Source organism: Pseudophryne corroboree, chromosome 9, assembly GCF_028390025.1.
Source record: "Pseudophryne corroboree isolate aPseCor3 chromosome 9, aPseCor3.hap2, whole genome shotgun sequence".
NCBI lineage: Eukaryota > Metazoa > Chordata > Amphibia > Anura > Myobatrachidae > Pseudophryne > Pseudophryne corroboree.
This window is the reverse complement of record NC_086452.1, coordinates 94981725-95262433: the sequence shown is the minus strand read 5'-3', so window position 1 is coordinate 95262433 and position 280709 is coordinate 94981725. Positions and strand designations below refer to the sequence as shown.

The 280709-nt window shown below is 46.5% G+C and overlaps 4 protein-coding genes and 1 long non-coding RNA gene across 11 annotated transcripts; 4 read left to right on the top strand and 1 right to left on the bottom strand.

Annotated features, from left to right (window-relative positions):
* Window positions 1-29460: 29460 nt before the first annotated feature.
* LOC134956734 (uncharacterized) lies at window positions 29461-34426 on the top strand. Of its 2 annotated transcripts, none has more exons than XR_010186135.1 (2): window positions 29461-29523; window positions 34187-34426. It is a non-coding gene; the product is annotated as an uncharacterized LOC134956734 (long non-coding RNA). The 2 variants fall into 2 exon arrangements; XR_010186133.1 differs by lacking the exon at window positions 29461-29523 and adding an exon at window positions 33625-33692.
* A 7981-nt stretch (window positions 34427-42407) lies between these two features.
* Window positions 42408-85095, top strand: TTC22 (tetratricopeptide repeat domain 22). The gene is made up of 7 exons (XM_063939652.1): window positions 42408-43037; window positions 51176-51231; window positions 56086-56201; window positions 60096-60214; window positions 63722-63883; window positions 66175-66327; window positions 83269-85095. Exons 1-7 carry the CDS (start codon window positions 42474-42476, stop codon window positions 83803-83805), a joined length of 1707 nt encoding a protein of 568 aa, XP_063795722.1. The 5' UTR covers window positions 42408-42473; the 3' UTR covers window positions 83806-85095.
* A 613-nt stretch (window positions 85096-85708) lies between these two features.
* On the bottom strand, window positions 85709-99174 carry PARS2 (prolyl-tRNA synthetase 2, mitochondrial). 5 transcript variants are annotated; one of them, XM_063939653.1, is made up of 3 exons: window positions 98620-98735; window positions 96841-96983; window positions 85709-87232 (listed from the first exon to the last, which is right to left on the bottom strand). In XM_063939653.1, the coding sequence occupies exon 3, from the start codon at window positions 87218-87220 to the stop codon at window positions 85832-85834; it is 1389 nt and encodes a 462-aa protein (XP_063795723.1). In that variant the 5' UTR covers window positions 87221-87232; window positions 96841-96983; window positions 98620-98735; the 3' UTR covers window positions 85709-85831. The 5 variants fall into 5 exon arrangements, with proteins under 5 accessions (XP_063795723.1, XP_063795724.1, XP_063795727.1 ...); XM_063939654.1 differs by lacking the exon at window positions 98620-98735 and adding an exon at window positions 98578-98597; XM_063939657.1 differs by lacking the exons at window positions 96841-96983; window positions 98620-98735 and adding an exon at window positions 99066-99174.
* On the top strand, window positions 98662-166449 carry TTC4 (tetratricopeptide repeat domain 4). Of its 2 annotated transcripts, none has more exons than XM_063939658.1 (11): window positions 98662-98895; window positions 106905-107032; window positions 113437-113542; window positions 116010-116171; window positions 133292-133369; window positions 153561-153685; window positions 155794-155880; window positions 157645-157850; window positions 158524-158608; window positions 160415-160497; window positions 166003-166449. In XM_063939658.1, exons 2-11 carry the CDS (start codon window positions 106928-106930, stop codon window positions 166103-166105), a joined length of 1140 nt encoding a protein of 379 aa, XP_063795728.1. In that variant the 5' UTR covers window positions 98662-98895; window positions 106905-106927; the 3' UTR covers window positions 166106-166449. The 2 variants fall into 2 exon arrangements, with proteins under 2 accessions (XP_063795728.1, XP_063795729.1); XM_063939659.1 differs by having other exon boundaries at window positions 98738-98844.
* A 56247-nt stretch (window positions 166450-222696) lies between these two features.
* On the top strand, window positions 222697-279990 carry FAM151A (family with sequence similarity 151 member A). Its single transcript, XM_063939651.1, has 8 exons — window positions 222697-223024; window positions 244013-244153; window positions 261672-261821; window positions 262536-262695; window positions 262866-263093; window positions 275439-275578; window positions 275819-275956; window positions 277483-279990. Exons 1-8 carry the CDS (start codon window positions 222910-222912, stop codon window positions 278151-278153), a joined length of 1743 nt encoding a protein of 580 aa, XP_063795721.1. The 5' UTR covers window positions 222697-222909; the 3' UTR covers window positions 278154-279990.
* Window positions 279991-280709: the final 719 nt, after the last annotated feature.

Genomic DNA, 280709 nt, shown 5'->3' with positions numbered 1-280709 from the left:
CCATTGAATACTGCTTTGTCGGTTCCTTTCCGTTGTAAAGGATCCGACAAGCATTGAATACACCCCATTGTCAGAATATCTTGGGGCATATCTTCCCTTGTACACAATCTCAAAAACAAAGGGAAAATTGGGGAAGGGGAAATTGTCTTCTGCACCAGTAAGTACTCGGTACCTATTTAGGGAACCCCGATTATTGGTTCTAAAGACATCATATAGTCTTATTATACAGATGGGGCACTGCCTTAGAAATCATATATAAGCTGGAGTAAAAAGAAAAAGTTGTTTTCTTTGATGGCGCACTATAGCGATATTATTTTTAAATGTAACTGTTATTCCATATTATTTAAGAACATCAGATTTGTGATATAAAGACATACATACAGTACATAAAGTGAAGTGAAATAAATTGATAATTAAAACTTCACGTCTCACTGTGTCCTTATTTTTATATTTATTACTGGTCTGAATATATAATAATGTAATTGTGTATATTCCTATGTATACTATTATGTAATCTTATATAATTTTACACTTTGTTATTTTCACTACATTCAACTCACGTTGCGAATAATGGATTATTGTAAATATATCTTTACGGTTAATACCAACTCTTATAAATATATATGATGTGGACACAAATATTGATTCTACGTACAAAATTACATGGATAATGATATACAGTATATCACGTGAGATGACAAATGGCTGTTGAGTAGTAGTAGCTTACTACTCTCCCATTTACTCTGAGATTGAAATTCAGTACAAATGTTAATGTATATAGAGATGGCAGCTCCAACAAGGTCAGTGGTTCCCAAACTGGGTGCTGTGGCACCCTGGACCTCCTTGGGGTACTTGCATGGGTGGCTCTGGTTAGTGGTCCAAAACATGCTCAACTTATTTATGGTCAATATAATAGGCAAAATCAGTGCTTGTGGCTTCCAATCATAAAATATGTGGACAAACAGAAGTGAATCCTGTCCCTCACCACATAACTGACCCTAAGGATGACATATAAACACAATTTACTTAATTTAATATTTTTTCTGACTTTTTCAAAAAGAAACTTTTGACCTAGGGGTGTTGTGAATAAAATTCTGATATTCTATGGCGCCGTTACTCAAAAAAGTTTGGGAACCACTGGTATAGGTATTACATCTAGTCAGATGTATTAGGAGTAGACCTTTATGGCTCTATGTAATGACGCCCAAGATCGCCGAAGGTGCGAGATCCCGGCCGATCTTGGAGTTTTTTTTAAAGGGTTAATCACTTACAAGGCATGGTTTTGCCTTGTAAGTGATTGCCCCTTTAAAAAAAAAAAACATCCAAGATCGGTCAGCATCTCGCACCTCCAGCAATCTCGGGTATTATTACATCCGGCCCTTAGACTTTAAACACATTCTCCTAGTGTGACTCTCCCTTCACTTTTTGTATGAAAATGATTGATGTGTTATACTCATTATACTGGACCATAACAAAACTGTATTCAGATAGATGACACGGACGTCTGTGGCCACTAGCATTGGTGTGCGCAGGGGGGGTGCCTGGTGCGCACAGGCACCCCCTAATGTCTAGCACCCTGATCTCACATGCCTGATGCAGTGATCGCCGAGCAGACTGATTACTGTCCCCTCTGCGCTGCACCCTGTCAAGACTGCATTACTGACCAGAAGCCTGGGTTAATCAAGGGTGCCACTTCCACTGGCTTTCAAACTCCCGGCTCCACCTCCATGTACAAAAACAGCGTGATGTGATGTGATTACGTCATCCTGCTCGCATGCCCACCCGCCACATGCCCACCTCTCTCCTTCTATGCTATGCCAGCGCCAGCCACTGATGAGGAGCAGCATGCAGCCAGCGTTCCTCTTAGGAAGACAAATTCAATACTGGCAGGCAGTCGGCAGCAGCATTGACACGTCACTCGTTTTTCCAGCAGCAGCAGTACTAGTCTGCGACTGTCAGTGTCAGTGAGTGACTGACTTGTAAGTAAGCTGCTGCAGCTTGCAGGGTAAAGAGAGGGGGAGCCAGACCAAGCTGAGGAGGAGCACTGTAATTGCAGTGAGTGCCATCAGGGGTGTTTGTTTGGTGCACACCACAACATCTGACAATGTATCTGCTTTATTAGGATTGGTACAAGGGTGGATATTTTATATTGCGTTGACCGTCAATAGATGGTGCTAGACACGCCCAAAAGGCGGTGCTAGACACACCCCTCCGGCGGTGCACCCCCTAATAAAATGTGCTGCGCACGCCTGTGGCCACTAGGTGGTACCTAGGCACAATGGCCCTCATTCCGAGTTGATCGCTCGCTAGCTGCTATTAGCAGCATTGTAAACGCTAGGCCGCCGCCCTCTGGGAGTGTATCTTAGCTTAGCAGAATAGCGAACGAAAGATTAGCAGAACTGCTCGAAAATATTTTCCTGCAGTTTCTGAGTAGCTCCAGACCTACTCCCAGATTGCGATCACCTCAGTCCGTTTAGTTCCTGCTTTGATGTCACAAACACGCCCTGCGTTCGGCCAGCCACTCCTGCGTTTTTACCTGGCACGCCTGCGTTTTTTAGCACACTCCCGGAAAACACTCAGTTACCTCCCAGAAACGCCCCTTTCCTATCAATCACTCACCGATCAGCAGTGCGACTGAAAAGCGCCGCACGAACACCAGCAAATCTACTAAGTTTTGTGTTAAATAACTTAGTGCATGCGCGCTGCGTACCATGCGCATGCGCATTTTCCACCTAATCGCTGCGTTGCGAAAAACGGCAACGAGCGAACAACTTAGAATGACCACCAATATCCCAATTTCCAACAATTAGATGTGTACTGGTATTGGTACTATTTCATGCTTACATAGTTAGTGAAGATGAGAAAAGAAATAAAAAAAAAATGTCCATCAGGTTAAAACGTTTGTTAATTTTAATTGTGTTTGTTCAGCGGATGGCAAAATAAATCCCCCACGTCACCCTGGTGTAACAGTTGTCTATTTAGCCCCACTGGGGGTACAACAGGATTCAGATGCAAATGCAGTTTTTGCCAATAATAGAGGCAGGATTAGGAACATCATACTGGACCAAGGGTTCTATTCATAAAGAAAGTGAAAACTGAATTGTTACTTCTCACTATATATCGCATCACATCAATGCAATTTACAGTATAGCTTAGTTAAGTAACAATTCATGTACACTTACCTTTCCGGCAGCGCAATCCGGTATCTGGGGCTCCGGCGATCCTGTCTTCAGTGCAGTCCTCTGCAAATCGTGGAGTCAGCAACAAGGTCCCTTCTGCGCATGTCCCATCGGCTGAGGCCAGGGGAGGCAACAGGGGATGCTGGGATATCAAGGGGGCAGAGCAAGTGCCAATGCCAGATAGATAGCAGGGAAGCATTAAACTTCCCTGCCGTTCCTGAGATGGCGAATCTGAACACACAGGAGAAGCGTAAAGCTGAGCTTTCCATCCTTTATTGACTCACACTCACTTCGAGATTCAAGCACAGAGCGGGGGTGCCGCTGGAGAAGGTGGAAACTTCTCCACGGAAACACGCTCCGTTAATAGCTCTAAGCAGAGAAAAGCCCTGCTCTATGTAGGCCACCAAATATGGGAACTGGTATGTCTAGAGAATTATACAAAACTGATGGTGTAATGGTTAGCATTACTGCCTCACAGCACTGAGGTCATGGGTTCAATTTCCACCATGGCCCTAACTGTGTGGAGTTTGTATATTTTCCCTGTGCTTGCGTGGGTTTCCTCTGTGTACTCCAGTTTTCTCCTCCGATTCAAAAATATACTGTTAGGTTAATTAGCTCCCAACAAAATGAACCCTAGTGTGAATGTGTGTGTACATGTGGTAGAAAATATAGATTGTAAGCTCCACTGGAGCAGGAACTGATGTGAATGGCCAAATATTATTTGTAATGGGGGTCATTCCGAGTTGTTCGCTCTGTATTTTTTTTTCGCAACGGAGCGATTAGTCGCTAATGCGCATGCGCAATGTCCGCAGTGCGACTGCGCCAAGTAAATTTGCTATGCAGTTAGGAATTTTACTCACGGCATTACGAGGTTTTTTCTTCGTTCTGGTGATCGGAGTGTGATTGACAGGAAGTGGGTGTTTCTGGGCGGAAACAGGCCGTTTTATGGGAGTGTGCGAAAAAACGCTACCGTTTCCGGGAAAAACGCGGGAGTGGCTGGAGAAACGGGGGAGTGTCTGGGCGAACGCTGGGTGTGTTTGTGACGTCAAACCAGGAACGACAAGCACTGAACTGATCGCAGATGCCGAGTAAGTTTGAAGCTACTCAGAAACTGCTAAGAAGTGTCTATTCGCAATTCTGCTAATCTTTCGTTCGCAATTTTAATATGCTAAGATTCACTCCCAGTAGGCGGCGGCTTAGCGTGTGTAAAGCTGCTAAAAGCAGCTTGCGTGCGAACAACTCGGAATGACCCCCAATATGTGTGCGCTACTGGTAATAACAATAATAATAATAATAATAATAATAATAATAATAATAATAATAACCATCACTCTCTTAATAACAATTGTTAACTTTGGTCCTTGGCATGACAAATTAAATATTATTACCCTCCAAAGCACCTACATATTTTATAGAGTAAATACATCTAGCTTTTCTTTACCCTCTATAATTCAACCTTTACATTCATTTTACCACTGAGGGTCTTCTCATTCCTGCGCTGAGCTTAATTTGATGCTTTTCAAGCTGGTCACACGGCAACATCAGTACCAGTAAATAGTTTATGCAGTACCTTATTCTCTTTCTGAAGGCTTGGAATTTTCAGAAAATACCATCAGTCTGCTTGTTTCTTCTGACACAGCAAATAGCTATCTAAAATAAGTTTTTACTGAAATCAAGTATAATGAATCCGAACTTATAAAGCTAAGATAAATAATATTATTAAACAACACGCATTATTCGGAATAAGAGGAAATGTATTGTGCAATTTGAAAAATAAACAAATATGGTGATATGGTCGGATTCAGCCAGTCGAAATATTGATGCCAGAATTCCGACACTACCTGGAATGCCAGTGACAGGATCTCAACATTGATCACTATCTCTGCGCCGGGATACCGACCACCGATGCTTACATGGGCCGCCGGGCAGGTTTAAGCAGTGAGGAGAGGGTCAGGGATGGGCTTGCGGGAGGGGGGCGATGGACGGAAGGTTAGGGTTAGGCTGCGGGAAGGAAGGGTTAGGGCTAGGCACCCTCGGGGAGGGTTAGTCTGCGTGCGGGGAAGGGAGCTTAGTTAGTTAATTAGTGTATGTTGGTATTTTAAACATCGGCATGCCGCTGTCGTTATTTTGACAGCCGGCATCACACACGTAGGTATCCCAATACCATCCCCAAATATGTATGTGATGAATAAAACATACTTAATTTTTAAAACCAAGTTTTTCAATGTACAAAGGCTGGTAACGAAGGCCATAAGACCACAGAGGGCCACAGGCCCATAGAAGTGACACTCACTGACACTCATTCTGTGTTTTTAATGCCCCTGCAATGCCCCAACACAGAGCTTCTAACATAGATGAGAAGTAGCTGGCAGCTTCTTACATGTTGGTTGCTGCTCCGCAGTATCAGTATTATGCAGGCAGAATGGGAGTGTGGCGCTTTGATACATATGATGTCACAGCCCAAGGCCACACCCAATAAAATTCCGCTTTTACCTTCCTATCACAATAACTTTTACTTATTCACATTTGTATGTATGTAAAAGGTTTACGGAACAAAGAATGATGTGAACAGTTATATCAATAATTATTCTGCCCCAAAATAAAATTAAACTAACCAAAGATTGTAATGTATACATTTTTGCACAGTCCAGGGGCCTGATTCAGTGATGTATGCAAATCTGATTATTTTTGTACATCTCCAATAGTGGGTGGACTGCGCAAGTGCAGGACCTTGTGTATGCAGCGGGTGCTGCGTGATTGCACGGAGTGCCCCATAAGCTGCAGCCCGACATTTGGGGCATACTTGCCTACTCTCCCGGAATGGGCGGGAGGCTCCCGAAAATCGGGTGACCCTCCCGGGCCCCCGGGAGAGCAGGCAAGTTTCCCGATTTGAGGGGTCCCCCCTGCCCGTCCGCCCAATTAGTGTGTAAAGTGTGCGGTCCGGGCAGTCGATGACGTGATTCTTGCTGAATCGCATCATCATAGCCACGCCCCCTACAGTGTAATGCCGGTGATCGCGGCATTACAGAGTGAGGGGCGTGACTTAAAGGAGGTGGCACTGTAACCATGCCCCCATCCCACCCTTGCCCCGCCCCCATCCCAACTCCAGCCCACCCCCTCGTCACGTCACAGCACTCCCCTGCCCTCCTGCTGAGCCGACCTGGCTGCTCTCTCCCGCAGAGAACAGACAGAATGTCGGTAAGTATGATTTGGGGGCAGGGATGGATGGATGGAACCAGGGCCGGATTAAGCCTTGGGGGTGCCCGGGGCACTTAAGACAGGGGGGCCCCCCAATTGAAGGTGGGGGATGTATATTGAATTGTGCATACCTCCCAACATGTCCCTCTCTACCTGGACTTCCCACTTAATATATGATTGGCGTCACCTGTATTGAACTACTTAATTGATAAAAAAGGTATTTCAACACAGGTGATTGCAATCATAAATTAAGATGGAAGTCCAGGTAGAGAGCAATTTGTCCCTCCTGGAATGGGTCATGTTGGGAGGTTTGGATTGTGTATATTAAATTTAAACCAATGGTGTATATTAGTTTGAACTAATAGTTTAATAATGCTATTTATAGCTCCACCTAATTGAAAGACAACTATTTTATAAACTTTTCTTGCAGTGGAACAAAGACAACTTAACCTTTAAATACACATAGAAAAATAAAATATTTTATCTTGTCACATGCAAGAATAGCATCAGCCTCCGTACTACTTACATACTGGGACAGGACTCAGGAGGACTCTCTGTGTGTGTCTCTATCTCTAGAACCAAATGGTTTAGTTGCATAACCATTTACACAGGACTCAGACACCCAAGTGGAGAGGAGGAGAAGCTGGGATCCATGTGTCACTTACAGCTCTCTCCACCCTCCTCTCTCTCCTCTGGTTGGTAAGCTCTGTTGGTAGCTCATGAAACTTGATACTCCTGTGTCTCTGCCTGCACTACATACTGTCTTGCTCGCATTCTGGCTGCTAGTTCTGCTGCTGCTGCTTAAGAGGGAAAGCTAGTGATGTCAGTGTGCTCTGGCTGGGGGGCCCCCTGACAAAGGGGGGCCCGGGGTACAGTATGCCCTGCATCCCCCCTTAATCTGGCTATGGATGGAGCCCCTGTTGTCTGGGAGTACTGGGGCCAGGGCCTTGTCTTTCAACACAGATTTCCTGGCTCCGGCTATGCAGTAACGGCAGTCATTTATTCTGAGGAAGCTTCGGTTTACTCAGATGACCGATGCATCGAACATCATGACCGATGGCTGCGATGTGTATCTGATGCTGTGTCTCCGGAATCAGTACTCAGATTGCAGATGCTGGCATGAGGTATTTTTTTCCTACAGCTGCCTCCTGCGGCATTAGCACTAGCATCCAAAGATTCAGCAGCGATGTGTTCCTGCCCCAGATGCAGACAGAGATTAAAAAGAGCATTAACTATAGTGGATGTTATAATGCTAAGGCGCCACTGTAATGTGGCACAATATGAAATGCAGGGTACTGCAATGTGTCATAAGCTGACCTGCTCATTATAATGCAGAGGGCACTATAATACTGGGGCACTTAAATGTGGCACAGTTGAAATGAAGACACTATATAGTAGTGTGGCATAATATGAAATGAAGCACAGAAATGGTCATAATTTGAACTGAAGGGCACTCTAATGTGGCACAGTATGAACAGGGAGCACTGTAATGTGCATTATATGAACTGGGGACACTGTGAGGGAGATTCAATTGTGGCACACGCCCCCTGCTGGGCATCTATATGAATGGACGTCTGTCAGAGCTATTCAATTGTTTCTCCAATCAGACACCATTAGCCGACACAGTCATATTTTTTTTCGCAGCCTCCGGATATGTGAGGAAAATGTGTGAAATGTGTTAGATGCCCAATAACGTTCATTAGACTGGTTTAGCCACTTTGCAAGGCTAAACTCGAAGCTGTCATGAGCATTCACTACTAATAGGCATCTGATTGAAGAAACAATTGAATAGCTCCGATCAGACGCCCATTCATACAGACGGCCAGCAGGAGGTGCGCACCACAACTGTATGTCATAATGTAAATTGGGGACACTGGAACAATGGTTCATAAAATAAACCAAGGCACTAGCTACTATGGGGCGCAATATTAATAACTGCTGCAGAGAGGTGTCTCTTAAGAATCATTGGGACAGGGACCCCTTTAATCTGTTGATATGGGCCCACAAAGTTACACCCCTGTCTCTCTCCAAGGTTTGATACGTGTCCCCCTATATATCTCTAGCATCAAGGTGGAGTACCGTTAAAATTATTAACACATACAGCAAAGTTCTGTATACTATGGGCATGCATAGCTGCTGTATTGTATGCTGAACATATCCAGTGCAGTGTTTGATGGGAACTGCACTGTATACTGCATAATATGTTAGGCTTAGACTGCGGGGGGAGGCTTATACCCCTTTTCCACTAGCTGTTTTTACCCGTGTTTTTGCACGGGGGCGCGCATCAACACGGATTTTTAGTAGGTGGAAACGGGTCAACACGGGTTGAGTGACCCGGGAATCCAACCCGGCTATTTACCTGGGTAGAACACGGTAATGACACGGATAGCGGTGCAGTGGAAACGGTCATTACACGTGTTTTCAGACCCGAGTAACGCTCTGAGACGCTGATTGGTGCTTCTGGGGCACTGGAAGATGATGTCATCCCTGGGAGACACGCTGGGCACATGCAGGCATTGAGGCAGCAAACAAAACACTCTGAAGTCGCGCTGGGTACATACAGATCTTTTTATTGCAGCAGCTTCCAGACAATATACAGCAGCAGAAGCTCCAGCACAGCAACATGGCTAGCCATATCTGGTCAGACACAGAGATCAAGGAGCTGCTTAATATTCGGGGAGAGGAAGAAATAAGAAGGCAGGTGACTGGAACAGTTAAGGATGCTATCGTCTACAAGAACATATCCCTTATGCTGGCAGAAAGGGGCATCCAAAAAACCCAGCAACAAGTCGTTAACAAATTGAAGGCACTACGCAGACAATTCACCAAAGTACACGACCATAACCGCAAGAAAAGTGGTGCTGGGCGTATGGAATGGCCATATTATGACCTATGCTATAGTGTCTTCGGCAAAACTGCGATAACAAATCCCATAGCACTATCGTCATCCAGCTCTGCCAGTCGCCAGATGTCAGTCGACGAGGACTGTGACGAAACACAGCACAGCCTTCCCAGCTCACAATGCAGCCCATCATCCCCGCTGCTTATATCGGACAGCAGTTTTGAAGACTCGACCGTCAATGATGATTCCATCAGTGCCACTATTGAGGACGTACCACAGTCTCAGGCGGAGACGTCGCAACCCCCCAAGACCACGACTTTGCGCTCAAATAGTAAGTATTACCATTACAAATACAGTTGCAGCAGTCCCTATATGTAAAGGCATGGTAATGTTGCAGAGTATAGCTAGTGTGCAGGTGGGAGAAGGCCACAGACACGTATATGATACCACTGCTATTTTTTAATAGAATCATGGTAATGTTGCAGAGTATAGCTAGTGTGCAGGTGGGAGAAGGCCACAAACACGTATATGCTACCACTGCTATTTTTAAATTGTTGCTTACATTCTGTTTCATCTCCTTCACAGTCTACAACGTTCCACAGCGGAAAAAGAAACTGAACAAAACAGAACAAACGGTCAAAGCAATGAAGTCCATTATCTTGGATCACCTGCGTGAGGCAGATAGTGAGCTCAATGCCCAGGAAGATGCACGGCTTGAGAGATTCCTTGCGTCAGAAAAAGAAATGCATCAAACTTTTATGAGTCAGTTAATGACCATGCATGATAGGCAGATGACATTTTTTGAACGCACGTTTGCACGTACCATAGGGAATACCACACAAACACAACAGCAAGACACAGCCTACCCACAGCACCCATATGGTCCATACAACTATGAGCCTCCCTCAAATCCCCCAACACAAATCCCGCAGTCCTCAGAATTTCGGGTATATAGACAACTGCCCTAGAGCAGCGGGTTATAAAACAATGTTTGTGTTTTAAGGTTATGTTTGCACTGTATCCTCAACCCTGATACCTACAAATGCAAACATTATTTTGATTTTACAGAGTGCCCTGTTGGCACTTTAAAGTTTTATAGTGTTACCTCAGAAAATGGGCAGTGGGATCCAGATATTTGGGCTACCTTTTTATATTGTTACCTCAGAAAATGTGCGGCAGTGCGATCCAAATATTGGGGGTGACCCGATATCTGCCAAACCAAACATTAGGTTTTTTTTTATACAGAGTGCCCTGTTTGCACTTTACTCTTTTACCTCAGGGCAGGTGTCTTCACCATGTGGCCCTCTAGCTGTTGTGGAAACACATAGCAACACATGCTGGTACATGTTGTTCCACAACAGCTGGAGGGACACATGTTGAAGACCCCTTGCGTTATGTGGAATTTTACATGTTTGCACTTAAATATTTTATAATGTTACCTCAGAAAATGTGCGGCAGTGCGATCCAAATATTGGGGGTGACCCGATATCTGCCAAACCAAACATTAGGGTTTTTTTTATACAGAGTGCCCTGTTTGCACTTTACTCTTTTACCTCAGGGCAGGTGTCTTCACCATGTGGCCCTCTAGCTGTTGTGGAAACACATAGCAACACATGCTGGTACATGTTGTTCCACAACAGCTGGAGGGACACATGTTGAAGACCCCTTGCGTTATGTGGAATTTTACAGTGACATGTTTGCACTTAAATATTTTATATTGTTACCTCAGAAAATGTGTGCCAACTGTTTAAAAGGAAAAATATAATAACAACTTTTGAACCAAATTTTTATAACTGAAAAAACGAAATAAACAAAAATTGTTTGCACACAAAAACTTGTCTGTTTTCTCTACTGCAACATTGTTTGAAGATTAGCTGCAATGGTGGCCCTTATGCACTCGCTGGCAGCGTCATGCCCCCCCACCAAGCCTGGTGCATCATGTACAGTGACCCCCGCCCCATGATCATGTACATTCCACTCGGGGAGAAAGTTTTCCTTTTGTATCTCACATATGTTATGGAGAATGCAGCAGGCCGCTACTATATCTGGCATTATTTTCAAGTCCACATCATTCCTCTTCATGAGGCAGCGCCAGCGTCCTTTTAAACGCCCAAACGCATTCTCCACTGCCATACGGGCCGAACTTAGGGCATGGGTATATGATGTCTGTTCGGGGGATAAGTGAACATGCTGGGTGTAGCCCTTCATTAGCCAGCGCTGTAATGGGTATGCTGCATCACCAATGAGATGGACCGGGATGTCCACACCATGTACGATCACCGATTTCTGTTAATAAAACATTAATATTATTACAGGGGTAAAACTTGACTATTGGTTTATGGGCGAACATTAGTTTAAGTAGTAAATAATCTTACCTCTTGAGGGAAAAGCCATCCACCAAGCTTGTCCTCAGCAATACTGTAAAGATCGGAGTTGGCGAGAACCCTTGCATCATGTGACCGTCCGGGCCACCCTATGAAGACATCTGTGAAACTAAAAATAAAGGTTTATGCATTATCATAAAACAGGCCAAGCCTATTTCAAACACATTAGTGAAACAGTGCTTACCAGTATTTGTGGTCCACTACAGCTTGCAGAACAATGGAATGCCAACCCTTACGATTGTAATAGTCTGCTGGGTTGTCATGGGGGGCGATGATGGGGATGTGGGTCCCATCTATGGCACCAGCACACTGTGGGTAGCCACGCTTCTTAAACCCTTTTATAGTCTCATCTAGCCGCTGTCCTTGTGGCAAGGAAATAAAGCGATGGTACATGGTATCCAGCAATGCCCGCGTGACCTGGTAGACAATCTTGCAGACCGTGCCAATCCCTACTCCAAATAAACTGGAAACTGTGCGATACTCTCCAGGGGTAGCATACCACCAGAGAGCAATCGCTAACCTCCTGGCTGGCTCAATGGGCTTACGGAACCTGGTGGTCTGCATGGTTATTGCGGGGGACAGTAGTTCCAAAACATACTCGAATGTAGCGCGAGACATCCTGAAGTTTGACATCCACTGCTCCTCCTGATATGCTAGAATAGTCTGCATGAATGCTTCCCCATGTCTGCGATCTCTCATCCACATTCTTCGGCTTGGTGTACAGTTCATTGTTATTAAAGAAATAACAACAGTGGATGATATACGCGCTCTCCTCCTTTTCAAATATTTGCGTCGATAGGTAGCCCTCTCTGCAAAGAATTGAGCTCTCCTTCTCCAGCTCTGCAGTAGGTAGCACAAGGTGAAAAGCTGCATCAAGCTGTCTGTAGCAGAAAGCAGCAGTAAACTGCAAACAGTCTGCGACTCCATGCTAGACACAGCTACTGCACCGGCGTCCATTGCTGCAATGCTGTGAGCAGGCCCCACCCCTCCCTTTTGGTCCTTTTGATGACATCATCTTGATGAGACAGTAAAAAGTCCATTTGTAATGACAGCAATAGGCTTTTACAGAGCTTACCCGGGTTAAGTGGAAACAGATCAGACACGGGAATAACCCGTGTCGAAGTGTAGTGGAAACGGGGGAGCCGACACGGGTTGTAGCCGTGTTAAACATCCCGGATCGGACACGGTACGTAGGTGGAAAAGGGGTATTAGTGTTCAGATCAGTGACGTGCGGTGAGGTCAGGGGCTGGGGAGGAACTGTAGCTAAACACTTCCCCCCCCCCTCCCGAGCAACAACCAGCACTGGGCTGATAGCCCAGTGCTATGCCCCACACCCCTGGTGGCAGTGGGTGCAGGGTTCATTGTATGCTTATACTGTTCTTTACAGGTGGCCTACAGATCCCAGCAAGCCTGCCCCAGCACGCTGGCACTTGGAGAACCACAAGTGCCAGCATGCCCGGACATAAAGGGCCCGCTGGCACCTGTAATCCACCTGCAAAGAATAGTAATATTGTTGTTTACAGGTGACCTACAGGTCCCAGCAAGCCTGCCCCAGCATGCTGGCACTTGGAGAACCACAAGTGCCAGCATGCCCGGACATAAAGGGCCCGCTGGCACCTGTAGTCCACCTGTAAAGAAAATATATAAAAAAAAAAAAAACACTACACACTCTTTAAAAAAACCTTTATTAAACTGGGTCTTCACCTGGGGGCGGCGGCCTTTAAGCTCTTCTGCGTGGCCGCCGCCTTCCCAGGGCTTCCGGCATCTTCACCTGCGGGGGCGCCACCTCCCCAGGGCTTCTGGCGTCTTCCTCCGGCGTCTTCACCTGGTGGGCGGCGGCTGCTAAGCTCTTTTGCATAGCCGCCGCCCATCCAGGACTTCCAGCGTCTTCACCTGGTGGGCGGCGGCTGCTAAGCTCTTTTGCATAGCCGCCGCCCATCCAGGACTTCCACGACGTCTTCGATCTTCAGGAGCTCTTCTCTGCTCCTCCTCTGCCGCCGGACTGACTGCCTCGCGCTGACTTATATAAGTCAGCGGGAGGGGGCGGGGTGATGATGCGGCGAGCCATGATTGGCTCGCGGCAGCCATCTTGAATTTAAAAAATGACGCTGAGGCGCCATTTTTGAAATGGGTACCGCTTCCGCTGCCAAACTCTGCACAGTGCACAATAAGCCTGAATGCCGCGTCCCTCCGCCGCCCGGCCTGCCGCATCCCGCACCTCCGCCGCCCACACAGTGATTGACAGCGGATCCAGTGACGGATCCGCTGGCCAATCACTGTGGCCTCACTCACAGGGACGTGCTTTCATAGGTTGAAAGCACGTCCCTGTAGTAAAGCAGCACCTCTAATGGTGCCGCTTTCCCATGTTATTTCAATGGGCTTTTCCTGCCCATTGCTAGGCCCCGCCCGCGCCCGCCCCCATATCTTTTCCCAATCACTACGGGAGGCACCACGATCGGTGCCTCCCAAACTGATTAGGAACACTTTAATGATGAGCAAAATAATAAAGAAGATACTTATGTGTCATAAGTATCTTCTTTGCATTATTTTACTCATTAATGACAGGGGAGGCACTGCCTCCCCTGCCTGCACGTCCCTGGTTAAGATGTGCCCCGGGAAGGTTAGGGTGCAGGCAGGGGAGGTTAGGGTTAGGCACCCCCCTCCGAGGGTTAGGGTTCGGCTCCAGGGTGGGATGGATAGGTTTAGGCAGTGGGGACGGGAGATTAGGTTTGGGCACTTACGGGGGGGAAGGTTAGGCACTGAGGGCGAGGTTAGGGTTGGGCAGCATGTAGGGAGGGTTAGGGGGTAGGGGCGAGGGAATATCACCCCTTACGCACCCCTGTCGGCTTCTTCGCAATCAGGATCCCGATGTTGGTATTTCGCACGTCGGGATCCCACCAGCCAGCTTTCCCTACTGAACCCATGCAGTGCATATACAGTATGCATGCAAACCTGTAACTAGAGCCTGAGTACAAAGCCAAATGGTGCCAGCGTGAGATTGCCATGTCACTTATCCTACCAAGGAATGCGAATGCCTTGGCTGCTATGCTGCCTCAGTGTTGCTCCTGCAATCAGAGTCTCCGGGGCTCACATCACTCACTGCAGATTAGTATATCCTCTCTGCTATGCTCTCTGCCTGGCAGGGCCGGACTGGCCATCTGGCACTTCTGGCATATGCCAGAAGGGCTGATGGGCAGGTGGGCCAGTCCGGTCCCTCAGAGAGCCAGGAAGGCCGCATGTAGCGCAGCCTCCAGCTAATTGGTTGAGCCGCCCCCACCGGTCTCCATGGAAATGGGGGCGTACCACATGTCCACGCCCCCAGACTCGCGGCGCACCCCACCCCCAGCAAACGTTGATATGGTAATGGGGGCGTGTCATGAGTCCACGCCCCCATGACTCACGGCACTCACCCGTATTACGTGATGGTGCGCCTGCCCCGCGCGTGCGTTCACGAGTGCCCAGGCCGAAATAGAGGCCCAGTCCGTCACTGCTGCCTGGTGACATCTTTTCCCTGCAGTCTTGTGTTTGGCACAAACTTTCCAGCCCTACCTTGGCATAGCCATAATGTAGTGTCTCTCTGGCTATAAATCAGTGATTTATACCCCTTTCAGACAGAAAATGAAATTACCGGGTGAAGCAGTTCCACCCGGTAATTCCATGAAACACACGGGTCCTTTTTCTGTGTGAAAGGGTCAAACCGTGTTGTAATTCCCGGGACTTCGACCTTGGAATTTACCAGGGTCGGAGACACGGGAATTATGACACATGTTGACCCTTTCACACAGACAAAATACCCGTGTTGTGCTGCTAATTACTGGGTTGAAATTCTCGACCCGGTAATTTGCATGTCTGTGTGAAAGGGGGGTCAGGCAGGTCCCGGCAAAACTACACGACACTGAAATGCCGAGTAATTGCCGGGACTTTCAGACATTTCTGTCTGAAAGGGGTAACTGTATTTTAATCCTTTCATTGCCACCTGATTGGGATCTGAGACTGTAGTGATATACTGTGCATCATTACTGTATACATAACAGTAGAACAGAAACTTTAAATCACATTTTAGGCACAAGTACAGATGTGTCACCCAGTCTATTACACATCTTTCCGGTCATACCTGTCATTAATGCTGCTGTAAACTTCAGTCATTTGCTTTTAATAACTGTAGTGTCTAGCTTGGTCTATAATATGTATTTACACCATAGTCTAAAGGCCCGTACACACTGGTCGATATATCGGGCGTTCTCTTGAACGGTATATCGCGGGACCGTCGGCCAGTGTGTACGGCCGATATATCTATGAACTCCGTTGTTCACAGACGTATCACGTCGGCTGCGCAGCACAGCCGACGGCCAATATATCTACTGATATATTGGCACATCGCTGTGTGTGGCCGCCCGCCCGTACACATGCTGCGGTGGCCGGCAGTGATTGACAGCTGAACTGGGCGGGCGTGTGTATGCTGAACACACTGCCCAATCCGTCCATAGATATATCTGCAGATCAATTGATCTGCAGATATATCTATTAGTGTGTACCCACCTTAACACAGAGGTGCCGAAGGCAGCATGTGTCCCTCCAGGTGCCAGTGAAGCCAGGTGCATGGTCTCACTGTCACAGCTGGAGAGACGTTGCCTACCTCTGACCTAACACTGCTGCTGACAAACCTGGCTCATGTCTGTATAGAGTGACTCCCTTACATAACTTTCTCCATGGAATCACAATGGAAACATTCAAGGGATGTGACGAGAGACCAGGCATTATGATCTGCCTGAGGCTGTATAACATGAGGAAGAGACAGTGAGTACTGAGATGGCAGAGACATACGTGTTATTATATTGCTGTATGTGCATATTATGTAGCACTGTTACATGTAGTACAGTTATGCTCACATAATAATGCAGTGACTGCAGTGTAAGGACATAATATACTACTGAGGTGTTAGGACAGCATCTACTATTACACGTGTGTGTGTGTGTGTGTGTGTGTGTGTGTGTGTGTGTGTGTGTGTGTGTGTGTGTGTGTGTGTGTATTTCTACTATATGGGCGGAAGTCCAGATCTACAAAGCTGGTAGAGCATTACTGAATTAGTCTTCCCATAGTAAATCGCAGGTAAAGGTGCTTCTAACAAGACTTAACAAGGAGTGTGAATACTTATATGATCATTTTGTGCCTGGTTTTATTTGTAATGAAGAAAATGAGAGAGATTAATATAACCAGGCTTATGTCACCAGAGCATCCACCACAAACCTCACGCCAACTGCCCCCTCCCCTCATGTACTCAACATAAGGAGAGATCAGTCAACAGAATTTTGCTTAATCACAACACACAAACTGCAACCAGGCGCTTAATTAAATTTAATTAATATATCAATTAATTATTCTCAAGCTGCAATACAGAGCTACTGACTTGGGGTCTTCAAGTCAGAATAATTAGCACAGGTGGTCCCTGTGCGGATTCCCAAAGCTACTTTACCAATAAGCTCTCTGCGCTGTTTATTATGGTATGGCTGATGTTCAAATGATCAAACTACAAATGTTACTATATTTCATATGTTTTAATACACATAAAAAATTAGACCGGTCTAAAATATCATGAACAATGTAAAACAATAACAATCAGTATTATAAAAATACTATAGACTTAACACAAGGAGGTGGAGCCAAGCTACTTTATGCCCAGTTCTCAAAATGGACAAATTGTTTTAACTGTATTTCAGTCCGCATAATAAACTTATTAAAATGCACATTCATTTGTTTCTGTAACCCATGTAGGGATATGAGTTCCTTAGATGCTTTTTAAAAATGAACAATGTTCCATATTCAACTGCTCGTCAGCAAAGACAGAAATAAAGCATGACAATGTGCTCCTGGATGGAGCCTTACGTGTAATAACCGTCCGTGCTGTGTATCGCAAATTGAAGCCCCCAAAGGTCTGTGTCGCGGTCCCGGTTTCAGGGGATCAAGCATCTGCAATGACGCCCGCTGATGACAAGGATGTCCAGCCACAGGGATCAACGAGACCGCACTGTTTTGGTGCTGCTTGCAAGCACCCAGATCCCGGTCTCTCTCCTCTCAATTGCTAACGGGCTAATGTTGGTGGCGATGAACAGCAATATTGGTAGTTTCAAAGAGAATATATGGGTCCAAAATCCACAGAATTTTGCTTAATGCCCAGGAAACCATATTTTATAATAGATGTACTCAGGAATTCTCACCACTGACCAACACATAGTACTCTAACGCCAAAGAGAAACACATTATAATGCTATATTTGAAAAGGTCTGTATGATTTTATATATTCCAGGCCCAAGCTTTACATAGGGGGTGGTTAGGGGTAGGCTGTTGGAGGGGGTGGTTAGGGTTAGTCTGCGGGAGGGGTGGGTTAGGAATAGGGGTAGGGTTTACATTCTTACTGGGATCCATTGGGATTCTCTGTCTGTCTTCTGACTGTCGCCAGATCCCGACTGCTAGTATTTCGTACCCAACCCTACTACTCGTCATCACTATTAGGACACATTTCCACCAGCTTATACTTGATGCAAAAGATATGCTGTCTATACACTTATGTCCAACTCTGCACAGCCCGCAGTAGCGTCTGCCCTCCTTCGCTGAACTCTACCTACACTATAATGCCACGTTGCAGCCCATTTATGCATCCTCAGTCACAAGTGGATGTGCAATTGAAACGTGTATGACTCGACTCTTCATGCACAGTTCTAGAGAGTGCGCAGTGTGAGAACATGCAATATATGCTCCGCAAACAGCCGTATGCTCAGCATCAGCCCCAAATGTGACCTTTCCTTAATGCAAAAGTGGAGCTAAAGTGCATCAGTCACCTAAACACACCTGAGGCTGTACCTGTGGCACCAATGGGGTACTTCCAGCATTATTGAGGGGGAATTGCTACATTGCTTAAACATATTATTGTTTCAGCTCACAAAATGAATTTATGCACTGTGTGTAGGTGACTGGTGTACATTGACGTTTCTATAATGGGTGCAGAGTGTGCGGAGCACATGGGCCATTGTGTCCGCAGGGTCCTTACACCAGACACCCTGCACCTAGAATTATAGTTACCTCTCTGGAGTCCCGTTTCGGCTGCTGCTGCAGAGCAACATAAGTCACAGGGAAAATGGCGCTGCTCACATTATCCTGCTGATTGCATAATAGAGAAGTCACTGGGGATGTGGCGCAGACACATGTTTCTGGAGACCTGCACATGCACAGTAGGCTTTGGCATAAAGCCTGAGAGGTCTATTCATGAAGCAGTGAAAAGAGTGGACTAAAGGACCAGTGGAGAAGTTGCCCATAGCAACCAATCAGCTTTGAAGAAATCAGTCAGCTTGATAAAGTAAATTCTATAAAATGTAAGGGAGATGCTGATTGGTTGCCATGGGCAACTTCTCCACTGGTTTGTTTCTCCGCTGTTTTCACTGCTTCATGAATAGACCCCAGTGTCTTGCGCTGCCAGAGAGGAGGAACCCACACGGAGCCTACACACGTGTTCTGCCTCTGCAGGTGCACTCATTTTGCTTTTGGTAACGCCCCTCTGGAAGATCCCGGTGGGGAGGTCCAAATGACAAGTGCAGGGGGTAGGCCAACATCAGATGATTCTCAGCAAATCACATCATTAGGCTCCTGCCCACTTCCAGGAGAGCCGGTGAGTCCTCCCCAAAATGCAGGAATCTACTCAGACAAGTATGGATTTGAATAAACAAAAGATGCACATTTGCTCTCCAGCCTATGTGTGTAAAGCATGAGTTATTACAACATTAACATAAGTCCGTTCATGACCTGCTGCATTCTATGCATTCAAAACCTTAATCTTATAATCGTATACTACATTAGTCGCAAATAGAAAAAGTTTGTCAATTAAAAATGAATGTGACTCAACAGACATCTTGTTTGTAGATTCCATTACGTATCATAATTGATCACAGTTATAGATCAGCGGTTGCTAACGCCAGTCAAATATATCCATCATCCCTGAAGATGGTGTATAACGTGTTGTATGAGGAGGCAAGGTAAGGTACAGTACAAGTGGGTTTCAGTTGCATTTTCCCCTGAGAGGGATCCAATCAGATTCCTTCTAGCACCCTCTGTGGCCACCGCGTTATTTTATAGGCAAATGTTAAAGTAGAGCTACACACCTCTTTCTACCACACGCTAACCCATCTGCTGATAGCAGTCTCTGTGATTATTCACTGATAGTAACTAAATGTATTTATATAGGAAAGAGAATGAAGTGCCGGCGGACGAGATCCCGGCTGTCATGATCCCAACAGCGGGATCCCGCACGCTGTAATGCCAGCTGCGGGGCGAGCGCTAGACAGCTCCTTGCGGGCACGTGGCTCGCTGCACTCGCCACAGGTTCCATTTCCCCTCTATGGGTGTCGTTGACACCCACAGAGGGAGAATAGCCTGTGTCGCCGGTATTCCGGTGGCGGCATTTAACCACCGCTAGTTGGTATCCCGGCATCGGAATTGTAACCGCCGGGATCCCGAGTAGCGGTATTGTCACCGCTTCCCGATATAGATATATATACTCACGAGACTGTAACTAGCATTAAATTAACAGATCTGTGTCAGAATTCGTTTTGATCTCCCAGTGTGAAAACATATTAGCAGGGACTGAGGTTCACAGAAAATAACTAGTTTATTAAAGCAACGTACAACTGTAAACAATAAATATAAAGCAGGAATAACTAGAGAACACAAAGGGAAAACTGAGGGGACATGGGATGCCAGGAAACTGAGTACATGAGAATGATGTAGACTGTGGTAGAGTATGCACGTACCGGGGTTGCAGGATTGCACTGTAGCCGGACTGCACTGTAACTGGAACACAGGATGGCACTGATGATTTGTAAACTTGTGAACGGTGACTAAAGGTGCTGATGAGTTAAGGAACTTGTGAATGATGATTTAAGACACTGGTGATTTGCAGACTTGTAAATGGTGACTGAAGATGCTGATGAGTTAAGGAACTTGTGAATGATGATTGAAGACACTGGTGATTTGCAGACTTGTAAACGGTGACTGAAGATGCTGATGAGTTAAGGAACTTGTGAATGATGATTGAAGACACTGGTGATTTGCAGACTTGTAAATGGTGACTGAAGATGCTGATGATTCCAGGAACTCGAGAATAACAATTAAAGACACTGGTGGTTTGCAGAGTAGTACACGGTGACTGGAGACACTGATGATTCTAGGAACTTGAAAATAATACTTAAAGACTCTGAAGCAGACACTGACTCCCAGCACACTGATGACCAAGACACATTAAAGTCCAGAAGCTGCTTGAGAACGCTGGAAGCTGTGCAGCAGTTAATGCTGGAAGCACCGGAGACACTGGGGTAGACTGCGGAGAAACTCGCCGGGAACAAGAGCACTGGCAGTTCTTTGGTCTATTTAGCAGCAGAGATCAGCATGACCAGGACCAGGAGCTGTAACAATCTTGACTCGATGAACTGGCACCAGGGAGCCTGTGTGGCTGGCCTAAGTAGTGAGTACAGGTGCTGCTCACAGCTGTGGTAGCAGCTACTAATCAAGATGCAGATACAGAGCAGAACTCTGAACACCAGAGCAGAGAGCGCCACCCCAGGCATGGAGTAGAAACTACATGGGATTGTGACAGTACCCCCTCCCTAAGGAGCGGATTCCAGACGCTCAACACATGTCAGAGTCTGAATCAAAAGGTAGAGGGCATATCAGGGTATCCTCATGCTGCAAAGGAAGTCCAACAGAGGCTTTCAACTTAGATTTTCCCTTTTTCTTCTTTCTCCTTTTTGTGGATTTCCCAGTAGGAACAATAGACTGGAGCTGAAGAAAACCAACAGGTAAGCTGATTGCTGGAGTCTCAAAGCTGGCAACAGGATTCTCGGATGAATCAAGATAGATAGGAACCTTGGATGACCCCGGCTGGGCAGGAACCTCAATTGGGACTGAAGACTGGTAAGACCATGAATTGAATTTCTTAATTACCATTTCACTGAAGGCCACAAGATTGAGAAGAACTGGGTCATTGGTCTCAATTAGTGGACTAGCCCAAGCCGCGGCTTCTCCTCTGAAGGTCAGGAATAAAAGTTTAACTATGTTGGATGGAGTAATTCCGAGGGAAAGATCTGTCTCCATCATAGAAACATATCGATTAACTAGTGCGTAGTATTGCGTTAAATCTCCATCAAAGTAATCCAAAGATGGAGCGTTGGATGAATTCTGTGAAGTGGAAACTTGATTTTCTGGAAACACTGGAGATGGATCATCAGGACACTGAGGAGGGGACAGACTTTCAGGAGACTGGTCAGAAATATATGATGATCCTAACTGAACTTTGATTAGAGGCTTGGATGGTACTTTTTGGATTTGGTCCTTCCTGGAAGTCCTGGGGGACTGGGCTGTACCCAAATCGTGAGCCAACAAGTTAGTAGTAGAATTGGAACCCAGGACTACAACAGTGCCTATGTGTCTAGATATATGGCCTGTGTTGTGAGAAACGAGAGTGCTAGATTCTTCTTCTGAGATTGACATAATGCTCAAAGCCCCCTCGTCACGGGGCTGAACTAAGGCAAAAGCCCCCTCGTCACGGGGCTGAACTAAGGCAAAAGCCCCTTCGTCACGGGGCTGAACTAAGGCAAAAGCCCCCTCGTCACGGGGCTGAACTAAGGCAAAAGCCCCTTCGTCACGGGGCTGAACTGAGGCAAAAGCCCCTTCGTCACGGGGCTGAACTGAGGCAAAAGCCCCTTCGTCACGGGGCTGAACTGAGGCAAAAGCCCCTTCGTCACGGGGCTGAACTGAGGCAAAAGCCCCTTCGTCACGGGGCTGAACTGAGGCAAAAGCCCCTTCGTCACGGGGCTGAACTGAGGCAGAAGCCCCCTCGTCACGGGGCTGAACTGAGGCAGAAGCCCCCTCGTCACGGGGCTGAACTGAGGCAGAAGCCCCCTCGTCACGGGGCTGACTCTGAGGCAGAAGCCCCCTCGTCACGGGGCTGAACTGAGGCAAGAGCCCCCTCTTCACGGGGCTGGGCTGAGGCAAGAGCCCCCTCTTCACGGGGCTGGGCTGAGGCAAGAGCCCCCCCTTCACGGGGCTGGGCTGAGGCAAGAGCCCCCCCTTCACGGGGCTGGGCTGAGGCAAGAGCCCCCCCTTCACGGGGCTGGCCTGAGGCAGGAGCCCCCCCTTCACGGGGCTGGCCTGAGGCAGGAGCCCCCCCCTTCACGGGGCTGGCCTGAGGCAGGAGCCCCCCCTTCACGGGACTGGCCTGAGGCAGGAGCCCCCCCTTCACGGGGCTGGCCTGAGGCAGGAGCCCCCCCTTCACGGGGCTGGCCTGAGGCAGGAGCCCCCCCTCCACGGGGCTGGCCTGAGGCAGGAGCCCCCCCTTCACGGGGCTGGCCTGAGGCAGGAGCCCCCCCTTCACTGGGCTGAGGCAGGAGCCCCCCCTTCACTGGGCTGAGGCAGGAGCCCCCCACTTCACTGGGCTGAGGCAGGAGCCCCCCCTTCACTGGGCTGAGGCAGGAGCCCCCCCCTTCACTGGGCTGAGGCAGGAGCCCCCCCTTCACTGGGCTGAGGCAGGAGCCCCCCCCCTTCACTGGGCTGAGGCAGGAGCCCCCCCTTCACTGGGCTGAGGCAGGAGCCCCCCCTTCACTGGGCTGAGGCAGGAGCCCCCCCTTCACTGGGCTGAGGCAGGAGCCCCCCCTTCACTGGGCTGAGGCAGGAGCCCCCCCTTCACTGGGCTGAGGCAGGAGCCCCCCCTTCACTGGGCTGAGGCAGGAGCCCCCCCTTCACTGGGCTGAGGCAGGAGCCCCCCCTTCACTGGGCTGAGGCAGGAGCCCCCCCTTCACTGGGCTGGCCAGCACTCTGTAGACTCTCGGGCTGGCCAGCACTCTGTAGACTCTCGGGCTGGCCAGCACTCTGTAGACTCTCGGGCTGGCCAGCACTCTGTAGACTCTCGGGCTGGCCAGCACTCTGTAGACTCTCGGGCTGGCCAGCACTCTGTAGACTCTCGGGCTGGCCAGCACTCTGTAGACTCTCGGGCTGGCCAGCACTCTGTAGACTCTCGGGCTGGCCAGCACTCTGTAGACTCTCGGGCTGGCCAGCACTCTGTAGACTCTCGGGCTGGCCAGCACTCTGTAGACTCTCGGGCTGGCCAGCACTCTGTAGACTCTCGGGCTGGCCAGCACTCTGTAGACTCTCGGGCTGGCCAGCACTCTGTAGACTCTCGGGCTGGCCAGCACTCTGTAGACTCTCGGGCTGGCCAGCACTCTGTAGACTCTCGGGCTGGCCAGCGCTCTGTAGACTCTCGGGCTGGGCAGCGCTCTGTAGTCTCTCGGGCTGGGCAGCGCTCTGTAGTCTCTCTGGCTGGGCAGCGCTCTGTAGTCTCTCTGGCTGGACCCTCTGAACCCCTCACTGGGGCTGGACGCTCTGAACCCCTCACTGGGGCTGGACACTCTGAAGAACCCCTCACCGGGGCTGGACACTCTGAAGAACCCCTCACCGGGGCTGGACACTCTGAAGAACCCCTCACCGGGGCTGGACACTCTGAAGAACCCCTCACCGGGGCTGGACACTCTGAAGAACCCCTCACCGGGGCTGGACACTCTGAAGAACCCCTCACCGGGGCTGGACGCTCTGAAGAACCCCCTCTTGGGGCTGGACACTCAGAAGAACCCCCTCTTGGGGCTGGACACTCAGAAGAACCCCCTCTTGGGGCTGGACACTCAGAAGAACCCCTCACTGGGGGTTGACGCTCTGAACCTCTCACTGGGGTTGGACGCTCTGAAGAACCCCCTATTGGGGCTGGACACTCTGAAGAACCCCTCACTGGGGCTGGACACTCTGAAGAACCCCTTCTTGGGGCAAGATACTCTGAAGAACCCCTTCTTGGGGCTGGACACTCTGAAGAACCCCCTCCTGGGCGACAGGCTTGGAAACTCTAGGTGGAAGACCAGTTTTGTGACAGATGGTATTTAAAGATTGGAGATACACTCTGCCCTCATTTCTTGGTTTTCGAATGGGACAGGTTAAAATAAAATGTCCTTGACCCCCACAATACAGGCAAAGTTTATAGTCTCTACGATACTGGCGTTCTGTTTCAGAGAGGCTAGGTCGAGGGAAACTTTGGAACTTGCCTCTTGTCCAAGGAGGAGAGGTGCCCCTAGCATGCCCAGTCCATGGGTCAGAAGAAAACTCCTTTTCTGGAGCTATTTTACTGGGGTCCACCAGTCTCCCCAGGAATTCAGGAAGAACGCATAGAATACCGGACACTAAAGTCTGTAGCTGGTCTAACTTCTCCTTTAAAACCCCCAGTTGTAACAAATCTAAAGAAGGTGATGTCCCGGGAGCTGAGGGGTTAACGAGCTGTGAGAAAACTCCCTCAGGCAGACTGCAATTATCTCCCCTGCTGTTTTTTGGCCAGTTCATACTGTCAGAATTCGTTTTGATCTCCCAGTGTGAAAACATATTAGCAGGGACTGAGGTTCACAGAAAATAACTAGTTTATTAAAGCAACGTACAACTGTAAACAATAAATATAAAGCAGGAATAACTAGAGAACACAAAGGGAAAACTGAGGGGACATGGGATGCCAGGAAACTGTGAGTACATGAGAATGATGTAGACTGTGGTAGAGTATGCACGTACCAGGGTTGCAGGATTGCACTGTAGCCGGACTGCAGGACTGCACTGTAACTGGAACACAGGATGGCACTGATGATTTGTAAACTTGTGAACGGTGACTAAAGGTGCTGGTGAGTTAAGGAACTTGTGAATGATGATTTAAGACACTGGTGATTTGCAGACTTGTAAATGGTGACTGAAGATGCTGATGAGTTAAGGAACTTGTGAATGATGATTGAAGACACTGGTGATTTGCAGACTTGTAAACGGTGACTGAAGATGCTGCTGAGTTAAGGAACTTGTGAATGATGATTGAAGACACAGGTGATTTGCAGACTTGAAAACGGTGACTGAAGATGCTGATGAGTTAAGGAACTTGTGAATGATGATTGAAGACACTGGTGATTTGCAGACTTGTAAATGGTGACTGAAGATGCTGATGAGTTAAGGAACTTGTGAATGATGATTGAAGACACTGGTGATTTGCAGACTTGTAAACGGTGACTGAAGATGCTGATGAGTTAAGGAACTTGTGAATGATGATTGAAAACACTGGTGATTTGCAGACTTGTAAATGGTGACTGAAGATGCTGATGATTCCAGGAACTCGAGAATAACAATTAAAGACACTGGTGGTTTGCAGAGTAGTACACGGTGACTGGAGACACTGATGATTCTAGGAACTTGAAAATAATACTTAAAGACTCTGAAGCAGACACTGACTCCCAGCACACTGATGACCGAGACACATTAAAGTCCAGAAGCTGCTTGAGTACGCTGGAAGCTGTGCAGCAGTTAATGCTGGAAGCACCGGAGACACTGGGGTAGACTGCGGAGAAACTCGCCGGAAACAAGAGCACTGGCAGTTCTTTGGTCTATTTAGCAGCAGAGATCAGCATGACCAGGACCAGGAGCTGTAACAATCTTGACTCGATGAACTGGCACCAGGGAGCCTGTGTGGCTGGCCTAAGTAGTGAGTACAGGTGCTGCTCACAGCTGTGGTAGCAGCTACTAATCAAGATGCAGATACAGAGCAGAACTCTGAACACCAGAGCAGAGAGCGCCACCCCAGGCATGGAGTAGAAACTACATGGGATTGTGACAATCTGATCAGATGGGAGGCCTCTGTGTCCGTTGATTTACTGCTTGTTACAGTCTCGTGAGTGCCGCCGCTGCCATGTTCTGTGTGAGGTTCCGTTAACCTGGGGCAGGCACATGAGCCCATATGGAATGAAGGAGAGAGTGCCGTGTTTTTTATATATATATATATATATATATATATATATAGAAGAGAATATCCGCACTATGCTGCCCATCAGAATCCACATGAGATGGTGCTCCACTCCACGGAACAGTTAATTCCAATAAACAGTCATTTGTAAAGGAGGGCACTCACCAATTTTTTGTAAAATAGTAGCTGTAGTTTTAATATCAAATCATCAAGTCGACGTTTCGATCACATCCCAGTGATCTTTGTCAAGACACCAAACAATGTTCAGGGCAACAGGACACCACAAGTAACATGCTACTTGTGGTGTCCTGTTGCCCTGAACATTGTTTGGTGTCTTGACAAAGATCACTGGGATGTGATCGAAACATCGACTTAATGATTTGATATTAAAACTACAGCTACTATTTTACAAAAAATTGGTGAGTGCCCTCCTTTACAAATGACTATATATATATATATATATATATATATATATACTAGGTGATTCATCGCGCCCTACGGGCGCTCTTCACACCGTTGGAAGGGGCTACACCCCTGTAACCTCTGTACGTCGTTTCCCTGTGTCCCCAGCTCCCTCCATATAGCTGGTCCAGGGGATGAGGCCGGCTACCTGGGGGGGCTCAGTGGCAGGAGACGAAGCATACGGGCTGTCCTGCACGTCCCTCGCTTTCCCGTTGGCGTCAGCGTCTCCCTGTGTCCCCAGCTCCCTCCATATAGCGGGTCCGGGGGATGAGGCCGGCTACCTGGGGGGGCTCAGTGTCAGGGGAGGGAGGGCACGGGCAACTTACCAGACTGGTCCTCGCTTGTTATTGTAGTGTCTGGCAGCGTCTCCCTGTGTGTATGAGCGGGCACCCAGCAGGAGGCAATAAATAAAGTGGCAGCTGAACGGGCTGCCAGTGACAGTGCTGCCTGCCGCTATGTGTCCAATGGCTTGCGGCGGGGGTCGTGCCCTCGATGAAGCCGTAAGCAATGGCTTGTGGAGGGGGACGGGGCCGAGATGGCGCGTTAACCTGCTGGCGCTGGGATGAGGCTGGTTACCTGGTGTGGCTGAGTGGCAGGGTTGACGGAGCGTACGGGCTGTCCCTCATGTTCTTTCGCTGTCCCGTTGGCGGCAGCGTCTCCCTGTGTGAATGGTGGGCCAGCAGCTGCACGGGCTGCCAATCACAGCGCGTCCTCGCGGCGTCTGGCCAACGGCGGGCGGAGTGTGCCGGGGGCTCGACGAAGAGAGACTCAAACAATTGCTGGCGGAGGCGGGGGGCCGCATCAGAGTTTGAACCAATGGCTGGTGAGGGTGGGGGCGGAGCCACAACGGAGCCTTAAGCTGGTGCTGCTGTCTCTGCACAATCGCGGCCACTCTGATATAACCTGCGGGCAGTTATGTATCCAATGCTTACATATATATTAGGGAAGATCTCCTATGGCTATCTCCTAATCTATATATATTAGGGCAGATCTATGGCTTGACTCCGCCCAGCTATGTGACTCCGCCCAGGGTTAGCAGATGAGGCACAAAGTCACAGATCTGGGCTAATATATAGTATATATATATATATATATATATATATACAGGGCTTAAGGTGGTCTTGGAGAGGTGGTGGAACTCATTTACCCAGCCACCCCTCCCCCCTCACATTAAGTGGTGCCAGGGCCAGTGCTAGTGTTTTCGGCACCCCACTGAGCACGATAGATTAGTGCCCTGTTTCCAATACTTCGCAAAGGGACATTGATCTCACAAGAAGCAGCGTGGTCACACAATAGTACCTTCAATTCAAATTGCACAACATAGTAGAACAATCGTATTCACATTACACTGCATAGTAATGCCTCGTAATTAGGTTACATCACTCAGTAGTGCCCTTTCTGCACATTGCACTACACAATGGTACCCTCTATACATGTTATGCCACACAGTAGTGCCCCTTATACACAATTCCCACAGTAGTAGTGCCGCTTACACATAGAGACAGAAAAGGAAGCCACTGGGACCTGAGGAGGGGATGAATGCTGTCCAACAGACACAGCGTGTGTGAGTACCAGTAGGGGGGGGGGGGGCTGTAAATGGAGGAGGACCATGGAGCTACCAGGACCTGAGAAAGGGGTAGGTGGCTGCAGCTCATCAGTAACACTAGCGTCACCTGCATCATCTACTGATGTAGGTGATGAGGCAGGTATTTCTGTTGGAATTACCATGCAAGGAAATGGAGGTGGTGGAACTAGTTCCCCCTACCAACACAGGTGGTGGAACTCAGTTCCCCCTCATTCACCGCCATGCCTCCCATTGTGCCGACCTGGTTGCCCCTCCCTGATGGAGCAGCCAGAATATCGGTAAGTATGGATTGTCTGTTAATACTGTGGATTCCTAGTGACATGCAGTATGTATATGTTCCAGGAGAAGGGCATCAGTAATGAACATACCTTTACTGATTTTTATTTATTTATGGGCAATGGGTGAGGAATGTCTGACAGTGAATTAGATTAGAAAATAAATGTTTAGTTTGTATTACTGTGGATATTTTGGTTATTGCCAAAATATGGAATTGAAGATTTGAATAAAAGGAACATGTACATATTTATTATTAATTTATAGCATCATTCGTCAGGTAACTAGGAATTAGTTACAATATTGATCATATATTTTTATAGTGTTTTTTATTGCACTTTATTCAGTTTTTTCATTTTCTTGCAAATGGCACATTGGGAACAAGGGTAACACATAAAAGCAAAGTGGAAGTGGATTTACAGGGGATTAGTGCCAATAACTAATAAGATTAATTCATTAATAAAATTGATGGTATAGTAATATGCTCCTATATTTGAACCTGCTCCTGGTAAATACACGGTATAGTAAGGCACATGCGTCCTTACAGCCAGTGGGAAATGCAGGCAGGGTGAGGCTGATTATGAGACAAACAGCCTTTGTGATGTCACAGTGACAAACAGCCTTTGTGATGTCACAGCGGTAGAGTATGAGACACAAGTCCCTGCTTGGTATAGGCCATTGAGTTATTAGCTGAACTTGCGTTACGTTGTTCGTTGCTTTAACTCTACTTTTTTTTGCTGATACGGAATTATAAGGTAAGATTTTAACCTAAATATTATATGACAATAATACATTATCTGTGAATGGCAATATTGGTATTGCTTATAGACAAACTGGGTTGTTATTAATATTTTATATGTTTTTTTGTCCCTTGTGGTTTTTAATCTGCAAATAGAAATCACTTTTAGTCCTATTGAGCAAAGAATGATAGTTAAATCAAATGATTATTTAATCTATTCTTAATCACCAGACAACTGTCTATTACTAGTATCAACAGTGTATCTTTCATTTAACTTTTTTCAGTTATATGTGATATACTGTATGTTGTGTGTCGTTGCACTGATTTTTTCAAAAATACCATTAAGAGTTATATTTTAATAACGTACAAAACTACATGAGTCACCAAGAAAGAGTATTCTTCCTTCTCTGATCTTGTATATATGACCTTGTAGTATAGAGTATATGAATCCCATCATTTGTGACTCTCATTAGTAATGGAGTCTATCTCCATTTATCTGCAGCTAGCGCCAGTATCCTGACTGGTGAGCGCTCATCTTATTATACCCTTCTATCTAATCTGTCCAGCTAGAGGTGCTATACATGGCATTGATTAGAACGACAAATGAAAACATCATTGTCTATCCATTTCTATGACTAAAGATGGATGAAATTACCCCATTAGAGAAGACAGACAATGCAGACCCAAGAAGGGAAGGGGGTTATACCATTCAGTATATATAGTCCAATAATAATAATAATAATTCATACACACACACACACACACACACACACACACACACACACACACACACACACACACACATATATATACCACTATTGGGTGTGCAGGTGCATATATCAGAGCGCAACTGCACACCCAAGATTGCTATAACTATGATAGATATATATATATATATATATATATATATGGCAAAATGAGGCGGCATTCGGAGACTTTCAAGTGAACAGATAAAGTGTATTCACTGCAACAACTTCAACGTTTCGGGGACGTGCTCCCCTTCATCAGGACGTCCCCGAAACGTTGAAGTTGTTGCAGTGAATACACTTTATCTGTTCACTTGAAAGTCTCCGTGTGCCGCCTCATTTTTGCCAGTTGTATGTAGGGATGCCATACCCCAGTGGAAGGCACCTGAGCCAGCTGGCCTCGGGAGGCCACCAGAGTGCCGGTATAGTGGAGTGCATATATATATATATATATATATATATATATATACATAGTTTATAAAATGGTCCCTGTTGTGACAAAATACAGTAGTTCTATGTTGAGATAATGTAGGGTGAAACAGATGTTTGCTGATTCTGAAGTGGCTGCTCAGGGAGGTCCTATTCACATTTTTTTACTAGATCATCATTGTACAAATCATTGCCCTTATTTATCAATGAGTGATAAATTTCAATGTGAGTGATAAATTGCACCAGCCAATTAGCTCCTAACTTCCATGTCACAGGCTGGGTTTGAAAAATGACAGTTAGGAACGGATTGGCTGACGCAATTTATCACTCACAGTGAAATGTATCACTCATTGATAAATAAGGGCACATGTTTGATGAGATTTGATGTGAAATTATTTGACTTATGTGATAAATTTAACATTTTTGGGAAAATTTTCTATCAGAAATATCTGTCATATACTGAGGCAGTGCTGTTCTGCTTCCCTGTGAGCAGTGTCTGTGTAAGCTGTTAGTGTGTAAACATGTGGGGTATTACAGCTGTGGCTTTGTGATCAGGCTTAAATTACAGTTGGAAGCAAGGGTGTAGCTACCATAGGTGCAGACAGTGCAGCTGCTATGGGGCCCAGAGCTGAGATGGGCCCACCTTCCAAGTCAAAGTTACATGTGTTATATACATTTTTTTCCCATTGGGTGGTACGTTGGGGTCATTTCAAACATTTTCCTTGGGGCCTGCAATATATCTAGGTATGCCCCTGGCCCTGCTTATTGTAGTGTGGTATAAAATGAACTGGTGAGCATTTTAATGTTAAATAACATGAACTGGGGCACTGTAATGAGGCACAATATGAATGGGGAGCACTACATAGGGTGAACTTAAGCACTACTGCAATTCATAAAAGAAACTAGGGCACTACTATGGGGCATAACATTAAATAAGGCTCTACTATGGTTCAGAAAATGAAGTAGGGCACTATTATAGGGCATAAAATTAACAACTGCTGTAGAGAAGTGTCTCTCTAGAAGCATTGGAACGGGGGCCCTTCAAAATGTTGCGATGGGGCCCACAAAGTTCTGGCTATGCCCCTGGTTGGAAGTAGATCAGGCCTGAGGTGTGTGTTCATTGGGAAGTAATGCATGAACATATTATCTAATGTAGCCAATAGCGTTGGTCTGGATTTGGAGTCACACTCAAAATTAAAGTGGAAAAACACACTACAGGCTGATCCAGCTTTGATGTAATGTCCTTAAAACAAGTCAAAATGAGGCTCAGTAGTGTGTGTGGCCTCCACGTGCCTGTATGACCTCCCTACAACGCCTGGGCATGCTCCTGATGAGGTGGCAGATGGTCTCCTGAGGGATCTCCTCCCAGACCTGGACTAAAGCTTCCGCCAACTCCTGGACAGTCTGTGGATGGAGCGAGACATGATGTCCCAGATGTGCTCAATTAGATTCAGGTCTGGGGAACGGGCGGGCCAGTCCATAGCATCAATGCCTTCGTCTTGCAGGAACTGCTGACACACTCCAGCCACATGAGGTCTAGCATTGTCTTGCATTAGGAGGAACCCAGGGCCAACCGCACCAGCATATGGTCTCACAAGGGATCTGAGGATCTCATCTCGGTACCTAATGGCAGTCAAGCTACCTCTGGCGAGCACATGGAGGGCTGTGCGGCCCCTCAAAGAAATGCCACCCCACACCATTACTGACCCACTGCCAAACCAGTCATGCTGGAGGATGTTGCAAGCAGCAGAATGTTCTCCTTGGCGTCTCCAGACTCTGTCACGTCTGTCACATGTGCTCAGTGAGAACCTGCTTTCATCTGTGAAGAGCACAGGGCGCCAGTGGCAAATTTGCCAATCTTGGTGTTCTCTGGCAAATGCCAAACGTCCTGCATGGTGTTGGGCTGTAAGCACAACCCCCACCTGTGGACATCGGGCCCTCATACCACCCTCATGGAGTCTGTTTCTGATCGTTTGAGTAGACACATGCACATTTGTGGCTTGCTGGAGGTCATTTTGCAGGGCTCTGGCAGTGCTCCTCCTGTTCCTCCTTGCACATAGGTGGAGGTAGCGGTCCTGCTGCTGGGTTGTTGCCCTCCTACGGCCTCCTCCACATCTCCTGATGTACTGGCCTGTCTCCTGGTAGCGCCTCCATGCTCTGGGCACTACGCTGACAGACAGAGCAAACCTTCTTGCCACAGCTCGCATTGATGTGCCATCCTGGATGAGCTGCACTACCTGAGCCACTTGTGTGGGTTGTAGTCTCCGTCTCATGCTACCACTAGAGTGAAAGCACCGCCAGCTTTCAAAAGTGACCAAAATATCAGCCAGAAAGCATAGGAGCTGAGAAGTGGTCTGTGGTCACCACCTGCAGAACAACTCCTTTATTGGGGGTGTCTTGCTAATTGCCTATAATTTCCACCTGTTGTCTATTCCATTTGCACAACAGCATGTGAAATTGATTGTCAATCAGTGTTGCTTCCTAAGTGGACAGTTTGATTTCACAGAAGTGTGATTGACTTGGAGTTACATTGTGTTGTTTAAGTGTTCCCTTTATTTTTTTGAGCAGTGTATATAAAATCATAGGCTGTAATAAATGGCACCATATTTGATAAGAGGAGGACACAATCCTCCTACTTGGTTTGTGTGCTTACTATTGTAGATATTAAATATACTTATTCCGACCCTTTAAAATATTACTAATAATATAGGGCAGAATAATATAATTATATAGTAATATGCTCCTACATTTGAACCTGCTCCTGGTAAATACACGGTATAGTAAGGAACATGCATCCTTACAGCCAGTGGGAAATGCAGGCAGGGTGAGGCTGATTATGAGACAAACAGCCTTTGTGATGTCACAGCAGCAAACAGCCTTTGTGATGTCACAGAGGTAGAGTATGACACAGAAGTCCCTGCTTGGTATAGGCCATTGAGTTATTAGCTGAGCTTGCGTTACGTTATTCGTTGCTTTAACTCTACTTTTTTTTCTGATACGGAATTATAAGGTAAGCTTTTAACCTAAATATTATATGACAATAATACATTATCCGCATATGGCAGTATTGGTATTGCCTATAGACTATCTGGGTTGTTATTATTATTTTATGTTTTTTTGTACCTTTTGGTTTTTAATCTGCAAATGTAAAGCACTGTCAGGCCTATTGGGAGAAGAATGATAGTTAAATAAAATAATTATTTAATCTATTAATCACCAGACGGACGTCTGTTACTAGTATCAACAATACGAAGTCTTCTCTGATCTTTATATATGGCCTTGTAGTAGAGAGCATATGAATCCCATCATTTGTGACTCTTGCTAGTGAGAGTCTATCTCCATTTATCTGCAGCCACAGTATAGCTGTCATTTTAAAAGGAGATTATTCAGGATAACGTCTCCCATCTAATGCAATAACTGGTTACATTATACTTATTATATGAAGATTGGTTACAAAAAAGTAATATCCTCTGTATTATATTAATATGTTATCCTCTGTTTCAGATAAAGACAATGTTCTTGAGGATATTGTTCATCCTTTTGCTGGCGTATGAGGTCGTAGCTGAGCCAATAACATCAGGCAGCTTCTCCCAAGAGTCCACATCAGACAGCGGCATCCAGGAGAAAAACAACCTGGAGGACAGAAGAGAACGCACCCACGGACATCACCACCGCTCTCTCTTAAAGGACGCCGTTGACTGGCTGTCAAAGTGGCTGACCATCTTTGGAGTCTTCTTGCTGCTGTGCATAATCATCATCATATACTGTGCATGCAAGGACTACGAGAAACACGGAGACGAGTACAATGAGCGGCTGAGGGCTGTAATTGTAAGACGCTGCTAGAGCTAGACGACCTCTGCGTGTGACCCTAACTATGCTACAGAATGCCGCCTGTACCCCAACAAGTACATGGCAGGCAAAAGTCCATACTGCAACAGAGTGGGTGCTGTTATCCTGTAGCATTAGGGCCCACCAGTATCAGAGAAGCCTTGACGTGGCCTGGTGGCTTAACCATATATTTGCAAATATATGTAACTAATATCTCTGAATTTTCTATTATCATGCAGTGCTCAAGTCTTACTGCTGTTCCTTTTTGTGTCCTGGGGAGAATTGTGTACATTTTTTTTTCTTGTCTAGAGTAACCCTTCCTTTTCACGAACCAGAAGAGTATTACTAAATTGACTGAGCAGCTACCATTTTATATTGTTGCTCTCATGTACTGTTTATCTATATATACAGCCTATCTATATACATATATATACCTCTATCTATCTATCTATCTATCTATCTATCTATCTATATATACACACATATATATATATATATATATATATATATATAGCAAAAGTAGAGGCGCCGGCACTCAGCAGACCTCTTAGTAGTGTTTTAAAAATGTCGACATGCTGTCCCTGATGATGGGAGAAATCCCGAAACATATGTAGGATTAAGGGACGTTTTTAAAACACTACTAAGATGTCTGCTAAGTGCCGCCTCTTCTTTTGCTTTGTATTGGAGTCACAATGCTCTAGAAGGGCACCGCAGCCAGTAAAACATAAACCCATATGAATAGAGTGGCGGGTCTACAAGGAGCTATACATATATTTTGACGCGGCCTGGTGGCTTAACTATATATTTGCAAATATATGCAACTAATATCTCTGAAGTTTCTAGAATCATGTAGTGCTCAAGTCTTATTGCTGATATACTTATTGAGTGTACTGGGGGAAAATATTTTTCCTCTTTTTATTGTTTATAAGAACCCTTTTCATGCACCTGAAGAGTATTACTAAATTGATCGAGCAGCTACCATTTTATATTGTTACATGGCTGCCTGTTCAGCAGGCCACAGTACTTACCTTCTCAGTATAGGCCCTTGAACATTTTCAGCCACAGGCACATGCAGCTGTAATAGTGCTATTATACTGTTATACACAAAAACAATCAGTGCCGTTTCTAGGGGTAGGTGACCCGCGCAATTGCACAGGGCACTCCGAACTCCGGAGAAGATGAACTGGGTGCAGGACGTAACTTCAGACCCAGGCACCACTTTCAGTCAGCTTAGACGCGGCCTGGGCTGTCACATTTGATGATGCGTTACATCATAGGTCACACAGCCACACACCATATGGCCTGCACAGTGCAGCCTGTACTTCTCTGAGCTGTGTTTGTTTTTTCCTGTGAGGGACAATTTGTGGGGGTGCAGGGTGCAAAACTGTGCAGTAATTTCTGCAAGGACACACCCCTTTACTGCACAAATTCAAAGGTTCCACCCTCTGCTTCCCATAAGATGGAGCTCTGGGCATTCTGTATGTGGTGATGGTAATGCTGTCCTCTTCTTACATAAGTGGGTTAAGCAGGGCTTAAAGTGGTCTTGGAGCGGTGGTGGAACTCATTTACCCAGCCCCCCCCCCCCCCAATCCCTCACATTAAGCGATGCCAGGGCCAGTGCTAGTGATACGGCACCCCCCTGTGCACAATAGATTAGTGCCCCACTTCCAATACTTCGTAAAGGGACATTGATCTCACAAAGAAGCCGCGTGGTCACAAAATAGTACCCTCAATTCAAATTGCACAACACAGTAGAACAATCGTATTCACATTACACCGCATAGTGGGGGTCATTCCGAGTTGTTCGCTCGCTAGCAGATTTTAGCAGCATTGCACACGCTAAGCCGCCACCCTCTGGGAGTGTATCTTAGCTTAGCAGAATTGCGAACGAAAGATTAGCAGAATTGCAAATAGAAATTAGCTCCAGACCTACTCACAGATTGCGATCAACTCAGGCCGTTTCATTCCTGGTTTGACGTCACACACACGCCCAGCATTCGGCCACCCACTCCCCCGTTTCTCCAGACACTCCCGTGTTTTTCCCTGACACGCCTGCGTTTTTCCGCACACTTCCAGAAAACGGTCAGTTTCCGCCCAGAAACACCCACTTCCTGTCAATCACACTCCGATCACTTCAACGATGAAAATTCTTTGTTCGGACGTGAGTAAATCTACTAAGTTTTGTGCTAAAATACTTAGCGCATGTGCACTGCGTACCATGCGCATGCGCATTTTTGCCTTAATCGCTCCGTTGCGAAAATCGTCAACGAGCGACCAACTCGGAATGACCCCAGTAATGCCACGTATTTAGGTTACATCACTCAGTAGTGCCCTTTCTGCACATTGCACTACACAATGGTACCCTCTATACATGTTATGCCACACAGTAGTGCCCCTTATACACAATTCCCACAGTAGTAGTGCCGCTTACACATAGTGACAGAAAAGGAAGCCACTGGGACCTGAGGAGGGGATGAATGCTGTTCAACAGACACAGCGTGTGTGAGTACCAGGAAGGGTGGGCTGTAAATGGAGGAGGACCATGGAGCCACCAGGACATGAGAAAGGGGTAGGTGGCTGCAGCTCATCAGTAACACTAGCGCCGCCTGCATCATCTACTGATGTAGGTGATGGGGCAGGTTTTTCTGTTGGAATTACCATGCAAGGAAATGGAGGTGGTGGAACTAGTTCCCCCTACCAATACAGGTGGTGGAACTCAGTTCCACCTCGTTCCCCCCCCCCACTTTAACCCCTGTGTATATATATATATATATATATATATATATATATACATACATACAGAGCACATGGCAAACAATTTGACCAGCATTCCTCATAAGTATTGTATTACCTGGGTGCCTTCCCACGGACCTAGGGAACCATTTAACATAACAGCAGAGACGGGCGGCACTCCACAGCTTTATAAATAATAAAGACAGCTACAGCAGCTTGTGGTCAACAGTTCAAGTGCATTTATTGGTACCTTTTGTCAGGATACAGTACACACACACACACACACACACACACACACACACACACACACACACACACACACACACACACATACTTTTTCATCTTGTCCATCTACTGTAATCTAATTACCATACTCCTTTTGATAATATTTGACTGCAGTTTTCCTATCAGATTTTTCAATATTAATAAACTGTCATTACGGAGATAATTGATGACAAATATTATTATTATTATTATTATTATTATTATTATTATTAATAATAATAATAATAATAATAATAATAATTAAAGTCAGTTTGGGTGAAAAGAATTGGATCACAAGTAGGAAAACAGGAGTAGAATATGATTACACTGTGAATTGGCTCATTTAGGCAGGTATGACTCTCCCAGGAAACACCCTCCACCTTTGTCATATCTATCTTACCCTGACATCCCCACCCTCTTCTCTGAATCACCTGCCACCCATCTCCTGCTGTCATCTCTCCTCCTCTGTCATGTCTTTTCTCACCTGTAATCTCCTTTCCCTGCAGGGGAAAAATAATCTAAATGGTGGTAATGTGATAACAGGTATTTTAGAAATGGCCAGGTGAAGTCTGTGAGCATGTAAAACATCTAGTTTTTAATCTAGAACGACCCGGGGTCATTTCCAACTTTTAGAAGTACAAGAATAATCCTTAATTGTCCTTCCTGGGCCCACCCACTACTCAACATTGGTCATGGCCAGATCCGTGTATAACTTCTGAGAACTACTATTTGCTATATGATCTTGTGTGCTTATACCTCAGCTGATTACTTGAGACCTAAATTTGACAGTACATGTAAAGTTTGCGTAAATTCATTACATACAGGACGTGAAATGGCGGGATGTACTAAGCATCTTGGTACATCCTGCATCTTATCGCATACATACCTTTAGGGTATGTATAGAGAAATGCTCTCCTGATAAGAGCTATCCTTTGCGATCACTGGACTTCCGGATTTCGGACCCGTGGCTGACGCGGGGGGTCCCAGGAGGGATCTGATTGTATAACTCTCAGGGCAAAATGCCAATAGATTTCTATAGATTAATGCCAGCAAAAGCTGAAGTTACCCACCGCATCCAGTTTCATTTCCAATGAATCGAATTATGGAACTTGGAAGATATGGGAAATGCGACCAATTATGAAAATTGATGTTTAGGGGTCTTTGGTCACATATTCCCATTAGCATATCCCGCCCAAAATGCGGCCAAAATTTCAAACTGCCTTTTTTTCCGCAATTTGGCCGCATTTCCCATATGTACAAGGCTCCAGAATGTGATGCATTCCAGAGGTTAGATGAGGTGGTTAATACAGGCTTTTGCTGGAATTACCCTATAGCAGCCTATGGGCTTCTTATTGCATTTTCCCCACAGGAGGATCCAATCAGATCCCTTCCAGCACCCCCCCCCCCAACCCCCCCCCCTTCCCCGGGGCCGCCACGCAGATTTGGGCATGAGTAGGGGGACTCCCGGGTCCGAAACCCAGAAGTCTAGTGAACACAAAGGACCACTCTTATCAGGAGACCTGTCCTTTGCGGCCATAACCGCATTTTTCCGTACATACCCGAAAGTTAGATTATGTTTGCGATAAGAGGCGGGCTGTACCGCATCGCAGATGTCATGCTAAGAACATCCTGCCCACAGAATGTTACATTGGTTGTTTTCAAAGGATCAATAGTAAAATAAGTGAAATTAAAGTAAGGATTACAGCGCAACAATTTAATAGTTATTAATATAGTGCACACATATTCCGCAGTGCTTTTACAGAAAATATTTAGTTATTCACATCACTTCCTGTACCAGGGAAGCTTGCAATCAATATTTCTTACTACATTTGCTCACGTACATACACACTAGGGTTTATTTTTTGACGGAAGCCAAGTAACCGACCTGTATTTTTTTGGATTATGGTAGGAAACCGGAGTACCCATAGGAAACCCATGTAAACATGTGTAGAACATACAAACTCCACACATACGGAGCTGTGGTTGGAATTGAATCTAAGACCTCAGTGCTGCGAGGCAGCAAGTTAATCATTGCACCATTGTGCTGCCCATTAACATCTTATTTAACTAATTCCACTTCACCATAAACTCTGTATAAATCGGACAGCTTCTCTGACTTAATTCATTATTTAACATATTCACATGTCATATCTGAAACAATTGACTTCATAGGGATTAGCATATTCTGTTCTGTACACCAGCTCCTCTAATAAAACCATCCACTGACATTCCTGGGGTTCAAGTTGATGATGATGATGATGTCAACTTTATGTCTGCACTTACCATGTTAATATAATCTAATAGTCAAGGTCTGTGATTCAAAGGAAGAACACAATAGCAATGGCAATAGAATAAATGTATCACATTGCAACACCCGTAGGAAACCCATGTAAACACGTGTAGAACATACAAACTCCACACATACGGAGCCGTGGTTGGAATTGAATCTAAGACCTCAGTGCTGCGAGGCAGCAAGTTAATCATTGCACCATTGTGCTGCCCATTAACATCTTATTTAACTAATTCCACTTCACCATAAACTCTGTATAAATCGGACAGCTTCTCTGACTTAATTCATTATTTAACACAGGGGTGTCCAACCTTTCACCTTCCCTGGGCCACATTAGAAGATGAAAATTTGGTTTGGGCCGCACATAAAATAAAATAACAGTAACGATACCTGATCGTCCAAAAAAACCATAGAAAACACAGTTAACATATTAAACTTACTTGTAGCTGTGCCCCTGTAGCTGCGTCCCTTGTAGTTGTGCCCTTGTAGCTGCGCCCCTTGTAGCTGTGCCACTATAGCTGCGCCCCTTGTAGTTGTGCCCCTGTAGCTGCCCCCTTGTAGCTGTGCCACTATAGCTGCGCCCCTTGTAGTTGTGCCCCTGTAGCTGCGCCCCTTGTACTGTGCCCCTTGTAGTTGTGCCCCTGTAGCTGCGCCCTTGTACTGTGCCCCTTGTAGCTGCCACCTTGTACTGTGCCCCTGTAGCTGTGCCCCTGTAGCTGCGCCCCTTGTAGTTGTGCCCCTGTAGCTGCGCCCCTTGTAGTTGTGCCCCTGTAGCTGCCCCCTTGTACTGTGCCCCTTGTAGCTGTGCCCCTGTAGCTGCGTCCCTTGTAGTTGTGCCCCTGTAGCTGCCCCCTTGTACTGTGCCCCTTGTAGCTGCCCCCTTGTAGTTGTGCCCCTGTAGCTGCCCCCTTGTAGCTGTGCCACTATAGCTGCGCCCCTTGTAGTTGTGCCCCTGTAGCTGCGCCCCTTGTACTGTGCCCCTTGTAGTTGTGCCCCTGTAGCTGCCCCCTTGTACTGTGCCCCTTGTAGCTGCCACCTTGTACTGTGCCCCTGTAGCTGTGCCCCTGTAGCTGCGCCCCTTGTAGTTGTGCCCCTGTAGCTGCGCCCCTTGTAGTTGTGCCCCTGTAGCTGCCCCCTTGTACTGTGCCCCTTGTAGCTGCCCCCTTGTACTGTGCCCCTTGTAGTTGTGCCCCTGTATCTGCGCCCCTTGTACTGTGCCCCTTGTAGCTGTGCCCCTGTAGCTGCGTCCCTTGTAGTTGTGCCCCTGTAGCTGCGCCCCTTGTAATTGTGCCCCTTGTACTGTGCCCCTTGTACTGTGCCCCTTGTAGTTGTGGCCCTGTAGCTGCCCCCTTGTACTGTGCCCCTTGTAGCTGCCCCCTTGTAGTTGTGGCCCTGTAGCTGCCCCCTTGTACTGTGCCCCTTGTAGCTGCGCCCTTGTACTGTGCCCCTTGTAGCTGTAAAAAAAAAACACACACACGCACAGACACATACTTACCGCTCCTGCAGCGCTGCCTCCGTCTCCGTCCGCCGCTCCACGTGTTCTTGTACAACCAACTTCTCCGCTGGGCTCCTCTACTCTCGCGCTGCTCAGTCACGTGTGCCGCTATGCAGCGGAGGAGGGCTACATTGTGACTGACAGCGGAGAGGGCGTGAGCTGGTGCTGGTCCCAGCAGCAGCAATCCAATCAGGATGTGCTGACAGCCTGCTGGGGCCGGCTCAGCCTCACATGTGGTGTCCGTACTTGGAAAAAAAAAAAAACCTCTGCTGCAGCGCTGCTCCTGGGCCGCATTACTAGCCGACTTGGGCCGCATGCGGCCCGCGGGCCGCGGGTTGGACAAGCCTGATTTAACATATTCACATGTCATATCTGAAACAATTGACTTCATAGGGATTAGCATATTCTGTTCTGTACACCAGCTCCTCTAATAAAACCATCCACTGACATTCCTGGGGTACAAGTTGATGATGATGATGATGTCAACTTTATGTCTGCACTTACCATGTTAATATAATCTAATAGTCAAGGTCTGTGATTCAAAGGAAGAACACAATAGCAATGGCAATAGAATAAATGTATCACATTGCAACACCCGTAAGAAACCCATGTAAACACGTGTAGAACATACAAACTCCACACATACGGAGCCGTGGTTGGAATTGAATCTAAGACCTTAGTGCTGCGAGGCACCAAGTTAATCATTGCACCATTGTGCTGCCCATTAACATCTTATTTAACTAATTCCACTTCACCATAAACTCTGTATAAATCGGACAGCTTCTCTGACTTCATTCATTATTTAACATATTCACATGTCATATCTGAAACAATTGACTTCATAGGTATTAGCATATTCTGTTCTGTACACCAGCTCCTCTAATAAAACCATCCACTGACATTCCTGGGGTACAAGTTGATAATGATGATGTCAACTTTATGTCTGCACTTACCATGTTAATATAATCTAATAGTCAAGGTCTGTGATTCAAAGGAAGAACACAATAGCAATGGCAATAGAATAAATGTATCACATTGCAACACTTGGGTGAGTAGGTAATTCCTTACAGCCAGTCGTCCCTCCCAGCCCGAGCTCCTCCCAAGCGACAGGTTACTCAAACCAGATATACAGGTACAAACACAGAGCAGGAAAGACAAGAGAATCTCTTACTCTTCCAGCCATGGATCAGGAACCTGGAGTGGACATTGAAACCCTTATAGATGAGTTTGAATATATCCCTGGCCATTTCCACTTGGAAATGAATCTGAACTTTGAGTCCTGCACCCCTGCACAGTTTAGGAGGAGAGACATTAAACTCAAGCAAGATGCACTGCAGTCCCAGCTGGAGTTTGAGTCTGATCTCCAGCACTCTGAAATCTGGAATTTACTGGGCGTCTTCTCTTTCTACCTGGACGAGGTGAACAATGCCAGGCAGATTTTTGAAAACATCACCAAGCAGGACCCCAATAATTTAAATGCCTGGGCTAACTTGGCCCATGTGTATGATAGCCTGAACATGGAGGAAGAGGCTTCGCAGTGCACAGATAAGATATCTCATCTCATGGGCCTGGAGGCAGAGGGCACCGACAGTAAGGAGCCAAGGCTGAGGGCCGCACGCTGCCTGGCAGAGCAGGGGCATGCTTACGCCTTTGATGTGGGGCTGCTGAATGAAGAAGACAACATGGAGAAACTGATTACTGGCATAAGCCTGTACGATAAGGCCCTGGGATATGGAAAACAAAAGGTCAGTATAAATACAGGGTACATAGAATATATACACATGTACATGCTGTACACCTGTTATTACAGTATGTCTGTACACACATCTGTGTGAGCAGAAGTGACGTGTCAGGCAGTGACTAGTAGTTATCAGTGTGTGCAGGAGAACTGCAAATAATTGAGGAATTCTTTTTTTTGTTGTTGATGATCATATTATTTAAATTGTAGTAGTTATATGGGTTGAACCAATAGGCAAGAGAACGCAATTCACTAGGTAACAGTGATATCAGTGATAGTGGATCATGCGTAAGTGACTAGTTCTTAGTACAGTCAGTGCCTGAAATTAGATGGTGGAGAGAGCTCATTTTTAAGGGTGAACCATTATGTGTTTTGCGGAGGAGTCACATGACTATTTCCAGTGTATATAAGTAAAGGCACCGAGCTGTCGCTCTCAGGGGCTCAACCATTGCCTTAAATGGGGTCAGTTTTGCATCTTGTTTTTGCGCCTTATAGATGTATTCTAATCAATGTTAAAAAAAACTGAGTGTAGGCTGACGCAAAGTAGCAATTGTCTGGACAGGTTGAGTACCCCTTATCCAAAATGGGACCAGAAGTATTTTGGATATCGGATTTTTCCGTATCTTGGAATAATTGCATACCATAATGAGATATCATGGCGATGAGACCCAAGTCTAAGCACAGAATGCATTTATGTTTCATATACTGTACACCTTATACACACAGCCTGAAGGTAATTCTAGCTAATATTTTTAACAACTTTGTGCATTAAACAAAGTGTGTGTACGTACCTGAAGGTCATTTAATACAATACTTTTAATAACTTTGTGTACATTGAGTCATCAGAAAACAAAGGTTTCACTATCTCACTCTCACTCAAAAAAATCCGTATTTTGGAATATTTGGATATGGGATACTCAGCCTGTATTATTATTTTTTTAGTATTTGCTGACACTTAATTGGAATTCTAGCATTTTACTCCTGCAACAAGCTCTAGGTTAAGTCTTATACAAACGTCATGAATTGAGAAGCATATTTAGGGCGTTGCTTACTAAAGATGAATCGATTTCTATGCTTATGAGTTCTGTGCACACTTTGGGGCGGGATGTACTAAAGGGAAAATGCGGTAAAATCCCTGCATTTTCATATGTACTAACGCGGCTGCCGGGTTTTCGCTGTCGAGGGTAGCGATACCCTATAGAAGCCTATGGGCTTCTTGCCGCTGCCACCCCCCTCGCCGCTCACGATGACCTTCCCCCCAGCATACCTGTGTACAGTAAGCCTCCGTGATGCTGTTCCGGCCCCCCTCCTCCTTCTACCCCGCAGCACGGCCATTTGTCATCCTGTCCAGATCTTAGGGAGAAAACCCCTCTCTGACTATAAGTGGAGGGCAAACTAAGGTCCGCCAAGGCGCATGGAGCATAATAGAGTGTTTCAGTCAGCGATTAGACTTAAAGTGCATACACACGGTGCAATGTTTGCTTCCAATTTTGACTATATAGTCAAAATCATAAGAAAAGTTAGCACATATCACACCATGTGTACAGAGCTTGCAATACTGATGCGCACTGCCGTGAGCTCGGTATCGCAAGAAAAAATAGACTGTGCAGGCAAGGCAATTTTGACTATATTGTGTACAATCTAGTTTCTAGTATAGTCAAAATCGCAAGTCATGTATTAATCAGCACCCACAGAAGCAAGGGCTCCAAAAGGAACCCGGGCCCTGCGATATGCTGTGTCAGAGGTGCTACTCATGCTCGGTCGCCGTGACCACACAAGCACAGCGGCCACTTCCAGAGAGGATTCCGGGGGAAACCTCTGAGGGCTACAAATGCAGTGAGTAGTCTATAGGCTACAATGGTCTACAGCCATTTTCAGTGGATAATAGCCATTATCGAGAATGCTTCCCATTTCGGATATTGGTAAATCAGGCAGCATCGCATCTCCCAGAGAAAACTGTGGGGGATGCTTCTGCCAGAGGGAATGGGGGTATCTCTGATACCTACTGCGGACCTTCCTACTTACATTCAGGCGATACCTAATATATGTAACTAACGCCGAAAACTGGTGTTTTCTGGGAACTAGACGCAAATATGCAATGGTAAATGGGCACCTGAGACCCATGGTAATTTTAGATCACCACTGTCTCTTACGATGATTATTGCAATACATTGCATGTTGATTCACCGTAATAAAAAATCTGTTATCTTACTTACATTCATGGCTGTAGAGAGCTGGGCCAGCATGGGTACTTTGCGCCATTTCCTCTTATTAAAAATAAATAAATATATATATATATATATATATATATATATATATATATTTTTTTTTTGTGAGATGGTGATGGTGGTGGGGTAAGATCAGTGTGATTGCTACCCCAACACCCTCACACAGGCAGAGGACACTTCCTTGCCCCACTACAGCTTAGCACACAGCAGCGTTTGTGGGGGAGAGAGGCTGCTTCTGCTGACAAGTAAGAGAGAAGGAGGAGGAGGACCCAGGCCCAGCCGGGAATTAGTACTCGCTCACCCCATCCTCAGAGGCCCAACTTACATTTGTATTTTCTGGGCACCACATTTATTAATACTTTTACCATTTACCAAACGCAAAAAGGTCACTGCACAGTGCAATGGGTAAATGGGTTATGGAGTGAGGTGATGGTGTCTTGAGAAGCAGAGGGGAGGAGTTGGGTGAAGTGTAAGTGAAAAGTTAAAATGTTGTTAATAAAGCACATCTTTGGCTAAAATCAAGTGCAGAATCTGTACTTATGAGAAGAGCCTAGAGTGGGCTGGTTGCTTGGAGCCTGAGAGACCAGTGCCCAGGGGTGCTTTGGAGTGCATGGTGGAGGGACTAGAACCCACTGAAGTAGCACAGAGTAGGCACAAGAGCACTACACACTTGCAAGCCCTGCAACACTTTCTATCTTTGTCCTAGCCTTGAGGCTTATCAAAAGAACTTTTCATACCAACCATACATAAGGTTATGATCTATGGACTCAATTTATTTATCCCTGTAAGGGGCCTATAGTTCTGGAGGGTGGGCAGAAATGGCACGCTTCTCTTTTTGGAGATGGTCCACAGACCCTAGATCCTGCCACAGTCTGAGCACTGCAGTGGGTGACTAATGAATGCATCTGAATCTTCAACAAAATAAAGCATTCCTACCAAAGTATAGCGATTGCCTAGATTGGCGGAGCAGTCCAGACATTTTGTTTGGGGAGAGACAAGCTAACTTAAATGAGATAAGGGGGTGGAGAGGGTGCCATTTCTTTAGGTGCGATCCCTACTGAACGGAGGGCAGCACAATCATTTTCATGCCCTGCGAATAACTTTATTTTTTTTGTACAAGCTTAAATACTTTGGGGCTCATCCTATACTTTTAATGGGATCCAGTTTCCACCTTTCATATTGCACTTAGGCAGGGGAACACATTTCCAGGTGCACTCCACTGAACAGTTACGACCTTAGCACGCATAAAATTGTCACATTTAGTCCTCATACACCCACACTCTCATCACTAATTTGAGATAGAGATCAGTCAAAACCAAGCAGTGTTTTAAAAGAAAACCTTAAAAGTTGATTTTATTGGAAGGGATATATAAAATATAGGTAGGTTGTTGTACTGATGTCATCATAAGCGGTGATAACAAAAAAATCGAAAATCAGACTTTTGCTGCTATCTAGAGATGAGCGGGTTCGGATTTAACGCCAGAATTAACGCCAGTTCGGTTTTATCCGGATTTTTCCTATTGGCTATCCAAAACACGTGACATCCGTGAGCCAATAAGATGCCGTTTTGAGAACCGAGTAAATCCGAGTAAAACCGAGTAAAACCGAACCCGCTCATCTCTACGTGCTATCGTAATTCTAATAATAAAGAGACCCCCTGTAATCTGATCCTCTTACTCTTGTAGTTGCTACTGCTTCTTTAACTTTTATATAAATGTTGGTAGAACCTAATAATTCACACGTCCGTAAAAACGTGCACCAGACCAGTCTTATAATGTTGTTAATAGAATATATTTTTATAAGGGTTAACAACACTGGTTGTAAGGATTGGTTAATTTAGTCTTACCTAGCACAGGGTTCTTATCAGGAGCCCCCCCACCCCCCACCCCCCCTTCCCCATCTACTTCCATCTTCTTTCCCTCCTTGTGTAGGCCACCAGCAGGTGACTGGAACTAGGGGCAAGAGATGGACAATACTTTTTCTCTCCTCCTGCCCTTCCTCTCTGCAGGTTACTGCATTACGTACGCTGCACAGGACTTTTGCGACACCCTGCACTTTTTCATCTGCTATCAGTTATTAATGGAGGTCCAGATGTGAGGAGCCATACTCCCACAAAACAACCGGGAGACTCCCAATTTTCAGGGTAAGAAGGCCACCCTCCCAGATCTCATCCACTTTCTCAGTGAAATGGGTGCGGTGGGCTGTGATAACGCTGCTTGATTCACCGTGAATCCTGTCATCGTGGTCATGCCACCTACTGTGCACTCCTCCCTGATGAGAGACATAATGGGGTTAATAAAATTAGATTTGAGTTGCCATTCTAATGGATTGGAAACGCAGCCAATGGCACCCCTACTCGCCCCCCTCGCTGCCCGATCTCGCCCCAGAATTGTGGATTTTTGTCCGCAGCCCTGTGGAGTTGTGAACTAAAATCCACGAGTCTAGAGGTACTGTAAGTACGCTATATAGCCACATATACTAGTTGCCGAGCGTAATTCGTGTTTTATGGAATTGACCCCATAAAGTAGGTAAGGGGGAGGAATATTGGGAATCAGGAGGTGAGGTGAGAACCCTGACTTTACAAGACCTAGCATGGAGATAGTTGAGGTGAGATTGGCACCTCGCCCTAGGAGAGGAAAGTAAGTGACATTGCACAATATCTCTTTTGTTCTGTCAAATTCAGTTCTCAGTGTCGTCTTATTCTGTCATGTGCAATGTAGTATAGTAGCCGTGAGTCACCTTTAGTCATCCTTCAGCTGGATAGGAAGGGGCTGTGGTAATACCAGCATATCCTAGTCTAAGATGGGACTTCTGTACATTAGTGTAATACCCTCACACTGTATCACACAGTCACCTCCAATCATGTGTGCATTATATAGTGCACAGAGTTTTGATGCACCGTTCAAAGGACACATGTGACATATAGGGGTCTATGTACTAAGCCTTAAATGGTGATAAAGTCAACGGAGATAAAGTACCAGCCAATCCGCTCCTAACTGCCATGTCACAGGATGGGTTTGAAAAATAACAGTTAGGAGCTGATTGGCTGGTACTTTATTTCCGCTGCCTTTATCACCATCCAAGGCTTAGTATATAGACCTATCAATATGGCTCCCCAGAGAAGTTGAGAAAATTTTACAAGAAAAGAAGACTCTTGTGTGGCCGCACTCTTATGTGAATTATAACAGATAGTTTAGTATGTGTGGTCTAAAATATAACTTTTATTCAATGGGCGTGAGTCAGTTCTTTTCACCCCTTTCCACACCCGTTCTGTCTCTGCCCTCATTATTTCAGCTTGCTACCCCCGAAGTAGGGAGTCACACTTTACACTGCTAAACCTGATCACTATGGGCGCAATATGCGCGATAACCAGGGCCGGTTCAGGGGCTTTTTGTGCCCCGGGCGACAATAGGGGCGTGGCTTCATACAGGGGGCGTGGTCAGTTACGCCCCCTGTACAGTAGTAGCGCAGCTGAAATGATGTGCGGTGCGCGATTACGTCATCGCGCACCGCACAGCAAAGGTCCTCTCCACAAAGGGAAACTAGACGCGTAGCGTCTAGTTCCCTTCGAGGAGAGGATCTTTGCTGTGCGGTGCGCGATGACGTCATTGTGCACCGCACAGTAAAGGTCCTCTCCACGAAGGGAAGCTAGACGCGTAGCGTCTAGTTTACCTTCACTGCGGGCAGTGGCAGCGGGACACAGCGGGCAGCAGGGGGGCACAGCAGCAGCGGATCTTGCCCTGGTGCGGCGCCCTCCGGATTGCGCCGGCGCCCTCCGGATTGCGCCGGCGCCCTCCGGATGACGCCGGCGCCCTCCGGAAGACTGTTCTGGTCCCACTATTCGGTTAATAGTTTGGACATGGAATGTACACACAATCAGTGTTACTTTTGTTCCTCTGGGGCCAGTACAGATAGTTGTATTAATGAAACCTAAAATTACTGTAGGTCAAATAGAGATCAAGGACACTGATATCCCAGACTGAGAGTGCAAATGATGATCTATGACTCAATAGTACCCTTATATGATATGGAACAGTAAATATTCTCAATCACATAGGATGAAGGAAGATAAAAGTGGTGATCCTGCTTTTAGTGTATTGCTCAGAGTTTGATATTGATACCCACCTACTGCGCTCGGTATTCCCTAAACACATGTTCCTCAGAGAAGTTCTCAGAATGTGTTTAACCTTTTATCGGGAGGGGCAGTGTAGGAAAAAGCAGTTATTGGATATTTACTTAGCTGATTATTACTGTGGTAGCATTAGGGTGCGTAGTTCACTCAGCGCATTGTACAAGAGTATAAAAAAAAAATCAAACAACATGGAGGAACATTGGTAGTCGGCCCTTAGTTTCTGTTTACCTTCTGATATTTATTTTAATTTTAAGAAAATATCTCTTACATAAGTGTATGTCAACAGTCTGTCATTGCTGGTGTGTGCAGAAGGTTAAATAAAGGAGTGTCCTAAGGCAAATAACACATGTAAGCCAGCTTGTGCGTTACACTCTGTTTTATATCTCAGCGTCGAACAACACCAGCAATGGGTTTTATTTGTTTATTTTTTTAACCGAGTTTTGTTGACATTTTGTATAAAAAGTGTTATACGGTACAGGAAGGTTTATCGTTCCATTGTTCGCAGAGATAACATCACAGTCAGGGGAATGATAGAGCTACATAGGCAAATTTGAGCTACATAGGCAAATCTGTACAATGGGGCTGATTCTGGATCAGACGCTGCGGAAAGTTGGATGCAGCGGAGGGATTGATTTTCATCTGCAGATGTGTATAAGTCGCACTGCGCATGTGTCCACAGAGTCAAAGTTGCGGTTGAGGCACACGGGACAGATGTATGGTCTCAGGAATGTGGTAGAAATGTATCGGGTGTTCCTGTGCGGTGACAGGGAGGTGGCTTAGCAGACACACGCAGATGATCCTCTTATGTGCGTGTTCTGGAAGTGTTGCAGGCATGTCACGGATAGTGGTTGCGTACAGAGATGCAGAATCGGTCACATAGGAGGCCATAGTTGGATGATGAAACTGCACTTGCTGTCGGGCACGTTCACGTTTCGATGGTGGGTCTGGTGATGCACCAAGTAGTATTTCAGGGTGCACAGACGCTGAAAGTAGGCGTTTTGGTCCTTGCATATTTGCACACACGACTTTACGCCAAGGAAGGGCTTTGTAGCTGCATTTGCATATAGTCGCAGATGTGCGACTGGCAAAAGTCTCAGACACAGGTGTGCCAAAAGTCTCAGAATCAAGCACAAAATATTTAATCACAATTGTGGATGTCAAGAAATGGCTTATTTGTAATCCCACAGATAGCTCCAGTGAGGTCTATATAACCTGACCCAGGTCAAACAGGATTACTCTTATCTGCACAGACTAATTCGGGTTACGGTATATATTCAGTTTATTCAAGCGTAATCTAAAGCTCAATGGAATTATGTATTTTATGACATGGTGCAAGAAGTACAATGGGCATACCTCCCAACATGACCCTCTCCAGGAGGGACAGAATGCTCTGCTACTGGACTTCCCTCTTAATTTAGGATTGCCATCACCAGTGGTGAAACACCTTTCTTATCCACTAACCTGTTCGAAACAGGTGCCGGCAACATGAATTAAGAGGGAAGTCCAAGAGAAGAGCATTTTGTCCCTCCTGGAGAGGGTCATGTCGGGAGGTATGCAATGGGTTGTATCCCATAGCAACCCAACAGGTATTCGTTTTTGCAATTTATTGTAGTCATTTAGCTAATATGATTGCTGTGGGTTACATTACATCACCTCTCGCTGCACTACATTAGTTAATAAGACCTCATGTGCACAAGATAACAGATTAAATTAATGTAGATGTTGTGTTTTTAGTACATACAGTAAACTGAACATTTGTGTCTTAATTTACAATGTTTTATACAGATCTCAGTGGAAGAGAAAAGAAGCTGGTTTTTCACCATGGCGTCGCTCTGTATGAGGTATGTCATTCCCAACTTTACAGTCTCCTATGCTACTATTATACTCAGGCCTGGCAACAGGGGGTACAAATGGGATGCGGTTAATTATGTGACCGCTGGTCACTATACCCACGCCGGAATCCTGCCCGGTGTAAAGCCTGACAGTCTGCATGCCTGTGGCGAGCGCAGTGAGCCCACAAGGGACTTCGTTATGCTTTCCCCCCCCCCCCCCCCCCCCGGCAATCTAAACACTGGGATCCCAGCATCGGTATGGTGACCGGCGATATCCGACCCGCCGGTCACCCATACCCAATCCATAAAAAATATGTATGTATGTATGTGTGTGTATATGTGTACATTTTATCTATCTATCTATCTATCTATCTATCTATCTATCTATCTATCTATCTATCTATCTATCTATCTATCTCTACTGTTTATTTTTAAAGCCACCCTCTGCTTTAAAAGGGGGAAGTCAAGGGGGGTTGTGGGGGCCCCCCCAGATATTAGGACTCAAGCTTTCTGTTGCCGGCCGTGACCCTAACACAGACACCTAAACTAACCCTAATGCCTTAACCCTAAAGGGCAGACTGGATGGGCCATGTAATTGTTATCTGCCGTAAAATGCTATGTTTTTATGTATATGGTGAATCCACCGGTACGGTAAGTGCGGTGTATGCTAGCACTTGCGGGGCGAGAGCATCTCTCCGAATTGATTTCAGCCCTATGGACAGAGGTTGTGTGATCCCTGTGCAGCAGTCACAGACAGGGTTAATCTCTGCAGCTTGTACTCAAATGACATTGTTGCTTTGATTTTTGCAGAGCTGGGAGTTGTAACCCACAGACCAGCTGCAATAATTACTCTTATACATAACACAGCCAACACTTCTATATTCCTGCATAGTGGATGTAATTCTCAGTATATGTCACTGACAGCTGCACAGTAGCACTTGTGTAATCCTTTGTAAAGCATGTAAGTCTCAGTAAATGTCACTGACAGCTGCACAGCACCACTTGTGTAATCCTTTGTACAGCATGTAAGTCTCAGTATGTCACTGACAGCTGCACAGTACCACTTGTGTAATCCTTTGTAAAGCATGTAATTCTCAGTATATGTCACTGACAGCTGCACAGTACCACTTGTGTAATCCTTTGTACAGCATGTAATTCTCAGTATATGTCACTGACAGCTGCACAGTACCACTTGTGTAATCCTTTGTAAAGCATGTAAATCTCAGTATATGTCACTGACAGCTGCACAGTACCACTTGTGTATGACAGCTGCACAGTACCACTTGTGTAATCCTTTGTACAGCATGTAATTCTCAGTATATGTCACTTATGACTGCATAGTACCACTTGTGTAATCCTTTGTACAGCAAGTAATTCTCAGTATATGTCACTGACAGCTGCACCACGGCACTTCTATAAAACTGTATACTGGTGGGGGAGACACATGTGGAGAAAGGGAGACATGGAGAGGGAGGGAGGGAGAGAGGGACAAACCAAACTGTGGGTGCATATATGGGGGAGGGCGGGGGGCGAGCAAATGGTCGATAGGGGGGGTAAAACATATTAAAGAAAAACAGAAGGCCTGCTGCGGCCTCTAGAATCCATCCACCCAAAATCAATATGCATTCCGCCGCATGCCCAGTGGCGCGCTCTCTGTTCCGCGAAGTGTAGGTGTGGGTCATAATCTAATATCTAATACGTAAATAAAATGGCAGACACCCCACACTGAATTCAGTACTGTACATAACATAAATTCATCTGCACTCTCCTATATGCACTTCTTACGTTGGTAATATTAATGTGTTTATGTTCATGTGAAGTGCAGCTTTCTCCACCCTATGACACTCGCCCACGCTACCGCCAGACTATGGCTGACACATTATCTACATGATACTCTATAGCAGTGCCACGTTCTTACCCCCAATATCATCATGTCTCCTAGGCAATGCCCCCCAGGACGTGCCCCCAACTGTGTAACATCGCTGGGCATTGCCCCCACTGTGTAACATCGTTGGGCAGTGCCCCCACTGTGTAACATCGCTGGGCATTGCCCCCACTGTGTAACATCGCTGGACATTGACCCCACTGTGTAACATCCCTGGGCAGTGCCCCCACTGTGTAACATCGCTGGGCATTGCCCCCACTGTGTAACATCGCTGGGCATTGACCCCACTGTGTAACATCGCTGGGCATTGACCCCACTGTGTAACATCGCTGGGCATTGCCCCCACTGTGTAATATCGCCGGACCGGGCCATCTCAGTACAGTAAATAACACAGATTCAATGTGCTCATGCCTCCCCAGTGCAATGCCCTCATGTGTAATGGTACCTACGCCATGCACCATGTGCCCATGCCCAGTCTAATATTCCTGTGTAATCTTGCTGGCTACATTTCCCCATCCATCAATGTGTAAAAACCTCATGTGCAATGCCACCATGTACACCCCAGTATGCCCATGCCCTGTGTAATGCCACAAGCTATTTTCCCTGTGCCCATGCTTCCCTGTGTATTGCCACTTATACCCCTTGCACAATGTGCCCATGCGCCATGAAATGTCACCATGTATACCCACTGCACCATGTTATGAATATACCCCCTCTGTAGCGCCCTCCTGTGCCCGGTATAACGCCTGCGGGGCACTCACCCCACTCCAGGAACTCACTGACATACTTATCCCTGCGCAGGGTGGAGCTTCTGCACTCTGTATAAAGACACTTGAGCACGTCCAGCAGGGTCTCTATGCTGAGGGTACCCTCATTCTTTAGAGGCCCGTCCAGCAGCAGCAGCTGCTCCAGCCGATTCAGCGCACTTTGGCTGGCATGTTACCAGCAGCAGCTGAAACAGCATGTAATCCAGGCTACACTGGGGCCCTCACTACCCTTACTTCCCCTCCCTCAGCCTAACCCTCCCCTCCCGCAGCCTAACCCTAACCTCCCTTCCCGCAGCCTAACCCTAACCTCCCTTCCCACAGCCTAACCCTAACCTCCCCTCTTGCAGCCTAACCCTCCCTTCCCACAGCCTAACCCTAACCTCCCTTCCCACAGCCTAACCCTAACCTTCTCTCCCTCAGCCTAACCCTCCCCTCCCGCAGCCTAACCCTAACCTTCCTTCGCACAGCCTAACCCTAACCATCCCTCCCACAGCCTAACTTTAACCTCCTCTCCAAAATCTTGGCAATAATCAGTTTAATATCAGATACTTCCTTACACTTCCAGTATGCCACTAGCTGACAAGCAGGCGCTGATACCGGTGGTGGGTGGGGGGTGGGGGTTGTGAGGGGAGGGGGGGGGGATATATTTACAAGAAGTGGATATGTTCCCCATACCAACCAATCAGATTCTATATATATCATTTATCTAACACCTTCTAGAAGTTAATAGCTAGAATCTGATTGGCTGCCATGGACAACATGTCCACTTCTAGAGACCTGCACTTTAGTAAACTAAATATACCCCTGTGTGTCTGAACAACTTATGTTTAGAACGTGTGGTGTCTGGGAAACTAAAGGTGCATACACACTAGGCGATTGTGAGCACAAAGTAGTTAACTTTTAGCGTTTTGAGCTACTTTGAATTCAAAATCTCCTAGTGTGTATGGATGGGCGATGAGCAGTGAGCGCTGATGCGCGCTCCCACATCATCGTTGGCCACAGCCGTCCGTTGGCCTGTTTTACCGGCCGAGTGAACCACGTTCCACAGTCTCCTACTGTGGAAAGTGGTTCACGCCCTTGAAAATCGTTGGGCCAGGTGAAAATCGCTCAGTGTGTATGCACTGTGCGATTTTCCGGCCAGCGATTTTCCCATCATCACTCATCATACACACTGGGCAAAAACACCCAGCGTACCTTAAGAGACAAGAGAAAGTATTTGGGATTAAGGGGTCTATTTACTAAGCTTTGGATGGAGATAATGTGGACGGAGATAAAGTATCAGCCAATCAGCTCCTAACTGCCATGTCACAGGCTGGGTTTGAAAGATTACAGTTAGTAGCTGATTGGCTGGTACTTTAAATAGACCCCTAAGAGTAACAGTCAAGCCGGTTATGGAAGTGACAAGAGTATTAATCTCAGTCCAGAAGGTGGTGAGTCGTGGGCAAGCAGAAATGATACTGTGCTGACCCACATCTCCAACAGAGATCGGATATTTCGGGGTTCGTTTTGTTTAGCCAAGAGGTAACATCTATAAAAAAAGCTACTGGGTATTCTCTCCAATACCAACACAGGTAGAATATTGATGCTACATTCGCCCAAATTTCCTCCCAGTCCTCATTGTCCAAGTTTTCCCCAAGGTTGGACTCCCAAACCATGTATGCTGGGGCTCTGCATACAGGGTGGAGACAAGAGAGCCCTAGTCCCAGTATTTCATAGGGTTTAGGAGCCGTAACTGGTTTAAGGCCTATTCGTCGACCAAGTCTTAATTGTAGCATGAAAGTGCCTTAAGTTGCAAATACTGATAAAAGTTCCAATGTGGGCTATAAAACTTTCCCTGGGCCTTCAGGAATGAAGGAAATGTAATGGTTCAGTGACATCCTGCCTGACCCTCACCCCTCTAGTTAGCTAGGGCCCAAAGTGTTACAACCTGGTAGGAAGTCAGGACTGTTAAATAGTGGGACCATGGGACTCAGGTGGGGAACCAAACCATAGAGATGATTTGGCACCTGCATTTCATATCTCCAGGTTTAGAAAACAAATGTAAGACAGAGCATGGCAGGGCTATAGCTACATATTGCCAACGATTCCACAAATACAACAATGGTTAGTCTTGGTTTGCCCTGGCATGCTATAATTATGTACCATGGGTTATATATAACACGTATGATTAGAATCATAGAACAAGAGAAAATGTACTTTATTTGATTTCAGGTTAGATGAAATACTAACGAAGAAAGAAGGCGTTGAAAAGAACAGACTGCTCTTCTTTAACAAAACATTGATGCTGCTCCGTGAAACTGTGAAATCCTCCACCAGCCATTACAGAGGTAGTGTACTGTTTGTCTGTATTACAATACCCGGCGTGTCTGTTATTACAGTGACTCCTGTCAGTTTACATATCCTTTGTTGTGTTACATTATGTTCTTCTGTTTTTCTTTGATACTTAATGGCAACGTGCTTGTTATCATCTTGTTTTTATTTCTTTTGGTAAATATCTTATAAAAGAGCTAAGGTCTGTACACACAGAGTGATTTTGACTATGAGCGATCTACCTTGAACTGGCAGTAGGAGATTTTGACTAACTTTACCAGCGATTTTAACTAAGTGTGCAAGCGATGTAAATAGGGGGATGTGTTCACTTTTCCAGCGACATAGTCGAAATTGACTTGCCTGTACAGTCTATTTTTCATAGCGATAGTGACCTGGCGGGGACGCGCATTGTTATCGTTCGCTGTGTACACACAGAGCGATGTGCACTAACTTTCTTAGCGATTTTTACTATATAGTCAACATCACTGAGCCATATCGCTCCGTGTGTACACACCATTAGGCAACCTGTGGAGGTCCACAATGCTTGTGTTATCTGCATGTATGACGGTTATCAGAACATAGGGCCCCATGTAACAAAGGGGCAGATGTACTAACTTGGAGAAGGGATAAAGAAATGATAAAGCAGCGATAAGCGCAAAGGGGATAACGCACCAGCCAATCACTACAGATTTGAAAAATTACAGGTGCAGATGTATTAACCTGGAATAGGGATAAAGAAGTAATAAAGCAGTGATAAGCGCAAGGTGATAACGCACCAGGCAGTCAGCTCCGAACTATGGGGCAGATGTATTAAGCCTGGAGAAGTGATAAAGCAGTGATAAGTGGAAAGTGATAACGCACCAGCCAATCATTACGGATTTGAAAAATAACAGTTCGGAGCTGACTGGCTGGTGCGTTATCACCTTCCACTTATCACTGCTTTATATTTATCCCTTCTCCAGGCTTAATACATCTGCCCCATAGTTCGGAGCTGACTGCCTAGTGCGTTATCACGTTGCGCTTATCACTACTATATCACTTCTTTATCCCTTCTCCAGGCTTAATACATCTGCCCCAAGGAGACATAACCCCTTTAGCATGCTCTGAAGGGGTCATGTCCTTCTTTCAGTATTCAACAAACAGCAGTATACTAAGATTACCGCTGTTTGTCACTATATCGAGAGCAATACGTCCCCACTGCCAACAACAGGAACCCAATGCTCCCTTTCCGGCTTAGAGAAGCTTTCTGAGCATTGCCGTGTCCCTGCCGGGTGAGAGAGTCCTGTGCAGGGGCTGGCTGGCTGTAGTGCAGGCCATGACTCAGCAGGCCATCAGCCATCGCGGGCATCAGTGGGCTGACAGCAGCAGAGCAAAGTATGCCGCAGAGGAGGGAGAACTCGCTGGACCTCGCTGGAAGGGTAAGTCCTATTAATCACCAAATGTATATTCGTTAGTATCACGAAATATGCCGCTGGCAATAAGATACATTACTAAATGGGGCCCATATTCATTACTTATTCTGTAGAATTATAAAGATAACATAGTAAAACTTTTGATAAAGGGCAAGTGGAGGTGTTGCCCATAGCAACTAATCAGATTCTACCTATCATTTTATAGAATGTACTAAATGAAATGGTACTGGAATCTGATTTAGAAGGTTTGGGAAACCTCCATTAGTCCGACCACTGACACCGCAAGGGATTTGATTTCTCTAAGGTGGGCCCATTGGACTTACCACCACACTAATACACAGAGAGGCAGTTTCAATCTCCCCCATACTTACCTACTTTTATGGTCTCCTCTCAGGGAGAAGCCCAGAGTGGAGACGCTGCAGGCCCCTTAAGGAGGCAGGGCCCAGCTGTCACGTCACTAGGCCATTTCCCTGTCACGGCAAAATGTCCTGATTTGCAGGTCTGCTGACGGGCGGGGTAAAATGATCCAATGTTGTGTCATTTAGCCCCATACCTTCAATACATAGCCGCAAATTCCCAGTATAATCTCCTCATCCTGCCCGCTTCACTAGGAAATGGGCGGGATACGGGAGATCTGGTCACTCTTCCGTGGGTGCGGAGGACTACCTGAAAAATCACGAGTCTTCCGTAACATGTGGTAGAGTGGGCACAAATGATTTCCCCTCACTCTCATAATTGATTTTCTAGGTGTATTTCACTCAACCAGGATGTGAGCCAGGTGTGAAATGCGTTAGGAGGCTAAGTAGGCAGAAGTGCAGGTTTGCATGTTTTGTGGTTTGCAAATGATCCACAGAGATGAGAAAATAAGTGCCTGCTCTTCAGGAAAGAGAACTGGTGTTTACGCAGTAAGGAATGACGTCTCACAGATGACAGGTGCAGGTTTAGTAAAGGGATTAACACACTGACAGCACATATCTCTGTCTTTATTATGTTAACCTGCTTTACAACTTTCTCACCCTTACAGGGAAAGTTTTGCCTGTTAATGCTGTAATATTTCCTTTACTCCCTCAACTAGTTTTTAAGATGGAAATGCTCACATTTTCCTGACATCACTGTAAGGAAAATTGTACAGTTGCTGAAAACAATCTGGAAAGAGAAGTGATTTCATCTGTGCGGTGTACATCATTAATAACTGCATACTATTAATTGCATAGGGCGTATTGTAATGGTGACACACACAGTTCTGCTTGTCAGTGTAATCTTTCCCGTCAACCCTTTGGGGCTATTCATGAAGCAGTGAAAAAGTGTGGAGAAGTGAGCCAGTGGAGAAGCTGCCCATGGCAACCAATCAGTGTTGAGGTAACATTGATAAAGTGCATTCTATAAAATTATACAGAGCAGCTGATTGGTTGTCATGGGCAACTTCTCCACCGGCTCACTTCTCTACACTTTTCACTGCTTCATGAATAGACCCCTTATTGGCGGTGCTACCTTTGCTTAATGTAGTAATTTTTTCCTGTGCTCTTGATTCTGTAATATTAACGCAACTATTGTTCCATGATTACTGTATGTTTGTACTGTATGTATGTATGTATGTATGTATGTATGTATGTATGTATGTATGAGCATTTCCATTAATAAAATTAGTTTAAAACAAAATAGTTATTTTCCAAAAGAATGTTGCTATTTAAAATGAAGTACACCAATTTAGGCTGGTATTCAACTACCTACGAAGAAACATCAGGAGTGAACAACTGACATTTGTTGCGGTGTTTCTCCGATATTTTTTTCGGGCTATCCAATTAGGTTGCCCCCCAAAAAATAAAAAACCTGTGTGTTTTCACTTGTAACAGCCCCGTGTACAATGTCAACATTGCGGTGATAGCGCCATTTCTGAATCAGGCCCGTAGTTTCCACTTCTGTATAGCTTTCAAATGAAAAGACTATTTGGATCCTTTATGTAACTATCTCACATGCCTCCATAAGATGTCTCTATCAAGCCATGGCTAGCGCAGTTAAGGTTCCCTCTCTGTAGAAATTTTCAATACTTTAGCCCATGGGCTACAAGTGCTAAATATGGAGTTAGCCATCAGGGCCAAGCTTCAAAAAGCTCAATGACTAGGCCCCTAAAACCCTTACATAATACACACCCCTAAAACCTTTCTAATGCCACTCTTCCTAAGGACATTGTGCTGACAAAAGTAGAATAAAATATTTAAATTATGAACTGAAAAATAAAATTGAAAAACATCATCTGTCAGATGGGGCAAAAACACACAGACGTGTATGAGGAGGTTGAGGTAGATCAAACCTTGAGAGATAAAGTACCAACCAATTAGCTTCTGTCACCTTACAGGCTGTGTTTAAAAAAAAAAGTGTCAGCTAGAGCTGATTGGTTGGTACTTTATCCAAGATTTGATACATCTCCCCCTATGAGGGAAAATAGTGCTCTATTAATGCATCGGTTGTTAATCACACACAATTTTATGTATCTTTTAGCTTTGTCCTGGTGCTACCTCGGGATGATGCTGGAAAAACAAAATACATTTTCTACCACACCGATGGGAATACACGACTATGGGTTTTCAGGAACAGACCCACTGGACTGCTTTGGCAAGGTTTGGGCAATGTGGTTAGATTTTGTTTTGGAAATGTTATTTATTATGCTTATGTGTGGTATGGATTGTAAATGCAAATGTATAACCCCAGCAGTTGCATTCTAGGTAGAGCAAAGATGTTGTAAGTGTCAGATAGGACATTTTTCTGATACTGATACCATAGCTTTAAGAAGAATGAAGAGGTAAAGCCAGAACTGAATGTCTGTTCTAAAACACAGCGATACAATCTTCATTCCACATGTTAAAGAGTGCAGTGAGCCAGGAAGTGTGCACTTTAATAGGCATACAATAAATTACACAAGAAACGAGTTATACAAGTTTAGATGTAAGTGGTGACTGTAAAAGAAGAATCAAACAACAACAAAATACATCATTTTAAGCATACTTGTTATCGACATACTACTGGGGGCCATTTTGAGGTCACTGGTGGCCAGTGAACAAATAAGCTTTATGAATACTGAATTAACAAAATGGCTGCCACCACTGTGAGGGTTGCACTTTAGTGATTACCTCTTTCTAATTTTATCAAGATACCTCTGCCCATGTAGCAAAAAGGTGTTTTATATGACAAAACTGACTTGAATGCATAGGTACTGCCTCCAAGCCAATAGTAACATGCTGTAATGGAAGACAGAATGCATTTTATATTCATGTTGGAAACAAAACCCCTAATCTGGATCAGACTGCCATCGTGGGGCAACAATTAAATCATACCCCTGTCACACCTAGCCCCTGACTGCAAATATTGCTGGGGCAACCCAGGTCCTGGCTTAGTGTGAAAGGGACTACCTGGGTTCGGTGCACCAGGAATTCGACTCGGGACTGACCCAGGTACTCTGCAGTGACAGAGCGTGCCCCACTTCATTAGACCTGAGTCATGCTAAAAGTAGGAGAGAGCCAGATCATACAATAAGTTGGACGAGGACAGTCAACATATAGTGTGTACCCTCAAATACACCCAATTTATAGTTTGAATAATTGGGTGGTCGCAACGTCCTATTGGATGTTATGCACGTCCAACGGGATGATGCCACCGATGACGCAGGTCTGTTACTTGTAACAATACATCACATCGCCATATGGCGGATTATATAGTGTGTACGGTACATCGCATCGCTGGGTATCACCGTCATTCAGGTATGTACAAAGCTTAAGTAGAGTTAGCGAGCAGATGGCGATATTGCTTAGTTGGGGCCGTTCTTCACCATCATAGTTTATCTGTCCTCTTTTCTCTCTTCCCATATACTTAATTATAATACTTACCCCTTTTTCCCCACACAAATATGCTTTAGTGTCATTAAGGTTATTTTCATGTTGTGTACTTGCAAACAGGAGTGGTCTGACATCAGACGATAGGGAATTCATGTAAATTAGTATATTGGAGCATAGGTAGAGGGCAAATGGATAACAATATATTTACTTTCTAGATTTTGTATGTTTATTTTTGTACTGCTTTCCCTGTTGTTAAAATAAAGAGTGTGTATATAAGACTGGGTAACACACTAGACAATGTGTACCCAGATCTAGATCAGTGCCGACAGGACCAGGGATGCGGCAAGTGCATACACATGCTGGGTCCGACGGGGTGATGACACGTGTCATGCTGCATTCTGCGTTGGCCAGCGACCCACGGGAGTGTGCACATCATGTGTACACACTAGATTATGTACCCGATATGTCGTTCCGATCTGCATCAGAACAATATATCAGATGATATATCATATAAGTGGTCATTCCGAGTTGATCGCTCGCTAGCTGTTTTTAGCAGCCGTGCAAACGCTATGCCGCCTCCCACTGGGAGTGTATTTTAGCTTCGCAGAAGTGCGAACGAAGGGATCGCAGAGCGGCTACAAAAAAAAATTGTGCCGATTCAGAGTAGCTCCAGACCTACTCCTAGCTTGCGATCACTTCAGACCATTCAGTTCTGGATTTGACGTCACAAACACGCCCTGCGTTCGCCCAGCCACGCCTGCGTTTATCCTGGCATGCCTGCATTTTTTTTAAACACTCCCTGAAAACGGTCAGTTGACACCCAGAAACGTCCTCTTCATGTCAATCACTCTGCGGTCAGCAGTGCGACTTAAATGCATCGCTAGACCCTGTGCAAAACTACATCAGCAGCTGTGAAAGTACGTTGCGCGTGCGCATTGTGCCGCATACGCATGCGCAGAGGTGACGTTTTTTCGCTTCATCGCTGCGCAGCGAACATTTTCTGCTAACGATCAACTCGGAATGACCCCCATAGTGCGTACCAAGCTTAGCTTGTTAAATAAAATATTTCTTGGGGTCTCCGATACTTGCTGGAGATGCCCACAAAAGCTGGGTACACAGCTCCATATTAGGTGGGAGAGAAGTAAGAATGCCAAATTGCTTTCTCAGAAATATTTAAAATACCCGCTCTAATATATATTGTAAACGCCTGCACCTCTTATTACCATATCCCATGAATGTGCGCTATACATCGCAAAACACTGCATCCCATAAGAGAAAACAATACACCCACACATTATCTGAGTTCCAAAGCTCATTGATGTATATATTTGTTATTAAAAAGGATATGGATTCAATATATATTACAAAGTACAGTATACCTATAGTTACATGGTTACAGTCACACAGTAAGCAGTTAGAACATACAATTACATACAGTTATATGCCATTACATACAGTTTCGGTTACATGCCAGCGATACAATTACCATTCCTTCCAATGCAGCTTATATCTCCCTCTCTCTGTAAGTAAACACAGGAACTGAACTGCCAACAACTCCTCCATCATCCTCTGAGACCAAAAAGCAAGTAACTGACCTCCTGTGTGGTCATCTTATGTCTCATCTAGTTTCTGGGGGAGGGGACTCATGATGAGTCACCAGTTCCTTTGTGTATGGTAATCAGATTCAGCCTTGAAGACATCCAAAGGGCTTGCATGAGTTTCCTGTTTGGAATATCTATTGTTCTAATAAAAGTGATTTTAGCTTTTATACATTCAATCATAATTATCCGCTGCAATGTCCTACAACTTAATAACAAGTATCAAATGAATCTACACATTAAGCTGGTTGTTTTAATAGTAAACATGACTGGTCTATCTTGTTTAGTTCAAATAATACACATTCATGACATTACTTCATTAGATAATTTTAAATCATCATGATGTCTGGCGCTTGATATTATTATAATTATGTACTGCATGAAATAAGGGTCGAATCCATCTCTGTGGCATGTCTGTGTAAATGCGTGGGTTACCATATATTGCTGTGCTCGCTGCGCTTATTTGCAAGTATAGCGCCTTATATGTGTGTAGTTTGTATGTTCTCTTTATGTAATATTTTTGACTTCGACAGAAGGTATTAACCTTTGGCAAGAATTCATGGGAGTCGAGTTCCCACTACCCCTTGTTTTTGCATATTAAAGATCACAACACCCCAATTTCAAAGTATACATAAAGGTAGTGCCTCGTCCAGATGGCTGTGTAAATGATGTGCGTCTCTTCCTTTGTCACAAACAGGCTTTAGAAACTGGAAAAGGTGACCCCTTGATACTGAACCGTCTGGCAAAAATATTTCATTTCCTGGGGAAGCAAGAAATGGCCATCGGAATCTGTAACATGGCACTCGATGTTCTGCTAGACCCAAAACTGAACTGGCAGGCTTACTGCACACGCTCCCAGGTAAACCAGATCTGTATTTTTGCCTTCACCTGATACTCCATTGCACTCATATAACCCTGTAACCGTTTCCACCGGGAACGGTAACTGAGGTCCGCATTACAATTTACAGCTACAGGTTGAGTATCCCATATCCAAATATTCCGAAATACGGAATATTCCGAAATACGGACTTTTTTCAGTGAGAGTGAGATAGTGAAACCTTTGTTTTTTGATGGCTCAATGTACACAAACTTTGTTTAATACCCAAAGTTATTAAAAATATTGTATTAAATGACCTTCAGGCTGTGTGCATAAGGTGTATATGAAACATAAATTAATTGTGTGAATGTACACACACTTTGTTTAATGCACAAAGTTATAAAAAATATTGGCTAAAATTACCTTCAGGATGGGTGTATAAGGTGTATATGTAACATAAATGCATTCTGTGCTTAGATTTAGGTCCCATCACCATAATATCTCATTATGGTATGCATTTATTCCAAAATACGGAAAAATCCGATATCCAAAACTCCTCTTGTCCCAAGCATTTTGGATAAGGGATACTCAACCTGTACTAGAATCCAGGCTAACGTCTTTGGCACCCAGGTGGTTTAGAACATTGCATTTTCCAACCATAAAACCATTTCATCACCATTTGTAAGGCACCAAACTCTGCAGAGCTGAACAGTTAGACAATTATATTAAATAAAACTGCACATAAAAAAAAAAAGGACAGATAAGGACGACGAAAGAGGCGCAGACCAGTTCCAAATGGTAGAGAGTCCTGGGGAAGAGGATACTGCTGAGACAATAGAAGGTAAAGGAATACAGGACTAAAGGTGATCGAAGAAGGAGAGAGAGTACTGTACGTAGTATCATGAACGCTTCACAAATTTGCCTGTCATCCATTTGTGCAAACAGTGTCCTTTGATCCTGTGGCCAGACATAAGAGGGAATGGAAAATCCGGTGTCAATTCCACAAAGGAACAATTCATCTATAATAGTGCTTCTATGTGATAGAGAAATTGAGTCCTCATTAACTATATCATCACAGGATGATTTATACAGTACATACGTTTTCTGGTTGGCAAATGGCCTGTTCTAAAACGCATGTGTGCCACAATCCTTAAATTAAGCAAAAAGAGGACAAGAGTAGTAGTGAAGTATTTTTTTTTATTGGTATTATCTGATTTGACTTCCTGTCAACATGAACCACTCACTGCCTGACTAGGCTTTCATTAACATGTTTCTCGTTTAGAAAGAGAAATCATTCAGCTGTGAGTCAGCCCAGTAAGTAATCAGGGTTGACTCACGGCTGAAGTAAAGGTGCTCGCCTCACACACGGAGCTATGTGTCCTCCAATGACACATTGCTAGTGTCGGGACCTGACTGGGTGCCGGCATCGGCAAGTGCCGATGGGGACTCCGGTGGGTGCCGACGGGGACTCCAGTGGGTGCCGACGGGGACTCCAGTGGGTGCTGACGGGACACTGGCAGGTGCGCGCATGGCATCGTTGACATGCCCACACACGGAGCATTTTTAAATGTGTTGTTCCGGTTGGAAACGCCTACATCGTTTGAAAAATCTTACCATGTGTAGGCACCTTAATCAATAATGTGCCAAAACAATTCGGCGTTGACACACAGCTGAGGTAATCAATAATATGCCAAAACAAAATGTAATGCAACCATTTGTCAACATTCATTGGGAACAATAAACTGAAAATAAGTAATGGCATCAGTATTACCCCCTTGCTATATCCATACTCTATGTAACCTGAACTAATCAACTTTCTTCACAAGTCACATAAATAGTTTATCGGAGGTCACCTGTGTGCGGATTATTTGTCGCATGATTACAGAACGGTCTCTGTGAGCTCTCCCAGATAGTGCATTTCCAAGCACAGGAAATGTAAGATGTAAAGAAAGTGTGAATACTGGAAGCAGGCAGCGTCATGGTGTAACATGTAATCATCATCAAACATATGTAATTATCATCATTATCAAAGCTGATAATCAGCTTTACCAACCAACAACTCCCACATTATTATTATTTTTTGCATATTATCCATCAGTGGAAGGCAAACCCAATCATGTGTAGGTAAATCACTGCTATTAGAGCGCAGGAACAGTGTGATGTGGTGCCACATCTGCCACATAGGCCATTGGCTGTAATACGGTCAGTGGCAGTCACATGGTACCATTTGAAAACAACAAAGTTTCATGTGTTGGGCATTTTACTGTTTAAAAAAATAATCCGAGAATATATTTTCCAATGTATTTCAATATGTTCACATTATTTTTGTTTAGATTTTCATCGGGATGTACATACGAGACCTGGAACGGGCAAAGATGGGTTTAGGAGGCCTGCCGGACAGAGATCACCTTGCCAAAGCCAAAGCCAACCTGGACAACGTCATAGATGTGCACCCCTGCCTGAGGACGTACCTGGATATGGGACAAGTAAGTTATACCTACTATCTCTGATACTTACTGTACATACATGCATACACATGCACTGCATTCTGTTCTAAACCCTATACTGTTTATAAAACAGAAAGACCTTTGCTATCGGCAATAACAATAATAATATACCAGTGGTTCTCAAACTGTGTGCCATGGCACCTGGGGTGCCTCAGAGCACTTGCATGGGTGCCTTGGATTGGTGGTCCAGGACCAATTGAAATCATTTATGGTCAATGTAATAGGCAAAACCAGTGCTGGTGGCAATCAGTCATAAAACGTATGTGGACAAACAGAAGCGAATCTTGTCCCTCCCCACACAATTGAACCTAAGGTTAACATATAAACACAATTTACGTAATTTAATATTTCTTTCTAAAGTTCTCAATAAGAAACTTTTGGCCTAGGGGTGCTGTGAAAAACATTCCAATGCTCTAGGGCGCAGTGATTTAAAAAAGTTTGGGAACCACTGTAATAATAGGATTTTAATATCTACCGGTAAATCATTTTCTCTTAGTCCGTAGAGGATGCTGGGGTCACATTAGAACCATGGGGTTATAGACGGGATCCGCAGGAGACATGGGCACTTTAAGACTTTGAAAGGGTGTGAACTGCCTCCTCCCTCTATTCCCCTCCTCCAGACTCCAGTTATAGGAACTGTGCCCAGGGAGACGGACATTTCGAGGAAAGGATTTATTGTTAAGGTGAGATTCATACCAGCTCACACCTCAAGTATGCCGCACAACGTGGCATTCAACAGAACACAAGCCAACGGCATGAACAATTGCAGCAACATGCTGACAATAAACGTAACACAATATGTGTGTAACCACAACTAATAACTGCAGATATAGTAAGCACTGGGACGGGCGCCCAGCATCCTCTACGGACTAAGAGAAAAGGTTTACCGGTAGGTATTAAAATCCTATTTTCTCATACGTCCTAGAGGATGCTGGGGTCACATTAGAACCATGGGGTTATACCAAAGCTCTAGAACGGGCGGGAGAGTGCGGATGACTCTACAGTACTGATTGACCAAATTTGAGGTCATCATCGGCCAAGGTGTCAAACTTGCAAAACTAAGCAAAAGTGTTTGATCCCGACCAAGTAGCTGCTCGGCAAAGCTGTAACGCCGAGACCCCCCGGGCAGCTGCCCAGGACGAGCCCACCTTTCTAGTAGAATGGGCCTTCACCGATTTCGGTAGCGGCAAACCTGCCGTGGAATGAGTATGCTGAATCGTACCGCAGAGCCAGCTCGCAATGGTTTGCTTGGAAGCAGGACACCCAATCTTGTTGGGAACATACAGGACAAACAGAGCCTCTGTTCTCCTAATCTGAGCCGTTCTGTCGACATAAATCTTCAAAGCTCTGACCACATACAGAGACTTTGACTCAGTGAAGGCGTCAGTAGCCACAGGCACAACAATAGGTTGGTTCATGTGGAAAGAGGAAACCACCTTCGGTAGAAATTGCTGACGTGTTCTCAATTCAGCTCTATCTTCATAGAAGATCAAATAAGGGCTCTTGTGAGACAAGGCCGCTAACTCAGACACCCGCCTTGCAGATGCCAAGGCCAACAGGATGATCACTTTGCAAGTGAGGAACTTCAACTCCACCTTCTGTAAAGGTTTAAACCAATGTGATTGAAGGAACTGCAACACCACATTAAGATCCCATTGTGCCACTGGAGACACAAATGGAGGTGGATGTACAACACGCCTTTCACGAAAGTCTGAACTTCTGGAAGGGAGGCCAATTGTTTCTGAAAGAAAACCGATAATGCTGAAATCTGTACCTTAATTGAGCCCAATTTTAGGCCCGCATCCACACCTGCTTGTAGAAAATGGAGAAAACGTCCAAGCTGAAACTTTTTTGTAGAAGCCTTCTTGGATTCACACCAAGAAACATATTTTCTCCAAATACGGTGGTAATGTTTAGGCGTTACCCCTTTTCTGGCTTGAATAAGTGTGGGAATTACTTCACTGGGATTTGGCGCTCAACCGCCAGGCCGTCAAACGTAGCCGTGGTAAGTCCTGATACACGCACGGCCCCTGTTGTAACAGTTCCTCGCGCAGAGGAAGAGGCCAGGGATCTCCTATGAGTAATTCCTGAAGATCTGGATACCAAGCCCTCCTTGGCCAGTCTGGAACAATGAGGATCGCCCGAATCTCTGTTCTTCTTATGATCTTTAGAACTTTTGGAATGAGAGGAAGTGGAGGGAATACCTACACCGACCGAAACACCCACGGTGTCACCAGTGCATCCACTGCTATTGCTTGAGGGTCCCTTGACCTGGAACAATATCTCTGAAGCTTCTCGTTGAGACGAGATGCCATCATGTCTACTTGAGGAACTCCCCAACGACTTGTCACCTCTGCGAAGACTTCTTGGTGGAGGCCCCACTCTCCTGGATGGAGATCTTGTCTGCTGAGGAAGTCTGCTTCCCAGTTGTCCACCCCTGGAATGAAAATTGCAGACAGAGCTCTTGCATGTCTTTCTGCCCAGAGGAGAAACCTTGTCACCTCTGTCATTGCCACTGTGCTTTTCGTTCCGCCTTGCCTGTTTATGTACGCGACTGCTGTTATATTGTCCGACTGGATCTGCACGGGATGATCTTGAAGAAGATGTACCGCTTGTAGAAAGCCGTTGTAAATGGCTCTCAATTCTAGCACATTTATGTGAAGGCAGGCTTCCTGACTTGACCATTTTCCATGGAAGCTTTCCCCCTGAGTGACAGCTCCTCAGCCTCGGAGACTTGCCTCTGTGGTTACCAGGACCCAGTCCTGAATCCCGAACCTGCGTCCCTCTAGTAGGTGAGAACTGTGTAGCCACCACAGGAGCGAAATCCTGGCTTTTGACGACAGGATTATCTTCCGGTGCTTGTGTAGGTGTGATCCGGACCACTTGTCCAACAGGTCCCACTTTAACACTCTGGCATGGAACCTGCCAAACTGAATGGCCTCATAGGCCGCAACCATCTTCCCCAGCAACCAAATGCATTGATGGATTGACACTCTTGCTGGTTTCAGAACTTGTTTGACCAGACTCTGGATCTCCAGAGCCTTTTCCACTGGAAGAAAAAACTCTCTGAAGTTCTGTGTCCAGTATCATTCCCAAAAACGGCAATCTCGTTGTTGGAAGTAACTTTGACTTTGGCAAGTTTAGGAGCCAACCATGTTGTTGAAGAACTGTCAGGGAGAGTGCAATGTTTCGCACCGACTGGTCCCTGGATCTCGCCTTTATCAGGAGATCGTCCAAGTACGGGATAATAGTGACTCCTTGTTTGCGAAGAAGTACCATCATTTCCGCCATCACCTTAGTGAAAATCCTCGGAGCCGTGGATAAACCAAACGGCAACGTCTGAAACTGGTAATAACAATCCTGAATCGCAAATCTCAGGAAAGCCTGATGCGTAGGATAAAAGGGAACATGTAAGTAGGTATACTTTATGTCCACCGAAACCATGAAATCACCTTCCTACAGACTGGAGATCACTGCCCTGGGAGATTCCCTTTTGAATTTAAACTTCTTCAGGTAGAAATTTAGGGATTTCAGGTGTAGGATTGGCCTGACCGAGCCGTCCGGCTTTGGAACCACGAAAAAGCTTGAATAAAAGCCTTCTCCCTGTTGTGACGGGGGAACCAGGATAATGACTTGATTCTGACACAACTTTTTTTTTTTTTTTTTTGCTTCGCATACTACCTAGCTATTCGGAGGAGAAACTGGTAAGACCGATTTGAAAAATCGGCGAGGGGGAACGTCTTGAAACTCCAGTTTGTACCCTTGGGACACTCTATGTAAAACCCACGGGTCCAGGCCCGAACGAACCCAGAACTGACTGAACAGTTTTAGATGCGCCCCCACCGGTGCGGACTCTCGCAAGAGAGGCCCAGCGTCATGCCGTGGATTTGGCAGAAGACGGGGAAGACTTCTGCTCCTGCGAACCCGTCAAGGCTGGTGATCTTTTACCTTGTCCCCTTCTTCTACTAGCAAGGAAGGGAGAGCCTCGCCGTCTTTTGTATTTAATGGGCCGAAAGGACTGCATCTGATAGTGGTGTGTTTTTCTTTTGTTGTTGAGGAACATAAGGTAAAAAGGATGACTTACCCGCGGTAGCCGTAGGTACCAAATCATCGAGGTCGTCCCCAAACAAGACACCACCCTTGTATGGGAGAGACTCCATATTTCACTTGGAGTCCGCATCAGCATTCCATTGGTGAGCCCACAATGCTCGCCTAGCCGAGACCGCTATGGCATTTGGCCTTTGATCCCAAAAGGCCAAAATCTCTTGCAGTTTCCCTGAGGTACGCCGCAGCGTCCTTGATATAACCCAGCGTCAAGAGGATGCTACCTTATCCAGAGCATCTATATCAGATGACAAGTTATCTGCACACTTTTCAATAACACTACTCACCCACGCCGATGCAATGGCAGGTCTGAGTAGCGTACCTGTGGTCGCATAAATGGATTTAAAGTAGTTTCTTGTTTACGATCTGCTGGGTTCTTAGGAGCCGCCGTGCCCGGTGCTGGCAGAACCACCTTTTTAGACAACCGTGACAGGGCCTTGTTTGCAACTTTCCGTCAGGACTTTTCCAAACTTTTTCAAACAGAGCATTCAGGTCATGAGAGGGAGGAAACGTTACCTACGGTTTCTTCTTTTTATACATACAGACCCGTTTATCAGGAACCTGCAGGGTTCTCAGTGATAGGCAACACATCTTTAATAACCACAATCATGTACTGCAGGGGTGGGGAACCTTTTTTCTACCGAGGGCCATTTGGATATTTATAAAATCCTTCGGGGGTTCATACAAAAATTCTCAACTTAAAAAATGACTCTGCCCCCCAGTAGGTCTGCCCCTTAGAGGTACTGTGTGTGCATGCCAGAGGCGCACGCGCCAAAAAAATGGGTGTGGCCAGTTAAAATGGGACGTGATACACATATGCCCCCAATAGTGCAGTGCCAGATCCACAATTGCCCCCATAGTGCCAGGTATACAAATGCCCCCACAGTGCCAGGTATACAGATGCCCCCACAGTGCCAGGTATACAGATGCCTCGACAGTGCCAGGTATACAAATGCCCCTCACAGTGCCAGGTATACAGATGTCCCCACAGTGCCAGGTATACAAATGCCCCTCACAGTACCAGGTAAACAGATGCCCCCACAGTGCCAGGTAAACAGATGCCCCCACAGTGCCAGGTATACAAATGCCCCCACAGTGCCAGGTATACAAATGCCCCTCACAGTGCCAGGTATACAGATGTCCCCACAGTGCCAGGTATACAGATGCCCCCGCAGTGCCAGGTATACAGATGCCCCCACATTGCCAGGTATACAAATGCCCCTCACAGTGCCAGGTATACAGATGCCCCTCACAGTGCCAGGTATACAGATGCCCCTCACAGTGCCAGGTATACAAATGCCCCCACAGTGCCAGGTATACAAATGCCCCTCACAGTGCCAGGTATACAGATGCCCCTCACAGTGCCAGGTATACAGATGCCCCTCACAGTGCCAGGTATACAGATGCCCCCCACGGTGCCAGGTATACAGATGCCCCCCACAGTGCCAGGTATACAGATGTCCCCACAGTGCCAGGTATACAGATGCCCATCACAGTGCCAGGTATACAGATGCCCCTCACAGTGCCAGGCATACAGATGTCCCCACAGTGCCAGGTATACAGATGCCCCCACAGTGCCAGGTATACAGAAGCCCCTCACAGTGCCAGGTATACAGATGCCCCCACAGTGCCAGGTATACAGATGCCCCTCACAGTGCCAGGTATACAGATGTCCCCACAGTGCCAGGTATACAGATGTCCCCACAGTGCCAGGTATACAGATGTCCCCACAGTGCCAGGTATACAGATGCCCCCCCGTCCCTTGTCCCCCCTGTGCTGCTTACCGCTCCTTTCGGCGGGGACACGGAGGAGAGCGCGGCTATGTTGGGCGGCGGCGTGTAGGACTTGAAACCAGCCGCCGGTTCGAGAGCCAATCAGAGCTCGCGGACCGGCAGCCGCGGCTCCTGATTGGCTGCCGGTCCGCGAGCTCTGATTGGCTCACGAACCGGCGGCTGGTTTCAAGTCCTACATGCAGCCGCTCCCACCCGACAGCCGCGCTCTCCTCCCTGTTCTGACAGCTGAGACACGCTGCCGCCGGACTGAGCGGCGGCGTGTCTCACTGAGAAGCGGGTGGGCCGGAGCAAACCAGGGGTCCTAGATCAATACATCCTCCACAGATTTTTACTAATCTCTTACTGATATGCTCCATATGTGCATTCAAGACATTCACCCAGTCAAGAGACGGCGGTGCCGACACGGTCACCCCCTCATACGTCTGTGTCCCTAATATAGCTTCCTCCTGGGAAGAGCACTCAGCCTCAGACATGTCGACAGACGTGTACCAAACACCAACAGACACACCGGGCTTATAGGAGGCAGACCCACAGTAATACTGTCAGATGGACACAGAGAGGATTTTTGCCAGCTCACAACCCAGCGCAATCATACAAAGCCTGTGAATAGAATCATGATAACAGACTTGCAGCGCTTTTACTCTGAAATACACTGCCCAATTTACACTGTGCCCCCCCTTTTTTTAGCACCCTGATACTTGTGTCAGCAGTGAGGGAGGACCAGCGGCTCCGCAGCATGGAGGAGAAAATGGCGCTGAGCTGTGCTGGCCGAGTGAGGAAGAAGTCCCGCCCCCGTAACGGCGCGCTTCTTCCCGCTCTTAAATAAATAATTCATGTCTCTGGCGGGGGTAGGACAGTGCCTAGGCACTAATTTCCCATTCTGCCAGCCAAAACAGAGGAATTATACATGCTGCCCAGAGCGCCCCCCCCCCCCACGCCCTGCACCCTGCAGTGCCTGTGAAACTGGAGCATGGCGCGCAGAGTTCTTGCCCGCCGTGCGGTACCTCATAAAGCCGTCACTGAAGAGAAGTCTTCTTTCTTCTGCTACTCACCTGTCTTCTGACTTCTGGCTCTGTAAGGGGGTGACGGCAGGCTGCGGGAGTGAGCATCTAGGTGTACCCAGCGATCAAACCCCCAGGAGCTAATAGTGTCCTGTAGCCAGAAGCAGAGCCTTTGAACTCACTAGTAGTAGGTCATACCTCTCTCCCCTCAGTCCCACAAAGCAGGGAGACTGTTGCCAGCAGTCCTCCCTGAAAATAAAAAACCTAACATAAGTCTTTTCAGAGAAACTCAGTAGAGCTCCCCTGGAGTGCATCCAGTCTCACTGGGCACAATTCTAAAACTGGAGTCTGGAGGAGCGGCATAGAGGGAGGAGCCAGTTCACACCCTTTCAAAGTCTTAAAGTGCCCATGTCTCCTGTGGATCCCGTCTATACCCCATGGTTCTAATGTGACCCCAGCATCCTCTAGGACAGGGGTAGGCAAGGAATTTTTAATGGAGTCCGGATGTTAACTAATTATTTTGATCGAGGTCCAAAAAAACCACAAAATCAAATATCTGGAATGTAAATAATAACAAGCTTTTATTTTGTTGCTGAAACAAGCAATATACTACATTCCTCAAAAGGAATTTTAAGCCTTAAATAAAACTTTACTAGACATTACGAGTCTTTATGTTACTCTTAGGCAGTGATTCAGGTTGGTTTGCAAAAGCAAACTCCTTCTTTAATGGACAAAACCATGGGGGTAATTCAGAGTTGATCGTAGCAGCAAAATTGTTAGCAGTTGTGCAAAACCATGGGGGTAATTCCAAGTTGATCGCAGCAGGAATATTTTTAGCAGTTGGGCAAAACCATGTGCACTGCAGGGGAGGCAGATATAACATTTGCAGAGAGAGTGAGATTTGGGTGTGGTGAGTTCAATCTGTTATCTAAATTGCAGTGTAAAAATAAAGCAGCCAGTATTTACCCTGCACAGAAACAAAATAACCCACCCAAATCTAACTCTCTCTGCAAATGTTATATCTGCCCCCCCTGCAGTGCACATGGTTTTTCCCAACTGCTAAAAAATTTCCTGCTGCGATCAACTTGGAATTACCCCCCATGTGCACTGCAGGTGTGGCAGATATAACATTTTGTAATCTTATGTATACGATGACTTCTTTACTCCCAAGGTGTAAGAATTAATTGCGTCCCAAACCCCTACAGTGGAGCGCAGTATCTTTTCTTGTGCAATACAGACACGAAATATGTTTCAAAATATGACTGCTCACCCTTATGTACAAAGCCCGCGTACGTGGGGACGGGCAGGCCGCAATCCGTAGACGCACTAGAAAGTGCCTCCCGGCTCCGCCGCCTGGTAGCTTGGTTTCCTCTTGAGAGGGTGAGTCCCCTGGGTGCGGGGGCTGGGTCCAGTCGGGGCTCCTCCACGCTGTGGTGTGGTGCGCGGGATCCACTCAGCGCCTCAGCCTCCATCAGTCCCGTGACGCCGCGTCAGCCCGCTCACGTGGGACGCCGCGTCAGCACGCTCTGCAGGGGAAGGAAGATGGACGCTCTTGCCTCTCTGCATCATTACAGTGTGACTGCCATCTTCCTTCCCCTGCCAGTATTTATAATTAGAGTCTATCTTAGATTAGTAAACCGATCCGCTGTTCTGTCCTTTGCGGTCCGGAGATGGACCGCGGTCCGCCAGTTGCCGGTTCCTGCTCTAAGACGTATGAGAAATACTGAAAATCTCAAATCTCTGTGTATGCAGCAAATAATACAAGGGGATTTGGTCATATTTTGATCAAAACATTCAAGCTTGCAGCCAATCGCCAAGTTTGTATAATATATATATATGTGGCATTAATACTGCCATGCAGCTGGTACCATGTACAATATTGGTAAACCCGCGAGCGTGGGCAGATTTCATTCTGATTTGCTTCAAAATATTTGCCTAGTGCTATCATGCCGGCTTTCAGATCAGGTTATAAAAGACCAAGGCCCTCATTCCGAGTTGATCGCTAGCTGCTTTCGGTCGCAGCGCGGCGATTAGGTGAAAAAGCGGCATTTCTGCGCATGCGTACGGGCCGCGGTACGCACGCGTGAAGTACTTTCACACAAAACTATGCAGTTTTACATAAGGTCGAGCGACGCTTTTCAGTCGCTGTGTTGATCGGTGAGTGATTGACAGGAAGTGGGTGTTTCTGGGTGGTAACTGGCCGTTTTCAGGGAGTGTGCTAAAAAACGCAGGCATGAAAGGTAAAAATGCAGGCGTATCTGGGGAAACGGGGGAGTGGCTGGCCGAACGCAGGGCGTGTTTGTGACGTCAAAGCAGGAACTAAACTGACTGAGGTGATGGCAAGGTAGGAGTAGGTCTGGAGCTGCTCAAAAACTGCATGAAAATTTTTACGAGCAGTTCTGCTAACCTTTCGTTTGCACTTCTGCTAAGCTAAGATACACTCCCAGAGGGCGGCGGCCTAGCGTTTGCACTGCTGCTAAAAGCAGCTAGCGAGCAATCAACTCGGAATGAGGGCCCTAGTTAGGTGTAGCTATCAAGCCAGCCCTGTATACACGTTTCCCTCCGTACCGGAGAGGTGACTACATGTAACTGCAACATAACGCTGTGCTGGGCATATACGTATGCTAGTGTAGGGACTTGCAGAATACTGGGGTCCCTTGACGATGGGCTACAAGCTTAAATGTTTTAATCAAAATATGAGAAAATTCTTAATGTTTTTTCTCTAACGTCCTAAGTGGATGCTGGGGACTCCGTCAGGACCATGGGGAATAGCGGCTCCGCAGGAGACAGGGCACAAAAATAAAGCTTTAGGATTAGGTGGTGTGTACTGGCTCCTCCCCCTATGACCCTCCTCCAAGCCTCAGTTAGGTTTTTGTGCCCGTCCGAGCAGGGTGCAATCTAGGTGGCTCTCCTAAAGAGCTGCTTAGAAAAAGTTTTTAGGTTTTTTATTTTCAGTGAGTCCTGCTGGCAACAGGCTCACTGCATCGAGGGACTTAGGGGAGAGAATTTCAACTCACTTGCGTGCAGGATGGATTGGATTCTTAGGCTACTGGACACCATTAGCTCCAGAGGGAGTCGGAACACAGGTCTCACCCTGGGGTTCGTCCCGGAGCCGCGCCGCCGACCCCCCTTACAGATGCTGAAGATTGAAGGTCCGGAAACAGGCGGCAGAAGGCTCTTCAGTCTTCATGAAGGTAGCGCACAGCACTGCAGCTGTGCGCCATTGTTGTCACACACTTCACACCAAGCGGTCACGGAGGGTGCAGGGCGCTGCTGGGGGCGCCCTGGGCAGCAATATTTAATACCTTTATGGCAAAAGAATACATCACATATAGCCATTGAGGCTATATGTATGTATTTAACCCATGCCAGATATCTAAAACTCCGGGAGAAAAGCCCGCCGAAATAGGGGGCGGGGCTTATTCTCCTCAGCACACAGCGCCATTTTCCTGCTCAGCTCCGCTGTGAGGAAGGCTCCCAGGACTCTCCCCTGCACTGCACTACAGAAACAGGGTAAAACAGAGAGGGGGGGCATTTTTTGGCGATATTTTGATATATTTAAGCTGCTATAAGGAACAACACTTATATAAGGTTGTTCCCATATATATTATAGCGCTTGGGTGTGTGCTGGCAAACTCTCCCTCTGTCTCTCCAAAGGGCTAGTGGGGTCCTGTCTTCGATAAGAGCATTCCCTGTGTGTCTGCTGTGTGTCGGTACGTGTGTGTCGACATGTATGAGGACGATGTTGGTGTGGAGGCAGAGCAATTGCCGATAATGGTGATGTCACCCCCCAGGGAGTCGACACCGGAATGGATGGCTTTGTTTATGGAATTACGTGATAATGTCAGCACATTACAAAAATCAGTTGACGACATGAGACGGCCGGCAAACCAGTTAGTACCTGCCCAGGCGTCTCAGACACCGTCAGGGGCTGAAAAGCGCCCTTTACCTCAGTCGGTCGACACAGACCCAGACACAGACACTGAATCTAGTGTCGACGGTGATGAAACAAACGTATTTTCAAGTAGGGCCACACGTTATATGATCACGGCAATGAAGGAGGCTTTGCATATCTCTGATACTGCAAGTACCACAAAAAGGGGTATTATGTGGGGGGTGAAAAAACTACCTGTAGTTTTTCCTGAATCAGAGGAATTAAATGATGTATGTGATGAAGCGTGGGTTAACCCAGATAGAAAAGTGCTAATTTCAAAAAATTATTAGCATTATACCCTTTCCCGCCAGAGGTTAGGGCGCGCTGGGAAACACCCCCTAGGGTGGATAAGGCGCTCACACGCTTATCAAAACAAGTGGCGTTACCGTCTCCTGATACGGCCGCCCTCAGGGATCCAGCTGATAGGAGACTGGAAACTACCCTAAAAAGTATATACACACATACTGGTGTTATACTGCGACCAGCCATCGCCTCAGCCTGGATGTGCAGTGCTGGGGTCGTCTGGTTGGATTCCCTGACTGAAAATATTGATACCCTGGATAGGGACAGTATTTTATTGACTATAGAGCAATTAAAGGATGCTTTCCTTTATATGCGAGATGCTCAGAGAGATATTTGCACTCTGGCATCGAGAGTAAATGCGATGTCCATATCTGCCAGAAGGAGTTTATGGACGCGACAGTGGTCAGGTGATGCGGATTCCAAACGACATATGGAAGTATTGCCGTATAAAGGGGAGGAATTATTTGGCGTCGGTCTATCGGATCTGGTGGCCACGGCAACTGCCGGAAAATCCACCTTTTTACCTCAGACCCCCTCCCAACAGAAAAAGACACCGTCTTTTCAGCCGCAGTCCTTTCGGTCCTATAAGAACAAGCGGACAAAAGGACAGTCATATCTGCCTCGGGGCAGAGGAAGGGGTAAGAGAGGGCAGCAAGCAGCCCCTGCCCAGGAACAGAAGCCCTCTCAGGGTTCTGCAAAGCCCTCAGCATGACGCTGGGGCCTTACAAGCGGACTCAGGAGCGGTGGGGGGTCGACTCAAGAATTTCAGCGCACAGTGGGCTTGCTCACAGGTGGACCCCTGGATCCTGCAGGTAGTATCTCAGGGTTACAGGTTGGAATTCGAGAAGTCTCCCCCTCGCAGGTTCCTAAAGTCTGCTTTGCCAACGTCTCCCTCAGACAGGGCGACGGTATTGGAAGCCATTCACAAGCTGTTTTCTCAGCAGGTGATAGTCAAGGTACCCCTCCTACAACAGGGAAAGGGGTATTACTCCACGCTATTTGTGGTACCGAAGCCGGACGGCTCGGTAAGACCTATTCTAAATCTGAAATCTTTGAACCTGTACATACAAAAATTCAAGTTCAAGATGGAGTCACTCAGAGCAGTGATAGCGAATCTGGAAGAATGGGACTTTATGGTGTCCCTGGACATAAAGGATGCTTACCTGCATGTCCCAATTTGCCCTTCACATCAAGGGTACCTCAGGTTCGTGGTGCAAAACTGTCATTATCAGTTTCAGACGCTGCCGTTTGGATTGTCCACGGCACCTCGGGTCTTTACCAAGGTAATGGCCGAAATGATGATTCTTCTGCGAAGAAGAGGCGTATTAATTATCCCTTACTTGGACGATCTCCTGATAAGGGCAAGGTCCAGAGAACAGCTGGAGGACGGAGTAGCACTAACCCGACTAGTGCTGCAACAACACGGGTGGATTCTGAATTTTCCAAAATCTCAGTTGACCCCGACGACACGTCTGCTGTTCCTGGGAATGATTCTGGACACTGTTCAGAAAAAGGTGTTTCTTCCGGAGGAGAAAGCCAGGGAGTTATCCGAACTTGTCAGGAACCTCCTAAAACCAGGGAAAGTGTCTGTGCATCAATGCACAAGAGTCCTGGGAAAGATGGTGGCTTCTTACGAAGCGATTCCATTCGGCAGATTCCACGCACGAACTTTTCAGTGGGATCTGCTGGACAAATGGTCCGGATCACATCTGCAGATGCATCAGCGGATAACCTTATCGCCACGGACAAGGGTGTCTCTTCTGTGGTGGTTGCAGAGTGCTCATCTGTTAGAGGGCCGCAGATTCGGCATACAGGACTGGGTCCTGGTGACCACGGATGCCAGTCTGAGAGGCTGGGGAGCGGTCACACAGGGAAGAAACTTCCAGGGAGTATGGTCAAGCCTGGAGATGTCTCTTCACATAAATATACTGGAGCTAAGAGCGATTTACAATGCTCTAAGTCTGGCAAAACCCCTGCTTCAGGGTCAGCCGGTGTTGATCCAGTCGGACAACATCACGGCAGTCGCCCACGTAAACAGACAGGGCGGCACAAGAAGCAGGACAGCAATGGCAGAAGCTGCAAGGATTCTTCGCTGGGCGGAAGATCATGTGATAGCACTGTCAGCAGTATTCATTCCGGGAGTGGACAACTGGGAAGCAGACTTCTTCAGCAGACACGATCTACACCCGGGAGAGTGGGGACTTCATCCAGAAGTCTTCCACATGATTGTGAACCGTTGGGAAAAACCAATGGTGGATATGATGGCGTCCCGCCTCAACAAAAAACTGGACAGGTATTGCGCCAGGTCAAGAGACCCTCAGGCAATAGCTGTGGACGCTCTGGTAACACCGTGGGTGTACCAGTCAGTGTATGTGTTCCCTCCTCTGCCTCTCATACCAAAAGTACTGAGAATTATACGGCAAAAGGGAGTAAGAACGATACTAGTGGCTCCGGATTGGCCAAGAAGAACTTGGTACCCGGAACTTTAAGAGATGCTCACGGAGGATCCGTGGCCTCTACCTCTAAGACGGGACCTGCTTCAGCAGGGACCGTGTCTATTCCAAGACTTACCACGGCTGCGTTTGACGGCATGGCGGTTGAACGCCGAATTCTAAGGGAAAAAGGCATTCCGGAAGAGGTCATTCCTACACTGGTAAAAGCCAGGAAGGAGGTGACTGCACAACATTATCACCGCATTTGGAGAAAATATGTTGCGTGGTGTGAGGCCAGGAAGGCCCCCACGGAGGAATTTCAACTGGGTCGATTCCTACATTTCCTGCAAACAGGATTGTCTATGGGCCTCAAATTGGGGTCCATTAAGGTTCAAATTTCGGCCCTGTCGATTTTCTTCCAGAAAGAATTGGCTTCAGTTCCTGAAGTCCAGACTTTTGTAAAAGGAGTACTACATATACAGCCCCCGGTTGTGCCCCCAGTGGCACCGTGGGATCTTAATGTAGTCTTGGATTTTCTCAAATCCCATTGGTTTGAGCCGCTCAAATCGGTGGAGTTGAAGTATCTTACATGGAAAGTAACCATGCTACTGGCCCTGGCTTCAGCCAGGAGAGTATCAGAATTGGCGGCTTTATCATATAAGAGCCCATATCTGATTTTCCATACGGACAGGGCAGAACTGCGGACGCGTCCTCATTTTCTGCCTAAGGTGGTGTCAGCGTTTCACCTGAACCAGCCTATTGTGGTGCCTGCGGCTACTAACGATTTGGAGGATTCCAAGTTGTTGGACGTGGTCCGGGCATTGAAAATATATATTTCAAGAACGGCGGGAGTCAGAAAGTCTGACTCACTGTTTATATTGTATGCACCCAACAAGATGGGTGCTCCTGCTTCTAAGCAGACGATTGCTCGTTGGATTTGTAGCACAATTCAACTTGCACATTCTGTGGCAGGCTTGCCACAACCTAAATCTGTCAAGGCCCATTCCACAAGGAAAGTGGGCTCATCCTGGGCGGCTGCCCGGGGGGTCTCGGCATTACAACTCTGCCGAGCTGCTACTTGGTCAGGGGCAAACACGTTTGCAAAATTCTACAAATTTGATACCCTGGCTGAGGAGGACCTTGAGTTCTCTTATTCGGTGCTGCAGAGTCATCCGCACTCTCCCGCCCGTTTGGGAGCTTTGGTATAATCCCCATGGTCCTGACGGAGTCCCCAGCATCCACTTAGGACGTTAGAGAAAATAAGAATTTACTTACCGATAATTCTATTTCTCGTAGTCCGTAGTGGATGCTGGGCGCCCATCCCAAGTGCGGATTGTCTGCAATACTTGTACATAGTTATTGTTACAAACAAATTCGGGTTGTTATTGTTGTGAGCCGTCTGTTCAGAGGCTCCTACGTTTGTCATACTGTTAACTGGGTTCAGATCACAAGTTATACGGTGTGATTGGTGTGGCTGGTATGAGTCTTACCCGGGATTCAATATCCTTCCTTATTGTGTACGCTCGTCCGGGCACAGTATCCTAACTGAGGCTTGGAGGAGGGTCATAGGGGGAGGAGCCAGTACACACCACCTAATCCTAAAGCTTTATTTTTGTGCCCTGTCTCCTGCGGAGCCGCTATTCCCCATGGTCCTGACGGAGTCCCCAGCATCCACTACGGACTACGAGAAATAGAATTATCGGTAAGTAAATTCTTATTATTTGCTACATACACACTGATCTGCAGTATATTATATTATAGTTAGCACTGATTGCAATTGACTTTGTGTTTTGGAAACATATATGGCATTAATACTGCCACGCAGCTGATACCATGTACAATATGGGTAAACCTGAGAGCAGGCATATTTCTTTCCTATACTGTTCATATCTGTCAGAATAAACTATGGATAAGATGCATGTACAGGTGTCTGATTAATCCAATAGTGTTGTATCCTGAAGATCTATTTCATGCAATCACTTTGCCAACAATTACTAGCATTAAGCCTTTTTCAGAGGTGGATGCTAGATCAATTTTTTGCAGTTGTTGTTGTTGTTGTTTTTTCTTTTTAATCAGCAGATTTGCAGGCTGGTTCTAGTAAACTGAGGGGCCTTTCAAGGTTGGCAGAACTGTATTTGCTGAACATGATCTGCAAATCACTGAAATATATCTATAATGTACAGTATGGGTGGATTGGGGAATCTTTAAATCTGGTAAAAAGTCTCAGAATCTGCAGGTTTTTTTTTGTTGGTATGGTTATGTTTGGGGACCTTAAATCACCAGGCCTAGGCAAGGCTTCTCTGATACTGGTGGTCCCCAATGCTACATGATAATAGCACCCACTCTGGGTCATATAATTGCTTGTTATGCTTTCAACAGATGATGCAATCTTGTAACATGCACACATCCAGATTTCCTGATAAAACAGAAGACTAAATGGATTCCTCTCAACTACTTACAGTGCCTTGTAACATACTTACCGACTTTGTATTTCTCCTCTCTGGGAGAAGCCCGGAGTGTTCTCCCAGCCACGCCTGCGTTTTTTCGAACACTCCCTGAAAACAGTCAGTTGACACCCAGAAACACCCTCTTCCTGTCAATCACTCTGCGGCCAGCAGTGCGACTGAAAAGCTTCGCTAGACCTTGTGTGAAACTACATAGTTTGTTGTAATAGTACGACGCACATGCGCATTGCACCGCATGCGCAGAAGTGACTTTTTTTTGACTGATCGCAGCGCAGCGAATGAAATCTGCTAGTGAACAACTCGGAATGACCCCCTCTACCCCAACCTTTCTGATATAAAAACAATTTTTTCACAAATTAATTATTAAACTTGACTAATCTTATAGAACCTGGCTTATTTAGAATGATCCCTACAGTATTTTAATGCCCACATTTATCAAGCCTTGGAGAGTGATAAATAGCACAATGATAAAGTACCAACCAATCAGCTCCTGTCGTTTTTCAAACACAGCCTGTGACACGTCAGTTAGGAGCTGATTGGCTGGTACTTTATCGCCGTGCTATTTATCACTCTCCAAGGCTCGATAAATGGGGGCCTAAGTTTGATTCAAGTTTCTGCAACAAGAAATGTGTATATTATAGCCCTCTTCCACTCGTCATCACTTTCTGTTGTACTTATGTTTGCTTATTGTATTCCTTTAGTGACTTGCTAATTGATACCTCTTATTGCGCAGTAACTTTGGCAAAACTCACCTCATTACACTGTGAATATAAGCAGTGCTCTTTCATGAATACTGTATGTTTCTATAGCACCAGACCATTTTTGACATGAATATTAAATGACGTGCTAATATTCTGCCTATAACAATATGATGTCTCTTTATTTGAGGTCTGCTACTACATGGGCGTGGATTCTGTCCAGGAGTTACTTCTAACTGATGAAGATGCCCTGAATAATGCCCTAGTGTGCATTGCTAAAGCCATGGAGTTTGACCCTGGTGATGCCCTCCCTGAGCTGCAGCTACTTAAGGGAAAATGTTTGAGGGCTAAGGGCGAGGAACTGAATGCTATCGAGTGTTTGAAACGGGCTGTTCAGCTGGACAACAAAGGCTCACTGGGCACAGAGACCTTCAGGTGCATCATGGAAGTACTACTTAGCCTACACCACCAGAACAAAATGGATAATGAGACTCTTATTCGGGAAGTGGAATTCTGGGTAAAGGATTCTCTGGAAAAATGTGGTTCTGAAAGTGTCAGCCTGGGGCTGCAGATTGTGTGCAGAAACAACACCGCTGATATTGTCAACCTTTCTAAAGCAATGATTGCAGCCGGGAAAATGGACTTGGTGAAGCTTTTATTTCAGTCTATGAACGTAAATGGCAGGAGAGCTGGACTGAAACCAAGCAGCCGGTCATCTTCCTTCTAATTGACAATAGCACAGGAGAGTCCAGAAATATTGCTGGTGTTGAGATCAGAGATGATAAGCTGAAGAGCAATTGCCCACTAGGGAGAACAGCCTTTAATTCCCCATATTATTGTATGAACTTACTAATAATGTAAACCAACAGGAAGACATACTGTGGCTCTCCGTGCCGGGAGGTGTAGTTGTGTAACAGATGGAAGTCCGTGGCTTGCCGAAACCTACTGTAAATTTTGTTTCTAGACAGCGCTACCATCCAATATTTTTTACATTTTTTTTATTTTACACAGAACAAGTCCCCATATAAAAAGGGGTACAGCATAGGGAGATTCATTACATAATGTGATATCTCAATCAGTGATCAGTAATTTAATGTAATTCTATATGTTAGGACTATATGCCAGTGGGCAGATCCCATTACAAAAAATGCTATATAAAATAAGTAGGATCTCACTGGTAGTGGCGGCAGAAAGAATATAATCTAAAGAGCGAAATCTGCCCATTGGTTCACCAGTTGGATATGTGTGGTCTAGAGCATAGGTTCTCAAACTCGGTCCTCAGGACCCCAAACAGTTCATGTTTTCCAGGTCTCCCCATGGAATTGCAAGTTAAACAATCAGCTCCACTTGTGGATCTTTTAAAATGTATCAGTGAGTAGTGAATAGACCTGTGCACCTGCTGGGTGATCTGGAAAACGTGAACTGTGTGGTGTCCTGAGGACTAAGTTTGAGAACCTCTGCTCTAGAGAACACTCCAGTACGTACCTCTACTTTGTGTCTTCGTCTCATACAATGAGTTTTGCAGATGCTATACAATTTTTTTTTCTTTGTGTGTTGTGCCAAAAGCAAAGGTCAAAATAGCAATTTTGTTCCAGTATGCACGCTATTAAAGTACCATCACCTACCACATATGAGCTTTGTGCTTCTTGCGAGTAGATAAACTGGATTTTGTCTCAGCCTTCGAGAAAATGGCTGATTCCAATGTATGTAAATGACAGCTACATCTTAAGTATCAGTTTGAAAAATTCATCAGATTAACGTCCTGCTGCTCCAAAATGTTTAGGTTATAGGACTGTCACCAAAATTCTCACATTGAGAAAACCTTTAAAGGTCAGCGGTGTTGGGCAGAGGAGCCTGACGGATTAGAACTGGTGCTCTGACATGGATTGCTCTTGCCTTGCTACTCCACTTGTGATGGAGCAGAGTTTTGCGTTAGTTTGTTAATTTCTCCCTGCATTTTATTTTAAACATTTTATGTAAGGGAATAAAGGTTCATGTACTTAATTCAAGTGTTAAATGCATGTATATCTATTACTTACATGTGTTATTTTTTTGTGTCTCACTGTGCAATGGTTGTAACAGTTACTCAAGCTACAGCAGCAATGGAATATCTACAAATTGATCTGGTCACTGTCAATCAGATAATTCAATGAGATGGGAACATCTGCCAGTGCAATGCACAGAGCAAGCGCTACATTAGTCAATTTTCGTGAAACTCCCATTTTACAGTTCATTTCCATCTGTGAATGGGACCATCTTCAGTGCAATGTACACTACATGCCTCATTTGGATTTGGGTGGAAATCAAGAGTGCATATACAGTATGCACTTGGACCAGTTATTTTAAAATGCAAGCACGGGGGTGCGTGGATGGGTGTGTGTGTGGGGGGAGCATTTTTTGCCAAAGCTAAACTTGAACCTTTTAGCTGGATCTAGTCCTAACAGTAAATGAGTCTCTAAATTGAGCCCCCCTGAATGTAAGGCGCACATCTGCAAGTTTGGAAATTTCCTTTTTTGCCATCAAGTGACTAGTTTCTTACATAACACTTCTGGTCATTTGCACCCCCCATCCCCATCCCCCCCCCCAAGGAATATGAAACATAGTTTGCTGCAGAAATGATGTAGATTAGGTAAGGGCATAAAAAAGATGTTTATTCACATTAACAATTGGGCCACGGTGTATATTTGGTACAACTATTTTATACATTTTATTCCCCATTTATTTAAAAGTGAATATTATGTAAACACCATGTTTTAGATCACCTGAATTTTTTGTGTAAAGTCTAGCACTCCTTCCTTGGAGAGGAACTGGATGTTGCCAGTTCTGTGACAGTGCACTTCAAACTGTGGGGGGCTCTCCAAGGCCTTTTTGCCTGCCACAATAATATATGGGTAGCCCATCATGTGGGCTTCCTTGATCCTTTTTCCGATAGTTAAATGGTCCCGGTCGTCTAAAATGGCCTCATCTCTCATATGAGGAACCGCACATATATCATCATACAGTTCTTCTGCGGATGATATTACTGCCTTCTCCTTGCTTCCCTTTTTGGGAGGAATTAGACAAATCTGGTATGGGGCTATAAGACCTGGCCAATGAATATCATCTTCAGTAGAGAGAACTTCTATAGATGCTGCCAGGAGTCTTGTGATGCCAATGCCATAGCATCCCATTTCCGCTACAGACGGTTTGTTCTGAGAATCGTAACAGATGGCATTAAACACATGGGAATACTTTGTACCGAGGTAAAACGTGTGGGCTATCTCAATGCCCTTGCTCTCCACGAGCTCGCCTTTACACATGGGACAGGCCTTCTCACTTGCCTCCAAGACCTCTACGTTTCCTGCAAAGTCACAGCTCCCACACACCAACAACTTGTCCTCACCAATATTTGCCAGGAGGTGAAATTCATGTGACAATTTGCCCCCAATATTTCCCGTATCTGCCTGAACTTTAACATACTTCAGACCCAGGGCGCCAAAAAGTTTACAGTAGGCCTCACACACATTATTGTACGTTTGATAGGCTGCCTCCTCTGTTATGTCAAACGTATACATGTCTTTCATGTAAAACTCCCTGCCTCGCAGGAGGCCAAAGCAGGGTCTCTTCTCATCCCTGAACTTCCGTGTGGTCTGGTAGAGCAGCAGAGGGAGCCGTTTGTAACTGATCCCTCCTTCTGTGGCAACCAGGTGAGAAACAGACTCTTCATGGGTGGGCCCCAAGCAGTATTCCTGATCGTGCCTGTCCTTCAGACACAGCAGTTCTTTTCCAACTAGATCCCAACGCCCACTCTGCCTCCACAGTTCTGCTGAACAAAGAGTGGTCATGTTAATCTTCTGTCCTCCGATCTCCTGCATTGCTTTATCTACTAGTCGAATGAGTTTCTCCATTGACCTCACAGTGTAGGGAAGGTAGTGAAAGCAACCTGGACTAGAGGGCCGGATCAAGCCTGCTTTAAACATGAGTCTTTGGCTTTTGCTGGAGGGTTCATTTGTTTTGTGTGGAAGTTCGGAGGACTGTTCCTGCCACAGGCTCCCTGGTTGGTAAACCCTGGAGAGCAGCTGGCGTCTTCCTTTGGCTGAGCCATTATGATGTGCTCTGCTGGCCACTAGATGGCTTAGTGATATTCTCAGCAACCTCACCATCACAAGCCCTCCCTGTTAAGACAAGCACAAGATATGGATTCGTTAACTTTCAGCTCTAAAGAGTATTTAAACTATTAAAATGTTTTCGTATCTTAAAGTAGACAATGCTATGATTACAGACAAACAACAAAACAATGAAGCATACAAAACATGATGACACGTACAATTAAAATAACCAGACTAACATTTATCATTTGAATGACAGGAGTTACTCACCCCCCAGCAGCACCTATAAGGGCATATTTAGCATTAAATATTTCCAGGATATTCACAGAAAACAGACTTTTTTTGGGGTGGAGGGGGGGGGGGGGTGGAGGGGTTTGGTACCGGCAAATATTAAACATCCTCCAGATGAGCTAATAGAGCGAGATTGCAGCAGATATCGCCAATACCTACTGCGGGATACGGTTATTAGGTCAACCACTATTGGTTGACATGCATTAGGTCGATATGGTCTCTAGGTCGACATGCTCTTTTCACATTTTTTTTCTTCTTTTTTACTTTTTCATACTTTACGATGCACGTGGACTACGATTGGGAATAGTAACCTTGCCCAAAGCATGGCGAACGAAGCGAGCCATGTGAGGGGACACGGTGCACTAACTGGGGTTCCCCGTCACTTTACGAAGAAAACGACACCCAAAAAAAGTAAAACAAAACCCTCATGTCGACCTATTTCAGGTGTCGACCTAGTCACTGTTGACCAATAGTGGTCGACCTAAGTGTGGTCGACCTAATGACCCATACCCTGCTGCAGTCCCTCCACTTTCGGCCACACTAAATTAAACATTTCCTATAAACGTTTTGGAAAAGTTGTGGGATCAGAGGCAGGTTTGCATTACATGAATGGATATATTTGGATAGTTTTCTTTAACAACTTTTATGAGGTCAAATTACAAAATGATCCTAATCTTTCCAATATATAGAATACACAAGAAAGACAGCTCATGTAGAAAAAGCAGAATAGGTCTAAACAAAAACACAACAGTACCACTAAAAAGAACACATTGGACCACAGTCGTTTTCAACTTTCTTCATCTTGACAACTGAAAAGTAAAATGAATCCTATTTACATTTTCATGATTAAAACAATATTTGTGGCTGTGACAGCTCTCACCAGTTAGCGAATTGAGTATCAAATGGGAAAAACATATCTGCTATTAGTGCCATGGACAACATAAGACCCCATAACTAAGAACTGGGGTGTGGGAGGGGCTGCCTGTCTCCTTATACCCCTTTCAGACTAGCAAAAATTTCCCAGGTTATTGCACGTGAACGCGCATCAAACCGGGATTTTGCTTAGTCTGAATGGGTCCTAAAGCAATATCCCAGATCGAGCGTCCCAGCATTTCATCCCAGGTTGCGACCTGGGTTGAAGCCAGATGCGTGCAGTGTGTCAACGGGTAAGCCGGGTCACGGTGACCTGGCACCCCTTCTCTGCATAGGAGGCGGCGGCGGCGCTTGGAGATTATCATCTCCAAGTGCTGCCTTCGGTAGCGCCAGCGGTGACGTCACCAGCCCGGCAATATGCCGGGCCGCAAGTTTGTAAGGGGTCTCAAGCCTGTGTACACATTCCTGGGTGCGACACGGTTAGGTAAGTCTGAAAGGAGTATTAGTTGTCCACAGGTATTGGCAGTGTGAGATGTATATGTCATCGGCCATGGGTCTTCAACCTGTGGAACTACACATCCCAGCATGCCCTGCCAGTTTGCTATTAAGGCAAGCTAAAACTGAGGCAGGGCATGGTGGGATATGTAGTTCCACAGCAGCTGGAGGGCCGCAGGTTAAAGACCCATGTCATAGGCAGCACTCTGCTGCGTAGCTCTGCTGTACTTCCCATACCTGCTGAAGCTGTAGCCCTTATTTGGTGATTTGTCTACTGTTGCTGCATGCTAGAATACATAAAACCTGATATATGATGTAGCAATTTACTATATAATTGAACATGTACTATTCTTTCTAGTGTCTCATGTCAGGAAAGGTTCATTCTCTTTCTGTACACCTTTGATGTTGTTGCAATACGGAAGGGAGTCAAGTATAATAAAACAACATAAATATTAGGCTGACCCCGAAATTCGCCTCTGCATGCAATTCTGAATCAGCTCTTATATTCTTCTCCCAGCATTACAAGAATACAGATGTAGTCATGCTCATCTTTGTTGCGATGCAGCATGCTGCAACAGGCTTGCTGCATGGCATGCCGTGCTGCGACTATTCTTAGCCAGTGATTGCTCCATTAATTCCTAATGGAGTAAATAGAGCGATCGACAAATGCGAATAGTCGCAGCCTCATCCTACTGCCGCATCGCAGTAAGATGAGCATGGCTACATCTGTATATGGGCATAAAATACAGCACACATGACACTTTGGCTAGGAGGCCAATGCAAAAGATGTAACATAGTAACATAGTATCGAAGGTTTAAAAAAGACAATTGTCCATCGAGTTCAACCTATTTGTGGTCTCCTATGCAGGATTTGGTCTAAAATTTTGACTGATGTTGATGTCTGCCTTTGCGTTTTATCCCTCTTTTTATAGTGCGTGACTGCACCATAACCCTAGATATCCTTATCCATTAGGAATTTATCTAACCCATTCTTAAAGATGTTGACTGAGTCCGCCATTACAACTCCTTCAGGCAGGGAATTCCAAACACGTATCGCCCTTACCGTAAAAATAAGATTTTACTTACCGATAAATCTATTTCTCGTAGTCCGTAGTGGATGCTGGGACTCCGTAAGGACCATGGGGATATAGCGGCTCCGCAGGAGACAGGGCACAAAATAAAAGCTTAAGGATCAGGTGGTGTGCACTGGCTCCTCCCCCTATGACCCTCCTCCAAGCCTCAGTTAGGATACTGTGCCCGGACGAGCGTACATAATAAGGAAGGATATTGAATCCCGGGTAAGACTCATACCAGCCACACCAATCACACCGTACAACTTGTGATCTGAACCCAGTTAACAGTATGATAAACGCAAAGGAGCCTCTGAAAAGATGGCTCACAACAATAATAACCCGAATTTTTGTAACAATAACTATATACAAGTATTGCAGACAATCCGCACTTGGGATGGGCGCCCAGCATCCACTACGGACTACGAGAAATAGATTTATCGGTAAGTAAAATCTTATTTTCTCTGACGTCCTAGTGGATGCTGGGACTCCGTAAGGACCATGGGGATTATACCAAAGCTCCCAAACGGGCGGGAGAGTGCGGATGACTCTGCAGCACCGAATGAGAGAACTCCAGGTCCTCCTCAGCCAGGGTATCAAATTTGTAGAATTTAGCAAACGTGTTTGCCCCTGACCAAGTAGCTGCTCGGCAAAGTTGTAAAGCCGAGACCCCTCGGGCAGCCGCCCAAGATGAGCCCACCTTCCTTGTGGAATGGGCTTTTACCGATTTTGGCTGTGGCAATCCTGCCACAGAATGTGCAAGCTGAATTGTACTACAAATCCAACGAGCAATCGTCTGCTTAGAAGCAGGAGCACCCAGCTTGTTGGGTGCATACAGGATAAACAGCGAGTCAGATTTTCTGACTCCAGCCGTCCTGGAAACATATATTTTCAAGGCCCTGACAACGTCAAGCAACTTAGAGTCCTCTAAGTCCCTGGTAGCCACAGGTACCACAAAAGGTTGGTTCATGTGAAATGCAGAAACCACCTTAGGTAGAAATTGAGGACGAGTCCTCAATTCCGCCCTGTCAGAATGAAATATCAAGTAAGGGCTTTTATATGATAAAGCCGCCAATTCTGACACACGCCTGGCTGAAGCCAAGGCTAACAGCATCGACACCTTCCATGTGAGATATTTTAAGTCCACAGTGGAAAGTGGTTCAAACCAATGTGACTTTAGAAAACTCAACACCACATTGAGATCCCAAGGTGCCACTGGAGGCACAAAAGGAGGCTGTATGTGCAGCACCCCTTTTACAAATGTCTGAACTTCAGGTACTGAAGCCAGTTCTTTCTGGAAGAAAATCGACAGGGCCGAAATTTGAACCTTAATGGACCCTAATTTTAGGCCCATAGACAGTCCTGTTTGCAGGAAATGAAGGAAACGACCCAGTTGAAATTCCTCTGTAGGGGCCTTCTTGGCCTCACACCACGCAACATATTTACGCCAAATGCGGTGATAATGTTTTGCGGTTACGTCCTTCCTGGCTTTGACCAGAGTAGGGATGACTTCTTCTGGAATGCCTTTTTCCCTCAGGATCCGGCGTTCAACCGCCATGCCGTCAAACGCAGCCGCGGTAAGTCTTGGAACAGACAAGGCCCCTGCAGTAGCAGGTCCTTTCTTAGAGGTAGAGGCCACGGTTCGTCCGTGAGCATCTCTTGAAGTTCCGGGTACCAAGTCCGTCTTGGCCAATCCGGAACCACGAGTATAGTTCTTACTCCTCTCCTTCTTATGATTCTCAGTACTTTTGGTATGAGAGGCAGAGGAGGGAACACATACACTGACTGGTACACCCACGGCGTTACCAGAGCGTCCACCGCTATTGCCTGAGGGTCCCTTGACCTGGCGCAATATCTGTCCAGTTTTTTGTTTAGACGTGACGCCATCATGTCCACCTTTGGTTTTTCCCAACGGTTTACAATCAGGTGGAAGACTTCTGGGTGAAGTCCCCACTCTCCCGGGTGAAGGTCGTGTCTGCTGAGGAAGTCTGCTTCCCAGTTGTCCACTCCCGGAATGAATACTGCTGACAGTGCTATCACATGATTTTCCGCCCAGCGAAGAATCCTTGCAGCTTCTGCCATTGCCCTCCTGCTTCTCGTGCCGCCCTGTCTGTTTACGTGGGCGACTGACGTGATGTTGTCCGATTGGATCAACACCGCCTGACCCTGAAGCAGAGGTTTTGCTTGACTTAGGGCATTGTAAATGGCCCTTAGTTCCAGAATGTTTATATGAAGAGACGTTTCCAAGCTTGACCACAGGCCCTGGAAATTCCTTCCCTGTGTGACTGCTCCCCAGCCTCTCAGGCTGGCATCCGTGGTTACCAGGATCCAATCCTGAATGCCAAATCTGCGGCCCTCTAGTAGATGAGCACTCTGCAGCCACCACAGGAGAGACACCCTTGTCCTTGGCGACAGGGTTATCCGCTGATGCATCTGCAGATGCGATCCGGACCATTTGTCCAGTAGATCCCACTGAAATGTTCTTGCATGGAATCTTCCGAATGGAATCGCTTCGTAAGAAGCCACCATTTTCCCCAGGACCCTCGTGCACTGATGCACTGAGACCTGTCCTGGTTTTAGGAGGTTCCTGACTAGCTCGGATAACTCCCTGGCCTTCTCCTCCGGGAGAAACACCTTCTTCTGGACTGTGTCCAGAATCATTCCTAGGAACAGTAGACGTGTCGTTGGAATCAGCTGCGATTTTGGAATATTTAGAATCCACCCGTGCTGACGTAACACTACCTGAGATAGTGCTACTCCGACTTCTAACTGTTCCCTGGATCTTGCCCTTATCAGGAGATCGTCCAAGTAAGGGATAATTGAAATGCCTTTTCTTCGTAGAAGAATCATCATTTCGGCCATTACCTTGGTAAAGACCCGAGGTGCCGTGGACAATCCAAACGGCAGCGTCTGAAACTGATAATGACAGTTTTGTACTACAAACCTGAGGTACCCTTGGTGAGAAGGGTATATCGGGACGTGGAGATAAGCATCTTTGATGTCCAGAGACACCATATAGTCCCCTTCTTCCAGGTTCGCTATCACTGCTCTGAGTGACTCCATCTTGAATTTGAACCTTTTTATGTAAGTGTTCAAGGATTTCAGATTTAAAATTGGTCTCACCGAGCCGTTCGGCTTCGGTACCACAAACAGCGTGGAATAATACCCCTTTCCTTGTTGCAGGAGGGGTACCTTGATTATCACCTGCTGGGAATACAGCTTGTGAATGGCTTCTAGAACTGCCTCCCTGTCGGAGGGAGACTTTGGTAAAGCAGACTTCAGGAAACGATGAGGGGGAAACGCCTCGAATTCCAGTTTGTACCCCTGCGATACTACCTGTAGAATCCAGGGATCCACTTGCGAGTGAGCCCACTGCGCGTTGAAATTTTTGAGACGGGCCCCCACCATATCTGAGTCTGCTTGTAAAGCCCCAGCGTCATGCTGAAGACTTGGCAGAAGCAGGGGAGGGCTTCTGCTCTTGGGAAGCGGCTGCATGGTGCAGTCTTTTTCCTCTTCCTCTGCCCCGGGGCAGAAAGGAGTGGCCTTTTGCTCGCTTGTACTTATGGGAACGAAAGGACTGAGATTGAAAAGACGGTGTCTTTTTCTGCTGATGTGGAGTGACCTGGGGTAAAAAGGTGGATTTTCCAGCCGTTGCCGTGGCCACCAGGTCCGATAGACCAGCCCCAAATAACTCCTCCCCTTTATACGGCAATACTTCCATGTGCCGTTTGGAATCCGCATCCCCTGACCACTGTCGCGTCCACAACGCTCTTCTGGCAGAGATGGACATAGCACTTACTCTTGATGCCAGGGTGCAAATATCCCTCTGTGCATCACGCATATATAATAATGCATCCTTTAAATGTTCTATAGTTAATAAAATATTGTCCCTATCCAGGGTATCAATATTCTCAGTCAGGGAATCCGACCATGCGACTCCAGCACTGCACATCCAGGCTGAGGCGATTGCTGGTCGCAGTATAACACCAGTATGTGTGTATATACTTTTTAGGATATTTTCCAGCCTTCTATCAGCTGGTTCTTTGAGGGTAGCCGTATCAGGAGACGGTAACGCTACTTGTTTAGATAAACGTGTGAGCGCCTTATCTACCCTAGTGGGTGTTTCCCAACGCGCCCTAACCTCTGGCGGGAAAGGATATAATGCTAATAATTTTTTAGAAATTAGCTGTTTTTTATCGGGAGAAACCCACGCTTTTTCACACACCTCATTTATTTCCTCTGACTCAGGAAAAAATATTGGTAGTTTTTTCTCACCCCACATAATACCCTTCTTTGTGGTACTTGTAGTGTCAGAAAGGTTCAATGCCTCTTTCATTGCCGTGATCATGTAACGTGTGGCCCTACTGGACATTACGTTTGTCTCGTCACCGTCGACACTAGACTCAGTATCTGTGTCAGGGTCTGTGTCGACCCACTGAGGTAACGGGCGTTTTAGCGCCCCTGACGGTGTCTGAGACGCCTGGACAGGCACTAACTGATTTGCCGGCTGTCTCATGTCGTCAACAGTTTTTTGCAAATTGCTGACATTATCACTTAATTGTTTAAATACAATCATCCAGTCAGGTGTCGACTCCCTAGGGGGTGACATCACCAACGCAGGCAACTGCTCCGCCTCCACATAATTTTCCTCCTCATACATGTCGACACACGCGTACCGACACACAGCACACACACACCGGGAATGCTCTGATAGAGGACAGGACCCCACTTAGCCCTTTGGAGAGACAGAGGGAGAGTCTGCCAGCACACACCCAGCGCTATATATATATACAGGGATAACCTTATATAAGTGTTATTCCCTTATAGCTGCTGTCAATTATTGTTATTTGCTGCCAACAATGCCCCCCCTTCTCTTTTTTACCCTGATTCTGAAGCAGGACTGCAGGGGAGAGTCAGGGAGCCGTCCTTCCAGCGGAGCTGTGAGGGAAAATGGCGCTTGTGTGCTGAGGAGATAGGCTCCGCCCCTTCACGACGTCCTTATCTCCCGCTTTTTTGTGTAAAATGGCAGGGGATTAAAATACATCCATATAGCCCAGGAGCTATATGTGATGTATTCTGTTTTGCCACCTAAGGTATTCTGTTATATTGCGTCTCAGGGCGCTCCCCCCCCAGCGCCCTGCACCCTCAGTGACCGGAGTGTGAAGTGTGCTGAGAGCAATGGCGCACAGCTGCGGTGCTGTGCGCTACCTTAGTCTGAAGACAGGATGTCTTCTGCCGCCGATTTCACCGGACCTCTTCGTCTCTTCTGGCTCTGTAAGGGGGACGGCGGCGCGGCTCCGGTGACCCATCCAGGCTGAACCTGTGATCGTCCCTCTGGAGCTAGTGTCCAGTAGCCTAAGAAACCCGATCCACCCTGCACTCAGGTGAGTCCGTTTCTTCTCCCCTTAGTCCCACGATGCAGTGAGCCTGTTGCCAGCAGGACTCACTGAAAATAAAAAAACCTAACTAAACTTTTATTCTAAGCAGCTCAGGAGAGCCACCTAGATTGCACCCTTCTCGGCCGGGCACAAAAATCTAACTGAGGCTTGGAGGAGGGTCATAGGGGGAGGAGCCAGTGCACACCACCTGATCCTTAAGCTTTTATTTTGTGCCCTGTCTCCTGCGGAGCCGCTATATCCCCATGGTCCTTACGGAGTCCCAGCATCCACTAGGACGTCAGAGAAAAAGTCTTTACGCCGTATTGTGCGGAATCTCCTCTAACCTGAGCGAGTGTCCACGAGTCCTCTGTGTTGATCTAACAAAAAACAGGTCCCGCGCAAGCTCTGTGTATTGTCCCCTTATATATTTGTAGATGTTGATCATGTTCCCTCTTAGGGGTACATTTACTAAGATGGGAGTTCTATTTAAGATGGGATGTTGCCCATAGCAACCAATCAGATTATACTTCTCATTTATCCAGCACCTTCCAGAAGATAATACCTGGAATCTGATTGGTTGCTATGGGCAACATCCCATCTTAAATAGAACTCCCATCTTCTAAATTTACCCCTTAGTCTCCTCTTTTCCAGTGTAAACATGCCTAGTCTTGCAAGCCTTTCCTCGTATTCCAGCTTCTCCATGCCCTTAATTAGTTTGGTCGCCTGCCTCTGAACCTTTTCTAGCTCCAGGATATCCTTTTTGTAGTATGGTGCCCATAATTGTACACAGTGTTCAAGGTGTGTCCTCACTAGTGATTTATATAACGGGAGTATAACACTTTCGTCCCTTGCATCAATTCCCCATTTTATGTATGCTAATATCTTATTAGCCTTCTTTGCTGCAATTCTACTTTGGGTACTGTTGCTAAGTTTGCTATCTATTAGGACATCTAAGACCTCCAGAATCCCCTAATTTTACCCCATTTAGTATATAGGTGTTATTTTTGTTCTTGTTACCACAGTGCATTACCTTACACTTGTCTGTATTGAAGCGCATTCTCCATTTGGCTGCCCATAGTTCTAATTTAACGAAGTCGTTCTGAAGCGACTCAGCATCCTCCTCCGTATTTATAGCCTTACACAATTTGGTATCATCTGCAAAAATTGACACCATGCTCTCTAGACCTTCTGTTAGGTCGTTAATGAAAATATTGAATAGCGGTCCTAATACTGAGCCTTGTAACAAATGCTAGACGTATTTATTTATTATCAGTTTCTTATATAGTTTCTTATATAGCGCAGCATGTTCCGCTGCGCTTCACAATTAGAACAACAGTAATAGAACAAAAATGGGTAAAAACAACAGACAGAGGTAGGAAGGCCCTGCTCGCAAGCTTGCTATCTATAGGGAAATAGGCATTGATACACAAGGATAGATGCTACCTATTGCATAATGGTCCACCAGATTGCTAGGTTCTTAATGGATTGTATGATATCTAAGTAACTATGTATTTTGATATCTAAGCAACTATCATCTGCACACAAAGAACAAGCCAAATCCACTAACCACTCTGGTCCAGATCCATGGTTTCCTCAGTAGCCAGCCAGCAACATACTTCTAATTGCCCATATGACAGCTCTTATATGGGGAAAGTACTTTGTATTTTTCTTCAAATATAGGTGCAAATAAAGATTCAATGACAGTTCTATCTGTAGCAAGAAAAAAATAATTTTCTCTAACCAGACTGAGAAAGATAAAATGTATTACCTTTGAAGCATCACGTAAAGATGAGCATTTGTCTATTAAAGCCCTACACTTAAATTGGTTTTGGTTACTACCCTGCTGAATGCATCATACCCGTCTCCTACTGTTACCTGCAGAATACATCATTGGCTTCTATTGTTTCCCTGCAGAATATATATCTATAAATCAAGGGTGGTCTGCCCAGTCCCTGAGAGATCCCTAATAGCTCCTACTGCAGCAACAGGACAGACAACCAAGAGAGGAGGACCACTGTGTCGTCACCAGGGAATAAGTACAGTATATCGGAGAGGGATGGGGTGGGCAAACTTGTGCCTGGTCCTTATTACTAGTATACCATAACTAATATTGATCCCTGCAGAATACACTATAATTGGATCCAATTGATCACTATACAATACACCATACCTGGCTTCTATAAAATTACCTGCAGAATTCACAATAAGATACATGTAATGGGTTGTGAAATGGTAAAAGTGCCAATTTTTTGTCATATTTTAAATCAATACGCAATTTTTTAATGTAAAAACAAACCTGGTTTGTGCCTTAGAAACATATACATCACCAATTTTACCAATTTGCAACATATTACATGGGGTATTGTAACTGGGTTCTATATATCCCTGTAGAATATGCCATAATGGGCTCCTACTGACCCCTGCAGAATACACCATAATTAGCTCCTCCTACAGACCTAAACCTCTGCTTTATATCGAAGCTGTGGCAAATCTCATAATATGACTATAGGATGAATGTTGTTAGATTCTCACAGAAGGAAAAAAAAGTGTAGAAGGAAAAAGAGGCTTGGGAGAATAGAGTGACATGGGATTCTAGGATAGAGAGCCAGGTTTCCAAATAACCTATTTGCCCCTGTAAATGGTTTCCTCACTTCATTTCCAGCTGCGGGGTCTGGATGATATGTCGACAGTCAATAGGTCAACATGCATTAAGTTGACAGGTACAAAAGGTTGACATGTAAAATGCCGACAGGTTCAAAAGATTGACATGATAATGGTCAACAAGTTTTCGGGGATTTTTTTCTCTCCATTTTTTCCATCATTTACCATCCACGTGGACTACGATTGGGAAGTAACCTGTGCTAAGCCCAGGCAGCACAGGTTATGATCGAAGTGTGGCAAGCAAAGCGGTAAACTAATTGTATTCACATGTGGTTTAACATAGAAAATGACACGCAAAAAAAAACCTTGTGTTGACCATTTTAATGTCAACCATTTCCATGTCAACATTTTGCGCCTGTTGCCCATTTGATCTGTCTACCTTTTACATGTCAACCTTTTGCATGTAGACCCAGTGATCCACACCCTGCAGTTGCAATGAATGAATGCATTTACGGCGAAGGCATTTATAATGACCTATAGAACTGCCACAGAAAACAAGAGCAGACTATTATAATATTATCATCCCACTAGTGGATGGCCCATGTTAGCTTGTCATCCATGTACTCAGCAGCAGCGAGTGATGACAATGACAATGTGAGTACTAGTACACATCATTACACTAACATATTATACTATTGGGCACCTGTGAGCCGCCTCCCCTCTCTCCCAGCCCGCTTACACTTACCACGGACTCCGTAATATATTTCAATCACAAAAGCCTCAAGGGTAAGAGAACCCGGAAGTGTCGCCGGAAGTACGCTGAGGGAAGAAAGAGCGAGGTGCACACTAGGACACGTGCGACAAAAGGCCCTACCCACAGCAGAAAACGTGCCGGGTGCTGTCTCTGGGGGAAGAAATTGACAGGCAGTGGAGTGCTTCTGCGGTGCTGGGGGCCCGTTGGAGCAATAAAGTGAGAAGACCTGAGTTGCTATCATAACAAGGGAGGCACCGGAGACAGGAGGTTATAACATTTATATTCTGCACATCACTGTACACAACAGGTTTGCTGTGAGTCCCCAGCTGTCCAAATCTGGCAGGGCATGGCATACTGATATTTGTAGTTCCACAACAGTTGGAGCACTACAGCTACTTAGCTACCTCTGGTTTAGGTCAGACTAATAGTCCACTTACTTTGACTCTTCATGTTTGTACACATATAACATCTACCAAAGCAGTTTCACATGTACAGTAACCCTCCTGTAAGATACAGGCAGTCCTTATTAGTCTTCCTCTTGTAGAGACATACGACCGCTTTCTCACGTCCCATGAGATTAACAATTCTGCACTATTTTATGTAACAACAAAATAAGCCTCATTAGTGTAAAGTAATCTCTGCTTTGTTTATTTACACCTGGTGACCTTTGCCTGCTATTCTCATTTTTGGTCAGTGCAGAGCTCTTAATTGTCGTGCTTTATATTACACCATTCACGTTTTACTAATATTTGTGCACATCAGGGCATATTACGTTGCCTATAGCCAGCAAGAAAGTACTAGCATATTTTGTGTTTTGTTATCTTTATAGATCTAGAAATGTTTTCATGTCGATTTTGGAACCTTATCCAAAGGAAAGCTTAACAAAGGTGGATAATACCTCTTTCACACCGCACAAATAACCCTGTTTTGACCCAGTATATTGCCTGGTTGACACGGGTCGCTGTACAGTGTGAAAGGGGCCATGGACGAATTCCCGGGTCACCTGACCCGGTAATTCAACCCGGGGTTATAAAAAGGGTTATTACCGGGTCAGGCGCAGTGTGAACGGGTTACCCGCACCCATTCACTGCATAGGGAGAAGCGGCGCAGAGATGATATCTCTCAGCGCCACCTCTGCACCCGCCCCCGATGATGACTCCGTCCCCACCCCCGGATGGCAACGGTCGGGATTTTAGTGTGTAGGGTCCAATGCCGGGTCCCACTCGGGAAGGACCCGTTTCTAATTCCCGGGTGGGACCAAGCACTGCGATCTGAAAGCAGTATGACATTGTCCTTAGTTGGCTCCAGTGTTCTAAAGGGGGGTACTGACGGGGGAGATGTGTGCTGAGCGATCTTAACACAGACTGCTCTGCACACATCTCTTCCCCCCGCTCAGCACAGCGCGATGTGCTGAGCGAGGGGACGGATGGACGGGGGGCTGCTCACTTCACACAGCGGTGAAGTGAGCGACCCGCTAGATTGAGCCTGCATGCAGGATCAATCTAGCACCGGCGATAGCGATGCACGGGGCCGCGCATCGCTATCACTGGGGGCATACACACGGCAGATCCATGCTTAAAATCTAAGCAATCTAGTTAGATTTTAAACACGGATCTCTCAGTGTGTACCCCCCTTAACACTCCTCGGATACAATCACACTTTTCTGATACAGGAGGGTATCCAAGTAGCTGCAATTAGCAGTGATTATTTACCAACAATAATTCTCCATAGTCTTTATTGCAAATTTAATTTCACCTGCTCTGAGCAAGTGACGAGTAGTGCAAAATCCCTATTTCTCTAACGTCCTAGTGGATGCTGGGGACTCCGTAAGGACCATGGGGAATAGACGGGCTCCGCAGGAGACATGGGCACTTTAAGAAATAATTTAGATTCTGGTGTGCTCTGGCTCCTCCCTCTATGTCCCTCCTCCAGACCCCAGTTTGAATCTGTGCCCGGACGAGCTGGGTGCTGTTTAGTGAGCTTTCCTGAGCTTGCTGTAAGAAAGTATTTTGTTAGGTTTTTTATTTTCAGGGAGATCTGCTGGCAACAGACTCCCTGCATCGTGTGACTGAGGGGAGAGAAGCAGCCCTACTCTCTGCAGATAGGTCCTGCTTCTTAGGCTACTGGACACCATTAGCTCCAGAGGGATCGTACACAGGATCTCACCCTCGTCGTCCGATCCCGGAGCCGCGCCGCCGTCCCCCTCGCGGAGCCGGAAGACAGAAGCCGAGTGAGCATAAGAAGCAAGAAGACTTCGAAATCGGCGGCAGAAGACTCCAGTCTTCACTGAGGTAGCGCACAGCACTGTAGCTGTGCGCCATTGCTCCCACATACACCCACATACTCCGGTCACTGTAAGGGCGCAGGGGGGGGGGGGGGGGGGGGGCGGCGCCCTGGGCAGCAATTAGGACCTCTTGGCAAAAGTTGGACATATATACAGTTGGGCACTGTATATATTTATGAGCCCCCGCCATAATATTGTACATAAACGCGGGACAGAAGCCCGCCGCTGAGGGGGCGGGGCTTCTTCCTCAGCACTCACCAGCGCCATTTTTTCTCCACAGCTCCGCTGAGAGGAAGCTCCCCAGGCTCTCCCCTGCAGAAACACGGTAGAAGAGGGTAAAAAAGAGAGGGGGGGCACATAATTAGGCGCAAAAAAATCATTATTACAGCGGCTACTGGGTTAACACTAAGTTACTGTGTGATTCCTGGGTTATATAGCACTGGGGTGTGTGCTGGCATACTCTCTCTCTGTCTCTCCAAAGGGCCTTGTGGGGGAACTGTCTTCAAAAAGAGCATCCCCTGTGTGTGTGTGGTGTGTCGGTACGCTTGTGTCGACATGTTTGACGAGGAAGGCTATGTGGAAACAGAGCGGGAGCAAATGAATGTGGTGTTTTCGCCGACGGCGCCGACTCCTGATTGGATGGATATGTGGAAGGTTTTAAATGATAATGTTAATTCCTTGCATAAAAGGTTAGATAAAGCTGAAGTCTTAGGACAGTCAGGGTCTCAACCCGTGCCTGATCCTATGTCACAGAGGCCGTCAGGGTCTCAGAAGCGCCCACTATCCCAAATTGTTGACACTGATACCGACATGGATTCTGACTCCAGTGTCGATTACGATGATGCAAAGTTACAGCCTAAATTGGCTAAATCCATCCGTTATATGATTATAGCAATTAAGGATGTGTTGCACATCACAGAGGAAACCCCAGTCCCTGACAAGAGGGTTCATATGTATGGGGAAAAAAGGCAGGTGGTGACCTTTCCCCCTTCACACGAGCTAAATGAGTTATGTGAAAAGGCTTGGGAATCTCCAGATAAAAAACTGCAGATTTCCAAACGGATGCTTATGGCGTATCCTTTCCCGCCAACGGACAGGCTACGCTGGGAATCCTCCCCTAGGGTGGACAAAGCTTTGACACGCTTATCCAAGAGGGTAGCCCTGCCGTCACAGGATACGGCCACCCTCAAAGACGCTGCGGATAGAAAGCAAGAGGGTACCCTGAAGTCCATTTATACCCATTCAGGTACCTTACTAAGGCCGGCAATTGCGTCGGCCTGGGTGTGTAGTGCTGTAGCAGCATGGACGGATACCTTATCTGAGGAACTTGATACCTTAGACAAGGATACTAGATTAATGACCCTGGGGCATATAAAAGACTCTGTCCTATATATGAGAGATGCTCAGAGAGACATTAGTCTACTGGGCTCTAGGATAAATGCTATGTCGATTTCTGCCAGAAGGGTCCTGTGGACTCGGCAATGGACAGGTGATGCCGACTCAAAAAGGCACATGGAGGTTTTACCTTACAAGGGTGAGGAATTGTTTGGGGAGGCTCTCTCGGACCTGGTCTCCACAGCTACTGCTGGAAAGTCAAATTTTTTGTCATATGTTTCCTCACAACCTAAGAAAGCACCGTATTACCAAATGCAGTCCTTTCGATCCCAAAAAGGCAAGAAAGTCCGAGGTGCGTCCTTTCTTGCCAGAGGCAGGGGCAGAGGAAGGAAGCTGCACAACACAGCTAGTTCCCAGGAACAGAAGTCCTCCCCGGCTTCCACTAAATCCACCGCATGACGCTGGGGCTTCACAGGCGGAGCTGGGCCCGGTGGGGGCGCGTCTCCGAAATTTCAGCCACAAGTGGGTACACTCCCAGTTGGATCCCTGGACAATAGAAATTGTGTCTCAGGGATACCAGCTGGAATTCGAAGAGATGCCCCCTCACCGTTACCTCAAATCGGCCCTGCCAGCTTCCCCTTTAGAGAGGGAAATAGTGTTAGCTGCAATTCACAAATTGTATCTTCAACAGGTGGTGGTCAAGGTTCCCCTCCTTCAACAAGGGAAGGGTTATTATTCGACCATGTTTGTGGTACCGAAACCGGACGGTTCGGTCAGACCCATATAGAATTTAAAATCCCTGAACATATACCTGAGAAGGTTCAAGTTCAAGATGGAATCGCTCAGAGCGGTCATCGCAAGCCTGGAAGGGGGGGGATTTTATGGTGTCTCTGGACATAAAAGATGCATATCTTCATGTCCCCATTTATCCACCTCATCAGGCGTACCTCAGATTTGTGGTACAGGATTGTCATTACCAATTCCAGACGTTGCCGTTTGGTCTTTCCACGGCACCGAGAATATTTACCAAGGTAATGGCGGAAATGATGGTACTCCTGCGGAAGCAAGGGGTCACAATTATCCCATACTTGGACGATCTCCTCATAAAAGCGAGGTCAAGGGAGCAGTTGCTGATCAGCGTAGCACGCTCTCTGGAAGTGTTACAACAGCACGGCTGGATTCTAAATATTCCAAAGTCGCAGTTGATTCCTACGACTCGTCTGACTTTCCTGGGCATGATTCTGGACACAGACCAGAAGAGGGTTTATCTCCCGATAGAGAAGGCTCAGGAGCTCATGACACTGGTCAGAGACCTATTAAAACCAAAACAGGTGTCAGTGCATCACTGCACGCGAGTCCTGGGAAAGATGGTGGCATCATACGAGGCCATTCCCTTCGGCAGGTTCCGTGCGAGGACCTTCCAATGGGACTTACTGGACAAGTGGTCCGGATCACATCTTCAGATGCATCGGTTAATCACCCTGTCCCCCAGGGCCGGGGTGTCTCTCCTGTGGTGGCTGCAGAGTGCTCACCTTCTCGAAGGTCGCAGATTCGGCATTCAGGACTGGGTCCTGGTGACCACGGATGCAAGCCTCCGAGGGTGGGGGGCAGTCACACAGGGCAGAAATTTCCAAGGGCTGTGGTCAAGTCAGGAGACTTGCCTTCACATCAACATCCTGGAACTAAGGGCCATATACAACGCCCTACGTCAAGCAGAGACCCTGCTTCGCGACCAACCGGTTCTGATTCAGTCAGACAACATCACCGCAGGGGCTCATGTAAACCGCCAAGGCGGCACAAGGAGCAGGGTGGCGATGGTAGAAGCCACCAGAATTCTTCGCTGGGCGGAGAATCACGTAAGCGCACTGTCGGCAGTATTCATTCCGGGAGTGGACAACTGGGAAGCAGACTTCCTCAGCAGGCACGGCCTCCACCCGGGAGAGTGGGGACTTCATCAAGAAGTCTTCACGCAGATTGCAAGTCGGTGGGAACTGCCACAGGTGGACATGATGGCATCCCGCCTCAACAAAAAGCTACAGAGATATTGCGCCAGGTCAAGAGACCCTCAGGCGATAGCTGTGGACGCACTGGTGACACCGTGGTGTTCCAGTCGGTCTATGTATTTCCTCCTCTTCCTCTCATACCCAGGGTGCTGAGAATCATAAGAAAAAGAGGAGTGAGAACAGTACTCATTGTTCCGGATTGGCCAAGAAGGACTTGGTATCCAGATCTGCAAGAAATGCTCACAGAGGACCCGTGGCCTCTGCCTCTAAGACAGGACTTGTTGCAACAGGGGCCCTGTCTGTTCCAAGACTTACCGCGGCTGCGTTTGACGGCATGGCGGTTGAATGCCGGATCCTAGCAGAAAAAGGCATTCCGGATGAAGTTATTCCTACGCTGATAAAGGCTAGGAAGGAGGTGACGGCTCAACATTATCACCGTATATGGTGAAAATATGTTGCTTGGTGTGAGGCCAGGAATGCTCCTACGGAGGAATTCCAGCTGGGCCGTTTCCTTCACTTCCTACAGTCGGGAGTGACTTTGGGCCTTAAATTGGGTTCCATTAAGGTTCAGATTTCGGCCTTATCCATTTTCTTTCAAAAAGAACTGGCTTCTCTGCCTGAAGTTCAGACGTTTGTAAAGGGAGTGCTGCATATTCAGCCCCCTTTTGTGCCTCCAGTGGCACCTTGGGATCTTAACGTGGTGTTGAGTTTCCTGAAATCAGCCTGGTTTGAACCACTCAAAACGGTGGAATTGAAATATCTCACGTGGAAGGTGGTCATGCTATTTGCCTTGGCTTCGGCTAGGCGTGTGTCAGAATTGGCGGCTTTGTCACATAAAAGCCCTTATCTGGTTTTCCATGTGGATAGAGCAGAATTGCGGACCCGCCCACAATTTCTGCCAAAAGTGGTTTCATCTTTTCATATAAACCAACCTATTGTGGTGCCTGTGGCTACTACTGACTTGGAGGATTCCGAGTCACTGGATGTGGTCAGGGCTTTGAAGGTTTATGTAGCCAGAACGGCTAAGGTCAGGAAAACAGAATCTTTGTTTATCCTGTTTGCTTCCAACAAGCTTGGGGCGCCTGCTTCAAAGCAAACTATTGCTCGCTGGATCTGTAACACGATTCAGCAGGCTCATTCTGCGGCTGGGTTGCCGCTGCCTAAATCAGTTAAGGCCCATTCCACAAGGAAGGTGGGCTCTTCTTGGGCGGCTGCCCGAGGGGTCTCGGCATTACAGCTTTGCCGAGCGGCTACTTGGTCAGGTTCAAACACCTTTGCAAAGTTCTACAAGTTTGATACCCTGGCTGAGGAGGACCTTGTGTTTGCTCATTCGGTGCTGCAGAGTCACCCGCACTCTCCCGCCCGTTTGGGAGCTTTGGTATAATCTCCATGGTCCTTACGGAGTCCCCAGCATCCACTAGGACGTTAGAGAAAATAAGATTTTACTTACCGGTAAATCTATTTCTCGTAGTCCGTAGTGGATGCTGGGCGCCCGTCCCAAGTGCGGACTTCTTCTGCAATGCTTGTATATAGTTACTGCTTAAATAAGGGTTATGTTATGGTTGCATCAGGGTTGATCTGATGCTCTGTTGTTGTTCATACTGTTAACTGGGTAAAGTTATCACAAGTTATACGGTGTGATTGGTGTGGCTGGTATGAGTCTTACCCTAGATTCCCAAAATCCTTTCCTTGTACTGTCAGCTCTTCCGGGCACAGTTTCTCTAACTGAGGTCTGGAGGAGGGACATAGAGGGAGGAGCCAGAGCACACCAGAATCTAAATTCTTTCTTAAAGTGCCCATGTCTCCTGCGGAGCCCGTCTATTCCCCATGGTCCTTACGGAGTCCCCAGCATCCACTACGGACTACGAGAAATAGATTTACCGGTAAGTAAAATCTTATTTTTAAAGTTAAAAAAGTGGGAATTTGGGCCCGACCCCTGGGACACCCCCTTTAATGACTAATTAGGCACTTTAAAGTTTTTAATTGCCCATTATTTTTTTTATAGAAAAAATGCAAAGTGATGGAAATTGGGGTTCAAGGTTTATTGAGATCTTTATGAGAGAGACAAGTGTTTTTAGGCCTGGAGGTGGGAGTAATCTGTTGTTGTTTTACTTTTTTTTTTTTTAAAGTCACAAAAAAAATTTTTTTTTTAAAATGACCCAAATGGATACTTTATACCCATTTTCATGGACCCATAATTTAACGAGAGCACTTATTTTGCACAAAAAAGTTTACTTTTTATCATTTGTTTTCACTTTTTTTTTTTTTAAATGCATGTAACAGCTATTTGACCCCATTTAAGTCCCCAAATCTCTCTATTATGACCTCTTATACACTACTGTACTGTTATCCTATATTAGTTTAGCATTTTTTGGATACAGGCTGATTTCCCCATGTTCACCTACACTTTTCACTGATTTTGAACGCAATAATTATCGCGCGAATCCCGTTTTATCGAATTTAGAACAGGATAGGTTGAAAAATGGGAGCCAAAGAAACTGTTTCCGATGCCATTTGAGGGCGATAGCCACAAACGCCTTTTGTGGGAAAAATTGCAGCGTTTTAATTTTATAGATGGATAGAAGGTTGTTTCCTGTAGTAGCTCAGTGATTGTCAGTGCGTTGTAGACCACCTCTTACTGTAATTTTGTACAGGAAAGAGAACATTGATTGCAGTCATGGATCCCAAGCCCCAAGAGGAGGATGAGGTCATGGACCAGTTTATGGATAAATTCCAAACCCAGAAGTACGAAGGAGCATTTAGTGAGGACAGATGGGAGGAGGTAAGACTGAGTCATGAATATAACTGCCCATGTATCTCACAGTTTACATAATTTGTCACCATGCTACTTTTATATAATAAAGTATAGGGCGATACTGAAAAAATGCTGCTCAGAAGATAAAGTAGAAAACAGCATCTGTTAAAAAGTAAAATCTGATGTAAAAATATCCTCCAACTTCCATTACACACGGCAGTTCCTGCAGATTTTTTATAATGAACAAAAACAATAATGCTGTTACAGTAAATCTAGCTTAGAATGTCAGTGATGCTTACTGAGACATCACCGGGCATGACCCTTGGTGTTCCAAACATCTGCCAACTGCACACATTTCTATTACAACTACTTGGAACTCCCTGCATGTTCCAGATCAATGAGCAATATCTGGCAGGCCAGCTTCTTGGAACTCCCTGCTTGTTCCAGATCAATGAGCAATATCTGGCAGGCAATTAGGGTGTGTCTGTGCAAGTTATAGCTGGCAATGGGGTTAAGTCTCTGCAGTATGTGGATTGGGTAGTTGCTTGCATTCAGGTGGCATTCCTCAGTAACAGCAGTGTATAAGCCAGCCAGCCAGCTGTCTATATGCAGAGTAACTTTCTAGCAGTAATGTTGGGATACACGGAGGAGAACTGCTCTAGTACACACTGCACATGAAAAGCATGCATGTGACCTTGTTCGTGTTTTCCTGTGAGGTTCTAAAATACATTTCTCTGACGTCCTAGTGGATGCTGGGACTCCGTAAGGACCATGGGGAATAGCGGCTCCGCAGGAGACAGGGCACAAGAATAAAAGCTTTAGGATCAGGTGGTGTGCACTGGCTCCTCCCCCTATGACCCTCCTCCAAGCCTCAGTTAGATTTTTGTGCCCGAACGAGAAGGGTGCAGGCTAGGTGGCTCTCCTGAGCTGCTTAGAATAAAAGTGTATTTTAGGTTTTTTATTTTCAGTGAGTCCTGCTGGCAACAGGCTCACTGCATCGTGGGACTGAGGGGAGAAGAAGCGAACTCACCTGCGTGCAGAGTGGATTGGGTTTCTTAGGCTACTGGACATTAGCTCCAGAGGGACGATCACAGGTTCAGCCTGGATGGGTCCCGGAGCCGCGCCGCCGGCCCCCTTACAGAGCCAGAAGAGCGAAGAGGTCCGGTGAAATCGGCGGCAGAAGACGATCCTGTCTTCAGACTAAGGTAGCGCACAACACCGCAGCTGTGCGCCATTGCTCTCAGCACACTTCACACTCCGGTCACTGAGGGTGCAGGGCGCTGGGGGGGAGCGCCCTGAGACGCAATATAACAGATAATACCTTAGGTTGGCAAAAGAATACATCACATATAGCTCTTGGGCTATATGGATGTATTTTAACCCCTGCCATTTTTACAGAAAAGAGCGGGAGATAAGGACGTCGTGAAGGGGCGGAGCCTATCTCCTCAGCACACAAGCGCCATTTTCCCTCACAGCTCCGCTGGAAGGACGGCTCCCTGACTCTCCCCTGCAGACTTGCTACAGAATCAGGGTAAAAAAGAGAAGGGGGGGCACTATTGGCAGCTAAAAATTATATAAACAGCAGCTATAAGGGAATAACACTTATATAAGGTTATCCCTGTATATATATATATAGCGCTTGGTGTGTGCTGGCAGACTCTCCTTCTGTCTCTCCAAAGGGCTTGTGGGGTCCTGTCCTCTATCAGAGCATTCCCGGTGTGTGTGCTGTGTGTCGGTACGTGTGTGTCGACATGTATGAGGAGGAAAATGATGTGAAGGCGGAGCAATTGCCTGGGTTAGTGATGTCACCCCCTAGGGTGTCGACACCTGACTGGATGATCGTATTTAAAGAATTAAGTGATAATGTCAGCACTTTGCAAAGAACGGTTGATGACATGAGACAGCCGGCAAATCAATTAGTGCCTGTCCAGGCGTCTCAGACACCGTCAGGGGCCCTAAAACGCCCGTTACCTCAGTGGGTCGACACAGACCCAGACACAGATACTGAGTCTAGTGTCGACGGTGAGGAGACAAACGTAATGTCCAGTAGGGCCACACGTTACAAGATCACGGCAATGAAGGAGGCATTGAACATTTCTGACACTACAAGTACCACAAAGAAGGGTATTATGTGGGGTGTGAAAAAACTACCAATAGTTTTCCCTGAGTCAGATGAGTTAAATGAGGTGTGTGATAAAGCGTGGGTTTCCCCCGACAAAAAACTGCTAATTTCTAAAAAATTATTGGCACTATATCCTTTTCCGTCAGAGGTTAGGACGCGTTGGGAAACACCCCCTAGGGTAGATAAGGCGCTCACACGTTTATCTAAACAAGTAGCGTTACCGTCTCCTGATACGGCCACCCTCAAGGAACCAGCAGATAGAAGGCTGGAAAATATTCTTAAAAGTATATACACACATACTGGTGTTATACTGCGACCAGCAATCGCTTCAGCCTGGATGTGCAGTGCTGGAGTCGCGTGGTCGGATTCCCTGACTGAAAATATTGATACCCTGGATAGGGACAATATACTGTTAACTATAGAGCATTTGAAGGATGCATTACTATATATGCGTGATGCACAGAGGGATATTTGCACCCTGGCATCAAGAGTAAGTGCTATGTCCATTTCTGCCAGAAGAGCGTTATGGACGCGACAGTGGTCAGGCGATGCGGATTCCAAACGACATATGGAAGTATTGCCGTATAAAGGGGAGGAGTTATTTGGGGCTGGTCTATCGGACCTGGTGGCCACGGCAACGGCTGGAAAATCCACCTTTTTACCCCAGGTCACTTCACATCAGCAGAAAAAGACACCGTCTTTTCAAACTCAGTCCTTTCGTTCCCATAAGTACAAGCGAGCTAAAGGCCATTCCTTCCTGCCCCGGGGCAGAGGAAGGGGAAAAAGACTGCACCATGCAGCCGCTTCCCAGGAGCAGAAGCCCTCCCCTGCTTCTGCCAAGTCTTCAGCATGACGCTGGGGCTTTACAAGCAGACTCAGACATGGTGGGGGCCCGTCTCAAGAATTTCAACGCGCAGTGGGCTCACTCGCAAGTGGACCCCTGGATTCTACAGGTAGTATCGCAGGGGTACAAACTGGAATTCGAGGCGTTTCCCCCTCGCCGGTTCCTGAAGTCTGCTCTACCAAAGTCTCCCTCCGACAGGGAGGCAGTTTTGGAAGCCATTCACAAGCTGTATTCCCAGCAGGTGATAATCAAGGTACCCCTCCTACAACAGGGAAAGGGGTATTATTCCACGCTGTTTGTGGTACCGAAGCCGGACGGCTCGGTGAGACCCATTTTAAATCTGAAATCCTTGAACACTTACATAAAGAGGTTCAAGTTCAAGATGGAATCACTCAGAGCGGTGATAGCAAACCTGGAAGAAGGGGACTATATGGTGTCTCTGGACATCAAGGATGCTTATCTCCACGTCCCAATCTACCCGTCTCACCAAGGGTACCTCAGGTTTGTAGTACAAAACTGTCATTATCAGTTTCAGACGCTGCCGTTTGGGTTGTCCACGGCACCTCGGGTCTTTACCAAGGTAATGGCCGAAATGATGATTCTTCTTCGAAGAAAAGGCATCTTAATTATCCCTTACTTGGACGATCTCCTGATAAGGGCAAGGTCCAGGGAACAGTTAGAAGTCGGAGTAGCACTATCTCAGGTAGTGTTACGTCAGCACGGGTGGATCCTAAATATTCCAAAATCGCAGCTGATTCCTACGACACATCTACTGTTCCTAGGAATGATTCTGGACACAGTCCAGAAAAAGGTGTTTCTCCCGGAGGAGAAGGCCAGGGAGTTATCCGAGCTAGTCAGGAACCTCCTAAAACCAGGCCAGGTGTCAGTGCATCAGTGCACGAGGGTCCTGGGAAAAATGGTGGCTTCTTACGAAGCGATTCCATTCGGAAGATTCCATGCAAGAACTTTTCAGTGGGATCTACTGGACAAATGGTCCGGATCGCATCTTCAGATGCATCAGCGGATAACCCTGTCGCCAAGGACAAGGGTGTCTCTTCTGTGGTGGCTGCAGAGTGCTCATCTACTAGAGGGCCGCAGATTTGGCATTCAGGATTGGATCCTGGTGACCACGGATGCAAGCCTGAGAGGCTGGGGAGCAGTCACACAGGGAAGAAATTTCCAGGGCTTGTGGTCAAGCATGGAATCATCTCTTCATATAAACATTCTGGAACTAAGGGCCATTTACAATGCCCTAAGTCAAGCGAAACCCCTGCTTCAGGGTCAGGCGGTATTGATCCAATCGGACAACATCACGTCAGTCGCCCACGTAAACAGACAGGGCGGCACGAGAAGCAGGAGGGCAATGGCAGAAGCTGCAAGGATTCTTCGCTGGGCGGAAAATCATGTGATAGCACTGTCAGCAGTCTTCATTCCGGGAGTGGACAACTGGGAAGCAGACTTCCTCAGCAGACACGACCTCCACCCGGGAGAGTGGGGACTTCACCCAGAAGTCTTCCACCTGATAGTAAACCGTTGGGAAGAACCAAAGGTGGACATGATGGCGTCCCGTCTAAACAAAAAACTAGACAGATATTGCGCCGGGTCAAGGGACCCTCAGGCAATAGCGGTGGACGCCCTGGTAACGCCGTGGGTGTACCAGTCGGTGTATGTGTTCCCTCCTCTGCCTCTCATACCAAAGGTACTGAGAATCATAAGAAGGAGAGGAGTAAGAACTATACTCGTGGCTCCGGATTGGCCAAGAAGGACTTGGTACCCGGAACTTCAAGAGATGCTCACGGACGAACCGTGGCCTCTCCCTCTGAGAAAGGACCTGCTCCAGCAGGGGCCTTGTCTGTTCCAAGACTTACCGCGGCTGCGTTTGACGGCATGGCGGTTGAACGCCGGATCCTGAGGGAAAAAGGCATTCCAGATGAAGTCATCCCTACCCTGGTCAAGGCCAGGAAGGACGTAACCGCAAAACATTACCACCGCATTTGGCGAAAATATGTTGCGTGGTGTGAGGCCAAGAAGGCCCCTACAGAGGAATTTCAACTGGGTCGTTTCCTCCATTTCCTGCAAACAGGACTATCTATGGGCCTAAAATTAGGGTCCATTAAGGTTCAAATTTCGGCCCTGTCGATTTTCTTCCAGAAAGAACTGGCTTCAATGCCTGAAGTTCAGACATTTGTAAAAGGGGTACTGCATATACAGCCTCCTTTTGTGCCTCCAGTGGCACCTTGGGATCTCAATGTTGTGTTGAGTTTTCTAAAGTCACATTGGTTTGAACCACTCACCACTGTGGACTTCAAATATCTCACATGGAAGGTGACGATGCTGTTAGCCCTGGCTTCAGCCAGGCGTGTGTCAGAATTGGCGGCTTTATCATATAAAAGTCCTTACTTAATTTTTCATTCTGACAGGGCAGAATTGAGGACTCGTCCTCAATTTCTACCTAAGGTGGTTTCTGCATTTCACATGAACCAACCTATTGTGGTACCTGCGGCTACTAGGGACTTGGAGGACTCCAAGTTGCTTGACGTTGTCAGGGCCCTGAAAATATATGTTTCCAGGACGGCTGGAGTCAGAAAATCTGACTCGCTGTTTATCCTGTGTGCACCCAACAAGCTGGGTGCTCCTGCTTCTAAGCAGACGATTGCTCGTTGGATTTGTAGTACAATTCAGCTTGCACATTCTGTGGCAGGCCTGCCACAGCCAAAATCGGTAAAAGCCCATTCCACAAGAAAAGTGGGCTCATCTTGGGCGGCTGCCCGAGGGGTCTCGGCTTTACAACTTTGCAGAGCAGCTACTTGGTCAGGGGCAAACACGTTTGCAAAATTCTACAAATTTGATACCCTGGCTGAGGAGGACCTGGAGTTCTCTCATTCGGTGCTGCAGAGTCATCCGCACTCTCCCGCCCGTTTGGGAGCTTTGGTATAATCCCCATGGTCCTTACGGAGTCCCAGCATCCACTAGGACGTCAGAGAAAATAAGATTTTACTTACCGATAAATCTATTTCTCGTAGTCCGTAGTGGATGCTGGGCGCCCATCCCAAGTGCGGATTGTCTGCAATACTTGTATATAGTTATTGTTACAAAAATTCGGGTTATTATTGTTGTGAGCCATCTTTTCAGAGGCTCCTTTTCGTTTTATCATACTGTTAACTGGGTTCAGATCACAAGTTGTACGGTGTGATTGGTGTGGCTGGTATGAGTCTTACCCGGGATTCAATATCCTTCCTTATTATGTACGCTCGTCCGGGCACAGTATCCTAACTGAGGCTTGGAGGAGGGTCATAGGGGGAGGAGCCAGTGCACACCACCTGATCCTAAAGCTTTTATTCTTGTGCCCTGTCTCCTGCGGAGCCGCTATTCCCCATGGTCCTTACGGAGTCCCAGCATCCACTACGGACTACGAGAAATAGATTTATCGGTAAGTAAAATCTTATTTTCCCCCATTTATTACAGGAGTTTGACAAGGTTCCAATGTTTATGAAGAAAGCACCTGATGAAATTGACCCAGAGAGAGCACCAGAGTTGGCCTGCATTCAGTCTATGCTGTTTGATAGTGAAGGTATAACCGGTTATATGCAGTATGACGGTGGTAGAGTTTGGGTGCACACACAGGGAAATGAGCTAGAATCGTTACCATGATGAGTGTGTGCTGCTTCTCTTTCCTCTGTGCACCAATGACTTACTCCATGCGTAAGGAGGAGGTCAGCTCTGCTCCAGATTTAAAGCATAGCTGACTTTTACGTAATAACCAAATATTACATATGGTACCCCTGTACTCCCAGCACAGAGCACTACAGCTCTATATGTGGTAGTATTTATATGTGTAAGTTGTAGCTATGTAAAAGAAAAAATAGGATTTTAATTACCTACCAGTAAATCCTTTTCTCGTAGTCCGTAGAGGATACTGGGGTTTCATTTAGGGGTTTCATGGGGTATAGACGGGTCCACTAGGAGCCATGGGCACTTTAAGAATTTGATAGTGTGGGCTGGCTCCTCCCTCTATGCCCCTCCTACCAGACTCAGTCTAGGAAACTGTGCCCGAGGAGACGGACATACTTTGAGAGGATAGATAAGGATAGTGGTGAGATTCCGAACCAGCACACACAGCCAGAGGAAAGCTAAGCTAACCCAACTTTAGCAGGAACAGCAACTGCTGAACCAACATTAACAAAGTAACAGTGCAGGAAGAACAAAGCACCGGGCGAGCGCCCAGTATCCTCTACGGACTACGAGAAAAGGATTTACCGGTCGGTAATTAAAATCCTATTTTCTCTTGCGTCCTAGAGGATACTGGGGTAAAGAGCCCTTTAGGGAAACACAGAGAAATTTGAAGCCATCCCCCACCGCGCTCTTATCGCTAATGCCAAGTTTAGCCGGGTCGCTAACTAAGTACCCTGATAGGGGACTTTGCTCCCCCCTGCTATGACCCCCTGCTACCGCTGAGGTAATCTGGAGTCACACAGGTGGAGCTGCGCGTCCCTGTCAGTCAGCGTCTGTGTCCACTGCAGAAGGAAAATGGCGCTGGTGAGCTGCTGGTTCCTCTCATAGTGAAGCAATAGCAATAGCGCGCAGTCTGGGTATTGGCTGAGGTAATCTGTTCCTTAAAATGGAGAGAAAACAGTTTTAAGGCTGTTTTTGCCAGTGTGGGTACTGTGTACAGTGTACTGAGACACAGCTGTGTACTATGGAGACGCGTTCCATCCCGGTTAGAAGCCGTGCGTCTCCGTACCCTCATGCCGCCATAATGGCCGGCGACCCGCTAGTTGGGACGCTGGCTTAGTACTCGCCACTCTTCTTTCTTCTGGCTCTGTTAGGGGTGGTGGCGTGCTGCAGGAATGTATGCTCGCCATGGTGGGGCTTGCAAATAGTTCCCTCAGGAGGTCAGTGTCCTGTCAGCAGGGAACGGGACCATTAACCCTTCAGGAGGTTTGGCCATTCCCTCCCCCCCAAGTCCCACGAAGCAGGCAGGCTGGTGCCAACCAGTCCTGCCTGAAAATAACAAACAAAATAAATGCAGAAAAGTCTTCAGGCGCTTCCCAAGCGTGACCGGCTCCTCCGGGCACATTTTCTAAACTGAGTCTGGTAGGAGGGGCATAGAGGGAGGAGCCAGCCCACACTATCAAATTCTTAAAGTGCCCATGGCTCCTAGTGGACCTGTCTATACCCCATGGTACTAAATGGAACCCAGTATTCTCCAGGACGTAGGAGAAAACAAGTGTAAAGTGTATCTAAATTGTAGGCCTACCCTATTTAAGTGGATTTTATGTATTAGTTGTGCTTTCCATTATAAGTATACTGTACAGTGACATGTTGACATATTGCCATGCCGAGTCCTACAAATCTAATTCTGGTTTGGATTTTTTTTAAAACCTGTCTTTCATGTGTGTTTTCAGGTGCAAGTTTTCTTTTTGTAAAAAATATTGTTTCACTAAACATATATTCTCATAGGCTTACCCACAAAATCCACAGTATTGTACAAAATAATAAAGAAAAGACATGCGGTATACAGGGTCATAAGCATGTATGGGCTGCAGGGAGTCATTTAGGGTGTATTGACCTGAAGTGCTTATGTCACTTGTAGATACAGCCCTCTTCCAGCTTGGCAATGTAAAGTGCCCGCAAAGCTGGATATCAGGATTATATTACTGGGCATGACTGTAGCATGTGGAGGCACAAGGCCTGTACTGGGGAGAACGTGAAGCATCTGTCAGGTGGATTTGCCATTTTTCAAGATCAATTGCAGAATGCATTATACAACATTCTAAAAACTAATGCACAGATAATTGTACTGTAACATACAACAACCAACCAGAGGTTTCCTTTCATTTACTAAACTGTATTAATTAAAATCTGGCTACTGTGGGTTACTTCCGCTTATTGTGCACATTTGCCTGTTTTACAGTTCTTGTAACGGTCCCTAACTCGTAATTATATAATTCATTACTAGGTGACTAATCATTAAAGATCCATTGTTTGGTAGAGCACTGTTCTTCTCTGTCTGCCCATTCCCTGTGGTCCTCCAACAGAACACGCCACATCCTATAAAGAAGAGGGGAATGAGTACTTTAAAGAAAAGAATTACAAGAAAGCCATCATTGCTTATACAGAGGGCATCAAGAAGAACTGCAAGGACCCGGAGCTGAACGCGGTTCTGTACACCAACAGAGCTGCCGCACAGTTTTATATAGGTAGGTGCACATTGGTGTATCCTATAAAAAAAAAAAAAAATGATAGAGATATTTTTTTCTTTTTTTAAAAAACATTTTGGTAATGTTGTAATTTTATTAAATGAGCTAAAAGAAAACCAACCAATCAGACCCCAAGAGCAGTGTCCAGTTAGCTGCTGTAAATTGCTGTGGCTAATTATCTCATCCAGGTCTATCCTGTTAGCCTTGATAACAGCACTTATCGGGGATTTGATTTCGCCAGCCTCAGGCAGGCAAAACCAAATCCCCAGTAAGTAAGTTTCTCTGACGTCCTAGTGGATGCTGGGGACTCCGTCAGGACCATGGGGATTAGCGGCTCCGCAGGAGACAGGGCACAAAATTTAAAAGTTTGACCACTAGGTGGTGTGTACTGGCTCCTCCCCCTATGACCCTCCTCCAAGCCTCAGTTAGGTTTTTGTGCCCGTCCGAGCAGGGTGCAATCTAGGTGGCTCTCATAAAGAGCTGCTTAGAGTAAAAGTTTTGATAGTTTTATATTTTCAGTGAGTCCTGCTGGCAACAGGCTCACTGCAACGAGGGACCTAGGGGAGAAGAAGTAAACTCACCTGCGTGCAGGATGGATTTGCTTCTTAGGCTACTGGACACTAGCTCCAGAGGGACGATCACAGGTACAGCCTGGATGGGTCACCGGAGCCGCGCCGCCGACCCCCTTGCAGATGCCGAAGTAAGAAGAGGTCCAGAAACCGGCGGCTGAAGGCTTTTCAGTCTTCATGAGGTAGCGCACAGCACTGCAGCTGTGCGCCATTGCGCTCAGGCACACTTCACACCGGCGGTCACTGAGGGTGCAGGGCGCTGGGGGGGGCGCCCTGGGCAGCAATGTTAATACCTTTCTGGCTAAAAAGAATACATCACCTATAGTCCATGAGGCTATATGGATGTATTTCACCCCTGCCAGGTCTCAGAAAAACCGGGAGAAGAGCCCGCCGGAATAGGGGGCGGGGCCTATCTCCTCAGCACACAGCGCCATTTTCCTACACAGCTCCGCTGCTAGGAAGGCTCCCAGGCTCTCCCCTGCACTGCACTACAGAAACAGGGTAAAAAACAGAGAGGGGGGGCATTTTTTGGCGATATTATATATATTTCTCTGACGTCCTAGTGGATGCTGGGGACTCCGTCAGGACCATGGGGATTAGCGGCTCCGCAGGAGACAGGGCACAAAAATAAAGCTTTAGGATCAGGTGGTGTGCACTGGCTCCTCCCCCTATGACCCTCCTCCAAGCCTCAGTTAGGTTTTTGTGCCCGTCCGAGCAGGGTGCAATCTAGGTGGCTCTCCTAAAGAGCTGCTTAGAAAAAGTTTTTAGGTTTTTTATTTTACAGAGTCCTGCTGGCAACAGGCTCACTGCAACGAGGGACTTAGGGGAGAAGAAGTGAACTCACCTGCGTGCAGGATGGATTGGCTTCTTAGGCTACTGGACACCATTAGCTCCAGAGGGATCGAACACAGGCCCAGCCATGGAGTCCGGTCCCGGAGCCGCGCCGCCGACCCCCTTGCAGATGCCGAAAAGTGAAGAGGTCCAGAAACCGGCGGCAGAAGACTTTTCAGTCTTCATGAGGTAGCGCACAGCACTGCAGCTGTGCGCCATTGTTGTCACACACTTCACACCAGCGGTCACGGAGGGTGCAGGGCGCTGCGGGGGGCGCCCTGGGCAGCAATGAGAATACCTTGTTCTGGCTAAAAAATACATCACATATAGCCCCTGGGGCTATATGGATGTATTTAACCCCTGCCAGGTCTCACAAACACCGGAGAAGAGCCCGCCGAAATAGGGGGCGGGGCCTATCTCCTCAGCACACAGCGCCATTTTCCTGCTCAGCTCCGCTGCGAGGAAGGCTCCCAGGACTCTCCCCTGCACTGCACTACAGAAACAGGGTAAAACAGAGAGGGGGGGGGCACTTTTTTGGCGTTTTTTTATATATTAAGCTGCTATAAGGGAGACAACACTTCTATAGGGTTGTTCCTATATATTTATAGCGCTTGGGTGTGTGCTGGCAAACTCTCCCTCTGTCTCCCCAAAGGGCTAGTGGGGTCCTGTCTTCGATAAGAGCATTCCCTGTGTGTCTGCTGTGTGTCGGTACGTGTGTGTCGACATGTATGAGGACGATGTTGGTGTGGAGGCGGAGCAATTGCCGGTAATGGTGATGTCACCCCCTAGGGAGTCGACACCGGAATGGATGGCTTTGTTTATGGAATTACGTGATAATGTCAGCACATTACAAAAATCAGTTGACGACATGAGACGGCCGGCAAACCAGTTAGTACCTGTACAGGCGTCTCAGACACCGTCAGGGGCTGTAAAACGCCCTTTACCTCAGTCGGTCGACACAGACCCAGACACGGACACCGAATCTAGTGTCGACGGTGAAGAAACAAACGTATTTTCCAGTAGGGCCACACGTTATATGATCACGGCAATGAAGGAGGCTTTGCAAAAAATTATTAGCATTATACCCTTTCCCGCCAGAGGTTAGGGCGCGCTGGGAAACACCCCCTAGGGTGGATAAGGCGCTCACACGCTTATCAAAACAAGTGGCGTTACCGTCTCCTGAAACGGCCGCCCTCAAGGATCCAGCGGATAGGAGGCTGGAAACTACCCTGAAAAGTATATACACTCATACTGGTGTTATACTGCGACCAGCCATCGCCTCTGCATGGATGTGCAGTGCTGGGGTGGTTTGGTCGGATTCCCTGACTGAAAATATTGATACCCTAGATAGGGACAGTATTTTATTGACTTTAGAGCAATTAAAGGATGCTTTTCTTTATATGCGAGATGCTCAGAGGGATATTTGCACTCTGGCATCGAGAGTAAGTGCGATGTCCATATCTGCCAGAAGAAGTTTATGGACGCGACAATGGTCAGGTGATGCGGATTCCAAACGGCATATGGAAGTATTGCCGTATAAGGGGGAGGAATTATTTGGGGTCGGTCTATCGGATTTGGTGGCCACGGCAACAGCCGGGAAATCCACCTTTTTACCTCAGGTCCCCTCCCAACAGAAAAAGACACCGTCTTTTCAGCCGCAGTCCTTTCGTTCCTATAGGAACAAGCGGGCGAAAGGACAGTCATATTTGCCCCGAGGCAAAGGAAAGGGTAAGAGAGTGCACCAAGCAGCTTCTTCCCAGGAGCAGAAGCCCCCCCCGGCTTCTGCAAAGCCCTCAGCATGACGTTGGGGCTTTACAAGCGGACTCAGGGGCGGTGGGGGGTCGACTCAAGAATTTCAGCGCACAGTGGGCTCACTCACAGGTGGACCCCTGGATCCTGCAGATAGTATCTCAGGGTTACAGGTTAGAATTCGAGAAGTTTCCCCCTCGCCGGTTCCTAAAGTCTGCTCTGCCAACGTCTCCCTCAGACAGGGCGACGGTATTGGAAGCCATTCACAAGCTGTATTCTCAGCAGGTGATAGTCAAGGTACCCCTCCTACAACAGGGAAAGGGGTATTATTCCACACTATTGTGGTATTGTGGTACCGAAGCCGGACGGCTCGGTAAGACCTATTCTAAATCTGAAATCTTTGAACCTGTACATAAAAAAATTCAAGTTCAAGATGGAGTCACTCAGAGCAGTGATAGCGAATCTGGAAGAAGGGGACTTTATGGTGTCCCTGGACATCAAGGATGCTTACCTGCATGTCCCAATTTGCCCTTCACATCAAGGGTACCTCAGGTTCGTGGTGCAAAACTGTCATTATCAGTTTCAGACGCTGCCGTTTGGATTGTCCACGGCACCTCGGGTCTTTACCAAGGTAATGGCCGAAATGATGTTTCTTCTGCGAAGAAAAGGCGTATTAATTATCCCTTACTTGGACGATCTCCTGATAAGGGCAAGGTCCAGGGAACAGCTGGGGGACGTAGTAGCACTAACCCAAGTAGTGCTGCAACAGCACGGGTGGATTCTGAATTTTCCAAAATCTCAATTGACCCCGACGACACGTCTGCTGTTCCTGGGAATGATTCTGGACACGGTTCAGAAAAAGGTGTTTCTTCCGGAGGAGAAAGCCAGGGAGTTATCCGAACTTGTCAGGAACCTCCTAAAACCAGGGAAAGTGTCTGTGCATCAATGCACAAGAGTCCTGGGAAAGATGGTGGCTTCTTACGAAGCGATTCCATTCGGCAGATTCCACGCACGAACTTTTCAGTGGGATCTGCTGGACAAATGGTCCGGATCGCATCTGCAGATGCATCAGCGGATAACCTTATCGCCACGGACAAGGGTGTCTCTTCTGTGGTGGTTGCAGAGTGCTCATCTGTTAGAGGGCCGCAGATTCGGCATACAGGACTGGGTCCTGGTGACCACGGATGCCAGTCTGAGAGGCTGGGGAGCGGTCACACAGGGAAGAAACTTCCAGGGAGTATGGTCAAGCCTGGAGATGTCTCTTCACATAAATATACTGGAGCTAAGAGCGATTTACAATGCTCTAAGCCTGGCAAAACCCCTGCTTCAGGGTCAGCCGGTGTTGATCCAGTCGGACAACATCACGGCGGTCGCCCACGTAAACAGACAGGGCGGCACAAGAAGCAGGAGAGCAATGGCAGAAGCTGCAAGGATTCTTCGCTGGGCGGAAGATCATGTGATAGCACTGTCAGCAGTGTTCATTCCGGGAGTGGACAACTGGGAAGCAGACTTCCTCAGCAGACACGATCTACACCCGGGAGAGTGGGGACTTCATCCAGAAGTCTTCCACATGGTTGTGAACCGTTGGGAAAAACCAAAGGTGGATATGATGGCGTCTCGCCTCAACAAAAAACTGGACAGGTATTGCGCCAGGTCAAGAGACCCTCAGGCAATAGCTGTGGTCGCTCTGGTAACACCGTGGGTGTTCCAGTCAGTGTATGTGTTTCCTCCTCTGCCTTTAATACCAAAAGTACTGAGAATTATACGGCAAAGGGGAGTAAGAACGATACTCGTGTCTCCGGATTGGCCAAGAAGAACTTGGTACCCGGAACTTCAGGAGATGCTCACGGAAGATCCGTGGCCTCTACCTCTAAGACGGGACCTGCTTCAGCAGGGACCGTGTCTATTCCAAGACTTACCGCGGCTGCGTTTGACGGCATGGCGGTTGAACGCCGAATTCTAAGGGAAAAAGGCATTCCGGAAGAGGTCATTCCTACACTGGTAAAAGCCAGGAAGGAGGTGACTGCACAACATTATCACCGCATTTGGAGAAAATATGTTGCGTGGTGTGAGGCCAGGAAGGCCCCCACGGAGGAATTTCAATTGGGTCGATTCCTACATTTCCTGCAAACAGGATTGTCTATGGGCCTCAAATTGGGGTCCATTAAGGTTCAAATTTCGGCCCTGTCGATTTTCTTCCAGAAAGAATTGGCTTCAGTTCCTGAAGTCCAGACTTTTGTAAAAGGAGTACTACATATACAGCCCCCGGTTGTGCCCCCAGTGGCTCCGTGGGACCTTAATGTAGTTTTGGATTTTCTCAAATCCCATTGGTTTGAGCCACTCAAATCGGTGGATTTTAAATATCTTACATGGAAAGTAACCATGCTACTGGCCCTGGCTTCAGCCAGGAGAGTGTCAGAATTGGCGGCTTTATCGTATAAAAGCCCATATCTGATTTTCCATTCGGACAGGGCAGAACTGCGGACACGTCCTCAGTTTCTGCCTAAGGTGGTGTCAGCGTTTCACCTGAACCAGCCTATTGTGGTGCCTGCGGCTACTAGCGATTTGGAGGATTCCAAGTTGCTGGACGTTGTCAGGGCATTGAAAATATATATTTCAAGGACGGCTGGAGTCAGAAAATCTGACTCGCTGTTTATACTGTATGCACCCAACAAGCTGGGTGCTCCTGCTTCTAAGCAGACGATTGCTCGTTGGATTTGTAGCACAATTCAACTTGCACATTCTGTGGCAGGCCTGCCACAGCCTAAATCTGTCAAGGCCCATTCCACAAGGAAGGTGGGCTCATCCTGGGCGGCTGCCCGAGGGGTCTCGGCATTACAACTCTGCCGAGCAGCTACGTGGTCGGGGGAGAACACGTTTGTAAAATTCTACAAATTTGATACCCTGGCTAAAGAGGACCTGGAGTTCTCTCATTCGGTGCTGCAGAGTCATCCGCACTCTCCCGCCCGTTTGGGAGCTTTGGTATAATCCCCATGGTCCTGATGGAGTCCCCAGCATCCACTAGGACGTCAGAGAAAATAAGATTTTACTTACCGATAAATCTATTTCTCGTAGTCCGTAGTGGATGCTGGGTGCCCATCCCAAGTGCGGATTGTCTGCAATACTTGTACATAGTTATTGTTACAAAAAAATCGGGTTGTTATTGTTGTGAGCCGTCTGTTCAGAGGCTCCTACGTTTGTCATACTGTTAACTGGGTTCAGATCACAAGTTGTACGGTGTGATTGGTGTGGCTGGTATGAGTCTTACCCGGGATTCAAAATGCTTCCTTATTGTGTACGCTCGTCCGGGCACAGTATCCTAACTGAGGCTTGGAGGAGGGTCATAGGGGGAGGAGCCAGTGCACACCACCTGATCCTAAAGCTTTATTTTTGTGCCCTGTCTCCTGCGGAGCCGCTAATCCCCATGGTCCTGACGGAGTCCCCAGCATCCACTACGGACTACGAGAAATAGATTTATCGGTAAGTAAAATCTTATTTTAAGCAGCTATAAGGAAACAACACTTATATAAGGTTGTTCCTATATAATTATAGCGCTTTGGTGTGTGCTGGCAAACTCTCCCTCTGTCTCCCCAAAGGGCTAGTGGGGTCCTGTCTTCTATCAGAGCATTCCCTGTGTGTCTGCTGTGTGTCGGTACGTGTGTGTCGACATGTATGAGGACGATGTTGGTGTGGAGGCGGAGCAATTGCCGGTAATGGTGATGTCACCCCCTAGGGAGTCGACACCGGAATGGATGGCTTTGTTTATGGAATTACGTGATAATGTCAGCACGCTGCAAAAGTCGGTTGACGACATGAGACGACCGGCAAACCAGTTAGTACCTGTACAGGCGTCTCAAACACCGTCAGGGGCTGTAAAACGCCCTTTGCCTCAGTCGGTCGACACAGACCCAGACACGGACACCGAATCTAGTGTCGACGGTGAAGAAACTAACGTATTTTCCAGTAGGGCCACACGTTATATGATCACGGCAATGAAGGAGGCTTTGCATATCTCTGATACTGCAAGTACCACAAAAAGGGGTATTATGTGGGGTCTGAAAAAACTACCTGTAGTTTTTCCTGAATCAGAGGAATTGAATGACGTGTGTGATGAAGCGTGGGTTACCCCTGATAAAAAACTGCTAATTTCAAAGAAGTTATTGCCGTTATACCCTTTCCCGCCAGAGGTTAGGGCGCGCTGGGAAACACCCCCTAGGGTGGACAAGGCGCTCACACGTTTATCCAAACAAGTGGCGTTACCGTCTCCTGATACGGCCGCCCTCAAGGATCCAGCTGATAGGAGGCTGGAAAATACTCTAAAAAGTATATACACACATACTGGTGTTCTACTGCGACCAGCAATCGACTCAGCCTGGATGTGCAGTGCTGGGGTGGCGTGGTCGGATTCCCTGACTGAAAATATTGATACCCTGGATAGGGACAGTATTTTACTGACTATAGAGCAGTTAAAGGATGCATTCCTTTATATGCGAGATGCACAGAGGGATATCTGCACTCTTGCATCAAGAGTAAGTGCGATGTCCATATCTGCCAGAAGAAGTCTATGAACACGACAGTGGTCAGGCGATGCGGATTCCAAACGGCATATGGAAGTATTGCCGTATAAAGGGGAGGAATTATTTGGGGTCGGTCTATCGGATTTGGTAGCCACGGCAACAGCCGGGAAGTCCACCTTTTTACCTCAAGTCCCCTCCCTGCAGAAAAAGACGCAGTCTTTTCAGCCGCAGTCCTTTCGTTCCTATAAGAACAAGCGAGCAAAAGGACATTCATATTTGCCCCGAGGCAAAGGAAAGGGTAAGAGACTGCAGCAAGCAGCCCCTTCCCAGGAGCAGAAGTCCTCCCCGGCTTCTGCAAAGGCCTCAGCATGACGCTGGGACCTTACAAGCGGACTCAGGGGCGGTGGGGGGTCGCCTCAAGAATTTCAGCGCACAGTGGGCTCACTCGCAGGTGGACCCCTGGATCCTACAGGTAGTATCTCAGGGTTACAGGTTGGAATTCGAGAAGTCTCCCCCTCGCCGGTTCCTAAAATCTGCTTTGCCAACGTCTCCCTCAGACAGGGCGACGGTATTGGAAGCCATTCACAAGCTGTATTCTCAGCAGGTGATAATCAAGGTACCCCTTCTACAACAGGGAAAGGGGTATTACTCCACGCTATTTGTGGTACCGAAGCCGGACGGCTCGGTAAGACCTATTCTAAATCTGAAATCTCTGAACCTGTACATACAAAGATTCAAGTTCAAGATGGAGTCACTCAGAGCAGTGATAGCGAATCTGGAAGAAGGGGATTTTATGGTGTCCTTGGACATCAAGGATGCTTACCTTCATGTCCCAATTTGCCCTTCACACCAAGGGTACCTCAGGTTCGTGGTACAAAACTGTCATTATCAGTTTCAGACGCTGCCGTTTGGATTGTCCACGGCACCCAGGGTCTTTACCAAGGTAATGGCCGAAATGATGATCCTTCTTCGAAGAGAAGGCGTATTAATTATCCCTTACTTGGACGATCTCCTGATAAGGGCAAGATCCAGAGAACAGCTGGAGGTCTGAGTAGCACTAACTCAAGTAGTGCTCCAACAGCACGGGTGGATTCTGAATTTTCCAAAATCCCAACTGATCCCGACGACGCGTCTGCTGTTCCTAGGGATGATTCTGGACACTGTTCAGAAAAAGGTATTTCTTCCGGAGGAGAAAGCCAGGGAGTTATCCGAACTCGTCAGGAACCTCCTAAAACCAGGGACAGTGTCTGTGCATCAATGCACAAGAGTCCTGGGTAAAATGGTGGCTTCTTACGAAGCGATTCCATTCGGCAGATTCCATGCACGAATTTTTCAGTGGGATCTGCTAGACAAATGGTCCGGATCGCATCTGCAGATGCATCAGCGGATAAAATTGTCGACAAGGACAAGGGTCTCTCTGCTATGGTGGTTGCAGAGTGCTCATCTGTTAGAGGGCCGCAGATTCGGCATACAGAACTGGGTCCTAGTGACCACGGATGCCAGCCTGAGAAGCTGGGGAGCGGTCACACAAGGAAGAAACTTCCAGGGCGTGTGGTCAAGCCTGGAAACGTCTCTTCACATAAATATACTGGAACTAAGAGCAATCTACAATGCTCTAAGCCTGGCAAAACCTCTGCTTCAGGGTCAGCCGGTGTTGATCCAGTCGGACAACATCACGGCAGTCGCCCACGTAAACAGACAGGGCGGCACAAGAAGCAGGAGGGCAATGGCAGAAGCTGCAAGGATTCTTCGCTGGGCGGAAAATCATGTGATAGCACTGTCAGCAGTGTTCACCACATGATTGTAGTCCATTGGGAAAGACCAATGGTGGACATGATGGCGTCCCGCCTCAACAAAAAACTGGACAGGTATTGCGCCAGGTCAAGAGACCCTCAGGCAATAGCTGTGGACGCTCTGGTAACACCATGGGTGTACCAGTCAGTGTATGTGTTCCCTCTTCTGCCTCTCATACCCAAGGTACTGAGAATTATACGGCAAAGGGGAGTAAGAACGATACTAGTGGCTCCGGACTGGCCAAGAAGGACTTGGTACCCGGAACTTCAGGAGATGCTCACGGAAGATCCGTGGCCTCTACCTCTAAGAAGGGATCTGCTTCAGCAGAGGCCGTGTCTATTCCAAGACTTACCGCGGCTGCGTTTGACGGCATGGCGGTTGAACGCCGGATCCTAAGGGAAAAAGGCATTCCGGAAGAGGTCATCACTACCCTGGTCAAAGCCAGGAAGGAGGTGACTGCACAACATTATCACCGCATTTGGAGAAAATATGTTGCATGGTGTGAGGCCAGGAAGGCCCCGACAGAGGAATTTCAACTGGGTCGATTCCTACATTTCCTGCAAACAGGATTATCTATGGGCCTCAAATTAGGGTCCATTAAGGTTCAAATTTCGGCCCTGTCGATTTTCTTCCAGAAAGAATTGGCTTCAGTTCCTGAAGTCCAGACTTTTGTAAAAGGAGTACTACATATACAGCCCCCGGTTGTGCCCCCAGTGGCACCGTGGGATCTCAATGTAGTTTTGGATTTTCTCAAATCCCATTGGTTTGAGCCACTCAAATCGGTAGATTTGAAATATCTTACATGGAAAGTAACCATGCTACTGGCCCTGGCTTCAGCCAGGAGAGTGTCGGAATTGGCGGCTTTATCGTATAAAAGCCCATATCTGATTTTCCATTCGGACAGGGCAGAATTGAGGACGCGTCCTCATTTTCTGCCTAAGGTGGTATCAGCGTTTCACCTGAACCAGCCTATTGTGGTGCCTGCGGCTACTAGCGATTTGGAGGATTCCAAGTTGCTGGACGTTGTCAGAGCATTGAAAATATATATTTCAAGGACGGCTGGAGTCAGAAAATCTGACTCGCTGTTTATACTGTATGCACCCAACAAGCTGGGTGCTCCTGCTTCTAAGCAGACGATTGCTCGTTGGATTTGTAGCACAATTCAACTGGCACATTCTGTGGCAGGCCTGCCACAGCCTAAATCTGTCAATGCCCACTCCACAAGGAAGGTGGGCTCATCTTGGGCGGCTGCCCGAGGGGTCTCGGCATTACAACTCTGCCGAGCAGCTACGTGGTCAGGGGAGAACACGTTTGTAAAATTCTACAAATTTGATACCCTGGCTAAGGAGGACCTGGAGTTCTCTCATTTGGTGCTGCAGAGTCATCCGCACTCTCCCGCCCGTTTGGGAGCTTTGGTATAATCCCCATGGTCCTGACGGAGTCCCCAGCATCCACTAGGACGTCAGAGAAAATAAGAATTTACTCACCGGTAATTCTATTTCTCGTAGTCCGTAGTGGATGCTGGGCGCCCATCCCAAGTGCGGATTGTCTGCAATACTTGTACATAGTTATTGTTACAAAAAAATCGGGTTGTTTATTGTTGTGAGCCATCTTTTCAGAGGCTCCTACGTTATCATACTGTTAACTGGGTTCAGATCACAAGTTGTACGGTGTGATTGGTGTGGCTGGTATGAGTCTTACCCGGGATTCAAAATCCTTCCTTATTGTGTACGCTCGTCCGGGCACAGTATCCTAACTGAGGCTTGGAGGAGGGTTATAGGGGGAGGAGCCAGTACACACCACCTAGTGGTCAAACTTTTAAATTTTGTGCCCTGTCTCCTGCGGATCCGCTAATCCCCATGGTCCTGACGGAGTCCCCAGCATCCACTACGGACTACGAGAAATAGAATTACCGGTGAGTAAATTCTTATTTTTTTTTTTCCCCCTGTTTCGTTCTTTTTCATCCACTAGGGGTCACTGGAGTACTCTTGGGATATGGACGGGGCGTTAGCAGGATAGGCACATTTAAATATATTTTACCTCACTGTTTTTCTGTGCTCACTCAGGATAGAAGCACACGTGGAGTTTCTCCAGTTTTTACTTTTATTTTTACTTTTACTTTTTACTCACAATTCCTTCCCAGCTTATAAAGAAGCTTGGGTCTGGGATTGTGGAAGCTGCTGCATGCAGCTATTGGCTTGTAGGCGGTCAGAGAGGAGCACCGCCATAGACCACAAGCAGCTCAGCTACACACTGAGCTGCAGGAAGGAGCTGGACAGAGCTTACACTAGAAGCCCCGTCATAGCCTCCAACATCACCTCAGGTAAGGCGGGCAAGCACCGCTCCTTTTATATGCTTTACTGGGGGATCGGGGTGGTCAGATCACGCTGCTGCCACGCTGTGTGTGGGAATTGATCAGTCACTCCCGCTGCCTAACTAGCCCTGCACTTAATGCTGGCCGCCCCGCTGTGGATGAGGATTGCTAGATTACGCTGGCTGCCGCACCTCAGCTTCCGGATCCCGGCCGCTGATAGGGTCCCGCTGCTGCCCGCCACCGCTGTTAGTCATGTTACTGCTGGCGCCCGCCGCTCCCCATCTCCTGGCCGCTACTGGCGCTAGTACTGCTGGGTAAGGCTGGCGGATGTAATGTCTGGGTTACAATCGGAATTGGCCGCCGCTAGATAGGAGCATGAGGCGGCTAGATCTGAGGCTCTGGTGAGACCGCCAGAGATACCGGAGGGGTCTCGGGAGATGTCTAGGACCTTGCAAAGGTCCAAGTCTAGTTCGGGTTACAAAGATAGTTATCATTTGTCTTATAATTTACCAGTTTCTGCTATGTTGCATTCTGACGATTCAATGTCAGGCTTCACTTCGCAAGATGAAGATGAGGAAGGTGAGGTGGGCCAGGAGTCAGATAGTGAGGATACTGACAGCCCGGCCATTGATAATCTCATCAGGGCAGTACGTCAGACTCTAAATTTTACAGAGACTGAAGAACCTCTTTCAAATGATGAGGTGTTATTTGCTAAACGACAGAGATCTCCAGTGTGTTTTCCTTATTCAGAGTCTCTTAATAAGCAGTGAACAGAGGCATGGAAGAACCCGGATAAACGTTTTTTTGTACCTCACCGGTTTCTGTCTAGTTACCCATTTCCAGAGTCTGTGACATCTAAATTGGAGAATCTTCCGATGGTGGATTCGTCGGTGTTAAAACTGTCTAAAAAGTTAACCATTCCAGTACCAACTGCTACTACGCTTAAAGACTCGTCAGAGCGTAAGCTAGAAGCTATGCTAAAGTCAATGTATACAGCAGCAGGGGTGCTGCTTAGACCTGCTTTGGTTGTAATTTGGGTAAATAAGGCTGTAATTACATTGATAACACAGCTCAGGTCGGCACTACAAGACGACCACCTTATACTTCTCGCTGATCACATCTGTGAATCTGCTGAGTATCTATGTACAGCTTCTATGGACGTCTGCCAGGTTAGTTCTCGCCTTTCAGCTTCACTAGGTGCGGCACGACGTGCACTCTGGCTGCGTTCTTGGCAGGCGGAGGCAGAGTCCAGACGAGGAATAGAAGCGTTGCCTTACGCTGGAGAGATGTTGTTTGGTTCTGAATTGGACAAATGGATTTCTCAGGCCACTGGGGAAAAGTCTGTTTTCCTACCATTGCCTACACAGGCGCCTAAACGAAAATATTCAAGTCCAGCTTTCAAATCCTTTAGACCTCAGTCCTTTCAAGGCCGGGGTAGAGGAACAACCACACACGGTAGACGTGGTAGAGGACGTGGTTTTCAACAAACCACCAACCGTCGTCAGGACGCTAAGACCACCGACAAGCCAGTGGCATGACAGGCTCCCAGCCCATCTCGGATCTTCAGTTGTGGGGACACGTTCCATTTGGTGTGGTTTCAGACATCCACAGATGGGTGGATCCGCAATTTAGTGTTAAAAGGTTACAAAATAGAGTTCGATTGTCTCCCACCAAAGCGCTTTTTCAAGACAGGTTTGCCTGTGTCAGAAGTCTCTGCTAGATTCAGCCGGTTTGATCCCGGTCCCAGTTCACCAACAGGGTCAAGGTTATTATTCCAGTCTTTTTGTAGTACCAAAGCCGGATGGCTCTGTCAGACCGATATTGAACCTAAAGGGGCTCAATCAGTACGTCACTTACTACAGATTCAAGATGGAATCCCTGCAGTCAGTAATTGCAGGGTTAGAGCCACAGGAATTCATGATTGCGCTGGACCTCAAGGATGGTACTTGCACATTCCAATTTGGCCACCGCATCAGATGTTCTTACGGTTTGCAGTACATCAAAACCATTATCAATTTCAGGCTCTACCGTTTGGCCTCTCGTCAGCGTCTCTGGTATTCACCAAAGTGATGGCTGTGATGATAGCTCATCTCAGATCCCTGGGAGTGATAATAGTTCCGTACTTAGACGATCTGCTCATCAAAGCTCCGTCTCAACAGATACTCCTTCAACATGACTTACTGACATGTGCTAGTTCAGCACGGTTGGATTGTCAACTTCAAGAAATCAAACCTGATTCCGTCTCAAAGACTTCAATTCCTAGGAATGATTCTCAATACGGTGGATCAAAGAATTTACCTGCCAGAACAGAAGATACAAAGTATTCGTCATCTGGTACAGTTAGTGCTCAGGCCACGCACAGTCTCGGTGCATTCAGCTCATTATCACAGAATTTGGAGTGCCTATATAGGTTGGTGTGAAGCTCGGAAGTTTCCGACATCCTCTTTCAAGTTATCCCGTCTTTTGCTATTTTTACAGACTGGGTTAGATGGAGGACTATGTTTATCTACACTAAAGGTGCAGGTCTCTGCCTTGTCAATTTACTTTCAAAGGCGTTTGGCCCTTTTGCCAACAGTGCACACTATCCTACAAGGTGCCCTCAGCGTACAACCTCCATTTATACCGCCTACAGCGCCATGGGACTTGAATCTGGTTTTAGATTTTTTACAGTCTTCCAACTTTTGAACCCTTACAACAAGTGGATGTTAAATTTCTCACTTGGAAAACCGTTTTTCTGCTAGCCTTAGCTTCAGCAAGGCGTGTTTCAGAATTGGGTGCCTTGTCATGCAAGCCACCGTATTTGGTGTTTCATTATGATAGAGCGGAACTTCGGACGAATCCCGCTTTCCTACCACAGGTAGTGTCATCCTTTCACATCAATCAACCAATCGTGGTTCCTGTATTATCAGAAAGTGCAGGAACTCCAGCTACTTTGGATGTGGTACGCGCACTACGCGTTTATGTAGCCCGAATGTCTACAGTACGTAAAACGGATACATTGTTTGTTCTCTATGATGCAGTCAAGATGGGTTGGCCAGCTTCCAAGCAGACCTTTTCCAGATGGCTTAAGCTGACCATACGTCAGGCTTACCTTCATGGTAGGCTTCAGCTGCCTGCATCCATTTGAGCTCATTCCACACGTTTGGTGGGAACTTCATGGGCAGCAGGTCGTGGGGCCTCTACGATGCAGCTTTGCCGTGCAGCTACATGGTCATCAGTGCACACATTTGTGCGCTTTTACAAGTTTGATACATTTACGGCATCAGCGTCTAGCTTTGGCCGTCTAGTGTTACAGGTGCCAAATAGCTCTCCCGCCCAAGGGGGAAACTTTGGTACGTCCCAAGAGTACTCCAGTGACCCATAGTGGATGAAAAAGAAAATAGGATTTTGGTACTTACCAGGTAAATCCTTTTCTTTGAATCCACAGGGGGCACTGGACGGCCACCCAGAGCAGTTTTACCTGTCTTGTGATAAGTTTAGTGGACCTTATGGCAACACATTCTCACCGACTGGTTCAAATGTTCAGGTGATATCTAATATTGTGCCAACTGTTTAGTTGTCCGTTACGTTATGTGTCAACTACATTGTTGTCCGTTATGTTATAAGTAATTCTCTATTGTTCATCTTCTCTATCGCTCCTGCTCGGCTCAGTAAAAAACACTGAGGTATCTTGGGAGTATGGAGGTGGAGGAGAGTTACTAATTTAAATATATTTAAATGTGCCTATCCTGCTGGCACCCCGTCCATATCCCAATAGTCCTCCAGTGCCCCCTGTGGATTAAAAAAAAAAAGGATTTACCTGGTAATTACCAAAATCCTATTTTTTGCGAATCCTATGTGTTTCTGTTCGTAAACGGGTCATTTTTTTGCATGGGAAAAACTGTCTATAATTGGATAGCCCAATAATAATCATTGGGCAAAAATAGCGATAAAAAAAATGACCGCAGCTTATAGGATACCTCCCTAAGAATGGCTACAGACTGATGCAAACAGAAAATTCAAATGCCATCAGTCCTTGCAGCCTAGCTTATATAAGGATGATAGTGGGAGTAATAATGGTTTGTGAGAATTATACCGCTTTTACAACCAAATAGCGGGTCGCAGCCGGGAGCCTGACACGGGTGCTACCCGGCTGCGACCTGCGTCAGCCCCCTTTCATACTGCATTCACCAACCCGGCATATTGCCGGGTTGGTAACGTTGCCGCCCGGCGCGCCCGCACATAGAGTGTAAACGGGAAGCCGTGTCGCGCGATCCGGCTCCCATTTATACTGAACAGTTTGCCGGGTTGAACACGTGTTCAACCCCGCAAACTACCCGAGTTGGAATACCGGGTCACTCGACCCGGATTATTCCAACTCTGCCCTTTTACACCGAGCAGCAACACGGGTTATGCACGTTCATGTGCAATAACCCGTGTTATATGCTGCCGGTGTAAAAGGGGTATTAGAGAGCTAGTCATTGGAATGTTGCCCAGAGATGCTTACAGTACATTTAGAAGGGTCCATGGCCGCTGGGCTTTGTGTATGCAAGTGCTGTCATTTCTTTATTAATAATGGAAATCCAGCCCCAAAGCCTTTACGCTAAGGTTCCTACATTCTGTTTAATGAAACTGCAGCATTTTCATGCTGGTCATGTGCTCCCTCCTATGGGTGTGCCAGCACTGGGATTTAGCTGATGAAATAGATCACATATTTAGGCGGGAGATATATCAAACCTTCTAAGGAGGACAGGTGGAGAAGTTGCCCATAGCAATCAAGCAGTAGCTAGCTATCCTTTATCTAGATTGTGCTTGATTAATGATAGTCAGAATTTCTGATGGTTGGTTGATATGGGCAACTTGGTCGGAGTTCTCTCTGCCAGACGCTCTATGATGAGTAAATATAAAAGGGGACTAATGACATTGAGATGACGCAAAACTATTAATAATGAATATTAATACACAGTAGATTCATCCTTCATAAAGTTGCCACCCAAGCCCTTCCAGTCCTGGGGGTGCATTGTAACTGGCTAAATAAGCTTGACGATTATTCAGCGTACGCACAAAATCCAATGCAGGTAGGATTAGTGTAGCGTTTAAAGATCTTTGTGAAATTTGTGAAACTTAAAGTTACGTCAATGTCAAGGAGGATGGGCTGTATTCAGAATGCAAACTCAGACCCCTACCAATGTAACTTGCGTCCCAACGCAATTTAAAATTTGAGGTTCCTACAGGTGGATGAAACAACAATATTGACTTTGTGCAACAAAATGAAAGAACGATTGACCCCAAATTATTGGTAATTACAGCTCCAACAAGAGGCAATAAATTATTATTCGTTTTTTAAATCCTGTTTTGGTCTCACAGGTAACTATCGTTCATCTCTAAATGACGCAATTGCAGCAAGAAAGCACAAACCAGACCACTTAAAGGCCGTGATTCGAGGTAACTGTATATTTTGCTAGCAATTAATGGAACATTAGACTGTGATAACATATATTGCTACAGTGAAAGTAATATCGGTGGTCAGAGTGATTCCAATTAATTATTTAATTTTGGGGATGTTCTATAAACCTGGAGGAATAGAAATTCTGTTTAAATTTATATTTAGGATTATCATTCATTATGCTCTGTATTCTTTTTATGGTAATGTAATGTGTACAAGTAAATGTATTAATCTTGTAGAACACATATTATATATCCCCACATCCCCCCTATTGTATCAGTGCTGTACATACATAAAACAAATGTTATCTTTGCACACTTGGATAATTGACACTGTTTTAAAGTGACTGGATACTTTCACCGCTCCACCCCTGGTTGTATTGGCGGCAGCTGTGTGTGGCATGGTGGGGTGAGGTTTCAACCACTTTCTCTTTCATCCACTAGGGGACACTGGAACAGTCTTATACAGTAGGGGTGTGAAGCTTGCAACCGGAGGTGTGGCACAATCTAAAAATTAGCATTGTCTGCACAGCTGGCTCCTCCCCCTTCACGCCCCTCAACCCTCAGTTTGAAAAATTGTGCTGAAGGTACAGCACGTGGGAGCACTTAGCTCCTGACTAAAAACTAAAGAGATATATATTAATGGCTGCGTCAGCCTAATGAAAAGGGGGACAAGGCTGAACAACATTGGAGAGATAAAGATCCCTATTGAAGGGAACTGCATCTCTCTGCAGGAGATCCTCTAATCCTCAGTGAGTACTGGTTTTTATAATAAGGGCCCATGTTAGGTTTTTTATTTTTATAATTTTATCCCCCTGTCAGCAAGTTAGTATGTTTTTTTTTTTTAAATTAAACATGAGGTCACCACAACAGCGTGACGGCCAGCGGTCACCAATGGGTAGCGCGGGGCTGGAAGAGCGCGCCGGGGGGATATGAGTCAGTCCGCCCGCACTATGCAAGCCTCGTGAGGGAAAAGGAGACACTGACGAGCGCCGCAATGGGACTTGGTGAGAGCGGTCCTGGAGCGCGCACGCCAGAGCGAGATCCTTCAGCAGCGTGAGGGATAAGGAGACACTGACAAGCGCCGCTACGGGAATTTAGTGAGAATGGTCCCGGAGCGCGCACGCCAGGGGGCAGAGACGCTGCAGATTACCGCGCGGCTGAGGAGATCCTTCAGCCGCGTGAGGGGAAAATTATAACAGCGCGCCTCCCCCTACAATAAAGTATAGTGAAAGGCTGAGGCCATTTTAATTATTCCTAACTGGCGCCATTCTAAGGGGCAGGGATCAGCCCTCCCCCTCATTTAGATACCAATAAGTTGGAAGAGGGATGGTTATTGTAGCAACAGCTCCCTCTGCTGGTGAAAGTATAAATTTAGATATGTACTGTGAGGATCTCCTGAACAGAATAATTCTACTTTACTATTTATATTTTCAAAGGAATTCTATTGCAAAGATCCTGAAGAAAATACAGGGAGGCAAGCGGATACCAACTCCTACCATCGTAGCTGATTTACAGTTGGGGTGTGAGGGTTGCAAGTCGGCTGGTGTTAAAAACATTTTTTTATTTTATTTATTATTTAGTGTTTTTTTTTTTTTTCCCTCTTCCTTTTTCTATATAAAGAAGGGAAAAGTAATTCCAGCCAGATCCAATACCTTTGCTTCCGTCATCTATCACAGTCTTTCTCTTCTTAGTTTAAAGGGTGAAAGCGCTGCGTAGTAGTCTGGTAGGGGGTTTAAACAACATGTCTAAAGCACCAACCAAGACCTTCAAGACCTATTATGTTTGTACGAAATGTAACAAGAAGAGCACGCGGGTTTGCAGCTCCGGGGTGTGCGACTCCTGCTTAGACAAGGATGCTCCACCTGGGAGCAGTGCCTCGTCTAGGTCATGGGAAGAAAACCTTGCAGATAAAATCTCCAAGGAGATGGCGGAATCACGCAAGCAGCAATCGGAATGGGCTGCGGGATTCTCAAAGACGATGGAAGAATTTCTCATCCGGTTAACACGGCCCGCACAAGCAGTAACGAATGTGCGCAAGGCTGTTAAAAGACCTCTCCCTATTATACCAGAATCAGAGGAGGAGGAGGGTCTCATTATTAATACAGAGGAAGGTGAGTTGATTGAATCTAACCTAGACTCCGATTCTCCGGAAGAGGACACGGCAATCTCTGGTCTTGATTCCTTAATTGACGCGGTAAAAGAGATCCTAAACTTTAAGGTAGAAGAAGTTAAGGAGCCAGAGGATTTCGAATTATTCGAATCCCAAAAACCGCGTTCAGCAGTGTTTCCCATTCCTAAATCTCTCCAATCTCAAATGGAGGAGGCTTGGAAGCAACCTGATAAACGCTTTCAATTTCTGAAGAGGTTTCAAGTAACTTACCCTTTACCTAAAGGTGTAATGGATAAGTGGGAGACTCCACCAGTAGTGGATGCTTCCCTAGGAAGGTTGTCAAAAAAGACAGTCTTACCAATACCTAATATAACGACTTTAAAGGATGCTTCAGATCGTAAGGTTGACACAGCTTTAAAGTAAATTTTTGTAGCAGCAGGTGCAGCACAGAGACCTATGATTGTCTGTGCTTGGGTTAACAAGGCCATGGGAGCATGGTCTGAACGTATTGTACAGGCTATTGAGGAGGAAAATAGCTTGGAAGAGATTACCCAACTGGCGGAGCACATTAGAGAATCTGCTTCATACTTGTGTCAAGCCTCAAAGGATATTAGCAGGATAGCATTGCGCATCTCCGCATCGGCCATATCGGCTAGACAGATTTTATGGCTCAGAGAATGGCAAGGAGACTCTGACACCAAGAAGGCGGTAGAATCCATCCCCTTTGGGGGTGAAATGCTTTTCGGTCCAGAGTTGGACAAGTGGATTTCACAAGCTACAGCAGGGAAGTCCACCTTTCTACCTACTCCTTATACGAGAACCAGTCCACAGGTTAGGAGAGGTTATTCGGGACAAGTGTTTAATTCATTTAGATCGCAGTCCTTTTGAGCCCGAGGAAGAGGTTTCGGTACACAAGCACCTCAGGGGGCAGGTTCGCATTGGCTTTTTTTTTTTTTTGCAAATTAAGTTTTTATTATCAATAAAAAGATAATTTTATACATCACGATGATTTTACAATCGGTACATATGTTCATAGAACAGTAGCTAATGTTTTAGTCGTTGACCAGAAGTACGGTGAACAAACAGTGTAGAACATCGTTCATCTACATTAACTTTAACTAGAGGTATTAATATGTATCCTCTTCAAATAGTAATAACAAGAACAATAAATCTAACATGAAGTATGGAGGGTAGTCAAAGGGAGAAAGGAAAAAGAGAGAGAGAGAGAGCAAGACAACAGATGGGGGGGGGGGGGAGGGGGGTCGCATTCTCCGCAGCAGTCCTACTATGTAGCCGATGTGGGATGAAGCATAATGGTTTTGTATACCGGCGTATCCTTGAACTCCAGCCAGTCAAACCAGACGGCCGTAAACCGGGACGCAGAACGGTCGGACAGAGCTGTCAGGTCCTCCATTGCCATGTAGTGGTCAATTCTTTGGAACCATTTGGCAATGGGTGGTTGTACCTGGGATCTCCAGAAGCATGGGATGGTTGCTCTGGCTGCATTCATTAAGTGTCTCAGTAATGAGTTTTTGAACTGGGATAGAGGCAAGTCTGTCAAGTTGAGCAACCAGAACTCAGGCGTCTCAGGTATTGGGAGTCCCGTGATATTCCTGGTAATGGAGCAAACCTGTTTCCAGAAGGGAGCTAGTCCCGGGCACCTCCACCATATGTGGCAAGGGGTGCCTCGTGAGTTATTGCACCTCCAACAAACATCTGGAACGCCTGGGAACATGTGGTGTACTCGATCTGGTTATCTGTACCATCTCGATAGCACTTTATATTGTCTCAAGTACTTGAAGTGAGGGGGAGCTAGCAAACGTGTATTGGAAAATTCGCGACCATTGGCCAGAAGTCAGTTCCCTGCCTAGGTCTTCATGCCATGCCGTAACAAATGCCGGAGGTTTAGCAGAAGTACTCAATAAGCATTGTCTGTATAGGAGAGATATAAGATGTCGCGGCGATTTCTCAGAGAGACACATTGATTCAAAATTCGTAGGTCTCCACCCCACGGTTCGAATCGGCATTGTAGTAACATAGTGCCTTATTTGTAAATAAGCCCAAAAAGAATTGGGCGGTAGATTAAAGGAGCGTTGTAATTCTGCGAAAGGGTGGATCCCCGCCGAACCGATCAAGTGACCTAATCGAGATATACCAGCCTCAGCCCACGCTGAGGACTGAGATAGGGGGAGAGGGTTCGCGGGCATGTCTGGGTTGTTTAGTACTGGTGTCGGCAAGGAGGGGCTCGGACTGAAAGAGTCAAGGTGTCTAAATTTCCTCCATACCTTTATGGTTGGATCTAGAGTGGGGTGTTTCATGCGCGGTATTTTTTTGAGCCAGGGGAGAACAGCTATTTGTATATCTGTGGCCGCCTCTGCTATTAATGGCCATTGCTTGGTCTGGGGGGATCTGGAGATATCAATAATTCTGGACAGGTGGATAGCATTGTAATAGCTAAGAAAATGTGGCAGTTGTAAACCCCCTTCCCTGCGGGTACGGGTCACTGTGTACTGTGAGAGCCTATGTCCACGCTTTCCCCATATAAAACGGCCAACAGATGATTGTAGGTTTGTGAAGAAGGAAGTTGGAATTGTTACAGGTAATGTTTGCAGTAGATACAAAACTTTCGGGAGGATCGTCATCTTTATCGTGTTAATCCTGCCCAGCCAAGTAAGTCGGAGTGCAGACCATCTATTAAAATCTGCTGTAATTCTGTGTAGTAGTGGAAGGAAATTCACTCGATATAGATCGGTGAGGTCTTTGGTCAAAAGGACTCCCAAGTACTTTAGCTGGGTGGGATGCCACTGGAACGGAAACGCGTCTCGTATGCTTTCTAACACTCGCGCTGGGGTTGAAATGTTCAGGGCCACTGATTTAGTGTAATTTATCTTGAAATTGGAGAGCTGGTTAAATCTGTTGAATTCTAGCATAAGCGCTGGGAGGGAGGTTACCGGATCTGTCAGGGTGGCCAGTAAATCGTCCGCATATAACGCCAGTTTGTGTTCCTGTTTTCCTGCCCTTACCCCGTGGATATTTGGATTAGCTCGAATTGCTCTCGCAAGTGCTTCCATGCAAAGAACAAATATGAGCGGGGACAACGGGCAACCCTGTCTCGTTCCGTTTTCTATCAGGAAGGGGGCGGACAGGACACCATTCACGCGGACCCTAGCCGAGGGCACTTTATACAGGGTCAGTATCCGACTGAGACAGGCTGGACCCAAACCCATGTGTCCAAGAAGACCCTCCATGAATTGCCAGTCTATCCTGTCAAAGGCCTTCTCCGCGTCCGTGGACAAGAGGACCATATGGGAAGGACTTCTCTGTGCCAAATGTATAAGATCGATAACTTTGGAGGTGTTATCTTTGGCCTCTCGTCCCAATATAAATCCCACCTGATCCCCATGTACCACCTCCGGGAGAAGGCGGCCTAAGCGGCATGAAAGCAGTTTGGCAAAGAGTTTGATGTCACAGTTGAGAAGAGAGATGGGTCTGTAACTCGAGCACTGGGTGGGGTCCTTACCCTCCTTCGGAATTACTGCTATGTGGGCTTCTAGTGTCTGCGGAGAAAAACCACTCTCAGCAGAGACCGCGTTGCATGCCCTCAATAAGAGGGGTAATAGGGGTTGTTTAAAAGCTTTATAATATCCGACTGGGAAGCCATCCGGGCCCGGACTCCTCCCAGACGGTGTTGCCGCCAGCGCTGTCTCTAGTTCCTCCAGTGTAAAGGGTCGTTCCAGGTTGTCCAAGTCTGAGTCTAGCAGTCTTGGGAAGTCAATTTCTGTCAGGTATTTCTGTATCGATATTCTCAGATCTGCAGCGGTTTGTGGAGTTTGGTTCTTTCTGAGACTATAGAGGGATTCGTAGAATTTTTGGAAGGAGTGGGCAATTTGGGGCAGCGTGCTTGCAACTTGACCCCCGGGCTCCTGAATGGAGCGAACATAAGACTGCAGTCTCTGGGTCCGGAGTGCTCTGGCTAACATAGCACCCGGTTTGTTGCCCCAAAGATAAAATTTATGGCGGCATTTAATCATCCCCAATTTAGTTTTGTCCCATAAGAATTTATTGAGAGCTTTTCGCGCCTCTGTTAGTTCTAGGAGTACCTCTGGGTCCAGGGAGTCCTGGTGTGAGGCCTCTAATGCCGCTACTCGATCAATGAGCTGCAGTCTCTGCGCCGTTCGCTCCCTTTTAAGCTGAGAGCCGAGTTGAATACACTTTCCCCGAATCACACATTTGTGTGCCTCCCAGATTGTTATTGCACTAACGTCCGGGGTGTCGTTCATCTCTATATAGTCTAAGATGGCAGAAGTAAGCGTGGTCTTTAGTCTGGGGTCTTGTGTTAAATAGTCATTAAATCTCCATGACCAGGGCGTGAGAGGGGCCGATGTCGTCGCAACTGAGATATAAACCGGAGCATGATCGGACCATGTGATGTGTCCAATTGTACTTGATGGGAATAATTGTAGGGACCTATGCTCAACTAGGAAATAGTCCGGGCGAGAGTACATATTATGAGGGGGGGAAAAAAAGGTGAAATCCTTACTGGTCGGGTGTTGAGTTCTCCATAAGTCCATAAGCTGAAACTCACGAAGAAGTCGGCCCACTCGGCGGTGATCTCGTGTCTGCTTTCTATTCAAAGAGGGTGAACAGTCCATCCCTGGGTCTTGTGACCAGTTAAAGTCCCCTCCTATAATCAATCTCCCTTCTTTAATGGGTTCAAGGCGTCTCAATATTTTGATGAGGAACTGTCTTTGGCGTTTATTGGGGGCATATATGTTGACAATAGTATATATTTGGCCATATATAGTGCCTTTAACAACCAGGCATCTGCCCTCCTCAAGAATAAAGTGTGAGACGTCTGTAATCGGGATTTTGCGTGCCACCATTATCGCCACTCCTAGAGATTTACCCGCTGGGTTATTGCTACAAAAAACCTGGGGGTAACGATAGTTACCTAGTTTAGGGGCGGCCTGGTGTTTGAAATGGGTCTCTTGTAGGAGAGCAATGTCTATACGGTCTGTCCACAGTTCTCGCAGTAGTGTGGACCGTTTTTCGGGGATATTAAGCCCCTTCACGTTGAAGGAGCACAGTCTAAGGTCAGGGGACATTAGTGGGGTTAAATTCGGCATCTACAATGAGCAAAAGAAGTAGCGATGACTTACCGATAATGTGATGTCGGCATTGGGACCATTCATGGTAGACATTTCGGCCTGCTACGGAGGTCAGCGGGGAAAAAGGGAGTGTGAAAGAAGGGAGAAAGAGTAAAAAAGGGGAAAACACGGAAAGAAAAAACAATGCAATAAACATTGAATTATTTAACAACATTATCACATCTTGTGAAGTGATTGTAGTACCGCCGTTAAGTCGTAGGAAGGTCATATCTACGACTTAAGAGCCAAAACAGGCAAGCGGTCTAACCCAACTGGGGCGTGGTGGTGACAACGAAAACCCCGGGACAGGAGTAGTATATCGTGCATTCAAGGGATTACCTGTGTTAACCAATTATCCTTCTTCTGCTATGATCAGGGGGTTTCCCTGTTCAGTAGTATGGACAGTGGGAGCGTGCAACTCTCAATTGGTGCTCAACTTTTAAAGTAAAAAAAAAAAAAATTAAGATAAAATTTAAAAATTAAAAGTTAAACATTAAGAAGATCAAGCATATTTTTGGAGAGATAATGGGGCGCTATGGATCCGTTTGTCAGGGATATCAAAGGAGGGGGTGGGTCCGTGTATAGACAGAAATGCTAAGTCACTTTACTGCAATGTCAGTTGTTGCAGGTGCTTGGGGGAGAATCAGTGACGTAGTCTACATTCTCAAAAATGAGCCACTAGCCATCGACTGCTTAGGCAGTATTGTGTCCAGCTGAGCCATGGCAACCATCTTGAAGTCGTGGAGGAAGAGGTCTTGTAAACATCATGTCCCGGTCTCATTGGGAAGCTGGGGTGATCGGGTCGTCCCCCGTTTTCTGTTGTTGACCGGGGTCCAAGGCATCCGCGTGGTCGGAGGCTTCGGGGGTTCCAGACGGTGAAAGGTTTGTATCCATTCTGTTAGGGCAGGTTTAGTTATGGATAGTGTAGAGCAAAAGTTATCCAGGTCTTCTGGTGTGTGCAAGGCAACCTGTCGTCCCTCAAATGTAGTCTGGATACTGACTGGAAAACCCCAGCGGAATCTAAGTCCCTTCTCCTTTAAGGCTTCTGTCAGGGGCTTGAGAGCTCTTCGTTGCTGAAGCGTGGTCCAGGACAGGTCCGGGAAGATCTGGATCACATTGCTATCGAATTCCAGCCGATCTAATTTGCGGGCTTTATTGAGAATCTCCTCCTTGACGCTGTAATAATGAAGTCGGCATATAACATCCCTGGGAGCCTCAGAGGAGAGACCTTTCGGGCGCAGTGCTCTATGAGCCCTGTCAAACATTATGATGTTGTCTGGTTTCGCATCTATGATTTCGTTAAAAATATTATTGAGGGCGTTTGTTATCCCTGGGCCCTGGACCTCTTCCGATAGACCTCTGACGCGCAGGTTGTTTCTCCGGCCTCTATTGTCTAGGTCGTCTTGTCGACGCGCAAGCGCCCTTAGTTCTTGAGCCTGAAGAGCAACTGTGTCACATAGCTTTTGCTGGACTGATGAAACTTCATCGACGTGGTCTTCCATGTCAGAGACTCGATGTGATATGTGGGATATATCTGCCTGCAGTATGGAGATTTCGGATTTGACCGTGTCGCGTATCTTCTGCTCAAGATCCAAAAAATCTTTTTTAGTAGGTAAATCTTTTTTGGTAGGGAGTGAGCGTAAATAGGTCAACACGTCTGCCATTGATGTTTCGGGTCCCTTGCCTATCGGTGAAGAGTCGGTACCAGCCATCTTGCCGACGTCAATAGGAGAGCTAGACACGGATGAGAGGGAACGAGTATCTTCGCTCTCTGTATCTGGTAGGAGATATCGGTGTAGATTAGACTGTAAGGATTTGTCACCCGTTTTTTTTTTTTTGCTGCAGATGATTTCCCACCTCTCTTAGTTTTCCCCATCAGCAATCGTTATGCATCATATTATGTAGTAAAACAAGAGGAAACCACATCGCTGGAACAGGAACGCACCCTGTCTGAGTTGATTCTCCACTGTCGTGTGGGTGTCCCGAGTTATGTCATCAACCACCTAACCCCATAGTGTGCGGGTGGTTCAGGGGGTCATGTCCTTCAACGTGGTCTGATTTGAGGCATCTGCACCGCAGAGGGGGGTCCCAGGTTTTCGTCGACAGGAATCAGTCCAGCATCACCCCACAGCTCCAGGCACCCCTCCAGGCAGTGGGGAGTGAGCTTTAGTTAATATAACAGTCCTGGATGTAATATCAGATTGGTGAGGTGTGAAGTCTTGAGCTGGATATCGCAGAGAAGGCTCTCTATGTGAGCAGCCTGTGTGTGTTGTAACTTAAAATCCAAGATGGCCGCCGCAGCTGTGACAGGCTGGAGGATGTCTCCCTATGTGTGGAGCCCGTGGGTCCCTGGATGTTTCCCCCTCCACAGTCAGGTACCTGAGGGTCTTGGGGAGGTCTCCAGACTGCTGTGGGGTCCAAAGGGTGTCCGTAGGACGCGTCCCGGGTCCCGCCGCGGCCGCGCGCCGCTCCGGAGCTTCCCGCCGGGCCTCCTCCAAACTCGAGGCCCCGGCTTCAGTGAGCAGCGTAGGCCGCAATGCCGGATCAGGTCCCAGTGTGTCAGCGCCGTCCAGGGAATCACAGCAGGGCACTCTCCTGCAGCAAGTACTCCACCTGAGTATATTTATTACCAGGTTTGGCTATAGATAAGGGGTTTTAATATCTTTTCCCCTGGGAGCTCCTCCGCAGCACGTCTGCTCCAGGATATAGCCAGGCCACGCCCCCTCGCATTGGCTTTTACATCGAAGAATCCGACTTCCACCGCACATACGAACCTCCTTGATTTGGTGGTCATTGCACAAGAATCTCGCAGCCGGCAATAGATTCGGCATTTGGTATTGGAGGATCCTGACAACGGTTGCCAGCCTCAGAGGTTGGGGTGCCGTCCTAGAGGAACATCAGTTTCAGGGCAGATGGACGTTACAGGAGAGCAGCCGACCCATAAACATTTTAGAAATGAGAGCAGTTTACAATGCGCTTCTCTTAGCCGAAGACCTAGTCATGGGTCAACACTTAAAGATACAGTCGGGCAATGTCATGACGACGGCTTATATAAACCGTCAAGGAGGAACAAAGAGCAGGATGGCATTAAAGAAAGCCACAAGGATCTTTTTGTGGGCAGAAAGGCGAAACATCATCGTCTCGGCAGTGTTCATTCCAGGTATGGAGAACTGGGAAGCAGATTATTTCTGTCGCCAGAACATGCATCCGGGAGAGTGGTGCCTACAGCCACAGATCTTCAACATGGTGGTGAGAAGATGGGGTCTACCTCAAGTGGACCTAATGGTGTCTCGGCACAACCATCAGCTGCCCAGATATGTGTCCAGGACAAGAGATCCAGCAGCAGAAGGAGTGGACGCATTGACACTTCCTTGGAGTTACAGAAAGGTTTACATTTTTCCACCTTTCCCAATCATACCCATGGTTCTAAAGAAGGTGAAACGAGAACGAGTGTGGGCAATTCTAATAGCACCAGATTGGCCCCGCAGGAGTTGGTACTCAGACTTGCGGGGGTTACTAGCGGAAGATCCTTGGCGATTACCTCAGAGAGAGGACCTGCTATCTCAGGGACAGTTCCTACACCCAGACCTGAACAGGCTGCATTTAACGGCGTCGCTATTGAAACCTGGATCTTAAGAAACAGAGAGATACCAAGAACGGCAATTCCTACGATGATTGCTGCTAGGAAGCCGGTCACAGCCATGCACTACTACAGAATTTGGAAGAAGTACATGGATTGGTGTCAGGAACGTGGGTGAAATTCGACGAACTTCCACTTATCCAGACTTCTACTTTTCCTTCAAGCTGGTCTAGATGGAGGACTAAGACTAGGTTCTTTGAAGGTTCAAGTTTCGGCTCTCTCCATCCTATTTCAACAGCGGTTGGCATCCTTGCAAGAAGTTCAAACCTTTTTACAGGGGGTTCTGAGGATACAACTTCCTTTTCCATCCTCCCACTGTGCCGTGGGACTTAAATTTGGTTTTGGAATTTTTGAGATCACCAACTTTTGAGCCGTTGGAAAGAACCGACCTGAAATATCTCTCTTGGAAGGTCACGTTATTACTTGCCTTGGCTTCAGCCAGAAGGGTTTCTGAGTTGGGAGCTTTATCATGTAAGAGTCCTTTTTTTAATTTTCCATGAGGATAGGGCAGAACTCCGTACAAGAGCAGATTTCCTTCCTAAGGTCGTTTCGGGGTTTCACGTAAAACAGCCGATTGTAGTCCCATCTTATCGGGGATTCGCAGATGGGGACGTGTCTTTGGATGTTGTTCGAGCTTTACGAATATACGTACAGGTTACGTCGTCCTTCCGAAGGTTGGCCCATTTGTTTGTTCTCTATGATGGTCCAAAGAAGGGTTGGCCAGCCTCTAAGCAGTCTTTGTCTAGATCAGAGGTTCTCAAACTCGGCCCTCGAGAGCCCACACAGTGCATGTTTTGCAGGTAACCCAGCAGGTGCACAGGTGTATTAATTACTCACTGACACATTTTAAAAGGTCCACAGGTGGAGCTAATTATTTCACTTGCGATTCTGTGAGGAGACCTGCAAAACATGCACCGTGTGGGCCCCCGAGGACCGAGTTTGAGAACCTCTGGTCTAGATGGATTAGATTTGCCATTCGACAAGCTTATTTCTCTTTCATCCACTAGGGGACACTGGAGTCCTATACAGTAGGGGTGTGAAGCCTGCAACCGGAGGTGTGGCACAATCTAAAATTAGCATTGTCTGCACAGCCGGCTACTCCCCCTTCACATCCCTCCTCCCTCAGTTTGAAAAATTGTGCTGGAGGTACAGCACGTGGAGCACTGAGCTCCTGACTAAAAATCTGTAAAGGGCTGCGTCAACCTAACAAAAGGGGGACAAGGCTGCGTAATATCGGAGAGACAAAGATCCCTATTGAAGGGACCTGCATCTCTCCGCAGGAGATCCTCCAAAACCAACTAATAGTGAGTACTGGTCAAATAGCTTAGGCTAGGGTCTTCCAGGTAGTATAATTTTTTTTTCCTCTTCTCTCTTATATCCTTTAATGTAAATGCAGTTTTAAACACCCTTTTATAAAGCTAATCAGAGAGGGACGGCAGAGCGACAGTGGCCGGCGCGTGGGAGCCTTAGTGCGGCGCGGGACTCAGCCTGTCTTCCCTGTGAGCAGGGAGGGACGGCAGAGCGTCGCGCTGCACAGTGAACGAAGAGACCCACAGGCGGAGTGGAGCACAGGCGCCGCTACGGGAGACGGTCCCGGCGCGCGCCGGCCAGCGGATCCGGAGCGTGCCGAGTAGAGGACTCGGCGCGCACCAGCGGCCAGCGAGAGGGGTTCAGAAAGGCATCCGGACTGGAAGCACTAATCAGCAGCGCATAGACAATGAAAGTATGCGCAAAGCATGAAAGTTAATAACAGTGCTGCAGGCTCTTTTCTATAAACTTACATTTAGTGGGGGCCATGTTTAATCGTTTTGGCGCCAGGCTGAGGTAAGGGATGGGTCCTCCCCCTCCCCCCCCCCAGTAGTGTACATAGGGGAAGGTTTTTTTTATAAAAGAATTAGCTGCCCCTGCTGCACTGCCTGGATAGTGCATGCATTAATATAGTAGAGAGATCGTTCGGTAACAGCTCCCTCTGCTGGTATAATGTGTATATATATATATACAATGTATGAGGATCTCCTGAAAAGTAATCAAACTTTACAAATTATATTTTCAAGGGACTTCTGTTTCAAAGATCCCGGAGAAAATACACGGAAGCAAGCCAACTCTAACATTGTAGCTGATTTACAGTTGGGGTGTGAGGGTTGCGAGTCGGCTGGTGTTTTATTTTTTATTTTTTTTTATTTTGTAATGTTTGTGGAGATCGAGAAAAAAATTAATTTTTTTTTCCGACCTGTTCCTGTTATAAAAAAGGACAGGTAATTCCAGCCGGATCCAATACCTTCGCTTCCGTCATCTCCCAGTCTTTCTCTTCCTAGTTTAAAGGGTGAAAGCGCTGCGTGCTACCCTGGTAAAGGGTTTAAAAACAACATGTCTAAGGCAACCCAAGACCTCAAAGACCTGTTATGTTTGTACGAAATGTAACAAGAAGAGCAAGCGGGTTGGCAGCTCCGGGGTGTGCGACTCCTGCTTAGACAAGGACGCTACACCTGGGAACAGTGCTCTGGCTAGGGCATGGGAAGACAACCTTGCTAATAGAATCTCCAAGGAGATGGCAGAATCGCGCAAGCAGCAATCGGAATGGGCTGCGGGATTCTCAAAGAAACGAGTGTGCGCAAAGCTGTTAAAAGAACTCTTCCTATTATACCAGAATCTGAGGAGGAAGAGGGTTTTCTTCTAGATACGGAAGAAGGTGAGTTAATTGAACCTAACCTAGACGCCGATTTTCCAGAAGATGACTCGGCAATCTCGGGTCTGGACTCCTTAATTGACGCGGTACTGGACATCCTAAGCTTTAAGGAAAAGGAAATCCGGGAGCCGGAAGATTTCGATTTGTTCGAATCCCAAAAGCCGCGTTCAGCAGTGTTCCCCATTCCTAAATCGCTCCAATCTCAGATGGAGGAGGCTTGGAAACAACCTGACAAACGCTTTCAATTTCCGAAACGGTTTCAGGTAACTTACCCCCTACCTAAGGGTGTAATGGACAAGTGGGAGTCTCCGCCGGTAGTGGATGCTTCCCTAGGAAGGTTGTCAAAGAAGACAATCTTGCCAATTCCTAACGTAACTACTTTAAAGGATGCGTCAGACCGTAAAGTTGATACTGCGTTAAAATCAATGTTTGTAGCAGCAGGTGCAGCGCAGAGACCTGCGATCGTCTGTGCTTGGGTCAACAAGGCCATGGGTGCATGGTCCGGGCGTATTGTACAAGCTATTGAGGAGGAAAATGGCTTAGAAGAGATTACCCAACTGGCGGCAGTGATCGCGCTGAGCCGGAAAAAAAGTGGGTCCCAGGGACCCCTCACTTTTGAAAATTGGGGTCCTACCGGTCCTTTTCTGGGTCCCATTGAAGTGAAGGTTCATATTAATCTCATTACCGATTCAAACATGAAAACACAGACTTGATTTGGACACTACAAAAGTGTAGCAGGAGGGGGGAAGTGACAAAGCCGCTGGGCTGTGTAGCATACAGACACTGCACCAGAGCTGTAACTAGACATTTTGGCGCCCTTGTGGCAGAAAGTGAATTGGTGCTCCCGGTCCTACACTGCAAAGAACAGATAATGCGCGCCGATGGCGCGGCGCAAAAATTTAGGGGCGTGGCCACATAATAGTGCCAATTCACATTACACCACACAGTAGTGCCGCTTATGCACATTGCACCGGGTAGAGCACATTATACGCTTTGCATCGGGTACAGCACGTTACACACTTTGCACCGGGTACAGCACGTTATACACTTTGCGCCGGGTACAGCACGTTATACACTTTGCGCCGGGTACAGCACGTTATACACTTTGCGCCGGGTACAGCACGTTATACACTTTGCGCCGGGTACAGCACGTTATACACCTTGCGCCGGGTACAGCACGTTATACACCTTGCGCCGGGTACAGCACGTTATACACTTTGCGCCGGGTACAGCACGTTATACACCTTGCGCCGGGTACAGCACGTTATACACTTTGCGCCGGGTACAGCACTTTATACACTTTGCACCGGGTACAGCACTTTACACACTTTGCAGCCACCACCTCAGACCCCCCCAGACACAGCGATCATGGGTGTCAGCGAGGGAAGGTGGTATCCACAGTGATTGTGCGGAAAAGGGTGGGGAGTGGGGGGGGGGGAATTGTGCAGGAAGGGGGTGCTCAGTCATTGCAGGTGTCACTGGAGGGGGTGTCCTGCCTGTGACTCACAACACCATATCGATATTAGCTTATCCAGCCTGTAGCAATGGCCCCCAGCAGCCGCATCTTACCAGCGCCGCATCACCCTCCCTCCCTCCCTCCCTCCCTCCCTATGTAATGAGCCAGGCGAGGAGCGGACAGAGCAGCAGAGTAGCCGCTGCCCCGCTCACTGTCCCGTCTGCCAGGCTGTGTGGACATTGCCTCCCACTCGCAGCGTCGGCCCCGTATCCCGCTGCAGCGCACAGACGGGTGAGGACGGATCATACACTGACCGCGCATTGCCGTGCAGCGCAGCGCGTCCTCACCTTTAAATTCAAACCTGGAGTCCGCCCTGCAGCCGGCACAGAGAGCGCTGCTAAATCCCGTCTCAGCCCCAGCATTCGACTGCTGTCACCCGGAGCCCAAGGAGGAGGATTCAAGCTGCAGAGCGGGAAGAGAAGTCAGGACGGAGGCTGCCGCAGTGATTGGATGAGAGGAAACGCTGCCAGCAGTGATTGGTTGGGGACTCTGCTGGCTATGACTGGTTGAAGAGACGCGACGTGCAGCTGCCTGCAGTGATTGGTAGGGGAGTCACAGCGCGTCCCGCAGGACCCCTCATTTTTCAAAACGGAGTCCCCCACTGCCTATAACGCGTAAAATACGCGTTATAGTGCGTTTTTGCGATCACTGGGCGGAACACATTAGAGAATCTGCTTCATACTTATGTCAAGCTTCTAAGGATATTAGCAGAATAGCATCGCGCATATCTGCATCGGCCATATCGGCTAGAAGGATTTTATGGCTCAGAGAATGGCAAGGAGACTCTGACACCAAGAAGGCGCTAGAATCCATCCCCTTTGGGGGTGAAATGCTGTTCGGACCAGAGTTGGACAAGTGGATTTCGCAGGCTACAGCGGGGAAGTCCACTTTTCTGCCTACTCCTTATACGAGAACCGCTCCACAAACTAGGAGAGGTTATTCGGGACCAGCGTTTACTTCATTTAGATCAGTCCTTTTGAGCCCGAGGTAGGGGTTTCGGTACACAAGCACGTGGGGGCAGAGGTAGAGGCCGCTCACAGGCAGCAACCAGAAAGCAGGATAAACCTGCTGACAAGACTGTGGCATGACTGCCTCCCAGCTCACCTGGGGTCCCCCTAGATGGGCCGCCGACTGGAAGGTTTTCAGGACATCTGGGCCAAAACCTCACCAGAACTTTGGGTGAACAACTTAATCTCTCAGGGATACAAACTGGAATTTCAACAGAGGCCTCACAGTCAGTTTTTTTACAACAGGATTGCCTCAGTGCCCTCAAAAAGCAAGGGCACTACGGGCAGCAATTCTAAAATTGCTACAAGCAGAGGTCATTATTCCGGTTCCCGCTTCTCAGAGAGGAACGGGGTTCTATTCCAATCTTTTTGTCATGCCAAAGCCAGACGGGACGGTCAGACCAATACTCAATTTAAAAGTTTTCAACCAGTTTTTAAGGGTCTACAAATTCAAGATGGAATCAATCCAATCAGTCATTGCAGGCTTAGAACAGGGCGAGTTCATGATATCCATGGACATTAAAGATGCATATCTCAATCTGGACTCCTCACCAGGCTTTCTAATTCAACATGGATGGATTGTCAATTTCCAAAAGTCCAACCTCATACTGACTCAACGGATTCAATTAATCAGTCTTATCTTGGACACGGTACTATTACGTGTATTCCTACCAGAGAACAAGGTCCAGGACCTACAGAGATTAGTGGCTCAGGTACTGAGGATGCAAACTGTTTCTCTGCACCTCTGTGTGCAACTTCTCGGGAAGATGGTGGCGTCGTTCGAAGCTCTCCAGTACAGCAGACTTCATTCCCGACCATACCAAATAAACCTCATTGCTCAGGGAGCAGGCTCGCACTGGCTTCTCCATCGGGGAATCCGACTTCAACCACAAGTACGGGTCTCCTTGATATGGTGGTCGTTACACAAGAAATGCAGCATTTGGGATTGGAGGATCCTGACAACGGACCATCAGTTTCAAGGACGGTGGACGCTACAGGAGAGCAAACTACCCATAAATATCCTCGAACTAAGAGCAGTTTACAATGCACTTCTCTTAGCAGAAGACCTAGTCATGAATCGACACATCAGGATTCAGTCAGACAATGTCACGACGACGGCTTACATAAACCGTTAAGGAGAAACAAAGAGCAGGATGGCGTTAAAGGAAGCCACAAAGATCTTGTTGTGGGCAGAAAGACGAGACATCATTTTCTCGGCAGTGTTCATTCCAGGTGTGGAAAACTGGGAAGCAGATTACCTCAGTCGCCAGGACATGCATCCGGGAGAGTGGTGCCTACATCCACGGATTTTCGACATGGTTGTGAGAAGTTGGGGTCTGCCTCAGGTGGACCTAATGGCGTCTCGACAAAACCATCAGCTGCCCAGATATGTCAAGGACTCGAGATCCAGCAGCAGAAGGAGTGGACGCATTAACACTTCCTTGGTGTTACAGGAGGGTTTACATATTTCCACCATTCCCACTCATACCCAGGGTTCTGAAGAGGGTGAAGCGGGAACGAGTGTGGGCAATTCTAATCGCACCAGATTGGCCCCGCAGGAGTTGGTACTCAGACCTGCGGGGGTTACTTGTGGAAGATCCTTGGAGGTTACCTAAGAGAGAGGACCTGCTTTCTCAGGGACCGTTCCTACACCCCGACCTGAACAGGCTGCGTTTGACGGCGTGGCTATTGAAACCCGGATCTTAAGAAACAGAGGGATTCCACGAACGGCCATTCCTACAATGATTGACGCTAGGAAACCAGTCACAGCCAGGCACTACTACAGGATTTGGAGACGATACATGGCTTGGTGTCAGGAACGGGGATGGAATTCAACGAACTTCCACTTATCTCGACTTCTCCTTTTCCTTCAGGCCGGTCTAGATGGAGGGCTCAGACTGGGCTCTCTGAAGGTTCAGATTTCGGCTCTCTCCATCCTTTTTCAACAGCGGTTAGCATCCTTGCCAGAGATTCAAACCTTTTTACAAGGGGTTCTGAAGATTCAACCCCCTTTTCGTCCTCCCACGGCACCATTGGACTTAAATTTGGTGTTAGAATATTTGAAATCACCGACTTTTGAGCCGTTGACAAGAACAGACCTGAAATATCTATCTTGGAAGGTTACGTTATTACTTGCCTTGGCTTCGGCTAGGCGGGTTTCTGAGTTGGGGGCCTTATCCTGTAAGAGTCCTTTTTTAGTTTTTCATCAGGATAGGGCGGAACTCCATACAAGAGCAGACTTGCTTCCGAAGGTGGTTTCGGGGTTTCACGTAAACCAGCCTATAGTGGTCCCATCTTTCCAGGGTCTCACAGATGAGGACGTGTCATTGGATGTTGTCCGAGCTTTACGGGTATACGTACAGGTTACGTCGTCCTTCAGGAAGTCGGACCATTTGTTTGTCCTTTATGATGGGCCAAAGAAGGGTTGGCCAGCATCTAAACAGTCTTTGTCTAGATGGATTAGACTTGCCGTTCGGCAAGCTTATATTTCCTGTGGCAAACCGGTTCCGGTTCAGACGGGTGCTCATACTACCCGATCAGTGGGTGCCTCGTGGGCGGCTGCCAGGGGTGCTTCCACTACTAAACTTTGCAGAGCGGCGACGTGGTCTTCAGCCCACACGTTTGCGAAATTTTACAAGTTTGATACTTTTGCGTCCGGAGACTCTAAGTTTGGACGTTTAGTTTTGCAGGCCACCGACAGCACTCCCTCCCTGGGGGATAACTTTGGGACGTCCCCTACTGTATAGGACTCCAGTGTCCCCTAGTGGATGAAAGAGAAAAGAGGATTTTGGTACTCACCGATAAATCCATTTCTCTGAATCCTCTAGGGGACACTGGATGCCCGCCTCGGTGCTGTCAACCTGCTGTGTTCAAAGTTCTTGTTTAATCAATTTGTGCAAACAGCGTTAGTTATTCGGTTCCGAGTTCTTGGATGCTGTTTGATATGTTGTACGGTTCGGTTCCTCGCCATGTGCTATAGTATCATGTCCAATTCTCTCAGTCAAATTTTTCAAACTGAGGGAGGAGGGATGTGAAGGGAGAGGAGCCGACTAGTATTGTCTGCACAATTTTAGATTGTGCCACACCTCCGGTTGCAGGCTTCACACCCCTACTGTATAGGACTCCAGTGTCCCCTAGAGGATTCAGAGAAATGGATTTATCGGTGAGTACCAAAATCCTCTTATTTCCTGTGGTAAGCAGGTTCCGGTTCACACTGGTGCTCAAACCACCAGATCAGTGGGTGCCTCATGGGCGGCTGCCAGAGGTGCTTCTACTACTCAACTTTGCAGAGCGTCAACGTGGTCTTCAGCCCACATGTTCACAAAATTTTACAAGTTTGATACTTTTGTGTCCGGAGATTCTAAGTTCGGACGTTTAGTTTTGCAGTCCACCAACAGCACTCCCTCCCTTGGGGATAACTTTGGGACGTCCCCTACTGTATAAGACTGTTCCAGTGTCCCCTAGTGGATGAAAGAGAAAAGAGGATTTTGGTACTTACCGATAAATCCATTTCTCTGAATCCACTCGGGGACACTGGACGCATGCCTCAGTGCTATCAACCTGCTGTGTTCAAAGTTCTTGTTAAAACAGTTCGTTCAAACAGCGTTAGTTTTTCTGTTAAAAGAGTTCTTGGATGCTGTTTGATATGTTGTACGGTTCGGTTCCTCGCCATGAGGTATGGTATCATGTCCTATTCTCTCCGTTTAATTTTCCAAACTGAGGGATAAGGGGCGTGAAGGGGGAGGAGCCGGCTGTGCAGGCAATGCTAATTTTTAGATTGTGCCACACCTCCGGTTGCAAGCTTCACACCCCTACTGTATAAGACTGTTCCAGTGTCCCCTAGAGGATTCAGAGAAATGGATTTATCCTCTTTTAAATTTGAGTGGCTTCCTGGATGAGTGTCTGTGCTAGGAATTGGCACAAATATATACCTACATACTCTATGTAATAGAAATATACAAAATTCTAGCTCTATAATAAAGTGAAAGTAACAGAAGAAAGATGACCTTTTTCATCACAGCTAACCTTCACATAAGTGGCATCCTCTCTGAATAGTGAAGACTGCATTTGTCCTGTTGCAGGGGCTCTATGCTACATGGAAGTAAAGAAATACGCAGAAGCTGTGAATTGGTGCGATGAAGGTTTACGGATCAGTCCAAGTGAGAAGAAACTATTGGAAACCAGGACGAAAGCAGATAAACTCCATGTAAGAAAGGGACATGGGTAATCTAATAGATGGGTTGTCATAGTTGTTTTAGGTTTGTACACTGAAAAGCATTTGTATATTTCATATAACAGTGTGAGCTGATATTGTGCAGACGAAACATAACTCATTGCTGTGACACCACTAACTGATAACCTGTTGCTCCACCTCACGCATTGTCTCCAGCACTTCTCCAGAGCTGCACTTTTCTGCATGTTCTATCAGACTTCTCCGGTTTCACCTCCTTTTTCAACCAATCCCTGTAACTAGTTTATCCTGCCTTTTGTTCCTCGCTAATACTTTTTCCAGGCCCTAAAGAGAGAGCACCTTGTGTCTTTTAAAATTTTATTCTTAAAATGCATTTTACTGATATTGTTGCATTGGGGGACACCGGAACGGTGGGTATTGATAGCTTCTTGGAGGTCGGACAGTAACACCCCTTTTCCACTGCCTCAATAACCCAGCGGGTTAACGTGGGTCGCAGCTCAGTGGAAAAAAAGTCCCTGAAAAATAACCCAGGTCCAGTGGATTCTTAATTGGGTAGCTACCAGGATCGGACCCAGGTGGGATCTGGGTAATAGGGAAGTGGAAATGGGATGTAGTCACGATCCCGGCGGTCAGCATACAGGTGACGGGATCCCGGCAGCTAGAATGCCTGCAGGGGGCCAAGGGATATGCCCACTCGTGGGTGTCCATGACACCCATAGAGTGGTAATAGAACATGCGGCGAGCCTCTGAGCCTGCAGCATGCCCGCCGGGGGCTTCGTTGCACTTGCCCCCCCTGCCGGGATTCTTCCCGCCGGGATCCCATACCCAACCCATGTAAACGGGTGATCCGGGTCATCCACTCCGGGTCCCATTAAAAGCATAGGGAGAGCATCGGCAGAACTGAAACACTACACAGGTGCAGTGGAAATTGGCTCTGACCTGGGTTGGATCCGTGTTCCAAAAACCATGACCGATGCGTGATTTATGTGGAAAAGGTGTATTAGTAAGGATCAGTTGACTTCTCTGCCTTAAGTTATAAACCCCTGACGTGCCGCTAGCTATTCTGTCTGCTGCAATGACCCTAGGAGATGGACCTAAGCTTTCCAGTAGGGCTGTGTATAATTCCAGGAGACTCCTCTATTATGCATTGGAGGCTGCTTCTGTCTCACAGGCTGTCGGACCACACTCTGTTCTAATACTCCCTCCTATCTCCTCAGCTGTATCTGGTATCAAATGCGAGTTTACAGTATGTGGTCGTATCCCTTAGTTCTGTCACCAGTCAGGGCCGCTGCTCCCCAGATGAATTGTGCTGAGGATGAGGTTTAACTTCTTACTTACAGTGCTAGAGAGGTCACTTTTCCAAGCTGTACTAAATTTCAGAATAATTTGATAGTATAGCATTAATGTAGGCTGGGTTTTAAGTTCGTGTAAAACAAGGGACTGAAGGTGGTTGTGACATAACAATAATAGTACTATTGCAGTGTTAGTGTCCAATATAAAACACACACTGCCCATGTCATAGGCTGCACTGACCTATGGGGGTCATTCAGATTTGATCGCTGCTGTGCGTTTTCACACAGTGGGCATTCAGATCCGAACTGCGTATGCACCGCGCTGACGCTTCGCACGGCTGCAATGGGCATCGGCGCCCTGCGACGGGATGGGTCAAAAAATCCATTCGCACGGGCATTCGCAAGCAAATTGACAGGAGGACGACGTTTGTGGGTGGCAACTGGCTGTTTTCAGGGAGGGTCCGTAAAAACGCAGGCGGGATCAAGCGTTTTCAGGGAGGGTGTCTGACGTCGGCTTCGGTCACAATCAGCCTGCTCTCATCGCAGAGGAAGAATAAGTCCTGGGCTGCACAGAGACTGCACAAAATCAGTTTGTGCAGCTTTGCTACACATGTGATCGCACACTTGCACGGTGAAAATACTCTCCCCCTGTAGGCGGCGACTATCTGTTCGCAGGACTGCAAAAATCGCTACCCAGCGATCAGATCTGGATGACCCCCCCCCCTATGCGTGATAAATACCTGTCGCCAGCTGTTATCCTCAATAAGACCGTTAAAGTGTTTCTGAGTTATTATGCAGAGTATAAAATTATAATGTACGTTTCACTTACAGAGAGCTGCAGAGCGAGACGCCAGGAAGATGAGACAGGCTGAGAAGAAGAAGCAGGTGGAAAAGGACTCTCTCCTCCGTGCAATTAAGGCGAGTCTCTGAGACGTATGATTTTCTGTGTCGTTATAATTTCCGACTGCAGTTATATCCTTTTATAATACAAATGTAGGCTCATGCAGTTATTTACCAGAATAAGCCATGTACCTAGGGCTCTCGTGTACTGTTTTATCAGATAGGAATCAATAGATTGTAATTCCAACCATGACTGGAAGTTCAGTACAGCCAGATCCTGTAAGGTAAGTAGCTTTGTTTTCTAGTGATCAGGATGTCCTCTTCTGAAATGTTCTGTCCACCCGCTGCTTGTTGGTGCACATCATGCGGACTGTCTGAAAGAAGAAAAGGCCGTCTTGGCAGGAGCGAGCGTGGAAGACATTGCTAGATACCTAACTGTGAGCGAAGTCATGATATAGCATTGACACCACTAGCCATGGAAAAATGACCGTATAAGACTGGCCAAGTGGGAGACTTAAGGCCCATACACACTTGACGATAAAATGAGCGACGTCGTTCATTTCAGCCCTCATCAACGACGTTGCTCATTATATCGTCAAGTGTGTATGCATCCAACGACCACCGATGCGCGGCCCCGCGGGACGTTAACGACCCTCGCTTATCTGTGGAGCATGTATGCTCAATTTCCACTATGGTCGTTATCAACCAGAGACGTCGTTGAATGTGTATGGTGTGAACGACCAACGACCAAGCCATTGTTCACCAGCCCTGTTCCCAGCTCATTATTTTAATAAACTGTTCAGCTTGGATGCTTCAACGATGAATGGTCTTTGGTCGTTGGTCTTTGGTCGTTGGTCTTTGGTCTTTGGTCGTTGGTAGTGTGTATGCTCATGTCGTTTGCTCAGCTGTTCAAGGGAAGTTCAAGGGAAGTCATTAACGACGGTCGTTAACGACGTGTGCATCGTCAAGTGTGTATGGGCCCTTACAGCTGCATATATACAGTATCACGCTAAATCAGATTGCTAGGGATTGGGTGACTTATTACAGTGCTTTATTACCTATGGGGGGTCATTCCGAGTTGATCATAGCTGTGCTAAATTTAGCATAACTACGATCTTCCCTAACATGTGGGGGGACACCCAGCACAGGGCTAGCCCGCCCCGCATGTCAGTCCGGCCCGCCTCGCAGAAGTGCAAAGGCATCGCACAGCGGCGATGCCTTTGCACTTCAAGAGTAGCTCCCGACCAGCGCAGCTTTAGCGTGCTGGCTGGGAGCTACTCATCGCTCTCTGGCCCGCAGCGGCTGCGTGTGACGTCACGCAGCCGCTGCGGCCCGTCCCCCGTTCGGTCCGGCCACGCCTGCGTTGGCCGGACCAAACCCACGAAACGGCGGCCATACGCCGCTGTTCCTCCCCCTCCCGCCCAGCGATCGCCTCTGCCTTTCAATCAGGTAGAGGCGACCGCATCCCTGCTACGGTCTTTGGCCGTCTGGCATGCGCCGGCGCACTACGGCGCCGGTGCATGCGCAGCAGGGACCCATTCGCTCTGCTGCGTTAAAACACAGCGAGCGAACGGGTCTGAATGACCCCCTATGTTCTCTATTACAATAAAAACTTTCAGATAATCTGCAGATTTGAAGCCTGTACTGATTTTCACAAGCTAGTCTGTGTGCATCATTCCCCCCCAAAGCCAAACTCTCTCTTTCTCAATTTCTGTCAGCACCCCTCTCTCAGTACCTGCTCGTACCTCTCGCTCACCTGCCTGGCTAGCAGCTGTTTTATTCAGTTGGCCTCTGCTTAACTAAACACAACATATATTGAATTCATGATATTTCTTATTGTAGGATCGAGGGATAAAATTACTCGATGAGCGTAATGAGGAAGAAGAGGAGACATCTGGGGTGTTACAGGATGGACTTTCCTGCTCAGAGAACCTAACTGGGGCACACGTGCATTTGGATGAGAGTGACCGCCTTAATTGGCCAGTGTTGTTCTTGTATCCAGAGCACAGTCAGACAGACTTCATCTCTTCCTTTCCAGAGGACTCTAGGTAGGTGCCATGCGTCCATCCTTCATAGTAATTATTGGGTGTATTATATGTTCACCGATCTCAGATCCCTTTGGTTGGTAGGTTTTAGGCTCTTGTGAAAAAGGTAACTACAATGTCACATGACATTCTGCTAGGCCAGTTTCCATCCCATGCTCTGTGTCACTAGTGAGAGGACCGTATACCCTCTGGTTTTATTAATCCAGGCGGATCAAGGTTCTAAAATGTAGCTAATAAAATGTTCTGAATGGTAGGAGAATTCCACTCTCTATTAAATATTCAGTCCTGAATATGACTTCCCTGTGGACTAACTGACTTCTTCTGTCCATCTGCCACTGCTCTGCATTCTCCTGCACATTCCTAGTGGCAGTGTATGGGGAACCTTATGCTTCAGAGTAGTCCTAGATCTTCCTAGTGATGTCTCATACCAAATACTGGATGTTACATAATATTATTATTATTATTACATTTTATTTATAAGGCGCCAAATGTGTTTCGCAGCGCCGTACAAAGGACAGTACAGGGAGACAAAACATAGCATAATACTAGATCATTTAAAGAGTAGAGGGTAATGTATTGTCTAATCTTATTGACTCAAGGTCTACTTTACAAAACTTAATCTGCTGGTCCACAAAACTAATTCTGTAATTCAGTATTTCTGTCTCTGCATTTGTAGGTTTACTGATCATCTGAATGAAATGTTTGCCCAGGAGTTACCCCCATGGGATACAGAGAGAAAGTACCTTGCACACAACCTAGAGGTCAGTAAAACACAGGGAGAAGTAAGGGAAAAGCCAGCACTACTACTTCATGCAGGCGTTTAATAATGTGCAGACAAACAATGGCAGTTGCTCGGTCATTCCTGGAGAACAGCAGATAGAGAGGGGGGGGGGGGGCTTTTTCCCCCTTTGGGTATCCCCCCAGCACCCTAAAAATTACCGGTAACCATACCTGAACCTATCTGGTAATAGAAATTCAGAGAATTAGTCACACATGTTTGCAAACACATGTTTAGCTGCTGAGCTGTGTTAGGACTGCTGATATCTGAGAAGCCGTGAAGTGGCTCAGCAGCTAAACATGCGTTTGCAAACGTGTGACTAATCCTCTGAATTTCTATTACCAGATAGGTTCAGGTATGGTTACAGGTAATTTTTAGGGTGCTGGGGGGGACATCCAGGGGGGGAAAGAGCACCCCCCCCCTCTCTGTCTGCTGTTTAATAATGTGGCACTTTTGTAGCAGCACACAGCCCCAGCAGTGACACATGCACCACAGCTGTGTATGACATTATCTTGGTTTGTGCATACACTCCTGCATTGCTCTGCATTACGGCGAAGCACTATTTTGTTTGTCTAATATACCAGGACAGTGCAGATAATGTGTAATATACCAGGACAATGCAGATAATACTGACATAATATAGAAAGACCTGGCTGATAAGACGGAAGAGAGACAGAAGCAATGAATTTAGTAAAAGTTACTGTGTTTAAGCAAACAAATTAACGTTATGACGGTAGAAATCCTGTTTAACTATAGTCTGTATAAAACGAATGGCCTGATGTTTTCACAGTTGTCTGATTTGTTTTCTGTACTGTACATGCGTTACAATGGCTTGGTGGCCTTAGTGATGATTTGGTCGCAGATTTATTGACAGTCAGTCACAGCGTGTAGGAGGTAACGGGGGTTGGATACAAAAACGCAGGTGTGTCGCAACCAGCGGATGTGTCCCTTGCTAATCCCATTATTCGCTGCCATAAGGTTGCTCTGAGGACCGATGTGCGTCCGATGCTGAGTCTTTGTATGTAAGTGGCGGGCTAGTGACACCGCCGGTGGGTGTCTCCGTACAAACCTGGTGACTGTGACATTTGCATATCTTCCAAGTACCGCTGCATACAAAGCCGCAGTCTCAGTCGGATTTGCGTCCATCTCTGTATCAGTATTTTCATTCTCCCAGAACAGGAACTAACGCCTAGTGCCCAAGACTTTGCCTCTGTAGTTCTAAGTTGTAACTTCCGAACACAAATGAGATAATAAAGTTGCTCAGTCTATAACTGCAACCTCCATAAGACAGACAGACGCTGTGTCTGCTAATGCTATTAATCCAAGGTAAATTGGAAAAGTTACATTCAAACATTGGGGTCGATTCAATTCGGCAACAGATGAATAACGCCGAGAATTAGCTCCCAACGCTATTCAATTCAGCTAAAGTTAAGTCGGCAAATGCCCGTTCTCGCCGACTTAACAGGTAGTTTTGTCTGGAGAACGGGCATTCTCCGACTTAACTACCCGCGGCGATGCTGATTCCCGACAGAATCAGCCTCGCGACGGCCGCGCTGCAGCACTTTTGTCGGTTTTCTTCTCTCACCCACCGGGGGTGAGAGAAGAATTCCCGACAATTGCGGGTAACTAGTAGCTGAATTGAATAGCGTCGGGAGCTAATTCCCAGCGCTATTAATCTGTTGCCGAATTGAATCGACCCCATTATATAGATTCTAATAATACCAATAATATCTTCACTAAATAGTATAGGCCCGTGTTTCCCTAAATGGTCCCGTGTATTACTCTGCAGGTATACTTTGAGGATGAGGAGTCTCAGTCCTTTCACCAGGTGAATCCAGACAGCACCCTACTCAAGACGTTACAGCACAGCAGGTGAGATTTCTATCCTTATAGTCGATGGGCCTGTTTGTGACTCTGCGGATATCTGCACACGGCACGTTCGTTGTAGACTGCGCGTGAGCTGCGCCATGCGTACTATGCAGACAGACAGATGGGCGGCGTCCATATGATCGGACAGAACCGGTCCATCTCATGGCAGTGACTTGGGTGTTATAGCCGACTCACATGTGCGTTTTGAGCTTGTTAATGGACATGGGACTCCTCTTTATAAATGATCTTTTGCACCCAGTATGGGCTGGGAGCAGGTGCTTATAGTATTGACTACCGCTGTGGATGGAAGCGCAGTGGAAGGGCCAGACATCCACATGAAGTCTGACCGACAATTGGCATAGGCGGGAGGATACTAATTTTGGCTGTAGTAATCAATCAGGCCCTGTATGATGCATAATCCACAAGATTGCTGCCCTGTAATGCTGGCTTACTGCAGGCGGCACACAGTGATGTAGAGCTCATGAGCTGGCCAGTGGCACAGGAAGGAAGGGCACGGCAGCACTTAATTGTTCTGTGCCAGGGCTTCTCATTGCTACTCCCACCGTTATACACATTGCTTATTACTGATTTTAAATTCAAGTAGACACTGGTTTTGGGCTGGGGGTGGAGCTTACAGAGGCATGGAGCTCATCTGGCTGCGCTGGAGATGCTTCCGCAGCTGCATGGGACGTCCCATTGTCTGTGTGTAGTGAAGCTCCTTTTGGGTCACTCCTCTGTCTCCATAGCTGCTGCTGTGCCTTTTTCCCTGTGTAGTGTCCGTACTCACTCTGTTTAGACAGCTGTGCTGTCTCTGTTACTGGTGTAGTGCATATCTGTGTGCTGTATTGCAGTGAGTCTCCCCACGTTTTCCCGCTCCGTGTACTCGCATGGCAAAAAAATGATCTACTGTTCCAGCCACTTTTGATAAGGGAAATGTCTCCCAGAAAGTCTTAATCCAGGTGCAAAAATAAATTTTTACTTACCCGTTTAAAGTGGGTGTCTGTATGAGAATCTTGTGAATCAGAGAGACCAGCCCCTACTGTAGTCACTACTCCTGCCGATGCTCCTTCATGGGTGGCTACCTTAGCAGGAGTTGTCCCAGCAATTAGCGGCTCCCTGGTAGGGCTAAAGGCCCACAGCTGAAGATTAGGGTTCGTCTGCAGGGTCCCTTCCATCTTCTCAAGTGTCAGCTTGCTCTGGCCCAGAGGTTAGCACGTTCCGTATAGAGTTTTGTACAGGTCTCTTCATCCTTAGAGCAGATGATGGAGTCCTCCTCTAGGAGTTCGGACAATTTCACTAGATGTCCATCTTATCAGAGAGAGATCCCTTCGGTCCTCCAGTCAGGAGACGATTCAGATGCAGATTTTTCTTCCCAGGAGGAGGAAGGAGAGGTTTTGGATGATTCAGATCTGGAGGAGACCTTGCCCCCAGGGGCATATACGGGGCACACCCAAGGGATAGAGTCCCTTATCAAGGCTGTCTGTCAGGTGTTTAAGATTTCCGGGTCTGACGCAGCGGAGTTTCAGGAAACCTCGCTGTTTTCTTGTGCTTTACCCTTTTCCATCAGTCGACAGGTCCAAGTGGGAAACACCACCCTGGGGGATCCATCTATGTCCGATTTTTCTAAAAAGACAACAATTCCGGGAGCCACTTCTTTATGAGATGGGGCAGATTGAAAAATTAGAAATGACCCTCAAATCCATTTACATGGCTGCTGGAATTTCACACCGATCAGCTTTAATCAGTGCTTGGGTGAACAAGAGAGAGGAGAAATGGGCAGAGTAATTATTGGAGAGCCTTCAGTCTATTATTGTTATGCTGACCTGATCCTCCTGGCTATATACCTGGGGAATGTGGGCATGGATGCTGGGAGGTAAGTTCTCGGATTTCAACTTCATCAGTGGCCGCAATCTGTGCTCTCTGGCTTCGGGCCTGGCAGGCAGATGCTGATTCAAAATGGGCCCTAGAGGCCCTCCCCTGTTCCGGTGATGTCTTGTTTGACCCTGGGCTGGACTAACTCATTGCCCTTGCCACGGGGGGCAGAAGTACCTTCTTGCCTTCATCCTCTGTTAATCCCTACTCGGAGACGTTCCTTTTGGGCTCTTGCAAAACCAGAGGTGCCTTGTCTGTGGCTAGAGAAAGGTCCAGAGGACTCCAGGCCGGTCCTGCCTGTCATCAGGATCCCAAGCGCGCAGAAAAACCTGCAGCATGTCTCCTGCCCCACCTGGGGGCCACAACAGTGGGTGCTTGACTGTTGTCTCAAATGCGTTTGGTTCCAGATTTTGTTTCTCCCCTAGTTTGTTTCTTTTATTACCGCAGGTCTGCCCAACTCTGTACAGAAGCAGAGGGTGTTGCAGCAAGCAATAGACAAGCTTCTTGCCTCCGTGGTCTTAGTCCCGCTTCCGGTGCATCAGTGCACTCAGGGGTTTTATTTCAATTCAGTTTGTTGCACCGAACCATCCAATCTATTTTGAATCTCAAATCCTTAAATGTTCATCTGATGTAACACCAGTTTAAGATGGAATTCCTACACTCTGTCATCGCGGGTATCGAGCCTAAGGACATCAGGGACGCGTACCTCCACATTCCAATTTAGGAACAGCATCAGGCGTTTCTCCAGTTTGCCATCCTGGATTCTTATTACCAATTTCAGGCCCTGCCCTTTGGCCTGTTGCTTGCCCCCTGGGTGTTTACCTAGGGGATGGTGGTTATGGTTGCCCATCTGTAGTCTCTGGGGGTAAACATTGTGCCATACCTAGATTACTTTCTCATCAAGGCTCCATCGGCGGATTCTCTTTGGAGGCAGGTCACCTTGACGCATCAGGTTCTCATCCGACATGGTTAGATTGTCAATTTCAAGAAGTCTAGTCAAGTGCTGTAACAGCATCTCCAGTTCCTGGGTGTGGTTGTCAACACCTCTTTGCAGACAATGTTTCTCCCACTGGCCCAGGCAATACAGCGTTTCTCCAGTTGGTACTCAAGAGCAAAAGGGGTATCAGTTCACATCTGCATTTGCTTGCTCGGCAAGATGGTGGTCTTCTTCGTGGTCATTCAGTTTGGTTGGTTCCAGTCCAGGCCCTTTCAGCTGGACCTTCTATTCCAGTGGTCAGGGTCCCATCTTCAGATACAAATGCTAGTTTGGCTGTCCCCTCGGACCTGCCTCTTCTTGCTCTGGTGGCGTCAACTCTACCATCTCCGGGAGGGTTGAAGGTGTGGAATGTGAAATTGGACTCTCCTCACAGCAGATCACAACTTACGAGGCTGGGGGTCAGTGGTCCTGGAAAGTCCATTTCAGGGTCGATGGTGGACCCAGAAGGCTCATCTGCCAATCAGTGTCCCAGAGCTCAGGGCAATGTACAATGCACTACTGGTTGCACAAGGTCTCCTGGTGGACTGCCGTTTCGAGTGCAGTCGGATAATGCCATGCCCATGGTGTACATAAATCGGCAAGGGGGACCTCACAGTCACTTAGCCATGCAAAAGTCCAGCAGCATACTGTGCTGGGCGGAAAAGTAAATTTTTGCCATCTACACAGTGTTCATACCCGGGGTCGACATCAGGGAGACATACTATCTCTGTCATTGGGATTTCCACCCCATGGAGTGGGCCCTTCATCCGGAGGTCTTCAAGCAGTTGGTCTGAAGTTGGGCCAGGACCAAGATAGACCTCATGGCGCCTCTGCAGAATCACCAGCTACTGAGGTATTGCTCCAGGATGCGGGATCCCGTAGCTCCCCTTGCGTCATTTTTCATGACAATCGTGCTGAGCTTTGCACGTAGCTGGCCTTTTGCCAAATGTGGTCTCAGCCTTCCACATTAATCAACCAATTGTGGTTCCTATTTGTCGGCTGACGACGCAGCTTCACCATCTCTGGATGTTGTTAGGGCTCTTCTGATCTATATGTATATTACCACTTTGATGTGCAAGACAGGTTCCTTGTTTGTGCTGTATGATTCCTCCAGACGGCGTTGTCCTGCTTCTAAGCAGCCCCTGGCTAGGTGGATCCATCTGGCTAGTGTTGTCAATGCTCGCCCTCCTCCTAGTTCCATCTCCGCTCATTCAACGTAATCAGTTGGGACCTGGGCTACTCGAAGAGAGGCTTTTGCTTCTCAACAGCTACTTGGTCCACGGTTCATACGTTTGTCTGCTTCAATCATTTTGATACCTTTTGCTGCCCCTTAATCAGGTTTTGTTTGCAGGGTTCTGCAGCTCTCTCAGCGCTCTCCTGCCCGGGAGGACAGCTTTGGTACATCTGCAGTGTAACTAATGTCCCCTAGTGAATGAAGGAGAAAACAGGATTTTGGTACTTACTGATAAATCGCTTTCTCCAATATCATAGGGGACACTGGATCCCTCTGAGAGCTGTTCTTTCCAGCATTGTTTCTTGGAATGTTTGCAGCTTAATGTTGGTTGTATGTAGGGAGGCCAAACCCGGGCCATTTTTTCAATCCCGGGATTCGGGATTGAAAAACGCTCAATCTCGGGATTCCCGGGATCCCGGGATCGCAGTAGGGATCAGTGAAGAAGGGTGTAGGGAGCAGCGCTGGAGGGTAGGTAGCGGTGCGGGAGGGTGTAGGTAGCGGCGCGGAAGGGAGGGAGGGTGTAGGTAGCTGGGCGGGAGGATGTAGGTAGCTGGGCGGGAGGGTGTAGGTAGCGGTGTGGGAGGGAGGCTGTTAGCACTGCTCGGAGGGTGGGTGTAAATAATACCACTTACTATTAGGTGATCGGCAGCCATGGACACACTGAACGCGACGGCATTTCAAATGAAGCGCCGGCCGCCAGCCAACCAGAGCTGGCGGACCGGCAGCCAATCAGGGAAGCGGCCACAGCAGTCGCAGCGGCAGCTTCCCTGATTGGCTGCCGGTCCGCCAGCTCTGATTGGCTGGCGGCCGGCGCCACATTTGAAGTGCCGTCGCGTTCACCGTTTGTCTATGGCTGCCGCCCGCCTAATTGTAAGTAGTATTACTTACACACCCACCCTCCCGCACATGCGCAGTGTAATCCCGTGAATCCCGGGATTGGATGCTCCAATCCCGGGATTCAAATCCCGGCATTTTTGGGCCCAAATCCCGGGATCGGCCTCCCTAGTTGTATGCAGTGTGTCTGTTGTTCTTGTTTGTTTTGATCTTTGGACCGTTTTTTTCTCAGTTGTTTCCTCCTTTTTCTTCCTGTGCTCCGTTGTTTTTGCTCTCTGCCTCCACTTGGGCTTGCTTAATCTTAATTGAGGCCAATGGGGTATAGAGGGGGAGCAGTTATCTTCAATTCTTAAGAATATAAAGTGTCAGGCTCCACTTATCACCTGTTTATACTCCAGTGTAACTCCAGTGTCGTCTATGGAATCAGAGAAAGGGATTTATCGGAGAGTACCAAAATACATTTTTTTTTAGTTTTTTTTTTATAAACACTTTATAGTCTTTGTTTAATATTAATTTTAATCTGGCATTATTAACCTCTTTGCGGGTAACACTAAATCATATGTGTAACTTATATTTATTTGTGTTTCCACAGATTCCGTGTGAAAGCTGGAACACCTTCATTTTTAATTTTGGTAAAGCGGAGTCCCTTCAGTATGAAGTATTTTTCAGACAAAAAAGTGTATAGGTCACGCTGATGACTAACTACATATGAACTACGAATTTGTACTTCCATTAAAAAAGAGATCAATATATTTGTGACTATACAGTATGCAGGGATGGCAATCCGTGTCCTTGCTGCATTGTAATATAAGTTTATAGTAAAGATTTTTAGCGTTAGTGTACTTTTCCCTGCGCCAGCCTGGCCGCACAGCCCCATCAGCGGTGTATGCCATGAATGCTACAGGCATTGCTGTGAGATGATCGATTACTTTGTTGCACAGACTGGGAATTGTCCTTGCTGGGACTTTGACAAACTCGGCAGGAAAAAGGATTTTTGGAATGACTAAATTTTTTAGTGATAAACTGAAGTATTAATCAATTGGTACATTGTTTTCTTATGTTTCTGTGCCCTTCATTCCTGTCTATATAACATTCCAAAGAGGTTGTTGGTGGTTTTTTTTTTTTTATACATTGTTTAGGTACAACTCAGTTGTACTGTGTCCTTTGCATTAGATACAGTTGCTTCCAGTACACAGCTTTGTGTCCATAACCCGAGGCACCACAAATAATCATCTGACTAATTTAAATACATTGCTAGGAGGCACAGACTCCACTAGGGGATACTGGAGGCTGATTACACTGGGGATAGATGGGCTGGCTATCAGGTGCTGGCACTTTAACTAATTGAAGAGAATGCTGGCAACAGCCTCCCTGCTTCGTGGGACTTAGGGCGGGAGTAGTGTCCAACCCTTAGAGGTTAATAGCCACTATCTCCGCTGACAGGACACTGAGCTCCTGAGGGTGTTGATTGTTAGCCCCCTGGCGACTTCTCACTCCCGCAGCATGCCGCCACCCCCTAACAGAGCCAGAAGATCGCGGTGGTGAGTGTGTCACCGGTGACCTAACAAGCGGGGAGCCAGTGTGTATGGCGGCAACGGTGGGAGCGCAGTACTGACAGTGCGCTCCGGAGGCTCAGTGGTACACAGGTGTGGCACTGTGAGGGGCGCCCCGGGCCAAAGCTATATCCTAAAAAAACGGTCACTCAGGCTGTCAGGGACATATGTACTACTGCTAGCGCCATTACCTCAGGCCAGTATAAACATCCAAAGTGCAGGAAGACATGCCATGTTTGGGGGTGGAGCTTCCCCTCAGAGCAGACCCAGCAGCTCACCAGCGCCGATTTCTCCCTGCAGATCCACACTCTGAGTCACGGACAGGGAGCGCTGACCCTTCACGACTCCAGCTATTCTGTGCGGTACCAAAGGGGTTGTAGAAGGAGGGGGGAAGACTGTCTAATGCTGTGTAGTTATATTAAGGGTACACAGTCAGCGCCACGTAGTTATTCTATAACTGCCTACTGGGGCGCTGTGTGTGCTGGCTCCAAGCTCTGTGTTTCTCTGAAGGTACTTGGGGGAAACTGTGACAATTTCCTGTGTGTGTATGCAAATTTCTCACATAACCATGTCCAGGGGTATCCGGACTCCAGGTCGACAACAAAAAGGTCGACACACCTTAGGTCGACGCCAATTGGTCGACACACCTTAGGTCGACAGGGACAATGTCGACATGGAAAAGGTCGACATGAGTTTTTCACAGTTTTTTTCTTTTTGGGAACCTTTTCATACTTTACCGTTCCAATCGTAGTCCACGTGGATCGTTAAGTATGAAAAGGTCCAAAAAAGAAAAAAAATTGTGAAAAACTCACGTCGACCTTTTGACCATGTCGACCTAAGGTGTGTCGACCAATTGGTGTCGACCTAAGGTGTGTCGACCTTTTTGTTGTCGACCTGTAGTCCCAGACCCTGTCCAGGGACTCGGTGTCTTGTGTGGCAGAATATGTATCTTCTCCAGAGGAATCCATTCCATGTACACAGGAATGTAATATTTTGTCTCAGCCTTCCGAATCCAAGCCCCAGTGGGTAGCTTCTATTAAGGGAATGATATCCCAGATTTCTACTAGGATTGCACATTATGAGACTGAATCACAGATTTTAAAACAATCTGTGGAGGTTTTGTCTGGTTCTGTCCCCACTACCTCAAAATCCCCTGGTGTATCCAAGAAACGTGTGCTTGCTCAGATTATGCAGGTCGACACGGGCACCGACTCTGACACGGCAGAGGGTGATGCGGATATGCGTGGGGGGTGAGGCTTCCCTAGCAAGAGGAGTACAACTCATGATTGAGGCTATTAGGGATGTATTACACATTACTGACAAACCACCTGAACAGGTAGAGGAGGCTTACTTTACAGACAATAAGAAGGCCTCTCTGACCTTCCCTGCGTCTAAGGAATTAAACGCATTATATGAAAAATCCTGGGAAATTCTGAGAAAAAATTCTAGATTCCTAAGAGGGTTCTTGTGGCTTTTCCTTTCCCTGAGGATGTCTAAAAAGGTGGTTTTACCTGTCCTGGCGTCTACCGCTTTGAAGGAACCGGCAGATCGCAAGATTGAAACTACGCTCAAATCCATATACACTGCTTCAGGAGTGGCGTTAAGACTCACTATTGCCTGTGCATGGATTTCTAAAGCCATAGTAAAGTGGTCAGGAACATTACTAGAGGACTTCGATTCTATGGATAGAAGTGACATTGAATTGTTTTTACGTAACATACAGGATTCTGCTGGTTTCATGGCGGAGGCCATGAAGGACCTGGGTAATCTGACTGCATGGACATCGTCCATGGCTGTCTCAGCATGCAGGGGACTCTGGCTACACCAAAGGTCTGCAGACGCAGAATCCAGGAGACGTGTGGAGAACCTACCCTTCACAGGTCAGGCTCTATTTCAGTCGTGGCCAACCTGTGGCTCTTGAGCCGCATGAGGCTCTTTCTTTATTTAAATGTGGCTCCCAACTAGTGATGAGCGGGTTTGGTTCCTCGGAATCCGAACCCCCCCGAACTTCACCCATTTTACACGGGTCCGAGGCAGATTCGAATCTTCCCGCCTTGCTCGGTTAACCCGAGCGCTCCCGAACGTCGTCATCCCGCTGTCAGATTCTCGCGAGATTCGGATTCTATATAAGGAGCCGTGTAAAGAAAGCACTTAAGGTGATAAATCGTCTGCGCAAAAACAATCAGGCAGTCCTGTCCAGCAGATTCAAAAAGGAGTGTCCCTCCAATTACACTCGCAAAATTAACTAGGAAAATGTGGTTACGAATACACTATAACAAGGCGCCACCTCTTAATTGTGCAACCATCACTCTGTGGTGGAGATATTAAAAGTATATTTACGTTCCTTGTATATACACCAGTATCCTCTTTGCTCCAGAGCCCTGGATCTCACATGCTCAGCATATGCAAAGATAAATACAATCTCATGTGTAGTAATGTCAATTTAATACATAGATTTTATACAACACACACATAACGTAGACAATGACAAAAAGGTTCCCACTATGGTTCCATCAAATGTCCCCAGAGGACTGAAACAATTACCAGATGATGTGGAGAACTGGTGGATAAGCAGTTCTCAAACAAGCGTTGTTAAATATCTGAAGTCAGTCCACCCGGGTAGGCAACTCCAGAAGGGGCATCAGGTACCGTTCAGTGCTCTCCAAACAGCTTCAGGAACCAGGGGATCAGCAACACCTTACAGCCAACGCGTTTCAACCCCTGTCATCAGGGTCTTTTTCAAGGCAGAGTGTTGCTCTGTTCAACTGTTCCTTCTTTTAAACAAGAATTATCCAATCAAAAAAACATCCCATTCCCGCTAATCCAATTGCCGGAAATACGTCGCACACAACTCCGCCCACTACACCCAACGATGCCCCGTACTCCCGGAAGCTTCCGGATATCCTTCTGTAACCGCGCCTCCTCTTTCCGAAAGTGTATAGTCAAGTGTTGCGCCCGCTACAGCCAGCGGCGCCCCGGCTCCTGGAAATACGTCATCGGCATTCGTCTATTGCCGGAAGTTCCCTACTGCATCTCCACGGAAAATATGTGATCTCCCATAATCGGTATTAGCCATGATTCTCCCCTCATGCTTCCCATCCATACAGCGGAAGTGTCCAGAAATCGTAAACAAAATACATCATTACTGGTCCCCTTCTCATAAACGTCCTTACAAACCATTATATGATCTGTAAACATAAAAACCCGTAAGATACATAAAATACATATGAGTGACATTAAGATTCATTAAGAACACAGAAACCATGATTATAAAATATTGAAAATTATTCTAAAAAAATTATTTTATGAAAATATGTACATTTGCAACGTAATCAATTCATATATGAAGTTTATAAAAACTAATGGAACAGATTAAAATTGATAGACCACTAAAAATTATTCAAACTATTCTCCAAGGTTATTGCAATGACAAATGGCACTAATTGTTTTTCTAATAAATCATAGGAACCATTTGAGATCAAAGTCACTGTTTAAACCGTATGGGTATAATGTATTGCACTCATAAATTAGCTGCATTTCTTTCCTAGCCAAGCTCGAAGCAGTATCCCGTTGTCGGAGATTGCCTTTTACCAGTTTTAATCCTGTAAATCTAATAATATTTCTCGTGGAGCAATTATGAAATCTCTTGAAGTGGGACGAGAGAGCGTGTGTCTCCAGTCCCTTCTTTATGTTTCTACAATGCTCCCCGAGCCTGACCTTAAGGGCTCTAGAAGTGCGTCCTATGTAAAATAGGTGGCACGTGCATTCAATACAGTAGATGACATTACTCGAGTTACATGTCATGAATTCATTGACAGTTAACTTTTTGCCATTTATCTGAATGCTATCGAGTTTTCTTGTGCCATCACTGCTAATCTCCCTACAGCCTATACACATTCCACATCTATGGAAACCTTTGGTGACAATCCTTGGTTCCCGTCTTATTGGTGGAAGATAGCTGTTATCTAACTTGTTTTTTATGTTAGGGGCTTTCCTATAAATAAAAGTGGGATGTTCAGGAATTTTATTGCCCAATACTGGGTCCTTCAATATATTCCAGTTCTTTCTGATGGACCGTTCTAAAATTCTATATTGAGAATTGTAGCTTGTAATAAATGCCCACTCAAATTTTTCCTGCTTGGTTTGTTTTAAAGTGCTAGTGCTTAAAAGGTCATTTCTTTTGACACTACTAGCCTTTTGCATTGCTGATTTTATGATGTCCTCCTTATATCCACAATTTTCGAATCTTGTCTTTAATTCATGGGCTTGCTGTGTATAAATGGCCTTGTTGGTGCAATTTCTTTTAATACGCTTAAATTGACTGTTGGGGATAGAGTTAAGCCAGTTAATATGATGACAGCTAGTGTATTCGATATATGTTCTTGAATCAGTTGTTTTGGTGTATATTTTGGTCTGTATCTGATTATTTTCTACAAACACCGTGATATCTAAGAAATCAATCTTCAACTTATCGATATTAAAAGTGAGCTCAATATTTAAAACATTATCATTAAGATATGAACAGAAGAGATCCAAGCTGTCACGATCCCCTCGCCATATGAAAAAAATATTGGGTGTCATTCCGAGTTGTTCGCTCGGTAAATTGCATCGCAGCGATTTTCCGCTTAGTGCGCATGCGCAATGTTCGCACTGCGACTGCGCCAAGTAAATTTGCTATGAAGTTAGGTATTTTACTCACGGCTTTTTCTTCGTTCAGGCGATCGTAATGTGATTGACAGGAAGTGGGTGTTTCTGGGCGGAAACAGTCCGTTTTATGGGCGTGTGGGAAAAAACGCTACCGTTTCTGGGAAAAACGCGGGAGTGGCTGGAGAAACGGAGGAGTGGCTGGGCGAACGCTGGGTGTGTTTGTGACGTCAAACCAGGAACGACAAGCTCTGAACTGATCGCAGATGCCGAGTAAGTCTGGAGCTACTCAGAAACTGCACAGAGATGTCTTTTCGCAATATTGCGAATCTTTCGTTCGCAATTTTACTATGCTAAGATTCACTCCCAGTAGGCGTAGGCTTAGCGTGTGCAAAGCTGCTAAAAACGGCTTGCGAGCGAACAACTCAGAATGACCCCCATTGTCTATAAAACGTTTCCAGGACCCCAGGTTCGCTCCAAATGGGTTGTTATGCCAAATAAAATCCTCTTCCCATTGACCCATAAAAATATTGGCATAACTGGGAGCGAACCTGGTGCCCATGGCTGTGCCCACCTTTTGTATATAAAAAATTGCCATCAAAAGTAAAATAATTATTTGTAAAAATGAACCTGATCCCTTCTTTAATCAAATCCTGAACATGATCCTCCAAAGTGCTCCTTCTTAAATATGTAGTTATGGCCTGTAATCCTAATTCATGATTGATGATGGAATATAAAGATTTCACATCCGCAGTTACAAATATCATATTTTCTTCCCATTGTAACGTAGACAGGAAGAGCAAGAAATCTTTTGTATCCTTTAGATGGGAAACATTTTGTAAAACAAGCGGCTGAAGAAAAAAATCTGTATATTCTGATAGATTAGACGTGGCGGAATCAGTCCCAGATACTATGGGCCTACCCGGGGGATGGGTGGCATTTTTGTGGAACTTTGGAAGCAAATAAAGAAAGAATAGAGAAAAATATTAAAAAGAATGAAAAGGTCCTAGTTGAAAGAAAAATGAGAAAATTTATAAGAGATAAAAAAGAATCTGAGGAGAATAGTGATGAACAACAAGAAACCCCCCAAAAAGTGGAAATTATAACTCCCGTCAGGCCTACCAATGAAAACAGAGGTAGAGACAAGAGACAGTATTGGAACAGGAATAGTCCACCCAGTTCACATAGAGTGGATTATCGAAGAAATGGATATGGGAGGGATAGAGAAAGCTCACGAATACGAGAAAGAGCTCCACAGAGAAATCCAGATAGGAACAGATTTGGATATAGAGAACAGAGACCCTTTGGATTGAGAGGAGACAGAGATCGGGATCAAATATATGGAAGAAAAAATGAGAGAGACACAGGTGAGGGAAACTGGCAATGGAGAAGAACACATAGAATGAGAAATAACTCCCCACCTCTGGAGATAAATAATAGATTTGAAGTATTCAATAAGGGGGAGTCCTCACGTTTTTTAGAGAGAGGGAAACAGGATCTAAGATGGAGATACAACGGAAAACCCATAGGGGTACAAGAGGGGGAAGGGTGAAAAAGAGGAAACAAAAGAAAAAAACCACTAAAAAAAGTAAAAATAAGGAAATAAAACAAGTGGCCCAGGTTGAAACTGAGAACGAAGGTAGGGTTAAAATATTTAACATCAGTTCACATGTCTTAACGAAAGAGGTGTTCTGGAGAAGGGGCTAAATTACGCTCCAGCAACCACTATCAATAAGTTTGAAACATTTATTGATATTTCCAAATTTGAATGAAAACTCTGTATAAAAATTTTTTTTGAGTAAAGAAAAGGAGAATTCAGAAGAGAATGCTATAGTAGAGAGGACACCCTTTAAGCCTAAGTCTATCTTCTTCCCTGCACATGTAAAAGGCACTTTTATTGAAACTTTTTGTGAACTCATTAAGGGAGATCTCAGAGAAATTAAATCGTCAAGGATAAAATCAAACCTGACATACAAGGAAAGATTAGCATTGAAGGAATTGAAGAAAAACTCCGATCTAGTCATAAAACCTGCAGATAAAGGTGGGGGGTGGTAGTGATGAACAAGGATTGGTATATCAAGGAAGTTGAAGAACACGTTAATGATAAAATTACCTATTCCAAACTTAAATCAGATCCAACGGATAGGATAACCTCAGAGTTACAAGGTTTGATTAAAAAATGAGGACTCGGGAATTCTTGAAGAAAGAAAAGTTACATTTTTACACATTTTAAAACCTGTCACACCAGCACTTTATTTGCTTCCCAAGGTCCACAAAAATGCCACCCATCCCCCGGGTAGGCCCATAGTATCTGGGATTGATTCCGCCACGTCTAATCTATCAGAATATATAGATTTTTTTTCTTCAGCCACTTGTTTTACAAAATGTTTCCCATCTAAAGGATACAAAAGATTTCTTGCTCTTCCTGTCTACGTTACAATGGGAAGAAAATATGATATTTGTAACTGCGGATGTGAAATCTTTATATTCCATCATCAATCATGAATTAGGATTACAGGCCATAACTACATATTTAAGAAGGAGCACTTTGGAGGATCATGTTCAGGATTTGATTAAAGAAGGGATCAGGTTCATTTTAACAAATAATTATTTTACTTTTGATGGAAATTTTTATATACAAAAGGTGGGCACAGCCATGGGCACCAGGTTCGCTCCCAGTTATGCCAATATTTTTATGGGTCAATGGGAAGAGGATTTTATTTGGCATAACAACCCATTTGGAGCGAACCTGGGGTCCTGGAAACGTTTTATAGACAATATTTTTTTCATATGGCGAGGGGATCGTGACAGCTTGGATCTCTTCTGTTCATATCTTAATGATAATGTTTTAAATATTGAGCTCACTTTTAATATCGATAAGTTGAAGATTGATTTCTTAGATATCACGGTGTTTGTAGAAAATAATCAGATACAGACCAAAACATACACCAAAACAACTGATTCAAGAACATATATCGAATACACTAGCTGTCATCATATTAACTGGCTTAACTCTATCCCCAACGGTCAATTTAAGCGTATTAAAAGAAATTGCACCAAAGAGGCCATTTATACACAGCAAGCCCATGAATTAAAGACAAGATTCGAAAATTGTGGATATAAGGAGGACATCATAAAATCAGCAATGCAAAAGGCTAGTAGTGTCAAAAGAAATGACCTTTTAAGCACTAGCACTTTAAAACAAACCAAGCAGGAAAAATTTGAGTGGGCATTTATTACAAGCTACAATTCTCAATATAGAATTTTAGAACGGTCCATCAGGAAGAACTGGAATATATTGAAGAAGGACCCAGTATTGGGTAATAAAATTCCTGAACATCCCACTTTTATTTATAGGAAAGCCCCTAACATAAAAAACAAGTGAGTTAACAGCTATCCTCCACCAATAAGACGGGAACCAAGGATTGTCACCAAAGGTTTCCATAGATGTGGAATGTGTATAGGCTGTAGGGAGATTAGCAGTGATGGCACAAAAAAACTCGATGGCATTCAGATAAATGGCAAAAAGTTAACTGTCAATGAATTCATGACATGTAACTCGAGTAATGTCATCTACTGTATTGAATGCACGTGCCACCTATTTTACATAGGACGCACTTCTAGAGCCCTTAAGGTCAGGCTCGGGGAGCATTGTAGAAACATAAAGAAGGGACTGGAGACACACGCTCTCTCGTCCCACTTCAAGAGATTTCATAATTGCTCCACGAGAAATAATATTAGATTTACAGGATTAAAACTGGTAAAAGACAATCTTCGACAACGGGATACTGCTTCGAGCTTGGCTAGGAAAGAAATGCAGCTAATTTATGAGTGCAATACATTATACCCATACAGTTTAAACAGTGACTTTGAACTCAAATGGTTCCTATGATTTATTAGAAAAACAATTAGTGCCATTTGTCATTGCAATAACCTTGGAGAATAGTTTGAATAATTTTTAGTGGTCTATCAATTTTAATCTGTTCCATTAGTTTTTATAAACTTCATATATGAATTGATTACGTTGCAAATGTACATATTTTCATAAAATCATTTTTTAGATTAATTTTCAATATTTTATAATCATGGTTTCTGTGTTCTTAATGAATCTTAATGTCACTCATATGTATTTTATGTATCTTACGGGTTTTTATGTTTACAGATCATATAATGGTTTGTAAGGACGTTTATGAGAAGGGGACCAGTAATGATGTATTTTGTTTACGATTTCTGGACACTTCCGCTGTATGGATGGGAAGCATGAGGGGAGAATCATGGCTAATACCGATTATAGGAGATCACATATTTTCCGTGGAGATGCAGTAGGGAACTTCCGTCAATAGACGAATGCCGATGACGTATTTCCGGGAGCCGGGGCGCCGCTGGCTGTAGCGGGCGCAACACTTGACTATACACTTTCGGAAAGAGGAGGCGCGGTTACAGAAGGATATCCGGAAGCTTCCGGGAGTACGGGGCATCATTGGGTGTAGTGGGCGGAGTTGTGTGCAACGTATTTCCGGCAATTGGATTAGCGGGAATGGGATGTTTTTTTGATTGGATAATTCTTGTTTAAAAGAAGGAACAGTTGAACAGAGCAACACTCTGCCTTGAAAAAGACCCTGATGACGGGTTGAAACGCGTTGGTTGTAAGGTGTTGCTGATCCCCTGGTTCCTGAAGCTGTTTGGAGAGCACTGAACGGTACCTGATGCCCCTTCTGGAGTTGCCTACCCGGGTGGACTGACTTCAGATATTTAACAACGCTTGTTTGAGAACTGCTTATCCACCAGTTCTCCACATCATCTGGTAATTGTTTCAGTCCTCTGGGGACATTTGATGGAACCATAGTGGGAACCTTTTTGTCATTGTCTATGTCATATGTGTGTTGTATAAAATCTATGTATTAAATTGACATTACTACACATGAGATTGTATTTATCTTTGCATATGCTGAGCATGTTGAGATCCAGGGCTCTGGAGCAAAGAGGATACTGGTGTATATACAAGGAACGTAAATATACTTTTAATATCTCCACCACAGAGTGATGGTTGCACAATTAAGAGGTGGCGCCTTGTTATAGTGTATTCATAACCACATTTTCCTAGTCTATATAAGGAGCCGCGCGTCGCTGCCATTTTTCACTCGTGCATTGGAAATGATAGTGAGAGGACGTGGCTGGCGTCCTCTCACTTTGTTTCAGAACTTTCAGGGGGCTGCAAATATCTTTATTCTGGGGACCAGCAGTATTATAGGAGGAGTACAGTGCAGAGTTTTGCTGACCAGTGACCACCAGTATTATACGTTCTCTGCCTGAAAAACGCTCCATATCTGTGCTCAGTGTGCTGCATATATCTGTGCTCACACTGCTTTATTGTGAGGACTGGGGACCAGCAGTATTATATAGGAGGAGTACAGTGCAGAGTTTTGCGGACCAGTGACCACCAGTATTATACGTTCTCTGCCTGAAAAACGCTCCATATCTGTGCTCAGTGTGCTGCATATATCTGTGCTCACACTGCTTTATTGTGGGGACTGGGGACCAGCATTATTATATAGGAGGAGTACAGTGCAGAGTTTTGCTGACCAGTGACCACCAGTATTATACGTTCTCTGCCTGAAAAACGCTCCATATCTGTGCTGCATTGTAGTATATAGTAGGAGTACACTGCATAATTTTGCTGACCACCAGTATATAATATATAGGAGTACGGTACAGTAGGCCACTGCTCTACCTACCTCTGTGTCGTCAAGTATACTATCCATCCATACCTGTGGTGCATTTCAGTTTTGCACAGTATATATAATAGTAGGCCATTGCTATTGATACTGGCATATAATTCCACACATTAAAAAATGGTGAACAAAAATGTGGAGGGTAAAATAGGGAAAGATCAAGATCCACTTCCACCTCGTGCTGAAGCTGCTGCCACTAGTCATGGCCGAGATGATGAAATGCCATCAACGTCGTCTGCCAAGGCCGATGCCCAATGTCATAGCAGAGAGCATGTAAAATCCAAAAAACAAAAGTTCAGTAAAATTACCCAAAAATCTAAATTAAAAGCGTCTGAGGAGAAGCGTAAACTTGCCAATATGCCATTTATGACACGGAGTGGCAAGGAACGGCTGAGGCCCTGGCCTATGTTCATGGCTAGTGGTTCAGCTTCACATGAGGATGGAAGCACTCATCCTCTCGCTAGAAAACTGCAGTGCCACTCCTAGATGGGCCAGGTGTTTGTGTCGGCCACTTGGGTCGCTTAGCTTAGTCACACAGCTACCTCATTACGCTTCTTTTTTTTTTCTTTGCATCATGTGCTGTTTGGGGACTATTTTTTTGAAGTGCCATCCTGTCTAACACTGCAGTGCCACTCCTAGATGGGCCAGGTGTTTGTGTCGGCCACTTGGGTCGCTTAGCTTAGTCACACAGCTACCTCATTGCGCCTCTTTTTTTCTTTGCATCATGTGCTGTTTGGGGACTATTTTTTTGAAGTACCATCCTGTCTGACACTGCAGTGCCACTCCTATATGGGCCAGGTGTTTGTGTCGGCCACTTGGGTCGCTTAGCTTAGTCATCCAGCGACCTCGGTGCAAATTTTAGGATTAAAAATAATATTGTGATATGTTCAGAATAGACTGAAAATGAGTGGAAATTATGGTTATTGAGGTTAATAATACTATGGGATCAAAATGACCCCCACATTCTATGATTTAAGCTGTTTTTGAGGGTTTTTTTGAAAAAAACACCCGAATCCAAAACACACCCGAATCTGACAAAAAAAATTTCAGGGAGGTTTTTCCAAAACGCGTCCGAATCCAAAACACGGCTGCGGAACCGAATCCAAAACACAAAACCCGAAAAAATGTCCGATGCACATCACTACTCCCAACACTCTAAATCATGTGACCACAACAGATACAGAAACCACTGCACTCCAGCCAGACATGCAGCAGCACTACAGGGACTGAAAACTGAAAGAGTCAGATACTAGAGGCGAGACACCCACTGGCAAACAGAGAACACATTAGGGACTGCTGCAATGGCACGAGTTGATGGGGGGGCTGTAGTGATACAGGAGGGTGTGCTAGAGTGACACATGGCAGAGCTGGCTGGAGAGACACAGGAGGGTCCTAGCAGGAGTGTCACATGGGGAGCTGGCTGGAGAGACACAGGAGGGTCCTAGCAGGAGTGTCACATGGGGAGCTTGCTGGAGTGACATAGGAGGGTGCTAGCAGGAGTGTCACATGGGGAGCTGGCTGGAGTGACATAGGAGGGTACTAGCAGGAGTGTTACATGGGGAGCTGGCTGGAGTGTTACATGGGGGAACTTAAGTTTATTATGTGAATCTGGCTTTTTCAATTATTTTATGTGAAAGTGGCTTTTTCAATGGATCTGACTTTTAACATTTTCTATTTTATGTCGTTCTGGCTTTTTCAATGTATTTTATACCAGGGGTGTGGTCTAGCAGGCACAAGGCCACATTCCATTTTTGCATGCGCGCCTTCGGCTCAATGACGGCTCTTTGACGTACCTAACAAGGTTTTTTGGCTCTTTGTCACTGACTGGTTGGCCGCCCCTGCTCTATTTGGATGCGTGGATCTCCACGGCAACCGCTGGTAAGTCAACCATTCTTTCCTCAGCCTCTCCGATGGCGAAGAAACCTTTTTCTATGTCCTCTGTGCAGTCCTATCGGTCTGCAAAAGCTAAAAAGTCCAAGACTCCTACCACTTTCTTCAGAGGTGGGCGAGCAAAATCCAAAAAACCGGCAGCGGCAGGTTCCCAAGACCAGAAACCTGCCTCTGTGTCCTCAAAATTCTCAGCATGACGGTGGACCTTCCTACCTGGAGAAGGGGCAGTTGGGAGCAAGGCTCAGATGTTTGTCACGTCTGGGTGTCGTCCGTTCTGGATCCCTGGGCACAGGATATTGTGTCCCAGGGGTACAAACTGGAGTTTCAAGAGCTCCCACCCCACAGGTTCTTCAAATCAGGCTTGCCAGCTTTGCTGACAGAAAGGGCTATCCTTCAGGAAGCTATTCAAAAATTGGATGGTTCGGTCAGGCCAATCTTGAACCTGAAGTCGCTAAACCCTTATCTGAGGAAATTCAAATTCAAAATGGAGTCTCTGAGAGCGGTGACCTCAGGGCTGGAGGAGGGAGGGTTTCTGGTGTCCTTAGACATCAAGGATGCGTACCTCCACATCCCGATTTGGCTGCCACACCAGGCTTATCTCAGATTTGCGGTGTTGGACTGTCACTATCCGTTCCAGGCACTGCCATTCGACCTCTCCACAGCACCGGAGGTGTTCACAAAGGTAATGGCAGAGATGATGATTCTCCTCCGCAGGCAGGGGGTGAATGTAATTCCTTATCTGGACTATCTGCAGATAAAGGCATCTTCCAGGGAAAGGTTATTGCAGTCCATTGCTCTCACGACTCGACTGCTCAGGGACCATGGATGGATCCTGAATCTTCCAAAATCACATTTGGAGCCGACAAGGAGATTGTCCTTCTTTTGGATGATCCTCGACACGGAAGTGCAGAGGGTATGTCTACGGGTGGAAAAGGCATTGGTGATTCAAGCTATGGTCCGGGATGTCTTGAAGCTTACCCGGGTATCGGTTCATCAGTGCATTCGCCTTCTGGGGAAGATGGTTGCCTCCTACGAGGCTCTTCAGTACGTAAGATTTCATGCACGGTCTTTCCAACTGGATCTTCTGGACAAGTGGTCAGGATCTCATGTGCACATGCACCAGAATATATGTCTGTCACCAAAAGTCAGGATTTCACTCCTGTGGTGGCTACATTTGCCTCACCTTCTAGAGCAGTGATTTTCAACCTTTTGTTTACTCGTGGCACACCAAACAATATTTTAAAATTCCCAAGGCACACCATCAGTTCCCCACAGAAAAAAACAAAAACCACACATGGGCCCTCACATTAAAAAAAATTCCACACATACATTGGCCTACACAGAAAACACAATCACATTTCTCCCCACATAAATCATGTTGCTCCCTACATAAATCCTATTGCTCCCCACATGAATTATTCACAATGTTCCCCCCATAAATCTATAAATCCTTACTCTCCCCACATAAATCCTATTGAAATCCTATTGTTCCCCACAGGGGAAATAAAATAACAAATATTAGTCCCTCAGTGACGGGGGTTGTTCATAGTGGAGTGCTGCGAATACTGAGCAGCGGGCAGGTGTGGATGTGGGTGGGCAAGAAAAGCTGTGTATGCAGGCGGGAACTGGAAGATGTGTATGCAGGCGGGTGGGCTGGCTGGGTGGTGATACGTGGCGGCCGTTACCTATGATATCACACTGCCGCATCTTCAAGGCATAGGTCATGGCCAGAGCCTGACTGATCCTCTAAGAAGAGCCCGGGCCAACAGTTCACTCTGAAGGTGCATGAAGCTGCTCTGGCTCCGTGGCACACCTTTCAACTGGTCGCGGCACACTGGTTGAAAAAGCCTGTTCTAGAGGGCCGCAGGTTCGGGATTCAGAACTGGATCTTTCTAACCACGGATGCAAGTCTCAGAGGTTGGGGCGCAGTCACCCAAGTGGAGACCTTCCAAGGAAGGTGGTCTAGTCTGGAATCCATTCTTCCAATCAACATTCTGTAACTAAGAGCTGTGTACAACGGTCTTATACAAGCGGCACATCTTCTACAAGATTGGGCCATTTAAGTGCAGTTGGGCAATGTAACGACGGTGGCCTGTATAAACCGACAGGGCGGAACAAAGAGCAGAGCTGCAATGTCAGAGGTAAACAGAATCATCCTCTGGGCAGAAAGGCACGCGTTAGCACTGTCGGCAATCTTCATTCCGGTAGTGGACAACTGGGAAGTGGACTTCCTCAGCAGACACTATCGCCATCCAGGAGAGTGGGGCCTCCATTTGGAGGTGTTCACGGAGGTGACAAATCTTTGGGGTTTACCTCAAATAGACATGATGGCCTCCCGTCTCAACAAGAAGCTTTGGAGGTACTGTTCCAGTTCAAGAGACCCGCAAGCAGTGGTGGTGGACATTTTGGTGACTCCGTGGGTGTACCAGTCAGTGTACAGGTTTCCTCCACTTCCACTCATTCCAAGGATTCTAAAACTCATAAACATAACAAGAGTTCAGACAATCCTCATTGCTCCGGACTGGCCAAGAAGGGCTTGATACGCGGATCTTCTGGATCTACTGCTGGAAGATCCAAGGCCTCTTCCTCTTTGGGAGGACCTGCTGCAACAGGGGCCATTCGCTTATCAAGACTTTCCACGGCTACTTTTGACGGCATGGAGGTTGAACGCCAGATATTAGCTCGGAAGGGCATTCCGAACACTGTTATTCCTACCCTGATACAGGCTAGGAAAGGAGTAATGTCTAAACATTACCACCGTATTTGGAAAAAGTATGTATCTTGGTTTGAATCCAAGACGTTTACTACAGTGGCGTTTCAACTGGGACAGTTTTATCCAGGTGTGGATATGGGCCTGAGTTTGGGATCCATAAAGGTCCAGATTTCCACTTTATCCATTTTCTTCCAGAAAACAACTGGCTTCCCTCTCTGAGGTTCAGACTTTCTTGAAAGGGGTTCTGCACATCCAGCCTCCCTTTGTGCCGCCTACGGCACCCTGGGATCTTAACGTGGTGTTACAGTTCCTCCAATTGGATTGGTTCCACTTCTAATTACACTAAACCAGTGAACACCCATTCTTATTTACATTACACTAGCTCACACTATAGACCCTGGAAGGATAATATCCCCAAAGGTCAATTTATGAGACTACGTCGGAACTGTTCTACCATTGAGACATTTGCCTCACAGGCCAAAGAACTGATCATTCATTTAGGACTAGAGATTACCCAGAGACGCTGTTACAACAGGCATACATAGAAGTCTATAACATGGATAGACAACTTCTTTTTCATCAGAAGAATCCATCTACACACAAAACTGGAAGACAGAGTAACAGAGACTTTTCCTTTTTCTGTAAATATAACAGATGTGCTCGAGAAATAAAATCTATTGTCTCACATAATTACCGAATACTAAAACAAGACAATATACTTAACACTATTTTACCTACTCAATTACAAATGACTTACAGGAAAAACAGATCATTAAAGACTATATTGGCTCCAAGCCATTTAAGAAACATTAAAGAATCTAGTATCCAAACAGGGGTAGAATGGCTTACCACGAAACCATTGGGTTTCCACAAATGTGGCCAAACAAGATGTACTATGTGTTCACACATACAACGCAAGACCAACTCAATTAATATTCCATATTTCAATGAGACCTATGAATTAAGAACTTTTATGAACCGTGAGACAATTTTTGTTATCTATTTATTAACTTGTAGTTGCGGACTTAATTATATAGGACGCACAACCCGGAAATTACGTGTTCGTTTTATGGAACACAGGAGAAATATTATTAATAAATGTCAAACTCATAGTGTCTCACGACACTACTCTATAAAACATGATTCCAACCCATCCTGTTTATCTGTGATATGTCTTGAACAGATCGCCCCAACTTCCAGGGGGGGTGACAGATTCAAGAGATTGTGTAGCCGTGAAGTATATTGGATGCTGAAATTTAATTCTTTGCATCCTGTAGGTCTAAATGAAACTGTGGAACTAAACTCTGTCATTTAAATATATATATATATATATATATATATATATATATATATATATATATATTATTTGTCTCTTTTTCTCAATATAATCACTCTGACATGCTTGAGAAGCACCTTATCAATGGATTTCTGTCTCCTACCATATGTTTATTTTATTCTATTTTATTTCATTTAATTTAATTCATTGTTTAATTAGTTCATTTTTTATTAATGTCCAACTTTTTATTTATGTTCAATTTTCTGACATTTCTAGTGTCAGGAAAGATTTGCTCTAATCTCTATACAAATTGTTATATGATCTTTTCAAATAGATATGAATAACATTTATCCACTTATCAATTAACTTGCATAGCTATCTCTTTCTTTTATTTTTATATGTATATATTATCAATGTTAGTGGTGAAATTCTCCCTTAGAGGTGTAATAGGTACCATGGAAACTATAAAGCTCGCTTTCCATATAAACACTCCTTCATTTTCTCCGGTCATGTGACTGAAACAAAAGACACGTTACGTTATGCCGTCAGCCGTAAAGACGGCTGAGATAAGCTAAATATGGTGAGATGAGTCCGGTCACGTGACATTTTACGTCACGATACCGGACATAACCATACAGACACACATCACTTAGCAACCGAATTTGTTGTAGTCACTTGGTGTATCACATGACAAGGACAAAATACTTCCATTGGACGGGATGCCGATCACGTGACCCTACCAGTCACATGATCGGGGCCTTCTAGATTACTATACAGACACACATCACTTAGCAACCGGATTTTGTTGTAGTCACCTGGTGTGTCACATGACAAGGATAATATACTTCCATTGGATGGGATACCGATCACGTGATCTTACCAGTCACGTGATCCGGGCCTTCTAGATTTGTATACATATCTTATTAAAGAAAATACTTATAGCTTTCTAGTACAAACTTGTTTTTATAATCTACTAGGATATTTGAATGTGTGGGACCAATCAGTTTATAGATATATATATTAGAGTATATTTTTCCAAAAGGCTTATATATTGCAATTATGTGTGAACAACATGTGTAATCAATCATTGCCACATACATCAGTATAAAAGGGCCTCATGACAGCCACTATCTTACTTGCTCCTGAGGAAGCTGGATCATTTAAAACCAGCGAAACGCGTTGAGCTACCATTTTATCCTGATATTCATCAGCACCACTGGCTCTCCTGACACTCGGTAATACAACAATTGGGACAATTTTCTAGCAGTACCCACTATTCTGGACGTATCCCTCCATGCCAAAGAGGACAACTGATCCAGTTAACTACAGGTGGACTCTATCTGCTCCAAGGATCACTGGTAACTACCTCACATTTGCAATTTTTCGGTTTATGCAAAAATAACCGATTAGTGATGGACATCTCCAGTGATCAAGGTCCCTTTGAGTGTCAATAAATTGCCTAATGTGGACTTTTCAACAATTCAGGCACCTTGTGGCATTCCTATTGAAAATTGATACACAATTTTATTCCTATTTTTATTCTAATGATTTAATCTTATTGTTCAATTATTCATTTACATTTGTAAAATAAATGTGACATTTTATATTTAAGCCTTTTGGTTATTGGATTGTTTCATTATCTACATGATCAGCCAGCGCTGGTAATTTTTTCTTTTCTTGCGGATTGGTTCAAGCCTCTACCGGAGGTTGAGGCCAAGTTTCTCACGTGGAAGGCTGTCACTTTGTTGGCCTTAGCTTCTGCTAGACGTGTGTCGTAGTTGGGGTCTTTGTCTTGTAAAAGCCCTTAAATCTTCCATGAAGATAGAGCTGAGCTCCGGACACGTCGGCAGTTCCTTCCAAAGGTTGTGTCAGCTTATCATATCAACCAACCTATTGTGGTACCAGTTGCTACTGACTCCTCAATTTCGTCAAAGTCCTTGGATGTTGTAAGGGCTCTAAAAATCTATGTGAAGTGGACTGCTCGTCACAGAGAATCGGACTCTGTTTGTCCTGTATGATCCCAAGAAAATTGGGTGTCATGCGTCTAAGCAGACGATCTCTCGCTGGATCAGGGTCACTATCCAGCATGCATATTCTACGGCAGGATTGCAGTGTCCCAAATCTATTAAGGCCCACTCTACTCGTAAGGTGGGTTCTTCCAGGGCGGCTGCCCGGGGTGTCTCGGCTTTACAGCTTTGCCGAGCGGCTACTTGGTCAGGGTTGAACATGTTTGCTAAGTTCTACGAGTTCGATACTTTGGCCTCTGAGGACCTGATGTTTGATCAATCAGTTCTGCAGGAGCCTCCGCGCTCTCCCTCCTGTTCTGGGAGCCTTGGTACATCCCCATGGTACTAATATGGACCCCAGCATCCTCTAGGACGTAAGAGAAAATAGGATTTTAATTACCTACCAGTAAATCCTTTTCTCGTAGTCCGTAGAGGATGCTGGGCACCCGCCCAGCGCTTCGTGATCCTTCAGTTGTTACTTGGTTCAGTACTGCTTTGTTCTTGGTTAAGTACTGTTTTATTACTTGGTTAAGTAATCTTGTTCAGCAGTTGCTGAGTTTTCAAGCTGGTTAGCTTGGTTTGCCGTGTGTGTGTGCTGGTGTGAATCTCGCCACTATCTGTGTAAAGTCCTTCTCTCGAAGTTGCCCGTCTCCTCGGGAACAGTTTCTAGACTGAGTCTGGTAGGAGGGACATATAGGGAGGAGCCAGCCCACACTATTAAAGTCTTAAAGTGCCCATGGCTCCTGTTAGTGCTCCTGCACTACGGATAACAAAAAAGAGAGATGCTGGGGAGGCCCTTCGCCACCTCTGCAAAGGTGGGGTCTGGGTCCTCGGGCAGCCTGACAGCTGGAGGATGTGTCAGGACAGGGCTGTCAGCACTTACTGAAAAGTGCTTGCCAGCCTCCGATCGCCACGCTGTGCGCCTGGAGTCTCCCGCTCACAGGTAAGACCGCGGCTTCCCTGCTGCCCCCCCTCCAGCGCTGGGCGCAGAAGGGCCGGGGGACACTTCACTGAGCCGCGGGAAGCGGCATACAAGCACCGCGCCTACAAGAAAGCTGCGGTGAGACAGCGGGTTCCTGGAGCGCTTCCCCTTAGACTGGGAGGGGGAAGGTTACAGTGCATAGCGCTGAGGGCTCTGTAGCTACATTGCTATTATAACCGTGTACCCAGCCACGTTTGCAATGGCTATGAGCGGGCACACAGCAGCAGGGAGGGAAGGGGGTGGAGCTTCTTGCTAAGCTCACACATACTAAACACTGACATTCCTTTTATCTTGCAGTGACTCCAGCCTGCTGACTCATGAAAAAAGCAATTCCTTCATCTGGAGGCTGAAGGTGCTGGGGACAGATTAGAGAAGTGTTACCCTTTAGGGAACAGACAGCATTCAGCAAGTGATATAGCTTTTAAGCTTAGAGAGTGCTTTCTCCTCCTCTATCTAGCTCCTTAACCCTTATTGTGTGTTTGTCAGTGGTGTAGTGTCCTTGTGCCGGAACCACAATGTCGGGGAGGAATACAGTGCCAAAGACTTCTCAGAAGTTCTTTACATGTACTAAGTGCAATAAGAAATTGCCCCAGGCCTCTGATGGTTCGACCGTTTGTTCTGCATGTACGCAGGAAGAGGTAGTCCAGGTGACTACCTTTTTGGAAGGTTCAGAACCCCCTTGGGCCTGTAATTTAGCACAGATTATGTCTGATCTCCAATCTGAACTGGCAGCTTCTCGCAGAGATCGAGACTCGGCTAGAGCTATTGATCCCTCTGTACCCCCTTTTCTCCCTGCAGAACCAGCGTGGGCAACGGTTCTAGTTAGATCCGTAGAAGGCTTGGTTAAACGGATGGATTCCTCCGCCAGTCAACCTATACTGGTACGCCCCAAAAAGATAGACTATTCCAGCAATCCTTCAGTCAGACGAATCTGACGAAGAGCGACGGGGGAAAAGAAGGGACGGAGGAGGATGAACTCGACGATGTATCCGATGCAGAGGATAACACGTTGCGAGACCAAGGAGTAGAAGCCTTTATATAAGCTGTTCGCCAGGTGGTGAACATCACTGATGCAGTTCTTCCGGAATCCCCGGATTCTTCTCTATTTGGTACTAAACGCTAACCTTCCATAATGTTTCCCCTTTCACCAAAAGTGGACGAACTTTTGTCCGAAGCCTGGAAACACCCGGATAAGAGATTCAAGGTACCGAAACGGTTCCTGGCTTCGTATCTCTTTCCAGCTACTATGACTGAAAAATGGGAACAAGCTCCCCCAGTGGATTCGTCACTTTCAGGATTGTCAAAGAAGACTGCTTTACCGGTTCTGGGGGCAACAGCCTTGAAGGACCCTTCAGACCGTAAGATGGAAACGACATTGAAATCCATCTACACAGCCGCTGGTGCCTTACTTAGACCCACATTGGTAGGGTCTTGGGGTGAACAAGGCTATAGAACATTGGGCAGCCCATTTGATTTCTGACTTGGAAGCAGGAGTTCCACTTGATGAATTAAATGTTCTGGCAGAACATATTAAAGAATCAGCATCGTTCCTGGGAGAAGCTTCAAAGGATATCGGCCAAGTAGGGGCACGGATTTCAGCCGTAGCTGCTCGTCAGGCAATGTGGTTGCGCTCTTGGAAGGCCGATGCAGAATCTAAATGAACGGCAGAAGCCTTACCGTTTACCGGGAAGGTACTTTTTGGTGACTAAGCAAGCTAATTTCTCAAGCTACGGGTGGAAAAGCCACGTTTTTGCCGTCCGTAACTCCTCCACGTAAACGGACCTGTTCTGGTCCGTCTTTTCGTTCCTTTCGGACCTCTGCTTCCTTTTGATCTACATCCGGAACTTCAGCAGGTCAGCCCAAGGGTGGAAGAGCCCGCAGTCTCCAACAATCTACCTCTCGTCGTCCGGAGCCCAAGCCCACTGATAAAACAATGGCATGACGGACTTCCTTCCCACCTGAGCTCTCCCATGGTGGGTGCACGTCTCCGAAATTTTCAGGAGGATGCACACTTTCACAGATGCGTGCGTGGGTGCGTGCCGTGGTGTCCAGGGGTTACATGATCGATTTCAAAGTTTTCATCTCCACCACGGTTCTTTACCACTGGTCTTCCGGCTTCAGAGGACAAACGGATTGCTCTTCAGGGAGCGATTCAGTCTCTATTGACCTCTGCGGTCTTAACGCCGGTCCCAGGCCCTCAACGGATGAAGGGTTACTACTGAAACCCGTTTGTGGTCCCGAAGACGAACGGCTCGGTAAGACCTATCCTGAATTTGAAGTCTTTGAATCAGTATCTCACATATCACAGATTCAAGATGGAGTAGATTGGCTCCGTGATAGCGGGTCTGGAGCCAGAAGAGTTCATGTTATCACTGGACATAAAGGATGCATACCTACATGTTCCCATTTGGGAACCACATCAGGAATTCTTGAGATTCGCAATTCTACAGGATCATTATCAGTTCAGAGCTCTTTCAGCCTGTCTTCGGCTCCCAGAGTGTTCACCAAGATCATGGCAGTCATGGTAGCACACCTTCGCTCTCTGTGGGTAACGATTGTACCGTACCTAGATGACCTTTTGCTCAAAGCATCAACAGCGGAGAAACTTCGGGAGCATGCCTTGATCGCTCACAAAGTCCTCTTCCGACATGAGTGGATCCTCAATTTCAGAAAATCCAATCTTTTCCCAGCCCAGCGCATACTGTTTCTGGGACTGATTTTGGATATCAAACTACAGAGGGTATTCCTGCCAGAGGACAAGGTGCCGAATATCCGGCTGATGGTTCAAAAGTCCTCAAGCCAAAGAGGGTGTCATTACACCTTTGTATTAGTCTCTTAGGGAAGATGGTGGTAGCCTACGAGACGTTGCAGTTTGGGCGGTTTCATTCCCGAACCTTTCAGATAGACCTCTTAACCCAGTGGTCGGGGTCACATCTGCATCTACAAGGCATGGTGTAGCTAGCTCCGTGCACCTGCGTGTGTCTTCTCTGGTGGCTTCATTTGAACAACCTCATGGTGGGAAGGAGATTCGGCATATTGGATTGGGTTTTGGTCACAACCGACGCCAGTCTCAGAGGCTGGGGAGCTGTGATACTGGAGTATCACTTCCAAGGACAGTGGTCAGAACTAGAACATTTACTGCCCATAAATATATTGGAACTGAGGGCAATCTTCAATACGCTTCGTGAAGCCATTAAACTGCTTCAGTCAAGAGCAGTACGAGTGCAGTCGGGCAACGCAACCGCAGTCGCTTATATCAATTGCCAGGGCGGCACACACAGTCGCATGGCCATGCGAGAAGTGGCTCGGATCCTGTGTGGGCAGAACTTCACGAAGTCATATCAGCGGTTTTCATCCGAGGAGTGGACAACTGAGAAGTAGATCATCTCAGCCGTCAGGACCTTCATCCAGGAGAGTGGGCTCCCAGGTTTTTCAACAGTTGGTTCAGCGATGGGGTCTTCCACAAGTGGATCTGATGGCCTCCCGATTGAATCATCAACTCCCACAATATCTACCAAGGGCTCGAGATCCCATAGCAGAAGACGTACATGCTCTCACGGCTCCTTGGACGTACGATCTGGTTTACCTCTTCCCTCCTTTCCCACTTCTACCATGAGTACTCAAACGGATCAAGAGGGAATCAACGCGAGTCATTCTCGTGGCTCCGAATTGGCCTCGGAGAACTCGGTATTTGGACCTCCTGCTGCTCCTCGCAGACTGTTGCCTCTTCGTCCAGACCTGTTGCAGCAAGGGCCGTTACGTTACCCAGATTTGATGCGGCTGCGTTTAACGGGGTGGCTCTTGAAGCCTCTATCTTGAGAAGTAAAGGTATTCCTTCCTCAGTAATCCCTACCATGCTCAAGGCTCGTAAACCGGTTACGGCGGCCCATTACCACCGCATATGGCGAGCCTACATGTCTTGGTGTTTGGAAAGAGGTTTTGACACCCGATTTTTCAAATTGGCCCGTCTTTTGCTTTTCTTACAAACGGCCCTGGATTGTGGCCTACGCCTCAGTTCTCTCAAAGTACAAGTATCTGCTTTGTCTATCTTATTCCAGCGCAAATTGGCAATCATGCCGGAAGTGCAGACCTTTCTGCAGGGAGTGTTGCGGGTGCAACCGCCCTTCGTTCCACCTACTGCTCCGTGGGACCTCAATTTGGTCCTTCACTTCTTACAATCCTCAGTTTTCGAACCTTTGGAGGAGGTGGATTTCAAATTTGTTACTTGGAAAACTGTTCTCCTTTTGGCCTTAGCGTCAGCTCGCAGGGTTTCTGATTTAAGTGCCTTATCGTGTAAACCACACACACTCTGGTTTTCTGCCAAAGGTGGTTTTTGCTTTCCACATAAACCAGTCAATCGTGCTTCCTGCTTTGAAAGATGACTCCGGGGGTCCATCTTCTCTAGATGTGGTCCAGGCGCTTAATATATATATATGTCACTAGGACACCACCCTTGTGGAATACGGATGCCTTGTTTGTGCTGTATGATGCGGTCAAGCGTGGTTGGCCTGCCTCAAAGCAGACTTTGGCCGGATGGATTAAGTTGGCCATTCGCCAAGCCTACTTGCATTCCGCCCGCCAACCTCCGGCGGTTATTTTGGCACACTCGACGCGGTCCATGGGCCCACCTTGGCCGGTGAGCCATGGTGCCTCTCTGTCGCAGCTTGGCCGTTTGGCTACCTGTTCCACGGCTCATACTTTTGTTCGGTTTTATAAGTTTTGGACGGCTTGTTTTGCAGATTCCTCAGTGCACTCCCGCCCACAGGGCAAACTTTGGGATGTCCCCAGTGTAATCATCCTCCAGTGTCCCCCTAGTGGATGCTAGAGAAAATGTGATTTTGGTACTTACCGATCAATCCTTTTCTCGGAATCCATAGGGGACACGAGACACCCGCCCAGCACTGTTTCCTGCCTGCGTTGTGGTTCGTGTTCAAGGTGGTGGTTGTTGCTGTTCTCTGTTTTTTACTCTCTATGGCTCAGTTGTTAAAACTGGCGCTTTTGGGGAATAGAGGGGGGAGGAGTCTGCATTCTCTTCAATTAGTTAAAGTGCCAGCTCCTGATAGCCAGCCCGCCTCTTCGCAGTATAATCAGCCTCCAGTGTCCCCTATGGATTTAGAGAAAGGGCTTTCTCGGTAAGTACCAAAATCCCATTTTACCCCTCAAAATTCTGCACATAATACCCCATAATGACAGTATGAAAAAAAGGTGTTTTTTTTAGATTTTTGCAATTTTATTAAAAAGAAAAAACAAAGAAATCACAGGTACTGTACATAAATATTCACAGCCTTTTATATGAAATTCAAAATTGAGCTCAGATGCATCCTGTTTCCACTGATTATCCTTGGGATGTTCCTACAGCTTAATTGGAGTCCACCTATGGTAAATTTAGTTTGATTGGACATGATTTGGAAAGGCACACACCTGCCTATATAAGGTCCCACACTTGACAGTGCATGTCTGAGCACAAAATAAGTCAAAGAAATTGTCTGTAGACCTCTGAGACAGGATTGTCTTGAGGTGCAAATCTGGGGCAGGGTACAGAAAAATGCTGCTTTGAAGGTCCCTATGAGCACAGTGGCCTCCATCATCTGTAAATGGAAGAAGTTCGGAACCACCAGGACTCTTCCTAGACCTGGCTGGCCATCTAAACTGAGCGATCGGGGGAGAAGGGCCCTAGTCAGGGAGGTGACCAAGAACCCGATAGTCACCCTGTCAGAGCTACAGTATTCCTCTGTGGAGAGTGAGAACCTTCCAGAAGGACAACCATCTCTGCAGCAATCCACCACTCAGGCCTGTATGATAGAGTGGCCAGACGGAAGCCACTACTTAGTAAAAACCACATGACAGCCCGCCTGGTGTTTGACAAAATGCACCTGAAGTACTCTCAGGCCATGAGAAACAAAATTCTCTGGTCTGATGAGACAAAGATTGAACTCTTTGGTGTGAATGCCAGCCGTCATGTTTGGAGGAAACCAGGCACCGCTCATCACTAGCATACCTCCCAACATGACCCTCTCCAGCAGGGACAGAATGCTCTGCTTGTGGACTTTTTTTTTCTTAATTTATGAATACAATCACCTGTGTTGAACAAGTTAATGGATACGAAATGTGTTTCAGCACAGGTGATGGCAATCATAAATTAAGAGGGAAGTCCAGGAGCAGAGCATGCTGTCCATCCTGGAGAGGGTCATGTTGGGAGGTATGCACTAGGCCAAAACCATCCCTACAGTGAAGCATGGTGGTGGCAGCATAATGCTGTGGGGGTGTTTTTCAGTGGCAGGAACTGGGAGACTAGTCAAGATAGAAGGAAGATGAATGCAGCAATGTACAGAGACATCCTGGATGAAAACCTGCTCCAGAGTGCTCAAATTGGAGCGACGGTTCATCTTTTAGCAGGACAACAACCCTAAGCACACAGCCAAAATATCAAAGGAGTGGCTTCAGGACAACTCTGTGAATGTCCTTCAGTGGCCCAGCCTTGAATCCGATTGAACATCTCTGGAGAGATCTGAAACTGGCTGTGCTCCGGTGCTTCCCATCAAACCTGATGGAGCTTGAGAGGTGCTGCAAAGAGGAATGGGCGAAACTGCCCAAAGATAGATGTGCCAAGCTTGTGGCATCATATTCAAAAAGACTTGAGGCTGTAATTGCTGCCAAAGGTACATCAACAAAGTATTGAGCAAAGGCTGTAAATACTTATGTACATGTGATTTCTTTTTTTATTTTTAATAAATGTGTAAAAAATGAAGCTATTCCATTTAGGAATAAGGCTGTAACATAACAAAATGTGGAGAAAGTGAAGCGCTGTGAATACATTCCGGATGCACTATACGTACACACATACACACACACACACACACACTGTAGGGAGTGGAGTGGGACAGCGGTGGGGCTGTGGGTGGCTTCTGTGTGGAGCCTTTGACTCAGCCTGTCAATGAGCCTGGTGGATGGTTCTCCTGCTGGGTTTCCTGGCTCTTCTGTGATAGTGTCAGGGACAGACAGCAACATGCGTGATGACAGCAATACAGCATGGACCTGGATCCGGATAAAAGGAGGCGGGAGGGGTTTGAGGGCCTGTTAATTGTTTTCTTACTTAAAAGCATTTTTAGGTGGTGCAGTACCATTATTTTGTACCCCTTATCCTTGGGGCCCCCTGAACCTCGGGGCCCTGTATAGGTGTCACCTTTGTCCTCCTTGTCGCTGAGCCTGCGGAGAGCATCACAGTGACTGCTAGATAATGTAGAAAATATTAGGGACTACCATATAATGCAGAGAATATTATATTGAGTACCATATAACATAGGGAACATCTCAGTGACCTCTAAATAATATTGAGCATTGCAGTGACAACCACATAAATACAGACAGCGTCGCAATGATGGGCAGAAAATACAGAGAGCATTGTAGTGGCCACAATGTAATGTAGAGAGCATTGTCGTTACTACCATAAATGATGAGAGCATCGCAGTAACCACAATATAATATAGGGAGCACTTCTGTAATACTGTATACAGAGAATTACATCCAGTGTACAGTATTATAGAAGTGCCGTGGTGCAGCTGTCGGTGACATATACTAATACCCCTTTCACACCGCAGCTTGAACCCGGTAAATTGCCGATTTTTAAGGCTTCCTAAACGGTTCGAGCTGCGATGTGAAAGGGTCACCTTCAATTTACCGTTTTCAAAATACCGGTATTTTGAAACGGTAAAAAAGCAGGGTCCTACCCGTTTCAGACCCGTTTCATTGTGCAGTGTGAAAGGGTCTGAAACGGTATTTAGATAAAGAAAAAGAAAATGTACTGGCGCCGGCTGAAATTCAATAACAGAGTCTATATTTAAAAATATATATATCTTTATTAAATATCGCTAAGAGAATTTAGCTAATCTCTCAAGGATAAAACAACCCCATAAAATAAGAACACTGTAGGAAGCCACAGGATATTAACCCTTTCAATTCAAATGTCCACAGTTCCTGGCTAGGACACTAATCCACATTTGCCCACAAGTTATTTTGTATATAGGTTTTTACCAGACTTGCTTCCGGATAGAAAAATCCCCTAGGAGTCCCAAGCAAATGGAATCCAGATGGCAATTGGAGATAAGTCCGGGTCTGTAGAGAAACTTGTGTCAGAGTTTTAATCCAGTGGATGCTGATGGGTCCAAATATCGCCAGGAGGTGGATGGGGTGCTGGTACCTTTGGTCCTACAAGGAAAGCTCAACGCGTTTCGCTGGTCTAATGGATGCCAGCTTCCTCAGGAGCATGAGTCCAATGTCCAGTATGTGAATAATATATACCCTTACTCATTAGGAATTGGTTGGAAACACCTGTTAGCCCTGCTAACACATTAAAATTCATTACACAAACCTAGTGTTCAGCCACAGCAGAAGGCAATCTACAATGAATCAACTTTAATAGAGTTCATTATTTATAAAAACGAGTTTTCAAAAAAGGCATAAAAGTGTATATTTATATTACATAGTTTGTCATGTGATCGCCCCCGATCACATGACACGAGATACCCAATGATGTCAGTATTATATATTCAAAACAGACGCGCGCCGGACCACGTGACCAGCTCCGATCACGTGGTCAGTCTAACGCGTCATGCGTCTCACGGAGCGAAGGGGAGTGTAATCCTTCATTGTTGCTTCACAGTATGTTTCCGCCCGGGACCACGTGATTGTCTTCGATCACGTGACCCCGCCAGTCCATTATGCGGTTCACAGACCAGGAAGGAGTCGTATCGCTCCGTGGAACGCATACATACGGGATGAGGAAGTACATCCTACACTTAGGTTCTTGGCTTGCAGTACTTAATAACATTATATGGATACCAAGAGTAGTATATATGGTTAAAATTTTACCACATACTAATGAGAATATAATAACATGATAATACATACAGAAAGAGGAGAAATGTAATGAATGAAATGAATAAATCACCAGATGTTACAATTTAAACTAAGACAATACAAATGAACTGATAAAGTATCCAATCATATTTGTCCAGAGATGTCGGGGAGAGCATAGCTGAAAGAACATATGGGATTGCTAATGTCTGACCTTATATTACTACTATTATCATACTGAACGAATCAAACAATGATATTCTCGCATTAGCGAAAAATTTCTTTTTCTCAGCCCTTAAGAAGAAACCCACATATAAGGCACATTCTTATACCTATCTCTATGAAGCTTATATGGATATACCTAATTTAAGGGGAATATGACAGTTAGAGGAAGGGGGGAACAGGAAAGTGGATGTAGTAAGGATTAGTTCAAATGACAATTGGATTTTGCATATGGAGGTCCTTATCCGTATTAACGGATGGCATTTAACTCAATTGTCTCGTTAAGCCCATCTGGATGTAGTGAGCCAAACTTCAAAATCCAGTAAACCTCCCTACAGCACAGCTTATTAAACCTGTCACCACCCCTTGGTGTAGGTGCAGCGTGTTCCAAGCAGATCAAGGACAAACTTTTCGGATCACCCATATGTGTCTGCGAGAAGTGTCTCGATACACTATGTTTTTCATATCTCCTCAAGATGTTCCTGCATGAATCTCGTGTGTATGGGTCTAGTGGTTCTCCCCACATAGTTAAGCCCGCACCCGCAGGTTAGGAGATATATTACATAGTTCGTATCGCAGTTCATAAATGTTTTCAATTTAAATTGTTCATCATTCCCTGGTATGATCAAGGAGCATATTTTTTTTATGCATATGTTTACATGTAGTGCATCTAGTTTTACCACATCTGAAACACCCATTCGGTTTAGTTGACAACCACAGACAGCCTGTCGGGGTATCCATCTTTTTCCCTATAGGGTCCAAGAAGGAGGGAGCTAATAAGGTCTTCAGAGAACGTTTTTTTTTTTAAAACCACTGAAGGTTTGGAGGGAAGAATTTGACTCAGGGTACGGTCCTGTCTCAGGACCCTATAATTTTTAGAAATGATAGAGCGAATCTCTTGAGCTGAGTTATTATATTTGAAAACAAAGGCTAGTTGTCTATCCTCTTTTATACTCATTTGATTAATATCTTTATTCTTATTTTCGTCCCTAATTATTCTATCTTTATTCTTGGAAGTAAGAAGTTTATTCCTGTCCATATGAAAAACTTCACTGAAAGCTTGTTGGAGGAGTTTCTCAGGGTATTTTCTCTGTCTTAGAGAGTCCATAAGTTCCTTAGCCTGCCTTGAAAAGGTCTCAATGTTAGAACAATTGCGTCTGAGCCGTATCATCTGCCCCTTGGGAATATTGCGTTTCCAAGGGGCAAAATGAGCGCTCTCATAATGTAAATATGAAAAAGTACTAACTGACTTAGTATAATTTGATGTAACAATCTGATTATCAACAATCTCAAGGGCCACATCCAGGAAGTTGATACTCTCCCTACTATACTCAAACGTGAAGGTTAAATTATGAGTGTTACTGTTCAAGTGTGAAACAAAAGAAGTTATACTGGATGGATCCCCTTCCCAAATAATAAAAAGATCATCGATGTACCGGCCATAGAAGACCAGGTTCCCCTCCCAGCTGCCTCCCCACACGAGTGAATCCTCAAGACCAGCAAAACGCGTTGAGCTTTCCTTGTAGGACCACAGGTACCAGCACCCCATCCACCTCCTGGCGATATTTGGACCCATCAGCATCCACTGGATTAAAACTCCGACACAAGTTTCTCTACAGACCCGGACTTATCTCCAATTGCCATCTGGATTCCATTTGCTTGGGACTCCTAGGGGATTTTTCTATCGGAAGCAAGTCTGGTAAAAAGCTATATACAAAATAACTTGTGGGCAAATGTGGATTAGTGTCCTAGCCAGGAACTGTGGACATTTGAATTGAAAGGGTTAATATCCTGTGGCTTCCTACAGTGTTCTTATTTTATGGGGTTGTTTTATCCTTGAGAGATTAGCTAAATTCTCTTAGCGATATTTAATAAAGATATATATATTTTTAAATATAGACTCTGTTATTGAATTTCCGTCAGCGCCAGTACATTTTCTTTATCTATATATCTATAATTTTAAGGGAACTGACCTTCCCTGTACAGGCTGCCGTTGACAGCGCACTCTATTTGTATATCTGAAACGGTATTTGCAAGCCCCAGAAGGTGATAGGCTGTCTCCATGTGTGATGTCACAAGGCAGAAGCAGTAAATAAACATTTAAAATGACAACCACTGTTTTGTATGGGTGAAACGGGTTCAGTGTGAAAGGTACCAAAACGGTAATGAAATGGTAATATACTGGTTACAACATGCGATGTGAAGGGGGTTTAACTGCTCAGACCCGTTTTAAGAACCGTTTAAATAACCATTTCAAAAGCAGGTTTTGCGATGTGAAAGCAGCATAAGACTTACATGCTTTACAAAGGATTACACAAGTAGTACTTTGCAGCTGTCAGTGACATATACTAAGACTTACATGCTTACAAAGGATTACACAAGTGGTACTGTGCAGCTTTTATATATAATTGGTGTGGTGCAGATGTCCGGTGACATACACAGGGAATTACATCCACTATACAGGAATATAGAAGTGTTAGCTGTCTTATGTATAAGAGTAATTATTGCAGCTGGTCTGTGGGTTACAGCTCCCACCTCTGCAAAAAATAAAAGAGCAACAATGTAATTTGAGTGACAAGCTGCAGAGATTAACCCTTTCTGTGACTGCTGCACAGGGATCACAAAATCTCTATTCATAGGGCTGAATTCAGGACCTTATTCAGTAAGAGTAGCAGAGTGTGCTTTTTAGAAGAATCTGCTAATCTTTCAATCGCATGCTAGTGGCCGCCCGTCACTGGGCAAGGCCGCCCAGCATGCTACCCACTGCCCACCAACTGCGACCACGCTCAATTGTGTGTGGTTGCAGAAAATAGAGAAGCCTCCTGCCGGTGCAGACTGGCTTCAACGGCAGGAGTCCAGCCGCCATTTTTTTTTATAGGAGTGGCTGCATGTAACGACACGCAGCCGTCCTGGAAACGCTCCGCAAAGGTCAACAAACGCCCCCCCCCCCCCTGCCAGCCCCGCGAATGCCTCTGCTTGTCAATCAGTGCAAGTACTGTATATACCACACTTACCGTACCACTGGATTCACAGATATTTTCTTGCAATACGTCAAAAACAGAGAATTTTACGGCAGAGAAGAATTGCATGGCCCATCCAGTCTGCCCTTTAGGGTAAAAGTATTAGGGTCAGTTTAAGGGTCTAGGTTAGGGTCTGGGCCAGCAAAAGAAATCTTGAGGCCCGATATCTCTGGAGCCCCCAAGACCACCCTCTTTTAAAGCAGAGGGTGGCTTTAAAAACATTAGTACAGATAGAAAAAATGTATACATACATATATATTTATATCTATAAGGTCCACGGAGGTGGCACTCAAGACGATTTTAAATAATGACTCATAGTCTGTGTTAAAATATCAACGTTTTAGAACAATTTATTTTCATATATATAAACACACTATTGCTTTATTTCTTAAATTGAGCAGTTGGAGCAAGCACTTTAAAAAGCAATATTGGTACTGTAGCCCCGGAGTTTTTTTTGTGTCCCTTATCCTTGGGGCCCTGTACGGATGTCCCCTTTGTCGTCCCCCCCCCCGTTGCCGGACCTGACCTTAAGCCACACAGTAATGCTCCTTATACACCTTACGCCACACCGTATTGTTCCTTATATGCTTTACGCCACACAGTTTTGCTTCTTTTACATGTTATGCCACGCCGTATTGTTCCTTATACACCTTGAGCCAAACGGTATTGCTCCTTATGCACTTCAGGCCACGCCGTATTGCTCCTTATACACCTTACGCTGCTCCAAATTGCTCACTATATACACCTTGCGCCACACCGTATTGCTCCTTTTAACATTACACTACGCCGTATTGCTCTTATACACTATACACCGTACCGTGTTTCTCCTCATACACCTAACACCTTGCCGTATTGCTCCTTATACACCTTACACCACACCGTATTGTTCCTTATACACCCTAAGCCACACAGTATTGCTCCTTATACACCTTACGCCACGTCGTATTGCTCCTTATACACCTTACACCATGCCTGTTTCTTTATATACCTTAAGCCAATCAGTATTGCTCCTTACATATGTTACACCGACACAGCAGTGCTTCATATACACCTTACGCCTAACCGTATTGCTCATACACCTTACGCAACACAGTTTTGCTCCTTATACATGTTACTAGGTAGTGCTAATAGAATGTCGCTGGTATTGCTACCCAATGCCCTGGTGCACAGTCTTAGAATAGCTGGCTAGCTCCAGCGGTGGCCATCTTTGTAAAGGAAAAAATAATGTGAGTATATCACACAAATAGGGGCACATAAACAATTAGTTAATAGACCATATAACGGACATAAAATATTAAAACATTTATTCAGTTGCATTAATTAGATAAATATCACATGAAAACAAAAAATAAATAAAATCAATATCAAATTCATGTGATCATCTGTGCAGGTGATAATCACACTTAATGACTCGTTTTGACTCCCTGGAAAAATTCCAAGATAAATAATTTTATCCCCAACCGGAGCTGCAGACACTATCCTTGCACACTTTGAATAGTCACAATGACCGATGGTCTTTAATTATGAAAGGGTTCAATGTGCCATTTCTTGATCCACACTCTTCCGCTTTGAATACGTGAGGCTGGCTCTAGTCTGTGAGAATGCTGATTTACATACAGGACTAAAAGCAACACTTTAAAAAGACGTTTTATACACTTTAAATGAAGCCGCTGCGGCCGCTGTACTCAATCCACAATCTACGTACTTATTACACCATTAGCGTACAGAGTCCCGTACCGTGTACGGACTTTGCGTACAAACGCTGCGCTGACTGTACAAAGTGCACACAGCGCGTACACACCCAAAGTTACACAGTGAACCCTTAACAGATATGCATGCGATAGTAATACACTTTAAACCTTAGCAGGGAAAGCAAAACACGACACCAGATTTGTATTTAAACTGCTGGGTTCCGACACCACAGCATATTATTACTGAAAGGGGGTTACAATAACAAACCAATACAATACAAAAGAATAATGGCTACAGTCAATTATACATACTTGTTTGGATTTCGCCGCGCTACCCAGTCTGGTTCTCTGTCATCTAGATAGATAACTTTGTGAGTCTTGTGTGACCAGGCCTGCAGCAGGCATCTTTTATACAATCTTCCAAAACTTAACACAATGGACACTGTAATCTCTTTGTCCATTGGACACAGGGATGGTCATTTACAGTACAGGAGAGGTCATAGGTCGGTTTGAATAGGTGGGCGATGTCTGTTCAAGATGCACTTGTGGGTAGTCTCTGGGTTCCCGCCGCATACTTAATGTACAGTAAATACAGTTTATATCTATATTCTGCTCCTGCACATAACTATTCGCAGGAACATGCGATCTTCTTCAAACCAACACCGGAATATTACCCTTACAATACCCTACAGCTGGATACCAAACACCACCTTATAACCTTGTTCTATCCCCTCCTATCCTGTAAAGGTGAATTCCTTTGTTCTGTTACCATTTAAACCAGAGGTTCTCAAACTCTATCCTCGGGGGCACACACAGTCATGTTTTGCAGGTAACCCAGCAGGTGCACAGGTGTATTAATTACTCACTGACACATTTTAAAAGGTCCACAGGTGGAGCTAATTATTTCACTTGCGATTCTGTGAGGAGACCTGCAAAACATGCACTGTGTGTGCCCCCGAGGACCGAGTTTGAGAACCTCTGATTTAAACTGTTGTAACTTACTGATGTGGTGCAGGGAGACTATGTGTACATTGTGTACTATTTGGATTAAATATGTAATGTGTTTTGATAGCTTTCCATGCGTTCACAAACTCTACCGTAAATACTCATACCACGTGCTAATGCGCAGGATCGCGGGAGTGACCATACGCAAATTGCGGATATGTGCACGCGCGGAGGACATCTGTGTGTAGTTTGTACGTGATGTGTGTACTGCAATATTTTTCAACTTTGACAGTCCACCCTTTGGCAGTCACCAATAACTGCCACTATCTAATCAATAAACAGAAAAATATCTACACAATATCTACAGAAGTTTGGATGGTCGGGGGAGAGTTGTAGGTGGGAAATATATAACGTAGTGGGATAGTAAAAAGTATGTATGTATGTATGACTCCATGTCTGAGGGGCATGTATCATCGTGCCGTATATGCAATAAGCTTCGAGGTATTGCGAAGTATACATTAAATCTTTCTCATCTCGTATTAAGGGTCTGTAAATGGGCCAACAAACACTACCAAGCTCTTTTTGGCTTCTTGTTCCAACAAATGGGGTGCACATTTAGTTGATGATACATGGAGGGGGAAACATATGTGAGTGCTAGTATATGTGGATATCACCTGTCGACTATGTGTGCCATTAACTGGAGGTTGCAGAGATGAAGATAAGACACATATATAAAATACATTCACATAAACATTTTGGGTAGGGCTGATGTCTTTTCCGGATGGATGTATCTGGGCAGAGGGGGAAACAAAAGAAAAACGGGTGAAAGAAACAGGCCATGAAATTCATTTGCAATCCTTATCATAACACTGTCTCTATGGATGGGTCATAAATTAAAGCTGCTATAACAGCGCCCTCGCTCCTTAGACTCATCAGAGTTGTGCCGTGCTTGCGCCGCATTAGAATTCGAACACACCTAAATATCGAACCAATAATTATGACGACTCCCAGGATACAAAGGAGAAACTTCCCCACACTCATAATGACATTCTGAGCCCACTCTCCTAAACCTGAGAACCATTTGCGTGGGTTCAACCATGAGACCCAGCCGGTCAGTTCATTACTCACAGTCGCTAAGGTAAGGTTGTGCTTCCTCCTGAACTCCCACTTCAACTGCAAGATATCGTCCTCTTTCGATCGATAATCTCTGTTGGGTCGTCAGTTCTGTTTGTAATATACGTACAGCACTTCACACCATATTGAGTTGCCAGAGTAACACAGTACCCACCTGTCACGGCTGTGACATAATTAAGGACCATCCTGTGCTGAATCAGTTCCTTCTTGTAAGCTTGTAACTCCCTTCCCATATACCTGAAGGTGTCGTCATACATCTCAGTGATATTATCTATCAAGTTCGCTAGCGCATGGATATACCTATAATTTATAGTTCCTCTGGCAGTACGGGTGATGTCTAATGCGAGAAGGTACTGAATCCCGGTGGATTCGTGGATCAAATCAGAGGCTGCGTGCTCTGCTCTATCCATGAGGTGTCTCTTGATGATGTGTTCATAGTGAGTATGAGAATAAGGAGCCTGAGCACTGCGGTGAACGTCTTTCATCTTATCATGGGTTATGGTCATGACCTCTGGCAGTACTCTCCCAATATAACACAATCCCTCTGAGCTCGGGGCAAGCCACTTGTACGCCTTCCTCCCACATATGAAATAGGCATCATCTGGGAGAACATAGGGGACAAAATATAACATTACCATATTACAAATTTTCCAAGTAAAGAAACCAATCCCTAGTTCTCCCATCTGCTCAGTACAAGTATCGGGCTGGATGATATGAGCACAATACCCTGGCGCTACTTTTCTAACCCACATGGTCTTGCTTCCACGAGTATACCTATACCGGAAATACCTCCCATTTTTGGCTATTTGGCGTACAAGTTCAGAGTCTATGGGTATGCTATCAGCTCTGTGTGAAAAGGTCATTGTCTGGTTATTCCACGTCACTTCCCAATTTCCCGGTTTTCGGTAATTGGAAATATTAAAACACAATAAGGACCTGTCTACATGATACTGGTGGAGCTTCAAGCTAGGGGGCCTAGAGATATTGAATTTCTTGTCCACCGGTCTCCCACCCCGTAATTCGAGTACCTCATCTATTGCTAAAGGGTATGGTACTAATCCTGACTTGCTCTGACCTTGAGGTACCTGTGAGCACACCCAGCATTCTGTCTGGTTTAAGACCTTACCCACTAGTGAGTGGTAATCACTCAACGGATGACGGTCCATGTCGATATTAAGGTTGGACTGACATCTCTGGATGCACCCATCCTTGACTTTATTCTCACAATTCCTACAAATACAATATTCATCAGACAATAACCCTCACAGTGCCTCCGAGCTCCCTGACTACCAGAGCGCTTACTGATGCCAGCCTTTACTAAAGTGATGTGCTGATCCTGAGATCCTACAAATTCATACTTTCCATCAGAACCCATTCCAGATCCCTGCTCGACCTCTCTGGGACCCTCACCAAAACAAACTGTCCTTATCAAAACCAGAATTACAAACAGAACCCGAAACGCAGTCTCTTGTGATCGATCCATTTTGTTAGGGGAAAGGAGGAAAATAAGGAGAAAAGAAAGGAAAAATGCAGGGGGAGGTGAAAAAAAGAAAGTGGTACGACAACCGATCTAGGTCTTGTTACTCTCTGTGCTCAGATGCCTTTCAACAGTCCTGCCTCTCAATTTTCCCGGAACAGACACTCCAGTGATACGAGATTCTCTACACTCTGCTCTTTGTCACGAGTTCTCTCCGGGTCAGCGACCTTCTTGCAGTGGGACGAGTGGACCCAAGTCTCTCTTTCGGCGACCTTCAGTGCTGTCGTGCTGGTTAACAAGACTTGGTATGGTCCTTCCCACCTGTCTATGAGGCAACCTGAGCGTAAGAAATTTCGAATCTTCACATAATCCCCAGGCTCAATGTCATGACAATTACTGTTCGGTAGGTCAGGAATCACCAGCTTTAAATTTCTTTGTTGATTTCTCAGCTGCTGGCTCATCCCAACCAAATATTTCACAGTCACTTCATTATTACATTTCAAATCATCCTGGGGGTCTATCATTACATGAGGTTGTCGACCAAAAAGAATTTCGAAGGGTGATAGGTTAAGGGGAGACCTGGGAGTGGTTCTGATGCTGTACAACACTAGTGGCAAAGCTTCTGGCCACGGCAATTCCGTTTCAGCCATTAATTTGCTCAGCTTGTTCTTAATAGTGCTGTTCACTCTCTCCACCTTTGCACTCGCCTGTGGACGGTACGGAGTATGCAGCTTGCTATTAATTCCCATCAGTTTGCACATGACCTGAAAGACTTCACCTGTAAAATGGGTACCCCTGTCACTTTCAATTATTCTAGGGATACCATATCTACACACAAATTCCTGCACAATTTTCTTTACAGTGAACGTAGCAGTATTTGTGGCAGCAGGGAACGCTTCTACCCAGTTGGAAAATACATCAATACAAACTAACACATATTTTAAATTCCTACAGGGTGGTAACTGTATGAAATCGATTTGTATTACCAGAAAAGGTCCGTCTGTCGGAGGGATATGGGATGGCTCTGTTGGTATTGACTTTCCAATATTCTTCCTCAAGCAAGTAAAGCATGTCATTGCTCTCTTACCTGCATGAGAAGAGAATCCTGGCGCACACCAGTAGGCTCTCATCAGCCTGCACATACCCTCTTTGCCTAGATGAGTCAGACCTTGTGCCACCTCAGCTAGACTTGGAAAGTATGCTCTGGGGGCTACTGGCTTACCGTGTCCACCTGCCCACAGTCCTGAGGACTCCTGGCTATACCCCTTTGCCCTCCAGACTGCCTTTTCCTTTAGGGAACACAAATTTTGCATATTAAATTTACTATCGTGTGTTATCAGTTGTGTGAAGTAAACCGTCTCTGGATGAGAGAATAGAGAGGAAAAAAATAATAATAGTAAATTAAGAAAAAAAAAATGTCAGGTTTGGCATTCACCAACAGGCTATCACACCATCATGCATATCCATGTCTGTGCACAGTCTCCCTTCACCAGTATTCTCATTCTCCACCCTTTGTGCATGACCAGGCACACTGCATAAATACTGGTGTCCTTATGCTGGTGAGATATACTGGATTTGGGCAGAGCTCTGAAAGACCGAGTAGGCATGTGGCGTCTGAACTGTAATCCTGTCGGTGAACGCAAGAGATGAAGAGGAAACTTTGAAGACAAATCACATAGAGTTTAGTAACAGATAAGTTTGTAGAGGCAAAGAAGATTTTACAAAATCTGACATCTGGATTGGGCACTACGGGGTAATGATTCTCTACTCGGTCTGCTCCCCTAAAAAAAATTCTATGTGTGTTATATCTCTACTGGGACTATCCCAGCCATCAATCCAGTGTCCTGTCCATTCTAAGTTCATAGGGAACCCGGTATCTTTGAGATAATTTCCTCTACCTGTGATGGACATGCATCTAAAACAGTGAAATGCAACATTAGTCTTCGTGAGTATCCAACATAATTCGTACTTTCTGGGCGGGAGCACGCTATATGTATACCATCTCTAACAAAACTTCTGTTAAGTTAATTAGAGGTCACTTCTGCTAGAGAAAGAAGCAAAAGTTTAGAGACCTCTTCTCAACCCCAGTAAATTTTGTTAAAAGGGTAAAGTTGCATTTATTCTGTTCTTCCCATTAACCGAATCTGTGTTTTCTATATGGCTTGTGATTCCTTACTATATGTCCCTTGATCCCGTCTATGTGTTTAATAACGTGGCTTGTTTTCTCTATCTAGGGGTCTATATTGGCTATGTGCTCTACTACTCTTACAATCTCTAGCAAAATGTCCTTTATTTTTACAAGTGTAACATATTATTGGCCTTTTCTTACCACCAGGGTTTTGGGGTTTAGGCTGATGAGACTTTGGTGTAAGAGCCTGTAAACTTTCAATCCTCAGCCTCTCCTCCTGTTGTTTTTTCCGCCTAACAATATTCTTGTGGTGTTCAATTGCGCACTCTCTAAGACAAGCTACTGTGAACCCTCTCCAATTAGGCAAAGATGTTTGTACCCTGTCCCTTACTGTCTTATTGAGTCTGTCCATTAGCACAGAGACAGCCACCTCCCTGTAATTCGCATCGTTCCCTGTATCTGATACCCCAATGTATCTATCCATTATTTGCAGGGCCCGATGGAAATATTCAGATGTCATTTCATTTTCCCTTTGTTTTATGGAGAAAATTCTTCTCCACTTAACAGTTGTGGGGAAATACAACTCTAGTTGCATGTTAATTTGCTCTAAGTTCTCCTGATTGTGTTTGTCAGTCATTCGACTATCCGACTCTAATCTACAATCAGTGATACATTTTTGGGTGTCAATATTAGGGGGTAGGCACGCTTTCAAAAATATCCGCCAGTGTTTGTCGGTTCATACGCATTACCCAGATCTCTGATAAACTTTTGACATCTAGCTAAATGCTTCCGAGGGTCGGGGAATTCTGAAATGATTGACCGCAGCTCATCTCTGGGCCACGGGCAATACATTGCATTATTCCTGGTGAGGATTACTCCCTGACTATCAGTTCCCCCATTGGGAGTTACTATTTCCAAGACAGGGTGTAATTCTACCATTCTGTTCCTAATCTGTTTACTGTGAGGTGTTGTTGTCTCTGTTCAATGAACCGTCTCACACTTACCGGTAGCTGTGACCTCACTAGTTCTTTCATTGGGGAATATTGTTACTGCTCTACCTGGTTAGACAGGCCCCACCTGAGTTTCCTGCAAGGTGACTGCTAGGAGGAGAGCTGTGATTTGGCTCGATCCTTCATCTTCCTGTGACCTATAACCTTGAAAAGACTTCAAAACAGGATACATCTTGCAAAAATTAGGGTTAATACATTGTTTTTGCACACTACTATCATTTACAGATGTACCATTGATTGCAGCCATCTTTTTTTCTTCGACCTGTGTCGGTAATGGTGTGTTTGTGTCTCCATTCCTGCTAAGTTTGGAACCTGCTTTACGAGTTTGTTCCCTTTGCATCTCCACCTCTTGCTGCCATAAATTTAAACAATCATTATGTCTAATCCTTTGTTTTCTGGATTTAAGAAGACATATTTTACTGCTTACATTCTGCAGTACCTCTGGTTCAAAGCTGCCCACCCTAGGGAATGGTACCCTATCTTTGTCAGTCATACGTTCCCATCCAGACAAAAAGTCTTCAGCGTGTGGACCACATTTCCCATACATAATACTTTTTCCTTTAAACTTCGCTGACCCCCTGGGCCGCGGCTCTTCAACCTGAACCCTGGTTAAACGTCCCTTACTTGAGCAACTGGCTCCCATAATTGTGGGCCTTTTCCCACAAACACCAAAATACTCAATATAAGGCGACGGTGAAAGTTCTCCGAGCGCTCTTCACCCGCTCATGCCCACGTTGGCCAGTACTACCATACACTGTCGATAGCGAAGGCAATGTACCCAACTTAGGGCCCCTATTGACCTATATTTACTGGAAGTTTTTAGGTATAACTTACCCTTTCCAGTAAAGTATCTGTCGTTGGAGATGTTCCTGAGAGAGACCAGCGAAAACTCCCTATGCGCTTTATCATACACAAATCACGTTTGCGTATGCTCTATACAGCGCTAATGATACCGCGATTTTACGCAAAAGCTCGTAAAAAGGATATCACGTTGCGCTATATATCGCACCGACAAACGCATGGTCCAATCGCACAGCATATAGGTACTTGTTACTTATCTGCCGTGCGACCACTGGAATCGAATCACAAGCTGCGAAACCTCAGCCGGAGCGTATCAAAAACTATATGGGTCACAACACAATTCACAATTCCCTACCATGCTCCTGTGTAAGTCTCCTCATGACTTACGTATTAAACCTTATACTAACGTGAGTCAGCCGCCTCACACCACCAAGCCTCCACTCACTCGGTGTACCACACGACGGGATCCCGAATTCCCTGGGTTATTGGTCTAGATCAGTGGTTCTCAATCTCGGTCCTCAGGTCACCACACAGTGCATGTTTTGCAGCTAACCCAGCAGGTGCACAGGTGTATTAATTACTCACTGACACATTTTAAAAGGTCCACAGGTGGAGCTAATTATTTCACTTGCGATTCTGTGAGGAGACCTGCAAAACATGCACTGTGTGGGGTCCTGAGGACCGAGTTAGAGAACCTGCAGTCTAGATCTCTGGCAGGTGAGTAGAATTTTTTTTTAAGTGGAAAAATTTAATAAGGGCATATTCATCATGAAAAAATTGTGCAATGAGAATTTTTAGTTTTCAATTCTCATTTTATTCTCTTTTAAAAATGTCAGTATTCATTACGCCCCCTTCAGAAAATTATTACTTCCGAAAAACTGTTATATTTTTTTTTTTTCAGAAAGTGATAATTTTCACCTCTGCAACACACTGGTCTCCTCTGGGTTCTTCATGTTGCGCATGTGCAGCACCCGAACAAGGGAGATATTTATATATATATATATATATATATATATTTATTTATTTCATGGCTGGTCCCCGCGCCCCCCACCCATGGCATGTTGGCGTTTGGCTGGCCGGCTTGGCCCCCTTAATGAGAACAATAATACTAAATCATGTATTGTTATAAGTCAACTGCCCGTTCCTCTCTGGGGTAGATGGCAGCACACGTGGGCAGTCACACAGGTGACAGAGTCAAAGTCTAGCAGTTTAGGTTTAATTAGCTTGCAATTAGTTTATTGAAAACCAGCATACAGGAGACAAGGAATACAGAGCTCATAAAAATAAACCATTTGCCTATCTGACTTCAGCTAAACATTTTATGTACCTACTTCACCTCATATTTGCCTGCTTTCCCTGAACAGGTGGAAGGTTGCCAAAACTAGCTGCTGCTTAGCGGGGGATGACGCGAGGGTCGCAAGATAGGGTCACTAAGGGGTGCCCCGCAACAACCCCATGCTGAGCTAGTACATCTGCACACTCCTGCAGCCATGGATTGGTGTCCATCTCCGTCTCTTTAGAGAAACGGGGAAGCTTTAAGAACGCTATCTGGAGATAGTGTTATTATCACAGTGCTCCCTTCAGTGGTTTTTTTTTTTTTTGACAATTACATTTTAGTGAATTCTGGCAGATCACATTTCCCATTACAAGTATGGGAGATGCGATCTTCTTACTAAAAATATATAAATTGTAGGGTTCGGAGGAAAATTTTGCAAGTTCTCCTCCAATTGCCCTTTAGTACATTTAGGTGATACTAAAATTATGTGAAAGTTAAAATAATATTGATAAATATGCCTGTTTGTTAGTTTATTTTGCCATTGTGCAGTATATGGGGCCTTTACATATGTTGCTATGGGGATAAATGACCTGTGTGTATGACTCAGAATCAGCCCCAGGGAGAGGTGCATAGGAGAAACCTAGAACCTATCACCGTTTGTGAGTTATAGATTTCCAGTGTGTACAAGCTCAGAGTGTTCTACCCAGGGGCGTTTTAACAGAGGATGGGGCCTGTGTGCACCTCTGGGTGGGCCCCCTCCTCACCACTGGGCCCAATGCTGGCAAACGCAGTGAGCATGCGAAGGGGACTCACTGACGGTATACCAGCAGCGCTGTTGGGATACTGACAGGCGGAATCCTGTCAGCCGCTATTACATATGGAATATTCTGCGCTGTATAAGAAACTGCTAATAAATAAGATAGATAAATAAATAACACCGGATCTCATCAGATACAGTGGTATCAGCAGTGAGCAGTGGAAGATTGGCCATAAGGCTCACCTGGAAGATTCCTGGCAGACCAGCATGGCTACACGGTATGTTATACCTCTTGTGTTGCCCATGTCGGGCCACTTCTACAAAATTTTACAGGACCATTTTTAGTTCCCAATCCGTCCCTGGTCTCAGACACAACTGCAGCAAAAGATGCAAGGAAGGCCGAAACTGGGTACAATCAGACCCTATGAGGAGCGACAGGGCCGAAACTAGACTTTTCAGCACCCGGGGCAAGGAAGCATTTTGGCGCCCCCCCCCCCCCCCCCCATTACACAAAAAATTATCATGTTATCAAATATTTAGAAAGGGGATACCATTGAACAAAATTGCGCCTCATGTTCTCCAAATGTCCTAAGCATCTGTCACATAGCCCCTGTATGTCCCCACACATTGCACCACATCACTGCACTACATGATTACACTAAATGCCCTTTATATTGCACTACACTATGTACATGCCCCTATATGCTGCACTACATTACTACACTATCCCCCATACACTGCACTACATTACATGCTCCTAACACTACGTACATGCCCCTATATGCTGCACTACATAACTACACTATCCCCTATACACTGCGCTACATTACATGCTCCTATACACTACACTACGTACATGCCCCTATATGCTGCACTACATTACTACAGTATCCCCTATACACTGCACTACATTACATGCTCTTATACACTACACTACGTACATGCCCCTATATGCTGCACTACATTACTACACTATCCCCTATATGCTGCACTACACTACTACACCACCCCCTATATGCTGCACTACATTACATGCTCCTATACACTGCACTACATACCTATATGCTGTACTATATATTACTTCATTACACTACACTACATCTGCATTACCAACAATAACACTACATTACTACACTATCCCCTGTACTACAATACATGCCTACCATGAGGAAGATCTTTACTTCTTTGTCCTGTGGAGCCCTGGACACAGTTGAATGATGGACTCAGTGGAGGGACGGGGACGGGCCTGGTCTGCAGCAGCACATGGGTGGCTGGTCCTGGAACAGGGACCAGCCACCACATACAGCAGATCACTTGCAGAGGAGGCAAGTGCAGCAGAAATTGAATACAGTCCACTCACTGATACTCTGCTGTCCCGCCACTTCTCCTCCAGCCGGACTGTCTTCTAGTCACTGGAGGGCGGAGGGTCGCTGCCGTATAGCTGGGACAGCGTGCAGGGATAGAACAGTTTCCCTGAGCGGCTTTGGCAGGCGGAGCATCGAGGGTGAGTGGCGGCTGTGAAAGGCGGACTCGGGAGGCGCGGCTTCAAGCAGTGCTCCAAGGAGAGCCCGGCTTCTGTGTAACAGCTCCACCCCGCGTCCGCCTCTCACAGCTGCACAGCTCCGTGTCCTGTGTCCTTCTGCTTCACAGTTCACTGACAGGCACCAAGCGGAGCTGCGCTTGCATCGCAGCTGCTTCCTTTGACTGTACCCGCCGGGTCTCTCAGCGCCCCTCTAAATCCTGCACCTGGGTCACATGCCCCCCTAGCCCCCCCCTAGTTTCGGCCCTGGGAGCGATCCCGCCCCCCTCAACAGTCCCTACCCCCATTAGGGCTGCTTCCATAATTTTACTAGGCTGGTTTTCTATTCCAACCCACCCCTGGCGGTGAGTACTCTAACCCCTATCTCTCACCCTAGCTCCCCTTCCCTGCTGCCTAACCTTTCTCTTCCTCTTCCATTTCCTCTGCAGCCTAACCAGTGGTGCAACTATGCGGGTACACTCGGATACGGAGTACCCTTAAGAATTTGGCAGCAGCACCTGCCACACACTTTGCAACCGTGACCGCCATTACCACACTTATAATGTGCCACAAAGCAACAAGACAATGGTACTTTGTCAGGGTTACTGGGAGCACGACAGTGACGTCATGACGTCACATCACACTTTCTCCTCTGGCGGCTGTGGCTGGCGTGAAGAGAGGAGCCTGATTGCACTTTCCCGCAGCATCCCTTGCTGGGAGAAGCAGTGCAGCTGTTTTTATTCATTCGGCTCATGTGACGCACTGAGCGACTTTTGTTCTTCAGCCTGGGCTGCTGGGCATGTCTCTGGCTTCACTGTGTGGGGTAATTCATTTCTAATATAATATGGACACTACTATATATTTCTATTGTAATGTGGACACTACTATATATTTCTATTGTAATGTGGACACTACTATATATTTCTATTATTATGAGGGCAATATTATATTTCTCTTACGTCCTAGAGCAGTGGTGGCCAACGTGTGGCTCTTGAGCCACATGCGGCTCTTTCTTTATTCAAATGTGGCTCCCAACACTCTAAAGTCACGTGACCACAAGAGATCTGTAAACCACTGCACTCCAGCCAGACATGAAGCAGCACTACGTAACTGAGAACTGAGGGAGCCAAATACACATGGGGGAGCTGGCTGGAGTGACACAGGCGCGTGCTGGCTGGAGTGACACATGGGGGAACTGAAGTGTATTATGTGAATCTGGCTTTTCAATATATTTTCTGCGGATCTGGCTTTTAAATTATTTGATGTAGTAGTGGCCTTTTCATTGTATTTTATGTTGGATCTGGCTTTTTCAATGTATTTTATACCGGGGCGTGGCCTAGCAGGCACAAGGTCACACCCCATTTTTGCAAGTCTGCCTTCGGCTCGAAGTCGGCTCTTTGATGTACCTAACAAGATTTCTTGGCTCTTTGTCTCTGACTGGTTGGCCACCCCTGTCCTAGAGGATGCTGGGGACTCCAAAAGGACCATGGGGTATAGACGGGATCCGCAGGAGCTTGGGCACACTAAAAAGACTTTGACTGTGTGTGAACTGGCTCCTCCCTCTATGCCCCTCCTCCAGACCTCAGTTAGACTTTGTGCCCAGGACTGACTTGACACACACTAGGGAAGCTCTCCTGAGTTTCACTGGAAAAGACTTTTATTAGGTTTTTTATTTTCAGGGAGACCTGCTGGCTACAGGCTCCCTGCATCGAGGGACTGAGGGGAGAGAAGTCAGACCTACTTCTACTTAGTTCAAGGGCTCTGCTTCTTAGGCTACTGGACACCATTAGCTCCAGAGGGTTCGATCACTTGGTGCGCCTAGCTGCTTGTTCCCGGAGCCGCGCCGTCACCCCCCTCACAGCAGCCAGAAGAAAGAAGCCGGGTGAGTATGCAGAAGACAGAAGACTTCAGTGACGGCAGAAGACTCCAGTAACGAGGTACAGCGCAGCGGTAGCGCTGCGCTCCATGCTCCCACACACTTCACCAACGGCACTCACAGGGTGCAGGGCACTGGGGGGGAGCGCCCTGGGCAGCATGTTACTGGGTCTGGGAGCTGGCAAAAGGCTTTTCGGTGCCTCTGCACCGTTTTTCAGACCCCGCCGGTATTTTCATATTTCAAATTTTAGCGGGCTGAAGCGCGCCGGGAAGGGGCGGGGCTTAGCCGCACAGCTCACCAGCGCCATTTTCTTTTATCCACGCCGCTGCAGAGAACGCTGGCCCGGGACCTCCAAGCTCCACTACAAGTAACAGGGAGCTAATCGGGTTTGGGGCACAGTTATTGGTGCATCATTATTGTTTTCATAACAGCGCTTTTAACATAAATTCTGTTCTGGGATATATGGGTGCTGGGGTGTGAGCTGGCATACTCCCTCTGTGCTTCTCTATCTAGGCTTCCTTGTGGGTCTGTCCCCTAGCTGAGGCGGTGTGTGTGTGTCGGTGTGTCGATACTCTATCGGCATGTCTTAGGCTGAGTGTTATTCCCCGGAGGAGGTTGCTGGGGGAGCAGATGTGGGTCTGTAGTATGCCCTGACGGCGCAGCCGACACCTGATTTACTTACAATGTTAAGTACGCTTAATACAAATGTGGCCTCTTTGTCTAAAAGGTTGGATAAGTCGTAGTCTCAGACTTAGGTATGGAGGAAATCCATGGAGGATGCTTTGTCTCAGGTGCAGACCCCATCAGGGTCCCAAAAGCGGCCTTTTACTCAGTTGGTAGATACGGATACCGACACGGATTCTGATTCCGATGTCGACTTCACTGAGGCTGCTTTACATCCATGATTAGTTAAGAGTATTCAATACATGATTGTGGCTATAAAGGATGTTTTACATATTACTGACGAACCTGCGGTGCAGGAAACAAGGATTTGCTTGTTCAAAGGGAAAAAACCTGAGGTGAAGTTTCCCCCCTCTCATGAAATGAATACTCTTTGCGAAAAGGCTTGGGAGTCGCCGGATAAGAGGTGGCAGATTCCCAAGAGAATTTACATGGCGTATCCTTTCCCCTCTGATGACAGGGAAAAATGGGAGTCGTGTCCAAATGTCGACAAGGCTCTATCCCGGTTGTCTAAGAAGGTGGCGCTTCCGTCCCCTGACACGGCAGCTCTCAAGGATCTGGCGGATCATAAGCTGGAGACGTCTCTGAAGTCCATTTTCGCTAATACGGGTGCATTGCTCAGACCTGCTGTGGCGTCGGTATGGGTGAGTAGTGCTATTGCTAAATGGGCTGAGAATTTAGCTGCTGATATGGATACGCTTGATAAAGATAATGTTCTTTTAACTCTTGGTTATATCAAGGACGCTGCAGATTACATGAAGGATGCGGCGAGGGATGTTGGTCTCTTGGGATCAAGGGCCAATGCCATGGCGATTTCGGCCAGGAGAGCGCTGTAGATTCATCAATGGAATGCTGATGCCGACTCAAAGAGAGCTGTGGAAGCTCTCTCCTTCAAAGGTAATGTCTTGTTTGGTGACGGCTTGGCTGATCTGGTGTCTACCGCGACGGCGGGTAAGTCATCTTTTCTTCCTTATGTTCCCACACAACAAAAAAAGACACCACATCAGCAGATGCAGTCCTTTCGTCCCAATAAATACAAGCGTGGAAAAGGTTCGTCCTTCCTCGCTTCAACGGTAGAGGAAGGGGAAGAAAGTCGCCTGCAGTATCGGGCACCCAGGACCAAAAGTCCTCCCCTGCCTCTACCAAGTCCACCGCATGACGCTGGGGCTTCCCTGGGGGAGTCCGGACCAGTGGGGGGCCGTCTGCGAATCTTCAGTCAGGTCTGGGTTCAATCAGGCCTGGATCCTTGGTCCTAGATATAGTATCTCAGGGATACAAGCTGGAGTTTCAGGAAGTGCCCCCTCACCGGTTTTTCATTTCGGCCTTACCAGTGTCTCTTCCGGACAGGGAGGTGGTGAAGGCAGCAATACAAAAGTTGTGTCAACAGAGGGTCATTGTTCCCGTTCCCCCATCCCAACGGGGGGAGGGGTTCTACTCGAGCCTCTTTGTGGTACCGAAACCGGACGGTTCGGTCAGACCGATTCTGAACCTAAAGTCCCTCAATCCATACTTGAAGGTTTTCAAGTTCAAGATGGATTCTCTTCGAGCTGTGATTTCCAGCCTAGAAGGGGGGGACTTTATGGCGTCAGTCGACATAAAGGATGCCTACTTACACGTCCCGATATATCCTTCGCATCAAGCTTTCCTCAGGTTTGCGGTACAGGATTCTCATTACCAGTTTCAGACGTTGCCGTTTGGGCTTTCCACGGCCCCGAGGATTTTCACCAAAGTCATGGCAGAAATGATGGTTCTCCTTCGCAAGCAAGGGGTTACCATTATCCCGTACTTGGACGATCTCCTGATAAAGGCGAGGTCCAGGGAACGGTTGCTGAGAAATGTGGATTTGTCTCTGTCCGTTCTGCGACAACACGGTTGGCTGCTAAATCTGCCAAAGTCTCAGTTGATTCCGACCACTCGGTTGCCCTTTCTGGGCATGATTCTGGACACGGGAAGGTGTTTCTTCCGGAAGACAAAGCTCTGGAATTGCAGACGATGGTCAGGGAACTTCTGAGGCCGAAAAGTGTGTCGGTTCATCAATGTACTCGGGTTCTGGGGGAAATGGTTGCGGCATACGAAGCCATTCCGTTTGGCAGATTTCATGCCCGGGTGTTTCAGTGGGATCTGCTGAGCAAGTGGTCCGGGTCTCACCTGCACATGCACTGGAAGATAAGTCTATCTGCCAGGGCCAGGATTTCTCTCCTGTGGTGGCTACAAAGTTCTCACCTCCTAGGAGGGCGACGATTCGGTATCATGGATTGGGTCCTGTTGACAACGGATGCAAGTCTCCGAGGCTGGGGCGCAGTCACACAGGGAAGAAATTTCCAGGGGAAATGGTCGCTCCAGGAATCTTGTCTCCACATAAATGTTCTCGAGTTAAGAGCCATTTACAACGGCCTGCTACAAGCAAGAAGCCTTCTTCAGGGTCGGCCTGTCCTGATACAGTCGGACAACATAACAGCGGTGGCGCATATAAACCGTCAAGGCGGAACAAGGAGTAGGGCGACTATGGCGGAGACCACAAGAATCCTTCGCTGGGCGGAACAGCACGTGAGCGCTCTGTCAGCAGTCTTCCTTCCGGGAGTGGACAACTGGGAAGCAGACTTCCTCAGCAGGCACGATCTCCATCCGGGAGGGTGGGCTCTTCACCAAGAGGTATTTGCAGAAGTGGCTAAGTGTTGGGGAACTCCGTTGATCGACATGATGGCGTCTCGCCTCAACAAGAAGCTTCCGAGGTATTGTTCCAGGTCAAGGGACCCCCAAGCCAGTGCAGTGGACGCCCTGGTAACTCCGTGGGTGTTTCAGTCAGTGTATGTGTTCCCTCTGCTTCCTCTCATTCCAAAGGTACTGGGAATCATTCGACGAGCAAGAGTGCAAGCGATTCTTGTCGTTCCAGATTGGCCAAGAAGGGCCTGGTATCCAGATCTTCAGGAATTACTTGTGGAAGATCCTTGGCCGCTCCCTCTAAGAGAGGACCTGTTATTGCAGGGACCATGTGTGTTTCCAGACTTACCGCGGCTGCATTTGACGGCATGGAAGTTGAGCACCAAATCTTAGCTCGGAAAGGTATTCCCGGGGAGGACATTCCCACTCTCCTTAAGGCGAGGAAGGAAGTTACGGCGAAACATTATCACCGAATTTGCAGAAAGTATGTTTCGTGGTGTGAGACTAAAGCTGCTCCGGCGGAAGAATTTCACTTGGGTCGGTTTCTTCATTTTTTGCAGGCAGGCGTCGATGCCGGCCTGAAATTGGGTTCCATCAAGGTGCAGATTTCGGCTTTATCTATCTTCTTTCAGAAGGAATTGGCTGCTCTCCCTGAGGTTCAGACTTTTGTGAAGGGTGTGATGCATATCCATCGTCCGTTTGTGCCCCGGTGGCACCATGGGATCTTGACGTAGTCTTACAGTTTCTTATGTCTTCCTGGTGTGAGCCTTTGCGTAAAGTTGAATTAAAGTTTCTCACTTGGAAGGTGGTCATGCTGTTGGCTCTGGCATCTGCCAGGCGGGTGTCTGAGTTGGCGGCCTTATCTCACAAGAGTCCCTACTTGATCTTCCATTCGGATAGAGCGGAATTGAGGACTCGTCAACAATTTCTGCCGAAGGTGGTTTCTTCGTTTCACATTAACCAACCTATTGTGGTACCTGTGGCTACAGATGCTGTGGCAGTTCCAAAGTCTCTTGATGTTGTGAGAGCTTTGAAGATATACGTCGCCAGAACGGCGGTGGCCAGGAAAACAGAGGTGCTGTTTGTCCTGTATGCTTCCAACAAGATTGGTCATCCTACTTCGAAGCAGACTATTGCATGCTGGATTTGTAGTATGACGGTTACTTGCAGTGCATTCTTATTAGTTGCATTGGTTTACACACGGGTTGTGTATTTGTTGTTTCAGCTTGTTGCTGTAGTTAAATTCATACTGTTAGTTGGTTTACTGTTACTCCGGTTGTACGGTATGTTGTGGTGTGGGCTGGTATGTTCTAGCCCTTAGTTTGAACAAAAATCTTTTCCTCGAAATGTCCGTCTCTCCTGGGCACAGTTCCTATAACTGAGGTCTCGAGGAGGGGCATAGAGGGAGGAGCCAGTTCACACCCAGTCAAAGTCTTTTCAGTGTGCCTAAGCTCCTGCGGATCCCGTCTATACCCCATGGTCCTTTTGGAGTCCCCAGCATCCTCTATGGACTAGGAGAAAAGTATTTACCGGTAGGTACTAAAATCCTATTATTTCTATTATACCAGGGACACTACTACAGTATATTTTCCTGTTATAATGGAGGCATCTCCTATATAATAGCCCTGTGATTCTGTGCCTGGGTCTCTAACGCTGGGCGTGGCTAGGAGCTCTCATTGGGTTAGTGGCAGGTCTATCACACCCAGTAAACAGCTGATTGGGCGAGAAACGCCCTCCCACACAGGTTACATCCAATGGGAGGCTCTGCCCTTTGCCTGCTGTGTTTTCACAGAGCAGGATTAGCAATGGGACTGATGGAGCTGCAGCTCCAGGCCCACACCCCAAAATAGGCCCACTGCATCTGCAGCAACATACCCTCCAACAATCTACATATAAACATTAATACACATTCGAAAAGGGGGCGTGGCCACGGGTACAGCGACGTGGCCACGCACCTTTTCCTATACTTTCAATGGAAGCTTGGAGAGTCAAAAAACGGTACAGACCATAAAAAAAGGTACTGTAGCTGCCAGAAAGGTGCAGCTGGAGGGTATGCCACTGCACCTGCAGCAAGTCTCTGCACTGTAGATAGGGGGGGGAAACAATCCTTTTACTGCAGCGTCCTATGGGGTCATTCCAAGAGCTGCATTCGTTCGCTGTGCAGCGATCAGACAAAAACTCAGGACTTCTGCGTATGCAGTACAATGCGCACGTGCAGCTTACTATTACAATGAACAATGTAGTTTTACACAGGGTCTAGCGATGCTTTTCAGTCGCACAGGCAGCCGCAGAGTGATTGACGGGAAGAGGGCGTTTCTGGGTGTCAACTGACCATTTTCAGAGAGTGTTCGGAAAAACCCAGGCGTAGCTGCCCGAACGCAGGGCGTGTTCATGACGTCAAATCAGGAACTGAATGGTCTGAAGCTACTCTGAAACTGCACAAAATTATTTTGTAGCCGCTGTGTGATCCTTTCGTTTGCACTTCTGCTAATCTAAAATACACTCCCAGTGGCCGGCGGCATAGCGTTTGCACGGCTGCTAAAAACTGCTAGCGAGCGATCAACTCGGAATGACCACCAATGTCTTGCTGCCAGTCCACCTGCCCCCTCCGACATCAACAATCCCTACTCCCTAGCCGCTCCGCAGGTGGAACAAAAGCTGCTGCGGCCACCCGCATAGATGTGTATGAAAGCGGCGCAGCGGAAGGCTTTCATAGGCCTCCCTGTGCCGCATACTCTCTGAGCCCCGGAGCCTGCTCTGCGTGTGATGTCACAGAAGTGCTTCCCCACCACAGCCGCGCCCAGATCCCCAGAGGCCCTGACTCCGCAACACAGCGTCTGGCCTGCCGGCCTGGAAGCTCTGAGATGGTTAATGTAGCGGATAGAGAGGGTGATATCGCGGAGGGTAATGTCTGGACGCTGAATCAATGTAAAAGGTGACAGTGCTGTGCAGTGCAGTGGGTGTGCAGTCAGGGCCGTTGCTAGAGTGTTCGGCGCCCCCCTGCAAACTATAAATTTGCACCCTCACATACTTTACAAACGCACAGCGCACATAATGACCCCTGTAGTAGAGACACTTACACATGTAATGCCACCTGTACCATAGACGCTTACACATGTAATGCCCCCTGAACCAGTGACGCTTACACATGTCACGCCCCCCCTGTACCATTGACGCTTACACAAGTAACACCCCCTGTAGCAGTGACGCTTACACACGTAATGCCCCTTGTAGCAGTGACGCTTACACACGTAACGCCCTCTGTACCAGTGCCGCTTACACACGTAACGCCCCCTGTACCAGTGCCGCTTACACACGTAACGCCCCCTGTACCAGTGACGCTTACACACGTAACGCCCCCTGTACCAGTGACGCTTACACACGTAACGCCCCCGGTACCAGTGACGCTTACACACGTAATGCCTCCCTGTACCAGTGATGCTTACACACGTAACGCCCCCTGTACCAGTGACGCTTACACACGTAATGCCTCCCTGTACCAGTGATGCTTACACACGTAATGCCTCCCTGTACCAGTGATGCTTACACACGTAACGCCCCCTGTACCAGTGATGCTTACACACATAATGCCCCCTCTACCAGTACCGCTTACACACATAACGCCCTCTGTACCAGTGCCGCTTACACACGTAACGCCCCCTGTACCAGTGCCGCTTACACACGTAACGCCCCCTGTACCAGTGCCGCTTACACACGTAACGCCCCCTGTACCAGTGCCGCTTACACACGTAACGCCCCTTGTACCAGTGACGCTTACACACGTAACGCCCCCTGTACCAGTGACGCTTACACACGTAACGCCCCTTGTACCAGTGACGCTTACACACGTAATGCGCCACTCTACCAGTACCGCTTACACACATAACGCCCTCTGTACCAGTGCCGCTTACAAGCGTAACGCCCCCTGTAGCAGTGTCACTTACACACGTAATGCTTCCTGTACCAGTGACGCTTACACACATTATGCAGCAGTCACACATACACACACACACACACACACACACACACACACACACACACACACACACACACCAGACACATATATATAAACACACACACATACATACTGTACATACATTACACACATACACAGTCACACATATATACAGTATACACAGACACTGTATACACACACACACACACACACACACACACACACACACACACACACACACACTCACTCTCTTTCCAGGCACTTATCTAATGAAGTCTGGCTGGCTGAAGCTGTAGCAGCTTATCCTCCTGCTGCAGCATGGTCTCGTGTAGCTCCGCCCCTTACTCCCATCTAGCTCCGCCCACTTTGGCACCCTCCCGGCCACTGAATGTCACACAGGGGAGGAGGTTTTGTGCTGACGGCGCCGAGGGGGAGAGGAGGCTTTGTGCTGACGGCGCCGAGGGGAAGAAAAGGTTTTGTGCTTCCGGCACCGCTGCATGTGTGACAGCAGCCAGCAGCAGCAGGGATAGCAGCAGAAGCTCAGCACAGGGAAGCAGAGCAGGGAGAACGCCTCTCCTTCCTGGTGCCTCCCTGCACTGCATCCCTTTGCTCAGCGGCTAGCGCCGGACCTGTGTGCAGTGTCACTGACACTGACACTGCACAGCACTCTCACCTTTTACATTGATTCAGCCAGTCACTCAGTTCTGCCAGCCAGTCACTATTGTTAGCACCAGTGTCCCAACGTGCCATATTACAGGGAAGTAGACACACTAAATAAACTACAGCTCCCAGCAGCCCTTAGCGCCGAAGCATTCAGGCCCTTAGGGCTGCTGGGAGCTGTAGTATATTGAGTACATCTTATTCCCTGTAATGCGGCGCGTTGGGACACCGGCGCTAACAATAGTGACTGGCTGCTGTGCAAGTCTTCGGGAGAGCCACTGCCAAAGGGAGGACAGCAGCTTAGCTGCTGACAGGAGGAGAAGCAGGATAAGCATTACTCACACCTCCCCCACTCACAGTACCTCCGGGCCCCATCCGTGGCACCCGCACACACCCCTTCCAGCACCCGCGGTAGTTCTGGGCCCCCTCCTCCACCTGCAGCAACCCCGCACCCGCCGCACCACCACATCCGCCCCTCCCCCACCTGGTGCACCCCCGCAACTGCTCCTCCCCCACCCGCAGTGGCTCCGGACCACCACCCGTGGCACCCACGCACCCTCCCCCACCTGTGGCACCACCGCACCAGCCCCTCCCCCACCTGTGGCACCACCGCAACCGCCCCTCCCGCGGCACCCCAGGGTCCCATCCGCATCTTCCCCGCACCTGCCACTCCCCCAACCAAAGCACCTACTAGGTGATTCATCAGGCTCTGCGTGCACTGTTCTCGCCGTTGCAAGGGGCTTTGACCCCTTAACCATTGCACGCCCTTTGTCCGTGCAATATTTAACCACTCACACAATTATGATTGGTTGTAATACTCCATATAATACAAATATTGCACGCCACAAGGGTGTGCAAGGGTTAAGGGGGCGTAGCCCCTTACGACGGTGTGAAGAGCGCCCGTAGGGCGCGAGGAATCACCTAGTTACTATATATTGTTTTTAAATTGGGGGCATTACTATATGTATTTATTATACTGGGGGTATCACTATATATTTCTATTATACTGTGGGTATCACTATATATTTCTAGCCTTGCCTCCAGAGAGCAAAGAAAAGGGGCTAGTGTCATGTAGCCACTCCCACTAGTGGCATGTGGCCACGCCCCTTCACAACATATGACCATGCCCATTTTTTGACACTCAGTACCACTAAGAAAATATTTCTACTTGCACCACTGAGCCTAACCCTACTGTCAGCAGTCTGCAGAATGTCAGCATAATAAAATAATGCTACATTCTGGTGACGATATTATAACTGTCAACATTTTAAATGTCATCACGGTGACTGCAGTACTAAAATATCCTACTGAATAAATGGCTGCGTACATCCAGATGCAGAACAACAAGCATACAAGGGGCTGCTCACCAGTATCTGACTTGTAACCACTTTGCAACTACTGTGTAACGTGTTAGAATCTCCAATAACAAATATTTCCCCCACATGTTTCACGTTAGCGTGATGCTGCGTTATGCAATGTGCTGCAATGACCCATAGGTTTATGATTAATAGAAACACTAGATTTTATTCAGCTGAGATTTTCCAAAAACAATGCTTTATCCGAGAGTTGTGTAAAACCTGTTGTAATTGGAGATGGAGTTAAAAAAATAAATACAAAAAAATAGTAAAAATACAGAAAAGACCGTCTTGAATGCTGGCTGTTCTAAAGTTCTTGTGATAATACATACACATTAACTATTGTAATGTATAAGCACTGAATTCCCTATCGTGTGAAAGAATGTAGTGGCACAAGGTCCAAGTGCAGAGTTCTGCATGTGCTTTCTGTAATTTCAGCTGTGAGGCTGAGGGGCAGCTGAGACCTTCACTGTAATCTGAGAAGACGCCTTTTTTCCTGGGAAATAATAAGGCAGGACGTCTATTGTGAGCTCAGTTATAGGATGTGTAGCTGACTAAGGTCCTTACACCCAAAGACAACTGGAGGTCTGACCATCACTAGAAGCATTTGGAGCCGCTTGATCACATCCCAGTTGTCAGAGGGGCTGACTGCTTCCATGGTTGAGAATCTTGTACTTTCGGGATGACGTTCTGCACATTGTCTAACCTAAGGACAGTAGCAGGAGTCTGTGTATTCCTGGCAGTATGTGTTACAATTGCTGCACTTTGTCTGACTTTGGGGAAGTCACCCATAAAAGGTAGGTTTTGAGTCAAAACTGGTGGATAGGTCACTAGTTACTTTAGTTTCTCTGGAGTCACGAGAGCAGATTGTACAGGGTCCAATAGGGAATTTAAGAAAGGATACAAAATTATGACAATGGGAAATGAATATTACTGTCAGGTGGTATAGGTGAGAAGTGAAAGTGGGGTGATGGCTGGAGATTGGGGAGATGGCTGGAGAGTGGGGAGATGATTGGAGAGTGGGGAGATGGCTGGAGAGTGGAGAGATGGCTGGAGAGTGGGGGAGATGACTGGAGAGTGGGGAGATGACTGGAGAGTGGGGAGATGGCTGGAGATTGGGGAGATGGCTGGAGAGTGGGGTGATGACTGGAGAGTGGGGAGATGGTTGGAGATTAGGGGGGATGGCTGGAGAGTGGTGAGATGGCTGGAGATTAGGGGGATGGCTGGAGATTAGGGGGGATGGCTGGAGAGTGGGGTGATGACTGGAGAGTGGGGAGATGGCTGGAGATTAGGGGGGATGGCTGGAGAGGGGGGAGATGGCTGGAGAGTGGGGGAGATGACTGGAGAGTGGGGAGATGGCTGGAGAGTGGGGTGATGGCTGGAGAGTGGGGTGATGACTGGAGAGTGGGGAGATGGCTGGAGATTAGGGGGGATGGCTGGAGAGTGGGGGAGATGACTGGAGAGTGGGGGAGATGACTGGAGAGTGGGGAGATGGCTGGAGATTGGGGAGATGGCTGGAGAGTGGGGTGATGGCTGGAGAGTGGGGTGATGACTGGAGAGTGGGGAGATGGCTGGAGATTAGGGGGGATGGCTGGAGAGTGGGGGAGATGACTGGAGAGTGGGGGAGATGACTGGAGAGTGGGGAGATGGCTGGAGATTGGGGAGATGGCTGGAGAGTGGGGTGATGGCTGGAGAGTGGGGTGATGACTGGAGAGTGGGGAGATGGCTGGAGATTAGGGGGGATGGCTGGAGAGTGGGGGAGATGGCTGGAGAGTGGGGGAGATGGCTGGAGAGTGGGGAGATGGCTGGAGATTAGGGGTGATGGCTGGAGAGTGGGGGAGATGACTGGAGAGTGGGGGAGATGGCTGGAGAGTGGGGAGATGGCTGGAGAGAGATAAAGGGTCTACAAAGATTTTTTTTAACAAATGGATTTATAATGACATAGTTAACCAGAGACTTAAGGGAGTCAGTGCAAGGAGATACATTAAGGAGAGCTCTTATCGTTGGGATAAATACTGAGAAGAGGAAAGATGTGAAGGAATAGAGAGAATATTTATTATTATTATTATTATTATTATTATTATTATCCTTTATTAAATTGGGATCTGCAGCGCCCAATTACAGAGTAAACAAATAAGCAAAACATGAAGACAGTGACTAACAGTTCAATACAATATAGGACAATTACAGGGTAAATAAATATACTGTAGCTGCATCAGTGAACAGCACTGAAATAAGTATCAGGGTGGTAGAAAACCGAAGGATTTGGTGCCATCAAAGGGAGTATTGAAAAGAAGATAAGTTAAGTAAGAGAAGTAAAAGCACATGAGGGAAGAGGACCCTGCTCGTGAGAGCTTACATTTTAAATGACAATGTGCGATCTTGTTGCCTATTTATTACTGCTTTTCCTTAAGAAATAACAATTACTATTGCTTTGTTTAGCTAGTTATCAGGGAGCTATATAACACTGTCTGTGGTGACAGCAGGAAAGAGACTGTCCTGTACAAGCACTTTCCCATTGAAAAGTGTCACACCATTACCTTACCCCAACAGCAAAAACATTCTCACTGATTGCACATTTGCAACTGGAAATGCTCACTGTTGTCAGAGCTTTAACAATGAGACATTGTAGGTAATGCCATCTACCAAAGCTACAGGAGACGAGTCTCAAAATGCCAAGCTGTTTGGAAGTGAAAGATATATGGGGACATCTGTTTCTGCTCTAACCATGTAAGTGTTGGAGGTATCAATGATTTCTCCAGCCGTAGAGGTTTACAGTGGCGCACCCAGGGGGGGTTTCCGAGCACCCAGAAACCCCCCTCCACTAAATTTTTTTTTTTTTTTTTTTTTTAGCTGCATGAGTATTATTAATGGCTGTCTAGCGTCCTCTGCAGCCTGCTGTCTTCCTGGTGGCACTTGTAAGTGCAATAAAAGTTTACTTTATTTTAATTATAGTACATATATATCCATGCGCATACATATATACACATGTATATACATACATACATACATACATATAAACACACACACACACACACACACACACACACACACACACACACACACACACACACACACACACACACACATATATGATATATATATACATGTGTATAATTTAGTGATGAGCACCGGAAATTTTTCTGGTTTTGTGTTTTGGTTTTGGGTACGGTTCCGCGGCCGTGTTTTGGGTTCGAACGCGTTTTGGCAAAACCTCACCGAAATTTTTTTGTCGGATTCGGGTGTGTTTTGGATTCGGGTGTTTTTTTCAAAAAACCCTAAAAAACAGCTTAAATCATAGAATTTGGGGGTCATTTTGATCCCAAAGTATTATTAACCTCAATAACCATAATTTCCACTCATTTTCAGTCTATTCTGAACACCTCACACCTCACAATATTATTTTTAGTCCTAAAATTTGTACCGAGGTCGCTGGATGACTAAGCTCAGCGACCCAAGTGGCCGACACAAACACCTGGCCCATCTAGGAGTGGCACTGCAGTGTCACGCAGGATGGCCCTTCAAAAAACTACTCCCCAAACAGCACATGACGCAAAGAAGAAAAAAAAGAGGCGCAATGAGGTAGCTGTGTGAGTAAGCTAAGCGACCCTAGTGGCCGACACAAACACCTGGACCATCTAGGAGTGGCACTGCAGTGTCACGCAGGATGGCCCTTACAAAAAACACCCCCCAAACAGCACATGACGCAAAGAAAAAAAGAGGCGCAATGAGGTAGCTGTGCTAAGCGACCCTAGTGGCCGACACAAACACCTGGCCCATCTAGGAGTGGCACTGCAGTGTCACGCAGGATGGCCCTTCAAAAAACTACTCCCCAAACAGCACATGACGCAAAGAAGAAAAAAAAGATGCGCAATGAGGTAGCTGTGTGACTAAGATAAGCGACCCTAGTGGCCGACACAAACACCTGGCCCATCTAGGGGTGGCATTGCAGTGTCACGCAGGATGGCCCTTCCAAAAAACACCCCCCCAAACAGCACATGACGCAAAGAAAAAAAGAGGCGCAATGAGGTAGCTGTGTGACTAAGATAAGCGACCCAAGTGGCCGACACAAACACCTGGCCCATCTAGGAGTGGCACTGCAGTGTCACGCAGGATGGCCCTTCCAAAAACTACTCCCCAAACAGCACATGACGCAAAGAAAAATGAAAGAAAAAAGAGGTGCAAGATGGAATTGTCCTTGGGCCCTCCCACCCACCCTTATGTTGTATAAACAGGACATGCACACTTTAACCAACCCATCATTTCAGTGACAGGGTCTGCCACACGACTGTGACTGAAATGACGGGTTGGTTTGGACCCCCACCAAAAAAGAAGCAATTAATCTCTCCTTGCACAAACTGGCTCTACAGAGGCAAGATGTCCACCTCATCATCATCCTCCGATATATCACCGTGTACATCCCCCTCCTCACAGATTATCAATTCGTCCCCACTGGAATCCACCATCTCAGCTCCCTGTGTACTTTGTGGAGGCAATTGCTGCTGGTGAATGTCTCCACGGAGGAATTGATTATAATTCATTTTAATGAACATCATCTTCTCCACATTTTCTGGATGTAACCTCGTACGCCGATTGCTGACAAGGTGAGCGGCGGCACTAAACACTCTTTCGGAGTACACACTTGTGGGAGGGCAACTTAGGTAGAATAAAGCCAGTTTGTGCAAGGGCCTCCAAATTGGCTCTTTTTCCTGCCAGTATAAGTACGGACTGTCTGACGTGCCTACTTGGATGCGGTCACTCATATAATCCTCCACCATTCTTTCAATGGGGAGAGAATCATATGCAGTGACAGTAGACGACATGTCCGTAATCGTTGTCAGATCCTTCAGTCCGGACCAGATGTCAGCATCAGCAGTCGCTCCAGACTGCCCTGCATCACCGCCAGCGGGTGGGGTCGGAATTCTGAGCCTTTTCCTCGCACCCCCAGTTGCGGGAGAATGTGAAGGAGGAAATGTTGACAGGTCGCGTTCCGCTTGACTTGACAATTTTGTCACCAGCAGTTCTTTGAACCCCAGCAGACTTGTGTCTGCCGGAAAGAGAGATCCAAGGTAGGTTTTAAATCTAGGATCGAGCACGGTGGACAAAATGTAGTGCTCTGATTTCAACAGATTGACCACCCGTGAATCCTTGTTAAGCGAATTAAGGGCTCCATCCACAAGTCCCACATGCCTAGCGGAATCGCTCTGTGTTAGCTCCTCCTTCAATGTCTCCAGCTTCTTCTGCAAAAGCCTGATGAGGGGAATGACCTGACTCAGGCTGGCAGTGTCTGAACTGACTTCACGTGTGGCAAGTTCAAAAGGTTGCAGAACCTTGCACAACGTTGAAATCATTCTCCACTGCGCTTGAGACAGGTGCATTCCACCTCCTATATCGTGCTCAGTTGTATAGGCTTGAATGGCCTTTTGCTGCTCCTCCAACCTCTGAAGCATATAGAGGGTTGAATTCCACCTCGTTACCACTTCTTGCTTCAGATGATGGCAGGGCAGGTGCGTTTTTGGTGGTGCTCCAGTCTTCTGTACGTGGTGCCTGTACGCCGAAAGTGTCCCGCAATTCTTCTGGCCACCGACAGCATCTCTTGCACGCCCCTCTCGTTTTTTAAATAATTCTGCACCACCAAATTCAAGGTATGTGCAAAACATGGGACGTGCTGGAATTTGCCCAGATTTAATGCACACACAATATTGCTGGCGTTGTCCGATGCCACAAATCCACAGGAGAGTCCAATTGGGGTAAGCCATTCCGCGATGATCTTCCTCAGTTGCCGTAAGAGGTTTTCAGCTGTATGCGTATTCTGGAAAGCGGTGATACAAAGCGTAGCCTGCCTAGGAAAGAGTTGGCGTTTGCGAGATGCTGCTACTGGTGCCGCCGCTGCTGTTCTTGCGGCGGGAGTCCATACATCTACCCAGTGGGCTGTCACAGTCATATAGTCCTGAGCCTGCCCTGCTCCTCTTGTCCACATGTCCGTGGTTAAGTGGACATTGGGTACAACTGCATTTTTTAGGACACTGGTGAGTCTTTTTCTGAGGTCTGTGTACATTTTCGGTATCGCCTGCCTAGAGAAATGGAACCTAGATGGTATTTGGTACCGGGGACACAGTACCTCCAACAAGTCTCTAGTTGGCTCTGCAGTAATGATGGATACCGGAACCACGTTTCTTACCGCCCAGGATGCCAAGGCCTCAGTTATCCGCTTTGCAGCAGGATGACTGCTGTGATATTTCATCTTCCTCGCAAAGGACTGTTGGACAGTCAATTGCTTGGTGGAAGTAGTAAAAGTGGTCTTACGACTTCCCCTCTGGGATGACCATCGACTCCCAGCAGCAACAACAGCAGCGCCAGCAGCAGTAGGCGTTACACGCAAGGATGCATCGGAGGAATCCCAGGCAGGAGAGGACTCGTCAGAATTGCCAGTGACATGGCCTGCAGTACTATTGGCATTCCTGGGGAAGGAGGAAATTGACACTGAGGGAGTTGGTGGGGTGGTTTGCGTGAGCTTGGTTACAAGAGGAAGGGATTTACTGGTCAGTGGACTGCTTCCGCTGTCGCCCAAAGTTTTTGAACTTGTCACTGACTTATGATGAATGCGCTGCAGGTGACGTATAAGGGAGGATGTTCCGAGGTGGTTAACGTCCTTACCCCTACTTATTACAGCTTGACAAAGGCAACACACGGCTTGACAAATGTTGTCCGCATTTCTGTTGAAATACTTCCACACCGAAGAGCTGATTTTTTTGGTATTTTCACCAGGCATGTCAATGGCCCTATTCCTCCCACGGACAACAGGTGTCTCCCCGGGTGCCTGACTTAAACAAACCACCTCACCATCAGAATCCTCTTGGTCAATTTCCTCCCCAGCGCCAGCAACACCCATATCCTCCTCATCCTGGTGTACTTCAACACTGACATCTTCAATCTGACTATCAGGAACTGGACTGCGGGTGCTCCTTCCAGCACTTGCAGGGGGCGTGCAAATGGTGGAAGGCGCATGCTCTTCACGTCCAGTGTTGGGAAGGTCAGGCATCGCAAACTACACAATTGGACTCTCCTTGTGGATTTGTGATTTCGAAGAACGCACAGTTCTTTGCTGTGCTTTTGTCAGCTTGAGTCTTTTCATTTTTCTAGCGAGAGGCTGAGTGCTTCCATCCTCATGTGAAGCTAAACCACTAGCCATGAACATAGGCCAGGGCCTCAGCCGTTCCTTGCCACTCCATGTGGTAAATGGCATATTGGCAAGTTTACGCTTCTCCTCCGACAATTTTATTATAGATTTTTGAGTCCTTTTTTTACTGATATTTGGTGTTTTGGATTTTACATGCTCTGTACTATGACATTGGGCATCGGCCTTGGCAGACGACGTTGATGGCATTTCATCGTCTCGGCCATGACTAGTGGCAGCAGCTTCAGCACGAGGTGGAAGTCGATCTTGATCTTTCCCTATTTTTGGAACCTCAACATTTTTGTTCTCCATATTTTAATAGGCACAACTAAAAGGCACCTCAGGTAAACAATGGAGATGGATGGATACTAGTATACTTTATGGATGGACGAGCGACTGCCGACACAGAGGTAGCTACAGCCGTGGACTACCGTACTGCGTCTGCTGCTAATATAGACTGGATGATAATGATATATAAAAAATATATATATATCACTACTGCAGCCGGACAGGTATATATTATATAATGACGGACCTGCTGGACACTGTCAGCACTGCAGACTCCTAAAGTAAGCTACTAGTATCAAGAAGATAGAAAAAAAAAAAAACACCACAGGTAGGTGGTATACAATTATGGATGGACGAGCGACTGCCGACACAGAGGTAGCTACAGCCGTGGACTACCGTACTGCGTCTGCTGCTAATATAGACTGGATGATAATGATATAAAAAATATATATATATCACTACTGCAGCCGGACAGTTATATATTATATAATGACGGACCTGCTGGACACTGTCAGCACTGCAGACTCCTAAAGTAAGCTACTAGTATCAAGAAGATAGAAAAAAAAACAAAAACACAACAGGTAGGTGGTATACAATTATGGATGGACGAGCGACTGCCGACACAGAGGTAGCTACAGCCGTGGACTACCGTACTGCGTCTGCTGCTAATATAGACTGGATGATAATGATATAAAAAATATATATATATCACTACTGCAGCCGGACAGGTATATATTATATAATGACGGACCTGGTGGACACTGTCAGCACTGCAGACTCCTAAAGTAAGCTACTAGTATCAAGAAGATAGAAAAAAAAAACACCACAGGTAGGTGGTATACAATTATGGATGGACGAGCGACTGCCGACACAGAGGTAGCTACAGCCGTGGACTACCGTACTGCGTCTGCTGCTAATATAGACTGGATGATAATGATATAAAAAATATATATATATCACTACTGCAGCCGGACAGGTATATATTATATAATGACGGACCTGCTGGACACTGTCAGCACTGCAGACTCCTAAAGTAAGCTACTAGTATCAAGAAGATAGAAAAAAAAAACACCACAGGTAGGTGGTATACAATTATGGATGGACGAGCGACTGCCGACACAGAGGTAGCTACAGCCGTGGACTACCGTACTGCGTCTGCTGCTAATATAGACTGGATGATAATGATATAAAAATATATATATATCACTACTGCAGCCGGACAGGTATATATTATATAATGACGGACCTGCTGGACACTGTCAGCACTGCAGACTCCTAAAGTAAGCTACTAGTATCAAGAAGATAGAAAAAAAAAACACCACAGGTAGGTGGTATACAATTATGGATGGACGAGCGACTGCCGACACAGAGGTAGCTACAGCCGTGGACTACCGTACTGCGTCTGCTGCTAATATAGACTGGATGATAATGATATAAAAAATATATATATATCACTACTGCAGCCGGACAGGTATATATTATATAATGACGGACCTGCTGGACACTGTCAGCACTGCAGACTCCTAAAGTAAGCTACTAGTATCAAGAAGATAGAAAAAAAAAACACCACAGGTAGGTGGTATACAATTATGGATGGACGAGCGACTGCCGACACAGAGGTAGCTACAGCCGTGGACTACCGTACTGTGTCTGCTGCTAATATAGACTGGATGATAATGATATAAAAAATATATATATATCACTACTGCAGCCGGACAGGTATATATTATATAATGACGGACCTGCTGGACACTGTCAGCACTGCAGACTCCTCAAGTAAGCTACTAGTATCAAGAAGATAGAAAAAAAAAACACACCACAGGTAGGTGGTATACAATTATGGATGGACAAGCGACTGCCGACACAGAGGTAGCTACAGCCGTGGACTACCGTACTGCGTCTGCTGCTAATATAGACTGGATGATAATGATATAAAAAAAATATATATATATATCACTACTGCAGCCGGACAGGTATATATTATATAATGACGGACCTGCTGGACACTGTCAGCACTGCAGACTCCTAAAGTAAGCTACTAGTATCAAGAAGATAGAAAAAAAAACCACAACAGGTAGGTGGTATACAATTATGGATGGACGAGCGACTGCCGACACAGAGGTAGCTACAGCCGTGGACTACCGTACTGCGTCTGCTGCTAATATAGACTGGATGATAATGATATAAAAAATATATATATATCACTACTGCAGCCGGACAGGTATATATTATATAATGACGGACCTGCTGGACACTGTCAGCACTGCAGACTCCTCAAGTAAGCAACTAGTATCAAGAAGATAGAAAAAAAAACACCACAGGTAGGTGGTATACAATTATGGATGGACGAGCGACTGCCGACACAGAGGTAGCTACAGCCGTGGACTACCGTACTGCGTCTGCTGCTAATATAGACTGGATGATAATGATATAAAAATATATATATATCACTACTGCAGCCGGACAGGTATATATATTATATAATGACGGACCTGCTGGACACTGTCAGCACTGCAGACTCCTAAAGTAAGCTACTAGTATCAAGAAGATAGGAAAAAAAAAACACCACAGGTAGGTGGTATACAATTATGGATGGACGAGCGACTGCCGACACAGAGGTAGCTACAGCCGTGGACTACCGTACTGCGTCTGCTGCTAATATAGACTGGATGATAATGATATAAAAAATATATATATATCACTACTGCAGCCGGACAGGTATATATTATATAATGACGGACCTGCTGGACACTGTCAGCACTGCAGACTCCTAAAGTAAGCTACTAGTATCAAGAAGATAGAAAAAAAAAAACACCACAGGTAGGTGGTATACAATTATGGATGGACGAGCGACTGCCGACACAGAGGTAGCTACAGCCGTGGACTACCGTACTGCGTCTGCTGCTAATATAGACTGGATGATAATGATATAAAAAATATATATATATCACTACTGCAGCCGGACAGGTATATATTATATAATGACGGACCTGCTGGACACTGTCAGCACTGCAGACTCCTCAAGTAAGCTACTAGTATCAAGAAGATAGAAAAAAAAAACACACCACAGGTAGGTGGTATACAATTATGGATGGACGAGCGACTGCCGACACAGAGGTAGCTACAGCCGTGGACTACCGTACTGCGTCTGCTGCTAATATAGACTGGATGATAATGATATAAAAAATATATATATATCACTACTGCAGCCGGACAGGTATATATTATATAATGACGGACCTGCTGGACACTGTCAGCACTGCAGACTCCTAAAGTAAGCTACTAGTATCAAGAAGATAGAAAAAAACAACAACAAAAGGTAGGTGGTATACAATTATGGATGGACGAGCGACTGCCGACACAGAGGTAGCTACAGCCGTGGACTACCGTACTGCATCTGCTGCTAATATAGACTGGATGATAATGATATAAAAAATATATATATATCACTACTGCAGCCGGACAGGTATATATTATATAATGACGGACCTGCTGGACACTGTCAGCACTGCAGACTCCTCAAGTAAGCTACTAGTATCAAGAAGATAGAAAAAAAAACACACCACAGGTAGGTGGTATACAATTATGGATGGACGAGCGACTGCCGACACAGAGGTAGCTACAGCCGTGGACTACCGTACTGCGTCTGCTGCTAATATAGACTGGATGATAATGATATAAAAAATATATATATATCACTACTGCAGCCGGACAGGTATATATTATATAATGACGGACCTGGTGGACACTGTCAGCACTGCAGACTCCTAAAGTAAGCTACTAGTATCAAGAAGATAGAAAAAAAAAACACCACAGGTAGGTGGTATACAATTATGGATGGACGAGCGACTGCCGACACAGAGGTAGCTACAGCCGTGGACTACCGTACTGCGTCTGCTGCTAATATAGACTGGATGATAATGATATAAAAAATATATATATATCACTACTGCAGCCGGACAGGTATATATTATATAATGACGGACCTGCTGGACACTGTCAGCACTGCAGACTCCTAAAGTAAGCTACTAGTATCAAGAAGATAGAAAAAAAAAACACCACAGGTAGGTGGTATACAATTATGGATGGACGAGCGACTGCCGACACAGAGGTAGCTACAGCCGTGGACTACCGTACTGCGTCTGCTGCTAATATAGACTGGATGATAATGATATAAAAAATATATATATATCACTACTGCAGCCGGACAGGTATATATTATATAATGACGGACCTGCTGGACACTGTCAGCACTGCAGACTCCTAAAGTAAGCTACTAGTATCAAGAAGATAGAAAAAAAAAACACCACAGGTAGGTGGTATACAATTATGGATGGACGAGCGACTGCCGACACAGAGGTAGCTACAGCCGTGGACTACCGTACTGCGTCTGCTGCTAATATAGACTGGATGATAATGATATAAAAAATATATATATATCACTACTGCAGCCGGACAGGTATATATTATATAATGACGGACCTGCTGGACACTGTCAGCACTGCAGACTCCTAAAGTAAGCTACTAGTATCAAGAAGATAGAAAAAAAAAACACCACAGGTAGGTGGTATACAATTATGGATGGACGAGCGACTGCCGACACAGAGGTAGCTACAGCCGTGGACTACCGTACTGTGTCTGCTGCTAATATAGACTGGATGATAATGATATAAAAAATATATATATATCACTACTGCAGCCGGACAGGTATATATTATATAATGACGGACCTGCTGGACACTGTCAGCACTGCAGACTCCTAAAGTAAGCTACTAGTATCAAGAAGATAGAAAAAAAAAACACCACAGGTAGGTGGTATACAATTATGGATGGACGAGCGACTGCCGACACAGAGGTAGCTACAGCCGTGGACTACCGTACTGTGTCTGCTGCTAATATAGACTGGATGATAATGATATAAAAAATATATATATATCACTACTGCAGCCGGACAGGTATATATTATATAATGACGGACCTGCTGGACACTGTCAGCACTGCAGACTCCTCAAGTAAGCTACTAGTATCAAGAAGATAGAAAAAAAAAACACACCACAGGTAGGTGGTATACAATTATGGATGGACAAGCGACTGCCGACACAGAGGTAGCTACAGCCGTGGACTACCGTACTGCGTCTGCTGCTAATATAGACTGGATGATAATGATATAAAAAAAATATATATATATATCACTACTGCAGCCGGACAGGTATATATTATATAATGACGGACCTGCTGGACACTGTCAGCACTGCAGACTCCTAAAGTAAGCTACTAGTATCAAGAAGATAGAAAAAAAAACCACAACAGGTAGGTGGTATACAATTATGGATGGACGAGCGACTGCCGACACAGAGGTAGCTACAGCCGTGGACTACCGTACTGCGTCTGCTGCTAATATAGACTGGATGATAATGATATAAAAAATATATATATATCACTACTGCAGCCGGACAGGTATATATTATATAATGACGGACCTGCTGGACACTGTCAGCACTGCAGACTCCTCAAGTAAGCAACTAGTATCAAGAAGATAGAAAAAAAAACACCACAGGTAGGTGGTATACAATTATGGATGGACGAGCGACTGCCGACACAGAGGTAGCTACAGCCGTGGACTACCGTACTGCGTCTGCTGCTAATATAGACTGGATGATAATGATATAAAAATATATATATATCACTACTGCAGCCGGACAGGTATATATATTATATAATGACGGACCTGCTGGACACTGTCAGCACTGCAGACTCCTAAAGTAAGCTACTAGTATCAAGAAGATAGGAAAAAAAAAACACCACAGGTAGGTGGTATACAATTATGGATGGACGAGCGACTGCCGACACAGAGGTAGCTACAGCCGTGGACTACCGTACTGCGTCTGCTGCTAATATAGACTGGATGATAATGATATAAAAAATATATATATATCACTACTGCAGCCGGACAGGTATATATTATATAATGACGGACCTGCTGGACACTGTCAGCACTGCAGACTCCTAAAGTAAGCTACTAGTATCAAGAAGATAGAAAAAAAAAAACACCACAGGTAGGTGGTATACAATTATGGATGGACGAGCGACTGCCGACACAGAGGTAGCTACAGCCGTGGACTACCGTACTGCGTCTGCTGCTAATATAGACTGGATGATAATGATATAAAAAATATATATATATCACTACTGCAGCCGGACAGGTATATATTATATAATGACGGACCTGCTGGACACTGTCAGCACTGCAGACTCCTCAAGTAAGCTACTAGTATCAAGAAGATAGAAAAAAAAAAACACCACAGGTAGGTGGTATACAATTATGGATGGACGAGCGACTGCCGACACAGAGGTAGCTACAGCCGTGGACTACCGTACTGCGTCTGCTGCTAATATAGACTGGATGATAATGATATAAAAAATATATATATATCACTACTGCAGCCGGACAGGTATATATTATATAATGACGGACCTGCTGGACACTGTCAGCACTGCAGACTCCTAAAGTAAGCTACTAGTATCAAGAAGATAGAAAAAAACAACAACAAAAGGTAGGTGGTATACAATTATGGATGGACGAGCGACTGCCGACACAGAGGTAGCTACAGCCGTGGACTACCGTACTGCATCTGCTGCTAATATAGACTGGATGATAATGATATAAAAAATATATATATATCACTACTGCAGCCGGACAGGTATATATTATATAATGACGGACCTGCTGGACACTGTCAGCACTGCAGACTCCTCAAGTAAGCTACTAGTATCAAGAAGATAGAAAAAAAAACACACCACAGGTAGGTGGTATACAATTATGGATGGACGAGCGACTGCCGACACAGAGGTAGCTACAGCCGTGGACTACCGTACTGCGTCTGCTGCTAATATAGACTGGATGATAATGATATAAAAAATATATATATATCACTACTGCAGCCGGACAGGTATATATTATATAATGACGGACCTGCTGGACACTGTCAGCACTGCAGACTCCTAAAGTAAGCTACTAGTATCAAGAAGATAGAAAAAAAAAACCACAACAGGTAGATGGTATACAATTATGGATGGACGAGCGACTGCCGACACAGAGGTATCTACAGCCGTGGACTACCGTACTGCGTCTGCTGCTAATATAGACTGGATGATAATGATATAAAAAATATATATATATCACTACTGCAGCCGGACAGGTATATATTATATAATGACGGACCTGCTGGACACTGTCAGCACTGCAGACTCCTAAAGTAAGCTACTAGTATCAAGAAGATAGAAAAAAAAACCACAACAGGTAGGTGGTATACAATTATGGATGGACGAGCGACTGCCGACACAGAGGTAGCTACAGCCGTGGACTACCGTACTGCGTCTGCTGCTAATATAGACTGGATGATAATGATATAAAAAATATATATATATCACTACTGCAGCCGGACAGGTATATATTATATAATGACGGACCTGCTGGACACTGTCAGCACTGCAGACTCCTAAAGTAAGCTACTAGTATCAAGAAGATAGAAAAAAAAAACCACAACAGGTAGGTGGTATACAATTATGGATGGACGAGCGACTGCCAACACAGAGGTAGCTACAGCCGTGGACTACCGTACTGCGTCTGCTGCTAATATAGACTGGATGATAATGATATAAAATATATATATATATCACTACTGCAGCCGGACAGGTATATATTATATAATGACGGACCTGCTGGACACTGTCAGCACTGCAGACTCCTCAAGTAAGCTACTAGTATCAAGAAGATAGAAAAAAAAAAAAACACCACAGGTAGGTGGTATACAATTATGGATGGACGAGCGACTGCCGACACAGAGGTAGCTACAGCCGTGGACTACCGTACTGCGTCTGCTGCTAATATAGACTGGATGATAATGATATAAAAAATATATATATATCACTACTGCAGCCGGACAGGTATATATTATATAATGACGGACCTGCTAGACACTGTCAGCACTGCAGACTCCTAAAGTAAGCTACTAGTATCAAGAAGATAGAAAAAAAAAACACAACAGGTAGGTGGTATACAATTATGGATGGACGAGCGACTGCCGACACAGAGGTAGCTACAGCCGTGGACTACCGTACTGCGTCTGCTGCTAATATAGACTGGATGATAATGATATAAAAAATATATATATATCACTACTGCAGCCGGACAGGTATATATTATATAATGACGGACCTGCTGGACACTGTCAGCACTGCAGACTCCTAAAGTAAGCTACTAGTATCAAGAAGATAGAAAAAAAAAAACACCACAGGAAGGTGGTATACAATTATGGATGGACGAGCGACTGCCGACACAGAGGTAGCTACAGCCGTGGACTACCGTACTGCGTCTGCTGCTAATATAGACTGGATGATAATGATATAAAAAAAATATATATATCACTACTGCAGGACAGGTATATATTATATAATGACGGACCTGCTGGACACTGTCAGCAGAATGCGTTTATAGAATAAAAACACCACACGACGAGTGTTAAAGTTTTTCAGGCAGACAATCACAATATACTGGTGGTCAGTGGTCACTGGTCAGTCACACTGGCAGTGGCACTCTGGCAGCAAAAGTGTGCACTGTTAATGTACTCCTGCTATAACTGCTCCCCAGTCTCCCCCACAATTAAGCTGTGTGAGCAGTGAGCACTCAGCACAGTCAGATATACATAGATGATGCAGCACACTGAGGCTGAGCACAGATATGGTATACTGTGTCACTGTGTATCGTTTTTTTTCAGGCAGAGAACGGATTATATTAAATAATAATAAAACTGCACTGGTGGTCACTGGTCAGTCACTAGTAAACTCTGCACTCTCTGAGTACTCCTAAACTCCAGTAAATCAAGTGTCTCACTCTCACTATCTATTTCTATTCTAAACGGAGAGGACGCCAGCCACGTCCTCTCCCTATCAATCTCAATGCACGTGTGAAAATGGCGGCGACGCGCGGCTCCTTATATAGAATCCGAGTCTCGCGATAGAATCCGAGCCTCGCGAGAATCCGACAGCGGGATGATGACGTTCGGGCGCGCTCGGGTTAACCGAGCAAGGCGGGAAGATCCGAGTCTGCCTCGGACCCGTGTAAAAAGGCTGAAGTTCGGGGGGGTTCGGATTCCGAGGAACCGAACCCGCTCATCACTAGTGTATATATATATATATATATATATGTGTACTGTATGTGTGTGTACATATATATATATATATATATATATATATATATGCATGTTTAATATGCTATGTATATGTGTATATGTATGTGTGTGTATGTATATATATATATATATATATATATATGTAGATATATGTATATATATATATATGAATACACACACACACACACACACACACACACACACACACACACACACACACACTAGTTTTACGGACCCAGCATATACTGGGTCACCTCAGTCCCCACCCCCGTGATTGGCTCCGCCCAGTTCTGGAAACCTCCCCATGCAAATCCTGCGTTTGCCACTGGTTTAGTAAATAGCTCAGTCTTCATATGACCCTTTCTCCTGTTAGAATTGCTTTTTTTCTCAAGAGCTAGGATTTGGTAAATAGCCCCCTTGGAGAGGAAGCAATTGGTTTGCTCTGTTTGTAAAGGAACAAGTGATACGTAAGTCAAAGCCATGCTTAATTTTCTTCACACTGATGTGGCATGAGGAGGAGAGAGACCATTCTCAAGCTGGGCATACACCTAAAGATGTATTATCCAATCTATCTGGTTGGAACAAACATCTGGAAATGTATGGGATCAAATGACAAATTATCATTTGCTCTGAAATGCTGGAAAACTGCCAAAAATAGTCGATCAAACAAATTGGTTAAATCAAATGGATTTATCCAATTTGTCTGATTGACCATTTTTGTCTGTTTTAATGTTTGGGAGCAAATGGTCAATTGTCATTTGTTCCCATACTTTACCAGATTTTCTTTCCAGCCAGCCAGATTGGACAATCAATCTTTAGGTGTATGCCCAACTCTAGATTTGTTTGCCAGCTGCCCTAATATAATCTATTAATGAACTATGGGGTCATTCCGACCCGATCGCTCGCTGCAGTTTGTTGCAGCGCAGCGATCGGGTCGGAACTGCGCATGCACCGGAACCGCAGTGCGCCGGCGCATGGCAGCATTCGTTGCCTAGCGATCGCCTCTGAGACAGAGGCGGGTGCTGGGCGAGAGGGGTCTGAACGGCGGCGTTAAGTCGCCGTTTAGGGGGAGCGGTCCGGCCAACGCAGGCGTGGCCGGACCGTTGGGTGGGGCGGGCCGTAGCGGCTGCATGACGTCTCACGCAGCCGCTGCGGCCAGTGGCAGCGACAATTAACTCCCGGACAGCCGCAGGAGCTGCGCTGGCCGGGAGTTACTCCTCAAATACAAAGGCATCGCCGCTGTACGATGCTTTTGTATTTGTGCGGGGGGGGGGGGGGGGCGGCACTGACATGCGGGACGGACTAGCCCTGTGCTGGGCGTCCCCCCGCATGTCAAGGAAGATGATCATAGCTGTGCTAAATTTAGCACAGCTACGATCAACTCGGAATGACCCCCTATAGGTAGATAATAAGTGTCCTAGTATCCAGAACAGTGATACCTAAAGAGTATGTTGCAGCAAGCTCAGGGTAAGTGAGGGGAGGTGAAACAGGGTAAGAGAGATGTTGCAGGTATATATTGTAAGGTTCCTTTGCATTATAGTGTGTTGCTGTACATGAGGACAAGCAGAAAGAGTTTAAAAGTTAATACAGTAGATTATGAAAAGAAGAGTTTGAAAAGTTAGATACAACACAGATGAGATAGGACTTGGGCCCTCATTCCGAGTTGCTCGTTCGCTGCCGATTTTCGCAGCGCGGGGATCAAGTGAAATAAAGGCAATTCTGCGCATGCGCATGGTACGCAGCGCGCATGCACTAAGTACTTTCACACAAAACTTTGTAGTTTTACCCAAGCTTGAGCGACGTATTTCAGTCGCTCGAATGATCGTAGTTTGATTGACAGGAAGTGGGTTTTCAGGGAGTGTGCTAAAAAACGCAGGAGTGCCAGGCAAAAACGCAGGAGTGGCTGGAGAAACGGGGGAGTGGCTGGACGAACGCAGGGTGTGTTTGTGACGTCAAACCAGGAACTAAACAGACTGCATTCATCGCAAGGTAGGAGTAGGTCTGGAGCTACTTAGAAACGGCATGAAATTTTTCACGCGCAGTTCTGCTAACCTTTCGTTCGCACTTCTGCTAAGCTAAGATACACTGCCAGAGGGCGGCGGCCTAGCGTGTGCACTGCTGCTAAAAGCAGCTAGCGAGCGAACAACTCGGAATGAGGGCCATGGTTAAGTAAATGACCATTGTGAGAGGATGAAGGAGAAGGTAAGAGAAGGAAACTTGGTGGCATCACTGGAGAAGTGACACAGGATAAAGGTGGGAATATCAGTGGAGAGAAATGGAAAGAACCAGGCACATACGTGATCATGAATTTAGAGTCAGGTCCAGGTGGATGAATCTGTGAAGGGTGCCAGTCAGCAGTGCCATCTTACATGCATACAGGTATGTCCTCTGATTAAATTAAGGACATCTAAACAGTACTGTACAGACCAATGTTAGAGATCCAGGGCACTTGGGGCCTTATTCAAGTTTCTTAGCAAACCAGAAAAGCACACTAATGGGCAAAACCATACTGCACTGCAGGTGGGGCAGATGTAACATGTGCAGAGAGAGTTAGAATTGGGTGGGGTGTGTTCAAACTGAAATCTAAATTGCAGTGTAAAAATAAAGCAGCCAGTATTTACCCTGCACAGAAACAATATAACCAACCAAATCTAAATCTCTCTGCACTTGTTACATCTGACCCACCTGCAGTGCAACATGGTTTTGCCCATTCGTGTGCTTTTTTGGTTTGCTAACTAAACCTGAATAACCCCCTTGGGCAGAATCTGCAACACTGCAAGGAGAATCTCTATCACTTTATTGTGCTTGTTACGGGAATATCCTATGTACTCCATTTATATATTTTGCCTTTTTACTATATTTGAAAAAAATAAATAAAAGTAAATGTACCATTAACATCTATAGCTGGCTAAAGCAAAGTGTGGATCTCTAGGAATTAATAAACAATTACTAATCAGCAGTTATTAAGACAAATATTATAGTCAAATAAGCAGCTCCTAAATTAGGTCAATCCAAAAACCTCCTAAGTCTAATATACAATATAGACTAAAAAAAACGCTATAACCACACAGTGAACTGTGTATGACTGGTCCCAATGTTCAATCCACAAAGGTGCGCTAGATATATGCAATATCACAGATGATATTGAATGCATCAATTTATTAAAAACAATAACATATATAAAAACAATAACAAATAACATAAATTGCACACATAAAAAAATAATAACAGGTATGGGTCAATTACACGCCATTAGTCATCTACCTAAGAATTAGTATAAGTAGGGAACACTTCTGCTGTAGGTGTCCCTATGTCAGCATGTTACAGGTAGAGAGAGCCCGCTGTAAAGGTAGCCCTTTACGGCAATATAAAAATACTGTAAAATAGACAGCTCTCATCAAATTCTGTAAGGGACTAGAGCTGTGGAGATATAGCTAAACAATTCAAAATAGGGATGGCCACCGACCATCGATAATTCAAAATCATCAATGGTTGGTGGCCATCATCAGGAGCTTAGCCCTGCCCCCTGACACCCGTGAAGTCACGTCCCGGGCTCTAATTTGCCTGCATTTCATTATACAGTAATGCAGGAGTAACCATCGGTGGGTAAAACCATCGGTGGCTAAAACCATTGATGGTTCATTTACAGATGTTTTTCACCATCGAGGTTATCCATAAATGGTACCATTGATGGTGATCATCGATTGATTACCCACCGATGGCCATCCCTAATTCAAAAGCCTATATTGGGAACCTGCTCTTCTACACTGCCTGATGGCCCCACCCTCCTCCTCTACACACTGCCTAATAGCCCCAACCTCTTCTTCTACACTGCCTGATGGCCTCACCCTCCTCTTCTAATGTCAGGTTTCAAGGAGTGCACTCAAATTATAGATTGTTACTCTATTAAGGGTCATTTACCTGATAGAGCAAGAACTTGGATGAACAGACCATGCATTGTAGTATCCCTGTTGTCTACATGTATGTCCTCAATAATGGTTGGCCTAGGCCTCTGTGGTGCCTGGCCACACCCATAAAGCACGGGCCGCTACCACTGTCTTCCCCAGTGGGCCCTTCATGCATCAGTCCAACACTGTATTTGACACAGAACAATTCTTTTAAGTATGCTGAGATGGAGGAGCAATAATGAAATTCGTCATAAGATGCTTCAGAAAATCAGGCTTATGGGGGTATTTATCAAAGCTTGGTGAGAGATAAAATTCTGAGAGATAAAATACCAACCAGTCAGCTCCTCACTGTCATTTTTCAAACAGCCTGTAAAATGTAAAGCCGAAGCTGATTGGCTGGTAATTTATCGCTCACAATTTTATCTATCTCCAAGCTTTTATAAATACCCCCTATTACTGCTTGTTCATATTTCCACAGTGATCGTGTATTGCTCAGCTAGATAGGCTGTCAGTCAAGAGGCGGTAGCTACACTGTGGCAAGTGGTCTTTCGAGCAGCGACTGTGACAAGCTGACTGAGTAGCCTCCAGCTGGAGCTCCAACCAATATGTGCTTGTAAGAGGCCAGATATACCCTGTTCAGATGGCACAAATAACCCGGTATCGATCCAGAATATTGCCGGGCTGCTGTGCGGTGTGAAAGGGTTATTCCAGAATTCCCGGGCCGCCTGACTCGGTAATTCAACACGGGAATAAAGTAGGGTTATTCCCGGGTTAGGTGCAGTGTGAACGGGTTACCCATAGGGAGAGGCAGCGTGGAGATGATCTCATCTCCCAGTGCCGCCTCCGCCCCCGCCCTAGATACCGCTATGGCCTCGCCCCCGATGGCAACCCGACCCGGCATATTGCCGGGACGGAAAACCATTTCTCAGGGTCCAATGGCAGGTCACACCCGGGAAGGACCTGTTTCCTATTCCTGGGTGCGACCCAGCATTTGCGATCTGAAAGCGGTAATAACTCTCTAAACAGCTCCCCTGTAAATGCGGCTTGCTGTAGAGCGACCTTACGTGTTTCTCCGTAAAAATAAATGGCGGTTTTGTCTCTAGGAATTATAAATCCCATCATGTCCTGGAAGGGTATGCTTTGGCTTATAGTTCCAAAACAGCTGTAACAACGCAAGTTGCCTTATTCTCATAGCACTTAATCTGTTGCACTTCCCTCCAGATTCAAAGGCTACATTCAACACCGGAGGAGACATGTTGGACTTTCTCCAGGAACAGGGGGACATCACAGCTAAGGACGGACTGCTAGTCACCTGGTATCATGCAGCCAATAGCAAGAACCAGATGCAAGAAGCGCTAAACAGTAAATATGCCTTCCAGTACTGGTGTGTTTGTTGTGCAGCCTGATATTACAAGTGATGGAGGACATTCAGAAATGGGTTCCTGTAAGGAATTATGTGCAAGAACACTGGCCCTCATTCCGAGTTGATCGCTCACTAGCTGTTTTTAGCAGCCGTGCAAACGTTAAGCCGCCGCCCTCTGGGAGTATATCTTAGCTTAGCAGAAGTGCGAACGAAAGGATCGCAACGCTGCTACAAAAAAAGATTGTGCAGTTTCAGAGTAGCTGCAGACCTACTCCTAGCTTGCGATCACTTCAGACTATTTAGTTCCTGTTTTGACGTCACAAACACGCCCTGCGTTCGGCCAGCCACGCCTACGTTTTTCCAGCCACTTCAGCATTTTTATGTGGCATGCCTGCGTTTTTTTCACACACTCCCCGAAAACGGTCAGTTACCTCCCAGAAACACCCACTTCCTGTCAATCACTCTGCGGCCAGCAGTGCGACTGAAAAGCGTCGCTAGAGCTTATGTAAAACTGCATTGGCTTTTGTGAAAGTACGACGCGCGTGCGCAGTGGGCCCCACACGCATGCGCAGATTTGCCGTTTTTTTTGCCTGATCGCTGCGCTGCGAACGAAAGCAGCTAGCGATCAACTCGGAATGAGGGCCACTGTTCCTTTGAAAACTACAGGTGCTCAGGAATGTCTAAATACTGTACCAATGTTTGCCTTTTGTACTGTTCAGCTAATTATGTGGTTTAATTAATAATTACTTTGTGTAATTGTGGTCACGCACAAGGCTATCCTGCTGCTCGGCCTTAGATCTGAGGTTCAGGTTCAGTGACTAAATTCAGTCAGCCGTTCTATCCCTGGGCCTGGAGGTGTAGTTGTTAGATGAACTCTCCCACAGGCCAGTCGTGAATCGTGATCACCAGCATGTCTGATAATGATCTGTCTGATTGGGTTGGGCATACCGACCCGAGGATTCCCGCAAGTGGGAATAGACCAGGACCGGACTGGGACTAAAAATAGGCCCTGGCATCTAAAGCTGACAGGCCCACCTTGCGTTAGCACCTAACTGCTGGCATAGACTCCTCCCCTTATTATTCCTGACTCCTCCCACTTCTAAGGTTATGCTCTTGCAAATCAAATGAATATTAGAACATACAAGTATACATTGTCCTCTGTATTAACATACACAGAACAGAGCTCATCCTGCAGGGACATTATTAAAATCAACACCTGCGCGCGCAAAAATCTAAAGGGGTGCGACCTCGTTGTAAGGGGCGCGGCCTCACTGCATAGGGCGTGGTCTTGCAGGAAAAGACTACCTCACACCCCAGTTTTGCACCCTGCACCCCCAGACATTGGCCACCACGGGTAAAAAAAATCCCTGATTCACACCCCTTACATTATTTCTCCTTTCTTTTTCCTTATAGCAATGCCACTTACACATTATGCAGCACACCATTATGCTCCTTGCACCACATTATGCAGCACACCATTATGCTCCTTGCACCACATTATGCACCACACCATTATGCCCCTTGCACCATATTATGCACCACACCGTAATGTCCCTTGCACCATATTATGCACCACACCTTAATGCCCCTTGCACCATATTATGCACCACACCATAATGCCCCTTGCACCATATTATGCACCACACCGTAATGCCCCTTGCACCATATTATGCCCACACCTTAATGCCCCTTGCACCATATTATGCACCACACCGTAATGCCCCTTGCAGCATAATATGCACCACACCGTAATGCCCCTTGCACCATATTATGCACCACAACTTAATGCCCCTTGCACCATACTATGCACCACACCGTAATGCCCCTTGCACCATATTATGCACCACACCGTAATGCCCCTTGCACCATATTATGCACCACACCGTAATGCCCCTTGCACCATATTATGCACCACACCGTAATGCCCCTTGCACCATATTATGCCCACCTGCACATTTGGCCACACACAGTAATAGCGCTCTTACGCCTTAGGCCACACACAGTAATATCGCTCTTACACCTTAGGCCACACACAGTAATAGCGCCCTTACACCTTAGGCCACACACAGTAATATCGCTCTTACACCTTAGGCCACACACAGTAATATCGCTCTTACACCTTAGGCCACACACAGTAATAGCGCTCCTAACAACTTAGGCCACACACAGTAATAGCGCTCCTAACAACTTAGGCCACACACAGTAATAGCGCTCCTAACAACTTAGGTCACACACAGTAATAGCGCTCCTAACAACTTAGGCCACACACAGTAATAGCGCTCCTAACAACTTAGGCCACACACAGTAATAGCGCTCCTAACAACTTAGGCAACGCACAGTAATAGCGCCCCTTACACCTTAGGCCACACACAGTAATAGTGCCCCTTACACCTTAGGCCACACACAGTAATAGCGCTCCTTACACCTTAGGCCACACACAGTAATAGCGCTCCTAACAACTTAGGCCACACACAGTAATAGCGCTCCTAACAACTTAGGCCACACACAGTAATAGCGCCCCTTACACCTTAGGCCACACACAGTAATAGTGCCCCTTACACCTTAGGCCACACACAGTAATAGCGCTCCTTACACCTTAGGCCACACACAGTAATAGCGCTCCTAACAACTTAGGCCACACACAGTAATAGCGCTCCTAACAACTTAGGCCACACACAGTAATAGCGCTCCTAACAACTTAGGCCCCACACAGTAATAGCGCTCCTAACAACTTAGGACACACACAGTAATAGTGCCCCTTACACCTTAGGCCACACACAGTAATAGCGCTCCTAACACCTTAGGCCACACACAGTAATAGCGCTCCTAACAACTTAGGCCACACACAGTAATAGCGCCCCTTACACCTTAGGCCACACACAGTAATAGCGCTCTTACACCTTAGGCCACACACAGTAATAGCGCTCCTAACAACTTAGGCCACACACAGTAATAGCGCTCCTAACAACTTAGGCCACACACAGTAATAGCGCTCCTAACAACTTAGGCCACACACAGTAATAGCGCCCCTTACACCTTAGGCCACACACAGTAATAGCGCTCTTACACCTTAGGCCACACACAGTAATAGCGCTCCTAACAACTTAGGCCACACACAGTAATAGCGCTCCTAACAACTTAGGACACACACAGTAATAGTGCCCCTTACACCTTAGGCCACACACAGTAATAGTGCCCCTTACACCTTAGGCCACACACAGTAATAGCGCTCTTACACCTTAGGCCACTCTTACACCTTAGGCCACACACAGTAATATCGCTCTTACACCTTAGGCCACACACAGTAATAGCGCTCTTACACCTTAGGCCACACACAGTAATAGCGCTCCTTACAACTTAGGCCACACACAGTAATAGCGCTCCTAACAACTTAGGACACACACAGTAATAGTGCCCCTTACACCTTAGGCCACACACAGTAATAGTGCCCCTTACACCTTAGGCCACACACAGTAATAGCGCTCTTACACCTTAGGCCACACACAGTAATAGCGCTCTTACACCTTAGGGCACACACAGTAATATCGCTCTTACACCTTAGGCCGCACACAGTAATATCGCTCTTACACCTTAGGCCACACACAGTAATAGCGCTCTTACACCTTAGGCCACACACAGTAATATCGCTCTTACACCTTAGGCCACACACAGTAATAGCGCTCCTTACAGCTTAGGCCACACACAGTAATAGTGCCCCTTACACCTTAGGCCACACACAGTAATATCGCTCTTACACCTTAGGCCACACACAGTAATAGCGCTCTTACACCTTAGGCCACACACAGTAATAGCGCTCCTAACAACTTAGGCCACACACAGTAATAGCGCTCCTAACAACTTAGGACACACAGTAATAGTGCCCCTTACACCTTAGGCCACACACAGTAATAGTGCCCCTTACACCTTAGGCCACACACAGTAATAGCGCTCTTACACCTTAGGCCACACACAGTAATAGCGCTCTTACACCTTAGGCCACACACAGTAATATCGCTCTTACACCTTAGGCCACACAGTAATATCGCTCTTACACCTTAGGCCACACACAGTAATATCGCTCTTACACCTTAGGCCACACACAGTAATAGCGCTCTTACACCTTAGGCCACACACAGTAATATCGCTCTTACACCTTAGGCCACACACAGTAATATCGCTCTTACACCTTAGGCCACACACAGTAATAGCGCTCCTTACAGCTTAGGCCACACACAGTAATAGTGCCCCTTACACCTTAGGCCACACACAGTAATATCGCTCTTACACCTTAGGCCACACACAGTAATAGCGCTCTTACACCTTAGGCCACACACAGTAATAGTGCCCCTTACACTTTAAGCCACACACAATGAGGGGTAAGGGAAGCCTGGGCACACATGCATGCACTGTATCATTTATACCCCTTTCACACCGCACAAATAACCCGATATTGACCTGGTATATTACCTGGTCGACACGGGTCGGTGTGCAGTGTGAAAGGGGCCATGGCCGAATTCCCGTGTCGCCTGACCCGGTAATTCAACCCGGTAAAATAGCAAGGTTATTCCCAGGTTGAATACTGGGTCAGGTGCAGTGTGAACGGGTTGCCGGACCGATGCGACCCGGGACCCGTTCACTACTTAGGGAGAGGCAGCGAGTAGATGAGCTCATCTCCCAGCACCGCTTCCGCCCGGACTCCACCCCCCACCGCTATGGCAACCCAACCCGGTAATATGCATATTACCGAGTCGGGGAGCCAGTGGGAAAGGTCCAATGCCGGATCCCACCCGGGAAGGACCCATTTCCAATTCCCGGGTGGGACCCGGCATTGCGATCTGAAAGGGGTTTAAATTAATAGTGTCCACTCTGGGTACAGAGCCATTGGCCTCCATGCTGGTAAAATGCTGAGTCCACTTGCACTGTAACCAAATGGGGCTGGAGTGGGGGCAGCGCTGGGTGATTGTGGACCAAGTGTAATGCAGTGGAAACTTAGAGGAGGAAATGGCTGGCAGTGTTACCTGGAATGAAATGGGAAGCTGTGCCACGACCCAGGTGAGGAGAGGTGGCAGGAGCTGGTGCACGTGGTGAGCAGGAAGAAGGAGTCAACAGACAGGTGCATCTAAACATGCCGCCCGCTCAGCTTCCACCGCTGCGCATTTCAAACTGGGGCCGGCTTGGTCACATCATGTCCAATGACACGACATGAAGCACCACCCGCTCAGCTCCCTCCCGCCTGTGCCTTTTATACTTGGGCTGGCTCGGTCGCGTCCTGATATCATGACGTTACTGGGCACTGACGCGGCCGTGCATGAATCTCTGCCCGCTAAGCACAGTGCCGCCCCGGGAGGTGGTGCTGCTGGTCGCATATGGACGGACAAACCGGCCCATCTGGCCATTGGCCCTTCTGGCATTTGCCAGAAGTGCCAGATGGCCAGTCCGGCCCTGGAATAGACCTTGTGGGTAGGCATTCTGATTGCCGTCATTTTGAGCGCTCGGGATTCCGGCATCGGCATGGTGAACGCCAGGATCCTGAGTGCCGGTCACATGACCACATCCCTTCTGATTTTGCTTTGCATTATTATGGGGCTTGGCTGTATTGGGGCCACACACTGCTGTATTGGGCTATCTGCTGATACTGCAGCTAAAGGGGTAAGAATTCCATGTCAGTTGTCTCCTCGGTCAGGAGTGTGAATGAGTGTACTGCTGCTTGTTTTTATTTGCTTAATTGGGGTCATTCTGACCCGATCGCACGCTGCAGTTTATTGCAGCGGTGCGATCGTGTCAGAACTGCGCATGCGCCGGCGCCGCGGTGCCCCGGCGCATGCCAGACGACCGTCAGGCCGCTATGAACACCTCTGCCTGATTGACAGGCAGAGGTGGGGGGGTAAGGGGTGGAACGGCGGCGTTTACCCGCCATTTCGTGGGCGCGGACCGGCCAACGCAGGCGTGGCTGGACCAAATGGAGGGTGGGCTATAGCGGCTGCGTGACGTCACACGCAGCTGCTGCGGGCTGGGGAGCGACGAGTAGCTCAGGGCCAGCACGCTAAAGCTGCGCTGGTCGGGAGCTACTCATGAAGTGCAAAGGCATCACCGCTGTGCGATGCCTTTGCATTTCTGCGCGGAATCCGGCACTGACAAAAAGTATAAGAAGATACACTTCCAGAGTAAGAAGAACCTACATTATGGTAGTTCAGGATACAGTTCCACAATATAGTCATAGGTCTTTATATTTTATTCAAAGCTGCATTTCCGTGTATGATATATAAGCAAAACAAGAAAATGACCTGGGGATTTCCAAAATGATGTCCCATGTCTGCACCGGGCACCCATGTTTTCCAGGTTTGCAAGCTTTGTCTTTTAAGTCCTTACTAAACACTGTGGGGTTTCTGGAAAGGTCTAAAAGGTAGGAGGGATTTGTGACCAATACGAAGGAGCAATCACAGAGATTGTAGCTTCTGCGTCCTGCTGTTTGTGGGTAGTACTACAATACCCCACACGGAGGAGCCCCAGATAGAAACAGTTATCTCAGGTTGTCACAACTGTATTTGCACATTCTGTGTATATTGGAGGTCATTCCGAGTTGTTCGCTCGCAAAGCGATTTTAGCAGAGTTGCTCACGCTAAGCCGCCGCCTACTGGGAGTGAATCTTAGCATCTTAAAAATGCGAACGATGTATTCGCAATATTGCGATTACACACCTCGTAGCAGTTTCTGAGTAGCTTCAGACTTACTCGGCATCTGCGATCAGTTCAGTGCTTGTCGTTCCTGGTTTGACGTCACAAACACACCCAGCGTTCGCCCAGACACTCTTCCGTTTCTCCGGCCACTCCTGCGTTTTTTCCGGAAACGGTAGCGTTTTTCCCACACGCCCATAAAACGTCCTGTTTCCGCCCAGTAACACCCATTTCCTGTCAATCACATTACGATCGCCAGAACGATGAAAAAGCCGTGAGTAAAATTACTAAGTGCATAGCAAATTTACTTTGCGCAGTCGCAGTGCGAACATTGCGCATGCGCATTAAGCGGAAAATCGCTGCGATGCGAAGATTTTTACCGAGCGAACAACTCGGAATGAGGGCCATTGTTTTGGACACCAGATAGCAAATATAATTAAATCCTTATGTTGGGACTATGGGCCTAATTCATGTTATACGCACGTGCCTACGCAGCGGCGATTCTTGTGCCTACAGGCTTGCTAATCATCACATATAAAAGTCAATTACATTACACTGGAACATGATTTATGATGAAAATGATGTACATAGGGCAATGGTTTCTAAACTTTTTTGAATCACGGCGCCCTAGAGTATTAGAATTTTTTTCACGGCGCCCCTAGGCCAAAAATTTCTTATTGAGAAATTTAGAAATATTAAATTAAGTAGATTGTGTTTATATGTCATCCTTAGGCTCAATTGTGTGGTGAGGGACAAGATTTGCTTCTGATTGTCCCCATATTTTATGACAGCCACCGACACTGGTTTTGCCTATTATATTGATCATAAATAATTTGAATTGGTCCTGGACCACCAATCCAAGGCACCCCTGCAAGTGTCCCGAGGCACCCCAGGGAGCCACGGCACACAGTTTGGGAACCACTGACATAGGGCCTAATTCAAGGTTGATTGCAAAAGCAGAATCTTCCTCTAATGGGCAAAACCATGTGCACTGCAGATGAGTAGCGTCTAGTTTACCTTTGTGGAGAGGACCTTTCCCATAAGCCCCTCGGTCCATGTCACAAACTATTTGGAATAGTAACCCGTGGCGAGCGAAGCGGAGCGGAGCGAGACACTGAGCCCAAAGCGTGGCGAGCGTCCAATGATGTATAGAAAAACAAAACCCTCAAACGAACGGAGAACGGAGAAAACATTTAGGTGCTGTAAGGGCGGAAGTTCTCTCCTGCCCTCTCGTTATGTCACTTCCAGGTCCTGATCACGAAGGGAGCATAGACACAACCACTGCAGGTGGGGCAGATATAACATGTGCAGAGAGAGGTTGAGGTGGGTTATATTGTTTCCGTGCAGGGTAAATACTGGCTGCTTTATTTTTACACTGCAATTTAGATTGCAGTTTGAACACACCCCACCCAAATCTAACTCTCTCTGCACATGTTATATCTGCCCCACCTGCAGTGCACATGGTTTTGCACATTAGAGGAAGATTTTGCTTTTGCGATCAACCTTGAATTAGGCCCATTGTGTATATTTCAGCCCATGCATCATGCGCAATGGATTCCTCATAACTAGGGAGGCCAATCTCGGGATCGGGATTGGCGGGATACCGGGATTCTGGCCCAAAAATGCCGGGATTTGAATCCCGGGATTGGAGCCTCCAATCCCAGGATTCACTGGATTAGATTGAACATGTGCCGTGAGGGAGGGTGGGTGTAATACTTGCTATTACTATTAGGCGGACAGCAGCTACGGACACAAGCTGAACGCGGCGGCGGCATTTCAAACGTAGCACTGCCCGCCAGCCAATCAGAGCTGGTGGACCAGCCGCCAATCAGGGAAGTGACCGCAGCAGCAGCTCCTGATTGGCTGCCGGACTGCCCCTTCTGACTGGCTGGTGGCCAGTGCTACGATTTGAAAGGCCGCCAGCGCGTTCAGCGTATGTCCATGGCTGCTTCCCGCCTAATATTAAGTAGTATTACTTACATCCAACCTCCCTCATTGCAGTGCTCCCTACAGCCTCCCTCCCGCACCGCTACCTACACCCACCCTCCAGCGCTGCTCCCTACAGCTTCCCTCCCGAACCACTTCCTACACTACACCCACCCTCTGGCGCTGCTCCCTACAGCCTCCCTGCTCCCTACACCCTTCTCCACTGCCCTCCACTGATTCCTACTGCAATCCCGGGATCCCAGGAATCCCGGGATTGAGCGTTTTTCAATCTCGGGATTGAAAAAACGTCCTGGGATTGGCCTCCCTACTCATAACGTTATCCTGCAATGTTTCTTTGTCTTCTGTATAATACAATTTTATTTTTTTTATCTATGGCTAGACTGTAATTTGGGTAGTACGTTAATACCCTCCTACCCAACAGCTTCTCGCCCTGAATGTTGTATGTTCTCTATAAAAAGATGAATTTTGCGCAGCTGGTCAATAATGAAAAATAGGGACATTTTGAGGGACAAAATAAATCTCCCAGGTTGGTAACCATTGTTTGCTGCTAGAAGGTGGTGAGAAAGAGGTCATAATTATATGAGGTCATGTAATAAATACTTTTAATTCTGGTACAGCTCACGGCAAGGTCAGGTGACCTAGTGTTGCCTATCCATGAATGTAAATCCTTCAGTTCAATTGCTCTATTTAAGGCCTAAAAGAGGGAACTTAGATTCTATTGTGAAGCAGACTGTGCCGTGTTACATGTTCAGTGAACTGTTGATCATCTTGGTTACACGGATTCACAATAGATTGTATTGTGTATGAACCGTCTATAGTAATCTGTAGTAAGGTGATCCTGTGTACACACAGTTCTCTTACAGTTCAGCAGGAAATAATCACTGCTACCCAGGAAAGTGTTGACATGGGATGCCTACTGCCAAATCTATAAAAAAACAAAAACAAAATTAAAACAAAAGCTACTTCTTTCTTTAAGACAGTGTTTTGAAATCTGAAGTTCTCCAGGTGTTGTGGAACTACAAGTACCAGAAGGCATAACAAGAACTTTGTGGGCCCCATAGCAACAGCTTGAAGGGCCATTTGCACCAAAGCTTTTTGTGAGCCATTTTTCTATAACAGTTGTTCCTCATATGCCCTGTAAGTGTAATAGTGTCCTAATTCACATTATGCTACATTGTGGAGCCCACAGTCAGTGGTGGACCTACATTTCTGGGACCCTGAAGCTTGAACTGTTATGGGGGCCCCTTAGCAACCAGCAACAATAGGGCAACATTGGTCCGGGAGCTGCTGGGAATTGTAGTCTAGCTCTGTGATTTGCGCTCTTTAAATAGAGTGCGTTTGTTTTAAACTACAGTTCCTGAGTTGGTAACTGTAGTTTAAAACTGATACACGTTTCACATTATTTACAGAGTGCAAATCACAGAGCTAGACTACAACTCCCAGCAGGTCCCACTGTACTAAGTGACATGCATCCAAGCTGTAACAGCAGCTATGCTGCACTAGAAGCCTGGTTGCAGGGGCGGAACTGCCGGAGACAAAGGAGTCATTTGCCGCCGGGCTCCAGCCTGAAGGGGGCACTTCCTCCATTGTCTCTTGGCCGTTCCGTGCCCTTCCTACTACAACAGGCAGAGGAGCCGCCGAATAGAGAGCAGCGTCAGTGGAGGCTGCCAGTGTGTACGGCCCAGGGCCGTAACTAGGAGCTGCAGCACTGTCAGCGGTGGGGTGCGCCCAGCTCCTTTCTCCTGTCCATTTGCTTGACATTGTCCGCTGCTCAGTGGCCACTCCCCTGGGACCTCAGCACCGCCTCTCAGTCTATAGGGCTGCCTTTGAGGCTGTCAGTTACCGAGAGGAGAACGCTGGGCTGATTTCCTGCTCTGTCCCTTATCAGGTAAGCCACTCCTCCGTTTTGCCCCAGCTTTCACTGAAGGGCTACAGGGGGAGCTCTGCCTGAGTTTGCATCCAGCTCCACCCTACCTGGATCCTGTCACTCAACTGCGGCTTCCACTACCAGCCACCAGTCTGCCCTGGCACCTGACATACAGCACACTTTCAGGGGCAGCCTCAGTGACCTCAGCGTTCCTAGCCGTGCAGCTCCTCACTGCCGCTGGCCACCTCACGCAGTGCCTGACAGACGGCGCTTCGTAGGAGAGCTGAAACTGTCCTCTCTAAAGGCACTAGAGATGGCTACTGAGTTGCTGTCTCAACACAGTGAGTCGAATCATTTAGAAGTTGGAATGATTGAAGTCACTCACAGTTTGGTGTGGTGAGACACCCCCAGTAGCCTCTCTCAGTCAGTCACACTGATTGGGTGAAATTGTGGAGCCCAGGACTGACAAAATAGACAGGGACCCCCCTCCCCCCAAAAAAAATCTGCAGCACTGCTCCACCCCTATGTTATGTCAAACATTGTGACGTTACATATAGGTTAAGTGTTGCGGACCTACAGGAACGGTTTACAGAGGACTGATGCGCAGATAAGGCTTGTTTTAACTTAAGGAGGCCTGCTGCAGATTCACAGACTGCTGCAGCTTTCCAGGTATTGGCAGTAGGAGCAAGGGGTGGGCCCCCCTATCTGTAAGGGCCCGGGACAGCAGTCCCCACAGTCCCCCCCTGATGGCTGCCCTGGGTGGCAGCACTCCTGGGTGACACCCACTGGGAGGGAGCAGTGTGATGCTGCTCAGTGTCAGGGCTGCTGCTGCTGTGCCTGACTTCCTGTCACTGTGACACTGAGTTGAGACAGTGGAGACTCATCAGATTCATCAATGATTCATCCAGTGCAGCTGAATAGCAGAGGTATGAGTCACTGACTGACTGTGAAGGGCCCTACACACTGTCCGATTTTTTTGAAAGATATGAACGATCTCGTTCATAAATGAACGAGAACTCGTTCATATCTTTCAGTGTGGAGACTCCTGCGATGAACGATGCGCGGCCCCGCGCTCGTTCATCGCTGGTCTCCCGTCGGCTGTGCATGCAGGCCAATATGGACGATCTCGTCCATATTTGCCTGCACTTCAATGCAGCCGCGTGACGGGGGGAGTGAAGAAACTTCACTCCCCCCGTCACTGCCCCCCCGCCGCCGGGTCGCTCGTCGGCGGTATCCGCCGTCGGGCAGCTCGGCGGCGGGTCGGCCAGTGAGTAGGGCCCTTATGACCGTGCTCACTCACTGGAGACGGATCAGAATCATTACTGATTCATTCGGTGCAGCTGAATAGCTGACACATTACCAGAGGTCTGACTCACTGAGCACTGACTGTCTGTGACATACCTCCCAACATTCAAGTACAGGAAGGGGGCGTGCCTGTGTGGAAGGGGGCGTGGCTTCGCGGGTGGTCCGCGATTGCGAGCCACGCCCCGTTTTCATCACTGAGGGGGCATGGCCAGCGCTCTGTGAGCTGCTGGCATACCCCCTCTCCCTCTAACTCACTGGAATAGACGCTGTGCGCATGCGCACAGCGTCTATTCACCGCTGCTCTGCTCTCAACTGAGCAGAGCAGTGAGTGATCAGGAGCCTCCCAACTACCCCCCCCCCCTCACCGCGGAACACTGCGGCCCGCCGCCCGCGGGAGGGGCAGCGGGACACAGTTGGGAGGTATGCTGTTGTGAGACTAATGATGACTCAGTGGAGATGGATCAGATTCATTGATTCATTCGGTGAAGCTGAATAGCTGACCCACTCCCAGATGTCTGAGTCAGGTGTGGATCATTGGGTCAACCCTGTCCAGGTCGACAGTCACTAGGTCGATAGTGAGTAGGCTGACACTGACTGAAGACCGACACATGACTAGGACCTGTATGGAAGGTCGGCATGGGCAAGGTCGACACATAAAGAGTCGACATTGTTTTTTGTGTGGGGGGGGGGTTTGACCTGAATTTCCATCTGGGACCACCAACAGTTGAAACGTATTCAGGCGTGGTGTCTCCCTACACTCGCCAGAAGGTTTCTATCCAACTCTATGCTCACTTCGATAGAGGAGGTATGAAAAAGTCCTGAAACCCCCCCAAACAACTGTGTCGACCTAATAACCATGTCGACCTATGCATGTGTCGACCTGCTCACTGTCAACCTTCAGTGGTCGACCTCATGATTGTCAACCTAGACAGGGTCGACCTAAAGACTGGATACCATCTGAGTCACTCTCTCCATGAGTCCCAGCCCTGCCAAAAGTCTCTGCACTCACTGCATGTGAACAGTCCTGCAATGCATTACAAAAGAGCCATGTACCGAGACACTCCACTGAGCTGAGTCATGTGTCTAAACTCACTTCACTGTATCTCTTTGCCCATGACTAAAAGGCACCTCACCAACGGTCAGTGTATGGATGGCCATCGATCATCAATGATTCAAAATCATCGATGGTTTATAGGCGATGTAGAATACTTTTGCCATTGATCGGGGAGAACCAAATGGTTTCCCTCTATCGATGGAAAGGTATAACCAAATACTTTTTTATTTTTATGTGGTGCCGTGACATGGAGCATAGCTCCGCCCCCCCTGACACCCACTAAGCCCCGCCCCTGGTTTTTTATTGGTCCGCTGACCAGCCAGCACCTTTCAGTGGTGGCCATCGAGTGGTGCAAACCATCGATGGATCACCATAGATGGTTTGTGTACCATCGATGGTACCATCAATAGCAACCATCGATGGACACTGCACCAATGGCCATCCCTCAGTGTCCTCTCTTTTTTTAACGGTCGGGGCTGAGTCCCCGGATGTTTCCCGCCTGATCGCGAGTCACTGCAGTCGGCGCGTGGTTGGGACGTCCCTAATCACCATGCACCGGCTCTGGTGTGCTGCAATCCTACTGTCCACTGCCACCAATGAATCAATGTGCGTGCCACATACAGGGGGAGTTTATACTTACATATACTAGCAACAATTGCTCCCCAGCTTATCCTCACTATGTCCTGCATGTGGGTTCCATATTAGAGGGAATTTAGGGGATAGTTGAAATAGTGGGGTGCCACAAGAGCACAAGTGGTGCAAGTGCCGGCTACTGGGAGACAAGGAGGATGTGGGCGAGCTTGAGTATAGTAGTGTGGGGAGAAAGTCACCACTGGCGGAAGAAAGCGATGATGACTACGACAGTTTAGCAGGGGGCGGAGAGGCAGAGGTATGGGACAGGGGGCGGCGTGGGGTGCAGGTCTGGAAAGCGGCTGAGTGTTTGTCCTGTTGCTCGGTACTGTAAAGTGTCAGGTAACTGCCTTCAATGCCCGCTGCTGTCACCGCTCACTGCCGCCCCTCTCCTAGTGCGCTGCCTTCTTCTGCACGTATCATAATACTAGCCTCATACCTGGTTGCATTATAGGTACATGAAGTACAGTACACACAGTCATAGGCGTGCGCAGCACATTTTATTAGGGGGTGCACCGTCGGAGGGGTGTGTCTAGCACCGCCTTTTGGGCGTGTCTAGCACGATCTATTGATGGTCAAAGCAATATAAAATATCCACCCTTGTACCAATCCTAATAATGCAGATACACTGTCAGATGATGTGGTGTGCACCAAATAAACACCCCTGATGGCACTAGCTGCAATTACACTGCTCCTCCTTAGCCTGGTCTGGCTCCCCCTCTCTTTACCCTGCAAGCTGCAGCAGCTTACTTACAAGTCAGTCACTCACTGACACTGACAGTCGCAGACTAGTACTGCTGCTGCTGGAAAAATTAGTGACGTGTCAATGTTGCTGCCAACCGCCTGCCAGTATTGAATTTGTCTTCCTAAGAGGAACACTGGCTGCATGCTGATCCTCATCAGTGGCTGGCGTTGGCATAGCATAGAAGGAGAGAGGTGGGTGTGTGGCGGGTGTGACGGGTGGGCGTGCGAGCAGCATGACGTAATCACATCACATCACGCTGTTTTTGTACATGGAGGTGGAGCCGGGAGTTTGAAAGCCGGTGGCAGTGGCACCCTTGATTAACCCAGGCATCCGGTCAGTAATACAGTCCTGACAGGGTGCAGCGCAGAGGGGACAGTATCAGCATGCTCGGCGATCGCTGCATCAGGCATGTGAGATCGGGGTGCCAGACATTAGGGGGTGCCTGTGCGCACCAGGCACCCCCCCTGCGCACACCTATGCACACAGTATGATGGTGAGTAGGACTGGAGGGATGCAATATAGTACCTCCTCCCACCAGTGCTGATTTCAGGGCTGTGTCCTGGTCTTGTCTCCCCTCTCTCCTGACCCTCCTGCCCTGTCACCTCTGTGCTGGCTGTGACTCCCCTCTTTCCTGGCCCTTCTGCCCTGTCCCTGCCACACCAGTCCTGTCCCTGACACCTCTGTTCTGTCCCTGTCACCCCTGTCATCCCTCTCTCCTGACCCTTCTGTTCTGTCCCCTCTGTCCTTGTTCGGTCACCTCTGTCCTGATCTGGATATAGTGTAACACAATTTTAATGCACATATGATAGTCAAACAGTACAATAGATGAAAATTCAGCAATAAGCATAAAGTGCAGTGCAAGGCATTCCTTCTTTTGTAAAGAAGCTTATCATATGTGCATTAAAATTGTGTTACACTATATGCACTTTTTTTTCCATTTCTATATTCCCATTGAAATAACGGGACGGTGTATGAAAACGAATTGGAAAAGCGCTGGTTAAGTTATTACTTCATTTTCTTGTATTTTGCACTATTGGTGAGGGGTTAAGGATACCTCTAGAAGTAATTTATTGATTAGCTGCTATATGCGCACGGGACTCCTCCTTTAACTATTGTTTTATCCATCTGTCCTGATCTGTCTTGTCATCCCTCTCTCCTGACCCTTCTGTTCAGTCCCCTCTGTCCTTGTCCGGTCACCTCTGTCCTGATCTGTCCCTGTCACCCCTGTCCTGTCCCTGTCATCCCTCTCTCCTGACCCTTTCCCCCCTGTCCTTGTCTGGTCACCGCTGTCCTGGTTCTGTCCCTGCCACCCCTCTCCTGTCCCTGTCATCGCTCTCTCCTGACCCTTCTGTTCTGTCCCTGTCCCCTATGTCCTTGTCGGTCACCCCTGTCCTGGTTCTGTCCCTGCCACCCCTCTCCTGTCCCTGTCATCCCTCTCCTGAGCCTTCTGTTCTGTCCCTGTCCGTCACCTCTGTCCTGGTTCTGTCCCTGCCACCCCTCTCCTGTCCCTGTCATCCCTTTCTCCTGACCCTTCTGTTCTGTCCCTGTCCCCTATGTCCTTGTCGGTCACCCCTGTCCTGGTTCTGCCCCTGTCACCTCTATCTTGTCCCTGTCATCTATGTCCTGGCCCTGTCACCCCTCTCTCCTGGCCCCTCTGTTCTGTACTGTCTCCATCACCCTTATCCTGGCCCTGTCACCTATGTCCTGGTCCTGTCACCTCTCTATTGTCTCTGTCACCTCTATCTTGATTCTCTATCCTGTCATTTCTGTTCTTCCCCACTGTACTGTCTCTGTCATCTCAGTACTGGCCCTGTCACCCCTGTCCTGGCACTGTCCTTCCTGTACTGTCACCTTTGTCCTAGCCTCAATTTATATATATATATATATATATATATATATATATATCCACACACCACTCGGCGGCACTCCGGACAAATAAAATGAAGACTACAAAGTCTTTGTAGTCTTCATTTTATTTGTCCGGAGTGCCGCCGAGTGGTGTGTGGATATTGTGGGCCGTTGCAATACGGCCGTCACGGAGGGCACCTGGCAAGTTTCTACACTGGGACAATAGGAGTGCCGGATCTGGTGGATGTATATATATATATATATATATATATATATATATATATAATGTTCCCTTTCTTTTGAGGGGTGGGGGCACCAAATTCTAGCTTGCCTCTGGGCGACGGGGATAAATGTACGCCACTGCCTGGTTGTCATAGTGTTTTTGGTGACCAGCTTTAACTATACAGTACAACAAGAGGTGAAAATCTGAATTTTTGGTGTTAAAGGCACGTGCGCCATGAGTGCAGCTGGGCCCCTCCGGGATTAGGGGCCTTGAAGCTTAAGCTTCATTAGTTTCAATGTAGTTCCACCACTTTCCACAGTTCACATTATGCCACATTGTAGTGCCCCCAGTTCACATTATGCACATTGTAGTGCTCCCAGTTCACATTATGCACATTGTAGTGCCCCCAGTTCACATTATGCACATTGTAGTGCCCCCAGTTCACATTATGCACATTGTAGTGCCTCCAGTTCACATTATGCACATTGTAGTGCTCCCAGTTCACAGTATACCATATTGTAGTGCCCCCAGTTCACATTATGCACATTGTAGTGCTCACAGTTCACAATATGCCACATTGTAGTGCCCACAGTTTACAGTATGTCACATTGTAGTGCCCCCAGTTCACATTATGCACATTGTATTGCCCCCAGTTCACATTATGCACATTGTATTGCCCCCAGTTCACATTATGCACATTGTATTGCCCCCAGTTCACATTATGCACATTGTATTGCCCCCAGTTCACATTATGCACATTGTATTGCCCCCAGTTCACATTATGCACATTGCAGGAAGGTGTTGTAGCAGGGCCCAGGATTTCTCTTGGCAGCCCTGCTTACCATGCTCATTGCTGTCATAGAGGAAGTGACTGCTCAGCTGATTGCTCCTCCGTCCGTGTGTCTGTCCTCATTGACTGGCACAGATGTGACCTCTGGGAATGCTGGGCAGAGCCTAATGGTCCCTCCCAGCAATGTTTAGTGGCATGACCTGGATGTCGGGTAATTGGCATCAGAGATGTAGATACGCTCCTGATTTTCTGAGAGTTGTAGTTCCATAAAATCCTGCAAAGCCAGTAGTCATTGAAGCCTGTTAGCTGATGCAATATTTCAATGCTCTCTGGATTCTATTACCCAAATCTGTCACTTGTTTGTTTTGCACCTCATCTATAATAGGGGATAAAACTTGCGCATGATGATTGTTACTGTATGTATAACTCCACAGGTGACATCATGGTTCTGGAAGCAGACGTCAATGTGGAGGGACTCGGAACAGCCAATCAGACCAATATTCCTATCATGGCACACCCCCCAGATATATATAGTGACAACACCCTAGAGGAATGGCTGAATTCTGTGCTTCAGTCCACAAAAGGTAATATCGACAGTTACACTTTCTCCCACTGGATGATCATTCAATCGCACTCATAGTTACAATGGATGAACTAACATTGTTATACTGTTGGCATGGTGACTGCCGGGATTCCGAGCACTGGTCACATGACCGCATCCCGTTACTAAAATATACAGTAAGCACATTCTACCCAGCATGTGTAAAGGGCTTTATAAAGTAGGTTACAGTTTGTAAACTGCTAAATATTTCTGTAACGATGTATGTATTTGGGGCACAGAAATTACAGTCACTGGTGTGTGAACCATTTGTATACATCATATAACGGAATTGCTTATTACAATAGGAAATAGGTCAGTGGTTCTCAAACTCGGTCCTCAGGACCCCACACGGTTCACGTTTTCCATGTCACCCAGCAGGTGCACTGTGTATCACCAACTGTCACATTTCAAAAAACTACAGGCGACCTGCGAAACACAAACCGTGTGGGGTTCTGAGGACCGAGTTTAAGAACTTGTGAAATAGATGATATTAGCAATAGTGAACCGTGCTGCTGACAATCAGCTGTTCAGTGGCTGATATGTGGTTGATATTGCACGTAGAGGAGGCGGTTCCCCTCTTGTAATGCAAGAGATAATAAGATGTAATAGTTTATTTTAAGTGGTGATCTAACTTTAGGTGTTACATTGATACCATCATCACTTATGTGCAATTATTCTGTCTCTTTATCCTGTGCAGGCATCAAGCTGGACTTTAAGAGTATCCAGGTTGTCAGCCCATCACTTGATTTACTGTCCGCAAAGTCTTCCCAGATACCCATTGATCGCCCTGTATGGCTAAACGCAGACATCGTGAGTGGGCCCAATGTCAACCATGAAATCGGGGTGAATGCAACCCAGTTAGTATATATTTGTTGGATCTAGTTATGTTCTTTTGTGAAAGAATGAGATATAGAGCTAAAACTAGCATCAATTTTGTTGTGTTCATGGAAAACGATGAAATGTGTCAGCTTAATATTGCACCAAAGGAAATGTAATAACATACAGTAACTGGAATCCATAATTGCAGGTTTCTACAGTTAGTCCAAGAGAAGTTCCCAGATGTCACCATTTCCCCAGGCTGGGTAACATTGTACTTGCCACCCATCATCTCAAACAGAACTTACACAAAGGAAATGATAGAGACAATGTACAGCCTCGTGAAAGACCTGCCCCAGAGGATAACTTTCCCGGTTCGTGCTGTGTTGGCTCGCACCGCTTGGACGCACTTCCACTGGCTCCTGAAGCAGTCAAACCGGTAACCAGCATGAGATCAAACATAGATGGGACATGCGAGGGCAGTTACACATGTACTGAAGCCTATACTCCAGCATAAGGTAGCTTAAGGTCTGTACACATTAGACGATGTCGCTCTGTGAGCGACGTCGTCTAATGTTTCCCCTCCCGTGTCGGCCGGTCGGCGGCCGACTGTACACACTGAGCGATATGACCGCTCATATCGCTCAGTGACGTCACACCTCCGCCAACCCTGCATGCAGGTCGTGGACGACAGTCCAGATCTTGCATGCATGTACTGGCGACAGCGACGATCGTTGCCGACTCGCGGGGCCGCGCATCGGTCGTCGCTGGCGGCATACACACTTGCCGATAAAATGAGCGACGTCGCTCGGGGAGGGGGAAAATGAGCGACATCGCTCATTTTATCGGCAAGTGTATATGGGCCTTTACTGCTATAACATTTATAGTTCTTCAGAACATTATACATAAACATTACTTTGTTTATAAACAGTTTGTTATACTTTGCTATAATAAAATGTTACTGCCATTTAAGTAAATTTTATTGAGGTTTTAAATGACAAACAAGTAGATAAAACACCACATTTATCATAACAGCTGAGAACAACAAAGCAAACTAGCCGAGAAATTTCACTGCATAGGTGTCTTAAAAAGTCCAAAGCAATAAATGGGGACAGCGACGCCAAAAGACGATAGTCAAAAGGAAACTGACAAATATAAACATTGTGACCATGTATAAATGTAAACATGACTTCCTGTAAAAGTAAATTAAATACACAGCACAGAGAAATAAAGGAGAGGGGAAGGAGGGGACAGACATAAACTGATATTATTATTATTACATTTTATTTATAATGCACCATAAGTGTTTTATAGCCCCGTACATACGGCAAACATTAGAATAATACAGGGTATACAGAACTTAACATTACAGTAACAGAAAAACTAAAACAGAGCACAGGTGACAATTATCAACACAGATCTCAGTACACACTACAGCCAAGATGAAAGGAAGCAAAGGAGTAGTCGCGATTCGTCATACTACTGGGAGCAGGCACTGGAAGAGATAAACAGTAATGAGCGAGAGGAGATGCAGGTATAGACATTCGCTATGTAGGAGAGAGATGTAATTGAAGTGTGAGAGAAGAGGGCTGTGGGAACGGGAGGGAAGAGAGCCCTGCTCCAAGGAGGTCGCTATCTAGGGGGTGGGGGGAGACAGACAGGTGACATGAGGTGTGAGCAAGCGAAAGGCAGCCTGATGGTAGGAAGAAAGCGAGGCACAAATGGCCAAGGCATGAGATGGGAGCTATATTATTGACCCTAGGGAAAGGGGTTCTAGTCAACATGAATGTTGACACCAGATCGTCGGCCCCTAGGGAAAGGGTTCTAGTCAACATGAATGTCGTCGTCAGATTGTTGACCCCTAGGGAAAGGGGTTCTAGCCAACATGAATGTCGACACCAGATTGTCAACATGTTCTAAATATCAACATTCAGGATAAGACATATGTTGACAGTAACAATGTTGACACATGCAATTAGGGTTAGGCTGCAATTAGGGTAAGTGTTAGGCTGCAATTAGGGTAAGGGATAGGGAACAATTAGGGTAAGGGTTAGGGAACAATTAGGGTAAGGGTTAGGGAACAATTAGGGTAAGAGTTAGGGAACAATTAGGATAAGGGATAGGGAACAATTAGGGTAAGGGATAGGGAACAATTAGGGTAAGGGTTAGGGAACAATTTGGGTAAGGGATAGGGAACAATTAGGATAAGGGTTAGGGAACAATTAGGGTAAGGGTTAGGGAACAATTAGGGTAAGGGATAGGGAACAATTAGGATAAGGGTTAGGGAACAATTAGGGTAAGAGTTAGGGAACAATTTGAGTAAGGGATAGGGAACAATTAGGATAAGGGTTAGGGAACAATTAGGGTAAGAGTTAAGGAACAATTTGGGTAAGGGTTAGGGAACAATTAGGGTAAGGGTTAGGGAACAATTAGGGTAAGAGTTAGGGAACAATTAGGATAAGGGTTAGGGAACAATTTGGGTAAGGGTTAGGGAACAATTTGGGTAAGGTTAGGGAACAATTAGGGTAAGGGTTAGGGAACAATTAGGATAAGGGTTAGGGAACAATTAGGGTAAGGGATAGGGAACAATTAGGATAAGGGTTAGGGAACAATTAGGGTAAGGGTTAGGGAACAATTTGGGTAAGGGATAGGGAACAATTAGGATAAGGGTTAGGGAACAATTAGGGTAAGGGTTAGGGAACAATTTGGGTAAGGGTTAGGGAACAATTAGGGTAAGGGTTAGGGAACAATTAGGGTAAGGGTTAGGGAACAATTTGGGTAAGGGTTAGGGAACAATTAGGGTAAGGGTTAGGGAACAATTAGGATAAGGGTTAGGGAACAATTTGGGTGAGGGTTAGGGAACAATTAGGGTAAGGGAACAATTAGGGTAAGGGAACAATTAGGGTAAGGATTAGGGAACAATTAGGATAAGGGTTAGGGAACAATTTGGGTAAGGGTTAGGAAACAATTTGGGTAAGGGTTAGGAAACAATTTGGGTAAGGGTTAGGGAACAATTAGGGTAAGGGTTAGGAAAAAATTTGGGTAAGGGTTAGGGAACAATTTGGGTAAGGGTTAGGGAACAATTTGGGTAAGGGTTAGGGAACAATTAGGGTTAATTCTGCTATTAGGGTTACACTGCAATTAGGGATAGGCTGCAGTTAGGGTAAGGGTTAGAATCCAGTTAGGGTTAGGCTGCAATTAGGGTTAAGGTTAGGCTATAATTAAAGTTAGGCAACAATTAGGGTTAATTTGTAATTAGCATTTGGCAGCAATTAGGGCTAGAGAACAATTAGCGTTAGGCTGAAATTAGGGCTAGGGTTAGTTTTAACCTAAAGTAGCACTGTTGACATTCTGAAAATGTTGACATGATGACATTGTACATGTTGAAATGGTATTTGTTGATATTTTGGTCATGTAGACATGTTGGGGTATATTTACTAACATTCGTAATTCTCCCGATTTGGTGGGAGAATAATCTCGAATGACATCGAAAGTGTAAAACTGCAACTTTTTGAATTTATTACGACTAATTTACTAAGCTGTCGTATTCTGCATTTTCTTTTGTTCCGATGTCGATGTCATTCGTGTTTTTTTTTAGTTTTTTACAGCAGTGATTAGCAAAACACTGCCGACTTTTTCTAAATGAATCTCGGCCGGATCTGTGTGATCCGTGCTGGGGTTCTTTTTTTTTTTTTTTAAATAAGCACTGTAAAACTGTAAAAAAAATGGCGTGGGGTCCCCCCTCCTAAGCATAACCAGCCTCGGGCTCTTTGAGCCGATCCTGGTTGCAGAAATATGGGAAAAAAAATGACAGGGGTTCCCCCATATTTAAGCAACCAGCATCGGGCTCTGCGCCTGGTCCCAAAAATACGGGGGACAAAAAGCGTAGGGGTCCCCCGTATTTTTAAAACCAGCACCGGGCTCCACTAGCTGGACAGATAATGCCACAGCCGGGGGTCACTTTTATATAGTGCCCTGCGGCCGTGGCATCAAATATCCAACTAGTCACCCCTGGCCGGGGTACCCTGGGGGAGTGGGGACCCCTTCAATCAAGGGGTCCCCCCCCCAGCCACCCAAGGGCCAGGGGTGAAGCCCGAGGCTGTCCCCCCCATCCAATGGGCTGCAGATGGGGGGCTGATAGCCTTTTTGTAAAAGTGTAAGATATTGTTTTTAGTAGCAGTACTACAAGGCCCAGCAAGCCTCCCCCGCATGCTGGTACTTGGAGAACCACAAGTACCAGCATGCGGCGGAAAAATGGGCCCGCTGGTACCTGTAGTACTACTACTAAAAAAATACCCAAAAAAAGACAATACACACACACCTTGAAAGTAAAGTTTTATTACATCCATCCACACAAACATACATACATACTTACCTTATGTTCACACGCAGGTCGGTCCTCTTGTCCAGTAGAATCCATGGGGTACCTGTTGAATAAATTATACTCACCAGATCCAGGGTACCAGGCTCCTCGGATAATCCTTTTGTAATCCACGTACTTGATTAAAAAAATAAAACGGAGACCCGAGCCACGCACTGAAAGGGGCCCCATGTTTTCACATGGGTCCCCTTTCCCCGAATGCCAGAAACCCACTCTGACTTATGTCTAAGTGGGTTTCTTCAGCCAATCAGGGAGCGCCACGTTGTGGCACCCTCCTGATCGGCTGTGTGCTCCTGTACTGACTGACAGGCGGCACACGGCAGTGTTACAATGTAGCGCCTATGCGCTCCATTGTAACCAATGGTGGGAACTTTCAGGTCAGCGGTGAGGTCACTTTCGGTCAACCGCTGACCTGAAAGTTCCCACCATTGGTTACAATGGAGCGCATAGGCGCTACATTGTAACACTGCCGTGTGCCGCCTGTCAGACAGTACAGGAGCACACAGCCGATCAGGAGGGTGCTACAACGTGGCGCTCCCTGATTGGCTGAAGAAACCCACTTAGACATCAGTCAGAGTGGGTTTCTGGCATTCGGGGAAAGGGGTCCCATGTGAAAACATGGGTCCCCTTTCAGTTCGTGGTCGGGTATCCGTTTTTTTATTTTTTCAAGTACGTTGATTACAAAAGGAGTTACCGAGGAGCCGAAAACACTGGATTATGTGAGTATAATTTTTTCTACAGGTACACCATGGATTCTACTGGAGAAGAGGACCGACCTGCGTGGGAACATAAGGTAAGTATGTGTATATGGAGGTGTGGATGGATGTATTAAAGTTATACTTTCAAGGTGTGTGTGTGTGTTGTCTTTATTGGGGTATTTTTTTAGTAGTAGTACTACAGGTACCAGCGGGCCCGTTTTTCCGCCGCATGCTGGTACTTGTGGTTCTCCAAGTACCAGCTTGCGGGGGAGGCTTGCTGGGCCTTGTAGTCTGCTACTAAAAACAATATCAATCACTTTTCACAAAGGCTATCAGCCCCCCATCCGCAGCCTATTGGATGGGGGGGACAGCCTCGGGCTTCACCCCTGGCCCTTGGGTGGCTGGGGGGGGGACCCCTTGATTGAAGGGGTCCCCACTCCCCCAGGGTACCCCGGCCAGGGGTGACTAGTTGGATATTTGATACCACGGCCGCAGGGCACTATATAAAAGTGACCCCCGGCTGTGGCATTATCTGTCCAGCTAGTGGAGCCCGGTGCTGGTTTTAAAAATACGGGGGACCCCTACGCTTTTTGTCCCCCGTATTTTTGGAACCAGGACCAGGCGCAGAGCCCGATGCTGGTTGCTTAAATATGGGGGAACCCCTGTCATTTTCTTTCCCATATTTCTGCAACCAGGATCGGCTCAAAGAGCCCGAGGCTGGTTATGCTTAGGAGGGGGGACCCCACGCAATTTTTTTTCAAAAAATTAACACTTTCCCACCCCTTCCCACTGATATACATGCACGGATCTCATGGATCCGTGCATGCCTATCCAATCACGGCTCAAAAAAGCAGGATCTGTTTTTATTTAGCACTTTTTTACGAGTTGTATTTTTTCACGGCAGTGTTTTTTTTTTTTTGGCTTTGCACTTCTTAGTAAATGACCGAGATTCATACTTAAACAGCCGCGTTTTGACCGATGGTGTATTCATTCGTATTTTTTTGTTGGACTTCAAAAAAAATACGAATGCCCTCATCACTGCCGAGATTTGAGTTTAGTAAATGACCGAGATGACACTTTGAAGAAAAAACGGCATCTCGGTCAAAATCGGGACCTTAGTAAATATACCCCGTTGAATGTTAACATTCTATGCTGACAATCTGTTGTCAACATTCTGCATGTTGACAAATTGTACCCAACCCAGGGAAAGACGTGGGAACATCCCTGGCATGTGTTACAGACACTTATACCGCTTTTACACCAACTATAGTGGGTTTCAGCCGGGATCCTGACACGGGTGCTACCTGGCTGCGACTCGCCTCAGGCCCCTTACCCACCGCTCTTTCCAGCCCAGCATATTGCTGGGTTGGTGACGTCTCTGGTGACGCGGCAGGGGCAGCGCTTGGAGATCCGGCTTCCCGTTTACACAGCACAGCTTCCCAGGTTGAACCAGTGTTCATCCCTGCAAGCTACCTGGGTTAGAATACCGGGTCACTCGACCCAAATTATTCCAACTCGGCCCCTTTACACCGCGCAGCAACACGGGTTATGTACGTTCATGTGCAATAACCCATGTTATATGTAGTGATGTGCACCGGAAATTTTTCGGGTTTTGTGTTTTGGTTTTGGATTCGGTTCCGCGGCCGTGTTTTGGATTCGGACGCGTTTTGGCAAAACCTTCCTGAAAATTTATTGTCGGATTCGGGTGTGTTTTGGATTCGAGTGTTTTTTTTACAAAAAACCCTCAAAAACAGCTTAAATCATAGAGTTTGGGGGTCATTTTGATCCCATAGTATTATTAACCTCAATAACCATAATTTCCACTCATTTTCAGTCTATTCTGAACACCTCACACCTCACAATATTATTTTTAGTCCTAAAATTTGCACCGAGGTTGCTGGATGGCTAAGCTAAGCGACCCAAGTGGCCGACACAAACACCTGGCCCATCTAGGAGTGGCACTGCAGTGTCAGACAGGATGGCACTTCAAAAAAAATAGTCCCCAAACAGCATATGATGCAAAGAAAAAAAGAGGTGCACCAAGGTCGCTGGATGGCTAAGCTAAGCGACACAAGTGGCCGACACAAACACCTAGCCCATCTAGGAGTGGCACTGCAGTGTCAGGCAGGATGGCACTTCAAAAAAATAGTCCCCAAACAGCACATGATGCAAAGAAAAAAAGAGGCGCACCAAGGTCGCTGTGTGACTAAGCTAAGCGACACAAGTGGCCGACACAAACACCTGGCCCATCTAGGAGTGGCACTGCAGTGTCAGGCAGGATGGCACTTCAAAAAAATAGTCCACAAACAGCACATGATGCAAATAAAAAAAGAGGCGCACCAAGGTCGCTGTGTGAGTAAGCTAAGCGACACAAGTGGCCGACACAAACACCTGGCCCATCTAGGAGTGGCACTGCAGTGTCAGGCAGGATGGCACTTCAAAAAAATTGTCCCCAAACAGCACATGATGCAAAGAAAAATGAAAGAAAAAAGAGGTGCAAGATGGAATTGTCCTTGGGCCCTCCCACCCACCCTTATGTTGTATAAACAGGACATGCACACTTTAACGAACCCATAATTTCAGCGACAGGGTCTGCCACACGACTGTGACTGAAATGACTGGTTGGTTTGGGCCCCCACCAAAAAAGAAGCACTCAATCTCTCCTTGCACAAACTGGCTCTACAGAGGCAAGATGTCCACCTCATCATCATCCTCCGATTCCTCACCCCTTTTACTGTGTACATCCCCCTCCTCACAGATTATTAATTCGTCCCCACTGGAATCCACCATCTCAGATCCCTGTGTACTTTCTGGAGGCAATTGCTGCTGGTGAATGTCTCCACGGAGGAATTGATTATAATTAATTTTGATGAACATCATCTTCTCCACATTTTCTGGAAGTAACCTTGTACGCCGATTGCTGACAAGGTGAGCGGCTGCACTAAACACTCTTTCGGAGTACACACGGGAGGGAGGGCAACTTAGGTAGAATAAAGTCAGTTTGTGCAAGGGCCTCCAAATTGCCTCTTTTTTCTGCCAGTATACGTACGGACTGTCTGACGTGCCTACTTGGATGCGGTCACTCATATAATCCTCCACCATTCTTTCAATGGTGAGAGAATCATATGCAGTGACAGTAGACGACATATCAGTAATCGTTGGCAGGTCCTTCAGTCCGGACCAGATGTCAGCACTCGCTCCAGACTGCCCTGCATCACCGCCAGCGGGTGGGCTCGGAATTCTTAGCCTTTTCCTCGCACCCCCAGTTGCGGGAGAATGTGAAGGAGGAGATGTTGACAGGTCACGTTCCGTTTGACTTGACAATTTTCTCACCAGCAGGTCTTTGAACCTCTGCAGACTTGTGTCTGCCGGAAAGAGAGATACAACGTAGGTTTTAAATCTAGGATCGAGCACGGTGGCCAAAATATAGTGCTCTGATTTCAACAGATTGACCACCCGTGAATCCTAGTTAAGCGAATTAAGGGCTCCATCCACTAGTCCCACATGCCTAGCGGAATCGCTCTGTTTTAGCTCCTCCTTCAATGTCTCCAGCTTCTTCTGCAAAAGCCTGATGAGGGGAATGACCTGACTCAGGCTGGCAGTGTCTGAACTGACTTCACGTGTGGCAAGTTTAAAGGGTTGCAGAACCTTGCACAACGTTGAAATCATTCTCCACTGCGCTTGAGTCAGGTGCATTACCCCTCCTTTGCCTATATCGTGGGCAGATGTATAGGCTTGAATGGCCTTTTGCTGCTCCTCCATCCTCTGAAGCATATAGAGGGTTGAATTCCACCTCGTTACCGCCTCTTGCTTCAGATGATGGCAGGGCAGGTTCAGGAATGTTTGGTGGTGCTCCAGTCTTCGGTACGCGGTGGCTGAATGCCGAAAGTGTCCCGCAATTCTTCGGGCCACCGACAGCATCTCTTGCACGCCCCTGTCGTTTTTTTTAAATAATTCTGCACCACCAAATTCAATGTATGTGCAAAACATGGGACGTGCTGGAATTTCCCCAGATGTAATGCACGCACAATATTGCTGGTGTTGTCCGATGTCACAAATCCCCAGGAGAGTCCAATTGGGGTAAGCCATTCTGCGATGATGTTCCTCAGTTTCCATAAGAGGTTGTCAGCTGTGTGCCTCTTGTGGAAAGCGGTGATACAAAGCGTAGCCTGCCTAGGAACGAGTTGGCGTTTGCGAGATGCTGCTACTGGTGCCGCCGCTGCTGTTCTTGCTGCGGGAGGCAATACATCTACCCAGTGGGCTGTCACAGTCATATAGTCCTGAGTCTGCCCTGCTCCACTTGTCCACATGTCCGTGGTTAAGTGGATATTGGGTACAACTGCATTTTTTAGGACACTGGTGACTCTTTTTCTGACGTCTGTGTACATTTTCGGTATCTCCTGCTTAGAGAAATGGAACCTAGATGGTATTTGGTACCGGGGATACAGTACCTCAATCAAGTCTCTAGTTGCCTCTGAATTAACGGTGGATACCGGAACCACGTTTCTCACCGCCCAGGCTGCCAAGGCCTGAGTTATCCGCTTTGCAGCAGGATGACTGCTGTGATATTTCATCTTCCTCGCAAAGGACTGTTGGACAGTCAATTGCTTACTGGAAGTAGTACAAGTGGTCTTCCGACTTCCCCTCTTGGATGACGATCGACTCCCAGCAGCAACAACAGCAGCGCCAGCAGCAGTAGGTGTTACACTCAAGGATGCATCGGAGGAATCCCAGGCAGGAGAGGACTCGTCAGGCTTGCCAGTGACATGGCCTGCAGGACTATTGGCTTTCCTGTGTAAGGGGGAAATTGACACTGAGGGAGTTGGTGGTGTGGTTTGCAGGAGCTTGGTTACAAGAGGAAGGGATTTAGTGGTCAGTGGACTGCTTCCGCTGTCATCCAGAGTTTTTGAACTTGTCACTGACTTATGATGAATGCGCTGCAGGTGACGTATAAGGGAGGATGTTCCGAGGTGATTAACGTCCTTACCCCTACTTATTACAGCTTGACAAAGGCAACACACGGCTTGACACCTGTTGTCCGCATTTGTGTTGAAATAATTCCACACCGAAGAGCTGATTTTTTTTGTATTTTGACCAGGCATGTCAATGGCCATATTTGTCCCACGGACAACAGGTGTCTCCCCGGGTGCCTGACTTAAACAAACCACCTCACCATCAGAATCCTCCTTGTCAATTTCCTCCCCAGCGCCAGCAACACCCATATCCTCATCCTGGTGTACTTCAACAGTGACATCTTCAATTTGACTATCAGGAACTGGACTGCGGGTGCTCCTTCCAGCACTTGCAGGGGGCGTGCAAATGGTGGAAGGCGCAAGCTCTTCCCGTCCAGTGTTGGGAAGGTCAGGCATCGCAACCGACACAATTGGACTCTCCTTGGGGATTTGTGATTTAGAAGAACGCACAGTTCTTTGCTGTGCTTTTGCCAGCTTAAGTCTTTTCATTTTTTCTAGCGAGAGGATGAGTGCTTCCATCCTCATGTGAATCTGAACCACTAGCCATGAACATAGGCCAGGGCCTCAGCCGTTCCTTGCCGCTCCGTGTCGTAAATGGCATATTGGCAAGTGTACGCTTCTCATCAGACGCTTTCAATTTTGATTTTTGGGTCATTTTACTGAACTTTTGTTTTTTGGATTTTACATGCTCTCTACTATGACATTGGGCATCGGCCTTGGCAGACGACGTTGATGGCATTTCATCATCTCGACCATGACTAGTGGCAGCAGCTTCAGCACGAGGTGGAAGTGGATCTTGATCTTTCCCTATTTTAACCTCCACATTTTTGTTCTCCATTTTTTAATGTGTGGAATTATATGCCAGTATCAATAGCAATGGCCTACTACTATATATACTGCGCACAACTGAAATGCACCACAGGTATGGATGGATAGTATACTTTACGACACAGAGGTAGGTACAGCAGTGGCCTACTGTACCGTAATGCTATATATTATATACTGGTGGTCAGCAAACTGTGCAAAACTGAAATGCACCACAGGTATGGATGGATAGTATACTTGACGACACAGAGGTAGGTACAGCAGTGGCCTACTGTACCGTAATGCTATATATTATATACTGGTGGTCAGCAAACTGTGCAAAACTGAAATGCACCACATGTATGGATGGATAGTATACTTGACGACACAGAGGTAGGTACAGCAGTGGCCTACTGTACCGTAATGCTATATATTATATACTGGTGGTCAGCAAACTGTGCAAAACTGAAATGCACCACAGGTATGGATGGATAGTATACTTGATGACACAGAGGTAGGTAAAGCAGTGGCCTACTGTACCGTAATGCTATATATTATATACTGGTGGTCAGCAAACTGTGCAAAACTGAAATGCACCACAGGTATGGATGGATAGTATACTTGACGACACAGAGGTAGGTACAGCAGTGGCCTACTGTACCGTAATGCTATATATTATATACTGGTGGTCAGCAAACTGTGCAAAACTGAAATGCACCACAGGTATGGATGGATAGTATACTTGACGACACAGAGGTAGGTACAGCAGTGGCCTACTGTACCGTAATGCTATATATTATATACTGGTGGTCAGCAAACTGTGCAAAACTGAAATGCACCACAGGTACGGATGGATAGTTTACTTGACGACACAGAGGTAGGTACAGCAGTGACCTACTGTACCGTAATGCTATATATTATATACTGGTGGTCAGCAAACTGTGCAAAACTGAAATGCACCACTGGTATGGATGGATAGTATACTTGACGACACAGAGGTAGGTACAGCAGTGGCCTACTGTACCGTAATGCTATATATTATATACTGGTGGTCAGCAAACTGTGCAAAACTGAAATGCACCACAGGTATGGATGGATAGTATACTTGACGACACAGAGGTAGGTACAGCAGTGGCCTTCTGTACCGTACTCCTATATATTATATACTGGTGGTCAGCAAAATTATGCACTGTACTCCTACTATATACTACAATGCAGCACAGATATGGAGTGTTTTTCAGGCAGACAACGTATACTGGTGGTCACTGGTCAGCAAAACTCTGCACTGTACTCCTCCTATATATTACTGCTGGTCCCCAGTCCCCACAGTAAAGCAGTGTGAGCACAGATATATGCAGCACACTGAGCACAGATAAGGAGCGTTTTTTTCAGGCAGAGAACGGATAAAACTGGTGGTCACTGATCAGCAAAACTCTGCACTGTACTCCTCCTATATTAATAATACAGCTGCTCCCCAGTCCCCACAATTAAGATATAAGTAAGCACAAATATTTGCATCAACAATGAATAAACGGAGAGGACGCCAGCCACATCCTCTCCCTAACATTTCCAATGCAGGAGTGAAAATGGCGGCGACACGCGGCTGCTTATATAGAATCCGAATCTCGCGAGAATCCGACAGCGGGATGATGACGTTCGGGCGCGCTCAGGTTAACCGAGCCATACGGGAGAATCCGAGTATGCCTCGGACCCGTGTAAAATGGGTGAAGTTCGGGGGGGTTCGGTTTCCGAGGAACCGAACCCGCTCATCACTAGTTATATGCTGGCGGTGTAAAAGCGGTATAACTAAGAAATACGTGTGATAGAATGTCATGGGCTCAGAGAGATTGTACATCACAATAATAGTGATAATAACTGGGCGTGCTGCTTGCACAGTATTATATCAGTGTGTTCTATCATCTGCACAGGTACAGCCTGACTTTATGGCAGGGGACTACAGACCCGCTTGCCCTGGACGACCTTTTGTTCATCCGAGATAACAGTGATCCGCAGGAGATCTATTATGACATTTATGATCCCTTGTTATCAGACTTCAAACAAATAGCCTGTAAGTATCAGTCCAGAGTCTATGATGTGACAGGAGTAAGAACGGAAGAGGTCAGGGGATGATGGGTTCATTCCTATCAAATCAATCTTATCACAGTCTGAGACCTATTCTCTTTTCAGCCTAATAATCTGAAACAATGACCTTTACCCTCATACAGTATGCCTGAATATGACATATGGCGTATCTGCCTTCTTACATACAGTATTAATTGCCATTGTTTTGTGTTTGCTTGTTTGCTAGTGAATCCAAACAGGAAGAAACTGTTCTATTCTGGGGGCAGCCTCCGGATGTACTTTCACCCAGATGATGATGATGGAATTATGCTGAAATGGTTTGATCCAGAGGCCGACATCCCCACCGTACAGAGTCTTCTGCAAAGTAAGAGCAATTGCTGCAATGGCAGATCATATACCGACATCACCATATGGACTGGCCTGACATCAAACAGTAACTTGTTATGGGAAAGGTATCTGGATGATAGGTCGACACCAAATGGTCGACATGGGCAAAAGGTCAACACAACATATGGTCAACATTAGTTTCTTGGAATTTTTTAAAACTTTTTCATACTCAGCCATCCACGTACAGTATACTACAATTGGGAATGGTAACCTGTGCCGAGCGCAGCGGTAGCAAACTGAGGCACCTTGCCAGAAGCATGGCGAGCTAAGCGGTACACTATTTGGGGTTCTATGTGCGGAAAGCTACAATTTGACACAAAAACATGAAAACTCATGTCTACATTTACATGTGTCGACCATTTCATTGTGTCGACCTTGGTGTTGACCTAGACACTGTCGACCTTTTGACTGTCAAACTATTATACCATAACCATGGGAGATTGGTATCTTCTACTATTTGTATCTTCTGCCACAGATGAGGAGACTCACAGGGCTTGGTACCCATCTCTCGTCACAGAAGTATTTTCTGAAATACTGTCTGTGCTATGTGCTACACCTACAATACAACAGGAGCTTAGGGAGGTAAATATGTGACTGAGAATCTACTGAAGGATGGAGGGTTTTAGGAGAATTGCGCTGATACATCTCTCGGCTGCAGACTTGCTGTTGCTTGCCCTCCAGTGGGTTATATGTAACGGTGATGATGTAGATTCTAAACTAGGAACACCCGTTAGTATTGACGTGCCCAAAAGCACTGGGTTTAGTGAGCAGATTGGCTAAACCCATCTAAATCAGTCGTTTGGGCACCTGAACCGCAGACTTTGCATACGTTTCTTCTCGCACCACAGAAGGCTGCAAAAAGAAATGTCTCCTGCGACTAATGGACGCCCGGATGCAGAAACACTTGAATTGCACCGTCGGGCGCCTATTAGTTTAGATGCCCTGGGGAAGGTGGTGTTGGGGAAAGGGGGGGCGCTAACAATTGAATAGCCCTATAATGTCTACCACGGCATTTAGAGAATAGTGATCACTACATGGAAATATTTCACTTGAATTTCAACGTAACATTTGCAAAAGAGCTACAAAACCTTATCTCAGAGAAACATTACAGCTTGTGTTCTCTTAAATAAAATATCTGATATATTTATTTATTATCTCTCTCTCTCTCCCTCTCTCTCTCTCTATATATATATATATATACATACACACACTAAATGAGAACTGGTAAACCGTAAATAAATACTGTTGTAAGTACATACCATATAGCAACAGCATTGTTTGGAATTAAAGGGCAAGTGTAAACTGAGAATGTTTCGGAGGTGATCAGGAAGAAAAAAAGAAAAAAAAGAGTATGTAAACGATTAAACCTAGAATTGACTGAAAACAATAAATTGAACTGGAGGGACCTGTATATTTGTGAAGCCTTTCCTAACTATATAAATGTATTCCAGTTGCAGTTTCTGTTGTTGTTTTGTTATTTACAATGCTCTTGGTCTCTTGCAGGCAGTTTTGGAATGCTCACTTTCCAAGTAGAACTCCAATCTATCAACATGTTTCCTGTCCCAATGGTGATCTTTGCAAAGTCAACAGCTAGGTTTCCACTGGAAGACTGTCTGAAGTTGGTTTCTAACAGTGTTAACCCATGGGGGGTTTTCCTTAAACTAAAAGATCCTGCTTCTCTCAATGAGACGCTCTACGTCCTGAAGAGGCTGAATGATCAGAAATCTCTGTATTTTCCAGTATGGATCAGCATGGACGTGTCATATGGGAGCTTCAGTACCTTTGGGTATATTCCAGGTGAAGATTTCATCAGTAGCATCAATGCCATCTACCCTGCAGTTACACTTGCCCCCAGATGGCCTGTAGAACAGCTGGAGAAAGGCTATACAGAGCCTATGGTGAAGGATATGCTTGAACTCTTCCAGGGAGCCCAGCAGGAAGTCTCATTCCAGCTCCAGGCAGTTGCCTTGGGTAGGGCTTGGCTGAGCACACAGAGTCTAATGAAGGCTTCACCTATGTACACGTTGACTGTGGAGCACACCACTGAGGACGGACCATTCTTAAATGGGTACCATGGACTGATGACCATAAGAACACACACAAAAAATGGGGTCTACTACAAACTACCACCAGATTATCGATATTCCTTCATGACGAGCATCTACAGCTCTTAGATAAAGACCACAGAATTCCTGCGCCGGATGCAAATAATTGTGGGAGCAATTGGAATCCTATAGACTTTCTTTCTTAATTACCTCATGAAAGATTTCCAAAATCTTGTAGTTGAATACACTTTGTTTCAGAAATCCTGTTTTTACCTTGTAGGGAGATAGCATCATGTCACGGAAACAGGTTTGGGTTTGGTGCATTGCCTTTGATGATTTCAGGACAGACGTTCAAGATGAGCAGCAATCTGGCCAGCCAAGCATGTCTACCACATGCAGTGCCTCAAACTCAAACCTGCTTCCATCACATGATGTTATCACCGTACACCTCGACAAGTTGGTGATGAATTTCAGCTGCTGATGTGACCATTAGATGCAGAAATCACACTACACACCTCAATGTTTGACCATGTTCTACCAGCCCCGCCATCTTACAGTTGATGTTGGGTCAGTATGACGGATATGAGGCACAGTCTTATGGCCTTGAGGGGAAGCAGTGGCCTACCTGCTCTGGCCTGGTGTGAAATTAGAATGACAGAGACATTACACATGTGAGAGGTCTTGTTACCTCACTTATTTACTACCCTCATAAAGTAAAATCTAGATCGGTCTTAACGTGATTGGTACCTTAAGAAACTCTATGCAATGAAAATAGTCCAGTGAATTCTGTATAGTCTATTATGTGACATGTAGTATCCTTGTTCTCTGATTACACATTACAGAACTACGTACTGTACATTGGGCCTAACTCATGTTTTTAATGCCGGTGTTTTCGCAACAGAGTGATTCTCAGCAGACTGCATATCGTACGGCGCACACGCCAAGGTACCTTGCAAGGAACCGACATTTTATACGCAGAATGATTGACAGGAAGGAACCATGGGGGAGGTATGGGGGGAGTGGAGGCAAAAACGCAAACATATCACGGTCATTTTCAAGGCGTGTATCTGCCTTCAGCTACAATTATGGTGGTCATTCCGAGTTGATCGCTAGCTGCACTTCTGCGCATGCGTATGCGGCGCAATGCCATGCGCAACGTACTTTTACAACGGCCGATGTAGTTTCACACAGGGTCTAGCGATGCTTCTCAGTTGCACAGGCAGCCGCAGAGTGATTGACATGAAGTGGGCGTTTCTGGGTGTCAACTGACCGTTTTCAGGGAGTGTTCGTAAAAACGCAGGTGTGCCAGGAAAAACGCAGGTGTGGCTGGGCGAACGCAGGGCGTGTTTGTGACGTCAAAACAGGAACTGAACAGTCTGGAGTGATCGCAAGCGCTGAGTAGGTTTAGAGCTACTCTAAAACTGCACAAAAAAACTTTGCCGCTGCTCTGCGATCCTTTCGTTCACACTTCTGCTAAGCTAAAATACACTCTAGCTAAAAACAGCTAGCGAGCGGAAAACTGGAATGACCACCTATATACATAGAGTAACATGACACCAGCGTCAGTACTACCATGGCCTGTCTGCATAGCCCTAGGAGTTGATGATCCTTGTTATATCGTCGCGGCTGGGTATGAATACGCAATTGCAGAGGACTATGCGATGGCCCTGGTGGGTGTCTATCTTATTTCCTGGGCGGCAGCGTCACTTGCGATGATTAGCTGTTCCGTAACCTAGAAAAACGCAGCTGCGTATCCATTTGTGTACAAACATAAATTAGGCCTATTGTTCCAGCCATCTCTCACTTGCATGCTAGAACTTGTAGTTTCAGAATACCTAAAGAGACACAGAGTACTTTTCAATGTTTTATATTGTACTGTATATGTATAGGAAAATATGGATGCTCTTATAATAATGGATGGTAAAGATCTGCTAAATCATGATTAAATAGTCGTAATACAAAAATATTACTTGCTTATTATTTCTGCATAAAGAAAAAGACAGTAACAGGTCTGAGACCTACGGAGTTTACATGTTATTTCTCCTGCAGGGTCCACAGGTTATCCACAGGATAACATTGGGATATGAGGTAGCGACAGCGGATTGGCACCAAACGATCAAAGCTTTTGGCCTCCCAGAATGCAACGGGCCCGTCCCTATAGTCCCGCCTCCTGGCTCTTGCAATTCAGTTTTTTCTTTGGTGCGACAGGAGCCGGACCATGGTCAATGGGCTGCTGCCGGTGTGGATTGACAGTGTTGTGGTCAACATGTGTAGGGTCGACAGGTGTTAATGTCGAAAGATACAGTCGACATGACAATAGTCGGCCGAAAAACACATTTTTTTTTGTAGGACAAAACTTGTATATTTCACGCTTCGGGCTAGGTGGCTTACTTTGCTCGCCACAGGTTACTAAGCCCAGTAGATGTCTACATGGATAGTAAATAAAGTAAATGTTGGGAAAACATGTGAAAACACCCTGCAAAAAGACATGTTGACCATTTTTGTGTTGATCATTGTAATTGTGAACTTATGTACCTGTCAACCTATACATTGTCAATCTATCATCCGGATACCAAATGGACTAGAGCAAGCATAGCCAACAGGTTTACACGTCTATTGTACGCTAACCAGTAATGCTAACCATTACACCATCCGTGCTGCTATATAACACTTGGCGACAGATGA

Coding starts and splice junctions, on each gene's coding strand:
- TTC22 (XM_063939652.1), top strand. CDS start 42,474: ATGGATCAGGAACCTGGAGTGGACATTGAAACCCTTATAGATGAGTTT. Junction 51,232..56,085: donor ATGGCGTCGCTCTGTATGAG/GTATGTCATTCC, acceptor ATTTGATTTCAG/GTTAGATGAAATACTAACGA. Junction 66,328..83,268: donor CGTACCTGGATATGGGACAA/GTAAGTTATACC, acceptor TCTTTATTTGAG/GTCTGCTACTACATGGGCGT.
- PARS2 (XM_063939657.1), bottom strand. CDS start 87,220: ATGGTGAGGTTGCTGAGAATATCACTAAGCCATCTAGTGGCCAGCAGA.
- TTC4 (XM_063939658.1), top strand. CDS start 106,928: ATGGATCCCAAGCCCCAAGAGGAGGATGAGGTCATGGACCAGTTTATG. Junction 116,172..133,291: donor TGCCGCACAGTTTTATATAG/GTAGGTGCACAT, acceptor TTGGTCTCACAG/GTAACTATCGTTCATCTCTA. Junction 153,686..155,793: donor CGAAAGCAGATAAACTCCAT/GTAAGAAAGGGA, acceptor TTTCACTTACAG/AGAGCTGCAGAGCGAGACGC.
- FAM151A (XM_063939651.1), top strand. CDS start 222,910: ATGACGTTCTGCACATTGTCTAACCTAAGGACAGTAGCAGGAGTCTGT. Junction 275,579..275,818: donor AGACTTCAAACAAATAGCCT/GTAAGTATCAGT, acceptor CTTGTTTGCTAG/TGAATCCAAACAGGAAGAAA. Junction 275,957..277,482: donor CGTACAGAGTCTTCTGCAAA/GTAAGAGCAATT, acceptor GGTCTCTTGCAG/GCAGTTTTGGAATGCTCACT.